The following is a 243,793-nucleotide window of genomic DNA, read 5'->3' on the forward strand; positions in this document are numbered from 1 at the left end:
ATTCTTCTTCGAATACATGGCAAACAAGTTGTGTGCATTTGGGACAGCAGTGCCACCAGTGGATGGGAGCTGTAGTGTGAATAATACATAAAACATGTAGAAAATTCTGTATCTTGTAGGTGTACAGGTTCTGTTATGTGTGTCTGTGTTTTATGAGATCTTATCGGCTCTATAAAGGGTTTTTGACATGTAAGAAGAGTGAAACCCATTTGATACTATAGAGAATACTTTGTAAAATGTAATATTATCAAGAAGACAGGTTGAACAAAACTGAAGTGAAAGCGAAACATTTCACTTAAAATTTACCTCTAGAAAAATCTTATAACATACTAAATATCCCATTGGTCCTATTTAAAAAATATATATTTTTTTTTAATCCACACAATTACCTGTTTTAATAATAGAACAAACATTTAACAATGTATTTAATGAAAATGAATAATTAAAAGACTAGCTATTAGAAGTAAAAGTAACCATAGCTATAATAAACACAAATTAGGTTAGTATATATATATATATATATATATATATATATATATATATATATATATATATATATATATATATATATATATATATAATTTTTTTTCTTTTGGTCACTGTCAAGTTCAAAGCCCTGCTCCTCTCTCAGTGCAGCAGATTCTGCAGAGCAGGAAACTCTCTCGGCTGCCATTAGTATTTGCTTTCGCAGCCTGAAAAAGAGAGAACATCCTCTCCCTTCTGGATAAAAAACTTCTGAAAAAAGTATAATCACTTCTCTGAGGTTTTCCACGAGGCCTTTAAAGTTTCAGTGCCGCTCACTTACTCACTCAGTTTCTCTCGGTTTCCACAACTCGTTCCCTTCCTTCAGGTCCCTTTCCTTCCCTCACACATCTTCTGCTTCCTCCTCTCTCTCTTCCTTTCACACCTCCTCTCTCTCTCTCTCTCTCTCTCTTTTATCTTTTCTTCTTACCTTTCTGTTTGGGCAGTAGGAGTGGCACTCAGCTGTGCGTAATCTGGTCACGGCCCATTAGGTTTGTATGGACCAGGTTTAACCTAATCTGTTACGCCCCGCAGGGTTTGGGTGGACCCAGCTCCAGTGTAATTTGGGATTATGTCTGTAGGTCCCATGTCTCAGGATTCAGCAGGCAATCAGCATTTTTTCATTTTTTTTTTTTTTTTTTGGCAATTCTTCCTTTCCTAACTCTAGCCTCGAGAGAATTTCTGCTGTTGGTTTTCCTCTTTACAGTGGAGAAATGTGTGTCTTTCTTCTTCTCCTGCTCTATTTTTACGCTTCTGATTCTCTGTGGGGATAAAAAATGAAACTCAGATCATTGCAGCATCAGAACATCTCGACACTTTCACTTTTTTTTCACTTGGTCGGCCTTTTGCTTGTTTTTTTTTTTTTTAAAGGAGATAAAGCTTGGAGTCTCATCACTGTGTGATGGTATTTCTTATTATTTTTTGGATACACACGTCTTTAGAATTCTGCTTTTCTTTGTTTCTTTGTTTCTATTTTTTTTTTTTTTTTACACAATGCCTAAAAAGCTTGTGGAGGCTTTCGAAGGTGGATGATTTAGAATAAAATCCCCAGTTTCTCCTTACAGTCTCTGCGAGGAATCAGGTCTGTAGAGCTCCTTTTTTTCCCTTCTTTTTTGAAATGAATATATTTGCTCTGAGTTGCGGCGCACTATGAGGACCCAATTTAGCCATTATTTTCAAGGACAGGCCTATCTTGGGCGACACAGCAGTGTCCCTTTAGGTCTTCATTAAAACTGTTGATTGATAAAGAGGAATGGGCTGCGAGATGAAGGGAATAATAAGGGACAAAAGCTTACCTCCCATCTCTAGATCGTTCCTACTCCCCACAAGCCATGATAATTAGCCAATTAATGATATCCGGCATATAGGTTCGTTATCTAACCCCCCATCCCCTCTCGCCCAGGTGGGGAAGATTAGGGGCCAACTAAGCAGAGCACCTCGTTTGAAAACGTCAATTTGATAATGGAATTGCAGAGAGAATGGGCTGAAGGACCACACACACACACACACACACACACACACACACATACGAGCGCACACACACATGCAATATCTCGCAAGAACACTATAGGCTAGATTCTAATGATCTGCACAATGCTAGCATTAGCCTTGAGGATCCACCAAGCTGATAAGAATGATTTCTCCACAGAATGCATTTTCTGGCCCGGGGGAAAATACTAAATAAATACAATAATAAACTGCTTTTGAGACGTCAAGAGATTTGAGGGATTTTTTTTTTTGGAGAAATAGATCTGTCAAATATGTGCATACAGTATCTAATGAAGTGCCTTTAATACCTTGCATTTATATATTGCATTTAGCTTGGTACTGTATGTTTTATGAATGCAAAAAATAAAGTCTCATGCTTTCAATTTTGCATTTAGTCACTGTTTAAACAAATATTGCATTTTTATTTCTGGGAGATTTGAACACAATTAGGTTAATTTGGCAATTATTTTAAACGAGCTCATTATCTCTAGACCTAAAGCATGTTATTATGCTTATTCTATTCTATTTTACATTACTGTACCGTACAAGACTATATTCTATACAAATATGATGCAGGGTTAGCAGAAGGCCATGTCATATATATTTTTAACTAAATCATTATCTGGACAGGCCAGAGGTCAAACATCATTAGAGATGTTTTTATGTACTCGCAGTAATTGCTCTGTATACAGATTCACGCCATTGTATACAGAATTTGCTCCATAAGCTTTAACATCACCTGCAAATCACCAGAGTTCACTTTATGACACGGCCTGTGTTTTTTTCACTCAAAAAGTAAGGGTAAGGTGCTACTAAGCTAAGGCCGTCACTGGTGAGGTCACCGGTTCAAGTCCTGCCTTGAGTGCCTTATTTAAATGCAAGCACATACAGCACCAAATCAGTTCGATTCTGTGGACCTGAGCGGGGTACTGGGGACAAGTGTGTGAATAAGTGCAGTGGGGTGAATAAATTTAGTAAGGTACCCTGGTGGGAAAAAAAATATACTCAATTGCACTTAAAACATATTGAGAAATGTCTAAGTATGCTATAACTATAGTAACAGATTTATGTACTTGCCTAGAAAATATATTAAAAGTACATTAATATTATGCTTTCAGCAAATATTTGAAAGTAAACTTTGATCATACTTTTAAAAAGTAAAATTTAGTGTATTTTAAAATAAATAGACTACTATGAAGGACACTTTAAGTTTAATGTAATTCAATATACTTCCAAAATATTTATTTCAACATATACTTTTTGCACATACAGTAGTTCAGTAGTACAATGTATCATGTAACGTTTTTAGATCGTAAATTAAATTATCACATTTTTTACAATTTTAAGTAAATTTGTAACACACTAAAAATTGTAGTACAGTATGTTAAAAAATATTTTTATACCCAATAAAGTATACTAGAAATGTGCTGCTTACAAAAGATGGGAACAAGCAGCATATTTGTACTCTAATGTAAATATATTTAACATCAATTCATAGTACATTTCTAATATACTTGGTGTATAATAGTGATACAATTGTAATTCTCATTAAATGTATTATAATTTTACTGTAAGCATATTTACAATATGGGGTTACATACATGAAGTAATATGTTTAAATGTTACTTAAGTATATTTAAAATAGTTCCATTTTAGTACAGTTAAGAACACTTAGCACAATTTAAGTAAGACTTTTATACTATTTTTATACAATTACTGTATAATAAGTAAAAAAGTTGTTCCATTTTAGATCTCTTTAAATACACTTATTAATAATGTGTCTACAGGTACACTTTAGTGCACTATAGCATGATAATGCTTAGTATACTTTAATCTACTTTTTTCACTTGGGTATCTAACCCCAAACTTCTCAAAGGCACTGGGATGGTTCCTCACAGCGCCGGGTGTGTGTTCTTACTTCCCCAAATTACTAGTGTGTGATTGTGTATTTGTGTGTGTGTGTGTGTGTGTGTACATGAACCGATTTACTGTAGAGGTTGCACTCTGTTGTTTTCTTATGTGCAATGGTAATAAAGTGCATTTCTTTTTTTTTTTTACTTTTTTTTTGTTGCATTTTCCCATGCAACAATTATGCATATTTTTTTTAGGAACATTATTGTGCAATAAAATAAACTTTAGTTTAACCCCTTTTGCTCTGTGACTTTTATTACATACATTATTTAAAGTACTGCTATTCTGTATCTACATGGAAAGCAATACAAACAGGTTGCATTGTTCCTGAGTTATACCAATGGGAGAAAAAAGTGAATACTTTTTTAAAGTAAAGAAAGAAAACCTATGAAAAAAGAAAAGAGGTCAAGGAAATAATCGAGGCTAAGAGGCAAGTATGTTGAACTTTTTAATGATTTTCTTTAAACTTGTGCATCAAATTCAGACAGTAAATTGTGTGCACAATTGATTTTGTTTTTCACAACATGGTCAAAATTAGTTTAGCATCTTTAAATTCTTTAAATACATCTTAAATCCCTCTTAAACCATTTACACACAGCTTCTCTGCACTGAGTACTAGCAGTCTATTAAAAAATCAGGAGTGTAGAATGAGAAGCAACAGTGGTTGCCCTCATCGCTTCTCTCGTCGTATGTATATGTATATATATACGTATTTTTGTCTCGTCAGTATTAGTGTCACTATCATTAACCTCAAGTAAAAATATCTTTCTTTAAATATGATTCATTTACATGATAAAAATAGGATCTGTCCAAAATGTGTGTATCACTTCAACACTGCCTGGCATGCTGAGCACTCCTCCCTTTGTGTGGACCTTAAAAGGCGTCCCCTGTCCATGGAGGCCACGGATCATGGACACTGGCTCTGCGTCCTCTTCACAGAGGCCGGGTGATATGGTCCTGGGTGTGTCTGTGTGTTTCGTGTGTGTGTGTTTTTTTTAGTGTAGTCTAATGAGGCTGGTCCGTGTACGTGGACACACAGTGGTCCCAGGGCCCCCACAACTTTAACACTCTATAGATTGGAGACTCCGCAGGGCAATCCATCCACCAGAAGAAGAGAAAGATGCCCATGGTCAATCTTGTGTTGATAAAAATTATTACAAAATTTTTGATATTTTTTTTTTCTCCATACAAAAAACACTTTTTTTATATATATATAAATTTTGCATTTGCACAAGTTTGTGAGGAGTCCTGTTTCTGAAATCAAATCCACAAAAAAGTACAAACGAGAAACTCGACATTGAAATGAACTAGATTGTGTGTGTTAAAAAAAAAGAAAAAAAAAAGATAATATGCACAGGAGTTTAATTCATATATGTATGTTCATAGCTATTGTGAACCAGTCCATCGAAACCGTATTCAAAAAATAAAAATAAATAAATAAAAGAATAAATACTTGAATAAATATAGCATGAGAGCTGTGAGTTTTCGTTGTTGTCGTTGTTTCGTTTTCTCTTGTTCGTTGAGTTGCCGAACTGAATGCTGACCTAGATCTTGCAGCGGTGACGAAGAGCGTCCCGAGGTTCTTCAGGGGCCGATCATAGGCACGTCTTTGTTGTGGTGATGCTGTATTACTTACTGTATTACTGTATTACTCTACCGGTGTGTGTGTGTGCATGTGAGACAAAAACTGAGACAGGTAATCATGACCTACCTTCTCTTTACCCACACATTTATACAAATAATGGATCTGTGTGTGATGTATTTTTTTGTATTATTCTTCCTCTGAAAAAAAACGCTCTTCGTACTTTGTGTTGTGTTGTATGGAAGTGGTAGTGATTTGAAATGCGAGCAAATTAAGTCATTTATTGCCTGATGCGTGATCCATGTTTCTACTCTGATTTCAATGGATTGGATTCGGAGTAAGACATGTCTTTATTACAGAGCCGTTTGGCTGCGGCTCAAACCTCGACAGCATTTCAACATCTTTCTTTCTGAATGGATTGGGTTGGGTTGCTCTTGACTGGAACTGTGTAAGTAAGAATTGATATTTGATATTTGATGAGAATTTTCAGCACAAATATACACTTTAAAAAGATATACTATTTTACCCATGTTGCCATATAGATTCTTCCCTCCTTTTTGTATATTTGTCTACATGATTCTTTTAGCTCTCTTCTTACGGACTCAACTATTCTCTATGTGGCCTCTGGATAGAGAATGATTGAGTGGCGCAAAAGAGATTTTACAGATTCACGAACCTAAACTAATGTGAACATAATGAAGGGACAGTCCAACTCCAGCCACACACATATGGTTGATCCTACTCCTCTGCTTCGTTTGTTTCTGGATTTTTTCTTCAGAAGTTATCCTGAACACCAGTACCAGTATCAGTCCTTGCCCTGGTGGCAGGAGTGATGAGGTAACTCTCACTTGAATTTTGCCCAGAATCGAGTTATTTCCACAGGAAATAGTGTCTCAGTTTCTGTTAAATCTGTAGTAGCTAATTCTCTTTTGAAACAACGATGACATTTAACACTCTGAGCAAATCACGTTCCTAATCTCCCACCCTCCCGCGTAGAAATGTAGCTATCGCCCCGCCCAGCCCAGCCCTACCACTCTCTCCGTTTTTCCCCCTCCTCCGGCCCGAGAAAGAGAGAGCAAGTGTCTACTTTAAGCCATGGTCTCTTTGCCTGGCAGTCTCCGGTCATTGAAGGTGTGCATGTTGATGACTTCCTCTGTTTTGACCATGACGGGGGGTTGAGGCTTATGTTTGAGGCGGCGCTGGCACTTGAGGGACACTCGCAACTCCTCCACCATGGCACTGCAGAAGGACCTCTGTGTGGCGGGAGAAAGAGAAGACAGCTGATCAGCTCTTTCTTTCTTTCTTTCTTTCTTTCTTCACACCTTTGCTCAACACACACACACACACACACACACACACATCAGTTCCACCGGCTGCCTTATATATACACCTATACGCTCCCGAGAGGACAGACCGAGAGGAGCACCCACTCGGCAGGATGGAGATGGCGATACAGAAGTGAAGGACGGTGGATGAGCGGTGGTGGTGGTGGTGGTGGTGATGTTGGGAGTGTGGGCGGGCAGTGGTGATGGCGATGCTGATGGTGGTGGGGGCTGTAAGTATCATGCAGGGGAGTGGATGTAGGATGCTGGGCTGGAAAAGGAGGAGGCGCGAGGAGGGAGGAGGAGGAGGAGGAGGAGGGAAGCGATGACTCAATGCCGCCGCCGCCGTCCATCTGGATGCACACCCAGCGCATCATAACTAAAGCGATTTCTCTATGGCAGATTTCACCCTGCCTTTTTCCTGCCAGGCCGCTGCAGCAGCATGACTTATTGATGCATATTACATTTCCTCAGACTCAAATCCCATGTAGTTGCATGGCCAATTAAAGCTGCTGCCTCTCCTCTCCCTCCTCCTCACGGTTTCCCCTCCCGAAGACATTGTGGCATTTGCAAGTGCTGCATTCAACAATGAGACACACAGAGATGTGATTGCTATTCCTACAAATGTCCCCTGGTTAATAATTGATAGACAATGTATATTCAACTGCTTCCCTGTCCTGTCCTGTCCTGTTGTGTTAGTTGCTCTTATTCTGATTCTTTATGCAGAGATCGGACAACTACATCCAACATTAATGCTGGAGAACAAACAAACCAGTCCAGCTGAGGGATTTTTTTTAAAGCTTCCTCAAGTCCAACCCTGCTCTGAGTGATCAAAAAAGATCCACACAAACCTTTCGTAGTATAATAAAATATTTGGCATAATTCATAAATACTGTAGTGTCATAAGTGTGTAGTTTAGCTATAAAATTAAGCCTAAACACCTAAACACTTCTATGCTTGTACGGTTTTACAGTAATTGACCTATCAAATCATTCCTAGCAGTCTTAAAATTCTAAACTATTAAATATTATATTAATAATATAATATAATAAAATAAAAATCCTAAGAGGTGTTGGTGTCCATCATAATAAAGTCTGTTTAATTCTTTCTTTAATCTTTAATCTATAAATTATACACAGTGGGCCCTACTTCAACCGCGCACAATTTAGCTTGATTTAGGGTGTGGTGTCTGTGTGTCTTTGCTATCGTAAAGATGGGAAAAGTACACCTTTCATGTCTCAAAGTGCACAAAAGGCATGAACAAATTTTCTTAATTAATTAATCATCGGTGTGTTTTGGGCTCAACAAGCAATAAACCAATTAACGTTTCACTTCCTTTTAACAGCAAAGTGTGCTCCGACTTTGATATTGCGGACTGCTGTAATAGGGGCGCAGCTACCTTGATGTACCTAACGCTGTATGTGCATAACATGCTGATGTGTATGTGTTGGGGATGTGACAATTCTGTCACATTAAATCCAAATCCGTTGACAATTCACTGCCAAGATAGCAATGAACGTCTGACTGTTGATGCAGTCGATGTCTAGGTTGTTTTCAGTCAGTGGTGCACCTGTGTTTTCCATTGCCAAGATAGCAATACGCAAATGTTTACCTGAACACACCTAATTTTTTTAGACCCACCCGCTCATTGGCATACATATGTTCAAAAGCACCGTTGCTATTGTGTGAAAAAAATTTGTGTGACTGTTGTTGGGGTGTAAGATAGCAATAATCATCACAATACGCATTGAACAGGTTGTAAGATAGGGCCCACTATTTTTAATCTATGAATAAAAATCAGTTTAGGCCATATTCTATTAAACACAATGTCAGATTGCTTGTTTTATTTTTTGCGCTAAGCAGAACACATCTGCAACATTTTACACTGAAGCACTTCTGTGATTGAGGTGAACATGATGCAGGGTGCTCATTTGATTAGAAATTCCAATCATTCTCTTGTTCTTACCCATCTACAGCCTTCTCCTCAGCGCTGGCCTCCACTACCGCTGCTGATGGGTGCTCATTAACTGACTAAACAGCACATGAACATAAAGTTTAATGCTAATTCAAACTTGAACATTTACATAAGCTTTGTACTTTACAATAACTCTTAAAATGACTTTGACAACAAGCTATTTTGCCTTTTTTTTTTTTTCTTTTTTACCACTTCCACTGTTTTTCGGGAATTGTGCACCTGCACAATTTGCATATTCCACCTGTAAGCCATCTACGCTTCGGATCGCTTAAACTGTCTTTCAATCATTTTTCCCCACGTTTGAATAAGATGAATGCTCTGTTGCTCTTTCTCTGCGTGCTCCAGCGTGACTCTTGATTGATAGACTATATTTTAGGAACAAAGAGTGATGAGGCTGTTACAGCAGCCAGGCCTGAGCTCAGTAATGAAAGAGGCTTTTCACTGCGGCTCAGAAGAGAGACACGCTCATTGATGTCTAAAGGGAAGCGCAAACATTTTCTGAACAGAAAAACGATTCTGAAAGCACTTGTTGATATTCTGCTCTTGTTGATGTACTGGAAAAAAAAAAAAAAAAAAAAAAAAAAAAGGTATCACAGCATTGATTTGTGGCGGCATTATTAATCCTAGTCGTAATGAAAGCATTACTAGAGACTGGTATGAGCCCACCTGTGTTTACACCACATGAATTATGCATGTTGCATAAAATCTACGTGACAAAATGTGGCAAAAAAAAGAAAGAAAGTAGAAATAAAGTCAGAGAAATGTCCCATGGCTCGACAAGCGCAGTCGTATGTATGGGTTAGTCTCATTTTGGAAGTTATATGAGATGGAATTTGAGTGAGTCAACAAAGCAACACATCCGTCTGGACAGATACGAGGTTGGACAGTAGGCATTTTGAGACTCTGCTGTGTCTCTAATTATTAATTACTCTAATCGTTTGTTTTTCATTTCACACTTTTCCATTGTTATCAACATACTGCAAATATGACATCAAACACATTCATGATTAATACATCTACAATGCATTATTGATTATAAAATAAGAACACATAAAAATCAGGTGAATCCCACATTTGAAAGTGTGTGTGTGTGTGTGTGTCATTGTGTGTGTGTGTGTGCTAGTAGAAGGTTCTTCACATCTTCACACTCGGCTGGTTGTCCCTGACTCTGAGGAGAGAGGTTTACTCTTCAGCAGTTCAGAGTGCAGTGAGCACACACTCAGCGGGGGAAAAAACGGGTGGGTGGCAGAAAAGGAGGAGGATGAGAGAGAAAGGCATGGATGCAAAAAAAAATAAAAAAAACGCATGAAAAGAGCAAGAAAAAAAATGCCATCATTGTTGTAAACCATTTATTTACACATGCGTGTGTGCATTTGTGTGTGTGTTTGTGTAATATAAATATTGTGTGTATGTGTGTGTGTTTGTGTAATATAATATAAAATCCAGCAGTGTATAGGCGCACAGGATCCATATAGGGAAGCAAATAATATTTAAAGAAAACTAACTAATTAAATAAATCAGGAAAAGATGAGTAAATATGAGAAATGATCCTTTGGTGATACGGTATTTAAATATGTAAAAAATATATATATTAACCTGTTTTACAATGGACCAGTCCAACTGGTCAACTTTTACAAAAAACTTTTTTCAAAAATTCTTTTTAACTCTATGTGTTGGACAAATGCACGAGCATGTAAAATCTGACATTTTTCTATGTATCTAATAAAACAGTGCAGGTAAAAAATATAAATAGAATTTGGTTTTCTTGCCATATCTAACACGTGGATTTGTATGACCATCATCTCAGACTAAGGATTTACTTCATTGGAAGACTGCATCTAAAGTGATTCCACAATCCTTGAGTCCTTGATGATTTTTTTGGGTGTCGATTGGCCAATTTTACAAAAAAAAAAAAAAAATGCACAGATACACAATTCCACCAATTACAGAACAGAGGCAGATGAAGGACATGCGAATCCACCACTAAGACAGAAGCAAAAGACGAGTTTCCTAACTGTTCATCATCTGCAACTGATACTGATATCATCACAAAGAGATTAAAAGTAACATCAGGAAACATTGAATTTGATGCACCACTGCTTAAGGCAACCCTGCAGGGATAACTTAATAAGAAAAAAGCATAATAATTGGTGTTATATTTAATTTAAAATGATATTTAGATTGTTTTTGATATATTGGGTGTAGTTCTATAGTGTCATTAAGCTAACATTAGTGTTATGGATAATTCTTGCACCATTAGCTACAAAACCTTTAAGGGTAACTAAACTGAGTGATTTTTTTTCTGATTTCACCCTTAGGACATTTTGACAAATGCTAAGAAAAATGCTTAAAAAATGGAAGGAGAAGTTCGGGAGGGGCACCGGGTGATGTATGGGTTTAGGGGCGGGGCAGGAGGGAGAGCTGATTGGACTGAGCAGTGTGCCTCTAATAACGGTGACACGCCGATGGTTGGACGTCACTATTGATTGACTGATTTACATATTGTGAGTGTGCCTTTAAGCACGTTTACAACCGAGAGGGCGCTGCAGAGACGTTAATTACCACAAAAAAATATGGTTTAGGGTTTATTGCCTGTAAACTCCAGCTTAGTATTGTATTTGTATTATTTAATATAAAATATGTAGGTTAGGTAATCTATATATCTATTTAAAATCATTGGACTGGAATCCAAACTGTTCTGAATGCTTAATAAATCTCACAACAGAACACATTTGTGAGCAGAGCATGGGTTAATCAATTGGGTTAGCACTATATATATATATATATATATATATATATATATATATATATATATATATATATGTTTACACTGGTTTGAGATGTAGAGGAGCTGTTCGCCTATGTTCCACTGTGTTTCTTGGAAAGAGACACAGCATTTGCTGCCAAATTTTATCTTATATTATATTACATTATATTATGTCGATGATGATGGTGTGAAAAGCACAGCACTTACAGAAAGGCTTTGTGTGGACCTGTTACCTCCTGTTTAACACTTTTTCTTTTTTTCTTTTTTTTTCCGTAATCTTTTTGCATAATCGCTCTCACCATCACTCTCACTCTCACACACACATATATTTTCATATTCATCTAAATGCACTCCGGGCTGTGCTGGCAGCTTGTGGCTGAACTGAACGTGGCCTGTTCCATGGCAACAGTGGAGAGCGTTTAAAAGCGACTGGGTCACTGGGACTATATTCTTTATTCACCAGCGCTGCACTTCATCACTACATATCACTTTCTGCAGCTACTGCAGCCACGGCTGTATTTCCTAGTTCTTTAATAGCCGATGACTATTTGTCAGCGCCGTCTTGGAGCTCTGGCCGGAGGCTTTGGCGTCTTCATGTAATTGTAACGAAGGACTCTGCTGCGCGGCAACGTCTCACAACAGGATACCCCGAAACAAACATCGATATGGTGGCTTTCAGCAAACAAACAAAACCACTCGCCGAGATCGATGGAGGGTGCAGGAGATGGCTCTTAAAGCCAGTCCGCCCGCTGAGAGGGGCTAAGTGGGGGCACACATGCGGGACTCACAACTCAACTGTCAGAGGGAGGTCGAAGCTTTCACTAAAGTACAGCAAGAAAAGCGGAGGACACAATTGTGTCTTCTCGTGTTGTTACACGCTTGGCAGGTCAATTGAAGTGGGAGAAAATCTGTTAATGGCTGATGTTGAAAACATGTCCCTTGAAATCCTCGCTAAAGACTTCATTTTGACGCTATTCGTTCATCTTTAGTAGCTGTGCAGGAAGTGGACAAATATATGAGCAATAACGATGAGGGATTACCTGATATCTGAGTTATTTAATTATAAAGCTCTGTATATGATTAATAAATGTATATGTGTTTTAATGCTATAATTGTTCCACACTTGATCTGCTGTACTGAAGTTTGGGGGAAAGCGTGCAAAACTGTAACAAATTCCATGATTTAGCTGACTTTTATATTTTATTGTTTATATATAAGGCTCATAAAAATACATTACCTTCAAACATCCAATTAAAGTTTGTAAAAAGAAAAAGTTTGTTATAATCTAGAGGATAAAGAGGATAGAGATGTTTGTAAAACCTAAATTTCGAACTAGTCTAAAGGAATAAGATTATGGAATAATTTGGAGAGTAATGTTAAAAATGCTAGATCAATGTGTTTTAAATAAGGGTAAAAGTTGGTTTGTATAAAAAATGTTAAATAGTATAATGTGTAGCTATATGAACTGTTGTTTGAGAAGAATTTGATGTATTTTTCTTTTTTCTGCTGCCTTTCATTTTATTTGTGATTTATTTGTGGGTTTTCTTCTGTATATAAAATTATTTTCTTTAGAATGAAATGAATAAATCTTCTAAATAAATAAATAAATAAATAAATAAAAATAAATAAATATCAATGTGAAACAGGATAATTTATGTGAAATATTACTAATTTAGTTAAAAAGCTTCTTCTGCCCAGTGTGAGTTTAGTCTGGACATCTACACTCTACTCTAACTGGCTCTGCCTCACTCTACCTCCAGCTTTGTTGTGTCACATGACCACACTTATAAGAGTATAAACACAGAGTTCGCTGCTATTCACCATGTTCGCAGATATTTTAAAGTTATCACACATTATCTTATGATAATGATAAAAGCATGATTAATCATTACAGCCCTAATCTTTAGTCATGTTCTGTGTAAAGAAGCAAAGAAGCCTTAAAAGAGTTCATGATTCAAGGATAGAGGCATTATTTCTTTTATAGCATTTATTTGTATCATATACAAATATATATATATATAGAAATGTATATATTCAGTGTGAAAATGTAAAAATGATCAAAATTAAATAAAGAAGTGTCACACCACAACTGCAGAAAACACTGAAATGTTGAAGCATATGTTAAATCAAAAATGGGCATGAAAATAAAAAATAAAAACACTAAGCATTTATGATGAATATGATAAAAATAAGCGTTTGTTAGCACACCAACTGCCATTAAACAAAAAGTATGCTTTCTTATGCCACTCATATATATTTATATTGTTCAGTCAGGGAACAAAATAAAAAAGGAGGAGAATGAATGAAGTGGGAGGGGGAGAGTGAGGCGGGGCTGTAGAGGTGAGACATGCTGATAACTGTGGCCCCTCTGTCTTCAGAGACATACATCAAGGAGAGTAGCTTGCTCTCCAGCTGGCAAAGTCTGTAAAATATTATTGATGAAATGCATTTCACTTATTGTTCCTGATCCCCAGATATATTTCTACAATATTCTACAATATGTCTACAAAATACAGCTCTGGAAAAATTGAGAGACCACTTCAGTTTCTGAAGATTTTGCTATTTATAGGTATATGTTTGAGTAAAATAAACATTGTTGTTTTATTCTATAGTTCTATTCTACTACAGACAACATTTCTCCCAAATTCCTAATAAAACATTGTCATTTAGAGCATTTATTTGCAGAAATTGAGAAATAGCTGAAATGACGAAAAAATCTGTTTTTTTAATCACAGTTTTCATGCATCTTGGCATGTTCTCCTCCACCAGTCTTACGCACTGCTTTTGGATAACTTTATGCCACTCCTGGTGCAAAAATTCCAGCAGTTCAGCTCGGTTTGATTGCTTGTGATCATCCATTTGGTAAAATCAAAGAAACTCATAATTTTTAAGTGGTCTCTTATTTTTTCCCCAGAGCTGTATTTCTGCAATATTGCGCTGATATGATTCCCTATCAGATATCAGATCAGTTCAAATTTGTGCATGGCTATTACCAACCAATACATGTTAATATGATGGGTGCCTTTTTCAGGCACACCCAGAGAATTCCTTTGAAAATGTCATATTTACTGTTGATATGGACAAATTACAAACCAGTAAACTCAACCAAATGTGGGCTGTGATTTTTTTTTTTTTTAGGTGTACAATCAAAGATCATTCTTAAAGTGGTTTCTCTAAATAACTACTGTGAACTAATTAGTGTTAACTTTATAATTTGTGTTTTTTTTATTCATTCATAATAAAGATAGCAGACTGGACAGTTTGTCTTGTTTGAATGGCATACAAGTTAGTTACTATGCTTAAACATATTATAAAATAAGCATCTAAAAATCAGTCTCCTGGGCTGGTTAAAGCATCAGTGCTTTGCAGAAAAACTACAGTTCTTACATCACTTCCTGTGTGCTAAATGTTTAACTGTCCCAAAAAATGATTTAGAATTTTTAGGCGATTTAGAGATTTCCTCTTTTTAAAAGACAATACAATTGCAAAGTGAGAAATTACAAAATAAAATAAAATAAAACATTAGGTGGTCTCTTACAGTGATCACCATGCTTCAAATGGTTAACTCTTGTCTCAAAGTCAGGTATTAACACTTTAGAGAACCTATGAGGTATCCCTGTGAGGATTTTGTGGGCTTCCAAACCATCAGCATGAATGCTAATGAAAGCATGGAGCAAAGCTGAAAGTGCTGTGTTAGAAAGTTAGTAAGACTGCAGCAAACAAACCAACTGCACATTTCTCATCACTGCAGTCCAGAAATCTGAAAATGTTTCTTTACCTTTTCGAGTTGTGCGTTTTGTTTGGACTTATAGAGAAACTCCCCCACTGCCACAAAGACAGAGAGGACGAGTCCGGCGGCCAGAACGATGAAGATTCCTCCGATGTTCTGCACGCCCAGGGCGCTGGCCTCTTTACTCTCCTCCTCCGGGCAGCCGTTCCCCCTCCACCACTTCTCCTTCATCATGTGCAGCTTGCCCTCCTCCTGCAGCTGCAGGATGGCTATGGTGATCTTATCTCGGTACGGAGAGCCTGGGGGGTCAAAAAGGGAAAGTGATTCAATTAGCTGCTGAAGGTTCATCTCCTGGCTGGAGAAGAATTGCGGCCAACGGAGCTAAAAGGTGCTGAACTTTCTCTTTGTCCTTGCAAACAGTCGAGTTAAGCCTTAGAAGTCATTGTTATACAGTAACTTTGGGCGATAACAAAAGCGCTGTGTTTTTTTTACGTATTAGATTACATACATGGGCCAATCACTATGCATTTGCCTAAGCAACAGAGTTGCTTCATCTTATAATTAACTAACAATGGAGTTAGTTTACAATGAACAGTTTTGTAGTTTTACATAAAAGGATGCATACAAATGAAATATCTACCTTGAATTCTCTACCCAAACAATGTGCAAATTGTTGTTTAAAATTTATAGATTCTAGAGAAGACTTTATAAGTTGTTTTTTACAGTATATAATATATGGTAGATAGTACTTATTTATTTGTACTATATACAGTGCACAATGTTTAGTAACAGTTATTGACTTTCCTGAAGTATGCACAGGTACAGCTGATAATGACATAGCACAATGCAGTTGCTTACGCAGTTATTTTGTGTGAATGTTATGCAATTAATGTACTTTATTTATTTATTCTCCGGCTGCTGATGGTGGAGCAGCATGATTCTTATTTTAATAGCTTATTGAAACCCGTGTGTTAGGTGCTAATCATATTTGTTTTCATAAGCAAAAGCGGAAATCATATCAATTTGATAATGTTAGCACTGTGTACAGCTTGTTTGGTGTAAATGAAAAACAAGTCTTTACATTTCTGCCTTTCTTCCCATTGAAACAAAAACAAAAAGCACAATACAGTATAACACATTACAATAATTCGTACTGACAAATGACTTTTCTAATTACCCAAGTGTCTTGAAGAGGGAAAAACAAAAAGGAACAGAGGAACATGCTGTTTACATGAGGAATGGAAGTGTGTGGCTGTGTTGGGTCTTTAGGTTCTGCACAGCGTGGAGGTTTTCTGCAAGGCTGGTGGTTAGATGAGGAAAGATAGCGAGGACCTAAAGCTACTGCAGCGCCGTGTGAGGCGCGAGAAGCTTTCAGATTGAGTGCTGCGCGCTGAAACGCAGCTCTCAGGGCACCGCTGATAACACACCAATAAAACCCAATTACATTCCAGGGATAGGCATTTTTCGTTGTTATCTATTTATTTTCTGTCTAATTAAACGAGTTGCCATGCTTAATTTGAGGTAATGTGTCCTGTATGCATTGTTTTGTTTAGCTTAATGAATAAGCGCTTTCCCCAAGGTGAGCTTTGAAGCGCTTTTCCCCCCGCTCCTGTGCGGGGGGGGGGGCCACGTTCCGGACCTCGGCAGGCACCTGGAGAATCCTCCTCAACTCCCAGCACAGGTAAACAGGCCACCGTCGCTCAACTCCGTGCAGATCAAAACCCATCAGAACAGGAGACTCCTGATGGGAGATGAAATGTGAAACAGAGCGAGAACCTCTTTAAAAAAAAAATAAATCCCTTATCCTTTCATGTACTGATGGTGGCATTGTGCCTGTTCTTCAGCTTATTTAATAAGGTTAATAATTGTATCAGAGTTATTTAAACCCAAGATCATCTATAAGATTTACTTACTGTATATATTGTATCTTGAGATATAACACTACAAAGAAATTAGTTGAAAGGGTTTTGTGCCATGCAGGTGAACTGTGATGAGCCATCCGTCCCTGTCCTTGGTCATCCATTGGGTGTCTCAAATCCAACTCATTTGATCCTACATTTTTTGATTAATTGTGCAAAGGATTTATTTTATGATTGAATTTACTTAATGATTCAAATATTATGCACTTCTAATCATTGAGGATTAAAACATTATTATTTCCATTGTGGTCCTCTACCAAATTATATATCATACATCATTTTTCTCTATTGCCTATTAAATTAACTGCGAAAAGTCAATTTAAGTAACATATTAAAGCAACAACTTACCAAACTAAAAAAGCAATATATGAAACAAACATCTAGACTGTAGAGTGTGCTTAACTGCAACAAACATACTCACCAACTTGTCCAATGAATGACTTGTGCCCATCTATCTGCTAGTTATGATGACCAAATTAACATGTATCAACCTTTAAAATCACTGCTTCTCGAATGCATGGAGTTGTCGTATAATCAAATCACTGTGTAAAAAGATCCACAGTGCCTCCTTTATTGGTGGTATATATATATATATATATATATATATATATATATATATATATATATATATATATATATATATATATATATATATATATTACATTTTAAAGGTTTGGATCATCAACACCTACTTTTCTATAATACGAGTTACTCTAAAATGTGATTGGTATGTGACTTTATTATACTTTTTATGATCAGGAATTTTCTTTTGATACAAATTAAACAAACTAAAAATCTAGATCAGCACCCACATGGACAGCACCCATGGTCTTAGCGACCAGAGTTTTAGATTGCTTTACACCTGTTAGTAATCTAGTTTGTTTATATATATATATATATACACTTTAGCGCTTTGCAAAGTATTGCCAACCATTTTGTTGTGTACTGAGTACTGTTTGTCATTTTACTACTCAGTCTACACTGTTTAAACTAATCCATTCCTTTAATATTGATGGATATCTGGCCAGTAATTTCGATCATAATTAATATAAAACAGATCTATGTTTGCATGGCTATACTGATAAAAACAAAATGGATAGCAAACAGTGAAACAGTTGTACAGACCATTTGGATGTAAGATATTGTTATCAGATCATGGAAGTATGGGTATGTTTATTAGCAGCTTTCTTAGGGTTACCAAAGTTCACAATTAAAGTATAAATCATACTAGTGTAGTGTAATCACAAAATTGAGGTCCTGAGAACAGTAGGTCAGTCATTTAGTCAGTGTGTTTAGGCTGACAGAGAGTTACTGTATATTATTGGCCAAACACTGTAAAGAAGCTTTTCTAAAAAAAACAATTAAACAAAACAATAAAAAGCTTTTAAGGAAACATTTGATTTGAAGCGAGTCATTTCTAATTCCATTAGACGTTCGTTTGAAGCATTGCTATAACATGATATTGCAATTACAGAATCAATATGTTTGAATTAGCAGAAATTATATATTTAAAGAATTGACTGAGTGAAGGAGTTCATCAGTCTGTGCAATCAATCCTGCACAATATAAAAGAAGATTCTGTGTTTTTATTGTTAAATAAATATAAAATAAAATAAATAATAATGTAAAGTGAGTGCATATGAGTTTATACATGAATCAGTTTGTTTGGGAGGTTCTCTTAGTTTGCGTCTCTTCAGTTTGTTCTATTTTCTTGAAGAGCTGTCTTGAGTTGGATTTAATTAGTAGTTGATTTGGGAGAATCTCTCATTGGTTGTGAAGGAGGGCACTGGATTTAATGGAGATGTTTCGCTGGGGAGCAGCTGCTCCTTGGTGTATCAGTTTGGCAAACCAAACACTTACTTATTTAACATGGGACACATAAGCTTTTGGTGTAGTGATGAAGAACATTGCAGTTATACACATACTGCCAAAACACATGAATTAGCCTTGGCCAATATAGAAGCATAGAGTTTCAGACCTAGTGACACATTATTTGAATATTTTAAAATATTTTAATATTTTGTAAAGGATGTATATAACAGTGATATTATTAAAATTAGATGTACCAAAACACACCATTTAATCTCTATTTCATAAAGCTTATTTGTATAAATGACAAAGAAACATGTTTTTTTTTTGTGCTGTCATTGAAATATTTTGGGTTTATAGATGTGGCTAAAACACAGTTTAGCTCCACCTAAAAAGGTTAAGGACATATAGAGTGTTTTAGTCCACCAGGTACAACACAGGGTAGTAAATCACAACAGATAAACACATTAACATATTCACTCATAATCTGATAATCTGGAAGAACTATGTGAATAATCAAGTTGCATGGGATGGATTATTGAAGAACACCATTAGGAACCTCTACAACTTCATGGCGAGATGACCAAGAGTTTCCTTAAATCGGTCTAAAATTGTAATTTATCATTTATATTTTTCTTGGAGACCTTTATCTTCGTTCTGAACTTTCTAAACATTGTTTTTTTCTGGATGCAACAATTTTTTGCAACCATTTCTTTGACGATATGTGTACATACACTCTATTGCCGAAAGTATCCACTTGCCATGTAAGGCTTGGATGAAGCTGCTTGGCCATGGAAACCAATTCCATGCAGCTCTCTACGCTCTACTGTTCTGAAGCTAATCTAAAGACCACGTCAAGTTTGAATGTCTGTATCTGTCTGTACTGAGAAAGCTGGTGACCTATGCATGCTACGTGCCTTAGCATCTGCTGACCCAACTTTGTCATTTTATGATGACAGAGCTATTTGGTTTCGTTCCCAGTCGTTTCCACTTTGTTGTAATATCACTGACAGTTGACTGTGGAATCTTTAGTAGTGAGGAAATTTCCCAACTGGAGTTGTTGCACAGGTGCTGCATCCGATTACTGTAACATACTGAAATTCACTGAGCTGAGAGATATCCAATCTTTATCTAATGTTTGTAGAAGCAGTCTGCATGCCTAGGTGCTTGGTTTTAATAAAATCCGTGGCCATGAAATTGATTGGAACTTGAGTTAAATTATTTGAATGGGACCTTGACCTTAAATAAAAGACAAATTTTTGATAAAGATCCTTTAATAATGTACATAAATGTAAATCAATGGTAGAGTCAGTATTACAGATGTGGGAAAGTACTGGGGTGTGTTGAGTTGAGGTAAAAAATTTTTTTGTCATTTTAAATCCAACAGTTTCAACGCTTAGGTCATTTCTTTGGATTGTTATTCTGTGGTTTTATTTGTTCGTCTCTTTTGTTTGTCAGCTTGCTTGTTTCCTTGTGCGTTCTCCTGACCGAGCTCATCTTCTAAGAGTGCTTTGTACAAAAATAGCCTGTTAGTTAAAAAAAAAAGCTAAAAATCTGGTCCTTTCAAATTTGTGTTCAGATCAGGGATGCGATTTCGATCCAGAGCTGATAAACAACGTGGAATTGTAATTAAATCTGCGAGCTAGCTGCTATGATGTCCAACAGAAAAGATAGACAGTGCTGTTCGACATATTGCCTCAGAATATGAGTCCGCAATTTAGCGAAGTATGGCGTGCTGCTGGTGATATCATGGATATGTAAATGCGACCTACGAAAATGAGCTTCTCACAGCGTGAGCGCCAGTAACCGAAGCTCCAGTTGAAGCAAAAGAGGGAATTAAGTGACGGGCGAGAGTGAATTCCAAATAGGACACATAGCTGTAATCTGTCAGATCAAAGAAGAGTAATAGCAAATGAATCCCTAATGCATTGTCCCTCAATGAAACGGCGTAGTAATTTAAATGAGTTATGGCAACTGCAAACAGAGACGATGTAGGCCTATTTTTAGCCCGGTGAGATTCATTTCCATTTAAACGCCTTCCAAAATTTGTTCTTGCAGTAACACTCTGAAGAATACGATGTGTTTACGTTTTCAATAAACCACTTGACTAAAAACGCCTCGTGGATTGCTCCCTATGGTCATTTGCTCTCTCATATCAGAGGCTCTCTTGCATTAGTAGTGACCATGCAAAAAAAAAGAAATTCTCTCTTTTCCCCTCGTGCAGCTTTCCCTACTTTCACTTTCTCTAGTGGATGCTTTAATCACAGCCTTTGCCCTAAGATGCCAGATGCCAGAGTCCATCTGCGAGTCGTGAGTCTGCAGGCCACTGCAGAGCAGAGTGACCCACTGGGAAGCCGACATCTTGCGAGACACGAACCCGCTGACAAGCAAAAATTTGCAATGCTTAACTCGGACGTGATTAATAGTGCCTAATAAAGTGCAATGCAGATTGATTCTAATTAGCGAGAGCGCGAGAAAGTGAGAGAGCTTCCCCTGAGAAAGGAATGCGCGAGGCAGGGGAGGAAACAGTTTACTCTTAAGCTACATCCCATCCTGCGCAAACAAACCCCTCGCAGATGTTTGATGACATGGTACTGTACATGACTCCTCCTAATGACCCCTCTGGGGAGGAGGCATGCCACATTCTCTGAAAGCTGACTGGGGTGCTTTCTATTTCTACAATACACAGAGGACAAACGCAACTGCCCTGTACCATTTGAAGAATTACTAGAGACACCAGACACAGACAATGAGGGAAAAGAGCCACGGCATTCATAGATTACGCGGCAACAGCTCAGCAACATACAGTAAGTGTGTCAGGAATTTAAGAGCTTTTCCTTTTTAGCCTTCAGCTGTCTTCAGCTATCTCACAGTTCCACGGCAGTTGCAAATATGAGGTGAATTAAGCTACTTAGTTCAGTAAAATAGAGTAATAATATCTTGAATTATGATTAATTCATCAATTTGAATCATAATATACTGTGCTTTAATTGTGTGGCCTGAATCATCGAAAATGAAAAGACTACTGATTGATTTTGTTGTTTTTTTGTATTGAATGAAGTTGTTGAAAATGCTTGTTAGACGATAGAAGATAAAAGTTAAAAGTTGTTCCACTCCTAATCAGATATGTGATTAATTATTATTTTGGAAATAATATGTTGCTAAGGTGCTCGTGTAAATGCACCCATGCCAACCAATAGAAATGCTTTAAAATTGAATAATAACTAATTTTACACTGATTTGCCAAATTTTATATGACTGAAGTGTATATCGTAATTTCCAGGCTATTGAACGCACCTGACCATAAGCTGCACTTTTAATCTAATTTTTTAAAGGCTATGTATACAAATAATAAAGTACCGCAAACAGTGCTACAAATACAGTAGCCTACCGGGAAAAGTCACAAGAATAAAGTAATTATATTAAAAGGTATAAAAGGTTAAAAAGTAAATTTATACTTAGGCTGTAGTTTAGAAAGCTCAGAGAGAAAGAAGCATTTTCTGCTCATGATCTGTTACAGGGCTGCTGTGGTTACTATCAGTTCATACATTTATACCTTCTGCTTCTTGATGCTCTAGTGTTACAGTTAGATAATACAGTGTGCAGATTTTGCAAGGCATCGCTACCGGTAGCCTAGCCTATATTGCGCTTTGGCTTCGGCACAGCCGACTCAAGATGCTGTGGTAGGAGACCTTGCGGTACTTCGCGGAGGTGTTCAGCTCCTTTACTTTAGTTACTGCGATTAAAGGGACGTAAATATATATATATATATATATATATATATATATATATATATATATATATATATATATATATATATATAAAAATCATTCATGAATAAAAGAAAAGGAAGACCATATCAAGATCAAATATACTGTTGAGCATGATATACGTGTCAAAGTTATGATACAATGTGTAAATGTGTTTATTGACTTAGTTCGAAGTGTACTCTGTAAAAATGGAAAATCCTTTCCATAGAATTAATTTGTAAGCCTGATATAAACGTGTGGGAGAGTAAAAAGGGTTAACAGGGTAAGAACAGCCACATTTAAAGCAGAAGCCCCGCCCCCAAAGACTCCATTATTTCTGACAGGGTAAATTATAACAACAAAACCACAGTTCTGTATTACTGTTTAAACCAGGGGTTACCCGTAGATATTATTATAAAATTGATCATGTTCTACAATTTATTCATGTCTATTTCTTTTCTGTTCTTCAGGTTCCCCTGAGAAAAGTGAGCCCCTTTCCCTTCCAATCGGTGGATCCTCCCGGTGGGTTAAAACCGCTTAACTAGATCATTTTGGGTCCCCAGCTTTATTAAAGACAGAAACAGGAGGTTAAGGGGTTGTTGAATGTAATTTCTTTAAAACCAGTTGCAAAGAAATAAAAGCTCAAGATTTAGGTTTTATCTTTGTTAGGTCCTACTAAAATACCAAATAGCTTGGAGAAATAAAAAAATCTATACAAAGCAAAAGTCCAAGTCTCAGGAGGATAAGTATTCTAAATAATAAAGAATAAAAAAATAGAAAAAGAAGAAAAAAACGGTCTTATAACAGTGACTTTTACCAAATGTGTATGACCCTACAGAGCATATATGAGGCATTTTCAGACCCTTCTGCTATTTAAAGTATGCAGAATTACACCGATGATCATTTTTAAGAGACATTCAAACAGTTCAGGCATTAAACTTGTAAACTACAGCATGGGAAGCCCTGCCAGACAGGTTTGTGCATCCAGTGCTATTAAAGGTCCAGTTATTAATGCAGGGCAACAAACACGCTCTGTTAAAGCCACTGATTATATATATATATATATATATATATATATATATATATATATATATATATATATGCTAAAAGGAGCCCGGGATGGGGAGAACAGCCTGCCTATGGAAACAGATACTAAAAGGGTAGGATTAGCAATTTAAATGCCTCACACTGAGCTGCCTGCAAAAGGTACACAGGGGAGAGATAATACTAAACACCCTTTTCCGAATGCCCTGTGTGTGTGTGTGTTCTCCACAATACAATCCCAGGACACACACTCTACCAACCAGAAACACATTATCTGTGCTCGCTGGTAGATTTACTGGCTCTCTGGCATAAGCAGCTGTGAGAGATGAAGCAGATTTCACACCACGGCTGCATACATATACGTGTGTTTGGGGCACCGTGTAGAACGCAGGCCACCTCAGACCATCCACAAAGAAAAACAGGTCCCTGGTGACCCTACAGCTATAGACATTCCAGACACAGTGAAGAAAAGCACGCTAAAAAAAAAACAATATGGCAAAGCTCACAGACTGCTAACACTAAGAGCCGCTGCTCAGAATCCAGACTCCCTCCCACTGATCTGACTCATTGAAATGTCGGTGGTGGTGGTGGTGGCTACGCCGTCTGCCTCCAGCTGCAGTCCAAAGGTCTTTGATTCTCACATGAAGGTGCCTCCTCAAATTTCCCTCATTCCGTGCTTTCAAAAGCAACGCTCCTTAAATTGCAGCATCCAGCTAGCGCTGTGCGAGACACATGCAAACACCTCACAAAAAAGAGCACAAACAGGGTCTAAAGTGTTACAGAAATGGAGAACACCTCCTCACCTCCTCATCAGGATGCTGTTCTGAGAACTGTTGTTTTTTATGTGGTGAATATGAAAAAATAAATACGTAAAGCTTAACAGAAATTATGGCCACAAACACAAAGAAGCAATAAGTAACTGTATATTTGTCAGTCTTCACTCTAAAGACTCCCAGAAAGATTTTCTAGAATACACCTGAGCCCAACCTCGCCGACATGCCGGTTCACATGGCGCTTCATTGTTCCGTCTCACCCAGCTTCTGAGATTACTGACACCTGTGTTCTCTTGTTTAATACCCCCAGTTTCCTCTTCTCTCTTGCCCAGTATACCAGTATACAGTCTACCCCGCGTTTTTTTGTACATGCTTCTTTGTTACTGACCCGCTTTGTATTTTTTGACCACTCTTTTTTTACCTAGCCCTAAATTGTTTGTTTGTTTGTTTACTCTTTGCCGATCTTATTTTGTATGTTTACTACTCTTTTAACCATATTTGGATTACCCGTGTACTAACCTTTTACCTGCTCACTCTGGTATGCTGTTTACCTTTGCTTCCCTTCTGTTACTGCCCTTGCCTGTCCCTGACCACTCGTGTAGGTTTTGCCCTTTATTTAATAAACTGTGTGTTTGGTATCCGTGCATGTCTGTCGTGTGTCTAGCCACCGTGACAATATTCACTATTTCAGGATTCACTATGTTCCAAAAGAAAAAAGCACAACAGCACATATTTGTTTTTAATTCTTACAAAATGAAATCATACATAAGGAGGAAAAAAAGTTCCACATTATTTTGGCATATTTTTTCTGTTTCATTCAATATGAAATGTGGACAACGATGTAAAGAAAAAAAACACAAGGATAAGTCTTATCAAATATTTGTAATTTGCCACTATAGTAACATAACAAAGTCAGATTTAGGTTGTGTCAGTGTGTGTTTGCTATCGTAACAGCGGGAAAAGTACCTTAAACAGCTTTGTGCAAAAGGTATGTACTAATTGTCTTAACTAATCATTAGTGTGTTTTGGGTGTGACATGGAATAAACAAATCAGCGTGTCGCTTGCAACTCCCTTTAGGAGCCAAGTGTGCTCAGACATTTCTATTGTGGATTGCTATTTTAGGGGCTCGGCAACCTAGACGCGTCTTATTGACCTGCTTTTTCACACTCGTTCATTCTGTTTATTGTTAACGTTTGCACAACTGCCAACAGGCACGTGATATGGATTTGTGCACTGCTGTGTGTCTGTGTGTGTGAGTGTATAACGAGCAGGGGTGTATGCACAATTTCGATGCACCTGACAATTCACTGATAGCAATGAGCATCGCGACAAACATTGTGTAAGATTGTAGGGTGTAAGATAGGTCCTAATATCCTATAAAAAAAAACATTTTCAACTGACAATGTATACAATATATATGTGGATTAATATGTTTATACACACATTAATAGACGTGATTAATCTTGAAACTTTAACACGTTCATTCTTTTTAATGCAAATTAATCATTTTACCAAGCTTAGCTCCAATCTCCTTCCGCAATTCACTTATTTTATAGAGTCTAATGATGTGTTTTTTTTAAGTGGTTTCATTTAGAGATATAAACATGGCATTTCTGCTATTAGGTTCAGAAGATAGATTATGATTTATTTGTATTAAAAATATTAAAATGTGGATTAAATCTCATAACTAACCCTCTCATTACTACCTCACACCCTACCATTACATCTCATTACTACCTCACACCCTTCTCTCCACTTTTCATCTTTAGCCCTACTTTTTTCACATTATTACCCCAAAATGTAAATATCATTAGGTTAACTAAACCTATTTACTATACATATACACAAAACGATGCAACTGGTTTAAATACAGGGTTTAATGATAACAGAGATGAGTGACTGCTGATGAGTCAAATATTTCCATGCCTGAAATGTACCCGCAATTCTAGAATGGGCCATATTTTATATAATCTCACATTTCTCACACATGTATCAAGAACCACTATTTTTTCCAGTTTTCTTTTTCAGGTATTTAGCAGGATTTTTCTCAGTGGCTGATGTAGCCAAAGGCAGCATGTATAACAGGATTAAGACAATCTGCTACTGAGCCTGATAATCAAATCCTGCTCCTCCGCATCGCAGTGGAAAAGCCTCTCTTCGCCCTCTTCATTCACGTATTTATTGCATGTTTTTGTCCATTTCCTGCATGTTTGCCCCCTCCCCTCTTCACTGCTATAAATTTACTGAGCTGGGAAAACATGAGGAAACATGCACAATAATTTAACCCTCACCATTACAACCACACTGATAAGAGTAAGTAGTTCTGCAATCTCTTACCTGTATCCAGGCAACCCTGCCTATAAGAGCCCTTCCAGTGAATAACCATATATCGACCATTTCTCCCTGTTTTTTGAGAAATCAATGATTCTTTCTTTTTTATCTGGAAAACCTTACTATATTAAGCAACTAAACTAAGATTTTTTTATATGTCTTTATTCACTACGGCACGTAAAATAAAATAACTAAAATAACAATAGTAAGGAAAATAACAGTTTTTTTCCAAAAGGGAGAAATACAGCTCTAAAAAAAAATTAAGAGACCACATCAGTTTCTGAATCAGTTTCTTTGATTTTGCTATTTATAGGTATATGTCTGAGTAAAATAAACATTGTTGTTTTTTTTTCTATAAACTACAGACAACATTTCTCTCAAATTCCAAAAAAAAAAAAAATAGTGTCATTTAGAGCATTTATTTGCAGAAAATGAGAAATGGCTGAAATAACAAAAAATAAGCAGATCTTTCAGACCTCAAATAATGCAAAAAATATATAACAAGTTCATATTCATAAAGTTTTAAGAGTTTAGAAATCACTTTTTGGTGGAATAATCCTGTTTTTTATTCACAGTCTTCATGTATCTTGACATGTCTTCCTCCACCAGTCTTACACACTGCTTTTGAATAATTTTATGCCACTCCTGATGCAAAAAATCAAGCAGTTCAGCTTAAGTTCAGTTTGATTGTATTCCAGAGGTTTTCAATTTGGTAAAATAAAAGAAAATCATTTTTAAATGGTTTTCCAGAGCTGTAGTTATTTAATGAACTGGCTTCATATGTACTTAGAGGTACTACTAACACTACATATTTCCATTACAACACAAACATATTCAAATGCTGATTACTGTTTTTTGTGTGTGTGTGTTTGGTTTTGTTTTTGTCTGATTTTGATTGACAACTGCCAATATCTTGTCCAGTGGTGAATCTTCCTATTCAGCATAATTGTTGTTATGCACAGTATGTGCGTTTGATCTGAATCAGTTTTCAGCGCCACTGCATCGCCATTATCAGTCAGGTTAATCAACTGCTCTTTTCATTTGTATTCCAACCATTTAAAAATTTACATTTCTGAGTTCATTATTATGCCATTTATCTGCATATAATTACAGATGACATCAAGCAATGTTTCAAAACACCATTATTTGTAAATCAGCGCTGTGAATGATTAGGGATACTGTCTCAGTATGGTCTGTTTAGAGATGGAATATAAAAATAATGAGGTTTATCTCATCTGTCACAGGGATTGCATGAGATTTAGTGTTGTTGTTGTTGGTTGCACTGCAGCAGGCTCGCATTTACTTTTGTTAAATTGTGTTAAATTTGTGTACATTTGCTTACGTACCCATAGGAGTTCCAACTCCGTAGGCCTTGGAGTCGATGAGGCCTCCGATCTGTGTGAGGTTGCAGTTGCGTTGGGTGACGAACTCGATTGTGGTGGACTCCATGAGGAAAGCGTAATCCGAGGTGAGCACCCGCTGGATCCCCTCCTCCACACTCTTCACCATGACGGAATGCCTGCGACTGCTCATAAACTCCCACATCTTGTCATAGGTGGAGATCTTTGTTTTCTGTAGAAGAGATTTCAGTTCAAAGTATTGGTCAACATGGAATATATGTGTATATATATATATATATATATATATATATATATATATATATATATATGTATATATATATATGTATATATATATATATATATATATATATATACATATACATATACAGTTTTTGTGATTTTGTGAGTTTGGGGTCAATTTGACCCCATTCAATCTTTAACGTCTTTAAATAAGCAGTTAATATAATTTTATTCACTTCATATTTAGTGACTGTTCCTAATTTAATAGGGAAAACTGGGTAAACATAAAATTAATGTGATGCTATGTTTTCTGTGTCCTGTACACACTTTGGATACATCAGTGTTGTTCGGGATTATTTTAACCCCAGGCTGATTTAGCTGTATAAAACATAATAAATGTCAGAATTTCCCACACATTTGTGTGTAAAATTGACCCCAAACATAACAGATCTTACTATTGTTAATAACGTAAAATTGTTTTTTTTTATTCTAAATGTTTTAGATTCCAAAAAGTTTTACTCAGAAATAATATAAAGACATTATAATACCAATAAAATCTCTATTTTCAATTTTAGGTTAATACATTATGGTGATGTGCATATTCCTCCATAATCAAATAACATGTATTCTGGTTGTAAAAGGGGGCTGAGTGGGGGGTAGATTTTTTTTTTTATTGGCTATTGACCCCAAACATAAAATATATTAGTACATTTGAAGGTACCAGGATGGTCAATTTATGGCTTTTAATGACAATATTGCATAAGCCATTAAAAAATGACACTCCAATTTCCCAGACTCAAAAGCAATTGGACAATTTATTGAAACGCAGTTCAACAATCCGGTGTGTTATTTCCAAAACATCTATAATCCCTAAATAGTTAATCCAATATACAGGCTCCAAAATTCTACACAATGCAATGTTTCAGACAATTAAAAAAGAACCATAAAGAACCATACTTGAGATTGGTGTGAGTGGTAAAGAATCTTCTCAATGTAAATTTATTCAGGATTATTATGGCAACATATCAGCAAAAACACTCTCTTACAAGCAGCAGTGTTTTTAAATGCATATTTAGGTAGACATCAAACAAATATAGCATATATATGTAACATCAAATTGACCCCAAACATTTATTAATTCATGGCTTTTAATGAAAATATTGCATAAGCCATTGAAAAATTACACTCCAAATTCCCATTCTCAAAAGCAATTGGACAATTTATTGAAATGCAGCTGAACAATCCGGTGTGTTATTTCCAAAACCTCTATAATCCCTAAATAGTTAATCCAATATACAGGCTCCAAAATTCTACACAATGCAATTTTTGTAGAGGACCTCTCAGCTTGTGAGTAATGCATTATGGAAAACATTCCCATTCCTATGTTGACCAGTGACACGAAGGAGAGTAATGATAGTAAGTATCTTTTTAGCATTCTCCGTGTGTCTGTGTGTACTTCACAATACAGTCAAGGACGTACACTCCGCTTTCTCAGAAGCAGACACTCTGCACTGGCTTTCAGAAGCATTAGCCCTCTGTTTGGGACGCCTTAAGCAGCTTTAGAATATGAAGCAGCGAATGTCACTTTCACTATATATATATATATATATATTTTTTTTTTTTTTCATTCAGCTCTCTGACTACAGCAGTGGTTTAGAATAGGGATGCATCCATAAGTATTTATGTACCCACTGATACTAATATCTGTGCTTAGATAAAAATAGAGATTGAGGAAAATTCATATCACAATATATTTATATATTTCATAATTTTGCTTGATACGATATAATTCAGAAATTGACATGAACAGGATAGCCACCGCCCTCGATCTACGTAATCACGCTGAAGCTCCTCAGCTTCTGACTGTTTGCATTATATATATATATATATATATATATATATATATATATATATATATATATAATTTTGACTTCAAGTGTAGCATAGAATGTGCACAAGGTATCAGAGCCTCGTTGTCAAGTACAGGTACAGTATACAGTACATCAGCATGGTATCAGCCTCAGTATCAGTATATATATGTCTCTATTTCTGAGGCAATTCGGGTATCTAGGTTAATCATAAAATGTATTTTGTAGGCATTTATTTGTGAAAAAAATGATTATCATTTTACATCATTCTATTTATTTTATGTGGCTTCATTTTTGTATGAATAAAACTGTATTCTGTATTCCAACTTAATAAAACATTATATATATCTGCCACTCTGCCATGTCTGTCTTTTAATTACAGAACATATATCTCTACAATAATGTCTTTAAATTTAAAGTAATTTGTCTTAATTATTAATCCAGGAGTGTTTACACAGTGTACAGAGCAGTTATATGGTTCAGACAATGGAACATTTGAACAGGGGTGCAATACATTGGTGGTTTAATTTTTTTCTTGGGCAGTGAAGAAGAACCATATTTGGGTCCATAAAAAAAAGAAATACATATTTGATATAGAGACATGTGACAGTAAAGAATCTTATTTTAAGGTAAATGTATTCAACAAGTTAAACAGATTTCTTTATTGAACCAACCATCATTTTTCTATGCTCAAAGGACCATATCTAGCACCTTTATTTGTAAGTCTGTAGACTCTTTAACTCCTAGTTGAAGATCAGGGCAATTTTAAAAGAAACCACAAAAGGATTATTGTGGCAACATATCAGCAAAAACACCCTCTAACAAGCAGTGGTGTAGACTAACAACCTGTCTTGAATTTAATTCTGCTGCTTTATTGATTGGTGCAAACACTGAGCCTAAAACTGCTTTCATGGAAGTCGTGCGCTCTTGTCAAAAACAAAGAGGTGCTCCAAAATAAAGCCCTCGTGGATTGGATAGTCTCCACTCAAAACGTGAGCGGTAAAGTATGTTTTAAATCACGCTCTTTCACAGTTGCACTGAGGCACTCGCTTTAGTTTAATGACTGCCAGCTTAGCAGAAGGCACTCTATTCAGAAGATGTGTGTGTAGCTTTTCACCCCCGTATACATTTGGTGCTCTAATGTGAATAAAGAAATGCTTGTAAAGAGTAGTAAATTGGAAATGACCCATTAAAAATGGTGAAAAAAAGAGGATGAATGCATGATTAGCAAATAATACAAGCAACATCTATATGCAAAAAGAGCAATTTCACCATATTCTCACCTTGTTGCAAAAACAACCCATAGAGAGAAGGTTAGGTGACTGACCTGCTGGAGCTTTCAATGCAATTTGCAGTTATTTATTATAATCATTTGGAAATATTTTATTTGATTGATGTTGAAGATGCACTTATTTGCTTTTTATTGGAACAGCTTCAGACTTCGAGAGTATAAATACTTTCAATGTACTTTTATGTACTGATTTAGAACACAAGACAATACTCAAGAAAGCAGCTGATGAAGTGATAAAGTGAAAAGTTGGCCAATCTATAGACAAACCTTCTTAAACTCCAGTTCTAGTGGGAACAGTTTAGTGATTTCTCTAATCAAACCAATGTGTCTGAACTTAATAGTACTATTTGTGGTTGAGTTGTAAAAGCACAGACTTCGACAGACTGTTATAGACTCTGATCCTTAAGGACACCAGAATAGCTGGTGAAAAAAAAGGTTCCTGCCAATACTTTATCCTATCCTTAATGCGTTTACACACAGTAACTTCCACCTGATTCAAGTGATGGACAGGATTAAGCTTCAGTCATGAACATGGTGTGGTGAAGTGGATAACACTACTACCTGCATGTGAGCTACACATCAAGTAGGAGACTGGGGTTCAATTCCAGCACTGGGTGATTATGCTGCACTGCATTAATAAGGGTCCTTGGGCAAGACTCCTAACACTACATTGGTCCACCTCTGTAATAAAAATATAACCTTGTAAGTCGCTTTGAATAAAAGCATAATCTAAATGCCAGAAATCTACATGAATAAAAATATTTGATACATATATTTCAAATATGTATTTTTTTTTTTCAAATCATGGAAATATCCCAGAGCAATTCATATATTCGTAACTTTTATAAATGCAGAAATTCATAAATATTCAACTTGTCAGTCTTTACAACTTCCAAATTTTAAAAAATTAAAAGAATAAATGTAATAAATGTATAAATGTATTTTATGTTTTGTATGTATAGACACTCATTTTTTTTTTTGTTTTTGTGTCATATAGCTGGAATTTGGTATTCTTTTGTTGAAGTTACCCGTATTATATATATATATATATATATTATTATTATTATGGTAGAGGCTTTATATAAGCCCATGTTTGGTTTCTGCCTCTACTTGCACTGTATTTTATGCAATTTGTGTCTGTTTTCTTTGTGCAAAAATAAATAAATAAATAAATTCAAATATAGCCTACGTTTTGTTCTTCATTTGTTTTTACTGGATTTCTATTATACTGTGTTTTGTGACATCAGTTTTCTAATAGTGCTATACAAATAAATTAGATTTAATTTGACTTGTCTACTTTACATTTACACAATCTGACATTTGGTGGTTGGTGTAATGTAGTGTGTTACAGGGCTGTCTTTTATGTGTCGTGCTCCAATATTCTATTTTACTTCATAGAAGACTTTCTACTATACTCTTAAAAAACGTTTTTTGAGTTAGTAAACATAATACAAGTTAATTGTGTACGATTTATGTGATTGAGTAATTAGGTAAGCAACTGCATTGGAAATTTTTAGTAAAATCTATATGTTGCTTAATTGTAATCTGTAAATATATACTTCAGGAAAGCTATTAAATAATACTAAACTTTGAAAAATGTATGTACTAAAAGAAAAAAGTAAAATCTATTATATTTTTACCGCATAATGCAGAGTTGGATTGGACTGTATGGGACAGTTTGTGTGTTCAAATTATGAAGTGAAATAAAAAACATGGGAAGGAGAGGAAGGGAAAGTAAAGGAAGTAAAAAGAAAAAAAGAGGAAATATAATATTTTGTGCTGGGTCCTTTTATTTCGTTTTGTACATTATATATATATATATATATATATATATATATATATATATATATATATATATATATATATATTTTACCTATTATTTCTGTGCTTTTATACTGGATATTGTTTAGGCTTTTTTTTTACTTATTGGATTTGTCCTGTTTCTCTACCTTCCTGTTTTCTTATTGTTTCTTCTCTTTTTTCATTCCATCACAAAAAATGAATAAATACATAAATAAAAAAAAAACATAAAAAATAGCCATACATGTTTATTTTTTAGTCAGCAATGATATTTGACTAAATGTTACGCAAACTTCTTGATGGAATTATTTACAATTTCTTCTGTAAACATTACATTGTAATGTAGCATCATATTAACCCCTTGATCACTAAATAATCTGTGTGTGTGCATTTGCACAATTGTTACAATTTAAAGAAGCTAATTTGTTCATTAGAAAGGGTGTTTACAAACATGGGACATATAGTGTATTTATACCATAGTACAGAATATACGTTTTACACTTAATTTCATGCTAAAATGAATATGCTTACATGCATAATTTGAAATGGGCTTGCTAATGATTCTTCAGATTCATAAGATTATTTCAAGCCATTACCTTTTATAGATATTAATCTCACAGCTCTAGAGTAAACGTGAAGAAGCACCATTCAGACAGGAAACGTGTGTTTGCCAGACAACGGCGTAAATGTGTTTTTTTTTTTTTCTTCTTCTTTTAATTGTTTCTGTAGAAACGCGGATGCATCTTGTGAGGAGTTTTGGACAAATTACAAAAATGTAATATCCCAACCTGTGAAGCACTAATATTGCTTGTTTGCAAATAATCTTTTTTTTCAATTTGAAATGTGACAATTTCTTTCTCTTTCAGAAGCCATTCCGAAGGTATTTTAGACCTAATTAAGTCACATCTTCAAGGTCCCTCCTGCCATTATTGTGCGTAATGACTTCTCGCGGTGGGTCGATATTTCAGATCAACTGGGTGATTTTCCCAGTGCCTATCAGAATCTTTTGGAGTCACCCCTGACAAATCAGCCGATTGAGCATGCACAATATAGACTGCTGATAAGGCAGAACCACCAGCATATCAGAGAGAGAACGAGGGAGGGAGGGAAAGACAGAAAGAGAGAGAGAGAGAGAGAGAGAGAAATAGAGATATAGAATTGTAACTCCACCAATCTTTCCCACCCAATCTTTTAGCCAACTGTAAGAGGATTTGTACCCACTTAAGAAACTCTCACTTTATCTCAAAATAGCAGAAAGCAGACGAAAATTAACATTATCTCAAACGGTCTGAGATTCCAAATGTAATCTAAAAAAAAAAATCTACTTTCAGAGCTTTGCCCTATAACGTTTAACGACACAGCTGAAGAGTTCATTTATCACAACACTGAAGAGAGAGTATGATGTTTTTATAGCTCACATGTTCCCTCACTGAAGCTGGTATGGTTTGATGTTTTAACTTTCTCCACACAGTAAGTGTGATTGATTAGTTTATCTAAATACCTTCTCTACTAACATCGGACATCACAAGTTTCAAAACCCCCACCCCCAAAAAAATCAAAAACCTCGCACACACACACCAAAGGATAACAGAACTTTGTGCTATTATTAGCAGGCAAGACTTTCCTTGTTTTTTAATTTTACCAGGCATGGATATACTTTAGAGTAGTCAGAGTACCACACTATACCGTAGGAGAAACTTGAACCGATATGCGTTTTTCCCATACCGCCATACCACTAGAGGCACTGCGGATCACCGTGTAGAAGTGTAGAGCACTGTCAAAGAAGCCTGATGCTAAGTCCTGCCTGCAGAAACATGAGAAGAGAAACCCTGCAGTTTCTGCTGTTATTCCTTACAATATGAGTAACTATAGCTCTGTTTAAATATATTATTACTGTCGCTTAAAGAATAGTATTGATGCACACTGAACAGAATTTATTTATTAACTGGAGAACCAAGGCAATTGTGATAAACTGATAAACAGCTGCTTAAATACTTTAATGCCTCTAATGGCTTCAGTAATAACACACTGCAAACTAAATTGATATTAAACTTGTCTGTGTATGCCTGGACAACTTGCTGTAATAGATGGAACCAGGAGATCAGTTGTTTAACCAGACATCCAGAAGAAGAATGTCTGACTATCTGTTCATGACCTCAAGCTCAGGCGTACTTGGGTTCTGCAGCAGGACAATGATCTGAATCACACAAACAAGTCCACCTCTGAATGGCTTAAAAAAACAAAAAACAAAATGAAGGGCTTAGTTAAAGTCTAATCGTAATGCTGTGTCATGACCTTAAACAAGCCGTTTGTAGTCAAAAACCCTTTAATTTGTCCAAATTAAAACAATTCTGTAAAAAAAAGTGAAACAAAGAGATGTGTAAGACTTATTAGTAGTTTTTGGCAAAGCTTGACTGCAGTTGTTGGGGTGCGAACACTTTTTCACACTCGATTTGTTTGGAATATTTTTTTCTTTGATAAATAAAATTAGCTTTTAAAAAGTGCTTTTTTTATTAGGTTATCTTCGTCTGATATTAAAGTTTGTTTGATAATCAGAAAAATATCAGTATGACAAAAAAGCAAAAAAACTAAATAAATCTGTGTGTGCTCACCCTCCTCGTGTATTTAAGCCCCTCTGTTTCAGTGTTCCTTGTGGAGTCTTTTATGGTCAACTATGCCTATTTTACTTTATCTGTCCATAACTGATATAGAAATGGATATAGAAATGGCTAATATATAATTATAGATTCACATAAGAGGGGTGGGTTTGGTTGGAAAACAAATATCCCAATCATACAGAGCATTTCTAACAACACACGGAGAACACCATCTTAAAACATTTTCAGTCAGAAAAAAAAATGAATGCCTCCAATTTCCAATGCATGAAGGAACAAATCCCCATCTCTGACTTTTCACTCCCCTGATCCTCACCTCCATCTTTCCCATTACCTCTCTACCTCTCTGCCTCTCTTTCTAGCACTGTCACGTTTTCATCTTTGATGCAGATTTATTTCATCTGAGCTGAGATTGTGGGTCTGATTATAAGTGATTTGTCTAATCCTTTGATCATGCTGAAGTGGCCACAGATTGGCACTGCGACAGTCTGCTCATTTCCCATATCAGATCTGAGGCTTTGACTCATTTGCTATGCACCACAATCAGAAGTGTAACACTCAGAAAACAATGCTGTTACGCACTAAAATTCACCCAAAATTTCAGGCAGAAGTTAGAGACGACAGGAGGTGAAGCACGCATAAAAATCATCTTCTGTTTCTCATCATGATAAATGTAGGAAGTCTGATTATTGTGGTTTATTGCTTCTTTAGAATTTATATTATTTACAGATGAATGTAAAGGTAATTAATAATGAGACAAATATCAATTATCTTGTAAAAAAATAAACCTGTATTAGTGAACGTGTTTTGCGCAAATGGCTTAAATTCTTAAATAGCTGTGTGACATTACCGCCCACCATCCTGAAGCTTCTAAATCAGCTATGATACTGCTTTGCAAATTTGCCCATCTCACAGCTCTAATCTATTCTCCCCGGAAATCAAGGTCAATGAATATGTGAATGAAGAATGATTAGAATTTACTGCTCCATGTTCCAAGCTGTTCCATGAAAGAGGAGCCTAATTAAATTAATACTACAGAACAATCCCACCTATCAATTTCTGGTTATTAGGACATTTTCTAAACGTTATAGTCATTTTTTTTTTGGTTGATGTTCAAGTTCAAGTTTTCTGAAAGTTTTTTAAATGTTCTAGCAATGCCGCTTATGTCAATGTTTTATTTTTTTTGTTTTGTGAATGTTACTTTTTTTTTACATTTCCATAACATTAGCATGGGAAGCTGGGAATGTTACAGTCATATGAAAAAGTTTGGGCACCCCTATTAATCTTAATCATTTTTAGTTGTAAATATTTGGGTGTTTGCAACAGCCATTTCAGTTTGATATATCTAATAACTGATGGACACAGTAATATTTCAGGATTGAAATGAGGTTTATTGTACTAACACAAAATGTGCAATATGCATTAAATCAAAATTTGACCGGTGCAAAAGTATGGGCACCCTTATCATTTTATTGATTTAAAGACTTACTGAAGCACAAAATTGGTTTGGTAACCTCATTGAGCTTTGAACTTCATAGCCAGGTGTATCCAATCATGAGAAAAGGTATTTAAGGTGGCCAATTGCAAGTTGTTCTCCTATTTGAATCTCCTCTGAAGAGTGGCATCATGGGCTCATCAAAACAACACTCAAATGATCTAAAAACAAAGATTGTTCAACATAGTTGTTCAGGGGAAGAATACGAAAAGTTGTCTCAGAGATTTAACCAGTCAGTTTCCACTGTGAGGAACATAGTAAGGAAATGGAAGACCACAGGGACAGTTCTTGTTAAGCCCAGAAGTGGCAGGCCAAGAAAGATATCAGAAAGGCAGAGAAGAAGAATGGTGAGAACAGTCAAGGAAAATCCACAGACCACCTCCAAAGAGCTGCAGCATCATCTTGCTGCAGATGGTGTCACTGTGCATCAGTCAACAATACAGCGCACTTTGCACAAGGAGAAGCTGTATGGGAGAGTGATGCGAAAGAAGCCATTTCTGCAAGCACGCCACAAGAAGAGTCGCCTGAGGTGTGCTTTTGTACTTTTGCATGCCTCAGGGGACTCTGTTTGTGGCATGCTTGCAGAAAGGCTATATGTAATCTGGGATAGGGGTTTTATTAATATCTCACATGGTCTACAGTGAGATAATTATAAAACCACCAAGAAGGAATCAACCAACAGAAATGAAACTTGGTGGGTAGTTGTGCCAGACTGTCATGGAGTCACTTAGTAGGATGCAATTTTGTACGATGCCCGATTACCTTTGGTCTTCATTGCAGGCACTTTGACAGCCCAACATTATGTGAATAAGCACCTACATCTAGTGATCCTAACAGTTTTTTTTACATATACTCCAGTGTGCTATTCCAGCAGGACAATGCTCAGCCATATAATGCTGCCATTTCAATAGCTTGCCTTTAAGAGATGGACACTATACCAAAGCCAGACACATTGCCAGACCTATCCTTGCCTGATTTACAGTGAAATACTACTGGACATGCTATTAATACTCAAGGACATGGACTGCAATTAATACTGCAGGACATGTTTAGTTATTTGATTATTTCCAATTATTTCCAGTTTCTTCATGACCAGTGCAAACCTTAGAGAAAATCCAATAGACACACCAAAAACTCTATTTATGCACTCACCAGTCAGGCCACAATAATAGGACCACCCACTAAATGGCCTGTAAAACCAGGCACTAGGTAAATTCTGGTATACAATGTTTGTATTCAGCTGTGTTAGTGTAGAATTAATTTGAAAGACTGAATGCTATTATCCTACATTGTTTCCCCATTAAAAAAAAACTCTATAATTAATTCCCTAAGCCTTCATTGCAAGACCTTTAAGGCCATAACATGCCATCATTTGTTTCCAACACCCTGATCTGCATGTGTTCAGTGAAGGTAATTAGATGGACTGAGGTACCCCTGTTGCTCGCTGCTTTGAGGACATTTTGCTCTTGTAAATCCAATATGGTGGCATTGTGATGCTAATGGCAGTGGCAGTGATGAATGGCGACACTAAGGGATGGCATGCAGTTATAACTTTTAATCAACAGTAAACCTGTTAGGCTGCCTCAATTCAACAACACCATCTCCTGTGGCCTGGCAGGTGGCTGAGCAACTCCAAACCTTTTAAAAAGTAAGAATTAAAAAATATAAAGTGAGACAGAGAGAAAGAGAGAGAGAGGGAGAGAGAGAGAGAGAGAGAGAGAGAGAGAAAGAACTATCATGCTCATAAGGGCCTTAGAGGGGTATAATCAATCAAATCATCAAATCAAATTTATTTTTATAGCGCTTTTTACAACTGGTGTTGGCACAAAGCAGCTTTACAGAAACATGATTACAGGACAAAGAGTCAGGCAAAAGATTAAACATAGAAAATACATATTACAGAACCCCCAGTGAGCGCAGTATAATGTGCGTAATGTATTTCCAAAACAGCAACTTTACAGGAGAGAGATAAAACATTCTTAACTTTCAATGAAAGTCAATGTAAAAAGTTTTTTTTTTTATTTCAGGTCCTTTTGGAGAATTTCTATTGGTCCATTTAACAAGAGATCTTGACAGAGTGTAAGGGACAGTTTGGGAGTTCAAATTACTATGTAGAAAAGTACAAATTGTCAAAAATGGAGATATTTGTTTTTTTATTGGACCACTATGATATACTTCTACTTCTTCAAGTGGGACCAACGACTGACTCTAATTGAGCCCATCACTTACATCCATAATTGGGGCCAACATACAAATCTAATCAGAAAATGTTCTCGATTCTTGGGGTAGTCAGCTGACCTCATTCTTTCAGCACATACTGTTGCTGAACCTAGACCTGACCAACTGCAGCATCCACCCCACATCGTTTACTCACTTAAATCCAGGTAAAGACTTTTTTGGCCAGGCTTGTTAGGCTTATCAAGACACAATTGTTGAGCATTTCCCCCAATTTTTTATCTAAATCTGTATATTATTTCTACTTTTCCAATGAATTTATGGCTAAATGAATGCATTTATTGTTACAGCTAATTAGTTAAAGTTCAGTACATTAGAGAAAGAACTGGGGTAACACCAGGTAGAATTTTAAAGGGCAAATCCACTGAAAGCAGCAGTGATTTAACACATTCAGGCAGAACATTTTACACTGAAGTCCGTTTGCACTCACATATTCAGGATTATACGTGTGTTGCTTTAGGTACACATGCAGTGTTTCAGACAGCAACTAGGTCAGTCTGGGGGATGACCTTTAGCAGAGCGCTTTAGATCACACAGAGCAAGGTGAAAAGAGCTGACACAATGTGGCTAAAATTTTTAGACATTTCTGGTCTATGTGTGTCCCAGATTTCTAGGAATGACCTTACTAAAAGCATCCTAAAACAAATTAAATCTCTTATTTTTTTAAATGAGATTGAACCTTTTCCTGTCTGCTTTTTTTTTTTCTACAACATGTGATCCTTAGTTTGTTTCCGACTCCTATTCTGACGCCCATTGATTAGTGTCTCCACCTGTGTCTAATTTGTAGTCCAGCCCTCTCGTTATCTACACCAGGTGCTCCTTGTTTGTCTCAGTCTATAAGTAGCCCCTTTTGTTGCCGTGCGCTCAGTCTGGTCTTGTGTGTTTGGAGTCAGTTTGTTTAGTTAATCTTATTTTGTGGTTCATATCTGTTTATACTTATTTTAATTCCTTTCTACAACCATGACAGCTTAGCCTGAGCTGCAAAAAATGTGCTGGAAGCGTTAATTATAATTTCAGATTAAACCGCAAATTTACACATTAACAGATTAGAATGATTTAGACTCTCAATATATTTTGTGATGCAGCCTAGTGATGGCAAAAGTGGGGCTTTTGGGAGATTTTTGGGAGATTGAATAAAATAAACCAATTGTTTTGGAAAAACAGTTATAATGCTTTGCATTCTTTTTTTTAAAGTGTGTGAAGGCGTGGGAATGAGATCAAATTAGAGATCAGATTTTTCATCAACTCTCATTTGATGAAAACATTTGAGGGACAAAACATTGTGATCTCTAAGATTATTTTTTTTTCCATAAAATAAATTTAAATCAGTTCTTTCTGATATTACTAACTGAAAAATGGTATACACAAGTATTGACCTAAGTATTTGACTGAAATAAATTATGCAGACAAAAAGACTAACAGGCGTACCCTCTTTTTTTAATTATTAAAAGTTCATAATTTTTGTATTACATGGCCCCAAGTCTAAGAAGTACTATAGATCAGTCTGTGAATTTGAAACTGTGAAAATAACAACCAATTAGTTTTATAAATAAATCAGAACTAAATGCATGCAGAACATATGAAAAGGTAGCAAAGTTATATCTAAAAGTTGCCATTTTCATGTATGGACTAATGTTACAGTTTACACACAATTTCTGGTACTTGAGACACAATGACCACAACATGTAACTTATGCACCAACCCCTTGAACCAGTTCTGCTAGACTACAAGCACAATTCCTGCTTTACACTCAAACTGCAGTTCTAAAACACACTTTTTCAAAAGTCTACACACACAATTTTCTGCATTTGGCACAATTTTCATTAATAAAATCTCTTGTTTTCACAAGGAACACACTGTTATTCAAAACTCTAAAGTTAATTACCCTACTATGCACACTGACTGGTCACATGGGCAAACACCCTTCACACAGGCAGGTTTACAATCAGCAATCAAAGCTTTAGCAGACTGAAACAGAAGACAGGATGCACCATAGTTCTTTGTTTACTGTCAATTTATACAATACATTCTTCTGTTGTTTTTTTTTATGTAAATTGCTGCATTTTTGCGTTGGTTGCATTGTACACTGTGTACATTGTTTTTGTTGGAAAAATAAAATATATTTTTACTGTGTATTTGTGTGTTCGGAGTATAAAACTATTATTAAATATTTTACAAAGCACTTATGTATTTACTGCCTGTAGTAAGTGTAACACTGAACAAAAAATAAAAAAGTCATTGTGATGAATGGAGAATGGTGTTTTACACTGAGTACATCAGTGTTCAACTGCTTCTTTTGATTACCTGTTCATATGATGGTTTGTGTGTGTCATCTGAACACAAAATAGCCTTTTGTGAAGAGAGAACATTGATTTGAATGTTTCATTTTGTGTTTGGATTTGTGTGTAGAATTCTGAGAATATGAGGCATGTTTTTAGAAAATGTGTGTAAACAATCCAGAACAAACTGTAATAGATGGATAAATGGAAACTGCTTCCTACCACCAGGCACTGCACTAGCCAATAACCACACCCTGAACACTACCAACACCTGGCCTGTGTGGTAGAGTGACGCAATTAGCACATCTATAGTTTTCTAAGTTTTGTGATCAAATATTACAGAATGTGAGTTTTTGTTGCTGCAAATTTAACACTGACCATTCAACACCATCATAACTCTCAAATAGGGGAGAAGTTTTTCCTCTGTGGGAACTGTAGAGAAATACTGCCAGACAAACTGCTTCTGTCTTCTAAAAAAACTAAAGCACAAGAACAAACAACACAGCAGAGGTTGATCAACAAAAGCTAGGATGTTCTACAATGGAAAAATCAAAGTCCAGATCCCAATACATCTGAGAATCAGCAGCACTACTGCAGTGCACAAGCTGCCAGGAAGAATGGGTAGCAACTACTAGCAAAAAAAAAAGATTAGTGTACAAAAAGATCCTACCAAGTACTGTAGATTGAAAGCGGAGAAATTGACTGTGTCTCTAAAAGACTAACTTTTTTAAAAACCTTGCGCCTGTACAGAACTCTCACCCAATAGCACTGCGTGTTGACCTCACCAGAGGGTAGACTCTTTAGGAGCAATGCAGGGCACAGGGTAGTATTTGGTTTTGGCCCAAAAATTTGTGCCCTGCTTATGTAATTATGATTTTTTTATTATTATTATTATTTATTTTAATAGTGAAAAGAGGCAGACACATAAAAAATACTATCTAGACTCAAGACAAGATGTACATTTTTACACTTTTATGGAGTTTGAATACTTTATTATAACAATAAAAATATTAGTGGCATCTATCAAACTGTGCAATTTACATATTAGGCATTAACTTGTAACTATAGTTCCAGATACTTCACAACGTTTTTTAGAGATCTTATGGAGCCCATTCCTTAAAAAGTCAGATCTATTGATGCAGCAGATTGAGGGCCTTCACTATATTAGACAGAGATTCTGACAGAAGTTCTGGCTGAATTATGTAGACAGGGTTTGTCAACGGTTGCAGGACACTCTTTTATCTTGAACAAAAGGGAAAAGAAGACAATGGAAAATACCATACTGAATACCCCAGCAAGTCATGGGTAAGGGACTATCTTTTAGGCTACACCCAAAACAAGGCAGCCACAGAAAACCTTCAACTAACCCAAAGATTTTTATTTTTAGCTAGAATGCTGCCCTGCTATTTTTTTGCACATGTTTAAAGGTGTTGAGCTACATGGTTTGTAATCCTTTGGTTGGGTGTATTAATTATACAGAGGCTGAATCACAGTGCAGGTTCAGTTCTCAGCCCCGTTCCTTCCCCCCGGCGGCTGTAGCTGCTCCCTGTGCCTGCTGGCCAAATTGCATCAGTGGCAGTGATTCAGCTCCCCTCTCCATCACGACTTATAAACTTACTGCTGAGCTCTACAGTCCTGCAGGGATCCACCTCACGGCCCACTGCAAAATAACACTCACTGAAGCCTGATAAGGGGAACACTGCGAGGAAATCTAGCAGAGTGAGAAATGCATGCATGCTGCACATACATGGCAGAGGGTGTGTGTGTGTGTGTGTGTGTGTTGGTATCCAGAGAAAGATAGAAGAAAAATAAGAAAAAAAAATAGAGAGACATAATATAGATTTTTGGGAATGAGGGAGTAAAAGGGATAGAAAAAAAGTAGATAGAGATAAAGGAGAGAGAGAGAGTATGATGAGTAAAATGTAGATCCTGTTCCTCAAGAGAGAAATCAAAGAGAGAGGAGAGAGGGAGAAGGAAGAGAGAAAGAGGCAGAAACAAGAATGTGAGAAATTAAAGAGATGTAGGAAAAAATAAAGTAAGAAATAAAGGAATAATATAAAGAATAAAAGAGTGGCATGGAAAGGGGGGTGAAAAGAGGTGAGAACAGAATTGGTGTATTTAGAGAACAAGAGTGAGATTATGAGTGAAATGGAAAAAAATGAAAGAAGAAAGGGGAAACAAGACATTATGAAAAGATTTAGTTTATAATTAAAATTTCAGATCACGGGAGAGGGAAAGAAAATTAAAATACAAAGAGAGAAATCAAAGAGAGAGAGAGGAGAGAGGGAAAGAAACAACATATAGAGATAAAGAATATATAATGTATTAGATAAAAGTGAGATCAAGGGAAAAGGGAAACTTAGAGAAAGAGAGAAAGGAGAGAGAGAATGAATTAATTCATTCAGAATTAAATAATTTACTTAAAAGAAAAGAGAGACAGAGAGGATGCCAATTAGAGAGAGAATAAAGTGTGACTAAGAAATAGAGAGTAAAGAGAGAGAGAAGGAAGAGAGAAAGAGGCAGAACAAGAATGTGAGAAATTAAAGAGATGTAGGAAAAAAATAAAGTAAGAAATATAAAGAATAAGAGAGTGGAACGGAGAGGGGGAGTGAAAAGAGGTAAGAGCAAACATTTAAGAAGATAAGAAGAGAGATTGTGAGTGTACCATTTAGAATGAGAGTGAAGTATGAAGACAGAGAGAAAGAGAAAGAGAAGGTAGATAAAAAAGAAGCAGGAAAAGGTAAAAAAAAAAAACCCTGACATAAATCAGAGATGGAGAAAATAGGGTAAAAGATAGGGAATAAAGTAAAAGAGAGAGGGGGAGGGAAAAGAGGAGAGGGCCAACATTTGGGAGGATAGGTGAAAAAATGGTAAAAAAAAAAAAAAGGTGAGAAATGAGAGACAGAAAAAACAGACTTAAAGAGAGAAAGACAGAGAAATGAGAGTAAGTTAGAAAGGGTAAGAAATGGGGGGAGAGAGAGGGCGTGAAAGAGAGAGAAGGAAGAGAGATAGAGGAGGAATTAAAGAGATGTAGTAAGAAATAAGGGAAAATATAAAGAATAAGAGATGGAATGGAAAGGAGGATTAAAAAGAGTTGGGAGCAAACATTTAAGAAGAAAGAAGATAAGAAGAGATTGTGAGTGTGCCATTTAGAGAGAGAATAAAGTATGAAGACAGAGAGAAAGAGGGGAGAGAAAGAAGTAGGAAGGTTTAAAAAAAAAAACAACATAAATCAGAGATGAATAGGGAAATAGGGGAAAAGATAAAGAATAAGAAAGTAAAAGAGAAAGGGGGAGGGAAAAGAGGTAAGAGCAAACATTTGGGAGGATAAGAGAAAAAAATGATAAAGATGAGAAATGAGAGACAGACACAGACAGACATATAGAGAGAAAGAGATAAGAGAGTGAGTTAGAAAGGGTAAGAAATGGGGAGAGAGGGAGTGAAAGAGAAGGATGAAAGAAAGAGGCAGAACAAGAACGTGAGAAATTAAAGAGAGAAAAAATAAAGTAAGAAATAAGGGAAAAATATAAAGAATAAGAGAATGGAACGGAGAGGGGGAGTGAAAAGAGGTAAGAGCAAACATTTAAGGAGAAAGAAGATAAGAGATTGTGAGTGTGCCATTTAGAAAGAGAATGAAGTATGAAGACAAAAAGAAGAAAAAGAAAAAGAAGCAGGAAAGGGTAAAAAACATGAGATAAAGCAAAGAGATGAAGGATAAAAAAGATAGAGAATAAGAAAGTAAAAGATAGAGGGGAGGAAAAAAAGGTGAGAGCAAACATTTGGGAGGATAGGAAGGAAATGAAAGACAGACATACAGAGAAATAAGGGGAAGAAATAGTGAGAGAGAGAGAGAGATTTTTTTATGTGAGTCAGTGAAAGCTCCCACAACAAATTAGAAAAGCGACGACAGCGGTGGCAGGCGTGCAGCAGGACTAGGCCTGGAGTGAGGGATGATCCCTCCTGTATGGAGGAGTGCGGGAGTGCAAGGGCAGGTGTAGCAGGAGTGGAGGTGGAGGTGAGTGAGGGTGCGCTGCTTCTGCTGCTTCTGCTGCTGCTTCTGCTGCTGCGCTCAGCGAAAAGCCACTGCCGCAGATTGTTTTGATGTTGAAGGTTAGGTAGAGACAGCGAGGCGGAGGAGAAGAAGAAGAAGAAGACTGAATGTGCTGAAGCTGGTTGCGCTAACCGCTAACTTGCCTTTCTTTTGATCACAATGGCTTTTGAAGCGTGGAATGTGGCAGATTATACTTGACAGATATTAGGATGCATAGAGAGAGAGAGAGAGAGAGAGGCACTATGGATTTGCTGGGCCTCACAAGCACAATAACTGATCTGAGTTGTGAACGAAGCATTTTTTATTTATTTATTTTTTTGCAGCTGCCAAGAAGGTAGCTTTCACTTGACACCGATTCCCTGAGATGATGTATACTATTCTACTTCACACTGCCACGAAAAGTGGACAGTAATTCATTCTTCGAGTAAATATTAAGGGTTTTAAGCTTAGATTCTAGTTTTAGATGTAGATTGGCCCTGATGAACATGGCTTGTGACTAACGGGTTTAGCAATGCTTGGCGAGGCCATAAGATGGCTAAGACTAACCTTGCACTAGTGATGCTACTCCTTACTAAAGTACTGCAGTAATAATGCTAAGAGAGAATGCCAGCTGGTGAAGCAGTGATGCTAACAGCACGATGAGTATGTTTATGGTGTGCTAATTATGCTAACTGCATGGTAGCGATGCTAACAGAATGGAATTTATGCTGTGCATGGCTGATGCTCTATGGAAGCGACTGCAATGCTGAGTAAAACTAGTTTTGCTGCTGTTAAAGATTTAAGTACACATAGTGGAGGTGGAACAGCTTAATTAAACAATAGCAAAAAAAAAGGAGCAAGTCTTGGTACTTAGTGAGTCAGTAAGTCTAAATGTCTCTTTCAGTCAATAACTATGCCTTTTTTTAAGTCAAAGTTTTCAGACTGGTGCTAAAAGCAGCCCTGTCTCTCCCCCCAGACTACATTGCCCAGGATGCACCACACATCAACATTACGTACAATCCTGGTCACATGACACAGCACATGACTATACTTCCAAGAAGCAGGTCACCTGAGTACTAGCCACATGGTTTAGCCCTATAAAATGAGCTCTTTTGCTCTTAATCTTTGCTGAGTTTTGACAGTTCTATCCTTGTACAACCAGGTATCCTATTGCCTGTGTTTATCTCTCGTTTATGACCTTGTTTAGTTTACCAACCTCTTAAGAGATTGCCCTGCAATATATGACCTCTGGACTGTTTGCCTACTCTGGTAGGATATCTCTTTGTTACTGCTGTTTGCCATTGTTGACCCTCTTTTCTTCGACCATCCCTTTGTCTGATACTTTTGTAAATAAATAATTTTTTTGTCTGCATCTGCACGTGTCATGATATCATGTTGTGTGCTGGTGTTTTTTGCCTCCTTAAGAACACAACACAACATGACTGATGCTAAATTTTATTGACAGAAATTCCAGTCAGTTTTTTCCGTTTTTAATGATACAGTAATATATGTGATCTATTATATTAAATCTTACCTTTGCTAGTTATTTAAAAGTAGAATCAATATTCACTTACGCAACCTTTTTATATATATTTTTTACTGCCTAAAACATCAATTATTAAATGGTTAAATTTTACAGAGGCCTTCAGAATCCACCCTGCACTATTCTTTTTTTTTTTTTAAGTACCCCTATTAAGCAGGAAAAGTATGAATCTGTCAACCACATGGGGGGAAATAACCAGTGAGTGAAATGTGTGCACCATGAAAACAGCGCTGTGTTTTGGCTGCTGTAGAGACCCTGCAGCTTAAAATTCCTTCTGTTTTCACACTGTTTAATTCAGTTAGAATATCATCATTCTTTTCAGACAGTTCTTGTAGTTTCACAACCATGTTTTTTTCTTGTGCTAGAGAGACTGCCCTTTCCTCTTTATATGTAGGGGGTGAACAACAAATTGACTTTTGCAATTTTACTGTTTGTCTTACCTTTTTTTTGTTTATTTGTTCAGCTTTTTACAGCCATAAAGGGCTCCTAAAAATCTATGTCTACAGTATATCATCATAATATTAAATGTTTGGTGATACGATTTTTTAAAACATGTTTTCGATAATCAATATACATTACTTACATAATCCGTCACTTACTGCCGTTCATCACAAGGATCATTATGTAAACTGGCAAATTCATTTTTGAGAGGTTTGTAGGTACAGACATCCATTAAGGATGTCCCTGGTAGTTTTTTTTCTGTGGCTGCTTTACTGTTACATTTCAGAATTACATTGTATTAATTACAAAATAAGAAACACAACACTATAATGGCAAAATATTTAATCACCCATCCAAATCATTGGATTTAGGTGTTCCACCATCTTTTCCATGCATGCAGGCTGCTTATACAAACATTAGTTACAAAATTAATCGCTCTCAGGAGCTCAGTAAATTCCAGCAAGTCCAGTCATAATGTTTCCTCACCTTTAAATATTCCACTGTCAACTATCAGTGCTATTACAACAAAGTGGAAACAATTGGAGTATAATGACGAATCAAGCTTCTCTATCTGGCAATCCAATGGACTAGTCTGGGTTTGTCTTCGTCAGGAAAACAGTTCTTTTTATACTTTCGCATTTGTGCAAAGTATAACGTTTGGTAGAGGGGGGATTATGGTATAAAGCTGTTGTAGTTTAGAGTTTAAAGTTGTGCTCGGCCACTTAGTTCCAGTGATGGGATCTTTTAATGCTTTAGCATGCCAATGGATTTTGCGGAAACAGTTTGGGGATGGCCTTTTAAATCAACAACCATAAAGACATGGTTAGTTTGGTGTGAAAACAATATGGCTGGTCTGCACAACCCAAAATAAATCACCTTTTGAATGAATTAGTGTGGAGACTGTGAGTCAGGGCTTTTCGTCCAACATCAGTGTATGACCTCACAAATGCACTTCTGGAAGAATGGTCAAAATTTCCATAAACACTCCAAAACCTTGTGGAAAGCTTTCCCAGATTGGTTAAAAGCTCAAGTGTGGGCCGACATCATACTAAACTCTATGGATTAAAAATGAGAAGTGTCCATAGACAGGCAAGCAAATACTTTTGCCTATATAGGGAATATTGTAATGTACATTGACATGTGCCGTATCATCCAGCCCAATGTGTCTTTAATCTTCATATTTCCAGATCGAGGGTTATGGGGAACTTACCAATTTTGCTAAGTTCTGATTTATAACTGTTACCATGGTTAATATCTATTGAGTAACACTGGGTATCATTGGGAGAACCAAGCAATTTTTTTTTTTTTATCTCCCTGCAATTCTTCACTGTCTCCTGTATGAAACTTTTTAACCAGATGTTTATCATTATTCTCTCATTCAAAATCTATAGTGATAACATTGTTTGTCCATATATAGAAGGTTCATATTGTTTTCTTCTCTATGGAACCTGTATTATGTTCTGCAGCCCAGAAGCAAAAAGCCGCCGAGAGTAAGGGATGATAAACAGGAAAGACCACAGCCAGAGTCTTTCTCTCCATCCTGGCACAAGCCAGGTCAAGTAACAGTAATGGCAGATATTATTCAATTTAATAATTCAGTGTTATTGAAAGAAGAGGCCAAAATGGCTCTGCAACAATAATAAGGTGCATGTACAATGTGTGGGAGTGTGTGTGTTTTTGTGTGTGAGGGGTGTGTGTGTGTGTGTGTGTGTGTGTGTGTGTGAGGGTGGGTGGGTGTGTTTTTGGAGTTGGATGCGGTGTCAGGGGGCACTGCATGACCAATGTCAGAACTTTCATAGAAGCTCATGCTGACATTTATATAATTAGGTATCATTAGTGATGTATTTTTTTTGTTGTTGGGAGAATCTACAGTAAGTCAATAATTACAGAAAGTGCAGAGATTTTGCTTGTTATGTTCCCCAGTATCCTGATGAGGTAGAGGGGAAGAGGGGAGGCCAGCATCGACTGGCTGTACGTCTACAGTGCATTACGCTCAATCGATGCGCTCGGTTTACTGGTTTATCAACCAGTCAATCTGCCTGTCAATCAGACAAACAGACACTCAATCAGTCAATAAATCAGCACCTGAAAAAGGGGAGTGCTGGTGAGCCCTTTTGGAGAAAGCTCTCATATATTGTAACATCTACTCATGCTCCTCAGTGCTGCAGTATATCCAAAACCACCATCATTTATTACTTTTTTATACTACATCCACATACTCAATATTCAATCTAATTAAAAACAAACAAAAAAACTATCAGCTTCCAAAAAAACCCCTAAGAAATCAACATCATAAAACATACACATACATAAACATACATTTTTATTTGAGTCTGTCTGTTGGGAAATACATTGATGGGTTTTCATCCTGACCTCCACAGTTCCCCTTAACTGCAAGGTAAAAGTGCCTGTGTATCTTGTTTAGCCGCCTTCTGCTTTTGGTGATTTAATAAATGGTTTAAGGGTGCCCAATCCTTTCCACACACAGTACCAGTCCAAAGTCTGGACACACCTCTTTTTATTTAATGTGTCTTCCTTATTTATTTATTTTTTTTAAGGATTTTTAACATTGTAAATTTAATATTGAAGAAAATAACGTGCATTATTTTGTAAACAAAAAATGCAAAAATATGTTTTTTACCAGGTTTTGCTTTGAGGACAGATCTGCACACTCTTGGTATTTTACTTTCAGTGGCTTAATGAGGGAGAGTCACCTGGAATAGTTTTCTCAGCATCCTGAAGGAGTTCCTTGAGGTTCTGAACAATAGTTGCTGCTTTTCCTTAATGCTGTGAATCTCCAGATCATCCCAGATCACCTCAAATCCCCATCTCATTTGAGCAGGTTTAGGTCAGGGGGATTGTGGAGGCAAAATACTTTTTTTTTTCTTTTATTTATATATATATATATATATATATATATATATATATATATATATATATATATATATATATTCACTACGTAATTCCATATGTACTCCTTAATTGTTTTTCTTTTCTTTTTATATTAATCTACAATGTTGAAAATAAATTAAATATAGAAATAAAAAATTATTAGCATTAAATGAGAAGCTGTCCAACTATTGACTGTTACTGTGCGGATACTTTTGAATACTAAATACAGCTGCTCATCATCCATCTTACTCTATAAGCCATTAGTGGAGCTGCTATACACCTGAATATATAAAACCTATATGGATGTATGAAAGACTTTTTAAAATTAATTTAAAAGCCGATTGACCAGTGGTAGGATGGTCCCCCCTTTAATGTGAGTCTTGGTCCTCCCAAGGTTTCTTCCTCCTCCTGCAGCTCTGAGGGAGTTTTTCCTTGCCTCCGCGCTCACTGGGGGTTCTGTATTATGTATATTCTATGTTTAATGTTTTGCCTGATTCTTTGTCCTGTAATCATGTTTCTGTAAAGCTGCTTTGTGCCAATACCAGTTGTAAAAAGCGCTATACAAATAAATTTGATTTGATTTGATTACTAAAAGAAAAACAACATGTTTTTTGCATGACAAAAAATCTGATAATTCCAGAAAAACAACGAGCACAAGCACCTTGCAGAAAGGGGAATAAATATATCTGGAATGGTGGTCGCTGTATGTTGCATCTCTCTCTCTTTTGTAAATGCTATAGTAAACCAATGCCCACAAAAACCATATTCTTTTCAAGAAGACGTCTCTTTGAGACACTGACACACCGCCCAAATAAAAATAATTCAAATGTCCATTTGATGATGCTCAACTGACATTCAACTAACATTCAACTGCATGTCTATTAAATGGAACTGAACTGAAAGGTGAAAGTAAACGATTCTCTATTAAATGTAACCCTAAAAACTCTAATCTTATCATATTAGGATTGAGTTTAGAGTTGGATTTAAAGTTCAGGTTAGGGTTAGGCTTAAGTGTAGGGTTAGATTTTAGGGTTGATTTAATAGTTAATGTTAAGGCTAGGTATAGGGTTATGTTCTATTTTGAATCATTTATATTCAACATATGGTTAAGTTGCAGTTAATAGTTGAATGTCAGTTGAGCACCAACGAGTCCATCAAATGGGCCATCCAAGTAAAGTGTTACCAAAATAGAAGTGAAAATTTCCTCATATTTAACAAGGATACGAATAAATCCAGCAAGTTGCCAGTGGAGGTGAAATCCGTGTGTACTGAGTGGTCTGTGTTTGTGTCACAGGCGACAGACCATGGCGGTGAAGAAAGCTGTTTTGCATGGCTCCAATTAGTTAAAGGGCACACACTGAAACATTTCATATCTCTATCCATGATCTTCATCATTTTTTAATCAAACGTGTTTACTCCCTGACACGATACCCTGGAAAGACTAATCTGCATATAATTTTTTTTAGAGTTTATTTACACTGATGAAGAACCTCAGTGGCATTAGCATTTAGTTTATCTGCACCTTCAGCTGAACATTCCTCTGTGTAAAACCTTATTTGTTTATTTATTTGTTTGTTTTCCCTCATAATTAAACATGCAAACAGCTCAGAACTGTGTTTTTTGTATGTGTTTTCAAACACATTTGAAGCAAGATCATGTCTGATATCTGATCTGATCATAAATTTATCACCGCAAATCTGATAACATAAGACAACCATACAGCCATGATGAGCTAGATGTGACGGGTCAAAAGTGCAATGGTGGATCTTTTTCTACCTAAGGAACAAATTGCATTTGTTCGATTGTGTTTTGTTATGTAGATGTTTTGTTGTTATAATAAAATGACCATTTCTTTTATTTCTAACATAAATAAAATATGCTGAATTGTAGATTAGATAGATTTCAAAAGGGATAGTAGCAGAAACAATACTCAAACTGCACTGTTTGATTTTGATTAAGTTTTGATTATTGTATATATATAAAACAATGTGTATATGTGTTAAGATCACGTTTTTTTAATATATATACCCCCAAACCTTTGCAACTTGCCTGGCCACTTAACACAGTACAAAATGTTCTGCACCTAGAAAATCTGATCAATCACTTAAAATAAAAACAAATGCAGCACAAAAAAAAAAAAAAAAAAATATATATATATATATATATATATATATATATATATATATATATATATATATATATATATATATATATATATATATATATATATATATATATATCAATGTAGATGATCAGCAAAAAACGCATAGAATAAAATATAAACGTTACCCTGAGATTTACAATGATTTTTAACACAATTATTTTGATGATAATCCTCCAGCTACTTCTGTCAGTCATGTGACTGTATTACACCAGACCAGTTTATGAGATCACACATGATTTATAATATCTTATTTTTACAAATAATTTTATAGTTTATAAAAAAATGAGAACTATACTTTCGGCCAGTGACCTTCTTTGCATTGCCATTGTGATGCACTTGAGAGCTGAAAACCACTCTTCAACATAATGCAAAAATATGAGGTTAATTCTAAAGCACTAACATCTAATCCCTACAACATGCATGTTACACATTGTCTAGATGCACCACCTTTTATGTGTGCATGCAGTTTGGTTAATATTTTTAAAATTTATTTTCACTTCAGCATTGATTGCTTTGCAGAATAAATTATAATACAACATCCATTTATGCATGCTAATCGATGAGTCCACATCAGTTCCCCCACAACATTAGAAATCCTGAGTTCTGAGTATTAGCAACTTGAGTTTTGTTCTTATAGGCTGCGCAAAAGATTAAGCAAACAGATCAGTGCTTGTTTCCACTCGTTTCCACTAAGAGACTAAGAGATGTGATTTGACCCCTAAAAAGCAACACTGATGCAGTGATTACTCTGAATTCACTTTGTGGAAGTGGATTATTATGGATTCATTTAAAACCAGGAATTGTAACTTGTTCCAATTGTTTTGTTTGTGTTAGTTTTTATCAAGGACTAAAGTATTGTAGGAAACAGACATTTTTTTCTAGTTATCTCTTTTTCTGTTTTTTATTTTTTTTTATTGCTCCAGTTTGTTGAATTGGCACAAATATTACGGCTCAGAATAACTGGTTACAAATGCTTTCAATCTCATCAGACAACTGTACGGCACTGAATACACAGTATCTTATACATTAGTTGCCAGTAATTGAATCATATTATTATGAAGGACACATTTGCTACCATTTCGAATAGAACTGACGACGACGACAACAACAACAAAGGCTAGCTAAGATTGCCTCGGACACAGTGAATCAATAGAATGTAGAGTTTTAACCTCCAAAGACCTGGCGTCCACATGTGTGGACATCACGTTTTGGGTTGTCTAGACCACAACACTAGAGTTTACTCTACAAGAGCTTTGTGTCCTCTTATGAGGCCATTATACTGTTATCTAGGGGTGGTCGAAGAGTTTAAAATGCTACAGCTTCCATTTTGTTCAGAATATTAAATGAACAGTCATTTTAAATATTTTTTTTTACTTTGTTTCCGTGTTGAAGCAGCACTTCAAATGAGCCATATTGCTCAAAAGGTCACAACTGTTTTGCACTCAGGTAAAAAATGCTGCTGCACATCATTACTAATTCTAATACTAGTACTAATCAATGAAGTAATAATACTAATCATTACTTCATTGTGTTCTATTGAAATATAAAACTAAAGTCCTCATATGTGGACAAAAACTACATCATGTAAAAATTCTTTGCTTTTACACTAATCACATGTCAATTAGCCCAAACAGCAAAAAAAAAAAAAAAAAAAAATGCATGCCATGCAAAAGTTTAAGTCTTAGAAGGTTAAAAGCAGTTAGAACTAGATTTTTACTAGATTTTATCCTTTTTTTATCTTTTTTTTTTTTTTTTTTTTTTTTACTTTTTTTGTGTGGGTCATCTAATGCATTTGTGTACAATATGTATACGTGTATGTGTTTAACATTTGTAAAAAAAAAAAAATCAACAATTAATGTACAGTAAAGGATCTATAGGTACTGAAAATTGCTAGAACAAGTACTCTATTTGTGGTTTGTGGTTCTCTATTTTTATGAAAATATGTTATGGTAGCATTATTTTATCTCACAGTGATGTTTATCTGACTAGTAATTAGCCAGCATTCGTGCTACAATTCGACCACAATTCCATGCGTTTGGAAGACATGTCTGCACAGCTGTACTCACTTTAAAAAAGGTCATGGTGGAGCCGTCCTCCACTACGCCATACTCGATCTTGGTCTGCTTCGCCAGGTCATCGGCTGAATCGATCGGCGATTCCATCCTCTCCACGGTGAGGAAGGCGGCCAGGTTGGCCGTGTAGGAGGAGATGATGATGAGGGTGAAGAACCACCAGATGCCTCCTACTATTCTGGTGGAAAGGGCTTTGGGCATGAGCTCAGACCCTAGCGGAGAGGAGTAGAGAGAGCGGTCAGGGGAGGGCAGTGGTTACGGCGGGAGAGGCCTGGTCTGGTCTGAGCTCACTGCAGAGGAGAGCATAGAGCTGCAGGGCAAGGATGAGGAGGATGCCAGTGTACCACTTTAAAATAAGAATACCTTTTATAAAGAGTTTATAAATGGGTTACAAGTAGTTTATTAATGGTTACTAATTAGGTTGTAAAGGCCTTACAAATCGTTAATAATCAGTTATAACACATATGTAGAAAGGGAAATGATATAGATGGCTGTGGGTTCACTATTTGGCAAACAGGTCATTGTTGCCCTTTCTACAAATGTTTTATAACTGATTATTAATGATTTTAAGGCATTTACAGTCTAATTAGTAACCATTTAATAAACCATTTATAAACCCTTTAAAAAGGTAGTCTTATTTAAAAGTGGTACCGGATGCCAGCGCATAGGAATAAGGAACAAGGCTTGGGGTGGACAACCATGCTAACTGTGTACTTGGTCCACAATGATCCAAGAGTTTATGTTTATGGTAACCTAATACAGTCGCTCATCATCAAAGCCAAGACAGCAAAGGTTTTATTGTAGAAATGTCTCAAAATTCTCAAGATTCACTGAATGTTCATGCAAGAGAAGGGTTGGGTTAAAGGTAGGAGGAAGGGATCAGACAGAAAGAAAGAGGAAGGGAAGTTAATTGGTGGTTCTTCTTAAGCATTAAGAAGCAATTGTAAGCTTTAATCTCCAGCACATTCAATCTACAGCAATAGGACTGCAACGGACTGTGGAAGATCTATATATATATGCAGGGGCTGGACAGTGAAACTGAAAGACCTGTCATTTTAGTGTGGGAGGTTTCATGGCTTAATTGGACCAACCTGGTGGCCAATCTTCTTTAATTGCACATTGTACCAGTAAGAGCAGAGTGTGAAGTTTCAATTAGCAGGGTCGGAGCACAGTTTTACTCAAAATAGTTCAAAAGAGGACAAATTGTTGGTGCATTTTGTGACCAAGACAGCATGTCTTTTTTGTGATGTATCAAGAGTCACGGTCCAGGATAATGTCAGCATACCACCAAGAAGGACCAACGACATCCAACAGGATTAACTGTGGACGCAAGAGGAAGCTGCCTGAAAGGGATGTTCCGGTGCTAATCTGGATTGTGTCTTAAAAACATAAAACCACGGCTGCCCAAATCACGGTAGAATTCAATGTGGAATAAATGATTGTGGTCTAAAACCAGGTGTTTCAGTTTCATTGTCCAACCCCTGTGTATATATACATAGATACAGTATATACGCTTCCAATGATGTTAGAGACAGCTTTGTCTTAGGCTTGGCTTTAGAAGATTGACTCTGCGCTAACTTTCTCACAGCCTGCCTAGTGACCCGTCACATCAGGGCCAGAGTTTGGACATGACAGCCAACTCCCAAGTCCAGACCTCTGCCCAGACAGCTGTTGATGGGATAGGGGGAAAGGGAGCAATGATTATGATAAATGATAAATGATTGTGGTCTAAAACCAGGTGTTTCAGTTTCATTGTCCAACCCCTGTGTATATATACATAGATACAGTATATACGCTTCCAATTACGCTTCCTCATTACTCTATCATGGTGCTATCAAACCAGTGCACAGTTAGACATGATTCAGCAAACCACTTCCACATCACTTCCAAGGGAGCCCTGCAGCCCATGCTATTAATCTGCAAAATGGTTCAGACAAACAAACAAACAAACGAACAGTCACATGAAGAGAACGGACACCGGGGACACACAGTAAAGAAAAGACCCACAGGCAAGTGTAGAGGGCTTGAGTCTGTCACATGTTGTTGTTTTTTTTACGTCTTTACCCCCGTTGGACATTTAGGGACCAGTTTCATCCTGCCAGGCCACGGCTGGACCTGACCTTCTAAAACCTGGTTGGGGCTGACTGTCATGTACCCAAGGTAACGTCATGTCCAAACACTACATCCCACAGTTTTCTGGGGGCTGACAAGCCGCGGGGCAGGGGAGCCTCTCTACAGTGTAGGGCTGCTAGTACTACTACTACTCACTCATTTAGAACGGACAAAACAGAACATGACATTCATTTGTCCAAAGCCTGTCCCTTGCTTTTTAGCCTGACACCACATCTTCACATCAAATTCAATAGACAACAGAAGAATCCCAAGAAGATGTTCTTATTAATCACATTTTTTTTTAAGATAACCAATATATCCTGATGGGCAAAAAATAGCCTCTATTTTGCAGTAATTGTCATTTGTTTAGCCATTACAAAAGGCCCATATCACTCATTACAGACCTTTTTTAGTATAAGACATCTCTAAATGACCACAATCACCCAACTTTGATTGATCTTTATCAATATTTGTTACAGCAATATGAACGCATACCCATGCCAACTGCTCCACTGCATGCAACTACGATTAATTCAATGGAGAACCATTATCTCAGAAGCTCTCTATGCTCCATTCCATAGGATTTTGAATGCAGTGCAAATCCACAAAGTAACCATGCTGAGATTAGCCAGTTAGCTGCTAGCCATTTACTGTATTTGCTCCATGTTGCATTTTCTTTGAATACACATTCTTCTCTACGATGCAACACAAGGCATGCAGTTTGTTTGCAATGTAATATTCAAACAAATTAATCCCATTTCACTTCGTTCATTTCTTTTTTTCAAATCTGGACCAGTTTTCTCCTTGTATCTTATTTTATTCAGTAGTGCAAAATAAGATGTGGCATCAGGCTTTCTTTAATTTTTTTCTTTTTTTGTTTAGATCAGAAAAAACACATCTTAAAGCCGGGTCTGTCTCTTACTTTAATTCAGACTAGCTGTAGCAAACTACGTATGATTTTAGCCTCAGAATTAGACTTACCTATTCAGGACTCTGACAAAAAGGGAATGGTAATGAAAAAGAGAAGCATGCATGAATCATTGCACCTAGCTTTTCTAACCACATTCACCATCATCATCATCATCATCATCGCCACGTCATCCCTCCACCACATCACCCACTCATTCAGTATCGCGGACCAGCAACCGGTCTGCGTCTAGCTACATGCACAGAGGCACCCATGCAGGGTTGTGGGCCTGATAAGAGCAAAAGTTGGACCCCCAGCAAAAGAGTGGGACATGTGCTAAGGGTGGGCAGGCAGAGGCGTCTACCTTGCTGCATGAGAGCTCCAACTCCGAACCAGAAACTATTTAGCAGAGTGAAATTGTTTTCCACCACGTCCGAGTCGGGGTTGCACGGGTGGGGGTTATACCATTCGTAGGGGCTAAACCTGCGGCGATCAACACAGAACACAGATTTTTAGTTCAAACAACAAGCAACAGAACATGAAGAAAATCAAAACAGGATAATAAAGGAAGATCCACCTGAAGAGATATAAAGAGATATAAAACAGAGAGACAGATTAGCATCAACAACAACAACGGTTATTTAAACATGATGCTTGTGTTTTTTTTTTTATTATTATCTATATTTTAAACGGTTGCTGTTATCAAATAACTGCCTATTCAGTGTCCTGATGTGGGTTTGATTGATCAGGGGTTAGATATATGAGAAGCACAACATTTAATCTGAGACTACTACTTTACTTTAATGCAGGTTAGAGCAATTTAATTGGAGTAAGTCAGTCCCAATTCTGCAGAGCCCTCATTCGATGCGAAAACACAAATATAGCATAAGCAGCCCATTCACTCCGACCATAATCCTTTCCTCTCCATTCCCCCAGAGAACCCGGCGCATGTTGACACATTCACATCAAAGGCAATTGGCACTGTAATTTAATCGATGCAATCTGAATCACTCCATCCACACCAAAATCTAATAATCCAGATAATCTTACAAGCTTATTAAAATGTGGCAGATCAAACGAGTCTGTCCCATCATCTCAGCATCTCAGCCCCTCCACTCCCTCTCCTCTACACTTCTCTCCAGGAAAAAAAAAAAAATCATTTATTCATGTTAAACAAAAGTGACATTGCATTAGTAAAGGTTGATTGGGCTACAATTAAGCATCATGACCTGATTTGGTTTGTGCTGGAGTGGTAGAATTACATAGAGTCTTGAAGCTGAGAGTAAGACAAGAGTAAGTAATCAAACGCTCAAGAGCATATTTGTCTGCAGTGTCTCTCTCTCTCTTTCTCCCTCTCTCTCTCTCCTTTTTTTTTTTGCTTTTTCTTTTCTTCCACATCATGGGGTGAGTGGATAGAAGTGGATGGAAGCACAAATATTGACCTAAGATAAAGTAAGAAGCAAATGCCACTTGAATAATTCTATGTAGCAGACCTTGGAAGGGCAGCCTTGCTCAAGGCCACTGGAGCAGCGGTAGTTTATCTAGCTAAACATTATTATTATTGTTGTTGTTGTTATTACTGCTGCAGTGTGCCTTTAAATGTGTACTAGCAGCGGTTACTAGCCAATAAAAGCAGAAAAGCACAAGCTCTTTTTCTCTTCTTCTTTTACTTCTTCTTTCCCCACATTAGACGACTGACTATTGTTTCTGTGTGTCTCAAGGACTTCAGCACCATCCCTTCCTGGTTTCCTGTGTTTAAAAGAAGCCTTGAGCTTAAATCAACCTGTCTGCACAGTCAATTTGCAGCAGATTTGCTTGCCTGTCAATTTGCGACGCCGACCGGATCGAGTTCAAGCGTGCCGCGACCTTGCCAAGATGTATAGGCCTGCTGGCCTGGCCCAGACCCCTCGCGAGACGGTCTCTCGCCGTGCCGTTCCCTCCCTCGATCATGCGCCGAAAAGCCAATTACCGCACGCTGAGAGCGCGGATGAGCGAGACTGTCGCGTGTGCACATGGCTGGAGTGCGCCAGTGGAGCGCATCGCAGCCCAGCGCAGCGCAGGGGGAATACCAAAGCAGCTTGTGACGGCGAGAGAAAAACAGAGAGCTGCGGCTTAACCTGACCGCGAAAGGGAAGCGCTAGCCGCCCATTTAGCTGTCGGTCTGATCCAATTACACTGACCTTCTGTTATCTCAGGTCATCTGAACCGCCGAAGGAAAAAAAACAGGGGGGAGAAAAAAAAAAAACTTTGCGCAAGGTCAACGCGAAGAGATAAGCCGAGGAGAAACGCACGCGCGCGGCTGGGCGTTGACAATGCCCTCTTTTTTTTTTTTTATCTGCTTACGAGAATCGAGGGTCATCCTGCTGAAAACTTGACTGATCACACATCTGATTATGAGCGTGTCAGGCCAGAGCAGAACGACACAAGGCTGTGGTACGTGGGGGAAATGTCTGAGAGAAAGAGAGAGAGAGCGCTGCCGCAATGGCTGCGAGCAGTCCGAGGGGAGTGTTCGCTCCTTCTCTACTCAAGGAAGCGTCAATAATCAATGTGGCCGGCGTAGCTTTCACACACTGACAGCTTGTTTTGCATAGGCCCCCTGGTAGCTCATCGGGCTTTCATCTGAACACGGATTTAAGGAGGGCTGTCATTCCAACACAGTCAATTTAACCTGGCAGCTCCAAATCTCCGGCAACGTTCATCCTTAGAGGACACTGTAAATCCATATTGTTTAGACTGTAAACACTTTATTTTTTTCCCGGAACTCATTTTGCATCTCGCAACACACTGCAGTGTTTAATTGAGCGAGTTTCCTGTCGGAAAACAAACTGAGGAAAGATTAACAACAGCAGCAAATCAACACTATAGAATGTTAAAGAGCCCTAGAATAACAAACTACTGTGTTAAAACAAGATACGTAAGACAAACCGCTAGCTGATAGCGCTCTGGATTATCGGAACGCTCAGGGTTTCTCAGTGTACCGTTGCCGGGTGGCATTTACTAGCACTAAGCGCCGCTGCAATATTGGAAATCTAAGGTTAATGTAAGTAAACAGAAGTGCTTTACTCACTCAATTAAACAATATTCAGGAGAGAAATCTGTGTAGATTAACATCCAGTGCTTGTTTGATTTGGACAGAAATTATTATTTTTTTTTTTTCAGTTTTTTAATTACATAGGTGCCCCCAGCTGCAACACTTGCTAAAATTTGAAGGAAAACATGGCGTCACCATTGTTCCTTACTATTATCACTTAAAATGCACCTTATAATCCGGTGCACCTTATGTATAAAAATAGAGCAGAAAATATTCGTTCATTGACAGTGTGCCTTATAGTCCATAAATTATGGTATATTAAATTTGTATGTTGACATACATGGGATAATTAATAATTAAAGCTGAAAAGTGACTTACCATGATCATTAAGCACTGCACTATCCTCTTTTTAAAACCACAGTACTGTTACCTAGCAGTCTTGACTTGTTATATTTACAGCCGTAAAATGATGGCTAGTCTACTAAGCTGCCAAACTGGTAAAGTGTAATTGCCACAGGAGAAATCGACACTGTTTAGAAAAAGAGCAGCACATTTATGTTTCTTATATTTTAAGACTGTGGATGTGGATCTTTGCAAGGCTAAAAGCTAAAGCTAGCCGATTCTGACCAAGCTTTTTTTCATAACATCTCTTCAATGTCAGCTTTCTCAAAAAACGAACTAGACAACATCACATCTAACTAACAAACTGTAACTAAATCCACATCAGAAGAGAAAGCACTAAATTATTTTGACAGTAAAAAAGGAGATCAAACTCTGTCAAAAAAGTGGAGACACATTTTCAACTTGTTAACAGCACACTGTGTCTATAACACAACAAGAGGACAGCGACACCATCTGTTAAGACTGGTAAATTCTTACAGAATCATTGATAAAATGTTGTTGTTAACAATGCTATACAGTTATATTGTGGTGTGGGTCCACATTGGTGCCACAGTGGTAAACCAGCCAGTGAAACTAGTGCATATCATTAATTTTCTGAGCTGTTTTTTTTTAACATGGTTGTAAATTGGCTTGTTAATTGAAACTTGAGCAGTGTTTATCCTAACAAAAGTCATATACTTAGTGTATATGTCATAACAATGGTATTTTCTTTGTCACTGCAGTTTATTTGATGATTTCTGAGATAACAAAATGATGTTTCAGAAAGTGTTTAGAACCTAAATATCTGGGTTTACTTTGGAGTATCTGCACGTAAATTAAGAGAGTTTTAGTAACTTGCTTTTGTGAAGACGAACATTTGTTATTAGAGAGAGGAACTATAAATGGGTTCTTTATGGATATTTATTCAAATGCTATGGAGAGGAATCTAGGTGACCTGATTTGACAAATAAACTACTTCACTGCATGGTGGAAAAGTCATTAGCTTTAGCTTTTTGCTCCACGCCGTGTGCAATGCATCAAACAGAGAGCCTGTTTGGCTTCAAGTGTTTTCACAAACAACAGGTAGAGCTCACTCTCGTTATGGACCTTGAGTCCTCTTCCAATTTCATTTGTTGCCCTCTATTTAGAGTCCCCGCCAACGTTTTTTGCTGTGGAGGTGTGTTAAATCCCCTTTACTGCAGTCCATTTTATAGCGTATTCCACCTGGACGTGAAGGAGATCTGATAAGAAGCGGCAGCAGCAGCTCGAGTGAGGACATTACTCTTCCAGCCCGGCGCTTACACTTTTGTTTCTTATGCTTAAGGTGTATGCACTGCAGCACCCATAACACCTCATTTCAACTAGCGGGACAATAATATACTCAGATACTCAAACTGTTCAGCATGAGAGAGTTTACACACTACGTTAAGTCAACAGCTTGGACTGTTCAGATTTGCTGTACCAAACTGTGGGGCTTTAACACCGACTGCATTATTCAATATGGCGATGAGCTTGCCTTTGATAAGACTGTGTTCATGCGCAGTGTGGTATGGAGGAAAATGAGGGAGGAGTCTAAATCTGAGACTGCATTCCAGGAATTCCCGTCTTTGAAACGGTAATCATCATACATATATGTATGTAGACACATTCATTACTCTTTATTATGCATTCATAAAGCATTGTAAACATGCCTATTACCATTTAAAAAAACACATAATACATTATAGTCATGTTTATTATACATGACTTATAAACTGGTGATCACAATGCACCATAAGTGGTGTTTATAACATTATAGGTCAATATTCAGAAATTCAGTCCTAGCTTGCATTGTGGATTATGACTAACAAATGAACTTATAAACAAATAAAGAAAGCCTGCTATAATAACTTTTAACCATCATCCTCAATCCTTAATTATACTCCTTTTGAATATAATGTACCAGTCAAACGTTTGGACACACCTTTTCATTCATTTTTTTTTCCTACATTATAAATTAATACTGAAGTCATCTAAACTATCAAGGAACACATAAGGAATCATTTAGTAAACTTAAGTGTTAAACAAACCAAAATACTCTGTGAATCATTTAGGTGCTCTTTTTTAAAGCTGGTAACTTTGACGAACTTATCCTATGCAAAAGAGGTAACTCTTGCACTTTCTTTGGTCCTGATGAGAGCCAGTTTCATCATAACTATTTTTCATGGTCTTTGGGACTGCCCCTGAGGACACTTTTAAAGTTCGTAAAATGTATTAAAGCAGTTCTTGGCATAATATGGATTAGAACATTACTCAAATAGGACTATTCACTGTATACCAGCCCTACCTCTTCAAAACTTTACAACTGATGCTCTTTAGGTAATCGACTCTTGTTCTAGTTCAGCTGAACATATATATTTATATATATATATATTTATTATTATTTTTTTTTAAATATTAACTTCATTGTCTGAATGGCTTATTATTAAAATAATGAAAAAACAGAATTTAAGGTGTGTCCAAACTTTGGACTTTGACAGTCATTAATAATGTGTTATAACATGTCTTTGTACACTACAAGTGAAATGTAACAGACATTTATCACATAATAGATTATTAATGAGCGAAATGTGTATGTATAACATATATTATAATCACCATTTATAATGCATAGTAAAGATGAATATAATATATTTTTAGTGTTTTTTTAATAAATGTTTTTATCAATGTTTATAATGCCTTATGAATGCATTATAACATGTAAAGAGTGTGTTCATAGTGTCTTAAATAGTTGACCTTTACCTCTGAACAGTTTATGGTAAAACATTTATTAATTGTGATAACACATTCATAAGCATTAAAAATGCAAATTTCATACAGCAATTCTTCAATATTTATGTTTAATTTGTTAGTAACTGTAATATCAATGTCATTTAAGAGTCATGGAATTTCATTTTACATTGCTTTATATATCACTTATGAACAGATGCTTATTTATAAACAATAAATGAGCTTTATGAATGAATCAAACTAATGTAGCAGCACATTTTCCATTTATAACACTGTTATTAAGCAGAAAACTCTAGACATGTTAAAATGACCTGTGAGTGTGATGTTTTTTTTTTTGTTTGTTTTTTTTATGTTTTTTTTTTTTATAGGGAATGCACACAGAGGCACAAGTAAATTTCACAAATGATCATATGCCATGGTGTGTTTAATGGTATAAGATATACATAAATATTCCACTATTGGTTTATAAATGCATTAATAAATGCTTATAAATGTGTTATAAAGTCCCTATTTTGGTACACTTTAAATAAAGTGTTAACCATTTAACTTTCTCTCTTTCTTTGAGTTATTGGGATGTGCCCATGTGCCGAACCACACGGAATGGTGGGTTTATCATAGGCTATATCATAGGAAGGAGGAAAAGTAGAGGGAAACTTGGTGAGGAGAGGAAAACAACAACAACAGCAACAACAATGAAAACAACTGGTGATATGCAGAAAGGATTCAGTTGAGTAGGTAAATATTTGATTTTCGTATAGCACCCGGAAGGAAACGCTCTAAATACTGCATGGGGAACACAAAGCCTTAGGAAAACCTCCACCAGTCCCCATTATGTCACCCTGTGATCTCTCTCTCTCTCTTTCTCTCACATACACACTCACACATACACACTCACACACACTCTTTCTCTCTTTCATACATACATTAAGCTCATACACACAAAGCAGTAGTACATGCACACATAAATAAATGTGTACAAACAGACACGTGTACAGTAAACCCACATTGTGTGCAGCTGTTTGTTCTTGCGTTAGGACTTTGTGGGGACTACTGAAGCTTGTGCACTTACAGAATCATGCCGCTGATAAATGTGCCTAAGCTCAGTGTTTCTCTCACAGGACTGCAAAGTGAAGCATGTTTTATTAAAGTTCTTCTTTCACTTACCCAACATATAAACTTAAATAAGTGATATATATATAGATATGGTGATGGGTGCATATTCTGAACCAACTTAGATGACAGTTGCCGCTTGTTGTTCTCTCATTGTGATCATATCGCCAGTAACATTTATAAAGAAAACACAAGTGCATTAACCATAAAACTTCTGGGGAAACCGAGCACGCCTGAGCTGACCCAGGAGTTTTAGAGTTAACTCAAGGCCTTTTCTTTTGGCTTTTCTCCACTGTGCTTCAAATGATGACCACAAGCATAATAATACATCATTAACACATCAAAGCAAATAAAACCGCTTCATCATATACGGGTGTATTTCATTTAATTTTAAAGATATTTGTTGCAGAAGTACATCATTTAGATATGTAATCATATTATACACGAATTATGAACTGTGATCACAATGCACCATAAGTGGTGTTTATAAGGTTATATGTCTTTTTTTTTTCTTTATTTCCTACATTGTAAATTAATACTGAAGTCATCCACACTATGAAGGAACACACAAAGAACCGTAGTCATTTAAATTGTTAAGCAAACTAAAATACTCTGAAGTATTTAGGTGCTCTTATCTGGGGTGCATATTTGCGTTTTTAAAAGCTGGTAAATTACCCCGTGCAACAGAAGTAACCCTTCCTTTCCTGGGGCAGTCCTGGTGAGTGCCAGTTTCATCAGGACAATTGGACAATGGTCTTCGTGACTACACTTGAGGATACTTTTTGACTTTTTTTTTAGTATTTTTACTATTTTACTTATTTAAGTAGTTCTTGTAATAGTATAGATTAGAACATTACTCAAATAGAGCTATTCACTGTAATACCATCTCTACCTCTTGAATCAACTCTTGTTCTAGTTCAGCACAGCTGTTAACTGAAAGCAATTTCAGATGATTCTGCTTCATAAAGTTGACTGAAAAAATGTGCAAAGCCTACTTTAAAGAATCTAAACATATATTTTTAAATACTAACCTCATTGTCTGAATGACTTAATATAATAATATTATTTTAAAATAATTTACGGTGTGTCCAAGTTAACACATCAAAGCAAATAAAACCACTCTATCATATACGGGTGTATTTAATTTAATCTTAAATATATTTGTTACAGAAGTACATCAATTAGATATGTTTCCACATGCACTTAAAACAGATAACAGTAACACTTTAACACTATATATATAATTTTTTTTTTTTAGTTTTTTTTTTTTTATGTGCTGCTTTGTTAGTCGTTACAATTATTATAAAAATATTAGGGATCATTTCAAACCAAGAGCAGTATATGCTCTGCACTCCAGGTTTAATGAAGCTGCTCATCATTGAGTGAATCAAGAGATCAAGCTTATAGTCTTATAAGAAGTCCAACCGCACTGCTGCTGTTCTGCCTTTCACTGCTTTCTGTAATAGATACATTATACAGTACTGTACTTTTACTTTCAGTACTTCAGTAATACATTTTATATTAATAAACTGCTTGCAATACTTAAATACAAATCCTTTTAAATACTTTAGTGAGGCGATTGCACTAACTTCTCATCAAAAGTCATCCATTTTTATATAGAACCCTCAAGTCTGGGTCTCTAGTACTTTATATATATATCTGAATTCGAATGCTTAAGAATGTTTTAAATAATAATTGACTAAGATATTAGTTAAACATTTCTGTAATGCTGATTTAATCAACTAATCTTAACTAGTGTTAAAAATGTCCTCTAGTATTCTTAATTAATGAACCCTAATTATAAGTATGTGTTACTCAGACATAATGTATTATAATAATCAGTTATATTCTTTTTGCTGAATATTCTTTTCTCATTTCCTGTGCAGTATTTACTGCATGTAAACTGTAACAGTTTTTTTTTTAAAGCTGTTTATGGAAGTGTATATAAGAGCAAAAGCTTCTAAAAGCAGGACCAGTGACAGAACTCTGGAGTTTGGATCTTCTTCAGAGTTCAATGAGTGTGTTTTTACACGCACTACATAATCCAATTAAGATTATCAGATTTCTGCAGTTATCTGATATATTGTTCAATGTAGTCATGTAAAGAGTGTAGTCAGATTTCTCTGGTTAAAGTAAGGTCTACAAAAAACAGATGAGGAAATCTGATATAAAGAGCTGGATTAATTATTTAACAGATCTTTCTTAGGGCATCTTAATCTTAATCTTAACCGGACTATTCTATGGGTTCTCAGTCATGTGTGCATGTGTGAAAACAGACTGCAGTACCATAAAGAAGTGAGCAGCATTTACAGCAGCACCAGTTGATGTAGTGTAGGTTCAATGTGTAAAAAAAAAAAAAAAAACTTTATTATGGATTATGAAGTGCAGGTAAGCACACTCACATTCATTTGGGCATATTGCATTTCATTATGTGAGATACTGAAATGTTTGTATTCACCTCACACTTTGGCAGATATTCTTTCTTACTTCACCATAAAAGGAAGGTTTTGTGAGGTTTGGGAGAGAGTTGTCTGATATCATGGCTCAGTTCAAGAAGGAGCGGTCTCCACACAGCAATAAACCAGGAAGTGTGGTTATAAGCTCCTGGGCCACATCAGTACATCCGCAGCCATGTCTGCTTACTGGAGCCTTATTGATTATTTGTCTTCGAGATTTTAAGATTTTTGCCTTTTCAATCGGATGAGCAAACATTACTAGTAGGATTATATCAGGAAGAAGACTCGAAACATGGGCGCATTTCAGTATTCACAGGGAACGTGGCCAAGGACATTTGAAGCACGGTGTGGAAACGTCCAAACAGAAAAGCCGATACAAACTGGAGACACTGGGGGACGACGAGGGATGAGGGGGAGGTTTGCCGTTCACACCGGGAAAATGCCAAAACACTCTCATTCACACCTGCACTCACATATTTCCATTCTCTCTGTGTCGCAAACTCACGCACACCGCCTGGAAACGGCCGATTTCACATCTTTGCTCGCGTGATTTGTGCTTTGGGTGCTGAGCAGTAAAGGTTTGCAGCAGGCTTGTCAGCATGAAAAGCAAGAGAAAAGCGGAGGAATGGTTTAACTTCCTCTGCTGCCCTGGTCTAAAAAACGTCCACTCCACTCGCTTTCTGTCTCTTTCATCACAATGAAAGGGATTCCTCCCATTGCCAAACTGGGCAGATGAGGCTATGTACTGTAGACTTTGTCTGTTTGTATTCCGCACCTTAGTGTGAACACTGCACTGTACTGTGAGTGTCGTTTTAGCAGTTGAGTAGACTACTTTTTGTTTTTCACTCTCCAGTCAAAGGCAGTAAAGCTAGATTGAAGAAAGTGAGCAGATGTTTGGAGCTTCAAACGTCACAGTAAAGTAATGGGTCGAGGGAAGATGTCCTCAGGTACTGATTAGACTGTTGATGGAATGAGGTTAAAGATGTTGGGTTATGTCTAGTATGCATGTGTATAGTAGCTGAGATTGGCAGAACTGGCATGTTACCTGGCTATGACAAACAGCACACAACTGACACCCAAGTAAGCCAGCAGAATATACATCCAGATGTCGGGGGAGAGAGGGTTGAGGAAGGAGAACACCCCCGGGTTGGTGCCGTTGGGCTTGCGGTACAGAATACTTATCCCCAGCGTCATGAAGGGCTTGGAGAAGTCGATGACCTTCTCCCGCACGTAGGTGATGGCCAGCGGAGCCACTGCAAGATCAGCTTTCTGTCAATACAAAAGGCACGGGGAGAAGAGTGATGGGCAGTCCATCAGGGGCGGCCGAAGCATTTAGAGGCAATCAAATTAAGAAAACAGGACCTTTACACACCAAAGACTGTCCCACAGCACTTAGGTTTAAATTTAAAACCTCCCTCCCCCCCCACTTTCTCTTCTCTCCCTTTCTCTCTGAGAGCTTGATTTAGTTGCTACTGCCTCAGCGCTTAGTAAAACCGTTAATGGCACGAGGCTTTCTCGTGGCTAAGAAACACATTCCCCCAAGTTACAATCGAAGCTTTCTAATTCGCTAAATAATGTCTTATAGCTTGAGCAGAGGTTGGCAAATTTGGTCATGGAAAAAGACTCATCTGTATCACACTTGTGCTGTATTTACGGTAAACATGTTATAATAAATGTCATTAATATATTTTTAACTAATGATCAGTAGATTTGAACAAAGCAGTAGTTTTGTTAGTCAGAATTTGAATATTAACAAATGCTCACACACGACACTCATTTATCAGCATGGATATTCATATTTAGAAATGTTAGCAAATCATTAGCTCATCAGAATGTAAACATTAATAAATCGCTAGTTAATATGAATTTTAAACCAGGCAAATGTTTATCAATTGCAGTGTTGCCAATGTGTTCAATAGTATTTACAAATGCAATAGCAAATTTTTAATTTCTTAAAATGTGAAAAAAATACAGTTAGTAATCATTAGTTGATGGTATATTAATGAAAATTATTATAAAGTGTTACCGTATTTACAGTATCATTATATCACTATAAATAATATGTTGTTTAGAAATGTTCTGTTCATGTTAAGCCATTAGCTATAGTGATAGGTTCTCTCTTAACACTAGGTAAAGGTAAACCTAGTGTTAACCATTTACCATGTTGGTAAATGGTAAACACTATCTCCATCATTTAAGTCAGTCTTAATACTACAAAGCTCTTTAAAAACTGAACCAGGATCAGTAGGCTTTTTTGTATCTGATCACCCTTACTATTGGCATTAGTTTCAATGATGAGTTACTTTTGGAACCTTATTTTAGTAACAGAAAACATGCAGCAATTTGGGATTGTCCTTCAATACTGATTCCAGAAAAGAATATTTCTAAAAGGAGCTTTTTTGGAAGTGGAGTGAACTGGTTTAGAGCTAGAACTTAGAATTATTAGAATTCTGAAAATTCAGTCCTAAATAACTGTATGTTCATCAATTTGTAAATGCGATTAGAAACTCCATAGCTTTCAGAAAGTGTCACTCTTTCTTTTTCCCTGCTCCCTTTCCGCTTTTATACTCTTCATTCTATGATACACCTAGACAAACTTAAAAGGGAAAAAAATGCTTTGTTAAGTTGTTATAAAGTACTTGTAATTGTCATTTCCCAGCCTTTCAGCTCTGCTGAAATGAGCTAAGCTGTGCTGTTGCGATCTTGATGATTACTTTTTGGTCTGCAACTATGAGCATGGAGCTCTGACCGCTCAGCCTGGTTCGTATTCATTGTGAAAAACAGAAATATCAAAGCGGCCAACAGCTCCTATTCGCTATCAAAACTTTTTTCTTTTTCTTTTTGCTTGTAAAAAATCAGACTCAGAACTTTTTATTTTATTTTCCTTTTTCATCTGTGGATCAAACTACTACTACTTCGTAAACCCATTACTGCTTTAGTAGACTCTGTACTCTGTTCACACAACAGAAACAACTACCTTGATGAACTGTAATCTTTCATGAAGGTGTTTCAAATATTTAATTATCATCCGTTACAATGAATCTTGGACAGATGATGCGCAGCTTTTGATCTTCCTGTTCCTTTTGTTAATTTAGTGTATGAACTGCGCTGAAAAAAAAAAAAGAGAGAAAGATGAAAGTCTAGGACCTTGATATCCACGCCTGACACGGAGGGTTATTATATTTCCGAGCGCTCTCTGCCTGTTAATGCGAGACACCCGCTGCAAGGTCAGCTTGATCATCCCTCAAAGAAATATCCTTTTTGACCCAGCCGGGCTGCCATACATCACCCCAGATTGAATGAGTTTCGGCTGCCTAAATCACAGGCCCGGCTCGGTTGGCTCGATTCCTCAATGTGACATTTAATATTCATGTCGTTCTGTGTACTATTTAGATCATTATATTTTTAGCCAAAATAAAGCCTTGCAGCTGGAATTATTAGATTGTCTGTAATTATTCTCTGAGGGGGTAAATTAATGCAGAGTGTGAGCAGGTGCTGTCTTGCTACCTTTTTTTTTTTTCTGTTCGGTCCTTTGACGGGATATTTTTATCTCCTTCACTTCAATGCATTCTTTGTTTCTCTGCAAACTGCAGACTCCAGACTGCTCTGAAAGCTTGTCCAGGCCAATTAGAATCTGTCCTGCACTCGTCTGGGGAGCGGAAGCATGCAGACGGAGAGGCTATAGCAGCCCTGTACACATCTCGCCACATCTCGCCAGCCAGGGCCTGTGCTCCTTTGAGTCTAATCGCACGGATTGTTTTTTTTTTTTTTTGTTTTTTTTGTTTTTTTCTTCACACCACACAATCAGCTCATGATCAATAGTAGGGGTGTCCAAAAGACATGTGTGATACATTGCGGGGACAGCGTTCAGGGCTTGGTGTTCGACGGTAATGGGGTCAGGTATTGAATATCGGGTGTGCAAAGACTGGTGTGCTTTTTCTGGCCGCGTGTGCAGCTCATTTTTATCTGGGTCTTATTTTGTCCAGCTTAACAAGGGTGGCTAGGGCAATGTGTGAGCTTGTGAGTGTGTGTAATAAGCTCTATGGGGGGAGAAAATCATGCCAGAAACCTCGCTTAGTATCCTGTTTGCAGCCAGTCAGTGCTGGAGGCTCTCGCATTACTACATCCTCAGCTTCTTTCCTCGTATAACAACATGTGCACACAAACACTTTTTTGTTTTTTGGTTTGTTTTTCTACAGAACATACAGTACTGTGAACAAATGTCCTAGTCAGCTCGTGTGTAAAGCCAATTATCTGGGCATCGTGTGTTTTATTTGTTCTAAGAAACATTTAGCATTACTCAGAATAAAGTAGCTTTCGGAAAGCCAACAACCACAAATCGTAAAAAGTTGGACAAATATGGAAAAATTTACTTTTATTTTTATTTGATTGCAGACAGTTTAAACCCAAGATATATTTTATTTTTCTATGGTAAGCTTCATTTCATTTGTTAATATATGTACAGTACATCCATTCCTGCATTTCAATGATAAAAAGGACCATCCAGACTGTTATCAGCAACAAGACAGGGTCTACGTGTTGTACATATGTTGCCTTCAGGGATGACCATGCATTTTTTCAGCAAGACTATGCAAAATCATGTGCTGCACACATTACAAATGCAGGAGTTGGAAGGAATAAAAGATAAGAGAAGAGAACAGGTTCTAAACTGGCCTGCATGCTTTCTTAAACCTGTCAGCAATGGACAATGTGTGAAGAATTTTGAAATGCATAAATGCGACAACCACAACTCCATACTATTGCACACCTTAAGATGATGTTTCTGCGGAACAAGTGAGAAAAAATAACACCTGAAACACTTCAGCTACTGGGATACTCAGTGCCATAAAATATTTTAAGTGTTGAGGGGGAGGAATGGCAATAATACAAAGAGGTAAATGCTTAACTGTCGTCATTTTTTTTTTTTTGTAATGTGTTGGAGGCTTGAAATGCAGAAACGGATTTATATTAACAAATGAAATGAAGTTTACCAGAGAAATTGTGAAATATCTTGGGGTGATGCTGTCTATGCTGTCTATAATGAAATAAAAGTCAACTTAGGAATGTAGGAAATACTGTTTTTTTTTTTTAAATTTGTTTTATTGTGCCAACTTTTTCTTATTTTATCTAATTTGGAGCTGCAACTACTGATTAATCTGATTAAACTGAAGTTCACAGAGAAGTCAGGAACTACTATATGGTTTACACCCTCTCTAATCTCTCACACCTGACCCAGGTAATCAAGACCTTTAGTCACATTCTAGATTCAGCTGTGTTGAATCTGGTTGGTAGATCTCCAGAAACAAGCTAAAGAGATTCCACCCACTGATACTGGGACAGTTGTAATGCCTGAAGTAATCAGTGATTCTGATCTTTCATTTATATCTTAAAATTAATTCATTTGTATAGAAAAAACATTGGTTTATAGAATTCTCACTGTTTCCTTGTATTGCTTGATCACCAAACATCACAGCACAGCAGTAAGAGCTCATCATTTACACTACTGCAACTGCTTGCCATCATTTTCACTGGAGTTTTTTTTTTTATTTTTCTTTCTTTTGACTGTGCTTCACAAATTTTGTCAGTTCTTGTTTATTATTATAGTAATAATAACAATAAGAAAAGAATGAGGACAATGTTATAGGTAAAGGAAATGATCCGCAATAAGCTTACGTATTAGGCCTACATAAACTAGTGGACTATCTAGTGAAATGTTTAAACATTTTTGAGGATGTTTAATACGTGTTCTACCCATCATATCATTTTCTTACAATATAGATTGGATGATTTTCCCTTTTTTTTAGGTAATATGGTGTGAAATAATGTAATAATTAGGTCTGTTTAAAAGAAATTGACTCACAATAGCATGAATGATAAATACTCTTTCATAATCAATTTGAGTATTTGATTGATTTATCATGTATATTTAAAAACAAATTGGAATGGTTGTAACAGTGGAGCAGTAATTTGTATTTAAATTAATTTTGCAACCTATACATACATAATATATAAAAAAAATACATTGTTTCAGTAGATGACACACTGCAGTCTATTACAAAGCAAATTGGATTTTTTCAGTGTAAATGGTTTTTGATTTATTGTAAAATCACAAAAAGTGCTCCAGCTGTCTCCTGGTGTCCCCTGCTATGTTTTGCACTAAATGAAAAAAGGCAGTAGTCATCCTAGTTATTTTGAGGTGGACAGTCTATAGCGGAAGCATGATCGATGAGTAACTGGTGTGTATTGATTGAACATCAGAACTCACGTGGTCCATCAGCTCACGGACCAGACCGTTCCACTGGCCCGTGCTTTCCTCCTGCGCGCCGTACTTGCCGTCCTCCACCAGCCGCACCTCGTAGACGAAGCCCAGGATGCTGGCGAGCTCGCGCAGCAGGTCGATGCAGAAGCCCTCGAAGCGATCGTTGCCGTGCAGAGGCTTGTCCGACTTCTTGAACATCACGTAGGGCTCCTCCTGCGGAGGCACACACAGCTCTGAGCTCGCTTCATCCTGCCACGGCCCCAGTCTGAGAGAGAGGAGGCTGATGTGTGTGTGTGATAGGCCTTTGAGGTCTGCTTGCATGGACTCACGTTGGCACAGAGGGTTGTACGAAGCCCCACTGCTACTAAGAGGATTGACACACTCGCTCACTCACTCACACTAACACACACACACTAATACACACACTCGTACACTTTCTCTGTAGCAGACAAGGCGAGGGGGGGAGTGATGCGTGGCCATAATAAGAGGTAATCCTCCCTATCTCCTGCTCCGTGCTCCTCAAAGCCGGAGAAGAGCGCGGTGGCTGTGGACCACTCGTTCTGTCCACTGCCTGCAGATGCTTCCAAAATAAGATAAGATGTGCTGATACTGGCTGAGTGGCACAGGATACAGCTGACTCGCTTTGTTAGGAACCAGCAGCTAGGGAGATTACTCAAGTACACACACACACTAGTACACACACACATTCTCTCCTTCGTTCTCTCTCTCTCTCTCTGCCTTTCTCTTTCTCGTTCCCTGTCTAAATAAAACCCTACTGAACACATTATTAAATAGTGACAGGTGGTAAAATCAAGGAAAAAACCCAAGCAAATAAGTATGGAAGCATAAGAGCTCAGACTGCTGATATTTGTGAAACATGATGTTTTACGATATGATACAAGGCAGTAACATCAGGTCTGTCACAATAATTGCGATATTATATGATAAATGAACATGACACATCAAGTTTTGCCACTTTTAATATTGACACTCTTCAACTCTCCAACTGGCCTAACATGATTTTACCTCACAACTTATACAAGTGTGGTTGTTCCCAGGCCATCATCTGAGGTAAAACTTCATCATCTGTGTCCATACTGCGATCCCATGACTCATGGAATTGTATTGTCAGTATATTGTACACTCCACTTCAATATAATGGTGCTACATGTGGTTCTTTGGGGGATACCATTGAAAACCCACTTTTGTTCCCATTGTTCGTGATGGATATTGATACCAGTTAGTAATAGATATGTGTATAATGTGAGTGTAAAAAACTGGTTCTGGTTCTGAATAATCATCATTAAATGTAAAGGTTCTTCTTACTTATATATCTCCTCTAATAAAACTATGCATGTTATAAATCAACCATTTTACCTTTTTACTCATAAAAAAGCACTTTTCACATAAAATATGTACAGTTTCATCATTATAAAAGCAGAGGTGTGAACAATTCAGTGGTTCATGAGGTTCACGGTACTTTATGAAATCAAGAGTAGTTCCTCAATGGAAATACACAAAGGAAAAAATCTTTGTAGCTCCTAAAATATTAGTTTTGATGGTTTTTCAAGACTGTAGATTTTTTAGTGCCAATGAAGGCAGTAAGAGGTTACAGTCACCCTGGTATGCTGAAGGGTGGGGGTAGGAAGTTTTTTTTTTCCTCATATATTTTAAATATATGTTTTTCTCTTAATGTAAAGCACTGAATACAATATATGCTACACAAATAAATGTGCCTGGATTTTTTTTTTTGCCTCATAGCCAGCATTTAGTGTTTCCTTATTCTAAAGCTGTGGATTTACCTCACGAAGGCCTTTCTAATTAGCTAATGAGCTGAAGGAGGTGTGTTTAATGAGGATGGCTCTCCACCACCATAATCAAATCACTGGCTGAGGGGATAAAGAAAGGTGTTCTATCCACCCAGGGCAGTTCCAGAGACTACTTATATAATCTACAGTATGCCAAAGAACAGTGTAATTGTTTTTATTTGGCAGCTTGAGGTGGCCCAACATCTTAATATACTTAACACTTTGGGTCAGTTTCCTGTACAGAGAGTAAGCTATACATTTGTTGTTGTTTTTTTATGATGGGAAAATCACCATTAAATATTGTGGGGTTCAAGACTAGGCTTAATAATTATTATTATTTTTTTTATGTTTGATTTTCATCTGTTCATCTGTAACACAGTCAAAAATCATAAGCAGTGAGTAGTGAACATCCCGCATTGCATTTCAGTTCACGTTCCTCTTTAGCATTATCAGTAGTGAGCTGTGAATAAGAAGGCTGCATGAATCACACTGCTCTGGGTTGTGTCAGGCATTTCCCAGTGAGAGTGCAAGCATTTAGGTTACACTATCAGTGGCCTGTGCAAAGGAGCGCTTCTACACCAGTGAGACGCTCCAGGGATGTGCGCCGTGCCAGAGGAACACGTCCAAAGAGAGATAAGCCTTCAACCGCCCCCAGCCCCGCCCACCTTCTGCATATTCACAGCTGGAATCCACCAATGATGAGCAGCTCTTTCTCAGTACAACTGCAGTCTGAATTTAGTGCATATACAAACATTTCTCATAAGCTTTCTATTTATAAACAGATTTTCAGTTCACCAGCCACAGTAGCATGGCGTTTTACCCTGAAGCTCAATGATATTGTCACACTTTTGTCCCTTTTGACACTTTTGTTTGTGCCTTTCTTGGTCAGTCTCTGTGCTTTTTCCCTTTGCTTGTTTTTATCATCATGGCTCTGTTTTTGTTTCAGTCTTATCTCCTCCCTTGTCTCTGTGCCCTAGCACCACCCACCATTTAGTGTTTCCTCGTTTGTTACCCAGCCCTCTCGTTACTGTCCCCAGGTGTTCCTTGTCTGTCTCAGTGTATACATAGCCCCTTTGTTTCAGTGATCCTTGTCAGCTCATGTGTGTCCACATGAAGCCAGATTGTGGTTGTCGATTTTTGGCCCTTGTTTAGTGTTTATTTTTATTTGGCTTTGTATTTATGAAAGACTCCTTACACATACATCCACCCTCTCATTCATTACACTCTACAAAAAGTGCTGCAAGTTAGTTTGTTTCATATAAATTAAGCCAGGTTGCAAGAGCTGCTTGCATGCTTGCACGCACACACACACACTCTAGTGGGTACAATCTGAAGACATACAAAGGGATTTTGTGAGAACACATGCACGGCGTGTTGGGCAGCCATTTCTGTGGCACCCGGGACAGTGAGGGCTAAGAGCCAAACTAACACCCTTGTAGTTGATGGTCCTAACTCTAACTGCTAAGATCAGATTCCCATAGGTATCTATAACTGACCTTTGACTCGCTTCCTGCATTCTTGTTACTCTGGATTTACACGGTTCTTGAAATTAATCTGTTTGTGATCACATTTTATATGATTTTTTTTGTTTTGCTGCCCAGATAAAACAATCAATTAGATATAATCCTCAAATACCAAAAAACAAAGACTTGGGCTATCAGTCTAGACACAACCTACAGTCCCAGGGGGTGGACACATGTGGCAGACATATTTCCATGAGGTGCAGCCATGTGATAATTGTGCCATGTATGTCAAATGAGATTTTTGACAACACAAGCCAATTATAACTCTGTTTGACTTAAAATAATTACAGAAAAAAGTCAATTTTGTTTATTTTCTCATTAAAATTAAAAAATAAAAATCATTGTTTTATTATAGAAATCATTTTAATATTAGCTATTTTTATTTGAAAAATAAATTCTGCTTCAATGGCTCTTCTGTATGCTTCACACACTGGAGGTACATAGTAACACTGTACTGATAATATCATTTTGATATCTTGAGATTTAAATATGTAGACAATCAGTATTTTAAGATGAACAAAAACTAAGTATGATGAACATAATGTGCTGAACTTTTATTTTTAAATGTTGGTAACCAACTATGCAGGATTTGCTTAATATGAAGATAATGAGGTTGATGATGATGATGATGATGATGATGATGATGATGATGATGATACAGGCGTTCATTCATTTGTTTATTTTTCTTTTGAATACATTTGATAACATGTTAACATACAACTTAGTCGCAAGCCATGGACTAGCAGCTAAATCTACAGTAATTGAGTTTTTCCATTACACTGGAAATTTATCAATGTCACACATTTATTGCACAGTGCCTGATTACATAGTGGAGTTCATTACAGGTTCATTCAATTGATTTCAGCCCAACAAAATTGATCTCTGCCACCATGTGATCTCGCTGCACCTGGAACTGTCTATAAAACCGGAGGTGGTGGAAGCATTTTTAAATCATTTTTAAAGTTTTTAAAGGGAGGCTGTGTGATGGGATGTGATGGAGGAAATCACCTGGGTGTTTTTAAGGTGGATTCAGAGCTGCACTTTGTTTACGGATGGCGGCTCCCTTCCTGAAGTCACCTCAAGGTCTTTAATATGGCTGCGGATATGATTTCGGATGTCCTAAAGCGCGGTCAAATAACCCCGTCGCGCGCCGCGTGTCGGCAAACTCTTGTTTGCACATGTGTGCATTGCCATGGTAACACAGCTGCAGTGGAGTGTGTCTCTTGCGGCAGATCCTGAGAGAGAGACACACAGCAGCAATAACTCGCTATGGTTGAAGGTTTCTTAAACACACACATACACACACACACACACACACCCATACACATCATATTATGACTCATCTCCAGAGCTGAATGGTGGTCTCACTCTGAGTCGGGATGCTGTTTTTGTCTGTCCCGCTATTGTACGCCAATGCTGGAGGTACAGAAAAGCAAGACTAGATATGAGCCTGCTATTCATGATTTCAATTGCAGAGGTTGAAGAGAGTCAGATTCAGCAGGCCTGACTGTCGGTGCAATAGAAAGAGCAGTGGGGGAAACATTCTCATTCATGGCATTCAGCACAGCACGCAGTGTTCAAACGTGAAGGACACTTCACCGCGCAGTTCAGGCAACGCTGCAAATATGACTACAGATTGTCTCCTGATTGCTTCCTGAATAACCTGAATCATTTCAGACGAACAAGATGTCTGTGCTGAAATATACTTTTAAAATTTCTCTCTCTCTCTCTCTGTGTCTCTATCTCTGTCTCCTATTTTTTGCTTTCCTAACACATACTGTGTGTAGGTGTGTGTTTCTGTTTGTGTGTGTGTGTGTGTTTGTCTGTACCGACAGATTGCTGCAGTTGTTGATGAGTGTCATACGTATAGTAAGGCTTTGAAGTATTTGAGCAGACTAAAAACTGATTGGATCTGTTGTTCCAAAGGGGAACAGAAGGGAGAGAGAGACAAAAAAAAAAAACAATGGCCACTTGTTACTGCTTATGTGAATCAGTATCGCCGGAGAGCATCCAGACTCTGCTAGTTATCAGAAAACGAGTTGCTACACGAACTAAACATTGTGACCACTGTGCCAGTTTTCCTGTGCCAGTGTTCCCAGATGTGAGGCACAAATGAGGCTGAAGAAATGAAAGCTGAGAAAGGAAAGACTAAAGAATAGTGCCACTTTTTAATGGTAACAGTAACACTAGAGAGCAGCCAGGGTCTGTCAGTTATAAAAAAAAAAATACAGTTGCTTTATGAAAGAGGAGTTGTGACTACTGTGATACTGTGTTTCCCGTGTCAGTGCGTCCAGAAGTAGGGCATAAATGAGGCTGAGACAGAGTGGCTTGAGAAAGTGAAGGCTGAGGAAGCAAAGGCTGAGGAAGTGAAGGCTGGAGAAGTGTACGCTGGAAAAGCAAAGACTGAGGAAGTAGGGCAAAAATGAGGCTGAGGAAGCAAAGGCTGAGTAAGAGTGTCTCAAGGAATTGAAGGCTGAGGAAGCAAAGGCTGAGGAAGTGAAGGCTGGGGAAGCGAATGCTGGAAAACCAAAGACTTAGGAAGCTAAGGAAGAGAAGAAAAATGTTCAGGAAGCAAAAGCTAGGAAAACAAAGGCTGAGGAAGTGAAGGCTGAGTAAGAAAACCTTGAGAAAGTGAAGGCTGAGGAATGGAGAAGTGAAGGCTGGGGAAGCGAAGGCTGAGGAGGGTTGAGAGGGAAAAGGCTCTGGAAACGAAGGCTGAGGAAGCAAGGCTGGGGAAAGGAAGCCTGAGGAAGCAAAGGCTGGTGTTTAGCGAAGGCTGGGAAAGCAAAGACTAAGGAAGCGAAGGGACCACACCTTTTAACCTAGAAACTTGTATTGGCTTCACTCTGTCAGCACACACACACACAGTTTACATGCTCACTAAACACAACGCTTTGTCTGTTTATCCGCCCATTAGCTTCTTGTAACCTCTCACCCTCTGTCAACTGTGAAAGACGGTAATTATCATAAACATCCACAAGGCCTATTAACTAATAAAACCTGTTTATTACTAATGAGCACCACCTGAGTTTGGCTGAACATCCTGTGCTGATAGTCCGATGATCGTTTCCTCTTCTTTATTTTTTTACATTTCTGCATTTGGACTTTTTATGGAGGGTTATTTCTTAAAAACTAACCAACCAACACTTGTGCAATTAGAGCAAGAAACTAGCTGTATGACTTTTGGAGAAAGAATAAAGGCAAAATTATGCTAATTTGTGTCCAAACTACTCTTTTTTTTACCCTGTAGAACTTTGTAGAGATTTTAGCATCCATGCAGTTTTAATATTATAGTGCATATTATATAATTTTAAACTGTTATATTCATTAAAATATGTTTTTTGTTTGATGGAAGTACCATTCAATCCAGTGATGCTTGAATAAGCACATTTAAAAATGCATTCCTGTACTGAATACATTATACATTATACTTTTTTTATTTACCCCAAGTTTAAAATATATAATTTAATAACTTTAACTTAAAAAAAAATAAACATTTTAAACCAAATTATTTATATATTTTGTATGTATTACTTCATTAATTCATATAATTCATTGTAGAAATAGAGGAATTAATTCAATATTTTACAAACTATGCAAAGAAGACTAAAATCATTTTTCTGTTAATGTTTAAAAGAGATTTTAAAAAGTTTAAATTCAGCTTAAAAACCATCAATTCAGCTGAATTGTTTTGTGCTGACTACATATAAAACAAAATCATTTGTAGAGTAAAATCATGTCAGTCATACAAAAAAATAAACACCCTGCTTTTAACAGTGTAAGTTTGAAGTTGAAGATACAACAATTGTTTAATTATTTTCCATTAGTTTTAAAATGAAAGGAAAAAAGAAGCATCATGCAAATGTTTGGGCTTCCCAAAGGATTTGAGTTGTCAGACAATTTATATCAAAGTTTCAGATCCTAATTAGCTTATTAGAGACGTGACTTGATCACAGTCATCATTAGGAAAGGCCAGGTTATGCAAATTCCAAAGCTTCTCCTTAAATCTTATCCCAACACTCAGGATTTTTTTTAAGAGACAACACATTTTGAAAACAAGACTTGTGGGCTGAGGAAGTTCAGAAAGAGGGTGGAAAGTTTTCTACATCTGTTAAGCATGAGGGTGGACCGATCATGCTTTGGGCTTGTATTGCAGGCATTAGCACAGGGAACATTTCACTGGTGGAAAGAGGGAATTCAATTCCATTAAAGAGCAGTCAATTCTGCAAACTGTCTGTAAAAACACTGAGGATGAAAAGAGAGGAGGATGATTTCAGCAGCAAGACAATGCTCTTTATCCCTCTTCACCCTAACAAGAAAAATGACTAAGCTGGCTATCATAAGCATTTACAAGACGTTTTAAAGGGCATGATAAAGGGCTGCTACTGATCATGTGCTTATTTATATTCAGTTGTTTTGCAACTGTAAAAATTGAAAAAAAAGGGATGTTCATCAAAATATTAAAGAAATGTTTCATTTTTAACTTTATTCCCAGTTTAAGACATTTTGATCAGGGGTTTCTGTCATGTGGTCCCTGTCTGTTCTCGTGTTTCTGTGTTTATTTACCTTTTCTGTGCCTGTCTCTGCTTGTGACTGTGAGTGTGTCTCCCACGTGATCCGTGTTCCTCAGTGTTTCTTGCCCTCACCTGTGTTCATTTGTAACTCCGCCCCTTAGCCCCAGGTGTTTTCTGTTTCCCGTGTGTGTTACACTATTTATAGTCCGTGCTCCCTTTCCCTCGTGTCGGTTCTTGTGCTTTGTTAGCCTGTTATGGTTGCGTCTCTGTTTCCCATATTTCTTGTTTTCAGTTTAGTTTCAGTTTATTTGTTTATTTTTGTCTTTTGTTATCTGTGTAATAAATTCACTCGCATTTGCATCCGCTCTCCTCGTCCCTCCTTCCCGCACCCTGACAGTGTCCAAATGTTTCCACTGTTTCCTATTACTAAAATAACATTAATTCAGATTCTGCATGTCGTAATGTCGTAATTTTTTTAATAAACCATTATATATATTGTCCAGTAAACATAGTTATCGTTACTATCGTTACAATACTATCGTCATTCTAAAATCATTTGATATTACTGATGCCAGTGACAATAAAATAGCATAATATTAAAATTACACTGTTCAAATTGTCAATTATATTAATAATAATAATGGGAAGTGTTCATTTTTTTTTTCTTTGCACACCTCACGTCATACATCATTTCAATACGTATGAAGGTGCCAATCAGTCTGCCTGCTCTGGACTCTAAACTACACAACAAAGTCTCCACTTCCTATAATGCACTCACACAGGACTGAATCTGATGATTATGTGACGCTACAGTGTTCCCACTCTCCCAGTTACTAATTGTTTTCACCTGGTCTTTTTTGTATGAATACCCCTCTGTTTTCTCTGTCTGTCACCAAATATTGAATCTATTTAGCTATTTAGCTCTTCTACAACGAGTTTCCTTTCTTATTGCCTTTGTTATCAGCTTGTTTTTGTTTCAGACTATCGATTTAGCCTTGCAATCTCTATTGTTTCTCTCCGGTGCCAATCTCTTTTAGTTTTTTTTTTTATACTCTTTTGTTTCATTGCTGGATTTACCATGTATAAACCTGTTTTTGCCTGACTATGCTCTGGTATGTTGTTTTCATTTGCTGCATTACTGTTACTGACCCTGCCTGTCACTTACTACTCCTATAAGCGTAGCCTCTTTGTAAATAAACTGTGTGTTTCGTATCTGCGAGAGTCTGTCTTTGTTTCTTTCTTTTACATCTGATTTCTGTATAGATTTTTGTATTACCTGATGATTTGAAGTAATTCTCAGAATATAATTATTTATAATGTAATTTAACTTACAATGTGTTCACGCTTGTCACACGTGTTTTATTCTAGTGTTGGTTTCAAATGTAGCATAAAGTTTAGACTTTCTCATTAAAGTCATTTAGAATAGGTATATTCTGTAAGGTATATAAATCTCATTAAAATGCATAAGCAGATATTTGGTGCAGAAGAAATGCAGGTGGACAGAGTTAATCTGGGCCGGTAAGGGCAGTGCCAAGCGTATCATGGAAGGGCAAGAGGGTGAAGCACCTGACACAGGTAGACGTGAATCTGAATGTCTTACATGCCTCCAACAACCTTTTTTTTCCCTGCCAAAGCCTCAGAAGATGAACTGTTGCTGTGTCTTTAATTAAGGAAAGGAGACATAGGGACCATAGACAACCCTAAATAAACCAATAAAGCATTCTGGGAGTGGCTGAGACACATTCCTTAAATGCACAGTCATCCTCCTATTCTTCTCTAACAAATTAAGGAATGGATTTTGTGTCTCACACAGAACAAATGATACTGGTTCATTTGAACCATTTTGAAACATTTATTTTAGGTTCATTGATCACCCGCCCTGCTGTGTTCCTGGGTGTGTTGTTCAGCGACGGCCCCCCCAGCACTTAGTATTAACAAGAGTGAGCCACTCGCATCTGATTGCAGGGTATTGTGTCACTTAATAAGATAGCACTGAAGGATATTAATAGGAAAGCATACAGTACAGAAGACTTCTGAAGATTCGATTGTTGCTTCTGGTCCCTGTTATTAAATCTGCTATCTTATTTTGCTTTTTTGAAAGATTTTAATTGAATTGACATGTGCCATTGAGGTACTGCAATATTTTGACAAGATGTCTACAGTCTACTACGTAATATTATATAAGCTTTTTTATATTAAAATTTGGCATCTTGTTTATTTTTAAATGTTGTTTACTATGAGAATCTTTACTACTGTTATTACAATTCTACATCAACTGGATCTACAGCTGGATTCGACCAATCAATTCAGATCTATAGAAGGATGGGTTCATCTGTGGTTGGCTTAATGTATAGAAGAATCAACAGACAGATGGACAAATGATCTTTAGGAGGGTCAACCAATCTAGTTGATTTAGGAAAGTATAGATGGACCTGCAGATGGATAAATAGAAGAATTTGTGGATGATGGATCAATGTTTAACTGAATCTACAGGTGAATCAACTGTATATCTTGATCTACAGCAGGATTGTCTAATAAACTGGATATAAAATTGCATAAGTGGATCTATGGTCAGCTGAATGGGGGGAATCTATGGATTGGTAAATCTACAGATGTTGTTGGATGGATAATCAGCTGGATCTATAGCTAAATCAACCAATAAAGTTGACTTAAGGATAGATGGACCTAAACATGGATGAATAGAAGAACCTATGGGTTATGGATCAACTGAACATCTTGATTTAAAGCTGGATTGACCAATTAACTGGATATAAAATGTATAAGTGGATTTATGGTCTGCTACATGAAGAGATCTATGAATAGGTAAATCTACAGATATATGGATGGATGATCAGCTAGATCTAATGCTGGATCTACAGCTGAATCAACCAATCAAGATTCTCCAAGGATATATGTATAGCAAAATCTGCAGATGGATCAATTTGATCTACAGGTGGGTCAATTGAACATCTTGATGTACAACTGGATTGACCAATTAACTGGATCTAAAAATGTATGAGTGAATCTATGGTCGGCTACATGTAGAGATCTATGAATAGGTGAATCTACAGATCCATGGATGGATGATCAGTTGAATCTATAGCTGAATCAACCTATCAAGGATGGATGAATGGATCTGCAGATGGATGAATGGAGAAATCTGTGGATGGATCAACTTGATCTACAGGTGAATTGATTGCATATCAGATGGATTAATGGAAGAATCTGTGGATGGATCAATTGTACATCTTGACCTAGAGCTGGATTGACCAATTAACTGGATCTAAAAATGCATAAGTGGATCTATGGTCTGGATGGATCTGCAGAGTAACTGGATCTACAGGTGAATCAACTGAACATCAGATGGATTAATGGAAGAATCTGTGGATGGATCCACTGGTGGATCAATTGAACATGTTGACCAATTAACTGGATCTAAACATGCATAAGTGGATCTATTGTCAGCTACATGGAGCGATTTATCAATAGGAAATCTACAGACAGGTGGATGGGTGGAAGGATGATCAGCTTGATCTACAGCTTAATCAAGTTGATCTAAAGATGGATGGATGGACAATTGGGTTTAAAATGGATAAGTGGATCTACAGTTGGCTGAATGGTTGAATCTACAGATGGACGGTCACTTGGATCTATAGCTGAATCAACCAATCAAAGTTGATCTAAGGATAGATGGTTGTATCTGCAGATGAATGAATGGACCACTCTTCCTCATTGTAGACATTCTATACGTACACTGTATTTACTGGCTATACTACAGCTACTCTCAATTTCCATAAAGCATAAACAGATAATAGAATTCAGCTTTGAGTCTGGTAATGTAGATGGTTTATTGATCATAACACTTCCCGGAGACCTGGCAAGTGAAGCTCCAGCTTGTTTGCATTTGCACTCGGCCCATTAAAACACTTTCCACAGAGTAACTGCACAATGGAGGCTCCTGCGAACCTGAGCACATTAAAGTTTCATGCGACGACTGGCTTTCATCACTTAGACCTGCACCCGTAACTTCACTCTCCCCACAGCTCGCTCCCTCTCTCTCTCTGTCTCTCTCTCTCTTTCTCTCTCTCTCTCTCTCTCTCTCTCTCTCATTTGTGACACCTTTGATCCTGAGGCGCTTGTCGAAGAGAGCGCGGATTTGTACTGCTTAATTCATCCTGATCGCTAAATGCAGCATTGCGCGTGAAGAGTAAATAAGAGAGCGAGTATTGAATCCTGCTTTAATGAATTGTTTCTCCTGCCTCGGACACAGGATGTTTTACTGAGCACCTCCCGCTGGGAAAAGGCAATAGGGTTCAAATTGTGATGTTACACTGTGTTAGAGTTATTGCCGCTCTTTAAACAGCCCTCTGTTTTGTCACTTCTGTAGAACATCTTCATAACACTGATGAGGATGCAACTAGAGAGCATAGGGTTTAGGATATCACTGCATATTTAACATAACAAAGACTTAAAGACTAGAAAAATTAAATATATTTCATGGTATTGCCTAATAAAGTTCCAGCAGTTACCTGAGATTACCCAGAACTGCTTCTAGTTGAACGTGAGGTGGTGTTCAACCTTTTGGCCACATGCTCCACTTTGTTTTCAGTGAGTTCTGAATCCACATGCTGCTTTGTAGCCATGATTGTTTTCATTTTTCTATGCTCCTATGAAAACTGACAAGGGCTAACACAGCGAAGACCAGAACAGTACTAACTGTCTGCAAGTGATGTAACAGGGTAGAAATTTCAAAAGCATGCCGTGCTTCTCCTCATTTCTTATTCAGGTTTCAACTCTGAACATCTTAAATCACGAGGACGTAACCACTAAAGCGAATTAACAGATTGAGAAATGGAAGAATGATTGCATAAGGAGTCGGAATGAATACACTTTCCAGTTGTAGCGGAGGCTCCTTTAGTGATTCACACCTGAAGCCGTCCTACCATAAAGAACTAACCGACTAATAATAAGGGTCTGAATAAATCAGACGTATAACTCTTTAACGGCAAACCAGAGAGAGATAAAGGGCCAGATTCATAAAATCCACTGCCAGATTCAACATTGCCTTATTATGAAATACCACCAAGGACTTCAGCATGTTTTATCTATTGTGGTTGGCTATGTGGCGCTATGTGTGCTTTTTTTTTTTTTTTTTTTTTTTTTTTTTTTAATGCATGCTCACAGTTCATAACACTGTCCTTCAAAGTCTGACAGGAAATCCCTCCATCAAAAAAGTCAATAAGGAACTTTGTACAGCATTCTGCAGCAAATCAAACCTGCATTCAACACTCAAACCCTTAACCTAAAGCTGACATCTCTTAACTCTAAAGCTAACTCAACTTACATTAGAAAAGTGTAAGGTTAAGGTTAGGGTTAGGTGTAGAGTTGCATTTAATAGAGAATTATTTTTAACATTCATCTTCAAGTTTAGTTGGATTTAAAAGACAAAATGTAGCCAAATGTTGGGTGTTAAGCATCTTCAATGAATGTGCAATGACTAATAAAAAAAAGTGTTACCATTTTTTAAAAATGGTATCCTAATGCATAGTAAAATACGTAAAAAAAAACAAAACAAAACAAAAAAGGACTCTTTAAGTTGCACATGCATCCTTTTCCAGACGTCCCAGTTTGTAAAAGTGGTTAAACACATGGTAAGATACTTGGGTCTCCTTGCTGCACAGATTCTTTAAGTTCTCTCCACTAATTTTCTGATGTTTAATTCAGGAGACACTGGCCACTCGTTTGTGTCTCTTTAAGACTCTTATCTATTTGTCATGCTCTTTTTAAGCTGCGCCCCATTAAAAGATGGTTTACACTGGCCTCAACTCAACCTCAAACCATGAGAGAACCACCACCATGCTTCACAGTTGGCAAAGACCCTGTTTTCACATTCTCACATCATGTGACTCGTATCTGGGAAGAGTTCATGTTGATAAATATGTCTTGAAGATCTGGATGTGTGCATTCATTTTAAATGGGTCTTGGTTGTGTTTTACGTTACATTTGCATTTTTACTTGGCTTGACTATATCCAGATAAACTGGTAATCCTGGTATAAAGTGTTCTTTTTTTATAAAAACAAGTTAACTTTTTTGTTAATTCAAATGTTTTTTTTTCTCTTTGTTGGCTAAGGTGTTTTATTTTGACCTCATTACTCCAAATGACTTTTTTTTAGGCCTCTTGTCCTTTTTTTGTCATTTTCTAATAACAATCTTCTTTTTTTTCCCCCGTCTTCTGGGCATTGATTACAGATATTTGGACGGTTGCTTAGAGGAGGCCTGGTTTGAGTGTCAGCACAAGGTTTTACCAGTCAGATGGTTTTAAAAGGCTTGCAAATGTAAATCAGCTGACTTCCTAATTAGAGCTGGTGACATGCCTAAGGCTGATTTGCTAATCAAGGTCTGAGACCTTGTTTGTTTTTTTTAGGATTTGGAAGATGTGGAACTATGCATTAGGATTTGTTTCAATATTGTGCTTTATGTTTGATTAGGTACTGTACAGACGTGGTTACAGTAACTAGATGAACGCTCTCGCTCTCTCTCTCTCTCTCTCTCTCTCTCTCTCTCTCTCTCTCTTTCTTTTTTTTTTTTTTTTTTTGCCTGCCACCACCCCCTCATTGGAGTTCTAATACTTTATTTCACTCCACAACACAGCTCTACAGCATTTTTGGAGGACATACCGTATATCAAAAGAAAATAAGAAAAATAAATAAAATAAAATAAATAATCAACAGACAGAGAAAGTAAGAGCGAGAGAGAGAGAGAGAGAGAGAGAGAGGCAAAAAAAATAAATAAATGAATAAAAATTTACTCATAGGCCTTAAACAGTATATAGTGCAACAAAGTAAAAGTATTAATATGCATTACTTAGATAGAAATATAGATACTAGGATTTAAAATAATTTTGTAGATGTATCAACTCAAGCTTTTTACTTGAGTTGAAAATTTAAAAAGTAAAAGTAATGTAAGAGGAAAAAAAAAAATAGTATGTGTCACAGGAGCCTAGACTGCTTGTTTCAAATTAATGTATTTTAGTAAAATACTATTACATGATGTGTGCTGGTTTGGTGGATCGAGTATAAACCAATAGGATGTCGGAATGGTATATGTTTATACTTCTCATCCAATCACAATAAAAATTCACTCTATCTGCATGGTTGGAATTGATCTTATTTAAATAAAATAGGAGTTCTGGGGCTAATGTAGTTAAGTAGGACGTAGAAATTTCAGATAATTGGTAAAAATGTAAGGAATAGAAGCCAAAAAAAGTCTAAAAAAATAAATATTCCAGTAATAAGTGTAGATAACCAAAATTTCTACTTAAGTAATGTAACTTACTTGACAGCTTTAATATAGTGTGAAAAAATATCTCCATTCTGTTTTGTCAACATGTTTAATTAATAATTCCTACAGTATTTATACAGCTTGCTCTAAAATAAATGTGGTTGTTGAACTTCTTTGTGTATGCTATCCTCAAGGACATATTTTGTCATTATGACTCATATCTCACATCCACAGGGCACACAGAGTTGACAGAATCTGCATGATTTTTGCTTGGTTTTCTGCACAGCTGCTCAAGATATTTGTATGTACAGTAAAGGCTGCCATCGTAAATGCAAGAGATAATTATATATTAGTGTATCAGCTTTCAATGTTCTCCAAAAGCTTAGAAAATAAATTGGAAATGATTGTGAAGTTAGTGCGAGTCCTGAAACCACAGAGAAAGCAATTGAGGATGTTCTTGGCACAAATTCTAGTGGGCGAAAAAGTTTCGGATATCAAAGCCTATAAATCATCAGGATGTCTATTCGGTGTCTGTGAAAGTGCTAACGGCAGGGAAATGATCCCCAGGAAATTATAAGAGTATGAAACTAGGAAATCACAAGAAAGAGAACTGATGAAACTTGATTGATTCTCAATCCTTTTTTTTCCACAGTTCACTTATAGTTTGAATTGACCAAGTAAGACCCTCAGCAAGCATTAAAAAAAAACAAAAAAGGCAATACTTACCAGTATTGTAGATACAAAGAGTGTTCTGTTGGTAAGCGAGTCTGTGACGTTCGCCATCTTTCCTTTCTGGCTTTCAGACATATTCAGACCACTTACAGGATCCCATGTGCCAATCTGCAAAAAAGAAACATATACAGAAACATCCTGTAAATGTGAAAAATATAACATTCATTTTACTATTTTCTGGTGAAACCAGAAAAATGTAACAATTAAACAACAATTAAATTAAACATTTGGCTACAATCCAAATATCAAATATTAGACATGATATTTTAGGTGTACTTTTAGTTAGAGAGCTACCTCTGTAGTGCTATTCTAATCAGAAATGTACTTTAGTAGAGTAATTTCACTTATTTGGCCAAAAACTGAAAGTTTTTTTTTTTTTTTTTTGCTTTTGCCATTTTTTAGATTAAAATTTTTTGGCTACTAAACATTTGATGAAAGTACTATTTTAATGAGTGGTATATATAAGTGCTGAATGCTGTGTATAAATTGTAAATAATATTATTTAATTAATTATTAATTATTCCCCTATGGCTGTATAATAGCATTAATGGGATTTTAGAGTTAAAATCACAGAGAAAGCTATCCAGACTAAAACACATCATCCACAAGGCACAGTTAGTTATAATAATACAGTGCTAAAACTGAGCCTCTGCAGAGAAACAATACAATTAAGTTAATAGTTTGGAAGGTTTTAGAATGTAAATAAAACATGACGTAATATTCTGTGTTCAAACATTAATTTCCCATTAGATTTTTTTTACTAATCTTATTTAATTGAAAACAGATTTTTTTTAAGTGTTAAATCTGAAAAGCTAATTTGGCTCAAACCACACAGAACTGCAAAATGTGTTTGTTGTGTTTGCATCAATTTCTCAGATTTTTTTGTGACTGTTACAACCAGCCCCTCCATCTGTTACAATTAACCCTGCCTACTGACAAGTTGTTGTTTGCCCACACTTCCACTTCGTCTGAATTGTTCATAAATGGTCTGTGCCGGGAAACATGATTTCATTTATTGCAGAAATTTGTGTGCAGTTTGCTCTGTAAAAAATGACTAAAAAAAAAAAAAATGACTTGCTTAGCAGGGGCGGTAAGCCCCGTCCTCCTCTATAGCTCTTAATTTAGATACATTCATCAGCTTTACTAAACACTGCAGTCTGAACAGTGGGTTTATATCAGCTAAGAATCATGTTTTGGGGACTGTTTTCTTATCTAGGCATCAGTGTGAATTGGGACGTAGTCTGGAACAATATATTTCACATCTTCCAAAATCACTCTTATGTCATCAGTTAATCTATTACAAGATTATACACAAATTCTTATATAACTCCTTTTCATGCCTTTTAGAAAAAGAAAAAAAAACTGTAGCAGCTACTGTCTTCTCTTATCACTGGCTAACTTTTCTTTTTGGGGTAAATGCCTTGTAGTATTAAGGTATGTAAAATATAAGGCCATATCAGACCAGCTCTCCTGTTATTACATGATGATTCTGAACTTAATTAACATTTTGTGCAAAGGTACAAAAAATACATATATGGCATAGTAGACAGCTTTAAAAAAGGCTATTTTAAACCGGTATTCACTAAGATATTTTCTTTAAAATTGAAATCAGAGTGGTCTGGTAGGCTTGTTGGATATACAATTATTGCTCTCTATATTTTTACAGTATTTCATAATAAAAATGAAAATAAACACAACAGTTTACTTAAAAACACAGAATTTCATACACAGCAGTGCAATTACATTGACCCGAATTAAAGTACTGTTCCACATGCTCTGTGTAATTACACATTCTCACCACAGAGGTCACTAAATCACTAAATCCACAATATAAATCCACACACTGCTGCTTTAAAGCAATATTAGTTTACTAATACTTAAGAAATAGTTGAGGAATATACAGTATGGTTACAGTATGTTTTGGACATTCTGATTTTGTAACATTCTACAGTTTAATAAGTTTAATAACACTAATGTTATATAATGTTATAAATGTTAGGACAGGTGCTATTGAGTGTATAAATGATTATATTTAAAGGAGGTGGGTGCGTTTAATGTTATACTCTATCAGCTATATTTTATGTAGGCCTGTAACAATAATTACATTATCAACTTATTGTAAAATAAATGCACATTATCAATTAATAATATTTGATAATAATCATATTGTCCATAGTGATTATATGTATGTTTGTTCACATATATAACAGTAAACAGTATTTAAGCCAGTCATGCAATAATAACAAATGCTTCAATAACTGGGACTCCATACAGAAAGTGTGGACTGCAGTAGGTGAAATAATACAAATATATTTATATAAATATATTTCCCAAACTCTGATTGATTACAAATTTGTTGTCTTTAAAAGGGTATGATATTGTATTATCATTATATCAGTCGCAAAAAATGGCCTTAAAATGCAATAATTTCTGACATGATATATCATCCACATTTTTTTTATTATGACAGGCATTACTGTATGTTTATATGTATACAGTATACATCTTCGCTGTCCTATTTACAGGAGAGAGAGAAAGCATTCTTAACTTTCAGTAAAAATCAAAGTAAAGGGTTTATTTCAGGAGATTTTTGAGAATTTCTATTGGTCCATTCATTATTTTTTTTTTGACACAGTGTAAAGGATAGTTTGTATGCTCAAATTATGTAATAAACTTAAAATGGTCAAAATGTAGGTACTTGTTTTTCATTGGACAGTGACGATATGTAGATATGTGTATATGTATGTGTGTATTGTGTGTATGCATTGATTTGTAATTACTGTCATTTTTGAGAATCCAAAAAAACTGTATAAAATAAAATGATTTGTATTGCAAAGTGCTTACGTAACGTAATATTCAGAAAGCAGAAAATAGCCCCATATGTTATATATTGCTACATATTACAGCAGAGACAATCTGATAGGCAGAAGCATTCACAGTGTTCACTCTCTCTCTCTCTCTCTCTTTTTCTTAAACCTGGCACAATTAAACCTGAGGATGCTCTCGAGAGTTGTGGGCTCCGCAGAGAGAGTGCAGCAGGGCCGCACACTCTCGCCCATTCAAAAACAAAGTGCTTCAGATGCCTTCAGAAAAGGCCTAAGCTGTAGTTTATAATTGCAAATCAACTCTTTAATTCAGCCTTCATGAGGCTGGAGGGCTTCTGAAGGGTTTTTTTATTAATAGAGTAAATTATTCATGGAGGTGCAGACACATGCGCCGGCGAGATGGGAGGTCACAGGCGGCTGAGAGGGAAAACTCTTGTGTGAGACGACAAGCGGGAGTGTGTGTGTGTGTGTGTGTTAGCGTGCAAGTGTGTGTGTGTGTTTGTGTGTAGGTGTGCAAGCATGTACTCTACGTGTTGTCGAGAATGTTATGCGTATAATTAAGAGCTGTGCCAGGTTTTTTTTCTTTCTTTTCTTTTCTTTTCTTTTCTTTTCTATTTATTTTTTCTATTTTTTTACAGTGTGATCCAGTGTGTAGTCACTCGTATGTTACTTGTATACAGGCTTATGCATTTTGTACACTGAGGGTCTGGTACAGATACCTTCTCCAATCCTTCCTCCTTCAGGCTGATCACATCCAGATCGAAATCTGTCCTCAGGCCGTTGGTTTTGTTGAAATTTATCCGTCCGGTCAAGCCGTCCCAGTGGGCCTGGAGGTGTGAGAGAAATATTCATCATGACCAGGCAGCGGCGGCCAAGAAGAATCCATCCCTCTTTGGCAAAACAGGCAAATTCATTATTCATCGGAACATACAGCTCACCTTCAAGCAGGTCACAAAAGCAGAAACCAGGAAAGCTCTCATTCTCACACATATATACACACACACACACTCATACACACACTTATACACACACCAGTGCAAAAAGAACAATGACCCACACACAAAGACAAAGACACACATTTAAGAGTATTTTTAGGGGGGTTGGGAGGCTCCTCTGGGTTTTGGCTCACTTCACAGGCAAAGCAGGAGACCTAGAAGCATGTATAAGAAGAATATATATTTATACACCGTTCATATTAATGTCCCTGTGTGGCATATTCCTAGGAGTGTTTTTTTTTTTTTTTTTTTTTTGTCTCTCTGCGCTTGTTGGCATGCTGATATTAATGTTTTCTTACGTACACTCATTGTTCATTAAATGCAAAAGTTATTGCAAAAGTTATTAGTTGCACCCAGAAGGAAGTGTGGGATTGCAATGCTATTATGAAGGAAGATAAAGCTTAGCAGGAAAAATAAATAATACAAAAATTAGACTGATGGACAACTCTTGGTCATTTTTTCATCCATCCATTCATCTATCCAACATCCATCCAGCCATCCATCCATCATCTACTGCTCATCTGAGCAAAGAGGCATAGACCTCCTCCTCTCCAGCTGGCAGCCGAGGATCGATACGCCAAGTAGAGCTTAGATCTGGCCCAAAAAATCTGACCCGACTCGGCCTGTGCCCGATTTGAACATGACATTTTTCAGTAAGTAGAGCTTTAAAACTGAGCTTTTTAAACAAAAAATTCTGGCTGTGTAAATGAGCAAAATCTCTTCAAAATGATGTTCATTAACATTGTAACACTGAAGAAGCATAGACCTACTATTTAAGAAAAATATTTATGAATAACAGCTACACAAAGCGCTGCAAGTCAAGTGTGTAATGAGGACAAGTGGAGGAGCTCACCTGTGCGCCTCAGAGCAGCATGATTATAACATTCTAACTTGTGCAACTTTTATAAGAAAAAACTTACTTTGCTATATTGTGATTATTATGCCATACAGTAGCTTTATATAATATAAAAGTAGCATTAAAAACAGATATCCTATGTCACAGACAATTTTTTTTGAGGCCTTGGGTCAGGTTTGGGCAAAGAATCTAAACTCTAATGCCAAAAATCCCTTCTTTGACTACTACCCAATCCAAATAGCACCAAACCCCCATTACTGCCTTTCCCTAAGGTAGTGAGCCAATGGGATAGTGGACTAATTTTTTGCTTTTTCGTGGTCAGGTACCATGGGTGAAGACCCATCTAGTGAGCCCCTCCCCCACGCCTGGCTCCAGAGTGGGGTCTCGGTAACCCTGTTCTGGGTTGAAAAGAGCCCCCTATGAAAAGAGCCCCTATGAAAAGAGCCCCCTTTTCATAGGGGCTCTTTGGATCACTCCAAGCTTGGACCAATTTGAACCAATCTGCTATGGGAGACCCTACCAGGGTTTTTTTTGCTGCTAACAACATAGCTTCTAGGGTCATGTAGGCACACAAACCCCTCCACCATGATAAGTTGGTGATCCTAGGAGAGGTTTTGTTCATTTTTATTAATGCATATTTATTGATTCATATATTACTGTGTAAATCAACCTGCCAAATGCTTTGTCATGGAGTTGTAAGTGAGGTTCCTAATGGTGTCCAATGATAATTGATAGTCCTGTCTGTAATAAGTTGCAGATTGACCTGCACATTTTGTGTAAAGGGCTGAGTGTTGATAGCACGTCCAATAGCATCCCACACATTTTCTTTTGGGGATGCTTAAGGTCTTAAGATGCATCTGGCCAAGGCATCGTATCTGTCTTATTTGTATCTTCAATGCAAGCAGTTGAGACAACAGCAGTATGTGGATGAGCATTGTCCTGTTGAAAAAGTGCACCCGAGTTTGGCTTCAGGACCTCAAAGGTTTGCAGGACCTCATCAATGTAATGTTGAGCTGAGACATTGTTTGTAATGAAGACCGATGGTGATCTTGGCGATGACCATAGTGCCTCCCCACATGATGTATTGGTTGGTCGTCTCCACCAAAAGAACAGCATAACTCGTTCATCACTAAAGCCATTATCATTATGAGTCACACTGACACTCATGACAGTCCTGAAGTCTGGCGTAACTACCCACCAAGTTTCATTCCTGTCGGATGACTCCTTCTGGGTGCAGAAGCAAAGTGTCTTTGCTTCACCATTACGCACATACTGTATTTAAAAACAGTCATTTTTTTTCTTATATTTGATCAAGACAGATATATATTTCTGCTGTTTTTCTGTGATGTCACCTCAAAGCCACATCTATGCTGTGCGCTCACACACACTCTAGCTGTGCCTTTAACTGATCCCCGGTGTCAGTCTAGATTAGAGCTCCAGTGTGTTCAAAGAGAGCGCTGAGTGCAGGTGTCCAGAGCTAAACAACAACCCCTTTCGGCCGACTCCACACCACACCGCAGCCACGGGCTTACCGTCCATGGCTCTGCTTGAAGTTCCAGCACAAAAAGAATCCGAAAAGCAGGGCAGGAAGCGGGACCTGAGAGAGGGCGGCCCGCCGAGCGCAGAGATTTGGGCTGATCACTGCTGCAGTGGAAGGCGAGCAGGCCCTTTGTTGCTTTAATGTGTCAGAATCCTGCACATCGCAGCAGTCTGAGCCCGGGCAGGGGCTGCCTGGGGTATCACGCAGAGAGAATACAGCCCAGGGTCTTAGGCAGCCTAAATATAGCCTGCAGAATCCTGCGCTTAAATGACAGGGAGGGTTCGGATTAGACGCCCAGGTTTTTATTTATTTATTTTTTTCCCTCAAACCAGTATGAGAGAGAATAATTAGCAGTGATTAAGATCTCCGCTTTGCAGCAGGAGAGCGGAGCAGGTCTTGCAGAGCAGGAGTTCATGGTCATCCAGAGGATGCCATCCTAAGCTGCTATCACATTAAACGCTTGCAGTCTGCATCTCACTGTGAATGCAGCGTGACCGAGGCAGGGCTGGAAAATTTGTGCTAAAAATAAAAAAAAAAACATTTTGGCAGGCAGTGATTAAGCATTTCAGCTGTGGTGGGGTCATCTCTGTGTTCCCAGTGTCCATTATTTGCTCAGGAAGATGCCACAGAAACAGGAAACAGCCATATTTTGTCCTTTTCCTCAGGCTCTATGTCTTTGTAATTTGGTAAACATATATGAGACATATATCTATGTCTCAGGGTCTGATATGCCTGAATTGAAAATGTCTATTTTCTAGGAAACATTAGAATTAAAAGACATCTCTATGGTAACTCAATCATACCCTCACAACATGAACAATAAGACTTGCATAGTCCTACAAACTAGGGGGCATAACTACAAGGGAATGAAATATATACTTGTATTACTACTATGGCTTACTGTAGATAGTGAAATGAAATAACAACAGAAAACAAATAAAGAGAAAAAAAATATACAGTACCAGTCAAAAGATTGAACATTCTTTCTTTCAGTGATTTTAGTTTTTTGATTTTCTACATTGTAGATTAATATTCAACACATTATAACTACATATATGAAGGAACACATTTGGAATTATGTGTTAATCAGAAGTATTAGGCCTCAACCTAAACCCAATATGATGTTTTTTGTAGGAGAATGCTCAATATTAACCAATATCAGAGTGGTGTCAAGAAGGCTGACAATCACATTTCATTAGCAGTAATCTTATGTGGAGAAAATTCAAATGGTGTGTGCACAGTTAAATAACTAAGTTAAATAAATAAGCAAGAAGCACACAGTAAATTAGCATCATTTTCATTTAGCTATCCTTTTTTTGTATACATTGTATTGTCTAGAAAAATTATAGTTATGTTAATGCATGGTCTTACTAATACAAAATAAAATTTAACATTCCCTTTTCATGCTCTTGTCTAAAGCTGTAGTGAAAACAAGGGGTATTCAAAAAGTAAGAAAGGTAAAAATAAAATAAGAATGTCTGATGATCAATCAATCAAGGATTGAGATATTGAGGAATATTTTGAATACGGAATAAATCAATTATTTACTGCAAAAAAAATGAAAACTAAAAAAAAAAGAACAAAGGAATAGCACACGTCTGTAAAGCTTAAATTATCATTTTTTGTCTATTATATAACTCATGCATCATTCAAAGTTTTGTCTTTAGTATTCATTCAGTACAATGTAGAAAATAATAAACAAAATTGACTGGTATTGTACATGAGAGTCTCTTAACCTATTCTCCCAGGATATTATACACAGTATTAAACTATAATGCATTTAATCCCCAGTTAATACCCACTGTAGTATCCTGACTCATTTGTTATATTATCTAGGAAGTAAAATTCAAGGATAGCTACAAATAAGCTATCTGGGAATGTTTGTGGACACCCTTTCTAATGAATGCATTACTTAGACACAGCTGTGCAAATGCACAGACACACACACACACACGCACACACACACACACACAGCTTGTATAGTCCCATAGAGAAGCACTGCCAATAATCAGAACTCTCTGGAGCAGATAAATATGGATCTACTGGCGCCATGCCTAATGCCAAGTGTGGGCTAGAGGGGTATAAAGCCCCCAGTATTGAGCTGTGGAGCAGAGGAGAGTTAAAGATGAGATGGTGATCTACCAACATCCTGACCTCACTAATGCTCTTATAGTTGAATGCAATCAAATCCTCACAGTAATGCTCTAAAATCAAGTACAAAGACTGCCCTTTCTGGACAGTAGAAACAGTTAAAACTCTTTTTTATGACTGAAATTGATTTTCAAAGAAACAATGAATGGACAGGTGTTCTATAACTTTTGTCTACAAAGTGTACAGGGGTTGGACAATGAAACTGAAACACCTGTAATTTTAGTGTGGGAGGTTTCATGGCTAAATTGGAGCAGCCTGGTGGCCAATCTTCATTAATTGCACATTGCACCAGTAAGAGCAGAGTGTGAAGGTTCAATTAGCAGGCTAAGACCACAGTTTTGCTCAAAATATTGCAATGCACACAACATTATGGGTGACACAGCAGAGTTCAAAAGAGGACAAATTGCTGGTGCACGTCTAGCTGGCGCATCTGCGACCAAGACAGCAAGTCTTTATAATGTATCAAGAGCCACGGTATCCTGGGTAATGTCAGCATACTACCAAGAAGGACGAACCACATCCAACAGGATTAACTGTGGACGCTGTAAGAGGAAGCTGTCTGAAAGGGATGTTCGGATGCTAACCTAATCTTGAAATCACGGCAGAATTCAATGTGCACCTCAACTCTCCTGTTTTCCACCAGAACTGTCTGTCGGGACAATAAATTATTGTGGTCTAAAACCAGGTGTTTCAGTTTCATTGTCCAACCCCTGTAAGTTGGCTGGTTGACTGGGTGGTGGTTGGTGTTAAAAGAGCAATGTCTCGACTGATGGTAACTAACTCCCACTACACACCTTCCCAAACTTTAAATGCATCTAGCTATTCTAGCACTCTTTTAATAGAGTATGTATTCTGATAAATGTTCAGTAAATCATATCTGACATTGAGTTCTGGATATGTTGCTTCCAAATAGATTCCCTTAATAAAACACACACACACACAAACACACACACTGTAAGTGTACAACACAATGCAACTATCTCTGTGTGTCTCTATTTGTTATTATTAGCTCCAAAATCAGATTCTCTGTCTGTATTTGGACAGGAACTGGATGAGGACGGGGTCTAAACCCCATTCATGTCGTTCATGTTTAAAATGGAGATCTGCTGATATCAAGAAGTAAAGCAAAGTTCACACATTCACAGACACTGCCACAGACAGACACACACACACACAAGCAAGCAGACTTTATTGTGAAGCTCAAGGTCATGTCTGGCATGGAGTGAATAAATAAAGAAATCTGGTAGACTAAATCAAAAAGCCAATCAATTGCAACTTGTGTCTTCTGCTAATCAAAAAGTAGGATATAGACATTTAAAAACAAAACATGAACAGTGTTCCTTCTGTGTCTACTTTATCTATGTATTTGTATCTGTTTAGAATGCATTCTGAATATTGCATTTTTATTTAGTTACATAACTAACACTCTGGTCGATGCACTTCAGTGAAGAAGTGTGACACTCTATTCTGTGAACTATATTCTGTGTGTTTTTATTCCGGATTTTATTTGAACTTCACAATTTTAACAACATTTGTAAAACATAACCAAAGCTGGCTGTTGTGCGAAGGAATGTCAAATGAATAACAAGTTCTCACTTGATTAAGCTGCTCTGTTTTGTCCTATAGATAACCTTCGGTACCAAAGTTAAGTGGTTTAATTATCTGTCATTTTGAGGTCTAATGTATCATATACAATTATTAGAAAAAAAAGAACCAGGCAGTTCTGGTAGGGAATAAAACATGCTTATATTACTTTATTAGCTAACTGTAGGTAGCTAGTGAAAAGAACCAGGCAGTTCTGGTCGTCAACCAGTGATGGCCACAAATTTGGTGAGTAAATTTTTCACTGTATATTTTACATTAATGTATTTTTCCACATCTATTTTGTTTTTTGTATATTTGTATTTTATGTGTATTTTTGAATTTGACAGTGTGTATGAAAGACGCTGTACAAAAACATTTCCTGCGTTGCATTTCCTATAAATAACAAGGAGTGTTCATCTTATGTTGCCACGCCCACTTAAAGGAGTTAGTATTTCTGGCCATTCCATATAAAATGGTTTATGGTTGTATTGATTTTAAAGTAGATAGGAACAAAAATAGGCTACTACTGTGCTGTGAACACTGATAAACATTACAAAGTAGTTCAAATAGTTGTGCATTAATTGTAATCAAGGTTAAATGTTCAGTTAATAATAATTATAGTGTTGTTTGAAATCCTATCAGCCAGTACTTAGGGCTCTGGTGTTGGTTTTAACATTAACATTACAGTAGTAGAGCATAAATATGGGCATTTTGGATGGATATTTTAAATTTAGCACAACTACTTCAACCACAGACGCAGCTTCTTTGGAAGGTGGTATCATCCTAATTTTAGTTTTTAACAGAGCATATTGTACTACTTATTCTGCTTGTTTTTTTTCTTTGTTAAACCCCGAGAACAATAAACTTTGGGGGGAAAAAAACAGTACATGCGGAAAGTGGAGATATAGGATTTTAAGGAGGACACGGTACACTGGCAACATAGGTTACTGAGAAAGCTAGATCATATGAGCATAGGACCCCAGAAACACACAACCCATAAGGACGTGGCTAAATTTTTTATAGCACATTTTAGTGACATTTTTGGTGGTGCTGCAGGGAAATGCAGAGGTCAGAGGAGCCAAAACAATTATGGTGTTGATTGATGATGTAGAGGTACTTGTCAAAGGGCAGCAAAGTTCAACTCAAAGGTTTTTTTTTTTGCTTGGGAAAACACAAAACCCTGGATTGCACCCGTTTCCTCTGAGATGAAAGCAATTTGGTAAGCGACAGTTACTGGACGCACAAAGGGAATACAAGACAAACATATACACAACACCTGCCCTGTGCCGGTGAAGTACCTCTTTGATGAGCGTCATGAAACGGTTGCCAAAGCGCCAGGGTTTGTGCCGGTTGCACTGGAGGGAGCTGACCGTGATCTGAGGAGACTGCTGGACAGCCACAGCCACCACATGCACTGCATCGTACATCAGAGCCGCGTCCGTCTGCAGGTAGAAACACACACACACATATATCCAGATTAGTCTTATTACAGCTCCACTTGCTGCTGTACCTTGTTGGCGCTGGAAGTGCACCGTTTCCACCTGGGCTGCTTAAAATAGTGTCATCAGAACAATAAAGTTACTACCTGTTAGGGCATGTTAACTGAGACTGCGCACAATACAGCCCAACTGTTGCTTGTGGCTCGAAGCAAAACAATGGAATAAACAGATGGGCAAGAGGCACGGGTGAAAGTGTGTGACGGTCGACTGCCAGGCAGCCTCGCACGCTTCCAATATCAGAAACCTCTCCTTCCACAGGCCAAAAAGGAAAAAAAAATCTAATTAGTGTTTGTCTCGGATGATTGAAAAGCAATCACAACAGCTCTCGGCATTTGTTGGTATGGAAATCGTGCCTAGGGGGTGCGTCAGAAATCGCTGTCCTGTTGAATAAATCATGGCCAAACCTGTCATTTTCCAGCTTTTCTCTCTGATTATCTGTCTGCAAGGTTAGGACTAAAGACGGGTCAGCTGTAATAATATGGAGGAATCTCTCGGGGGATGTTTGCGTGTTTGTGCCGATATCAGTCAGAGAGAAATCAGCATGGCTGGAAATTACAGGTAGGCCGGCAGAACTCTGATCACTGTCTTTGGAAGCCCCATCATTTAGAGCAAACTGCTTTCCCCAAGCACAAGCTTTAAACGCGTCAGCACTGAGCAATGTAAAAGAGTCATCCTCAACCTAGAAGAAGATGAGCTAAGCTAAGGTTACAATACCTTACATTTTTAAAGGATCATTTATGCTTAACTTCTAATACATATAAAGACATTGACTGCCCATACTGTGTTTATTTTGTCTGAATTTCTGCATGTTCTTTGAAAGCTTAGGCATGCCAAAATGGACCAGTACCACTGAACATCATATATCCACAGACATTTACACTGCTGCTGCCTATTATTAATTTAGTATGTTTGTACTAAGTACAAACTAAATTAAAACTTCTTTCGGCTTGTCGGCCATGTTTGTTGTTGTCAGAAACTTGGGACTCTCTTCTTATCTTAAATTGGATGTACTGCTTAACCTCCATGCCAATGTTAAGGACACACAGAAGTGGAACATGGACAGTGACCACATTTACAACACCTGAAACTAACATTCATTTACATACATACATTTATACGTCAGGCTGTATAAATGATCCAATATGTTTAAACCAAAAAAAAAAAACAACAATAAAAAACCCTCTGCTGTCTGAAGGAATGGTACTATGCAGATGCTTGTTTGTTTCTCATGGAATAAATAGAGCAAATGTATCCTCAAAGGTACGACATGATCCTTAAAACAAGCTTTTATAGCATTTTTACCTTAATAAAGCAAGTTTAAAATCATTGTCATACTCAGCAAATGGCACCTATGGCATCTGTATGTCATTGCTACTCTAGACTTAACTTGTCAGCTACTGCACTGTGTAACTCTAGTGAAGTGAACATGAAAACAGTCATATCATTGCTGTACAATGAAAAACAAGCATATCCATTTCTTGTTTGCTACATAATTTGAACACACAAATTTTCCTTTACATGTCAATATTTTTGATAAATAGACCAACAGAAATTCTCCAAATTTACCATAAATACATTGACGTCCATTGAAAGTTAAAAAGATTTTCTCTTTCTTCTGTGATGTTGCTGTTTTGGTGATTTTGAGGCTTTTTGGACTCTTGAACTCTTTTGCCTCTTAATATTTAATTGTTTGCATGAAAAGTACTGAAAGACTGTAAGAGAATATGGTGCAATTATGTCCTTTAACTAAAGACACTGTAAACCCACTGTAAACTACTCTGAGGGTCCTATCACGCGTTTTTGGAGACGTTTTGGAAAAATATTTCAGCACACTAACCAGTGTTGTGCACCAAAAAGACAGTCTGTACCATGGCTATATCAAAAAAAAAAAAAAAAAGGAACACATAATAACAGAGATATTTTCAATGATGACACATCTATTGTGGACACAGTGAACAACCCTCACTCATCAAAGGCCACTCTAGCAGTGTGCTGGAGCTACAAAAGCTGAGGCAGGTACCGTAGAGCAGGGGTCTATTGAAATGGGCAGATAAAGAGTCTCCTCACACCCAGCATGCCAGTGCCGCCTCTGACAAGGCTCCCTGATGGCTGGGGGTGGGAGAAGAGAGTGTGATATTAATAATCTGCCCGTGAGAGAGAGTGTTGATGAAAGAGAAAGGGTGTGAAAGTGCTGCAGGGGCTGAGCGCTCACCTCTGGGCCGGGCAAAAGGGGGAAGCAATGTTCTGGCCACCAGCTGCTGGGCAGCGACGCTGGAGGTGAGCTCCACGGGCACATATGCGAGTGTGGGCTCGAGTGTGCGTGTTTGCGCTTGTGTGAGTGGGAGGACGCGGAAGAGCTGTCAATCACCCTCGCGCTAACACGGCGCATGGCTTCATAATCATTTGTTCGCAGCGCCTGGCCTGTCAATCAATCAGAGCTGGTTTGGAGCACAAAGTGGCAGCTGGTGGTCCGAGGACATGGGGGAGGCGCTGTACGAGGCGGACATGCCGTGATTTCACTCTGCGTACACACTTTCCACCCTGCTCCACAGCCTCACCCCGAATTCACCCACCCCTACTTCTACACTCCGACCCTGACCACTGCATGACCAGACTCACCCAAGGGTCCCAGCAGACAGGCGTCTGTCGGACTGTCAGAGGAGACGGTGGCACCTCTCCGGGGCGTCATCGGCGCGCATTTGCAGCGAGCGCACGTCACACTCAGTCACGGCGCAGAGTCGATGAGCGCCGCACGCGCATCATGAATAATAAATAAGTAATAACACCAGAGGAGCAGGAGACAAGGTCTGCTCCTGAATACTGAACACAATGCCATTCTCTCCTCTGTGTGTGTGTGAGTGTGTGTGTGTGTGTCTCCTGCCCAACAGAGCAAGGGGTGCAGAATCAAAGCCCACCAAGGTGCATGGAATTCTCTTCTGGGAGGCGAGCTTTGTTGTGTGCAGAATTTCATCAAAGTCCTACAGCTCCACCAGCCTGGCTAACGCTACAGCAAAGTCTCACATCCAGCCAGCAGTCAGAACAGCGAGAACAGCAAGGGAACAGAGCACTGAGCACTACAGGATTCTCTAGCACTAGAGTCTTCTAGCACTTTACACTACACTACACTACACTTCACGATAAACACACACGCGCAAAACCACATGTAAAACACAACGCACTACAAAGATCCAATCCACACTTACAACATCAGCCTCTACAAAACACTCTCTTAGAAAGACTTTATAGAGACTTTTATCCAGCAGGAACAGCAAGAGGAAGCGAGAGTGAGACAGTGAGAGACAATACGAGAGAAAGACCATGGAAAAGGAAGGAGAAAATAAGATAGGAGGGAAGACAGTTACAGGTAAAGAAAGAAAGAACAGAAAGAGTGAGAAGTTAGAAGGCACAGACAAAGAGAAAGGAGGAGAAGAAAGGAGAACATGTATGTACAAGAAAGAGAGGCATGAAGAAGAGAAATAAAAATGAATAAAAGACACCAAGAGACAGATATAAGAGAAGACAGGGATAGGAGAGAGAGAGAGAGAGTGAGAGCAAAAAAAGAGTGAGCAAACATATCAGCAAAAGAAGAGGATAAGTAAAAGTTGAAAAGAGCAAAAGCGAGATTGAGAAAATGAACAAGAAAGAGAGAGCTTCAGATAAAGAAAGAAAGAAAAGAAAGGGTGTGAGGAGCAAGGCAGAGACAAAGAGAAAAGAGGAGAAGAAAGGAGAAAATGTCTGCACAAGAAAAAAAGAGGCGTGAAGAAGAGAAAAAATAAAGACACTGATACACAGTGATAAGAGAAGAGAAGAAAAAAATAAAGAGAGAGAGAGAGCAAAAAAAGAGCAAAAAAGAACAGTGACAAATATAGCAGCAAAAGAAGAAGGCAAGTAAGAGTTTAAAAGAGCAAAAGCAAGATTGAGAAAACGAACAAGAAAGAGAACGAGCAAAGAAAGAAGCAAATGAGAAAGTAGAACCAGAGAAAGAAGAGAACGATTGAGGAGCAAGGCAAATAAGAAGAAAAAGGAGGAGAAGAAATGAGAAAATGTATGCATGAGAAAGATGGAGCAAGTCAAAGAGCATCTGAGGGCAAGTGTAGGAGAGAAATAAAAAGAAGGAGAATAAGACACAGAAAGGAAGACAGAGTTTCAGATAAAGAAAGAAAGAAAAGAAAGGGTGAGGAGCAATGCAGAGACACGGAGAAAAGAGGAGAAGAAGGTAGAAAATGTATGTACAAGAAAGAGAGGTGTGAAGGAGAAAAATAAAAAAAGACACTGATAAACAGAAACGAGAAAAGAGTAATAAATAGAGAGAGAGAGTGAGCAAAAAAGAAGAAGGTAAGTAAGAGGTAAAAGAGCAAAAGAAAGACTGATAAAGTAAACAAGAAAGAGAAAGAGCAAAGGAAAATAGGACCAGAGAAAGAAGAGAATGGGTGAGGAGAAGAAACCCAAAAATGTATGCATGAGAGAGCATCTGAGGGCAAGTGTAGGAGTGAAAGAGAGAAACAAAGAGAAAGATGCTGAAAGACAAAAAAGAGAGACAGAGAGAATAAACAAAAAGTAGAATGAGCAAATAAGAGAGCAACTGAAAAAATAAGATGTAGTCAGACGAGGTAGATTAAGGAAAAAGACAGAAAAAGTGAGAGGAGAATGAGCAAATTAAAAAATGTTAAGCATGTTTTAAACTCGCAACATTTTTAGGAATTAAAAAATGCAACAAAAAAAAAAAACTCAAATATCACAAAAAAATGTATAAGTTCTTCTGGTGTGTCCAATACTTGCATTTTCATCAGTTTTTTTCTTATTGCCTCAACTACACAACTACACCAGACCCCCACTTTCCTATTATTTTCATGATGTGTCCAGCTTGTATAAAACTATGGTAAATATTTAATGAGTTGGCATTGGTGACCATGGAATGAAAATAACTGGCCCAAAAGGGCTCTACACTGCTCTCCTAGAACTGTCTGGTATGTTTGTACTCCCAAAAGTTTATGGGTGGCGCAAATTTCCGAGATTTCATGTCCCATTGGTTGGGCTACTGCTTGACCTGCCCAGAGACAGCCGTAATGAGTAAACACAGAACTGTAAAGATGATTCTGCTATAAGCAAGGATCAAGTTAAATCCATACATAAATCCATTTCTTATTTGTTTCAATGCCGCTCCTAATCATGATAGCCTGTGACATATAAAGTTAATTGCATAACTTGCATAACTCCATAACTTCATCCTTTTTTTCTGGCAAAATATTGTGATAAACCCAGCAATAAAAAAAGACATGAACAAGAAAGACATAGACTAAATGAGGAGAGAGGAAAAGAATGAAAGAGAAAAAGATAGATAGAGGAAAAGACAGACAAAAGACTGAGAGAAAGAGAAAGAGAGCAGTTTCTTATTGATACTGTTCAAGTTCTCTCAAAGAGAGTGAGACAGACAGACACATATATGTAAAAAAAGGGAGAGACAGAGAGAGATGTAGCAAAAAATGAGAGAGAGAGAGAGAGAGAGAGAGAGAGAGCAGATCCTAGTGAATTTTGGCTGCATAAGCTGAAGTGTGCTGTTCTTTTCCCCAGCGCAGGGCTCGGCACAGCCCGACAGGCAGACTGGCAAATGATTTAGCAACACCGCCACTTCACTCTATAAACATCTCATTAAAATCAATTATGTCACTCCTGAATGAAATTAAAGCTAAACGCTTTAAAAGCTGCTTTTCCCTTGTGTCAGCCAATGTGAGCATTACCCCTGATGCTTTCTCTTTTTTACGCCTTCCTCTTTTTTTACGCCTCGTTCGCGCTTCCCTCTCCCAGCCTGCGGTGAGAGATTTAATAAATCTCCTTGGCTCCGATTGATTTCAGCACTTTTATGAATTGTTAAAATGCTGGAGCCTGAACTGGCGGCTTCCAGAGGTCCTCGATTGTCAGCTGCAGTGTGAAAAAGCAGACGGAGATGGGAGAGAGAGAGAGGGTGGAGGGAAGGGGTGGAGGGTGGAGGGTGGCGGTGGCCCCTCCCCGTGTTTTATTTCAGCAAGCCCAACAAGCCCAGTATTGAAATGTGAAGCACATCCATGTCCCATCGAAGAAATCAACGAGCCTGGCAATTGCATTACCACAGTGGCTGATGATATCTGCTCGCGGTGTGTCTGCCATAATGCTTCACACACGGAGCTTCACTTGCCATGGGGTGCAGAGTTTAGCGGTGATTGTCGCTGTCACTCCTCAACGCAGCTCAGGGAATAAGTTATTGAGGGGTGATGGTTGAACAGAAAGGGAAGATGCTCATTGTAGCCAACAGCAATAGTGTATTAGCTCACATATACTGTATTTAAGTAAAACTAAATTAGGAATGAGAGCAATTTACTCACCCAGAGAGTGATCGACACAATTATCACATTTAAGTTTTTTTTTTTCTACATTTGTTTGATGCTTTTATCTACCCAGCTGGGATTTCAACATTAAATAAACGTTGAATCAATGTCGATCGATGTGATCGATGTAGATGTTATGGTTGAATCAACGTTAAATCAACTGTTGATTTCAATGTCATACGTTCAACCTTTAATAAACCATAGCTCACTAAAATGAGAAAATCCTATGGTTAACAAAGTGTTAACAATAAACTTAATCACTGTAGTAAATCTAAGTATAAAGAAAGTTACCCACCACTACCTGATCTAATCTGATTCAACATCTGATCTCAAAAACACTAAACCTGTGTGCCTGCTGGGTAGAGTGTGGGTGAGCATTATCCTGCTGAAAATGCCAGTTGAAAGCACTGACACAGGTATGTGAACGTAGCATCAGTGTTCTTACACACAAGGACTCTCAATGGTGTACTGGGGTAAGATTGCCCAGCTGGGGAATTGAACCCAACTCAGCCATGGTAAGAAAGGTGTTGTTTCTCACTACACTGCTCTAACACTAACACTGTCATGCCAAAAGTCTGGGATATGTAGCAGTATGTAAATGAATCAATAAGTATTGACACAGGGTAGAGTTGTGAGGTGTTATCTTGTGAGTGAGATTAAAGACTGGTCAGCATGCTCATGGCAAGGCGATGTAGGATTGAATGAGGTCTGATAGGTAGGTATAGCTTAGATATAGCTTAGATCTGGCCCAAACAATCCAGCCCGATCCACCCCATCCCATTAGCTGTCATTATGACCCTGAACCTGATTTAAACCTGATATTTTTAAAAAAGTACAGCGTTAAAAAATAACTTTAAAAAAAAATCATTCTTTTTTTTTTTAATGAGCGAAATCTGTTTAGAATGATAATTAACATTACAACACTGAAGAAGCATAGATTACCTGTTTCTTAAGACAAAAAATATTTATTAATAATAAATCTCTGAAAGATTAAAACACGAACAATGCGAACAATGATTCACAGGCCTAAACATCGGTAAGTTATAGGCTAAAAGAACGACGTGTGAATGACTTTCTTCTAATCTAATTTTTTTTTTTTATATTGAGCTTATAGTCTAAGTGAAAAAAAAACAAAAAAACAGCCTATGCACTGTACAATCATTAAACCGAAACAAGAATAACATAATTTACTATAACTTTCCTCTATTCTAATCTAAGTGCATGGTGAGGAGCATGGCATTGGATCCTGTGTCATAAAATTTGGCATGTTAATTAAATGGAAATAACTTAGAATTGCAGAGATCTTCCAGTGATGAAGATTGTTCACTCTCACTTTTTCAATTAGTCAAAAGAAAGCATGAACAGAATTCAGTTGCAGAATATTTAATTCCATGTAAATATTTTATATGTAAATATTTTGGTGCAATTATTTGGAGTGGATTGTTTTACCTAAAGGAACATATTTCATTCATTATAATGTACTGCAATGTACCCTTTTCATGCAAGATAAAATATAACTTTAACTGTCCATCTGTCAATCAAGGTGATAAATTGCTGACTTTTTACTTTAAGAACTCTTTGAGAAAAAATCCCTCGTTTTCCTGCATTTCCACAGCTGGAGGCTTTTGTCCTCCTCCCACTCTGGTTTTATCATCCCCTGTTGGGTTATATGAACACAGATATGTGCTGGAGTAGGTTAGGAAATGGGGGTAAGTCGCAGTCCCCCGTTCCAAAAAACAAGCATTCCAGTTTATAGTTCCATAAACTAGGCTAGTGTTCCCTAGAGCCTGGAGCTACCTCACTGTATAGGTAGCCAGGCTGGGCCTGTATAACAGCGCAGTATTTATTTGCGAGATGGGGGCTGCACAGCTTGCTCACGGTCACACTGCTTTGGCTCCTTTGATTGAAACATAAACACCCTGAAAAAGTGGGTGCAGTGGGGAGCAGCGAGAAGGAACACTTCAGAATGCCACAGGCTCTGAGGAAATGCCATTTCTCTCAGCACAGTGGAATTAAAGAGAGAAAAAAAAAAGAAAAACAAAAAGGAAAGGTTGTCCTATAAGATCCGAAAACAAAGCGTTTACAGTAGGCCCACATTCAGCTTTCAGCTTTAATATGTGTTGCTATATGAAATGAAATGAAATTGAGAATTAGGGTTGTCACTCAACGCATAACTTACATCATAAAAAAATGAGATGATGAGTTTCTTTGATTTTAACAAATTGAAAACCTCTGGAATATAATCTAGAGGAAGATTGATGATCACAAGCCATCAAAGCAAGCTGAACTGCTTGAATTTTTGCACCAGGAGTGCACCAGCATAAAGATATCCAAAAGCAGTGTGTGGAGTGGACTGGTGGAGGAGAACATGCTAAGATGCATGAAAACTGTGATTAAAAAACAGGGTTATTCCACCAAATATTGATTTCTAAACTTTATGAATATGAACTTGTTTTCTTTGCATTATTTGAGGTCTAAAAGGTTTTTTTTGTGGAATTTGGGAGAAATTGTGGAATTTGTCCGTAGTTTATAGAATAAGAGAAAAGATTTCAGTTTTCTCCTGGTTCCTCAGCCAGAGCGTAGATTTGTTCAACCCCATCATCAGCTCACCTGATTTAGCTTTGATTTGTCAAGCCAGGTTTTGGATTATAACTATAAATAATACTAGAAATCCAATTAAATCCAATCACATATATATATATATATATATATATATATATATATATATATATATATATATATACGGTAATTGACAAGCTTAAGACAATGCTGGTTAATATCTAATTTTTTGATATCTATTTTTTTTTATTGGATGTTATTATTTTGTATACATCATGTACGTATTATGTAAGGCAGGAGGACATAAGGTTAGTTGTATGTATGCAGAGTATGCCTGTACAAAAAGTTTGTTTATTTCTTCAGTAAAACCTTAATTTTAAAATGTAAAGCACTAAAATGACATTTTTAAACATTGATGCAAAAAAAATATGGTTTTCTGGGTTTTTATCATTTTTTTATTGTTTTATTAATTATTGTGCATTTCTTAAGCTCCCATGATAGAATTCTGGTATTATTTATAGTTATAATCCAACACCTGGCTTGACAAATCAAAGCTAAATCAGGTGAGCTGATGATGGTGTTGAAGAAATCTACACTCTGGAAAACTGGACCAACTTTGCTCTACAAACTAGTTCACAAGATATCAGCTACAGCACTTTCTAGTCAAGTTTTATTGTATTTCTTTTGGAATGATCTAATGTCTGTTATTGCAGAAATAAACAGTTTTAAATGATGTGCTTAGGTGTCTGATCGTCAGCATCCACAGCACTGAGTGTGTGTGTATGTAGGTGTGTGTGTGTGTGTGTGTGTGGGTGTGACAGAGAGCGCAATCAAGCTAATGTCAGTGTAGAGGACCTCATTTGTGCCTGTTTTCAAACAGCTCGGAAGCATAGCATCTTAAAATGCAAACTGTTTGTTTTTCACCCATTTAAACCATCCGTATCAGTGAATCCTTGAAATAAAGGTTTCATAGGTGTCAAAAGGGGGTACTTTTTATGCAGTGCAAGAACTCGTTTTGGGTCCCTACAGACCTTGTCAGTGGATGGTTCACTGAAGAATCAATTTAGTTAATTGTTTAGTAAAATGGGAAAGTTTCAATGAATGGTTTCAATTGATGGCACTTCAATGAAACCTAATACCTCTGCACAGTACTTTTTAGATGTGTGTCTGTGTGAGCGTAATTAAGCTAATGTTAGTGTAGAGAAAAAAAAAAAACTGGTGCTTGTTTTTAAACAGCTACAACAAAAAAAAGCCCAATTCAGTATTTTAGTGGCATTTTAAAATGGAAACAAAAGTGGTTAGTGCTGTTTGATGCTGTAGGATGGTTCAATTAAGAACTTTTAGTCGATGGTTCAATGAAGGGTCAATTTTGTAAATTATTTATATATAAAAATGCATAATACTAAAATCGAGAGAGTCTGTAATGTTGTCAAATTTCCAAATTTAAGTCTGTGTTGTAGTGATCTGGACGGAGCCAGTCCCGTCCACTCCTTTTGAAGACCCGCCCCCTTCTCAAAGACTAAGACTAAACTTAATTAAGTCTTAACCAAGACAAAAGCATAATGCCTGGTTTGTTGTCACAATGCTCAGGCCTGTTGCAACAGGACAGGCAAAACAAGCAACTGCCTGGGGCCCCCTGCTGGCCAGGGGCCCCTTAGACAATGACTGTTTATGAATCGATTGCAGTGACAAACTGTGTGAAAGGTCGTTTAAGTTCTGTGACGGTGTGAAGGTGGTCCTTCCACTAGTTGATAATAGTAGCATATAACCAGACTGGAACATGTTCAGCAGTATCCATGCACAGCAGCTGTTCATTGTCTTTAACACTAGATTAGATAAGGCTACTGACATTAGTTTTACTACATAGGGTGATGTCGGCAGCACAAAGCATCTGTGAGCTGATGTATCGGAACCGAGTCGCTGCGCTATCCTCCGAGCGCGCTGTGATGCTACTCGGCAATGCTGCATCAGCAGCAGTTCTAAAAGAGACGGTGGCGGTGGAGGCATGTGCTAGTCTTTACTTTCCTGGTTTGTTGGGGCATCACTAGTTCTAATTAGTTCTAATCTACATTAGTTCTAATCTAGTTGGTGGGTAATTGGCTGTGCAAAATTGGGGGGAAATTGGGAAAAAAAAAATTAATAAATTAAAAAAGACATGATTTCAATACTGATATATGGCCATATGACATATTTCACAATAAATGTACTGTATATGTACAGTGAATAGTAAACATACACACATATGTTGTTAAAGTATAGGTAATGTTACTTACAGTAGACATATATTGACTTCTTAATAGGATGAATGATATCTGTTCTCCAATTTTCAATAAAGCAAGGGAAGAATAAACTGGGGCATGAAGTATGGAGAGGTCCGTTGTGGCTATAAAAGCTGCACAGTCTGCTCACAGATTCCTCACAGTAAAACACTTTATCTTAAAGTAAAGAACGATGAGCATCAGACCAGATGAAATGATATGCATGCAAATGAGCTGTCATGCCGCTCGTGTTGGACACTCTGTTCTGAAGAGAAGCCTGATAAGAAATGGAAAACAGAGGGAAAAAAAATTGTGTTTATGCGCCAAATGGTGTAAGTTAATATTCTAGGCATTTATGCTCTGTTGTGAGAATAAATGAGCTATCTTTGGAGGGCGACAGAGCGTCTCCTCACGCAGAGAGATCAGCGAGCGATTAGGTGATAGAGCAGCTGCAGAACGAGGGGAGCGAGAGCGAGAGAGACGGAGAATCTCGCACTGATGAACAGAGAGCGCCTCAACGTGCGGACACTCGCTCTCCTTTCCTTTAATCACAACTGATGCCCGTGCTACCCAAATGTATTGAACACCACGCCCAGAGTGACTGGCTGATCAATAGTGTCCAGTCGTACACAAACACAAGCCTTCCCACCGGAGAGCTTGGCTCACTGTGCATCAATGCTGCTGTCACCAAGCCCCGCACTGCCAGGGGCCTCCACACACAGAGAACGGCTTGATTATAGGAAGCACAGCTCATGGCTGTGTGAGTAAGAGTGTGTGTGAGAGTGTGTGTGTTTAAGAAAATTTTAGTAACAAGCCATAGATTGGAAAAATAAGGAAGGTCTGTCATTATACTCCTAGAAGACGTCTATGGAAGCAACCAATTAACTTCTGATAGCAAGATCTGATATGTGTCCACAGTACAGTATATGTTTCAAAATATATGGACATGTTAAAATATAAGGATGTGTTATTACTGTTTAATGAAAAACAAGCCTATCTTTTTTTTGTAGATTTTTAGTTTAATACGTAATTTAAACTCAAAAATTATCCCCTACACTGTCAATTTTTTTGATGAAAGGACCAATAGAAATTTTCCATGAGGAACTGTGAAATAAACTGTAAATGTCCTGTTTTCTAGATACATGCTATTCATTGGACAGTGACAATATGTATATAGAAAAATACCCAGACCTATTCCGTTATTTTGGGCTATTTCACATGCCATGGACTATGGGACTATGGACTAACATAAATGTGCCATAATGACTTTGAATATAATTCTCATATTTATCTCATATTTAGTATCTCCATGTTTGTTGATTTTTTGTGTACTACATAGTTTGAACACACAAACTGTCCCTTTTTGACACACTGTCAAGCAATAGAAATTCTCCAAAATCACCTGAAACAAACTCTTTTTACATTGGCTTCCATTGAAAGTTAAGAATGTAATATTTCTCTACTGTAAAGTTGCTGGTTTGAACAGCTGTTCATTGAACAGCGACAATATGCAGCTCTGAAAAAAAAAAAAGATCACTTAAAAATTATGATTTTTTTTCCCCCAACCTCTATATATATAATCAAGAAGAGGATGGATGATCACAAGCCATCAAACCAAGCTGAACTGTTTGAATTTTTGCACCAGGAGTGGTATAAAGTTATCCAAAAGCAGTGTGTAAGACTGGTGGAGGAGAACATGCCAAGATGCCAAGAGAGATATTTCCTCTAACCTAGACATTCTTATTTTTACTGCCTTTATGTTTACTTTTGTTTATTCTGATCTGAAAAAAAGGAGAAAATCTCAATATTATAGTTAGAATTTCTTCAAAAAGTGCATTACGACTTTAGTTTGTTGGATCTAAATATAATAAGGCACAATATACTAGGTATGTCCTCTTGGCACAGACTATAGTTATAGAGCTCTAGTGTTACAATAGAGTGAGTGATACCATGACTGCAAAGAGAGTTAGAATGAGAGAGAGAGAGAGAGAGAGAGAGAGAGAGAGAGGGTGAGAAGAGAAGGAATTTGTCATTTATCCCCTCAATTAGGTTCATTAGTGAGCTGAGTAGAGGCAGATTAAGACAGCAGTGGAGTGGATGATGATGCATGTTGGCAGGGTTATCTGTTATATCAAGCTGGTTTTGCGTTTGTGCATATATGTGTGTGTGTGCATGTACTGTGTGTGTGTGTGTGTGTGTGTGGAGTGTGTGTTTAATGTGATGTGATGTGCGGGCCTCAGGGCCTTTGGTTCTCCTAGACGACTGATTAGAAAGAGCTCACAGTTCTTAGGCCGAGGCCTGAATCTGTGAGTTTTCACTCTTTAATCTCACTCCAACTCTAACCACCACAAACAACACTAGCCTGCCAAATACCCACAGGTCATATATTTCACATATATGCTCAAATGTGTTTACATACAGCTCTGAAAAAAAATACCAAATTGAAAACCTCTGGAATATAACCAAGAGAAAGATGGATGATTACAAACCATCAAACCAAGATGAACTGCTTGAATATGTGACCAGGAGTGGCATAAAGTTATCCAAAAGCAGTGTGTAAGACTGGTGGAGGAGAATATCCTATGATGCATGAAAAACCTGGATTATTCCAACAAATATTGATTTCTGAACTCTTAAAACTTTATGAATATGAACTGGTTTTCTCTGTATTCACTGCATCTTCTTTGTCATTTCATCCATTTTTTCATTTTCTGCAAATAAATGCTCTAAATGACAATATTTGTATTTGTTGTCTGTAGTCTGTTGTCTGTAGTTTATAGAATAAAACAACAATGTTATTTTTACTCAAACACACACCTATAAACATTCTTAATATTCTCTTAATTTTTTCAAGAGCTGTATATACAGGAATAAGTCACAATTTCTAAATCACATAACGAAATGCCTAATTTTTTCTATTTAGTAAGTAAATATCTTGTATTTTATTTTGGTTTTAATTGGTGGTAAAGTGTACACTGCTGTATAAGAGTTACAAAAAGATGTCTCTCTCTTTCTCTGCACTGTAAAAGCTCTCTCCATGCCAGCTCACATTCCAGTGGTGTATTCTTCTTTCTCTCATTTACATCTCCATCTTCACCAATCAGCTCCAGTCCCATTCAGTCCTCGGCTCAAAGCTCAATAATAGAGAGGCCATTATTTATAAGTAAGTAAACTTTAATAAACGCTCTTTATTGGACTAAATGAATCATAAAATTGCCTGGGCTGCGAGTGTTATAGCGGGCTTCTGCGCTGGGTAACGAGTTCGTTACGGCGCCCTGGCTGCCTAGCAGGAGTGAAGGTGACAGCCAGAATGCTGCACTCACAAAATAACTCTCACTCACCTGTCAATCATCCACCTGCGCACGGGGAGCCCCGGTGCATGCTGGGATTTAGGGATGATGCCGAGGGAGCCTCAAATCACTTTATTTGCCGGAGATGACTCGCAGTCGAGGCTACCTTTGAACATGTCAACAGAGATGTTTATTATAAATAAAGCCTTTAATTGATCGTGCGTTTCTTTCCCCACATAATTAGCTTGGATACCTGAGAACACCAGGCGCGAGATGAAGGCGAGCACAAATAGACACGGACAGGCGAGCTGCCTGTATACGTCAAACCAAAGAGGACACCCTCCAGGCTGTTGTTTGTTTGTCTGATTCTGCCTGGGGCAATCTTCCAGATGGAGCTTTACGCTCCTTTCTTTTGCTGGAATGAATGTATTCCCTGCAATCTCTCCCATGACTCCCACTGCCTCCACTGCCTCCACCGCCTCCCGGTTCCACTACGCCTCTTAAAACACAAGCGTCTGCCTTAAAAGCTTTAAAGTCGTTGGGAGTTTTTGAGATGGGCCACGTCACGGAGGGTGTTAAAAGAGTGCGGAACGATTGGGGGAAAAATGGGCGCACCTCGCCATTAGGGTTTTAAAATGTTGTCATGAGGACCCCGCTCGATGGGGGAGGAAATTGACTTTGTAAAACGTATTATTATGGCTAGCTTTCCGTTGTAATGACAATACGCTTTGCGCGCACCTCATCAATGTGCTTGTCTGGGAAACGATGGAGGGAAATGATCCCTGAAAGAACTACAGTGATGGAGGGAGATGGAGTGCACGGAATGACTGTGGAGGATGGCTGTGGGACGGAGAGATGAAGAGCGGGGAGAAAAAAAAGGCACAGGAGGGCAGAGCAGGTGCAGGGTGCTGCGTTTACCAGTATGTTGGAATACCTGTCAAAACCACAGCTCTTCTGCAGTTGTTGATTTCTATAGGAACAATGCAGACGTCTAGTGTTTGCATAGTAATGAATGCATTCTTACACAAGATGAATTGACCCAGTGACACAATGAACCATTTGTGTAGGAGCCAGTAGGAGTCAGTTTGTCGGCCAGTCAAATCAGTGTTGAGCATAAAAAAAAGGTTATGCAAGAACTTTTACTAATAGCTCACATTTATGGCGTCACATCAATGTCAAAAGTCAAGGGCGCAAAAATACCAGGTGAAAAAAAATACATATCCAAAGCTGTATAACACTTACAGACTTACAGAAAGACTTATAGTTCAGGTGGTGCCATGTGGTTCAGTGTGCCACTATGATTGGAAGATTGCTGGTCTAAATCCCGGTTATGCAGCTTGCTATCAGCTGCTAGAGTCCTGAGAGAGCACAGTTGGGTAGATAGTGCTCTTTCCACTCATCACTACTAGGGTGTTGTCATTCAGCACCAGGCTGATATATCAAAACCAAGTCGCTGTGCTTTCCTCCGGGCAGGCTACTGTGTGGCACCACTAGTGATAGAGGACTTACAGCTGACAAGCTGTTGAATAGAGGTAACAATTGGTCTAGATAAATTATGAAGAAAAAATAGGAGAAAATAAAAAAAATAAATGTAAGAAAATGAAGACTTAGAGTATACGGATTTGTATCAATGAGCCTTGTCTTCAATCCAGCTTCAAACATGTTTGAAATGCTCTGCTGCTCATATGTTTCCATGAATATGGGCATTACATTGATTTCATTGAAAAAAAGGAAGCAATCTGCCATTTTTTTATGAATAACAAAAAGTAAGACAATGATAGGACATTGATGAGGCAGGGATGAAGCTTAGTTATTGACTAAACAGCATTTTTAATAGAGATTTTCTTTTGAAAGGAAAAATATAGTCTAAGAATAGGCTTAACCCTTGTCTGGGGAAACTGACCGAAAATGTCCAAATGTTTATGTTGACTCTGTGTGATAAATGCATTCAGCTACCTTACGTTACACCCATTGTTGACACAAATGTGCAAATGCACACACATGTATAGCTTCTTTTAAGTGTAGTAAAGAAGTACCAATACATTAAATACTCTCTGAAACAGACAAACATGAACCTATTGAATTGTGTTCTCTGGAGCAATGGTACTTCATGCAATCAAATACTTTTGAAATGAGTTGAGGAGTTGGGGGGGAGGGGGGGTGGCTCTAGTCCTAACCTCACTAGAGCCCCTGTAGCTGAAGGCAATCAAATCCTTACTGAAGTGCTCTAAAATGTAGCAGAAAGCCTACCTTCTTTGGATAATCTTTAATATCCTTGTTTTCTAAAAAAAAAAAAAAAAACGACGGTAAATTGTTTATTGTTCTCTATTAAACTAAGAATGATTTAAAAAAAACATTTGTACCACATTTATTTTAGGAGTTTCTCACATGCACGCTGAAAATACACTCTGCAGTTGCTTATTCTATTGGCAGCGCTGTTTTAGAGAGATTATACAAGGTGTGTTCACAACTAAACACCTGTGTCAGCAAATGGGTGCTAAATTCACTAATTATAGAGAGTGTCTGGATATGTTTGCACATATTGTTGTCTATTAGTAGTATAGTTAGTGTTTCAACAGCCCTGTAGACAATTTATAACGTCTCTCTCTCTCTCTTTCTTTTTTTTTTTGTCTCAGATACATATGCCATCCCGCTCATGCACACTGCACTGTGCCTCTGCAGTGTTGATCCCCATGACGCTCTGTCATACATGCCCTGCCACACACAGGGTCTTGCTGTGACAATAAAACCATGTTAAGTGAAACAATACTGCAGTCTGGATCCCGTCCCAGTAAACCCTCTGCAGCTGTACTGCACACCTGAGAGACCGGTTCTATATGCTATCAATTCAATTGCTTCTGCTCAATGCTCAGTTCAGTGAAAGCCTTTTCTCGCCCTCCTTTCGGGAGATTAGGGGCGTCTTTCAGCAGGGCGAGATTCAATATTACTTTTAATCCATTCCCCCGTACGTATTTTCCCTCTTTCATCCTAAGGCGTTTTGCTGGCAGTTTAAGAACAAGGCCGGACTAATTGGAAACAATGATGCAAGTTTCAATTCACAAATTAAAAAGGCTAATCCGAAGGCCCACATTTCCTCAGGGTGTGCGGGGTGATGGAGCTGAAGAAAACCTCATCAAGAAACACTGCCGTCTCTGACTATGCACTATATACATACTCATCAGCCGGCTTCAGCCTGAGACGCAGGCTGGATGGAGATGAGGCAGCGGAGGGAACAGCTACGTTACAGTGAGACGCAGGAGCAGCTCTCAGCAGCTCTTGAGCTGGGAACAAGCTTTTCTCCGCGCTACTCAGGGACCACTGAAGCCTACATACTGCTTACTGTAGACCCTCAGCATCGGTTCAATTGATGTTTACATTGCCTGCTAAGTACGTAGCTGCCTGCCTCAAAACACCCACCAGTGACTAATATAACTTTGCTATACTGCCAATTAGGCTTTAGGTCAGTTTCTTACAGTGATACACTGTGACATGTTTCATAATGTTTCATGAAACAAACCTGTAAACTTTTGTTAAGAAAAGGAAAATGAAAGTCAGTCTAAATAGATTAATTAATTTTTGTATGTAATTCTGGAGCATTGGCTCAGTGACCATGAAATTACTGAAAAAAACATGAAGCCATGTTGGAATTATGTCAAAAGGTGAAAAGCAGCAACATATAGGTCAATACAAGTCACTCAGAATTAACTAAGCATTTCTGCTCCATAGAAAAAGCACAACTTTATAGGAATGTTATATGGCTCTATGGGGGGGTCAGATAAAAGTTGTACTTTTAAATAGTATTAGAAAGGTGCCAAACCTTCAGTCTCACATAGCAGCTATAACCCTGGACAGCTTCTTTAGTTTCAGTATATGCATTTTGCACCAAATTTGAGCATCAAATGAACTAAAGAAACGTATAAAATCAAACAAATCAAAACTATATCAAACACATCAAACAACATCAACTACCCTGACCTCGGTGTTGTAGTGAGGAAATCCCTGGGGACTTCCATATAACAGATTCTTCATGTCACATCAGACATGATGAAGAGGAAGGGAGAAAAACAATTAGCTAAAAGGTCCCTGGGATCAGAAGGAATAATTAGAGTGAAATGAAGTGACAGGTTTAACAGGCAGGGATAATTTCACATCGCCTTGAGTCCTGAGGGAATCGCCCTTTTAATTGAGTTTGCCAGTTCTTTGTTTGGCAAACAGGTCGAGGCCAGGCTAAAACTGGCACTCTTTCTATTTATACTAAATCTACTGATTTTATTATTATTTTTTTTAACATCTCTTTTTGTCTTAGGCTCCCATTCCTCACAAAATCGTTGCACTAATCATGTTATTGTTATGATACTTTTTTATGGGGAGAAAAAAGAAAAAGCTAAAAGAGACGAGGAAGGTCGTCTCCATCACGGCGCAGCGTGTCTTTTCTTTCCGACTCTATTGAGGGCAACGGGAGCCCGTGGCCTGCGTGAGGGAAGGGGGTGCATTGTGAAACCGGCAAGGTAATGCCACCATCTCGACTCCAGCCACGACTCGGAATAACCCAGAACTCAATGGAGTGTTAAATGGGAAATCGTCAGTTTTCTGCCACTGCTTTAATGTCATTGTGCCCCCCCACCCCCTTCCACCATCATCTCCCTCACACATACACACATAGCCACATGCACACAAAGACCCCGGTGCCGGCGAGAGGGCCCTGGGTTATCTAATCTACCGTGAGCATTTCACCGCCATGTGTTTACAATAGGCCATTGCGTCTGTAATGTGTGTCTGTGCTCTCCACCACAACACCAGAGACAAGCACCTCCTCCCAGCAGGGGGAACTCCATTAGAGATATAGCGGCAAACAGATTTCACCCACCCCCTTTCTCCATTCACCCACACACAGTACACACTCTCACTCAGATACACACACACACATTCACATCACCCGCCCACCTACACACCTTCAGACAAAACACACACAAACACACACACTCTCAGAGAGGGATGTTTCAGTGGCAAAATTTCAACACAGCCACACCACCTCCATAAAGATGTAGGCAAAATTCCAGCATGCAAATGAGAAGCCAATTGTGCCAAGCAGTAGCCAATCATCGCCTTCCAAGTCTCAGGACCAATTAAGCTGTGTACCGAAATCAATGCTGATAAAAAATTCAAAACGTCGTTCCCTCCTTTTTGTTTTCTAACTTTTTTTATTATTGTTTTACTAAGTAATTAAGCTTGTTATCAAGTAATTAAGTACTTATTATCTAAAATTCAACATTATGTTGCTTTTCTTTATAGTTAAAGCACAAGTCAGGGCTTTTTACAGTATTTAAGATACTATGTACAGTAGATGTATTGGCAAAAATATTAAGTGCAATTTCTCGATTATTGTATAATTGTATAATTTACTCCATTTGTTTGTAAAATATCACAGTATTTATTGTTCACATGACACAGTAGGCTATAGCACTACTACTATAGCACTAATAGCTTTTTACTACTCCAGTGATCCATGATGGATGCAGAGTGTTTTGTGCTGTTTCTTTTATTTTACTGAAGTTGAATAGTTTAAAACTACTCAGCTACTCACAAACTAAAGATTGTGTACAAAATATTCCCTAACACTTTACAATAAATGTTAACACATTATTAAACATTGCTAAAGGTTAATGATTAAGGATGTTGTAAAACATAATTAGTTGAGACATTCTGTCATTAATGCTGTTAATTGTTGTACCCTAACTGTAAAATGTTACTGAATATTCTGTAGTAGTGGAATTTAATGTTATTTATTTATTTATTTTGTATTTTCTATTAAAAAATTAAAAGATTTTATGTTCTATTATGGGCAACATGTAATTGTCTATTATCTATACCTATATTGTGCAATACTTGAAAAAAAAAATACATTGTTCAGTGCAACACTATACACCCCCGTCAGTACATTTAAAATGTATAAATTAATAAATAAATAAATATAAAGTTCTGTATGGTCGTTACTGACATTAAGGCAAATGGACCTATAAATAGCATATACCTGGCTACCTTTTCATTACGTTTTTTGAAAACAATAAATAATTAGCACAAATCAACTAGATCATATATACTGTATGTTATTGTTTAAATGTTTGGACAAGGCTTATTTAATGTTTAGGCTAGATACGTTTTGATGATATCCAACCTTTGTTCTTCCTTTCCTGGGAAGAACCTGGTCCTGATGAGAGCCAGTTTCATCATATTGTTTCTGATGGACTCAGTTTCACCCCCCCCCCCCCCCACACAAACACCCCGGTAACGACCAACCATCCGTGTCTCACCTCTAAACCCATACATCACCCAGTGTTCCTCCCAAACTACTACATTTTTTAGCATTTTTTTTATTATACTACCATATATGGAATAAAAGATTGGGACCTAACAAGAGAAAAGATGCTGAAAAAACACTGGACGTCTTGTTCTCTTAAAAAGAGGAACAGAAAACACACGAATAAGCAAAAGTCAAGAATAATTCATAAATCAGAAAGCTCTATTTTACTCTGACAAAACAGTTTCCAGGCAAACTTGATTTCCATCTCTTTAGGAGAGAATAATGCATAAATCAGAAAACTCCATTTGCTATGACCCGCTCGTTTCCAGGCAGACCTCTGCTTTTATAATCTTTGCCCTTAAGTCTGAATGAATGGCCTTATCAGAGAATATAAGTTCACATAACACTCAATGATAAAATACAAGAATATAGTGTAATACAAGAATACAGTAATCAACTCTGTTACAGGGAGTAATAATACTGATTGAATGAATAATCAGTGTAATTGATTATGAATACATGAAGTAAATGTTGATTTTCCCTCACAATACGTTCAGCACTGTTAACTGAAAGCCATTCCAGGTGACTCTACCTCATAAATCTGACTGAGAAAATCCAGCCAAGATGTGCAAAACTGTGAATAATCCCATGTCCCCAGAACATTTTAAGATAACGAAAAAACACTGTACTTAAGGTGTTTTACTGTATATATATATAAATGTTCAATGCAGCCAAGCTGCCTAAGCAGTTATATTAGGGAATCAGGAAAAAAACAAATCACCTGCCAGAAAGTCATTCATAAATAAATAAATAAATAAATAAATAAATAAATCCAAAATCCTGTAGATCTGCAACAACCGCTGTCAGGTTGTTATCATGAGAGATAGCCTCCGGCTTCACAAAACCTTTTCACATCACTGCCCTGTCAGCCTGGCACTGCTCCTGTATCATCTGAAGACAGAGCAAGGGGAAAACTCTGGGTTTACAGTTAGACTAAATGGCACAGGGGTTTAAAGGGCTGTTTGTCAGAGATGTTCTGCTAAAATCCCCCTGATAAAAGTAGTCTGCCTCTCTCTCTCTCAGTGTGTGTTTACGCTGGTCCTTCCACTCACCCATAATGTGCAGTGCTCTTGCGTGAGTGCACATCTTTCTATCTGACCTCTTTGTCTTTGTCTCTATCTCTCTCTCTCTCTCTCTCTCTCTCTCTCTCTTTCCCTCACTCACACACACACTTTCTCAGACACACATTTTCCACTGGGTATCATTATTCCTGTAAGTGTCAGATAATGGTTAATTTGCTTAATTGAATTCCTCTCATTATAAGGACTTCTGCAGTGAACACAAGGTGATTGGAGACAGAATAAAATGTTAGACTTGGTGGCTTTTGTTAAGTCTGCTCTCTATATACTCTGACTGCTGTTCTATTGCTTTAGTTTTTTCATTTACTTGTATGGTTCACAAAAATACACATATTTAAAAACATGCATATTGCTGCTGCCATGCTAAAACCTTGTATTAGATTACATTAAATTAGATCTAACTTTACTGTCATTGAGGAAGTACAAGCACAAGCCAGTGTAATGCAGTTTGTTAGTGGAATGCATAAGGGGTAGATGTAAAACAAATAGGAGCATAAAGCAAAATTAAATAGAGAAAATATACATGAAAAAAGGTCTAAACATATAATATGTCTACAAAGTGAACAAGGCTGCTGAGTGTATGCAGTGACGATAAATAAATCCACTGATATAATACAGACATAGTCAGATACAGTCTAATAATCAGTATAATTGTGGTTATGGGGGTCGTTGGTGTTATTTTGAGCTGCTGATAAGGATTAAATGGCAACTTTATAAAGATTTCTTACGTTTTAGCTTTCACCGAAAGTAAATCTTATTCCAAGTAATTCTGAAACATTTCTATTGGTCTATTCATTATGCAGTTCTAATTCAATTTAAGTGCCAGATTCAAATTGCAGCACTAAGTGAAGAACAGTAAAATGGAGATGCAAGGTTTTGCAGGGCAGAAACAATATTCTATTAATTATTAAATATTAACCCTAATTTAAATCATGCAAACATTATTATGTAATGTTTAAACACTAAATGAAGAGACGTCTAATGCAATATCTACAGCACATACTAGTGCTGAGCGATATGATGATAAACATCCTGGGGACGATAGAAAATCGTTTCTACAGTAATTTCATTAATTATTCATGCAAATATATAAAGTAGGCTACGATGAAATGTATTGGTGTGGTCACTTTGCATAAACTCTGTTTATATAAGTGATAATAAAGTAATCTTTGCAAAAAAAACCCCTCATAATGTGGTTTTGCAACATGACGCTGCTTTACGTTATTTGACAGACACGCCGGTTTACGACATGCTATATGTTATTAAAGTCATGAGAGCTTAGCTACTGCATAAAATTAGCTACTGCATCTACCTCACCTGTTTTCATTTGATACATATATATTGCTGCACTAAGGTAGTAATTCTCATTTGAGAAAGTTGGGTTTAATGTCACTTTGAAATAAAGTTGGAAAAAAGTAAGCAATGATATTATTTTGTCATATTTTTCAAAGAATAACTGAAAACATACTTAAATGTGGTATATCATAATACATATCATTATTGTGCTATAAAAAAAATCCATATCGATATATATGATTTTTCCCATATCGCCCAGCACTAGCACATACAGCACAAGTGTTAAAGATACAGTATGACTTGTTTTGATAGAACAAAACAGCATGTAGGATGCAGCAACACACATTGCAATATATAATAGAAGTCAATGTAAACAGCCATGTTGGAGCATTTCTATTGGTCCAATTATTATGAAAAATTAAAAAAGTTTAAGGAACAACTAGTAGATTTTCACTAAGTCAAAAAGTCAGACAGAACAAAATTTGGGCACCACAACAATAAGGTTTTAGCTTAACCACTCTGATTGCATTTTATGTTTCATGAAATTGGATGGAATGATGATACAGTACTGCTATCATAATAGTTTTTATCATGATGAACTTTCCTGATTGTACACATGTTGTGTGTATTGCCAGTACTTCATGAACACAATGTGCAATCTTAAACCCTGTGAACAGTCTATTTTCATGCCTTGTGCCTGCGTTGTTAAAATAGCAAATATGCTTGTAAATATATATATACTTATGGGGTGGTTGTCTCTGTTCAGGTGCATTTTTGACGTATTGCTATCTTGGCAGCGGAAAACACAGGTGCACCACTGACTGATTTTAACCCTGACAACAACAGTCAACTGTCAGACATCCATTGCTGTTTTGGAAATGCAGGTGCACCATACACCCCTGCTTGTTAAACACACATAAAGACACACAAAAATAAACAGAAAACAGAACAAGATGAGTAAATTTCCTGCTTGTGCACATTGACAGCATGAATGAGCAGGTCAGTTTCCTCTGCTAAGACGCGCAAAAGCGCTGAGCTGTTAAAATAGCAATCCACCAAAGTCAGAGTGCACTTGGATCTAAAAGGGATTGGCAGGTGGCATGCTGATTTGGTTTATTTAATATTATGCCCAAATACACACTCATGATTAATTAAGATAATTAGTTCATTCTTTTTTTGTGCTTTGAGCTGCGCAAGGCGTGTTTTTTTTGCGCCCTCACGAAACCAAAGACACACCTACATCCCCTAAATCAACCTGGCCGATCTATAAACTTGGGCCCAATGTGGTATTTACAGTTATTGTTTTTTTTTGTTTGTTTTGGCTTTGTATCTATTCTAACTATCTATTCAATTCCTTAAAGGAGAAAAAATATATTCTGATGCTCATCATGTATTATTTAAATACATATTTGCCTTCCATATTGCCCTAGCTCATTATCATATTATCGTATCAACCCCTGCATTGTGATGCAGCCTGCCTAGAACTGACCCAGAGTCACTGCAGTGTAGAATTCAGCCTTTAGCCCTGTTATGTCCTTAACCTAAATAGAACCAAAAACCAATTCCAATCTCTCCAACAGCTATTTATTTGCCCGTGGTCCTTGTGGAGGGCTGTGAAGAAGCCAAATCTCTTTCTCCCTGAATGTGACATTCATCACTGCCAGTAAACATTTCAGGCCATTTCTCTCACATTATATGGCATTCATAGTGCAAGCGCTTGCAGTGGTGACTGCCTCTTTGAGCTGCAGTCTCTTGCAGATGAAAAGCCTTTTCAATCTCAAAAGGCAGGAGGAAAAAAAAAAGAAGCAACATGCTCCCACACTACTGTCATTACAGGAAATTATTTCAATTTATAGTAACAGAACTGTGCAGCATTGTGTTTTTGTACGTGTATTTCTCTGCTTAGTATTAAAGAACATTAAAGCCACCGTGTTACAGGGAGGAGTTAATCACAGTATAACTTACAGCTGTTTCTGAGTACTCACAGATGACTTGCACAACCTATAAATGTGTAAATGGTGTTCACACGCACTGCTCAGCTAACTTGAATAGACAGCACAGTGGATAACACCACTGTACTATACACATTTAAGCCACTGCTTGGGCAGGAACACTACTGCTATAGAAATCCTGGTCATTGGTAGTGGCAAAGTAGTTGCTGCTACATGTAAAAAATAAGAAACCACTTAAAAGTGATGTGTTTCCTTGATTTTACCAAATTGAAAACCTCTGGAATATAATCAAGAGGAAGCTGGATGATCACAAGACATCAATCCAAGCTGAAAAACTTGGATTTTTGCAGCAGGAGAGGCATAATGTTATCCAAAATCAGTGTGTAAGGCTGGTGGAGGAGAACATACCAACATATATGAAAACTGTGATTAAAAACCATGGTTATTCCACCAAATATTGATTCTGAACTCTTAAAACTTTATGAATATGAAATTGTTTTCTTTCAGTCCAAAAATAGCTTTGCCATGAGATTTTAAATGCAATGAATAATGAATAATATAAAAGAAAGATAAATAAAAGTTAAAAAAAATTAAGCATCAAAGCTGTGTGGTTTTACAGTTTCTGACTGACCTGAATGGACTTCCGGCCAATCTTGGTCAGAAATCAACCAATCCTCAAACCATGTGCTATAAGCTCTCTGCTAGCATCCCTCAGTCTGCTTAGCTTATCATAGTTTTTGGCAAATGTAGTGCACCTCAAACTTCCAGATCCACCCGGTTCCAAATTGGATACTGATCATGCTAAACATTATATTATTTATCTAATCAGAAGTAACACGATATTCTATATTGCAAAACTCCTCCATATTCTGACAGCCGACCTAAATTACCGAGATGGGAGTGACTACTTGATTTATGCATTGCCAGTACCTTCGAAAACATGCAATGATAACTAACCATTCATCTAACCAATCATCATCTAGAATAATCTTCTAGATTTGAATGATGAAGATATTTTGGATTTGCCCTATAAAGGGAATTGCATCTCTTCTTGAGAAAAAGCTATGAAATACATATTTTTACAGGAGGTGGTGAAATATTTAAGCACATGCTGATTCAGATGGGGTTAATTTATCTGAGGTTATTTCTATGCCTCATGTTACAGAGAGTAAAAGGAGCTGGAATCTTTAATGCAGGAGAGCGCAGTCTGTAAAAATGAATTACACGATGCATTCGCCTTCGCTCCTCCCAAGGTTTCTTCCTGTTAGTCTGAGGGAGTTATCCTTGCCACAATTGCCTTTGTGCTTACTCAAAAGAGGCACGGATGTGCATCCTTGTGAAGCTGCTTTGTGACAGCGTTTGATGTGAAAAAAAGACTATATAAATACATTCGAAATGAACTGAACTGAATTCAAGCAAGACTAAAATCAATGAAGCACTCTGGTAATAATTGCAGTATCCTATTTCTTCATGTGGATTTTTTTTTATTCTAGAATCTTCTTAAATGCAAAATACTTTTAAACACTAATGTATTGTATGTCAGCAATACAGTATTATTATAAGTTATGTATTAATCATCAGTTATTGTTATCAGACATTCCAAATCAGCCTGTCTCTAAGCATTACATGTGTATTTTTTTATTTTTTCACTGCCTCTACTACATACACCTGATACAAGAGATCCTCTGACTGAGAGAAATGTCAACCCTCTAGGACAGCAGTGATGCTAAGCTGATGCCTCGGTACGCATTCTGACCCGTGAGGCTTGTTTCCAATCCTTCCCCTTTGCTCTGTGTTGTACAGTGGGGTCAGAACACAAAAAATCATGTGGCACGCTCCAGTTGCAAACAGTAGTAAACAGGTAAAGGTCACGCAAAGGTCACGCATTGGTATGCAGCCGACATACAAGCCAGGCTGCACCACCTTAGAAAGGACAGAGGGGGAACTAAGAGTGAGTTTCAAAGTGCTCAGATTCAGATTCCCCTCGTGAAAACCTGGCTCACATGGAGCACATGTGATGGTGAAGGTCCACTCTGCTGTGGTTAGTCGACGTCCCAACGTTCCCAGAGTCCTCCCAACTTAGCATTTGATCTCAGTCTGGGAGGCACAAATGAGTTTTTAAGTCTTTAAGAGTAGCTTTTCCAATTAAAAAGAGCCCTACTCTGTCAGGCATATAAATGGGCGCGCTTTTAAATGGTCTGCTCGCTTGCATAGGCAGTCGGGACTTGAATGGAGCCTTTACTAGAGTGCTTAACTAGCAGAACCCACAGTGGCGTGACTAAGACGCGGTGTCAGGAGGACTAATAGCCTTAAACACTCTATTGCATCTGATGCTTTTCCTCCAGCCCACATAATGAAGGAAGGGAAAAAAAGCGAAGAATCTGCACATTGGGAAATATGAGCTGCATTTCAAAGCGCATGTTAATGAAATGAGGCACAATTTAGCTGCTGTGTGTTCAGTAATTTGTGTTTTGTTCTGGCGCGCTCCGCATCTCTAAGAACAAAAAAATGTTTCCAAGGCTGCATTTCAGTGAGATTCAAAATGGATTTCTGTCGGCTTTCTTTTCTTCTGTTTCAAATGTCATGCTGATAATAGAAAAGTGTTGCAGTAATGCTGCTCGGTTACATAGTGCAGCGATATGGAAGACTGATCCTCTTGAGGACACAGTCCCCCTCCGCCATGTGCCGTGTCTGCCCTATTCTCCTGCGGTGTGTGTCAGCTGCCTGCGGCATCAGCAAATGGCAGCGGCTGAGCGGGCACCCATCGGGCCAGCCGCAACGGGCCTGGGCTGAACGGGGAGCAGCGAGGACCTCCCAGCCAGTCAGTGGAGGTAACTGATCTAATGGTGTCAGATGGCTTTGAGTGAACGCACCCAAACGACCTCATTATCCACATTACGTCTCCGCATTATGCCCTGTTCTCACTCACTGCACAGCTACTTAATGCCTCCGTTCAAACAAAAATTAAGTGTCTACTCGATGCCTGTTCTCACTATTAGTTCTCACAAGCGTTTCTTAGAGTAAGAATGGGAAAGAAAACAGTGAGTGCCTGACAGACAGGACAGGATCTGGCACTTTCAAGTCAGTTGCGCAGACGGAAGATGGAGGAAGGACAAAGGGCTGCTTGGTTCTGTGGCAATGACGGGGTGGCAGACACACACAGAGAACAGATCTGATTGAAGAAGTGCAACAAAACACAGCAGGTCCCTGGAGAGCGAGCATATGAAACCACACTCCCTCGGGAAGAGCAAAAGAAACGATGGGAGGAACAAGAGAGAGAGTGAAAGAGAGAGAATGAGAGGGGGAGGGAGGGAGGTGGGTGGTGCCTTGCGAGATCTGCTCCCAAAATCAACATGATGGCTGCTGTCTGCAGGGTAACTCGTCTCCTGGGACACCTGCCTTGCCAGCTACCTGTGGGCGAGACTGTAGGGCTGAGAGTCATTAATCGTGTCTCGTCTGCCTGCTCGCTCGCCATGTGACAGCACTCAACTCTTCCACAGCACAATGCCCCAATCAGGAGAAAACACAATTACAACTGAACACAACCACACTGAGACACATCATCCTGTCATTTCCTTTTTTTGTTCGTGCCATGTTCCGCATCGGAAAAATGGAGCAGTTAGGACTGTTCGCCGCAGAACGACACTAAAACGTGTCCGACGGCACCCTGACCTAACAAAACACGCACGACTACGATAGACAGCGTCATTAAATGCCGAGCCATTGTAGTCATTAAACACAGAGCGAAGTAACACCTTTCAGTACATTTGCAAGCTGCAGGCTCTACGGCGTTTGGTGTAATCGTATCTCGGAAGTGAAGCCGCGCCACCGCCTCGTCTTCCGCGGCTGTTTACGCGGTACATTCTGAGACCAGTGTGCACAACAAGCCGACACAGCTTCAGCCACGGGTCAGCCCTATGGCGAAAAATGCTCTGGCCCGAGTCGTGAAGGAGCAGCCCTATAGCCACGCCAGGCCCTGCTCCTGCCAACCCCAGCTGCTGGAACAATGCTTCAGTTACAGCCCTGCCCAAATACCTCCCGCGGCATGTGGGCCGAAACGCCGCCAAATCCAAGCCGCTCCATCCAAACCCAGACCCCTTCAACCACACGCCGAGGAGCGGGCAAACGGACATGGCTTAAAGGGGCTTTTGCGTTCAGGGCAACAGCCAAGGAGGGGCTTTCATCACATACCAGAGATCTGGGAGGAGAAGGAGCCAAGACGCAGCACTGAAAGTTCTCAGCCAAAAGCAACACCACATGCTGCTCACACACCCACCCGTTCTGGATTGTTCTCCCATACTACAGACGCTGTGGATGCTGGAGACATCGAAGTTTGAACACACAGTGTAAGATAAAGCTGTTAAAACCAAGATAGAACAGTACATTACATGAAGGTTCTTCAAATTAAAATCTCCAACCCTCCAAACCCTTGTTTGACACCACCTCTGTGAAAACTGTAAAAGTTTTCCAAACTTCCAAATTACCCTGTTCAAGAATGTCTACTAAATTAATTCATGTAAGTGTGATGGGCACTGCTGAACTGCAGACTGCAAGCAAAGGGGTTGGTAAACATAGGCGAGGAAATGGTAGATTTGGATCTGAAAACTCCAACTCCCAGAATACCCGGCGGTGATCAGAGCCAACCAGCTGCACCTGTGCACCACTCTATATAAACCGCAGTCAAACCACACTTCGCTGTTGCATGAGGTGACAGGTAACAGTGGGTACAAGAAAAAAGGAAAGGAAAGAAAAGAAAAACTACAAAAAAATTAAAAGATAAAATACAATGAGAAAGAAAAAAAAGACAAAGACAAGAGTACAACTGAGGGAGAGTTCATCAGAAACGAAGATTGTCAGTATTCCTTTATTCATAAATTGTTTAAGCTGTAGTCAATCTGTTTTTAGTTTGTTTTTTCAGGAGCTGAAGCTGTCTTTTTTTTGTACATGTCAGGAGTGTAATTTCCTTTGTTCTGTTTCCCGCCTTTTTTTGTACACCCCTTCTGAGACGTCTGTTTTCCCACCCATTCTTTTCGTGGAGAGTCATTTAAGTTGCGCAAGCACACTTTTCATTCCATCCACATTACAGATAACTTAATAGAAGTGACCAAACAATAGTTTTTTTTAAAACATATCCATGTAATTCAATAACTTAATTAATTAATAATGGAATATGTGAACCTTTTAGTTGAAATACAACTAATGCCTAGGTAATCTGCATTTGTTTTTAAGGAGAGAAATAACAGAAATCGTGTGTGATCACCTGTACGAATGCTGTGTGACACGTGTGCCTCCGTCAAACTGGATTTAATTAGGTTGTTGATTGTTGCATTGTGCGAGATGCAAAATACAGGTTGAAATCTGATTTGTGTGTCCTGAGTATCTGAACTGAAATGCATCTGTACAAATCTGATTCTAATTGCATTTCGGACCACTTCCTGTTGGTTTCGTATGGTTCCTGATTTACTTTCCGGACCATCAAAAATCAATCTGAACGCAATCTAGATATGCCAAAAAATCTGATTCGGGCTGGCAGTTTAAATATTGCCAAAGTGACTCAGATCTGATTTGAAAAGATCAAATATAACATGTCCATACATCCATGGAAAAACTGATCTGTGTCACTTCAAGGCAAAAAAAAATCTGATTTAAGTCACTTCAGGCTGATAATGTGAACATAGTCTTTCAGTTGGGTGTAAAACGCTTTTCCCTTGTGGTTTGTAAGCAGTTAACGTGATATCTGTTTTTGTATTGGAAGTTTCTCTAGTAAAGAAAGACGGTGAACTTTCAGAGTTCAGTTCATGGGGTCGTGTGTAGGGGTGAGCTTAAAGAGGAACCCATGCTGGATGCGCTGAGGGTCACTGCTTGCCCTACAGCTCACTGCCTGCTCCCCACCAAGCGCTGCCATTCAGGGAGATGTCCTGCGAGACACAGTGACAGACAGGTCCATCAACACAAGGCACTGAGCCGAGGGCTACAGAGACTGGAAGCCAGCGCTATATCCGTCTCTCAATCTCACAGCATCTCTCTCACTCTCTCTCTTTCACACAGCCATGTTCTCTGTTGCTGTCTCTACATATGTAGCACCCACTGTGCCACCAAGGAAAGTGAAAAGAATGCAGACATATTTCCCCATATTTGTTCACCAGGTTCAGTGCACAGAGCAAATCCAACACCTGAGATAATTAAGCAGGAAAAAATGAATGAATACAGATGAATACAGTGGGAAGAAAGACAGGTAATCACTGTTAAGCCCTTTATAATGTAACATGATTTACACTGGTCAATACTACACTGACCCTGTCCACTAGGTAAAACATAATAAGGATTAAAAATAAACTCTAAATAAACAGATTTCCCTCCTCTTTCGTTTTCCAAACACAGAAGGAGCTGGAGCTCTAGCCCTGACTGAGTGTTTTCTGAATCCGCTAAAAATGAGCTCTCTCAAAGTAAATCAGACAGAAGCTAAAGCAATTAGTAAGCAGAGAAATTATGCTAATGAGCCTGAGGAGCTTGTTAGGTCATTTTCATTATGCATGTTAAGCCTCGACTTGGGGCAGGTTTTCTCCAAAGGAAGATTAATTATTGTACAAAGAAAAGGTACAGAATTAGATTCCATAAGCCAGTGCACACAAACAACTGTTGGTAAGAGCCTTATCAGCCAAGAGATATCACAAGACCAGATACTAAAGTCCCCCTGTCCTTAAAACACAAATGAACAAACTGTAGAAAGCAAGATAATCCAGATATAGGCAGACAAATAAACCCCAAAATCAACCCCAGTCAGCTCTGCTTCTTTTCTGTGTGGAAGAAAAAGTGGCTTAATATCTATTTACCAAACTGATTCCTCAATCAAGACAACTGGATTAACCAGCTATGGCCAACATGTGTCCTACAGGCAGGTGTCTTCCATTTGTCTAGACCCTAAAACCAAATCTAATACAATTATAAATACACTAGAACCTACACAAGAACATATTGCCCAGAATGATCTACAAGCTGCTCTATGTCTTCTTCATGAAAGTGTACAAAACTGAGATGAATCTTCACTGATGAATCAGTTTCAGCTGATGCTTGAAATTAAGCACACACCCTCGCAGTCCCTCATTTATACAGTCCATCATTAGTGAATGATGCACACCAAGCTACAACCTCCACAGCTGAGTATAATGTGCATGAAATCAGATTCAACTTCATGCAGAGGTCATCCAATCAAAACAGCAAGAACACAGCTGCCTCATGAGTCGCTGATTGTTCTTTTTCTAATTACGAATTAAATGAAAGTCCAAGGAGTTATTATAGAGCCAACCTTTAAAAAATCATTATCATTATGTGTGGGTTTCATTTGAATATGAATCTCCCTGCTGAGTTTGGGGTGAAGGGTGGATAAGTGTCTCCACCCATGGAGCTGCCATTTTGAGAGATTTTTGTTTTGCTATTTTTGCAATCTTTTTTTGCGCTCTCTCTAAATTCCAAAAAAAAAAAAAAAGTTGCTCAGGAGGCGTTTGGCCCCCGGTGACGCTACAATACAATGTGGCAGCCATGGTAAGTAACCAAAAGGAATCAGCACAGAACCTCAATATAATCTATGATATCACACTGCACTGATTAAAATGAGGATAACCATGTAGTTTTTTAGTTAATTCTCATTAATACATATATGTTTTAATGATGCATCCTCAAATCAATCAAATCAATTTCCCCCAAAAAAATTGAAACAGTAAAGTTTCTCCAGCAACGAGGCTGGAGCTGGAGTATTAGCATTAGCCGCTAACCACAGCACTAGCTCATTCGTCATTCAGACATGAGTATATCAGATTGTAGTCTGTTACTGTAAATAAACGGAATCACCCAAATAAAAACGTTTTTAGGAGAGAAATCTGTGTCGATTAATAACATGTCTTGTTACAACCCTTGTTCTTTACTTCTGTCGCCTTATTGGCGCCTTATAGTCCGTAAAATACGGTCATTTTTTAGACTTTATGTATTGTTTGGGGACAATCTAAGTTCTGTATTTGTTAGCAATATTAGTTGTTGTAAAATAAATCAGATTAAACATTAAATGTCTTTGTTGATCACAGTGTTTGGGGTATAGAAATAGAAAGAGAAATCATGTGTTTTATTTATCAGCACTGTATTTTGATGATAAACCAATATTTGTTCTTGATTTCTGGCATTTAAGATAAGACAAGATAAGATACTTTTATTGTCAATGCACAGTGTACAACGAAATTTAGCGGCAATCCTTAAGGTGTCTGAACAAAAATAAAATAAAATAAAAACATCTCTATGTACAAATACACAAAATCTACAGTGGATGTATGAAAATATATACAATATAAGTAAAAAATTTACCCAATAATAAATACAGAAAGTGCACAGTGCGTTGAAAGTTCGGTTACTAAGGTTTGTTAGTTTTATTTTTTCATTTTTTAGTTTTATTTCTCACTGTCTGTAATAAATCTGACATTTTAACAGTTTTTAAAAAGAAAAATATTTTTCTTGTGTTTAAAATATGCTTAAATTCACAAGTCTGAACGAACAAATATGCAGAGAATTAAAGCGCTGATAAACAAAACTATCTGTACCATTTGCATACATTCATTTCATGATCGCATCTGACGCTACGCAACTTTGCTGAATAAGGGCCGGCATGTCACATCAAATGGACAGACTTGTCCTTCAAATTCCATGCAGCTCAAGAGTTCCACTTTCATCTCTCTCCAGTGTCATCTCTCCTCAAGCTACACACTCATACCCTGCACAAAGGCCCTTTCACTGCAGTCCTCCACAGCGGTGCTCAGCTCTTTTTTTTTTTTTTTTCTTCTTTTCTATAAACAGTTGGGAGGAAAAGGAATCCATCTCAAAATCCCTGACTCTTTGTTTTCCTTGAGGAGTGATTTGTCATGATCTATGGTCTGTAAGTTATACTGCGGCAGGCCAGTACTTAGGCATACGGGCCTATAAATACAGTGAACAAATGAAGCTGTTAATCAAACGTTTACAGAACCTTTCACCGTGTCAATATGCATTAGCCACTGACTGATTGCCATTTGTCTAATTAATCAATCCTCACCTTCAAACGCACATGCCATTATTTCCTGATGAGCTGTCAGACTGAGGACCTGGAGAGAAGCAAATCTACTGCAGTTTCAGTTCACACAGAACAATTGAAACCAGTTATTAAACATTTTTATGATTTCTGACAGATTTGTGGAGGACATTTTTCTTTTTTTTTTTTACAGACAAGTAGAGACTGATTACTTCATAAAAAAGTTACTGTGTGTGTGTGTTTGTGCATGTGTGTGTTGACATGAGTCTGAGCTGAGTCAGCAAATCCATACACTTTCCTCTTGTAATTGACTGAGTTTAAAAATGTCACAAGAAAATTTACCTTCTCGCACCTCGCTCGTATTCTGTCTTCATCTCAGCATGCCAGTGATTTGGTACACTCTTAAAAAAAAATAACGTTTTCTAAATGGTTCTTGGCTTAGACTTATAGCTTTAAGGAAAAACAATCTTTAATTGGTATTGAACCTGTATATTAAACAGGGGTTTAAAAAAAAAAAAACACATTAAAACCGCAGCGCCCGATCAAAGAGCCATTTTTCTACCCCCTACACGTAGACATCCTCCACCAGGGTCAGGGACAGGTCAACTACTGCATTTCTACTCCAAAGTGGAAGGTCACCGGTACAGTCCAGAGACACGTCGTTGTTTTATAACCTATAACAGCGCTGTTGGCAGATTTCCTAACACTAGTGGGCTCTGTTGCCAGACTCTTCCTCTGTTTCGCTTCTCTCCGCGTCTCTGGTGAGTTCACGCTTTGGCGCTGTTCCCAGATCAGAGAGGCAGTGTTGAGAGAGAACTGTGGAGAAGTCATTACTGCCAGCATGCTGATATCAGACAGCGTTTAGATCATTGAGGCAGAGGCCCTGCTTATCACACAAGGTTCAGAACACAGCACACCCCCAGAGGTTGTGGGTTCAGGTCCTCGGGGGAAGGCTGCGTTTTGTGCAGAAAAGAGTGCAGCGCGCTGACTGCATCAGATGCCTTCACATCAATTATACAATAAAGACTGCTGTTTCCTCCATTGATTTCTCTTAATAAATGACGATAGGTTTTGGAAAAAATAAAAAATAAGACAATTCAGAAACAACTAGAAGCAGCATTAGCTTATAGGGGGAACTTGCAATGAAAATACAAAAAAAATCTACCTACCTTACTCTTTAATACCAATGCCATGGCATGAGTCTATAGATGTTTAATTGCGTTTTAACATCTGCAATTTTTAATCTGCACTCTAGTTTATTCCTTTCCATTATTTCACCTTGCCCCATTCATTTGGTCAGGTGTGAATACAGTAATCACACCAAACGATGTTCTTAGAACTACATTTCCCAGGATTCCCCTGCGCTCTCTCCTCTGGACTCTCTCAGTCACATGCCGCTGCGTCTCACAAACTCTCCGTCATACTAATTAGTCTGATTGTTTTCACCTGTGCTTCCCTGTATAAATACCCCTAATTTCCTGTTCTCTGTGCCCGACATTGAATCTAGTTCCTAGCTCTTCTACCTCGCGTTCTCTCTCTTGCCTGTTTTTTGGACCTTGCTTTCTGCCTTGCCCATGGTTTGTGTTGTTAATCTTCTGTTTATGACCTTCAGCTTCAACCACTCTGCCTTGTTGTTGTAGTTGTTAGCTACACCTGTGCTTGGTGTGGTGCGATTCTAATCTGCGTGTGTCTCATCCGCGTCTGTCATTCGTGACAGAATTCTGTACAGGTTAATTTGTGGCGATACCATGATCTGATCTTAATTTGACCCAACTATCCAGTTTTTGCTGCAAATTTGAGCTAAAGATCTCCTATTGCTGTGTGTGCTTTGCATTTAAACTGGTATATTGCCCATAGCTATAAAAAAAAATGCTATTTCTGATGTTGCACTGTTTCAGACTATAGATAAATATGCGCTAGTCCAGAATACAGAACCTTTTTCTTGTATTTACTTTCTGTTTTCACCTGAAACAAGTCTGACCAATAAGCAAAGACTCTCCATGTGCTCACAAGGGTTGATGGGACAGCGTTTGGTGCTCTATTATCTTCAATCAGTGAAAACTAACCAAATGCTATATTGCCAATTGTATAATCACATACAACTGATTTGGACCAGAGCAAACAAAATAAAGCTATACAAACACCCCTTAAATCTACCCTATCATTACACACAATCACAGTGCTGTTGTTAACATGTTAACAGCCTAATCTATAGCAACCTGTAATAAACTCTGAATAGAGATATATATTTTTGAAGCAGTAATCGTTAGAGTAGTAGTAGATACAGTAGCTTATATTGTTAAATTGATGAAACTAATCAATAATAAAGCACTTGTGGGCACTGTGAGAGAACCCTTTGGAAAAGAGGCGTCGCCACTGTGGCCCCTGGCAGGTGGTGTGGTATCATGGGGGTTGGTCCCCCCCCCCCTCCTCTTTATAGCCACAGCAAACAATTACATAGAAACATCTGGAGGGCTACCAACAACAAAGGCAGCATTACAGTGTCTCATTTATATATACTGTAGATTGTTGTGGTAGACACTAGAAACTCATAGGCATATATCTATATTTTTTTTATTTGTCATCCACTTTTCCAATCTCAGCATCGTAATTCTAAATATCAGCCATTTAGCCAATACTGATTTGATTTAGACTTTGCATGCTTATAATAATACAGCCAAATCATATATAAGTATGTTAGGCTGCCCTTTAAATTAACATTATATAACATTTTGACCCTTAAAATAACACCTTGAAAATCGTTGTAATACTCTGTTGACTTGTAATAGGTAGAACAGTGTCTCAGTCTTTGCTACTGCTGCATCAACACACTGCTAACAGCACTATGCAGCATTTTTATGGGCTAGAACTGTTTAACACTGGAAAACCAGGGTCAAATCTGTGTAAAGTCTTGTAATATTATTCTACCATGACCAGTTTACATCATTGTTTAATATCATGTTGTAGTTCTGCATGTCTTATCCTGTAAAATAAAAGCATGAGTTCACTGAAAATTCAATGAACTCACTTCATGAAAATTGAAAATTACAATCTCCACTAGTGATGTCAGTAACATGTCACTTAGGGTTTTTCACACTGCAGTTTAGGGAGCGCACCAAAGACCTTTGTGTGATACTCCTACATCCTTTTGTCATCCTTTTGTATCGATGCGTTTTCCTTAACTTGACGCTGATTGGTTTTAGAAGGACATGCGTCTGATGTTGGCGTGTTAATAATTCAGCAGGTAGTTCTTTCAGTGGAAAGCCTTTCCAGCATAAGGATAAAATGAATGAACAGATTCATTTCATCTCCATAGTAGTCCTGCTATTGTGGTTTTTATACCAGCAGCAGCAGCAATTCTAGGTTAGTTCATTCTGCCCAGGCACAGTATTCTAGGTTAGTTCAACTTCATCAAACGAACGTGCTTTCCTGAAGCAACTGTATCCACGGTTCATTTTTCCTGCTTTTCGAACCATCCAAAAAAGCGTTTTCACACTGCAGGCGAACCGGACCATGGTTCAGAAGATCCAGACCGAGACCACCTCTCTTGGTCGGACCAAAATTTGGTCCTTTGGTCCGGACCGTGGTTTGCGGCCCCTTTCACACCTGCTACTTTGGTTTGGACCAAACTGAAGAGCCTGAAAGTACGGACCAAACGAGGCAGGTGTGAAAGCACCCTTAAGAGCATGTTACTCTAATCTGACCATTTTTCTTCAGTAACGGAAAATTTAAAGTGTTACTATTTCCAATCCAGTAATCAGATTAAGGTTACTTATCTAAGTCACTGTGTGTTATTTGTTTTGTCATTTTTCTTAGTAAAAAGCTATCGTAGCATCCGTCTGGAAACGTGGATGAGGAGGTCATTTACAGTTGTTGGGAAAGTAAGGGTTAATGCTGAGAAGGGTAATGTATTCTGGGAAGCGTGGGTGTGTAGTCACCTAGGTGCTGCAGCACGGCCACTCATTTTATTTTCGTGTCATGACCAAGCAGGCTACAATAAATGCCCAGTACTTCACTTTAACCCAGTTTCTGGTCATCTGTCTGCTGGAAAAATCAGCAGCTGCTGAATGTAACTACTAAAATAATGTGAAAGTAACTTAGTTACTTTTAAAATCAAGTAATCCATAAAGTAACTTACCGGTAAGTACTTTTTAAATAAGTAATTAGTGATTAGATTACTTTTTTAAAGTAACTATGCCATTACTGGTCTTCACCTACAGAGATTTATACTCTCCACCACTGCTGCTTATTTTCTTCTTGTGTATTATATCATCACCAAAGAAATTTGGAGTCTGTGTTGCTGTGTTGAAATGATGTTTAAAAAAAAAATCATTTAACAGTCTGTTTTTACCACATGATTTAATACACAGTCTGTTTTTGCACCTTTCCCTAATTGGTACCACTTTAAAATAAGACTACCTTTATAAAGGGTCTATGAATGGTTTATAATTAGTTTATTAATGGCTACTAATTAGGTTTTTACAGGCCTTAGAAATCATTAATGATCAGTTAAAACACATACGTAGAAAGGGCAACAATTACCTGTTGTTTATAAATGACTAAAAGTGTTATTGGTAGAATGATTAAACTTGGGAGTTAAATGGTTAAACAAGTTGAGAAGCAAGTTGACAAAGCAGACAAGATCTGAAGTTTAACAATATAGATGGCTGTGGGTTCACTATTTGGCAAACAACAGGTGATTGTTGCCCTTTCTACGTATGTGTTATAACTGATTATTAATGATTTTTAAGGCATTTACAACCTAAGTATTAACCATTAATGAACTAACTGTAAACCATTTAAAATCTTATTTTAAAGTGGTACCTCTATACATGTCGTAATAGTGAAAGATGTACAGATTAGTGAAACATTAGTATATTTCCCACATGGTTTTGGTGGCATGTTGCTTGTGGTAAATGGTCTTTAAAACATCAGTTAATGTCTTTGTTTGGACGAAAGGATCCTAGTTTAAACTACTGTACACATGCTAAAACTGCACCAAATATAATAACAAGAATCTGAGTCAATTTTCTTTGGATCCATGATAACTCTATGAAAATGCAGCACCAAAAAATAAATAAATTAATTAATTAATTAATAAAATAGCTTATTGATAATCCATGAAAAGATGCCTGGATCAGCATTGGTCCAGTAACAGTAACATGGCAGTCTAAACAAATGTCCAGTTCAACATGCTGATCCACTTGACACAAAATAAAAAAAATCCAAAATAAACATGCTCTCTGAAAGCAGCAGATTTTAATGATTTCACCAGGATACAGCCTCTTAACACATCACTGACAGTCAAGTCATTAGGTAACACAGGGCTAATCATGAAGCAGAAAATAAATAAACAGATAAATAAACCCCAAACAGTGCTGACGTACCGTCATGAAGCCGTCTAATAAGCCAGAGTCTGGTTTGGGGGGTGCTTGCAGGCGCTCCATGGACCACTTTTCAATAATGGACGACACCTGGCTGTTCTCCGTGTTTAAGATGCGAAATCCTGACATGTTCACGCCGCTGTACCGGTACGGTTCCACATCCAGAGCAAACAGGTCCTGAAAGAAAGACTTAGACTTAAAATGAGCTCAAAATTCAAACCAGGATTCAATTGCATCAGTCTGTTACAATGACATGCTAATACATGTGTTATAGCACAGATATAAGTATTATAACTCGAATAATAACACAGTAGAGATCTGGTCTGTTGCTATGGTAGCATGCAATCATGTGATGCTTTATATAGGATATGGATGGCTCCTTCTCTCCCTGTCTCTTTCACATACAAACACATAAACATGTATCATCGCACACACACACAGACACACAGTCGCACACACAAACACACACACACACACCAGTCTGCACTAGACTGCAGTTAGGGAAAGGAAATCTGGCAGAAAATGGAGGCCATATGTAGCCTCTCTGTGGCACGGTTGTTCACTCTGTTGGATGAATGAAGCTCACACTGCTGAGTTTTCTATCTGCCAGCCTTTCTATTGGCAAAACTAATTATTGGAACTTCAGACATTTCCAATCCTTTTTCTTCCTCTGCTTTTAAAAAGTGCCTCTCTGAATGCATTTGAGAAATTTCTTTTGGCAGGATTGTGATGCACTGAAAATGAAATAAAATATGCTACTTCTCAGCAGGTAAACATACTGTACTCTTATTCTCCTGAGGATACATATCATAATCAGTGCAAAGACGAAGAGCAGAATTGAGGGCTCAGAGGTTTTTAATTCGCTGGAAAAAAAAAAAACGGGCAGCGGGGAGAAGGAGGGGGGTGCAGGCCACTCACTGATGTATGTGAGATATGGACTTAATAAAAATGTAATTTTAATAATGTCTAAGTCCTGAAAATGGGACGGCGAGGGGAGGGAAAAGGGAGGGAGTGTGTGTGTGTGTGAAGTGTGTGTGTGTGTGGTGAGAAAGAGCGAGACAGAGAGAGAGAGAGATAATAACTAGAGAGGAGAAGGGGAGCAAAAGAGCACTTGTCAAAAGCTCAGCAAGGGAAGAACCCTCTGAACTAGGCCAAGGGCCATGTCAGTTATACAAGCACTGAGTGTCAGCACAGCTTCCTCTAATCTCCATCTCTCTCTCTCTATCTCTCCCTTTTCTCTCACCATCTCTCTCATTCACATCCCTTTCTTCTCCTCGTCTCATCAGCAGCGTCAGTCAGACGGTCATATTCAAATGTTCTAAAGTTTCGCAAAAAGAACTAAAGAGCATTATGCCGTTATTTTTTCTAAAGTGATGATTTTAGCTGCTGCAAATGTCAACAGACATTAAGACACGAGCAAATAGCACCTGCAGGAACATTTAAAAGAAGCACATCAACAAGGGAGATTATACAGATGGCTGCAGGTAATAGCTTTAAGGCTTGATTTTATTTTACACTCTTCAGACTCTTTAGACTTGCTGATTTTTGTTGTCGTGTATTTTAGTTTTAAAGTGTAGTCTTAACATCTTTTTTTTTATCCTGAACGAAATATCATATATGATGAAATGTATTTAATTGATTATATATGTAATCACACCTTTTGGACACATCTCTCGTTAATTTGTTTCTACATTATAAATGAATACTGAAGTCATCTAGACTATGAAGGAACACATAAGGAATCATGTTAATCAAACCAAAATTAGTTTAGGTGTCTCTTATCTAGGATTCTGTTAACTTGTGGTATCTGAGGCTCAACTTATCCTGTGCAAAAATAAATAAATAAATAAATAAAACACTTGTTCTTCCTTTCCTGTGCCAGTCCTGATGAGAGCCAGTTTCATCGTCACATTTTTGATAGTCTCTGTGATTGCACTTGAGGATTATTTCAAAGATCTTTAATTTTTTTCAGATTGACTGACCACTTTATTTGTTAAATATATTTTTTTCTTTACCTAGTTCAATAGTTCTTCACATAATATGGATTCAAACATTACTTCAATAGGGCTATTCACTTTAATAGTACAACCCCAAATCTGAAAAGGTCAGGAGAGTACAGTGAAGCCAAGAATATAAAGACTATAAAGTGTTTCTTCACACTATACTTTGATTAAAGATTGATTTCAGATGAAACCAAAAAGTAGTTATGTTTTGTCTGGTCAATTTAATTTATTTTGTTTATATGAATTGATTCCTGCATTTCAGGCTTGCAACTGATTAAAAATAAGTTAAAATGTTTATGCAGTTAAGGGCTAGTAATAAGGTAAAACTACAATAAATTAAATAATAAAGTGATTTCAAACAGGTGATATCCAGCATCCACCAAAGTCTGAGTGTTTGATTCGCGAAGACGTGCAGAGGATCTTTTTGGTTTGCTCACAAATGTGTGAGGAAATATTGAAATGTTTTATAATAATGTTCCGCAAAGTAAGATTGTAAAAAATTTGCATATTTTCTCCAGTATAGTGCACTAAATCATTACATGATTCAAGGATTTGGGAGGTTTTTCAGTATTTAAAGGGACAAGGAGGCAAATCTAAGCTAAAAACATCTCTGATCTCTGATCTCTCAGATGGAACTGCATCAGGAACTTTCATTCAACAACAGATGATAGAACCACATGGAGAAGGGACTACTTTGACAAATGTACTTTTGTCAAACTCTATAATAAGAAGTTGATTTTACATTTCCTGAAGCCTTATTTTAGAGGTGTCCGAAATCGACTATAACACAGTGAAAATGAGTATTGTGGTCAGATAAATGAATATTTCAGATTTTTTTTTTGTTTTGAGAAATTGACATTTGTGAGCTTTAGACCAAAGGTGAAAAAAAAAATGGTCTGTAATAATACATTTAATACAAATAATACATCTGATTGGGGTTTTGGTGTTGGCGGTGGTGGTAGTAGTAGTAGTAGTTGTAGTAGTAGTTGTAGTGGTGGGATAATTTCATCAGTATCATAGTTCATTTTCAGTTTAAGTTTGTTATATATTTATCACTCTTTTTGTGCCATTTATGAAAGTTACATTCATACAAATAAGACAGAAAACACACACACACAGTCACACACATACAGACACTAATCATCTTCAGTCATTTAGACTGCGCACAGCACTGAAATGAAAAAACCACAGCAACAAGAACAAGAAGAAGAACTATTACACAGTCTTTCTGTTTTCAATTTAAAAGACATTTCATCTCTCTGAATGTAGGAGAACATTTGCGGGGTGATAAATGATGATGATGATGATGATGATGATGATGATCATGATGATCATGGTGATGAAGATGATGGTGATAATGATGTTCTTTTATTCCAGTTTCAATGAGGGGAAAAAAAACGTATTGTTTCTTACCAGTGTGGTAAAAATATAGTGGTAGTACTCTGTCATCATCCCCATGGCCAGAGCCTGAGAGAAAGAGAGAAATAGAGAGAGAGAAGAGCATTAAAATAGTGGCAATCTGAAACAGAATTTTCCGTTTTACCACATCACTGAGAGGGAAAGACACGGAGGAAATAATTCATTTCCTTATGTATCTGCTTGCTGAGACATGAGCATAAACCAGTCAGAGTTGAATCCTTCAGTCCTGCAGTTTATTTCAGTCTCCTCAATCTCCTGGAAAAAAACAACATCTTCTCTATCCACTGTGGTCACTCCCTGAAATAACCATGGTTAGTGCTGAAAACAGTAATGCTGCAGAGGCTTCCAGAGTCCTGCTGCTGGAACACATGAGGTATGAGTGTTGATTTCTTGTTTACAGCTGGAGGCTAGGGGCACTGAGTAATCTAACGACGGAGCAGATGGGATTTGATTTGGCTCTTCTACCGTATGTCTCCATAACGATAACGAGCTCTCAGGTTTACTCTCTAACCCAAACCTGCATTCTGCTAGCATCCCGCGCAGACTGATAGATGGCTCAATCCATAACGCTAATTAGTTTGCGGGCCAAGCTGTTGTGTTGCGGAACGATACCACGACAATCGTCGAGCTCAAGTGTCGATCTGTTTCAGTCATTCGCTCCATCAGCGAGCCTCTCGGGGGCGGCATGAAAAATTCAGGAGGCTACACTCGGAAAGAGCATCTGGCTGGAGCGACCACGCCGACCACACAAGTGGGCTAGCGCTGCCCTCGCGCTCTTGTACCTCCGCAAATAGTAACTTTAGCCGCCCGCCCGCTCACTCGCCGCTGTACTTGCTGAAGTAGGTGCGCTGCTGGCTCGTTTTAGCGTGTAGAGCGCGCCGCTGCCATCATCAGCTGGTCTGGCTCGGAGCCACGCGGCGTGAGCCAGCGTTTGCAGCAGAGCAGGTGAGCGTGAGTGCTACAGGGGCTCGGGTGTGCTGAGCTCTGAACTGATTATGAATCACAGATTATTATTGTAGCGGGGGAGCGGAGAGGGCGATTAGAATGGCTGGGGGTCAGGGCAGTAATTGCAGCTGGTGTCGGGTGGCTAAGCGTCCAGGTGGACTGGAAAGCCTCCAGGAGACATTTTCAGCCTGGCGGAGGAAAAACATTTTCACAACAATCCAAAAAAAAGCAGCACTCAAACGGACGCCGAGGCAAAACCGTCTGCCGCTCGCCGAGACTGTGACTTACAATAGCTCGCTCTCTCAGCCACGGAATTTCACATTTACTCAGCGTTCAGCCCCGGCCTGCGCCCCAGCATGAGAGGCACACACATTCCGCTGCCCCTTTCAGAACACTTTCACACAACACCACTTGTCATCTAAAAATGGAAGCCATTCAATGGAAGCCTTGTGCACTGACATTCGGGAAAACTGCAGGATTTGGAATGGGGGAAATTTTAGATTGGCAGAACGTAGAAAGTGTATTGAAGAGGTCTGACTCCTAGGTTGACTTATTTTTGTATGTAAAAAAAAAAGAGTTATAATTCTGGGGTGCATTTCTCGATAACGAATGATCTTTCAAATGAATAAATGACTTTATCCCTCATATTATGTTCACTTGTCAAGAAAAGCATTGGTGTTCGAGGGTCAATTTGACCTGGTGCATCTTTAGTTATCCAAAAGATGTCTGAAGCCCAAAAAAAAAAAAAAAAAAGGACAGTGTAAATTTTATAACTAACTCAATTGCTAATTATTCTATGAATATTTAGAGCAATAGTGTTCCTTATCTCTAACAGGTAATTGTTCAATTAGGGTAATTCATAACTCGTTTTTTCATTAAAAAAAATACATGTTCAACCTTTTTTGATGTTCTTTAATTTTGAAAGACCAACATATAAAACAATAGTTCCAAATAACATTGAAACATAACATTGCAATTTTTTTTTGTTTTTTTTGTTTTTGAAGGGGTGGTTTGCAAAAATGTGAGATGAACCATTTTCATATTATATGTTGATTACACTCATTAAGACAAGCAGAATAAGTTACATACTGAAAAAAATGCTTTTAGCTATTTTTCCTAGATCTTCTTAGCCTAACCTCTTACCTGACATATACACAGGCACCCAAGTCAATGTTTCATAACTATGTTTTACCTCCACAAAATGCTTAGAGTGGACGTATGAAAGAATAAAAGGATGTTATTAGATGGTTCATTTTTGTATCTTTCAATATAGAAATTTATATCTTGGATTCAAAACTCTGCTTAAAAAGATATTCCCAATCTGGGTGAGACTTTTCTGGTGAAATATGTATTAAGGTAATAGAGAAAAGTATCACAGTAACACAGAAATCTGAAATATCAAGTAGCCAAAAATATGGTTGAACATCAGTCATTATCTAGAGCACATTATTCAGCTATTATAATTACAACTGTGCACCTTGCCATGTGGGCCATATGGCTCTCGGACAATAGTTCAGCTGTCTCAGCATATTTGCAGAACAGACTCACTTCTACTGGCTCACTTGCTAAAGCTACTGTTCTACTAAAGCCACTGCTCCACCTATTCCCAACTGTACCATGTGCCATCTGTGGGCAGACTCCCAGAAAACACAACTGGCCAAATTCTCATTTGAAAGGCATTCTTCTACTCCCACTGCCGGTCTGACGCTCACTTAGTGGACACAACCGAGCAAAGCCCACAGCAGTGTCCTCCGAGCATGCTGAGATGTTCAACCATGCTGTAAGGCCAGCAGTACATGTGCCTTTAGAGGAGGACGAGCGTTTCAGGCATGGGTTAGTTCCACATTGATGGTAAGGTCATGCGAAAGGAGTGAGTGAGAGAGAGAGAGAGAGACGTACAACAGGAACCGAGTGCTCTAAATTAGAAGGGAAATCAAAATGGATAAATAATTGCCTGGGAATGTTTCAGGTGAAGGCAGCATGCTGCCTCATTATTTTCTATTAGAGAAACGTATATTATAGACCACTGATGATGAGTACCCTTGACCTTCATTACCAATCCAGCAGAGTGAAATTGATGAAAAGCTCTGAAGTCAAAGTGAATCATAGTTATCTTTAATATTTGAGCCAGAGAAACATGAACATTTTCTGTTGAGTGAGACTTTGAACTACTAACTCTCTCTCTCTCTCTCTCTCTCTCTTTTTATCGCCCAGTTGAAATGAAAAGCTCAGAGAAAAGGGATGGTTAGTGCACGCAATTCCCTACGTAAGTTGCATCGTTAAAGAGAAACAAGCACGTCAACAAATGCGTAACTTCAGCAATACCCACTTAAAATGCAGGTCCTTCGAGCAATGCCCTAGAAGAACCACATTGGGTCCATAAAGAGATGTATTGGTGTAAAGAACCTTTTAAAAGGTCTAAAACAGTAGAGGTTATAAAGTTCTTAGCCTTAGTAATGTATTGAGGAATGCGCCCTTCGTTATTGAGTAATCGTAATAGGAAAAAAAAAGACAAAGCAGACATTGCTCAATCATTGCTGTCAATTACTCAACCCATCCTACCTACCCAAACTAGGTTAAAAATAAATAGTTTTAATCATTGTGACATAATTGAAATGTCAGAGTGCCTGATCTCAAACAAGAAGAAAAAATATTAAAGTCTATTACTGTCAATAAGGGTGTTATTAACTGTTTATAATGTGTAGAGATGTAAGGCAGCATCTTTAGACAAAAAGAAAATGTTTATCCTCTGAGCAATGCACTAGAAGAACTACATTTGGGTCCATAAAGAGATGTATTGGTGTGTGTGTTGTTTTTTTTTTCCAGAATTTAAAACTTGTTCACACTCTGGTTCTTTGACTTGTACGATTGCTTCAATGGTTCTTCTTCCTCTTTTTAAAAACAACATTTGGTGTCCAATCATTTGCTAACGCTGTTTGGAGAATGGCTGCTCAATACGCACACATGCCAAACATCATGGAATATCAGTATGTGAATAGATCATGAAGTTTTACCACTTCAGGGGATGGCTTGGGAACTTTCACACCTGCATAAGTTGTGAGGAACGTAATTTCATTACACTGTGTACCTGTACTCAGATGTAATAACAATAAAAAGCCTCTTGACTTGACTTGACTTGACTTGAGTATAAGAGAGATGCTATATTCCATTTCCAAAGTTAAGGGGAAATTAGCATTATGGGTGTTAAAGTTTGTGACCGGCGGTGTCTGGCAGAATTCATATTCCCAATCCATGCAGAAAAACCCACAGGAATATTTATTCAATTCAATTTATCAGTGATGTAGCAGCATCTGATCATTCTGTTGATTAATAGATTTTTAAAGAAGACTATTGAAGACCTTTTTGCAGTGTTCATCTTAATATCTGTAGATTTTAACTTAAGAAATGACTGTCTATGAATCAGATCTAATTCTCACCCTCTAAACATCCCTAACAAACAGTTACAGGCCTGCTGATGACATCAGTCTGTAACTGAAGCTTAACTGGATTAAGACGAAATTCTGGAGACAGATTTAGGTCTTATATTTAGATTAAGGTTTAGAACAAGGTTTTGGTTGCTGTTTGGATCATAAACGGCCAGAGCAACCAATATGTTAGGTGTCAGGTCTTCATGTTTGGGTTAAATGTTGCTGATTGGATCATAAATGGCCACACCAACCAATATGTTGGGTGTTGGAAAATTAAGTTTGGTTAAATGTTGCTGATTGGATCATAAACTAGTCATCAACTTAGAAAGAGTAGAGTAATAGGGGAAGGGAATGGGCCCTATGTTTAACCTCAGATGTTAGCTGCAGGATTTATCATCTTCCTGTATTATGTTAATGGACTGAGATTAAAGTTAAAACGAGGCTAGAGTGATAGTAAGGATTAGGCCTTAGATTGAGATTGAAGTAGAGCAAGAGCCAGAGTGATGGTTAGGATTAGTCTTTGTATTGTGTTTAAGATTAGGATTAGGTTGTGACTCTGTGTGTATTCAGTAGATTGGCTGTTGATGTGTCACTGATACTCTGTTAATAAGAGTTTATTAAACATCTACAAATCAAGACCATTTAAAATAAAGTGTTACCATTAATACTGTGACATGTTGGATCACTGACCTGTTCTAGAGTTCTAGTGGCAATTCCTGTATCTTTTAATGTCGCAAAAAAAAAAAAAAATAATAATAATAATGTGATGCCAGATTCTCCCAATCTGTGCAACCCTAGTACAGAGCAACAACGTGTTTATTTTCATTGTTTGTATTTCTGAATCTCACCTGTTTGAGTATGCCAGCAGCCATCTCATGGCCACAGTCAAAGATCACATGGAACTCCTTCCCTCTCTTCATCTCCTTAAGCAGCGGCTTGGCGTCTTTTGTCTCCGCTGGCAGCTGTCGGATTTTTAACCGGATATTGTAACGAGATGGTGCCTTAATGAGCTCCTGTAACCGAATCAGACCTGAGAGAGAAAGAGAGAGAGAGAGAGAGAGAGAGAGAGAGAGAAAGAGAGAGATAGACATCATTAGTAACAGAATTACAAACACAATCAAAGAGAGCAAAAATGAGACGTTAAACACATAACAGAAATAGGCCCAATTTTCCCGAAAAATATAACGTATCATTTAAAGTCGGCGGTGGTGCGAATTCTATTTCCACACACACTTTACAAATATGTATCTAGGATAATTGAAGTTATACCCTGCATTCATTTGATTCCCTTGGCTTTAATTAGAAGAAGATAAGGGAGCCCTATGAATAGACGTCTAATGTCAGTCTAATTTTAATGAAATCTATCCCTTTCTGAACTTGTCACACTCTATCCCCTCGCTCTCTTTCTTCCCTTCTTTCTTTCTTTCTTTCTTTCTTTCTTTCTCTCCATCCTCCGCTCAGTACTTCCACTCTGTCTTCTAAAGTAAATCTTCTAGCCTGCTCTTACATTGCAGAACCTCCCTGTCAATCAAGTGTCACTCCTGAGTGCGGCAGAAGACGAGGAGAATTCCAGAGTATGAGGAACGCCATGAAGCTTTTGAGCTTCGTTCTCGGCAAGCCGCCTCGTTATCAGCTGAACAAGCTGGTGATGGCTGGATTGCCCTAAGAATGCTGTCACACTTGCTTACTTCACACTACGAAGCGCTTTATATCATTATATTCTGAGGCATCTTACTAGCATCCGAGTGTGAGGCCAAACAAACTCAGGCTAGGCTTCGGGGGGAGTTGAATAGTAGATAACCATGAAGGTCATCCAACACAGTGGAGTACATACGTAGAATACTGTTTACGATTTCTTCATACAGCCAGACATAGAGCAAATGATTCAACAGTCTCCCTAGATGCCATACTGATCAATTCTTATACAGATAAAACCAAAATTGAGTTGTTTGGAAGGAACACACAACGCTAAGTGTGGAGAAAAAAAGGCACTGCACACCATTATCAAAACCTTATACCAACTTTGAAACATGGTGGAGGGGGCATCATGGTTTGGGGTTGCTCTGCTGCCTCAGGGCCTGGACGGATTGCTGTCAGAAACGGAATAATGAATTCCCAAGTTTACCAAGACATTTTGCAGGAAAACTTAAGACCATCTGTTCACCTGAAGCTCATCTGAAGCTCAACAGAGGATGGATGATGCAACAGGACAATGACCCAAAACATAGAAGTAAATCATCAACCGAACGTCTTCAACAGAAGAAAATACACCTTCTCCAATTGATATGCTGTTGCATGACCTCAAGAGAGCGATTCACACCAGATATCCCAAGAATATTGCTGAACTGAAACTACAGGAAACGTTTGGTTGAGTTTTTTGCTGCCAAAAGAGGGTCAACCAGTTATTAAATCCAAAGAAATCCAAACATACTTTTTCCACCCTGCACTGTGAATATTAACATGTTGTATTCAATAAAATACTATGAATACAAATCATATTTTTTGTGGTATTAGTTTAAGCAGACTGTGTTTGCCTATTGTTGTGATGTATAGGAAGATCAGAACACATTTAATGACTAATTTATGCAGAAATCCAAGTAATCCCAAAGGGTTCGCATACTTCTTCTTGCAACTGTACACATAGCTTCTGTTTGGCCATGTCTGGAAGCAAGCCAGATTATGACAAATCCAGCTCTCTGCTTTGGTATTCTCTGCTCTGGTACATTCCCAATGATAGTGAACACTTTCAGCTTTCATCAGATCATCACTCGGTCTCCAGCTGATGATGGAAACCCCCAACAGTGTCCAACAGTGTCCTACTGCATGCTGATCATGTATCATTGAGCACAGCTTTCATGTGTTCTGGTTCACTTCCAGCTTCGTCAGTAGTCATTGTGTGCACTTACTGTAAAGATAGCATACAACATGCTACAAAGATAGCATGCTAAATAAAATAAGTATACTGACATCCCATAATTCATGGGATAACAGTATGCAAATTGATAATAAAGTGTCACCTCAGAGGTTGGCATTGGAACTGTAGAAATCACTATAGAGGTGTTACTGTTTCTTGTGAATGAGGTTGAATACAATGTATTTAATGTGAATTTTGGGAGTTTAAGCAAGGCCTGATGGTGGGTGCCATATGAATATGACTAACATTCTGAGCCCTATTTTAATTATCTATAGGCTAGCCATCAATCACAAACCATGCAGCTTGATTTAGAGAGCATTAGTTTCTCTCTGCCTCTTGTAACAATGGTAAAAGTGTCCCTTATGTGGTTCAAAATAGATAAAAAATATGTATTAATTCTTTGTGTTAATTAATCATGAGTGTTTTGGGCGCTATGTGCAATTAACCAAACAGTGTGTCACTTGCCATTCTCTTTAAGAACCACGTGTGCTCTGACTTTGGCGCATTGCTATTTTAGGGACGCAGCTACCTGGATATGTTTGGAAGCATGAGGAAACTGATGTGCTCATTTATGTTAATGTGTGCATAACAAGCACATTTGGGATGCACCTGTTGTCAATTCACTGCCAAGGTAGCAATGAGCTTTTTTATAGATATATTCTCAAGCACCTGTTGGTATTTAAACAATACACGCAGAAGATGAAAATAGACTGAAAATAGACTTTTGGCAGAGTGTAAGGTAGCAATTAGCATTATGACATGCCTTGCACAAGATGTAACTGTTAAATGTCCATAGATTTATAGACACATGCTCATTTAAAGTTTCTCATTGAAATATGCAACTATTCTGGGCACAATATACAACTCTGATTTTGTTATTTATAGGTATATGTTTGAGTAAAATGAACATTGTTGTTTTATTCTCGAAACTACGGACAACATTTCTCCCAAATTCCATATTCCATAATAAAAAATAAAAAATAACAAAAATAAGATGCAGAGCTTTCATACTCTTAAATAATACAAAGAAAACAAGTTCATGTTCATATAAAGTTTTAAGAGATCAAAAATCAATATTTATTTAACCCTGGTTTTTAATCACAGTTTTCGTGCATCTTGGCATGTTCTTCTCCACCAGTCTTACACACTGCTTTTGGATAACGTTATGCCACTCCCGGTGCAAAACTTCAAGCAGTTCAGCTTGGTTTGATGGTTGTGATCATCCATCTTCCACTTCATTATATTGCAGAGGTTTTCAATTTGGTAAAATCAAAGAAACTCGTCATTTTTAAGGGGTATTTTTTTCCAGAGCTGTATGCAAGATTCTGGAACATCACTGTGACAAATTCATTGCTTTCAACGACAAAATCAGCAGTGAGGTCAGGTACTGGTGTTGGATCACAAACGCCACTACTAATAATCCCAGAAGTATTGAATGAAGCCCCATCTACCCTGAGAGGGATAGAGGTCTGTTCCTCCAGAGTCTTAAACTAGATGGCTTTAAACCCCTTTAGAGTATCCTTGGCATTGAGCATGACCTTACATTCATGAAAGGCTGTTTCAGAGCATTCCATTCTACTCATCTATTTATTTTTTAAAGGAGATTATACAAGATATATGTGTGCGCAAATGAACACCAGAGGCAGAAATGGATTTGAATGTTATTATTACATTATTTTCATAGCACTAAATGTATGTGATGTACATGATTATGTTTGTTCATCACATATCATATAAATAGCTAAGGACCACATGGGCCAAATGTACTATACTGATGCAGTCAATACAACCAGTACAGTCCAATATTTCTCAAAAAAAAAAAAATCATCTGACATGGCTGCAATACTCAAGCTTGTGTTTTTACTGTGTAAGATACATAGAGCTGCACCCAGAGTGATGGCAAAGATCAGTGCTCCACCTGCTCCTGTTCTCTTACATCATCAATTCCTCAGTTTCCTCTGTTCATCCCTGCTTTTTGTGCTGCCATTCTGTCATGGCTGCTCATCCCCTCTGCCCTCGCCTGCTCTGTAGCAGCGGGCAGGGGCATGCCCACCGAAAAAAAAAAAAAAACAGAAAAAAAAAATGGCAGGAGCGGAGAAGAAAAAGAGCAACTGTCAGTACTGATCTGTATTGACTGTGTCTAATGCTTCCCGACTGCTCCTAGATCCGTATTTAACTCGGCATGAATATTTCATCCACTCAAAGAGTTTATTAGAAGCCCCGTCTGGGAGTCTCCTGAGCGTGAAACATAACGGCCTGTGATAAATATCTGTGGATGGGCCGCATCGCTCAAGTGTTCCCTGCCAAAGTCCCTAAAACTGCGGGCCTGTCTGACAGAGCCAGCGTTCCAGTCTCCTTCCAGAGGAACCACCCCTGACAGAGTCAGATGCACTAGATGAACAACAGCTCTTCCTTTTGACCTAAGTGCAGGGTGCAGGTTTCAAGATCTAGGAAGGCAACCCGAAGAAGAAGAATCAAGTCAGTTGACTCATTGAATCAGATTTGGCCAATTAAAATGAATATCCAACTATTTGTCATTTTGTTTCTTATTCTTATATCTAGGATTATCTAGGAATCAGAAAATTCCAGAACTCGTTTCCACCACATTAAAAAAAGTCAGCAGAGTACTAGGAGTGTATTTTTGAGCATTTTAACATGTAGAAGAATCCTAATCTAATATATTTATCGACAACATGTATTTATTATGTTTAAAATAAACTTACATAATCAATTTTGTTGTTGGTTTTATTTTAAACATTAAAGTTGACATATAACTGAATAGACTATTCAGAAAGTTTAAACCAAATTCGCAAAACTAAATGAAATTAACATCTCTTCTTGAGTAGGCTTTTTAGTAGGCCTATCTATTGGGAATAATATGGCGTTACAATCACAATACAGGAGTTTCAATTCAATATGTCACAACATTTGATAGGTGATATATTGTAATGTATTACAAAACACTGTCATAGCATAAAAACAGCTATCAACTATTTTATAAAATCTGAATAAAAGAAAAAAGTTACTTTCTATGCAATTATAAAAGAAAGATCTAATGACACCGTAAGTACAACACTGCTATCTAGCATTCAGGGATTAAGCACAACACTAAATGAACCACAGTTTGAAGCTAATCTTTACAAGTCAACTGATATGTATTTTAAATCCATAATTTAAGAAATTGATACAGAATTGCAAAACTACATATCACAAAACAATATAACAAAATATAGATATCTTATTTTCTTACACTGCTAGTCAGCTGTATATCCCCCATCACTAGTGGGTGAAGACTAACACATGCCTCCTCCTACAAATGTAAAGTCAGACTCCGCCTCTTTTCCAAGTGCTGCTGATGCAGCGCTTTTGGAGGAAAGTGCAGTGACTCAGTTCTGATACATCAGCTCACAGATGCCTCATGCTGATTGACATCACCCTAAGTGTGATGAGAGGAAAGAGCGCCACCTACCCACCCAGAAAGAGCAAGGCCAATTCTACTCTCTCAGGGCTCTGGCACCTGATGGTAAACTGAACGACTGGGATTCGAACAATCGATCTTGAATCAGAGTGGCAGCACTTTTTAAACCGCTAGGACAACTCAGAGACCTCTTTTTTTTTTATCAGCAGCTCGATTCATCGACTTTCAGAGGGCAGGCCTTGCAAGGTCACTAAAAAAGGACAAAGGAGAGGACACTAAAAAGCTGGCCTTGTGACTCAGCGAGCTCCAGACCGCATGGCCGGGCTTATTTACGTTCAATTAAACGGCCTGAACAAATTGCAGGAGGATTAAAAACAAGTTTCCGGTCAAAGGTTTTAATAGTCGGCATGAAAGGCAGAGGCATTCTACTTTGCGGAAATGACACACATGCACACATGCATTCCCCTCGACTTCCCTCTGTAATTTTTCTCTCTTACACATACACACACACACACACACACACACAAAAACACACTCTTCTAAATTCAGCAGTACTTAAGCTGGGAGGAAGCAGTCTGTGCTGTAGTGCTGACAGATGAGGGTAAAAAGAGAGGACTCCCGTCGCACCAAGGCGGCGTGTTCTAAATTTGGGTGTGCGGCAAGCACAATCACGAGTCATTTAGCGAGTCTAGAACATCTGCGTCCCAGCGTCATGCCTGGTGTAGTCTTAAACACCTTGTCAAAGTTCCACACAGACAGCAATTACACTGCTGCAGTTACCATAAGGTGCTGTCGTTTTAACATAAACTGCAAACATCTTATTACACCATCTTTCCACCAAGGTGGGAGCGTCTTTCAAGGACGTTTCGCTTTTATTAAGTCCTTTCAGAGCTAATTGAAAGCGCCATCATTTGACCACCTGTACAATCACGCTCCGTCCCTGCTGCTCGCCAGCATTTCCAGGAGATATCACAAAAGCGAGCGACTTTTATTAAACCGTCATTAAGAGTATTTGTGAAAATGCCACTTTTCCAGATGAACCGATCAAAGCACTTATTAAAGGCTGAATGCAGAAGTCTTAAATTATCATGCCACTTAGGAAAAATGGCAGTGTGACTCTCTAAACAATCTTGCGGGCTCTAGCCGAGCGTATGATGGGCTAGCTCCTTCATTACTGTGAATGGCGCCGCTGGTTTGGTGCACTCGCACAGATCAAATTGAAACAGATTACTGAAGGGGTCCTGGGAGACCCTGGGTGCGCTCCAGCAGTGCTCGTCTCAATTCGAGCTCTCGCCCCACTTCTGAAGTGTATTTAGCTAACACACACGCGCGCACACACACTTATAGGCGAGTGGCTAAGAAAATGACCCTATGTGTCCAAATGTTTGTGGACAACATTTCTAAGCAATGCATTTAGCTATTTTAAGTTGTACCTATTGCTGACACAGATGTGCAAATGTGCACATAACCACAGCTTACCTAACTGTTGTAAAAAAAAAAACTGTAGCATCTGCAGCAGATAAAGATGAACCACTAGAGACAATTACTCCATCAAAGACAGGCAAGACAACTCTACAACTATTATGAATGCCCCTTATTTGAGAAGAAACAATAAGTTAGCAGGTGGCCCATTACTTTTGTCCATACTCTGTATTTTGATTTAGTTAGTAGACATGTCTAACCTCTCCTCATTACTGGCCATAATCACAGACGATTTTGCACAGTGACTGCAATTATATACAGTACTAGTCCAAAGTTCAGGACACACCTCTTCTCATTCAATGTGTTTTCTTTTTTTATGATTTTTTTAATATTGTAAATTTAAAATTAAGGCTATACAGGAACATATGCAATTGCATTTATTTGCAACCAAAAAGTGTTAAACAAACCAGAATCTGTTATATATTGTAGATTCTTCTAAGTAGCACATTTAGATTTGAGGACAGATCTGTACACTCTTGGTATTTTAATCTCAGTGTCTTCATGAGGGAGAGTAACCTGGAATAGTTCCTCAGTGTCTTGAAGGGGTTTTTGGAGGTTCCAGCTCATCCCAAATCACCATCTCAGTTTTTTACTGTTTACTATGTAACGTCATATGTTTTCAATCTCTTTAATATTAATCTACAATGCTGAAAATAAATTAAATAAAGAAATAAAGAAAACATAGAGAAGGTGTGTCCAAACTTTTACTGATACTGTGTGTGTATATATATATATATATATGTATATATACATATATATATACATATATATGTATATATACATATATATGTATATATATATATTTTTTTTTTTTACAGTAAAATTATGACTATTTTCTAGGGATGCAATCAAACAAACATTTTGGCCAAAATCAAACAAATTGAAAAAAAGTTTTTGTATTGGCAATAATGTTGCCACTTTTTTCATTACTGTATACACTAAAAACGGTATACTTAACTGTATACTTTTCTTCCTTTTACAAGCAATTACGAAACTAAAATTGTGAGTGTTTAATGCATAACACTTAACATTTTTAACATCCATGCTGACAAACCAGTAAAGCACACTACTTGTTTCTGCTACATAGCTACATATATTGTGATGTATTCTGCTTCAGAAATGTTAGAAAACATTATTCTGTCGGTTTGTGCTACATTGTCAAAGCATGCTACCATAGTTTATTATTATAGTTCATGCTGCCTAAATAAAGTAGGCTAAAATCACCATATCAAATAATGCTACCAGCAGTAGAATAGAAAATGACACTTGGACGGCATAAATAACTATAAAATGATAATGTTCAAGTAATTATGGTAACAGGGAATAATTAGGTGTATATTTTTTATTGCAATTTTATACATTTGGTGAAATGTGTTCCTGTGCTGCTGCTGAGAAAATCCTAATGTTAGAGTAAACACTTCAATATGAATATAATATAATACAGTAATAATACAGAATTTTCACACTACTAATGCTCTGTCCTTTTAGTGAACACAGCCTCCAGCCAGCACCATTCCTGACTATTAAACTATCACAATTTAAAAATAAATAAATAAATGAAATCATGTCAGCCATATGGGTCAAACAAGGAGCCATAAAGGAATTACATGCTTTGAGCACACAGCAAATTACCTTTCTGCCGAGCGCTGAGGAGTGAGGTACACTGTGCCGTGCTGTTTATACAGCCAATTCTATTTTATTGTTCTGGCCTGTGCTCGTAGCCACCGTGCTCTCCCTCTCAGAGGAGCCTCCCCAGCTTAATACAAAAGAAAAAAAAATAAAAACAACTACATTCTGAAAAACAGATTTTTAAACCATGTCGAATGGCATTGTTGTTGTGTATTGAGATTTGCGACCTCCGTTTCTATTCTTGCTATTCCCTAAACTGTGCCCACCGCTGAGGATGTTGTCATGGAGATGGGCTCATCTGCTTGGTTTGGGAAGTTAAACTGTCACTCTCTCTCTCTCTCTCTCTCTTTCTCCCCTGCTATCAGGGAAGAGAGGAACAGAAAGAAGAGAAGAGCAGAGCAGAGGAGAGGAAAAAAAAAATAAGCACCAAAAAAGCACCACCTCCCCCTGTTTCTGCACGGCCTGCTCGCCCACTCCCTTCCTCACAGGCCCGGCTTTAAACTCAGCAAGCCCACCAGGATGACAGAGCTTCGGATTGGCAAGCCGAAACCGGCGCTGCCTCTGCGGCGGCCGTCCAGCTTCCTCCTTTTACAAAGTTGAGCCATTAGAGAAATGCCATTATGGCCATTGATTTGCTTGTTTGGCTGTTTGTTCATGTTTAACCATTATGCTCCAATGATCTATTCATTTAGCAGCAAACATGAAAGGAGCCTGACTCATTTATAAAGCCAAATTAGAGGTGGCCTCAACCCTGAAACGAGCCGAGCACATCTTTATTGTTTCCCCTCTAAGGGCTGGACGAGGCCTACCGCTTTAGAGCGGCTCACCTGCAGAAATGGCCTTCATTTCGGCACCTCGGCTTGTGTTTTGCTCCTATTTCGAGGCACCTGTGACAGAAAATCAAGGCACTATTAACCCTACTGAAAGCCAGCCGTGTCCATTTACCCCTTAATTAATCCAAGCATTGAGAAACACGGGGATCAATTCTATCTTGAAGTTCAGGCTCGGCTGGGAGGAGGACCTCCGTGCCGACAGCAAAGCACCAGAGCCAAAGGCGGTTCGACCTTACATTTCCGCCCCTAGGAAATGCAGCAGGAGTGCTATAGAAAGAACGTCACTGTGCTAAACAAGTGGGTCGGTCTTTTGTAATGCACACATGAAAGAAGTGCAGTAGTAAGGTACTGGCCAGTGGCTTTAGGCTACATGCAGCGTAGTGCTGGGAGAGAGCTGGGAGTGAGCTTGAATGAACACTCTGGGAAATCTGGCAGGATCTCCCGTTTGCTGGCTACTAAGTTGAACCCTGGCATATGGCATATGTACCCTGACCGCTGAGGCGCTTTCTGCCTGCTGTTCTAACAGGGCCTGTCAGCCTGGGGCCTTGGCTACACTGCAGACCAGACGGCGACCAGGGAATCGTGTAAAGTCCCGCACTCCAGGTCAGGACGCTCAGGCTGTGGGGACGCTCAGGCTTGCGAAAGACTCAAGCTGGGAACAGCTGGAGGTGGATAAAGCCGCTAAGAAGATAATAAGGAGCATTCTCCATATGAAGGTACATCCTCTCACCTGTGCTGTCGTCGTACACCACCGTGACCATCCTCCACTTGAAGAAGTGCACCAGGTCCAGGATGGCCCTGCTGAGCGAGGAGAAGTCCGGGTAGAGGCTGACATAGTAAGAGTCGCGGTTGTCTGATACTTGGTGCTTCCACTTGGTCTGAATGTGCGGCACCCCCAGCGCATTGCAGATGGACTGGACCGCGTTGGCCGAGGAGCTGTGAGAGGGTCCGAAAATGGCTGCTACTCCCAGAGAGAGTTGGTCACAGGCTGAAGAGAGACAAGGCAACACTTAGTAATGGTCAAATGTGATTTGCCCCATAATGTAATAATTTAATAATCAGCAGAGACAGCGCTTTAATTGCATGTCAATTATTCCCACCCTAAGATGTAATTCTGAAATCAATTGCTCTAAGTGAATTTTACAGGCATTTTATATTTGTTATTGAATTAAATGACGAGTGCTAAAGACCATGGGTCAGTTTTTTCTGAAAGAGGGATTATGCCTAGTCGTAGACTATTTTCCTTTTTATTATAAAATCGCCATTTAAAACACTGCTGTGTCGTCCAAGACTAAGCTAAATTCATGTCGGGGGAAACTGACCCCAAAACTATTGAATACATTTATGAGAAATAATCTAAAAATGTTCCAATAAATTCTAGTATAAATGTATAAAAGAGTGAAAATTATTTTTAGTTTGTTTGTTTTTGTGTAATACATATGTTATGTTAGTAAACATATATAAACAAACAAACAAAAATATTTTTTTAGTTTGTTTTTTCCAAAACGTAATAATATATTGTGGTCCAAATGAAAAAGAGGCAATTTTTTGTTGTTGTGTGCACTACAAAATATTGTTATCATAATATAATAAAAAAACAGCTTTTTCAAAAATGTTTTAATCAATTCTGGTGGGGGCCAAATTAGTATCAGTGTGTTTTGTGTGTGTGTGTGTGTGTGTGTACTACAGAACAATGTTATGTTAGTACAAATATATAGCAAACAGTGTTTTGGGTTTGTTTATTTATTTATTTATTTATTTATTTATTTATTCATTTTTTGTGTACTACATATTAATGTTATGTTAGTAAAAATACATAAACAACCAAACAAAAAAACAGCTTTTTTCTGAAATGTTTTGATAAGTTCTGGTATAAATGGAAATAAGGCCAAATTATTAACCGTGTTTTGTTTTGTTTTGTTTTGTATTTGTGTGTGTACCACATTATATTGTTATGTTAGTACAAAAAACAACATTTTTCCAAAAAAATGTTTTAATCAATTCTGTTATGTACCAAATTAGTGTCAGCGTTTTATTTATTTATTTATTTATTTTATAAAAATAAACAACAGAAACACATAAGCAGAGAAACAAACAGTAACTATTTATCTACAAATGCTTTATTATATTTTGGTAAAAATATCTTTAAAAAATGTCAAATTAGCATCAGCGTTTTTTTTTTTTTTTGTGCACTATGAAAAACAAAGCAAAGCAAAAGAAAAAAGCATAGTGCTCTGCTGTAATCATTTAACAAGCATAGTGGGGGGAAAATCTCAATTACAGCAGCAGTGCTAATGGAGTGTATAATCAGGAGAGGAGAATTCAGATGTTTCCCTAGTGTAGAAATGACAGATGATTCCATCGCGTGAACCCATCTCAGGGGTATTGGTAGCTTATGCATTACCGCCACTAACTCATTACCCACAACCCATCAATTCCCTCTGTTTACACAGCAGCGGGCCACTGTTGTCCCCCCAGTTAATCGTATCAATATGCGGCTTTAGCAGACATGTAGGGTCTTTTTTCAATAATTACAATTAATGTAATTATTCTAACCCCTCACAACTGCTTAAATTGCACCTTTATTCTTAACAGCACTGGAATTAACAGCCTAATATATACAGAGTATATATTTGTTTTATAATAAATCTTATTAATTCAATGTGTTAAGCTGAATTTGAATGCCATACCTTTTCTGGAAGCCTCGAAGCTGTCGTGGATGTTTATCCTTTGGATGTCGTATGTGAGTGTTGTGTTTGGCAGTAGAGTTCTGTTTCTGTTGATTGTATTTAAAGCAAACTTAAAGGCTAGTTCTTCAGCACCTGATGGACCACTTTCAATGGATTCAAAAATTCCACCTAGAAGAGAGAGAGAAATATAGTTTTAGTTTTTCAGTTGTTTAAGAATATCTTGTCATTTTGCTCAAATCCCTACAAGATTATACACTGTAACCAGGGCAAATGATCAATCTGCAATATATCATCCATTAATTTAATACATTTATTGTAGAGCGATATGAACAAATACATAAAGAACCCTCAAGCAGTATTAAGCCAGCTGACTACACTACAGCCATCGTCTTGTGAATTCTTTTGACAGGAACTAGATGAATGGGTGCTGGCGGTGTTGGGGATGGGGGAACTCTCAGATCGATGTGCTCTGATTGGCCGGCAGCTCAATCAATCAAGCCCTCTGGGAGCACCGAAGCACAACACAGAGAGATTGAAGTGTTTTGTTTGGGTCAGCCTGTGGTTTGGCCCTGTTGGCTCACCATAAGTCAGAGTAAGGCCAGGCTCAATGTTTTACTTACACTTTCTAAAGGGTGCAGTCTGATGCTGTAAATAACCTGTGATAATTGTTTAAGTGCATTTTCAGGGAATTTTCTAGAAAAATAACACTTACATTTAAATTACAACTGTGTGATTTGATCCCCTGATACATGGAGAGTGGAGCTATTTACAGCACCAGAATTAACTTTACATTAAAAATAATATTATTCATCACCGGGGTTTTAAAACAGTGAAAAGTGTAGAGCTGGTGATACACAAAGCATCTTGAGGTGACACACCAGATGAGCTCAAACAATCTGCTGCATGCAGTAAAATATTAAGGATTAAAATCATTTTTTAGTGTGTTTACAGCTTAATCTGTTAGACCCTCTATGTAAGACCAGACTCAACTTATTGACGATATGGCCCCAAACCAATACCATAATATTTTAGGGTATTTTTTTAGATGATAATGATATACTTGGCGATAAGAAAAACACAGAATTTCACAAATTTTAAGTTTATTTCAAGAACAAGTTTTACTTATTTTTATTTAATATAAATATATCAATTTCATACACTCAGTGGAAACAAAACATCTATAAATGTTAGTCTTTTCATAAACAGTAGCTCACCAAGACCCTGCCTGATTTTGTATAAAATAATAATCGTGTAACAAAATAAATCATAAATTCCTGTATCAGGAATGAAGTAATGTAACAAGCAAAATCTGCCAAAAAACTGTAGTGCAGAAAATGTAGTGCATGCACATAAACTGTAAAAAAACAACTAAATGTAAATACAGTAAATAACAACGACATATCACTATTATCACAATATGTAGCCTCAGATTTTTTTGCAATATTACTGTGATATGGCACAACCCTACTTACTACAGTCATTATCATTTTTCTATTTTTTTTCCCCACATTTCCTCCCCTATTTACATAGCCAATTACCCAACCCACTCATTAGGACTCCCCTTATCACTAGGAATCTCCAAAAAAACAGGAGGGTGAAAACTAGCACATGCCTCCTCCGATACATGTGAAGTCAGCCACCGCCTCTTTTCAAACTGCAGCATTGCCGAGTAGCATCACAGCGCTCTCGGAGAAAAGTTCAGCGACTCGGTTCAGATAAATCAGCTCACAGATGCCCTGTGCTGAACATCATCACATTTTGTAGTGATGTGAGGGGAGAGCGCCATCTACAAACCCAGACAGAGAGAGGGCAAGGCCAATTGTGCTCTCTCAGGGCTCCGGTAGCTGATGGCAAGCTGCATGAACTGGATTCGAACCGGCAATCTCCTGATCATAGTGGCAGCACTGTGCCTGCTGGACCACTCGGAGCCCATGCATTCATAAAATTAAACTTTTAAAGAACCACTGGTTCAAGAAATATAAAATTGGTCCAAATTGCTTGAAACTGCAGTTCTTTATAATGTTTGTGAGCATTGTATAAGATCTGCCTTTTGACTCGATTAAACCGATTAAGCTCAAAAATAAAGAGCTTCAATTCTGAAGCCAAACACCTCATACACCGTCCTTCACTGTCTTTGTATTTGTGCAAAGCCAGAGTTCACAGCGTTCTGAATCAATCTGGGTCAATCTGTGGCCTTCCTTTCCTGAATGCAACTGTGCAAAGTGCATAAGCAGTTTAACACAGAATGTGCTGTCTGACACTGTAATAATCTGAGGTGATTGAAATATATATTTTAGTGTATTTACTCGATAAATAACACTGAATATAAACTATTCCAGAGTGGGTTGATCCTTTGAATGCAGTAAAAGTGTAGCCACTGCACCAGAATTGCTGAAATCTTTATGTCCTTATCCTTGCAAGTTTAGAAAATATAAAATTGGTCCAAAACATTTTGAAACAGCATTTATTTTCAAAGTTTGTAGGGCAAACCCACTTTTGGATGAATGTTCGTAACCAGGAGTAAAGCCTGGCTTGGCTCAAGAGGTGAGCGTTGTACAGGATCTGCCTTTTGACTCGATTAAACCTGGATAAAGCGCTTCCTTCCTGAACCCCTGTAAAGCCAAGATTCACAGTGTTCTGAATCTTAGAGGTTCAGGTCAATCTGTGGCCTTCTTTTCCTGAACAGAACTAAAAAATGCAACTACACTGTAACACAGCTAAAGAACCTGCAACAATAGAAAAGGTCCACGCTGAAAACAGAAGAGTGTGGCAAAGTTTCTCCTTCATTAGTATTCGTCCCATGGGGAAAACCTACTTTGCATGCCATAATGAGTTTGAAGGAATTAATAACCATCAGTTAAGCGGGATGTACTATAATTGGAAGCCTGAGCATTTGGAACCATCTTTTCACACAGAGGGAACACAATTGCAGCTAAAGTCCTTTCTTCGACTCCACTGAAAGGATAATGCAGTGTGGACAGGCAAGTGAAGAGGAAAAAATGAGTGGAAGAGAAAAGAGGAGTGAAGGAGGTCCATTACTTAGCTAGGGAAAGTATTACGGGAATAGAACAGCAGGCAGACTAGAATCGAAGGATTTAAATAAATCTGAACAAATTCCTGGTTAAAAAGATGCATTTTTACTATCCAAAATTCTTTTAAGAAAGTATGAAAGTAAAAATGTTTCTATGGTTCCAGAACCCAAATGGGTTCTTCGTCTAAGCCTCTTTTTTATACTCAAAATGTACAACAAAAAATACTAATTAATTAATACTATTAATATGATTCCTTTTAAATGTTTGTAATTCTGCGTAAATTATCCTGTTAATTATTAATTATTAATGGATTAATTATTAATCCATTGTCCAAAATGAAAAAAATAAAAAATACAAGGGGGGCTTAAATGGGACCTTGAGCATTTTAAACTATTTTCATTTAACATGTTTAAAAATCATTCAGGTAGAACTTGATTTGATTTGTTTAGAATTAAAAGCTGATAATGTTTAGTCTACCATTTTTTACAAGATGCTTACTGATATCACTAAAATTCATAAAATTCATATGAACACATGTTGACTTCCAAAAAAAGTTTGTGTATTATAACTTGTGTTCAAAACATTCAAAAAGCTGAATGCATGCTTTGAGCTGCCACAAAAGGACACTCTTTACACATGCATTTTACCATCTGAGAGATACGGAACCATCCAAGATTTTACACCAATACAACATGGGTTATGCAGCTGTTCTCGATAGTATTTGCCTGCCGCTTTACTAAAGTAACATAGTGCAGTGCTACTGTCCTAGAATAAGTTAGTCCGGAGCATCAATACAATATCCAATCAATCAACCTCAACTTTTACAGTTTAAGCAAAAATTCTGAACAGATGCTGGTAAAGCATGGTAATCATCACCAGAACTACACTAAGACTAAAAGAGAAAGGTCAACACCACTGGGACTGCAGAAAGCCTACATGTACAGAAGCTAGTTAATAAGTAGACACATTATTGGACCAATTACTGGAAACAATTGAGGGATCACCAGAGAGCAGCAGTGGAGTATTACTGTGACACTAGTAGACTGACAAAGCCTCAACAAAGCACTCCTTTGAGAAAAAGAAGACATTGCACACTTGTAAAGCATTTCAAATTCACCATTATTGTAAGTAAAAAAATAAAAGAAAGAAAAATCATGATGGGGATAAATGTGTCACATTTGTCACTTTATTGACTAATTTTTTGATTAAATTGACACAATCACACACTTCAAGTTCTGGACCAGTGGTTACATCCACTTACCAATGGACATACACTATTGAGACTGTCAGTTTGTGTGAAATTACTTTTCTCTGCAGAGGAAAAATCCAGATTATATTTTTCTTTGTAGTATTATTCTATTCATGATTTATTTATCTCTTTGACAGCGGTTGGAACAGGATACATGGTGAATTAAAAGTAAAGTCATATGGGCATATGGTCAAAATGAAAAAAAAAAAAACTAAAAAATTTTTAATCGGCCCTAGATGTGAAACCACAAAATGAAAATTCTGTATTTTTTTCGCCATAATAAAAAAAATCCATTTGTTTGGCTAGATTAGCTTAACCCTTTTGTTATGTTCATTTGTCAATTTGTTTAATTTTTTGGTCTGAAACTAAAGAAATCCTAACAAGCAAAGTAAATATTTCATTACTAAGTAATTTTATTTCATTAATTACATTCAACTCCATTGCTAATTATTCTATCAATATTTAGTGAAATGGTGTTCCTTACATTAGGATAATTCACTAATTATTTATAAAAAAATAAAAAAAACATGTTCAAACTTTTTTAATGTTTCACTAATGTATTACATTTGAAAGACCATCATATAAAACACAATAGTTTTACATAACATTGAAATATTGTGTGGCAATTTAGTTTTAGTTTTTGCAGAGGGTGGTTTGCAAATATGTGAGATGAACCATTTTTATACCATATGTTGATTACACTAATTAATGCAATTATTTTTTTTCTACTATTTTTCCTAGATCTTCAAACTTTTAAATGGGTCAATTTAACCTGTAACATAACAGGAGGGTTAAAACTGTACTAATCACTATTAACTCTTAACACTCAATATTTAACAGTATCATTATTCAGAATAAATTTTTATCTAAACACTCCAGTCTTTACATTGTTCACTGTAGTACTAGCTCCAGCCCCGGGCCCATCCAGTTCAGTCATGCTGTACTCAGCTGGGTACCAGTCTTGTGAGCTATGCCCTGTGTCTGCCTGCTGAATGTGTCAAACCCATAAATGACACAGCGTTCAATACTACACTCAGCAACCGTGACATATTCTTCCCAACCACTGCGGTGACTAAATCGATAACGGCACAATAGTCTCATTTCTGCTTTGAATGGGAACACTTACTTAAAAGAGGGCACAAATTTCCCAGTGTACATATTTCACAGCAGCAGCCAGAATCATGTGGACACATAGAGGGTTTTTTCCTTTTCTGAGTCGGATAAAAGGGGTCTTCGATTGGCTACGTCTAATACGACAATAAATGGCTGCAGATTTTCAGGCCAACATGGACGTAATTTATCTTCTCAGATGATCAATCTGCTATGATCACAATGAGACTGCCTCCGAAACTCCAACACTGACATCAAATGCTTCACTGAAAATATCTCACTGAAAATATCTTAGTAAAAATGCCTCACTGAAACAAACAAGATCAGGCGAGCCGGTGCAGATTTTGCCGGACCACCAGCCTGCAAAACATTTAGCACACGAGCAGCAGCGATTTTTCAGTAATAGGAAAGCACTCATTCATGCGAGTCCCAGCTATACAGTGCATTCGTCTTATTAGAGGTCCTTGAGAGTAATTTAAAACTGTGGGTAATGTCCTTAGTTCGCAACACAACATAAAATGTGACATCTATAATATTCCATGCAACATTTCACGAGACCCCGCCTAATAACAAACATATGGTTGCTCCTCAGAGCCTGAAAGTGTAGACAATAGATTTAAATTACTGCACCACACAAACATAAGGGAATTTAAAGCAGTACAGTAACAGCAAAGGCAGAAAAAAAAATAAACAGTGTATATTCCCCCTTGGCACCACAGTTCCACAGATACAGTATTTGCTTTAGCAAATATGAGGCTATATTATAGAGACAGATAAGAGTGAGGCTGGAGTTTAAAGACAGAGGCAATTATTATTTTTTTTATTATTTTGTCAACATAATGAGCTCAAAAAATATATAAATAAACATAAATTTACAAAGTACTTTATGAGGAACACCTGCACTCCCACTCATCTATGCAGTTCTTCAGTTAATACGTTTCTGTCATGTTGCAGAGGTGCAATGCATAAAATCAGTCAGGTACAAAGCAAAAGCTGCAGGTAATGTTTGCAACAGCAGTGGACGATATGGTAAAAATATTATATGCAATTTTTAAAATACTTTTCACACTACACAATATTTATCCAGATTTTTTTATTTGCAGATGACAAACTATGGTGGTAGCAAGAGATTATTATTATTATTATTATTATTATTATTATTATTATTATTATTATTAAGCACTAGTCCATACAGTGACGTCTATGTAAAACAATTCTTCAATTCATCCAAATTAACAGGACTAATTTTATTGTCAGTCATAATGATGTCAGTCTGCATGCTTTGAACTCTACACAAGTACCTACACAACAAAGACTCTAACTCCCAGCATGCACTCTCACCAGACGCCCCTGACTCTGCTGATCATGTGACGCTACAGCGTTCCCGCTCTTCCAGTTACTGATTGTTTGCACCTGGTCTGATTTGTATAAATACCCCTCTGTTTTCTCTGTCCTTCACCAAGTATTGAACCTAGTGATCTTGCTCTTCTACAACTCCTTTGTTTTCCAACTACCAATTTTGCTTGGCCCTTTCTATTGTTTACTTCAGTTGCCAATCTAGCTTTGTATTTTTGACCACTCTTTTGCCTTAATATTACTGACCCTGCCAGTCCCTCACTACTCTTGTAAGCCTAGCCCCTTTGTAAATAAACTGTGTGATTGGTATCTGCATGTGTCGGTCCTTGGTCTGGCCTGCGTGAGATCTGAACTTTACATAATGAACTTTTGTTTGGACAGTGTTTCGTGTACTTATGATAACCACAATTTAAAAATCTGTATCACAATATAATCAGCTATACAGTTTACAGTGACTCTTTATCAAGCTTGCACTTTCCACAGTACATGTGTACTTTTATTTTATTTGATTAATCATTTAATTTTACTTACATTAAAAAGTGTATTATGTTATATTACATTTACTACTGTGTTTGCCTTTACTGTACCTTGGGCTACTGAAATATGTGAATTTTGCATTTGGGACTGATAAAATGTTTGTTTGCTTGTCTAATAGAATAATATATTGTCATATTGCCCCACTCTAGTTCATTTCCACCATCAGAATACTGTAATCTGAAACAATCATTAGAATTGACTCAGAATAGTACAGTACAGTGTGTTTTTGCAAATGGAAAAGTCAGAAGGATTCAAGCTGACAGAAAGGCTACAGTAACTCAGACTGTCATGGTGAGCACAGAATGCAGACACGTGCAGATACTGATAAAATTGTGTTTATTATAAAATAAACAGATGTAAGACGTAGTCGATACAGAAAAATGGGTAATCACCAATAACCAGAGCAATGAAGACAAAACCATACCATAAACGAGAGACAGTCCAGAGTTCATACACGAGATCCAATGTCAGAGGTAATCCAAGAGGCAGTAGTGAAAACACAGTCCAGGTAATACACAAGCAATCCAATATCAGAGGCAAGGCAATAATCGGCGTCGAGAAAAACAAAGGCAAGGTCATACACAAGATAAACTGAGACAAGAGATATAGAACACTTTGTAATGAGGAGAACCTACAATACGCGGCGTGGGTGTTTGTGTGGAGTGCTCTTTTATAGTGCCAGTAATCAGTATTCGGGACTTCCTGGAGGAAGCAGGTGAGGTGTCACGAGACCAGGTGAGTGCGTGATGTCAGCGGGTGGTGCATTCTGGGTAATGTAGTTGTTGACCTGAGAACCTCCGTTAGAGCTGGGTGTGGAAGGGACAGAGGAGCTAACAGCACCAGACGTGACACAGACCACCAATCTGTACAATTGTGATCTTGTGATCAGAAAAGCATCACAACATGGAGATGCTACAACAGCTGATGATCATATTGGGTTCCACTTCATTCAGTCAAGAGCAGAAAGCTGAGGCTGCAGTGAACACAGGCTTATCAAAAACCCGGCAGATGAAGACTGAGGCACACAGATGGTAGGATAAGAATTTGGCACCAACATAATGAATCCATGCAGCTGGATCCTAACCTGACTTGTGTACCTGTCCAAGATTGTGAAGAAGTAACTATTGGGGAAGGTTTTTTTTTTGTCAAATGTTTGGGTCCATTAGGAAATAGCAGTCAATCATCGCCACAGTGCTACAACTTTATTTTACTTAAGTATTAAGTATTACACACAGTTTACACTTATTTAAATGGGTACATCCAGCAATATAATGTGTATTTTGGAAGAAATGCAGCATTGAAGTGCTTTTAAAAAATGGGCAGGAATTGAGTGATGCAGTCACGTCAACATGGACCCGAATCTCAGAGGAATATTTTCAACATCTTGTGAAATCCATGCCATGAATAATTAAGCCTATTTGAGAGCCTAATACAGAGCTTGGTGAGTGTATATACAATTTGAATGTTAGTCAGGGTATCCACAGCCATTAAAAATCCATGTTCCACAGTTTGAGTATAAATAGTGAAATAGTTTATTACAACCTTCGGAAGTCAGTATTTAAGCTAGAGCTTTTTCTCACATATGTAAATGAGAAATATGGAGGCTTTGGAAGTTCTAGCAAAGCGTATGTCACATCATTTCTCTCAACAACTCCCAGAGGAACGTGTCCCTTTTAAATAGAAAGCCATTACTGACATGTCTTTGGTCCTCTGCTGTGGCTATGTACTTTAAGACAGCCTGCTGACTAAGAATAGACTCTACTGATGCTGCCATGTCCAAGAAACAAGTATTTAGGAAATCTGTGATATGCATGCACTGCACATAAATAGACTTTATCTGCACCTGATGCCTCATGCATATGTATTGATTTCTTATTCATTTGAAATTAAAACAAGACGGTTTATCTATTTTTACTGCCCAGCTATTTATACAGCTACCTGCCTGCAGCTTAAAATGATCTTTTGTTGTCCAGTATACATAATACTTCCTAAAAAAAAAAGAAAACTGAAGAACAGAAAGCGGACAACAACATCTAATAATGTTAAGAAATGTCTTTAGTCTTTTAATAGAAAAATATTTTATAGAAAAGCTTCTTTGTACAATGGCAATTTTGTTCATCTTACATTTGGATAATTTTATATATGCATGGCACGATATCGAAGAAAGTCCACTAATGCAAAAGTAACAGTGCCACTGGTTCAGAAGTTTAGGAAATTTCATGAAATAAAAAAAAAAAAATACTAAACTCTGCAGACTTTTAATTTGAAAAGAGGGATAAAAAAGAATGGCAGGGAAAGGGTAAAGGATTGATAGAGAGAAGAATTAAACTAGCTAATTTAACGTAAGGCTTTACTGTTAGAAAACAATATTCACAATTTAATGTAATTGTAATGTAATGTAATGTAATTTAATGTATTTTATATATTTTCACCAAAACTTCACTAAAACTGTATTTTACTAATTTCATACATTTTTCCTATTATTTTAATGTTAATGTTGTTCGACAGTTGTTCCCTAAGGCTAGCAAATTCCTCAAATCTTCATGAAAATAATTAACATTAGAAAAAAAAATACATAATATAGTGTACATATTGACATAAAACACTGTCAATTCAGGCAAACCTTTATTTAATGTATAAGCATTATCTAGCTTTAGCTAATGTTTACAGTAGAGATGCTCTGATCTGATCCAGTGGACTAGTTTTGGGCAGAACCAGGCAGTTTTAATGGATCTGGTATTCGCTTATTAGGGTTCAAGCACCGAAGGTGCGTAGAACCCTATTGTTTTTGCTAAGATTTTTCTTATTATTATTATTATTATTATTATTATTATTATTCTTTTTCTCCTGTAAAAACAGTTGTGCAGCCTAAACCGTAAGTCATAGAGAAATGAAACTTGGTAGGTAGATGTAGGATCAGTGCATCTCGGTGGACAACAAAAATGGCACCGATTGGTCAAGTGGTGGCGCTATAAACAAGGAAATTCATTTTTCACAATTTTCTCAATAACTCAAAAACCATAAGACCTACATTCAAAATTCTTTTTTTGCTGGATTCCTTGGGTCAATACCAACAACTTTCCAATTTGGACCATGCACTTCCGTCTATATAGATTTTGTGCTAATTTGCATAATATGCAAAACCTACTTTTGCAAACTAGTCCTAGGATTTTTGACCAATCCTGGCATGTTTGGTATCAAAACACTCGTGAGAGCATGCGCTTCAATATTCATTAAGAAAAAGTTGAAATATGTAAACAATATGGCCGCCATATGCAAATTAGTCCTTCCGGATATATGCCCCATTCACTTCAAGAGGTAAATTTGGAGCACTGTTTCTCAGCAACCGTGCAACCTAGCAAGTTGAAACTTTGCATGCAGAATCTAACATACAGCCTCTAAAGGATGTTCAAAGGGCAACTTAATCAATCAACATGGCTGAACACCATCAGCCAATCAGCATTCAGCAGACATTTTGGCAGGCTGAACGTTGCCCAATCTGGATGATATTTGGCAGTTATGTTCAGGTGGAGACACTGTAGTGACCTGCAAAGTGCTGAAACAATCCGCCCACTGGGGGGCGCTGTTCCAAAAAAACGAGTATATGTCAATCATGCTGTACTATTTTGACATCTAATTGTTTTTGCCATATTTAGTACAGTGGCTCTGACAAATTTCTCAATACAACTATGTTTAAAAAGTGCTTTGTTCATTCATAATTGCTAATTGTTTGAAAATAGCTATATTGAAACTACTCTCTGGATATTTGGCCTATCACCTCCATTTCAGTCTTGCTGCACACTGTAGAGTCTCTAGGTAAATGTTCATTAAAAACATTTGTGAAAATTTCACATACAATACTCTCCAGGCATCAAGCAATCTGTGCGTCCTTGGAATTTCTAACCTAAATTGCTGTAACTCTGCAGTATTTGCTGTAATCTCACAATGTTAAAGACCTCTGTACAATATCACTCTGATGAAGCACCATTTAACACAGAACTACATTAAGAATAACTTGACATTACATGTCATATCAGAACATTCACTCCTTTGTGCCTCTTCTCAACATTAATAACAGGTGAAAGACTTTTGATCATTTTAAATGTGACAGAATGTCTCCAATTGTGTTAGACCTTCTTACACATCACCATCCTATGCTCTAGTAGGCACCATTGTGCTAGTTGGTGCTTGATGAAGCGCCATTTAATTCAGAACTAGATTTATAATAACTTCGTAATTACATGTCATATCAGAACATTCACTCCTTTGTGTTAATTTAAACTTGTTTGGTCAAACATTTCAGCTTGTTCTGCAAAGGTTCAAAGGTCAATCTGAATACCACTTTGTGAACATTCTGGTTGAAGCCACCTGATCAATACCAATAACATGTAGACACCTTTTGACTAGTTCTAACTCACTTAATGAATATCCTACAAAGTTCACTAGATTTACATGTGAATTTAAGCACTGATCAGGTTGAAAGGCCTCTGCTCAACATTAATAACAGGTGAAAAACTTGATAATTTCTAAATGTGACAGGGCATCTCCAATCATATTAGACCTTCTTACACATCACCATTCAATGCTCCAGTAGGCACCATTGTGCAAGTTGGTGCTTGAACCCGATGATTGCCGCTTGCGGCTATATTTATTCCTTATTATTGCTGTAGCAGAGCACCATCTGCTTTCCTCATGGTGGCATGAATAGACATCATTTTCTGCAGAAAAGGACTTCTCAGAATGTAGCAAAACAAATGAAATTGTGTAGTGTAAAACTGTTTTACAATGGAACATGAATTTTCATAGCATTATTGTAGCGCTATCATTGTGACCATTTTGTTCATTTTTGTTCCTTTGTGGCCTTATATTGGTGAACAAAATAATAAGAAAGAGCTTTATATTACTGATAAGTATGGTGATATTATTAATTAGTAGCTTAAACAGTTCTTTAGTTACCTGTCTAAATGAATACTATGCTCTATGTGTGTTCATTTCACTCTCTTTGACGACATGTCTTAAGAAGTGCAAAAACAGGTGGGTACTTTGGTGATGGTGGTGCACTTTTCTGGCTTAATGTAATTTGACTGGTGACCTCTCGGCTGTGGCTACAAGCTATGAGGAGATGATTAAACGTAGCAACAGGCAAGGAAGTCTTGGAAATGCAGATTTTGCACCTTTTTAGTTGTTTATTTCTTTGTTTACTAAGTGCAATTGAATTTTCTTGTGTTTTCTAAGCATGATTTTAATGAAGCTTGGGTGATTTTAACACCTCTCTTTCCAGAAAGGCAGAAAAAGGGCATATTACTGATTGGTTTGTAAAATATAATTTAAAAAGAGACTAAAACGTTTAGTGAATAAATTGGTTAATTACCACAATAATTTAATATTTCTAATGTCTACTATAATGATTATAATTGTCACGGCCTTGTCCTGTCAGCCTCCATGTTTGTGCTCAGAGTACATGGCTCTCTGTGTCTCCATTTGTCCGCCCATGTCTTCAGTGCTCCCACCTGTGTTAATTTGTAGCCCCGCCCCCTCATTACCTGTCCCCAGGTGTTTCCTGTTTCCTCCATGTATATTTAAGCCCCTGTGTTTTCAGTGTGAGGTTGTCTGGGCTTGTGGGTTTCTTTGTTTTCTGTTTTGTTAGTGTATTCCGTGTTTATTCTAGTACTCCTGTCTGATCTTGTAACTTGTTTTAAGTTGAATTTAGGTTTATTCTTTGTTTACTTGTAAAGAAATTATCCTGCGTTTATCTTTAATGTAACAGAAGTAACAGATAAAGTGTTACCTCAGGAGATAGCTTTGGGTTGCCTACACAGTGTCTGTATAAATTGTGATTTGTGAGGTACTATCTTGTAAGGGAGTCTGAATACTGTCCATTGTGCTCATGGCAAGGTGAATTTAAATGATCAGAGTCTGAGTGAGGTCTGATAGCAGGTGCAAGATGGTTAAATGGGATATTCCATTTTTCCATGTTATCTCTTCTCAGTTCTGGGTTGCTGGGGACAGGGCAAAAGTCATGGAACACAATATAGGCTCCTTCTGGCATGTCAGTGTGTGTATATAGATGAAATGAACTCTGAGTGAGCCTCCCAGACTGAGCAGAATTGCCAATATTCACAGTGCTTCTGCTGCAGGTGAGGAGAAAGTTAAATACTCCTTGGAAATAAAGTTTGTGATAAGATTATATTTGCATAATCCCCAACAGAAGACAGAAACGTGTCTTCTAACAGATTTAGAATTTCATCAACAGCATGGGACTTAGAAAGCAAGCGCTACAATTCATTGTAAATTATCCACTGGCATTCAAAACACACAGAATCACAGGGATTCTCTTTCTTACGATTGTTTCTTTGCAATTTCTTGAGCCCAAAACATCATCTTTTCTTAATACCAAAGTCTGTCTGTCTTGCTCTTTCTCTCTCATTCTCTCCCTCCTTCTCTCTCCCTCTGTCTCTCATGTTCTGATTCCACACACTGCTCTGGAATCGATTGATGCACTTGCTGCTATCTTGGCACGCCTGCTCCCTCTCTGGAAGACTGGGGAGTACCTTTGATGAATATATTCAGTAATCCAGTCAATCGGCGGTATTAATGTTGTTTGGCTTGCTGGAATAGCTTTGTTTGTGGGCTACTACCCCTTTTCAGCACTGAAACAGAGGCACACACGACTGAGGCATTCTAGATGGTTTTAGCACCGAACAGATAAGAGGGAGTTCAAAGGGAATGACAGAAGGGAGTAAAAATGTGTGGTCTATGTGAATATTGACTCCCATTGGCTCCATCTTCAGCCCCACACATCACTTTATAGCCTACAAACATGTGCCTGGAATTGATAACAAAAAAGGCCTGTCACAGACGGTCAAGAGCCAAGTGGGTAAAAATGGTCCCCACTGAAAAAGGCACACATCTGTGTGTTCTACTCGCAATTGCAAAAGCTTCACAGACAGGGAATATTGATGGCCACTTCAGGTAGAATTTGCCCTGGCTTTCTGAGATAGGACCAGTTTCCCTGGGCCAAAAAATAAATAAATAAATAAATAAATAAAACACTTTCTAAAAATTGTAGCAACTTACTAATCCATGCTTTGTCCACTTATGATTTTTTTTTTCCATAGTGATTCCTGCAAGATTGAGCAAGACTTACACAACATTTCATACAAAAATCTTTCAAATTAAAGCACCATTATGAAGCAATGGATTAAAAATCATGGTGATGCTCCACTGTAATGGGTAAAATATATATTTTTGTATTATAATATATAATTTTGTATTTTTTTGCCCCTCTGGCCGTGACCTGCCGGCTACTGCACTATGTATCTCTGGTGGAATGTGTATGAAACCACTCACAAAAACTACATTACATTTAATAACTGTCTACAAGTTTGTTTAAAATCCTGTAAAATCCTTTCCCTGCTGTTCTGTATTTCTTAGTTTGATGTATTTTATATTTTCAGAAATACATGTGTAAAGCACATCCTTCAGAGGAAGCTCAAAGCACGGTTTGTTCATTTATGACAGTGTAATACATCATAGGAGTCCATAAGCAAAAATGACCAGTTTATACTTCTTTATATTCTGCTTTAAGGATACGCTATAGAATTCAGATATATTGTTGTCCAATGTATTCCAATATATTGTTTTCCAATTTATTGGAAACAGCATATAAATGTGTGATCTATTGTTTATGCTGTATCAATTGGTGTTTTTTTTGTTAGTGTGCAATATACAACCAAGGTCATTACAGCAAATTAATTGCTGAGTATGTTCACAAAACTAGATTTTGTCTGATTAATATATTTGCATGCACTTCAGTATCTCACATAATAGTATGATGTAAACTACAAGTTTACTACTGTAAACTTCCTTCAAATATGACCTACTTTTCAGACAATTGTGGATTTTTTTTAGATTGCAACAAAGTAAGAAAGATCCTTCTACTTTTTTATAAGCATGTGACCTATCCAGCTATATTTGTGTGCATGAGCAGAGCAAACCAAAAGAAATCAGAGTACTTGTATACATGTGCAGAGAAATCTGATTACTGACCTAAAATCCAGCACTGTTAATCGATTCTATGTCAGATTTCTGTCTTAATCTGACCTTAAAACCTTATTATGCTTTTTGTATGACCACTTGTGTATGAGATAACTGCATGCAGAAATAATCCAATTATGACTATTTCTAATTACTGAATGCTTGTAACTGTATTCACTATAGATTCTATTATTTAGATTCTATTAGTTTTGGCATAATCCAGTTACAGCTTATATTACGTGGGCATGAATTGGCATAGTTATTATGGGTCTTGAGATCTAACACTTTGGTACCAAGTCAATACAAAAATAAATACAAATTCGAAATACGATCTTTGGTCTCTGTGGAATCCAAAAGAACTGAAATGTGAAATGATGATTTCAAGAATCAATTAGCATCAATGCAGAATTTCTACTCATTTCTACTATCTAATAATTCTGATATTACAGCATCCTTAAAATGATTCCAAATAATAATCAAATATAATACACGGACATTAATACATGGATTTCTCCAATAATATGGAAACTCTGCCCAACCCAGTAATAGTAGAGGATAAATGGAGCATCCATAGTTTAAATCTCCAGTTCAGAACAGTTGCACAGGATTTCTAACAAATGATGTCATAAAAAGCTATTGCCACTAAACCTGCCCCTATACCTACCAATTCAAAAGTTTAATGCATAAGCTGAGTTCAGCAAATTCTTCCAAATGCAATCACAAGCCAGTGCTGTCTTCCTAAATCCTAAGTTTAACCTTAATAAGAGACCTTGTAGAACTGATCTCAGATGAGTGTGAAACTTTAATGACTAGTCAGAAGCTCTATAATCTGCTGATATACAGCGTAATTATGGGCTGCGGCATCTAAAGTTCCTGATCAGAGCGGCACAGTCTCACCACATTTCCCTGCTCTTGAAGTGCGCGTGTTTAATCCTTCTTCATGAAGTGGAAAGGAACTGTCTAATCCCTCATTTTCAGCTCCTTCATAGAGTGCAGGACATGCAGAACTACTCTCGCCGTCTGACACCCATCATAGTGACTAGGCGGAGATTCAAAGATGAAATATCATCCATCTCAATTTGCTTGTAGGGAGGGAAAAAAAAAAAAAAAAAAACATACCCGGAGAAATTAATTACAACCCCAGTTAGCTTGATGCCGCTTTAGAGAAGAGATTATTTATGTGGAAAATAGGATGCTCGTGTTGCCTCTTTCTTTCCCCCGATAGTGACAGCTTGATGGCTATCAGTGTCAGAGTGTCAGCCCAGTGTAACGAGAAGCATAGTGTAGCGTAACAGGCTTGTAGGACATATTCCATCTTTATCACACCCGGAGCCGTGATGCAGGAGACACTCAGTGGGATCTGTGAGCTGTGAGGGAACAGGGAGAACCAGAGACTTAAATTATTCCCCTTCCTCCACCACCACCACCACGTGACCTCTAGAGTTACAGTGATCCATAATGCTGCAATCTCGTGGAAAACGTCATTTCACAATTAGTTTTCATCATCATCACCATCATTATAAAAAGGAAATAAGAAATTAGGAACCTATTCTGTGTGAATACAAATGTTGTCAGGTGTCAGGAGATTTATTGTAATGTATAATACCATCACTAAAGCAACATAAAATACTGCTCATCAAAATGTTCATATCTTAGAAATGACTTTATTTAGTTACTGCACCTGTCAGACTTTTAAAACTCCTTTTCACAGCTAAACATTAGACTTAGTCCAATGTTAAGTTGAGCCAAAGGGGCTGTTGCCATGTGGGTCAGCCAGACCTCTACCTGCACCATTTTTTTCCAGTTTCCAGGGGTCTTTTGAAAGTGTAGGAAATAGTACTCACTGCTTTCAGGCCTTATCTGTAATTTCTCTACAGAAAATACTTTTAATAGTTAAAAAGTTTAGTTACAGACTTTTTCTAGTTATTATATATGATGAAAGCATGAATATGCTGTGTGTAAGTGTATAAACACAGACAAAAGCTTTGTAAATTGACATTTTTAAAATCCATTTACAAAGCTCAGTTTATTTCCAATCTTACTTACAAACTATACGCTGTTCACCAATTAAAATCACCCCCTCTTTATTATTATTATTATTTTTTTTATTTAATTTATGTTTTGGCAGTTTTTAGATCATTTATTTTCTTTAAAGGCCCTGACTCTGATTTAAATGTCCAATTTAAATGTGCTGTTGTTCATTTTTGCTGCATCCACCACACACACATAAGTATCCATAAGTATCCATAAGAATATATGAATATAAATACATGAGTACGTAAATATCCTATCATAAGCCTATCATTCACGTCTGTGGTAAATCACAGGTATTGTACGATCTCCAACACACAAATCCTGAACATGATCCAAATGACCCCTCTGAGGAGCAACATATCTGGCAGCTTCAGGTAAATCATAGTGCTGCACAGCCTGTAGCATCATTATTACTATAAGTGGATCATAGGCTATACGATTACCATCATCTGTTTTTTGTTTTTTTTGGATGTAGCGACAAAGTGTAAAAATTGAGTAGCCATCACATTCATGGAGAGATTTCATATCCACATCAGTCATACGTTTTCAGACCCTTCAGTAAAATTATAATAGCCCACCTCCCCATGTACAACTAATCCTATCTGAATAGTAATAGAGCAATAGAGTTTTTTAGTGTAAGCTAATTAATAACCAAGCCAAATGGCAGTACAGGACTGTATATATAGACTATTGTTGCAAAAAACATTTTTTCATCTTTACCAAAAATAAATACATCTTACAGGAGAGGGATTTTTTTTCACTGAAGTGTAAAAAATCTATGCCAAGCAATCCCGGAGAATTACCATAAAACCCTACACAATATAAATAACAATGGCCATATTCACTTTGTCTCAAAATGGGAAAAATGGCGAATATGAAAAATGCTATTTTGCCAACTAAGCTTTACCTACTAAATATGGAATGTTGAGACATTTATGGTGTAAACCAGAAACTGACGATTCTCTGGGAATTTATATTGGATACCCCCCATATAGTTAGATAGATTTTTGCATCAATCTAAACAAGATTGCAATGGTTTTAATCATCCACACCCTTTAATCCGACTCCGTTTGTCCATTGGCTACACTGCATTTTTACATTACCATGAAAAATACATTTTATCCCTTCTTCAAAATGCTGATTCTGTTTAAAAAAATCAATATCCTGATCTCATCCTCAGATTAGTACTTGCTCTCCAGCTGTTACAAACAAATTAAAGCAGTAAGCTCTGTAACCTAAACACCATTTACCCGTCCACTGTGTATCATGTACCTTTTCATGTACCACATCAACAAAGCCTTTCCAATGTAGCTCTCTTCGATTTTTTTCCCCCCATCATGTTATCTACCCCATGCTTTAGACCCACACACCTTCAAACAACTGTTACCTTAATAGCATTCTTTCCTTTGACTGGTGAGCAATATATTTGGAAAAGAGAAAAGACTTGAGAACACTACTAAAGCGTTTGGAAAATGTCAGTGCCTTTCGCGGTCATCCAAGGCATTGAGGAACACTCACCAATTCCCAAATGCCAGGCTCTCTCCCCCACACCTGAAGCATTGTGAATCTTCCAAAGATTCGGAAATGTCAACAGTCCTCCTCAGTATATAGATCCTGAGCTCTACTCCTTCTGATTACACTCTATCTACAACAGCCAGAAATCCTACAAGCATATCATCCAGTAACCTTTCAAAACACTGAAATCTTTCAAAGAAACCAGCCTATAAACTGAACCACTACTTAGCATCTGAGAACTCTTTAAAACCGCACGTCCGGGGGAAGGTTACGTGCGGTTTTCCATCTTCATCTGGCAAGCTCCACACAAAAGGCTGCACTGCAACAACTAGCTTTTAGCTTCAGATATACAAGACCTTTCTCCCACAGATCTGTGTAGAAAACGTCTTAGTTGTTCAGACCACAGAGAGTCTGCAAGAGCGAGGCTAACTAAAAAAGTAAACATCAGGGTCAAGTCCACTGCCCACGCACTGAAAGGTTGGACCCAAACAATGTGTCTGACACATAGATTAATGGGATTCCCTCCGCGTTCTAGCTAAAAGCACTCTTTACACAGTTGTGAATACACCAGGGAGCCAAAGCTCAGGATCCACAGCAACAAAGCTGACAAAATGGCTCTAAGCGTACCGGAACATACTGGTGTTAACACAGCTAATTTCGTAGCTGCTGAGGTTAGCAGTTAGCCGCTCTTGCCGTATGCTCTTTCATTTCTGTTTTTGGACTTGTGCACTTTCCGAATACACTTCAGCATAAATTTTATTATAGCTTCTCTTCATTTTTGCGGCCGACTCCCCCCACCCCAACGGATCGATTTGCCTAACAATGTTAAGAATCCCTCCAGCTTGACTCCTCCACCTTGGACCAACTTGGCGAGAGGCTGGAAAATGCTGCCTTCTCCTTTTTTAATGAGGATTCTTTTTGAACTTGGCCGTGGCGTATTGATTTTCCACTCGCAGTCAAGTGTGCGATATGATCTCGGCAGCACGGACGGAGATGTGGTTGAGAAGAAGTGCCCTGATGTGATTTTCTTTCATTTCTTAGACAGTTTGGCCCCTGACACCCCCGGTATTGTGTGGTAATCCTCGTCCGCTTAAGAGATCAGCCTGGGATCTAATGAGATATGAATATGTGCCTCGCGAGGCCCATCGACTTCTTGTGGGGCTCTGGGTAAATGATCAGCCTATCTCTCTGCGGTGGAGATTAATTAAGGCATGCGTTTTTGCGTTAACAGAAGTCTACGGGGGGGGGGGGGGGGGGGGCTGTAGGCCAGGAGTAGATCAATGGTGAATTTTCACTTCTGGACGAGAGAACTCCTTTAGCTTGGTTCACCTCAGCAGCTCGCATCGCATTGTGTCTCTTCCTAACACTCCTGGCATCTAGCCCCAAGGCTCAATTCCTAAACAGCCAAAAACAGAGAGATAAAACGATGAAAAGGAGAATGCTGAAGCATTGAAGCAGCCACTACCTGTTTTACCCCAAGTCTGTTAGACTTCAAACGAAGTTTCTTTCCTGTGAAAAGACAACGGGTGTTGGTTTCACAGTTACAAAGAGGCCTCCATGATTCCCAGGACTGCAATTCAAGGCTCAGAACAATTGGACAGGTAAGAGCTATTCTAGTCCCAAGAAGCAGAAAAATCTATCTTTTGTGAGCCAAGAAGAAGGAGGTTAGCATTGCAAAGCCACCCCCTATTTAAAGGGAAGTGCTTCCATCATCATGTCGAGAATTATTCCCTGCACATTTGTCATCTTGTTCAGAATTCATTTCCCTGTGAATTGGGGCCAGGACCCTATTTATTCATTTGAATATTTCGAAAGGTGTCTGGGTAAAATTGAACCATTTTTTTCCCTTTCTTTTTCTGCAAAGATATGAGCAATGGCTTTGGTTACAAATCCAGAATGAATATTTCCCCCTTTTTCCTTTATGAAATTGTAGATGATGTGTTTGAATGAGGGAAATGCAGCTGAACATGCAGTAGAGATAATGAGAAAACAAAGGGTAGCAAATCAAATTGACAGAAATTCTATTTTCTGGTGGGGAAAACAGAAACGTCAAGTGTGTGTTGAATTATAATGTCAGGCCAAGATGGCTGCGATATGGAGGGCTGTGCGCTGCACAGTGATGGAAGACGAAGGAGCGAGCGTGATTTATCAGTAGAATTTGCAAATTGTATTGTTTCTCTCCAGCTGTCATCAGTGACACACAGAGCATGCTTTTCTGTGTGTGTGTGTGTACGTGTGTTTATGTGTGTTTGTGTGTATGAACACAAGTGAATACTTGCTCCTGATGAAAACCTCACACATTTCCTCCGTAACAAGATGACTGTCATAGTTTCCTGCCCAGCGCTGCTGCTGCTGCTGTTGGCTGACTGGCCAGGCTGAATGAATGGTCTATGGCTGTGCTTTGTGACTAATGAACTCCAGCTCAGCCGCAAGGTCACGGACAGGTGGGCTCCATGGCAACGGCAGACCCTTTATCTAACACTGGCCAGGCAGTTGCGAGGCCACCTCCTTGTAGAAGGTTCTTTGGAAGTCTTTGAGATGGAACAAAGGGTGATGGATGCAGTGAAACGAACCGGCTGTCTCAGTAATGAACTTGTTCCCTGAGAATTTTCAGACAGGGACAGATGACAGGCATGGCTGGCCCGTTCCTAACGCTGTACAAAAACAAGCAGTCTCTTATATATGCAGAAAGTAGGATAGATCACCCTAGTTTACGTTGTTTTGCTGAACTGAACAGGCAACAGTAACCCAGTTTATCATGGAAAAAGGTCACTGAACTTTAAACAGCCTAGGGGTGGGCAATATGAATATTTTATCGTATTGTGATGAATAATGTGCTTCACTTAGCGTACTGTACAGTACTGATCTCATCATTGCTTAAACAGAAATGACCACACTCTGTTGGTACTTTGATCAGAGGGTCATTGGTTTAAATGCTGGGTCATGCTGCTTGCCATCAGCAGCCAGAGTCAGAGAGAGAGACAGAGAGAGAGAGCATTTGGCCTTGCTCCCTCTGGGTGGGTAGGTGGTGCTCTCTCATCACATCACTCCTATTGTAATGTTGGTCAGAAAAAAGTATCTATATCATAGCTATTGTATCAGAGCTGGGATGTTACATCTTCATCCTTCTAGTGTTGACAAGATCACTAGCGAATGGGATTAAATTAGATGTTCTTCCAAATGGGGTAAAAACAATCATAACAAACATTTAATTAAAACTATTACTAACTGTAGAATCCAATTAAATTTTAAGTATCTTCTGCTATTAATGCATTTTGTCTGTGTGTCAAACTATAATAAATTGAATGTATCCTAAAAAATTCTTTAAAAATGATGATCTACTACTTTTAGCATATTACCCAGCCCTGAAACTGAGACTGTCAGACCAACGGACCTCTGCATATGCAGAGAGCCTGCATTAATGTCTTGTGTCCAAAATCACCAACAAGCCAGTGAGCTGATTTATTTCCCCAGCAGATTTGAATTTGACACATCTTTCTGAATATTCGGGCTTTGCTGATCAAGGGCTTAAAAAAGCCCTGAGTGTAGAGCTAGAAATAACCTAATCTTTTAACCAGCAGTGACAGCTTCCCCAGAGAAATCTATTCATAATCCAAATACAAAGTGTGTATTATCACGCTTTGTTTGCAGACAACCAGATGTCATGACTGAGGGCTACAGTTCCTGATTTGCCCTCTACATTCAGTCCATGCATTACTGCAGAGTGGCTATTTTTGCATGCGCTGAATATGAATTTAGAGCACTATTTTCACAGAAAATGAAACAACCTCCTATGATTGTTAAAGCTTTACTGCACTTATAATCACACTCTTCTCTAAAAAAAATAGATGAAACTATTTATTATTATAGTTATTTTCACCATACAGTATAAGCACCACTTTCGGTTCACTAAAAAATACACATTGCATAGAGTACTAATGTAAATTGTAAATTTTCAACTTCCAACACATACTGTAATGTCTAAAGTATAGCAGTAAGTCAATTAATCATTCAGTGGTACTTTAGGAATGACAGCTTTGTAACACCTACACCTGTATAGGTTGTGAGGTCGTACCTTGAGTGAAACTAAACACTGGCCAGTGTGCTCATGGCAAGGCAATATGAAATATCGGAGTTTGAGCAAGGCCTGACAAGTTTTCCGTGCAATTAACATTTCTCGATCAACTGTGTTATTTGTGTACCAGGAATGCATCAAAGAGGGACTTAGCACCCACAGTGGACAGTGCAGTGGGTTCTAATGATAATAACATAGATAATAATAATAGTAATAATATAATATAATAATGATAATAATAGAGTGGCTAGAATTGTCCGTGCAGACAGGCAAGCAGCCCTGGCAGAAAATACATCCCACTGGTCAGTGCAGTTTTTAGCTTTAGCTTTAATGGAAGATGGGAAAAATTATGGAACATGATACTCATTCCAGTGACCATGATTTTTGCATGTGGGTGGAAAGGAAAAAAAATGGTTTCAAAGTGGTTCTTTTATGCCATCGCTTTTAGGGGTTCTCAAACTGGTTATGTAAGCCCTTTTAACAAATAACCATATTGTGTATGTATCAAGCATTACCATTAAAACAAGACAGAAAAATGTGCTTTATTTTGTGTAATTATTTAGTATATTTCTTCATTCATGAACAAATACAAAATACAAAACTTTTTTTTACTTACCAAAATTCATCAATATTCAATTTAAGCAAAATCTGGTCCACTAAAAAGCATATATAGCACTTTTAAATTTCTCTACCATATTAGACAAACTATCTGAATAATTCCTGTTTACGTTCTGGTTCCATGTGCAGTGCCAGTGTGTGTGTATTTCTCAGGCCTCTGTGGCTGTGAGTAATTGTGATTCAAGCTAATGGAGTAATCTGTCAGTGAGTTGTAACGGTCATCGCGCCGTAGCTTTTTTTTTTTTCTCAGCGAAAGCGTCACGATGGCTCCCACTAGGGGAGGAGGCCATGTCTTCAGGTATGAACCATCAAATCCATTAAAGCTGCGGCTAATATATTAAACGACATTTCAAACTGAATCAGCTCATGCCGAGACTAGCGCTCCCCGCGGGCTGTGTCTGTGAACCTGCTATGACAGCCAAACCAAATTCCATGATGAATGGGGAGCCAATCGCGGTTGCATGCTTCTCACCTCCTCTCCAGTCGTCTATCTTCTCCCTTATCCTTTCGGAGGCTGCTCCCTCTCTATCTCTCCCGTTCTTTTCCCTCTTCCTCTCGTTCTCTGCGAGAGGCTGCCGAACAGAACAAATGGGTTCGCTTGCGACGATACTGATGAGCCCCTCGCAGGAAAATATCCTAACGGCTGAATTAACCTCTCGCTCTCCTCCTCTGCTCTTTACCGACAGAAAAAAAAGAATGAAAATGAAAAAAGAAAGAGGAAACGTCTGCTTTAAGTTGCCTGTGACTGATATTTTGATATTTCCCCTCAAATGCTCAGAGAATGCTCTCAGAAATACATTTGCATACGTACACACAGTGTATCCCGTTCGCTCTTTCCCTTTTTTTTTTCTCCGTCGCTTTCTCTCTGTTTTCTCAGTGCCTATTAAATATACTACTGTGGCGCTCAGAGATATCGCCATGCCTTCTTCTATCCCGACCTTAACTTAGCGCTTTAGCCTGACGCGGAACATCAAAGATTTGCGAGCGGAATGTTAAGAGCCCCAAACGGAATAACAAAATAACCTCCGAAATAAGCAGCGACAGTAACCCTTTATAAATATTCATAAAAGCTTTTAAAAGCGAGTAATCACTTTCGCTGTTCTGCATAATGTTGCGCATTTATTCAAAACGCCGGGGCACGTGGGGGAAAGAAATCGCTGCGTTTGAACGAGCACCGCGTTTGTGGAACTGCGGCGAGCTTCAGAGACTCACTCTCACTGACGCTCACTGTATAGCACGCAAACGCTAAATGTTTGGGGCTTCTGAGTGGAGGTGGGAGCCTCTGAGTGGCAGTGGAGTGTGTGTGTGTGTGTGTGCATATGTGGGTATTTGTGGCTTTGTGTGTACGTGTGTGTGTGTGTGTGTATGTGGCTCTGAAAAATTTTTTGCCTCACACTCACAGACATATTATGGGTGCTAATTCATGAGAAAACAGCAGCGCACCAGCTACTAATTAAGCCTCACACTCTCTGTAGGAGTGAGATCAACATCTGAACATATCTGCAGCACACACACACACACACACCCAAATAGCTCTTGCACTGACACTAACAGTGCCATGTCAAAAGATGACTAATGTTGCAACTAAGCAGGGCTGCCCAAAGTGGGGCCTGCCGAGGATGTCGGATATAGCCCACCAGAAAGTGGCCCCAACCCCCTTATTCCCTCACCAAGCAAATCGCACAGCACAGCCCGCATGAAAGAACAATGAGAGAACCAGGACACCACGCGATGTGAGTGTCGCTGACTGTAGAACAGATGAGCAACCTAGTTTGCTGATGGAGGATTGCATATCATATCATTAGCACCTTTTGGCTAAAGTGTACAAGTGGAGCAGCAGCTGACTAACTGAGAAAAGACAACTGGGCCACCGGCTGACTGACTGACTGACTGACTGACTGACTGACTGAATGACTGATTCTTTGTTCTATTTACCTTGGAAATCAAACGCTGGAGCTGGGAAATAAATCACACCCAAGTTGACAACATTCCAAATAGACAGACGTGCTAATAAACTGTATCACACTACTGCCTTTACTACTGTTGATGCACGGTGCAGATATCTAGAGTTGGTGTCATAAGCATTCTATTTAAAATTTCCTACTGTTTATAAACACTGAATCCTGCAGGTTCACACAGTGCCCTCTAGTTCGCTAAAGCTAACTGTTCTAACTAATATGTCTGGAGAAAGTCTTAGCAAGATAGCTGCAAAAAAATAACAATATTACTATTAACTAAGTGTGTGAATTGATGTATAAATAATATCTATATTAGTGAATTGAGGCCCTTTTCTAGCTGGTTCAGAAGTTACATTGATCATGCCCCTGCCCAAAATGGAGATTCTGGTTGGTCCTGCTGCAAAGTTTGACTATAGCCCTGTTCATGTCTACAAGTTAGTGTAAGTGCAGTATATGGAAAGGTACATATATTTAATAATTTATTGACGCTCAGTTAAAACTCAGAAAAATATATAAGGAAAATGCATTAAAACTATAAAAACTGCTTTTTGTTCTGTTTTGTCCATTTTTTGGCATGTTTTTGTTCACTACGTACTTCTAACACATGGATCTGTTTTTGTTTCTTGTTTTATCTCCGCCCAAGCCCCTCCTATTGATTAGTCTTCCCACCTGTGCTCCATAAGTTACCCCGCCCTCTCGTTATCTTCCCCAGGTGTTCCTTGTCTGTGTCTGTGTATATTTCTGCAGTTTCTTCCACTTTTTGTCAGGTCTTGTGTGTGTGTGTGAGTGTAAGAGAGAGTGAGTGAGAGATGAACGTGTGTGTATTAAGGGTTCCTCATTTACTTATTATGCAAGTGCTTCTTCTAATCTTCACAGATGTATTGATCCTTAGTATCTAAAGTATTTAAGAGTTTTATTTGTAGTTTCTGTATTTCTGAATCCTTCCCTTACCCAGCCTCCGTGCCATATGCTGCATTTTCAGCTTTATGAAAGCAAATATCCTCCATTCCTCCACATATAAAATTTGAAGCAAATCCATTGCTATCTAATCTTTATCCCTGTTTATCTATGTTAACTTCATGTAACTAGTATCTGGATGCTATTCTCTTATCATTAGAATCCAGCCACATGCATTTACACTTGGAACAAAAATGCTTCTTTGGTTAGTCAGATTGAAATCTGACTGCTGTATGGGATGGAAATAATGAAAAGTTGTGCAAGCAAGTTGAGCATCAATTATAACTAGTGTTTCTTAAGGAGATGCATTTACTCTCCTGTAACAATGTATGGCTCAAATAAGTCAGATCACCTCCTGAAGTGATTTAAATGATCAGTTTAAAATGTATCTGTTTACACTTGCCTTCATATGTGATCTGGCTTCATCCAGATATGATCCTGAATCTCAAGCTGCATAAACATAAACTAACCATGTGTCAACACCAAAAGACCTTTCAGTTCACACTGTCTTAACTTTCTTGACTTTTGTGGACTTCAGCCAACTACCAACCTTCTACTGAACAAAAAATATCCATAAAAACCCAAAGATTTTTGCCCTTTAGAGTTTGAGTCTAAGGACAGCAGGCAGGTATTTATTATAATTTATTATGTATGTTTTTTTTTTTTTCCCTTTTTCTTTCGCAAGTTCTTTCTCTTCCACCTCACACGAGCCGCGATGCAGAACAACCCACACAGTCAACAGCAGCCTCAAAGTCCCTCAGCATGGTGCCAATGCAGGCCACCCACACAGTCCCGTCTCCACCTGTTTGGGTTTAAAGCTCTTCCTCCCAGTACCCCTCGCTCCCCACGCATGTGCACAACATGCACACACTCGAGAGCATAAGCGAGAACTCCCACACACTCCATCCAGCAGGAACCTGCGCCGAGAAACACACACGGACGGCAGGAGGTGCGTGTTGGCCCTAGACGGTTTAATGACAAACCTGCGTTCGCGGCTCTGCCGCCTCGCCCACAGAAAATAATGATGTGTGTCCGTACACGTGTGCCTCTCATAAGCTTAAGCGCTGTCAGTCTGTGTAGCCGTTCACCGCCGCATCGTTTCGCACAATGGAAAAGGCAGAGTGTATGTGACAGACTGTCACAATGTGTTGGCGAATTTGACATTACACGGGGCTAATAACACACAGTTTTTGAAAAAAAGTCTAGGTAGTAGAAAATGATCTGTCAGCTCTCTCAGCTCAAGGACGCTCTTTTTAGCATGACAATACAGTTCAACGGCAATCACGTGAGCTGTTGTGTACGGTCATGTAGACACGAGACTTTGCTCAGACCAAGACAACAATACAAATTGTCCACGGCACCTGCTCGTTCAGACGGCGTAGCCTAACCTTTGTAAATGTTACACGAGCCGCACGAGCCGTACGCCAAAGCTGGGGGCGGAGAGGTGCTTTCAGAAAGAGCACACATTGTCTAATCAGAGCATGTGGAGCCTGCAGGGAGATGGGCGCTTTCTAATTTAAGGTTGTAGGCTAGCAGAGAGCTAAATCTGAGGAGCATCCGTTGAAAGCGGAGGGCCACAGGTTGGCCCAATGGGCCAGTCAGAAGAAAAGCCTATTCAGAACACAAAAGACTCTTCTTCTCACATCCTCTAAAGAGGATTAGGATGTTTGAGAACAGCAGCCGACATGATGACTTTACCTCCTCGTCTCCCACTGTAGACCTGAATTCCATCATCCATCATCTGTTACATCCATCAATACAGCAAGTCAATTCCATTAATCACCGCATAAATCCATAACCAAGCAACCACCACTTTGTGTCTGGTGACCTTTCACCTGTGTGTGTGGACAGTTTCTGTAGGGTTTTCTTGCAGTGATGAATCAGGTGGAGGACTAAAATGAGGTCAGAGGTATACTCAATACACGCATATGAACAGTGACTGAAGCAGCCAGACGTTCTAAAATGTGTCAATATATGTGGTTGAGATTAGGATTAGGGTTAGGTTCTACATAGAATCATTTACATCTGATTAGAGTTAAGATGCATGACTAACAGACATGCAATTAAATGTAATTTGAATGTAAGGTAAGAATTCATGAAGCATCAATAATAGACCATCCAAATAAATACTGTAGACAGAACTTTTGGCCAGTGAATGTTTATCGATTCAGTTGTTCAATAGACCATTTATGGCTAAATTGGAAAAATAGAAAATAAACAGTAAAACCTCTTTATTATTTAAATCTTACCATTTGGTGTAGTATAAAATCTTTTTTTTATTTTTTAAGTTTTCATCCGTTTTTCCAATTTCAGGAAAATAAAAAATAAATAAACCTTGTTTCAATTTTTAGATTTTTCCATCTTATAACAAAAGTAATTTAGATTATACCATCAGATATTTGATGCAAAAATGAAAAAAAAAATAAATAATAAATGAGAGAAGATCTGTTAGCAAAAGGCAGAAATGATTGGAAAGATTGGAAAAATAGACATTTCTTCTTCACCAAAGTAAATTTTGAAAAAAATATATTATTAAAGTTTTATACCAAATATACCCAATTTAGCCTGCATACAGGCAAAAACATGCATTAACCTAATTTGAGTAATTTCAACCTGATAATGTAAACATTATTATTAACTTGTCTGAATCAGGAGCCTTAAAGTCTGGAGTCTGACTTTTAGAATGTGTAACTTCATCCAAAAGATGCACTTAAATAAGCGTGTAATGTACGATTTCCCACCATTTAACTCATTACACACTGTGCCTTTAATTACACCCTATAGATTTCTATTCTGTAAATACATGGAAAGCCTTTCAAACTGGCTGAGTCGTTCCTAATTTATACCAGTGAGGAAAACAGCCAGGAACCACCAGTGGAGTAAAGAGGATAAAAATCTGCAATAATTACCAACAATCCACTTATAACTAAATGTTTAACAATAGCTAATTACAGAAAATGAGTGCGCATTTATTTTATTTAGACAAAAAAGCTTTACAGATTGTTTTCAAATGAAACAGAATGATAAAATAATGATGATAACTACAATAGAAAAGAACTTCAAAGAATTCATAGTTTTAAAACAAATACATTATTAAAATACAAATTTATTTTATCTAATTTCTTCATTTATTGTAGAGAGATCCTTAACTTATCAAGCAATCCAATGAACCAAAAAAAAGCCAAAAGTCCACAAAAAATGCTTTCACAGAGTTTTCAGGTGTACCGGACCAATTATTAAACTTGTTACTTCACTTCTTCACTTGTATGTTCGAAGGAATTTCTAAAAGGTGAAATATTTCCCGCACTACAACCATGTTAATCCAGCCTCCACCTCCACTGCTCTCTCAGGCTCTCCAGCTGGCTGCCTGCACGTGTGCCCTGCCATGTCTCCTGCCCCCACTCCATTCAAATAAAGCATGTCCCACAATGCATTTTTAATAAGGCGCAGATTAGGAAACTGGATTTAGAATCAGTGGGAATGGATTAATATTTCAGCGGAGAACCAATTTCCCTTCAAAATTGAAAAGACTGAGAATAGAGTCAGTTTTGTCTCACCAAGTCTGGGAGGGGTCGGGGGAATAAGAGGGGAAAGGGGGCTACAAGGAATATAATTGTCTTCCGTATTTCAGAAGAAAAAGAACACATAGTTCTGGGACTTCTGAAGATGAGTGTGATTTCAGCGGGACGGGATTCCAAGTCTGGCAAAGTGCTTCAAACTATAAAAACACATGAGGAGTAAAGTAAATAAAACATTTAAAAAGCTCTGTCAAATATACAGATCATAGATCATGGAGATCAGTTGAAGCATCCCAGGTCTTAGACATCCTCTCACTAGACTGTAAATCTTACTTTTTATCACCTTCTACTTAATTTATAAATACATTTATTTTCTTCACAGATTTAAAGAGAGAATTGCAGTACCTAGAGGTGGGCGATATGATGATATTTTTTCATACTGTGATACATTTTCTTATTGCATTGACAATATACTTTTTTGCTTAATTATATAGATATAGATATGCTCCAGTGTGTTATTGCAATTATACCATGGTTACATCATAACTGTTTATTAAACGATTTTGAGTTAATAAACACTCAACGAGTTAAAATAGTTCCTACGCTGTTTGGCTTGCAAGTGCTGCATCGTTGCTAGGTTACCTGTATGTGGCGGAGTAATAGATAGAGAGCTTCAGTGCAGTTACAGTGCATTACCGGTTGATAATGGCACTCAAAGAACGCCTCCCAGCCAATCACATTGCAGGGTCAGAAGTAACTGTGGTATAATCAGTGTTTAAAGAAGACCTACCCGACTGTACATTTTACAAATTACAGACAGTGTAATTTGGGTGGTTTAATTAGACAATGAGCATTTTTTGCACTAGTAGAGACAGATTTTTCAAAACTACATTCTAAACACTGTTCTATTCTGAGTACAGAAATTTGAGTTTAAATTGTCTTCTCAATTCTTCTCAAATTTCTGTACTCAGAATAGAACAGTGTTTAGAATGTAGTTTTGAAAAATCTGTCTCTACTAGTGCAAAAAATGCTCATTGTAAGAATATTTTTAAATACTGTAATATAACAGTTTTAGGTCTTGCAACATCTGGTTGTGGCCTACAGGAAGGAGACTTCAGGTTTGTAAAATTAAATCTGGTACATCTTGTGCCGAACGAAGCCCTTATACCCATCTGAAAAACTCCAAAGCTTTGAGGAGATTTCCCAAGCAGAACAAGTCAAGCTGGGGAAATTCAATAGGCCAAGTGAATAATTGAGCAAATCCTGTCAAATGTCGTGTGCAAATGTGTCAAATTTACATTTAGTCAATAGTCTGCGCAGCTGCTGTGTCAACTGTATTTAAAGTCACTGGAAACAAAGCATTGTCCTGCTTAAAAGTGTCTCAGGAAGACCCCAGGCACAAGCAATAGAGCAGCAGTGCACCGCTATCGACAGAGCTATCATAATTCAGCGGGTAATTACAGCCTAGGCCCAACACTACAGACACAGAGAGAGAAAGTGAGAGAATGTGAGAATCTGAGAGGGAAAGAGAAAAGATGCTTCAAGCAAGGCCTGTCCTGCAGGCACTCTGCTCAGTGACGAAAGCGCTAAGCAGAACCTGACGCCCGGAGTGTCAGAAACAAACAGGAACAGGAACAATGCCCTTAATCAGAGGATTCTTATTCCTTCCTGCCGTACAGTGTGTAGGTTAATGAGGGCGTTGCTTGGGAGTGACTGCCACATGTTCTGCGATTAGCTTTGGCAACACACTCTAACCTTGGAATAAGGCAGTGGTGTTCGAGATCAGCCATGCAGGAGAAACTTTCCATTTTATTGCTAATCACATCCTAATTAATGTTGCTGTCCCATGCATGCTTGTCATTTTTCCTGACTTGAACTGATCACTATGCAAAGCCAGCATCCCATCAATTAGCCTATGCAAAACAGAGTGCTCTAACTACTGCCACCTCTATGGTCACAGTGCAGCAAGAACAACAATTGTTACTCGGAGCTCTTTATGCAAACTAACAGCATATTCCTGATGATTAAAGAGGGCATTCTGGGAAAATATAGTCAACATAGAGTTTATATCATGTTTAGATGATGATTTTGAGCTCTTGCTTGAGACTTTTTTACTTCAAAAATATAAATATATAGTTTTTATTTGCTACATACGCTTTGGTTATGTACTACACTGTCAATGTCTCATAAAAAAACATGCTGAATCCTCATGCTGAATCCTGAATCCTCATCCTCACCAACGTGGAACTGGCACTGTTCTGGTTCACAAACCTAATATTGAACCGGTTAGCAGCGTTTCCACCAACAAAAGTAAGTTGCGGAACCAGAAATGTTCATTTGCAGCAGGAACCGAAGAATACTTGGTTCTTTAGGGTGAATCGTGTTCATTCATTGAAAAACACCACCTGTTTTTATAAGCCCAAACACAACAATTTCTTTTGGTGGAAAAGCACAAAATATAAATCTGTTTTTCTTACATTGTCACGTAATTTCATATTAAACAGAACAACAGAAATACTTCTGATGTCTTGGATAATAATATTGTATCACAGTATTTAAAGACATTTGATACACATTTGATAACAATATTTATTGTATTGTATTATTTTAAAAAACTATTTTAAATTTCATAACATATTTTGTTTTGTACAGGTAGACTTTTTTCTTCAAAGCTTTTATTCAAAACTTCATCCCATTAAATAGGACTAGTCCTTTGTAATGGAATTGGACTTTTTTGTAATGAAATGTGCAGTTGGTCAGTGTCCCATAAGCACTGACAATACAGTATATAATACAATATATAAAATATATAATATTATCCACAATATCCACCACCAGTATATTGATTAATAGTGTATTACCATAACAAAATGTATTACAATACAATGCAATATTTTCATATTGCCCAGCTATACGTTAAATTATAGATTAAATTATATTCTTCCTTTGACTTCTATTAAAATATATTTCTTTCACCTGTAAAGTTTTTTGCATGGCAGCTACAGTATGTACTAAAACAGCAAGTCCCAATTCAGCCCCAAATAAATAAACTGATGTATATGTCTTTTTTAATAAAGCACATTTGTGTTATCTCAAGATGGCAGTGAGAGGCACACAAGGAAAAATATGGCCTGGTCTTGAATGAGGAAAATCCATTAAAAAAACCCTGCTGTAATATACAGACCTATGACCTTTCTGCTTACTATTCATAGTCTCTTAAATACACCAGACCTAAATTCACTCAAACTACAGATCATCTTCTCTGATCAATATATCTGCAGATATATCACACATCTACTGCTTATAGCAAGCAGAGCCGGGGATCATTGCTTTGCTCTTCACACAAGTGCTGGAAAGAAAGGGCTGTAGTCACGACTGATAGCCTCAAACACGCTTGATAGTTTTCACATTTTTGCTAAAACGTTCATTTATATTTAAATGAAAAGACTATAATGAAGAACATCATAATGGAACCTTTATACAAAGGTTCTTATTGTTTCTTGTTCCAGCTACAAACTTACTTTTTGTTGGTTTACAGAAATATTTAATATGTCTTGTTGTATTTTTAACAGATTCTGTCTTCTCTAACTGTCTGCTAATGTTTGTGACCTCAGCTTTCATTGATTGAGTAGTAAAGCCCCCTTAAAAAAGCCATTCTGCACATGTAACATATGTACCACCTATTGTTTGATATTATATTTCATATATTATCTCTATTAAATCCAGCATGCCAAACATTTTACTCACATGCTACACGTCATAGAATCCATAGTGACCTGGAAGACCCCATACAGACCTGTGGGATATTTTTGTGAAGCCTCCTGCGTTAAATGTGAATGTGATTTCTGCGGGAGTCACTTCAAGCCTGTTCACACTGTCACAATTATTACAACCCACTGTGCTCTGTGTCCACGGTGGGTGGTAATGCCTTATGTGACATTTCACTAGTGCAAAAGGGACACTATGGATTGAGGAAAATTGAATGGATTGAATTGAACGGATTGGAAATTGAATATCCCATCAATCTGGTACCCACTATCAGGCCCAAACGTGTAGTTGATTGACAGTTCAAGTAACCTTACTATTTATTAGCACACCAGCCAGTCTTTAAAGCCACTCACAAGATAACACCTCCCAACTTGTACAGGTGTGGGCATTCTCAAATCTTCATTTAGTTAGTTAGTTTAGTTAGTTAGTTAGGCTTGGTGATTAGTTTACTTACTGCTATATACATCTCTGGAAAAAAATAAGAGACCACTTTTTTTTATTTAACTGAGTTGAAAACCTTTGGAATATAATCAAGAGGAAGATGGATGATCTCAATCATCAAACCAAGCTGAACTGCTTGAATTTCTGCACCTGGAGCGGCATAAAGTAACCCAAAAGCAGTGTGTAAGACTGGTGGAGGAGAACATGTCAAGATGCATGAAAACTGTGATTAAAAAACATTATTTCTGAACTCTTAAAACTTTATTAATATGAGCTTGTTTTCTTCGCATTATTTGAGATCTGAAAGCTCTGTATCTTTTTTGTTATTTCAGCCATTTCTTATTTTCTGCAAATAAATGCTCTAAATTACAGTATTTTTTATTTGGAATTTGGAAAAAATGTTGTCCGTAGTCAAAATCAGAAAAACTAATTCAGAAACAGAAGTGATCTCTTATTTTTTCCAGAGCTGTATTTAGCAAGTCAGTATTTTTGGGCTCATTTTTTTGTAAACATTTTGTCAAAATGACAAATGAGTATTAAACATACTCTTTTTATTTTGACTTTAATTTAAACTTAAAAAAGATTATATCTCTCTCTTTTATAAAGTTGCCATTTTGGAGATACATACTTTTAATTTGACAGTGATGTGCACTCTGTAATCCTGTGTGGCCCGAAAGGATAAAAACTAAAAATGACTCAATTATACTACATTCTAACAAAGCAAAGATTTGAAAAATATTCTTAAATCAAGCTTATAAAAACAAATTGAAAAAAATGACTGGATTTAAAATGCATTGTTGTTTTTACAACAAGACAGCAAAAATTTGTTGCTTAGAATTGTAATTTGAAAGTCAAATAAAATTAAAAAGGCAAAATAGATGTCAGACCATATACAGCATATGCAGGCACTCCTAATATACTTAAGACCACTTTTTCATACTTTTTTTTGTACATGTACTAATAAGAAGTTCATTGCTTTGAATTTTAATTATTTTTTTTGGCAGACCATACCCAGCATATGCATGCACTCCTAATATTCTTTGCTGCTTAGAAATGCAGCTTTAGTATTATTAAAAAATACAAAAAAAAAATGGCAGACCATACGCAGCATATGCATCCACTCCTAATGGACCATCTGCACGACTGCGAGACCTGTTCTGTCAACAGCGCTGCATATTGCAGGTTCTCTCCTCCTCCCTCAGGCTCTCTGCCCTCCTTCTGTAGGTGTTGTAAAAACACACAGTTTCAGGAAAGCCTGTAATCTGGAGAAGTGCCACTTAAAGCCTGATGGAGTGCTTATGCAAAACTGCAATAACAGAGCTGTCCATTCTTACCAACCAACAATCATGCTGGCTGCTGCTTTAGAGGCTCTAATATAAGCGTATGTCACACTCTCACACCATTTCCACTATAACAGTGTCATGTGTGGTGACTCGGGCCTAGTTTTGTGTGCGTGTGGATGATTTGAATGTCTTTTTTTTAAGTATTTTCGCTATTTTATACAAATCCCCTAAGGTGACATCATGGCTACAACTTACTAGGCGTGGGAATGAGATCCTAAGGCATTGCCGTGACTTATTAAGGCATGGGAACGAGATCTTAATGCATGGGAATGAGATAATTAAGGTGTGTGAATAAGAAAATTATGTTGTGGCCCTGATATTAATTAAGGCGTGGGAACGAAATCCTAATGCTAATTTGTATACAGAGAATAATAAAGCTTGCTTTTCTGTAAATTAATGCCCATTAAGAAACTGAATCTTACAGCCAAAAGCTCCAATCCAATGATAATCTTTTGTAAGAAAATGAATGAAATGAAATGAGTGAACTGATTTCTTTTTATTTTCATCTTAGAATGAATTATGGTGATATTTTTGAGTCTCTTGCAGTGAAACGTGGTGTAATCTTAAGTAAAAGACACCCAATTCAGATACTAAAAGCTGATTGGCTCAGATGCAGACAGTACGCAGACCCGTTTACCTTCCTTAGGAAGTCATATTGTGCACAACCCCTGAGAGCTGCTTGCTTTTTTAGCTATAAACAAAAGGACCTTGTGGCCACACCTTAATGGCTACGATTTAATTAGGGTGTTCCCATGCCTTAATAAGTCGTGGCCACTCCTTAATTATCTCACTCACACATCTTAAGTAAATCGTTTCCACACATTAGGATCTAATTCCCATGCCTTAATAAGTCATGGCTATGCTTCTTATTTTTATTTTTTTTTACTTTTACATACTTTTTACATCCAATTTTTGTACAAAATAGACAGCACAGCATTAGAATCTATGCATTTCCTAATACAGGCTTTTCTGTGTTACTGTATGGATAAAGCACAGTTAAAGAAGGTCCCGAAATGCGCGTACGTGGCTTGGACTCGTATACCTGAACGGTTGTTGTGCATCATAGAGGAGACGGTATGTTTTCCGACAGTTTTAATGGGGCTCCTTTACTGCACCCATAATGTGCAGTGAGGCACAGACGAGACGCCTCATAAAGCCTGGCCCGACAGACTGCAGGAAGAAAAGGTATAAAACAGAGCAAACCTGCAGACCTCCAATCAATACCACACAGAGAATTCAAATTCACTAGCCTAGCACCAAGATCCAGACATACCTAGTGCTTTTCATACAGGTACAGGCATGAAAACTGTAACACTGTACTGTGAATACAGAAGGAAGTGCCAGGCTGGAATGCTACTTGCTCATGGTGTGGCGTGCAATTTCCTACGATGCCAGATCACCTTCAGTATTTCTAACAGGACCTCAAACAGACTGAATGCACTGAACACACAATGCCTTATTCAACAGGACAATGCTTATCCACATACTGCTGCATTGTGTCTCGAGAGCTTGTAGCTAAAACACAAATACATAGCCACATCTATCCCAGATTAAAAATATATGGAATGTTAATTGCCAACAATATTAACACTCCAACTCTTCTGCAAAATCTGTCTGTTTTTGGGCCCATTTTTGTTAATTTTGTCAAAAGGTGAGAATGGATAATTGCACTGCGCATGTAAAAGAATCATTTTAAACTGGGCGGGTGTGATGCGGTCCCCTTTCAGAGCGGATGAATCCAATTCCAGGTTATGTTTAGTCGGAGAGAGAGAGAGAGAGAGAGAGAGAGAGTGCGCTCAGTCAGAAACTTTACTTTAACTGCACACTTTGCTTTTACTATGAGTGAATGAGCTACTAAGCTCTGAGTTTCCCCTTCTGAAGTCTCCATTGCTCCACCAGCCGCTCGCGTTCAGTAAAACTAAGCCGGATCCTCTTTTAGAGGCTGTACATTTGACGTAACCACGTAAAGACGTTCTCTAAAGTTGCATATACAAAACAAATATGAAAAATATTCTTAAAACAAGCTCATGATAAGACATATTGAAAAGATTGACTGGATTTAAAATGCATTGTTGTTGCATATACTAGCAAAATATGTGTTGCTTAGAAATGTACTTTTAAAGATATCAGACCTTAAACAGCATATCCAGGAACTCCTAACATTCTTAAGACAAGCTCATAATGAAAAATATTGGTAACCTAATTTAAAAAAGTATTGTTAAGGGCAGTTAAGGAAAATCTCAGATAGCACGTATGTGGCTTGGACCCATATAGTTAAACGGTTGTTGTGCATCATAGAGGAGACATATGTTTTCCACCAGTTTTAATGGTGGAAGTTTTACTGCATCCATAATGTACAGTGAGGCATAGATGAAATCTGAAGGAATTTTCAAGCTGCATAGGATGGATTATTGCAGGAAACCATTGGGAACCTCTACTACTCAGTTCTGAGACTTCAGGCATGTTGGGTTACCCTACACTAACTTTCTACCTGTAGTTTAATAAATATTTCTCATATCAGTCTTACATTTTAGAATAATTTATTGTTACTGCCAAATAACATAATATGATTTTTTAGTTTTAAATCTTTCAATCATCTACATGTAGCCAAAACACACACACACACACACATAATTTGCTAGTAAATCTGATAGTAGCGCCATCAAACAAGTTAGGCTTTCATATGCAAATACTAATGGGACCTGCACAACTCTACCCAAACATACACCCACTCACGTATCACCCATTTTCATAGCAGCTGCTGTGAGCCCGTTTGAAGGATGTTCTTCTGCAGTTTTTCTGTTTAGGGTGCAATATTAAAACACAGAGCGCTTGAGAAATGTGACAGGCTTTTCTTCACCCCGCACCTACAACCGGGCGAGAAAATCAATCAGACTTTTCGACGGTTTGTCTTTGGAGCTTTGCTTAAAGGATAATATTTCATTTCTCTCTGTATGAGATTAAGTATTCGCATTTGTTCATACAGTGATGTGAGACAAAGAGAGAGAGGATGATAGAAAGAGAGAGAGAGAGAGAGAGAGAGAGAGAGAGAGAGAGAAGGAGTGAGAGAGATTTAGGGACAGAGAAAGATGCTCAACAGCTCCTTCCTATTATTCAAGAGCCGTGTCCTTGGTAAACTACATGGACACATCTCCTGCACTGCAAAGTTAAAATACCCCTTTCACATTTCAACATTTAAAAATAATTTATTTAACATTGTTAAAAGCAGAGCTGTGTGATATTGAAAAAAAAAATAACATTGAGATGTTTTGTGTGTATCCAGAAATCAATTATGCAACAGGCCATGGCGCTAATAATGCTCTCTGTGTATCAAACATTTAAGTAAATATATATTTTATACGTATTTAATATAATCTGCCTCTCGTAGGTATGTAATGTGAAATGAAAACAGTGTCAATTTTAGCAGTGATGATGCTAAAACAATATATTACGTATTCTATTATATATTATGTATTATGTATTTATTAAGTTAAAAAAAAAAAAAAAAATACATGATAGACAAATGCAGCAGTTTACAATAATTAAAACCTTAAATAGTTGTTCTATATTGGAGCACTATACTGGGCTGTAGTCTGATCTAATAAATATGCACATGCTTAAAGCTTTTTAATGCTCAAAAAACTATTACATTCAATAATTAAATTCAATTTAAATTAAAGAGATCATAATGAAAGAGATCATAATGAGTCTCTTGGAGTTACTGAGCTCCTATTTCTTTTTTTTTTTGTTCATTTTCCCCCAGACTATAAAATTACAGCATAAGATAAAAAAAAGAAATAAAAAGCTGAATTATGCTCTTAAAGATTCTTCACTGGATATAAAAGGAAATAAAATAAAATAAATCTAATACAGCAACAAGAATAGCTGACTGGGCCACTGCATATTACAGGCCAGCCCCCTAGACCCAGATTAAATATAAACTATGACTTAATGGGATGTTTAATGGCACAAAGCAACTATACTATACAGTATACACCATTTTCTGAATAGGATGTAGGTGTGAAAAACCTTTGAATTGGTGAAAATTTGTTTATTTTTCACTATTTTTTCTTTATGAAACCAATGGCATCACTTAAATAAAAAATGTGTTTAGTAAATAATAGCTAATAATAACTAATAGCTATTAATTACAATTATAGCATAATTACTGGTGCTTGCTGCTTTGGGTTAGCAGCTAGCCCTCTTTCACTGACATGCCAAAAGTCATGGGATAGAGATAAAGTGTTTCCTCTGTTTCTGGGGATGGCTTGGAAAAAACACCCACACCTGCATAAGTTGTGAGGTGTTATCTTGTGAGTGAGGCTGAGTACTGGCCTGCATGCTCATGGCAAGCTGATGTGAATTACTGGAGTTGGGTGAGGCACGATACGGGGGTCCAGAAGTGCAATGGGTGGTAATGATCGTGACCAACAGCTTCTGACTAGATTTTTTTATGCAAGCAGACAAAAAACTCTGTTTTTTTGGCATGTTAGAGTCTCATATGATGAATACGCTGTATAATATTAGAGGATAATAATTTATTAATCTCTCTATAAGGACAGTGTGTACTGTGTGTACTGTGTGTGTGTGTGTGTGTGTGTGTGTGTGTGTGTGTGTGTGTGTGTGTGTGTGTGTGTGTGTGTGTGTGTGTGTGTGTGTGTGTGTGTGTGTGTGTGTGTGCGTGCATGTGTGCCTTCAGGGAAAGAGTGAGAGCAAGACGAGACCCTCTCTCTCCCCTCCTGAAGTGCTCATGCGGGTTTGGGAAGTGGTGTGAGCAGGTGACAGATGGTGACCTCATCGTAGTGCTTTCACTAAACTGATTTTTATTAGGCTTAAACAAGTGTGAGCACTGCTAATTTCCTGTGGCGGACAGAATGCAAATGAGGCAATGCCTGAGCTCGGAGGGATGCTGCCTGGGCCATATGGAGCACAAACTCCACTGCCAAAACAGACGCTCGGATCGACGCAAGAGCCAAAAGGCCCACAGACCTACACCAACTACCACTACTTACCCCCTATTAAAACACACAGCAGACACTGATCATGCACCATTTGCTCGGCTGCCCATTCACCTCTCTTTCACCTTTCACAATTTTTTATGGATGTGTATGTGTGCGAATTTCTATATTGTCTTATTACAATACAATTCTCTATTACAACTTTTAGATTTTCATAAATATCTGATTTTTTTACATTGTGTGGGACAAGAAAAAGGGTGCAAAATGATCCAAAATGATCCAAAATTAGATATCTAATGTTTGTTGTTACAATAAAACAGCGATAAGCAATACAATTTTTTAACTCATGTTTTAACTCATGTCTACCTACAGTTAGAAAGTGTCATTAACTGTATTAAATACAAATTATACTTTGAGCTCCTCTCCCGTTGTAGCCCACACTTCACCAAAGATCCACAGTGCTGTAACTGGCATGCCAAGTCCTAAGTGATAGCAATTATGTAGATGCCATTCTTCCTATGACAAGTACATGTAGCATCACAATGATTCACAAGAAGTTATTCTGAGGTTTAAAAAAAGTCTACATAACGTAGCTGCATCATTTTTACTATTGATAAAAAATTTTGTGTGAGTTTACCTTGGTAAACAAAAACTATTGATTTTTTTTTTCTTCCACTTGCACTAAAAGACAAGTATGTGTCAAGCAGCCACTTCAGATATACAAGGTTTTCTTAAGAAAGCAGTGATACAGTAGCAAACTATTTAACAAGCTGCATTCTAATACATGCTTTCAATGAAGCAACATAATGTAAACCTTTAGTTTAGATGAAAAAAGCAATATTTTATTTCAATTTAAACCTCAAAACACAAATTCTCTACTATTCCACTTTCAGCATGGTACGTAAGACTAGTAAAGAAGTACTGCCAAAAGAATAGAACTCTGCAGCAGATAAACATGAACCAACTGCCACCATGTTTAGTGCCAGACATGGACTAAATTATATTCTCTGGAATGATGCTGATCCATCCAGTCCAGTTTAGACTAGGGATAAACTGGGTGTTATATACTGGGAGATATATCATAGATAATGGGGGAAATAGGTGGTCATGATAAAAGATAAAGAGTGGTGATTATCCAACATACTTGCCTCACTAACACAAATCCTCATAGCAATGCTACTTGTAGATAGTCTAGTAAAAAAAGCTTTCAATGACAGTAGAGACAGGGACTCCAATAAAATCATATAAATCTGATTTTTTAAAAGTTATTTTTTTGGTAAATATGGCAAATATTTCAATCTAATACTTGTTAATGTATTTGTTCTACTGGAAACTGGAAAAGAACCAAGTGATTCTGGACACACTACTATAATTGTATAACAAGTGTTTGAGCTACTTTTAAATTAATTGATTTAAGCTCATTTTTATTTATTTGTATTAGTTTTTAAGTTATAAAGTTGTAAATCTGCATATCGTTGCTGTCCGATGAAAAACATGTATTCCCAATGCAGCAACTTTACAGGAGAGAAAAAAAAAACCTTCTTAACTTTCAATGGAAGTCAATGTAAAAGAGTTTATTTGTTTTTTTTTGAAAATTTTATTTTGGTCCTTTCATTAGGTTGTAACAAACTTGTAGCAAAGTGTAAGGGAACGTTTGTGTGTTCAAATTAAGTAGTAAACTAAAAATTGACAAAAATGAAGATACTATACTTGTTTTTCATTGGACAGTGACAATATCTGCATTGAAAGATACAGTATATACTGTACATGAGTAATATTGCGGCATTCCGACACTTGTGCATCCCCTTCATTTCAAAAGAAACAATGAATGAGCGGGTGCCACAATATAGGGTAAATAGTCAAGATACATAATCTTTTTTTTTTTTTCATTATTATCTAGTCTCTATTTTACTGTTTCTTCTTCTTTTTCTTCTTCTTCTTTTTTTTGCTCCATATGTCAGTTAAAATGCCTCCTCATCCATTCCTCTTCCTCCCTCCCTCTCTTTCTCTCTCTCTCTCTCTCTGCATTTCACTCCTTCAGCCTTCTGCAAATGAAACAGTGCAATTCCCTAAGCTCTAGTTACAATATCTGAGCGCAGAAACTTTCACACTTACAAGGGAATGTGCAGAAGCCCGCGTGGAAGCCATCACAACACGCAGGCCGTGTGGGCCGATGAAAGCCTCCTCTTTTCTTCCTCTCCCTTCCTCTCCCCTCTCTCTAATTTCCTCCTTTCTTCTTTTGTTCTTCCTAAGCACCTCTTCAGCTGCGTGTTCTCCCACTCGCACCTTCTGACTTTATCCTGCCGTGCTCCTGCCGCAGACCTGCAGCCGGGGTTTTTTTTGCTGTGGGGGGTGGGGTGGGGTAGGGGGGGGCTTGGTCGTTGAGGTGGGGGCTTCTCGGTTAGCTCACAGATTCATATCTTACAATATCATGAGAGAGATTACGAAACATTCTCGCCAACCGGAGCCATCACAATTAAGGAGGAAGAGCCTCAGAGGAATATCATCCAGACAAAGAAAGGTTATTCTTTTATAATCAGAGGTAGCCAGAGGACTATTCCACCTCTCTCTCTCTCCCTCCCTCTCTCTCTTCCTCTCTCCCTCTCTCCCTCGCCTCATCAGAGGTGACTACTGCAATATCTGTCCTTTCAGCAGCCTCTTCCTTCCTCAGTCACTTCGCAGACCTTATCTTCTTGTGAATGCAAAGGTCAAACGCTAATTCCTGAGCTAAAGCACTTAATGTTTGCAAGCATCCATTATTGAAAGGCTCTGGCAGAGAGAGGCAATGTGATCTCCGCTTTGGTCATAATTGCAGTGAATGGTAGTAACGTTTAAAATGGTGCAGATAATGACAGAGAGAGAGTGAAAAAGAGAGAGAGAGAGAGAGAGAGAGAGAGAGGAAAGGAAAGGGATGGAGAGAAAGCATTGGTGAGCTCTATAGCTCTATTTATCACCCAGATGCTACCTACTTTCCTTTTCATGTTTCTCATACATAATAATAATAAAATTATAAAATACAGTACCTACTGTGAGCAGAACGGCTATAAGCTAGATAGATAGATGCAACACTGCAACACCAAGACCAATTCCATCCTACCAGCAGCCAAGAACCACACCAAGACATACAGACTGAGGCCTGCTCCTCCATCCTCATAAAAAAAGGCAATTGATTTATAATAACAACAATAATAATAACTCATTTAAAATAGCTGTAAAGGTTGGAGCTATATATATTTTTTCTATTTAACTGGAAACTAAACTCTACACTGATACACTGACAGGATGAACGTGCTGGAATAGCAGTATATAAACTGATCATGGAGAAGTTTTACCTCAAGACACAGCTTGGGAACACCCACCCAGTTGTACAGTACAAGAATAAAGTCAATGTAAAAAAAAAAAAAGATCAAATGATAATTTAGAGTTTAACCCCTTAACAGGCCCCTTAACAGTTATGTTTGTCTAGTTTTTACGTCTGTTTTCAAACATGCAGAATTTGGGTTGATTCCTGTTACTGATCTGGAATTAATAAGTAGAGTAGAGAGTGAACAGGCAGCTTTAAATTTTTTAGAATGTAAATAAGTTATTTTACTGCAGAAAAAAGTTTTTTTTTTTTTTTTTTTTTTTTTATCACCTACACCTGTAGCCTGTATACGGGACAAAGCATTTTAATAGGCTAAGCTAGGTCTATTAGTGAGTGGCAGATAGATGGGACATTCCTTTTTCTAAGTTGTTTAGATACTGTGTTAAATGTTCCCTGATCCACAGTGTCACAGGTGTACTGGGATCCATAATAGAAGATATTCCCACCCATAATAGACAGTTCATTAGGTGGTAATGATCGTGACTGGTGGTATCTGCCCAAGAACTGTCCAATTTAATTTTTTTTGCACTATTATTTATTTTTATACAAAATCAGTGTCTTGGTAGGTTACTTACAAAAACAAATATATTTTTTTGTTTCTACTGAATGTGTGAAACACCTATATATTAGTATACTCTTAAAAAACGGTTTGTGTTATCGCCAAGAATATTTTATTATTACAAAAATAACCTTAAAATACCAATGATATTATTTTAGAACCATAACGCTCACCCCTACTGTCTCAATGTAATTATTGTTATTATTTAGTAACACTAACATTCACATTGTGGATTTCCTCTTGGTGGTCTAATAGAGAACGATCTTATCTTTTCTTTAAACTGATTTAGAAACTGTGATGTATTTTAGTAAAAATGTTGTTATTTCTGTAAATTAAAACCTGCACCCTGAAGTGACAGTACACTGAATGCAGCTCAGTTTTTTTTTTTTTAATGAACAGATGTTTTCTTGCTGCTTCTTGATGCGCAGATGCTCATGTGAATTTAAACCCCCGTTCAGGTAGACTGATTTATTTATGTGTAAAATACAGTCATGAAGGTCAAAATGTTGTGTATCCTTGTTTGACACAAGGGCATCGGGAGGATTACAGCAGTGAATGCTAATTCCTCAGTAATCCATAATAATGACACACATAAAATCCTCGTTCATTCATCTTCACCTTCCTGTGATGCATTTTGAATTCATTTCATTGGCTTGTGAAACTAATTCACAGAATAACGGCTCCATTAACTGCGAGTCTTACGATCCAGCTATTTTAGATAATAATTGAAATAATTCAAGGTTTCGTGCAAATGTTCGCCCACTCAGCTGCTAACAATTTCAAAAGTGGAAAGCGTCTGTCTGCTGGCTTATCTTTGTTGTTCACTCAAAGCTTTTAACTCACAATATCGGAAGGCGTTTCATTTTCTTTCCCGCACAACAATCGTACTGTGGCACAATGCATGAAAAAGATCTCATTTAACAGCGATCCAGCAGGCCTGAAGCAGTCAGACACAGCTGAAGGGTGATAAGAATACATGACATCCAGTCTCACGAACACAGAATGGTTGTCAAGTTCTCGAAAAACTACGCTGAAAGGAATCTTCTGACAATGACTTCCCTTCACATTTCAGGGAAGTGAAGATGCTGCATGGTGGCCATTCAACTAAAAGGGAATGTAGAGCATGAAAAGAGCATGAATTTGCCATCACGCTGCTACTTGATGAAGCTGTTGCCTGCCTTTTAAGCTCTGGAAGCTTGCTTTTGGCTGCTGTGTTGAGAGAGCTGTGTTGATGCTACACACTGGCTCACTAAGACAACATTTCATTCATTCAGAAGTAAAAACTCATCCTCAGTAAAACTAAACACTGTGTCTTTACTCAATCCCACATTCTCAACTGAGCAAAGCACCTGCCTAGGGGGCTGCAGTGGGGGGGACTCTGAATCAACGCGTTTTTGCAAAATCAGCTTCATGCATTTGTTACATAAGCTTAAGTAAGTGTGAGGCAGTTTCTTGGAGCTCATCATTGGCTCGTGTAAGCCCTGTTCCTGGATCAGTTCATCTATTTCGGCCTCTTGGGGGGAAACCGAACAATCTACACGGGGAACTCTCTTGAACCCGCGCTCTTAATAATACAAATAAAGGTGCCAAAAAGCATCATCATTTGGAGCTACGCCAAGGATGAAGCTTTTGGTTCCAGAAGAAAAAAAATCCACTTTTTTTTTTTTTTCTTCAGTTCCCTCATTATTCTAATTGTGATTATGAGGGTGAGTAACATTTGGTAACACTTCATAATTTCAGGCCCTATTACACAGACACTTAATTATCTAACAGTTTGATCATTAGCACTGGGTGTCACTTTCTGAGGTGAAATAATATCAGATTATCAGAAAAAAAGGGAGAAACCCTTAAAACAACTTGAGAATCAAAAGAAATGTGAGATAAAAACAATTGTTTATGCAGGTTTATGCAAGGTGTCATGAAGGATTTAGGAATGCTGCCCTAATAAAATGCTAATAGTCAAATAATTCAATTTTAGTAAATAGTTTTATAGACATATGCAGTGAGTGTGCAGTATATACAGTCTGTCTATTTTAAAATAATTGCAAAGCTACTTTTGCACAAGTTATATACAAAGTTCTAACCGCAATGTAATATCAGGTAAAGTGGAGTGGATTTGGGGTTTTTTTCTGATCTGGATTACTTGCTGGTACTTTGTCTCACCTTATGACTCTGCTATATTTATATTTAAAGACTTTAAGCCCTGCTGAGAGTTATGATATGTGTACTATGAGTGAGGAAGCTTGAAATATATAGCAATGCTATAGAAAATACTGGCCTAAGGTTCGAAGGGTTAAGAGAGCAGCTGAGAAATACTCAATACTTCTAATAAATACATGTCTTTAGCTAAACTGCAAGACAAAACTGCTGTAAACACGCTCTCCTCCTATACTGTGTTCAACTCACCATTTTGGCAGCGAGATTAGATTTATTCCCTGAAAGCAAAAACAGGGACTAGGGGGAAATATCTAACGTGGTTGCTGACAGCCAAAATTCAGCCATAAACACTTTTAAGGGTCAGAGGGAGCAAAACCCTAAAAAAAAATGGCCCTATTTCATTTCAAAATGGATAGAGCCGTGCCTGCAGGCTGACACACCCATTTTGCTACCTTTAAAAGATGAGTCTGGGCTGCGACAGTGCAACAGATCTACTGGAGATAGAAGAACGAGTACAAAGAAAGAGAGCACAAGATGAGAAAGTTAAATGATGAGAGGAGGAAAGAAGGTCACAGAAGAGATAGCAGGAGAGGAAAAGGATAAGAGATGGAGAGCAATACAGAGTTGGCTTGCTTTTATATTTTCCAGCACTCTATAAAACCAAAGCACTCAGACAGCCTTGGCTTGTGAGACATGCAAAAATTCATATAATAAATGTCTATAATTGCTTTAAAGCTTTTGTCCATAGATTAACGCATGCAACTTATTTGGAATCAGTAACTTGTTATAACATTTAAAGGCAAGTTAAATGTTATCAAGTTTGACCCCAACTTCTGGGGTCAAATCTGCCTAGCCCCAACCCAACATGCTATTTTTTTTTTCTGGCTGAACGACTGAAAAGATCCAACACTGACAACACAATAAGAGATGTCTCTCCGATGTGTGGTGTTATTAGTTGATACAGGATTTAATGCAGCACCAATGCACATTTACGGTGTACCTTACATAAATAAAAGAATGGAGCTAGGTCCAGTGGTCTCTGTGATACAGCGCAGTGCGCTCTCAGCGTAGCTACACTTAGTGTAAGGGGGGCTGAATACTGGTCGTTACATATTTCCCCCAGGCCATTTAAATGGTCACCCCCCCCCCCTGATTTGTGAGCATGTGTGCGCTACCAAACACTTCCTAAGATTTTTATACCCAGTAAATTAAGTTCTAATTCAGAAACAAATCTTTACAACCAAGCTGAGAGGTTTAGAATAAAGTAAAAAAAAAGATTCCTCTATCCAATTTATCATGCATTCTTTATTTCAGCGCCTGTTCTTGGCTTTATCTCCCCTCAAACATCAAACATCAAAGTATATACTACTATTTTAATTCACACCACTAATATAAATATAATTGCATTTTACATTCCTTACTTTCATTCTTCTTTTATTTACATTTAAAATGTAAATATCCACTATAAAAACTTCTAAAGCATCTTAAGAAGAACAAGTGCGATTAATCACATTTAGATAGATAGATAGATAGATAGATAGATAGATAGATAGATAGATAGATAGATAGATAGATAGATAGATAGATAGATAGATAGATAGATAGATAGATAAATCAAAACACAGAAGAATAGAAAATATATAAGGCTATAAAAACCTACCTATACAAGGTAAGGATAATTATTGTTGTGATTTATATGATTAAAATATTTTATCTATTGATACCCCAATAGATATCTTTTTTTTTTTTTTGTTACTATATAGACATGGTTCACCTGACCCTGAAGAACACATTGTTTGAGTTTAAGCTTGAGTCATATCCTCTGTCTCTGGATAGAAATCAAGCAAAAGTAATTTGATTTGGTGACGCTTGGATGTTCTCACATCGATCTGTGAGCTGCTGAATTGGACAGGTCAGCCATGTGGAGGAAAGAGGAAGTCTTGACTGATTTTCGTTGCCAGACGGAGACAGAATGAGAAAAGGGCCGATTGTACAGCTGCTGACCAACTTGCATGGTCATGAATGGTTGCATGACCAAAGGGCATTTTATATATCTCACAGAAAAAGGAAAGGAAAAAAAGGGTTTCTATCACTATTCCCTCACTGGTGAGAAAAAAAAAATCACACCGAGTCGAGCCGAGCCTGGAGTCTGGAGTCTGCGGCAGTGAGGGCTGCAGATAAGCTCTACCTCTTTGTGCAGGACCAGAGCAAAAAGATTTAAACAATATTCATGTTGCCTCTTTTTGGCCCTGCTATTATACAGTTTTTCCCCTTAATTCATATGAATGGGGTGCCAGCGCAGCAGGGATCAGCGCTCTCTTATGTGACATCAAGGAGAACACTCCATCAGGAATGCAGCGCCTATTAAAAGAAAGAGACGCCGGGGGCAAAACTTTCTTTTTTTTTGCTTTTATGTACTTTTAGCCAACAGTAATGTGGCTCACAGACCAAGAGGGTAGCTGTGAAGAAGAAAGCTGCAGCAGTTCTGCTTTGAAGACTGTAGAACTGCCAGGACTTTAATACAATTGTTTGAGTGCCATTACATCACATTTACAGGTAAAGGTGTCTGTAAAGAAGAGACAATACAGTATACTTGGTAAATAAAATAACTGTACTCTCACTTACACACCTGCATAGAAACACACACTTGTGTGGTACTAGCCCAACAATGTTATGGTTCCCCTCAGGATCAAAGTGCTGATTTTCACCTCTTCGTGAAAGAAAGATAACAGTGGCCCAAACCTGAATCTCACACACAAACACATACACACACACTATAGCACATGACAGGTGGGTCTTTTTTTTTTAGGTCTAAGCTGCAGCTGAGGATAGACCTGGCCAGCTTGTTTACATTTGCTTGACATTTGAGATGATCTGAAACAGCTGTAGGGCTTTTGTAAATTTCACCTTATAAAAATATATTTTGTGTTGTTTTTTAATAAGACATCTAAAAATGTAGTTTTTTTTTGTTTTGTTTTTTTGCATTGAACTGATTGTCCAGTGTCCATTATTTTTTAGGTGTACACTTTTATTTAAAGGGCTATACACAGTACCGTATTCACTTCTATTTTTAGCACTTCAGGGCTGGACGATATGAGAAAAGTCTATATTACAATATATATTTCTTTATTTCAGTCGATAAGATACAATTCTGATGTCGATATAAACATTATAACAGCCATGACCCCTGCTGTATGTAATCATGCGGTGATATGGTGAAAATATTGTATTACAATATTTAAAGACATTTTCATGCTACACAGTAATTATCATTTTTTAAGTGCAAAGAAAATACATCAGCAGTAAAATATTCTGCTATTCTGTTAACCAAATGCTCTTTCATATACAGTACAGTGATTTTATTCAATTTTGTTGCACACTGCCCAGTTAAAAAGGATTTTTTTACACTCTCTGTAATGAAATGTACAGTCGGTAATTAGTGCTCTGAATGTAGTGAAGATTCACTTCATTATTTTTAATGCGATAAGAAAATGTATCACAATGCGATAGAAAAACATGATTCATATCTACACACATTTTCTAATATTGTTACAAAAACCCTTTAAGAATAAAACTCCTTTAATTACTGTTAAGATGGATATATGATCAAATAACACTATACTTGGATGGTCCATTTTTGATGTTGTGTAGATGCTCAACTAACATTCAACTAAATGTCTATTAAATCCAACTGAATTCTTAGTTGAATGTAGATGATTCTCTATAGAATGTAACCTGACACCTAACTCAAAGCTTTGGCCTAACCTTAACCTTTAAGAGATAGGTTTAGGGTTAGATTTAAATGTTAGGTTAATGTTTGGGATAGAGTTACATTTTAGGGTTGATTTAAGGTTAGAGTTAAGGTTAATTATATACATTTACCTGAGAGTTCAGTCACATTGTCATGATGAGCACAGAATTGCAGACACGTGCAGATACTGATAAAAATATATGTTTATTATAAAAATAAACAGATGTAATTGTAGTCGATACAGAAACAATGGGTAATCACCAGTAAACAAAGGCAAAACCATACCATACCACAAACGAGAAACAGTCCAGAGTTCATACACGAGAGATCCAATGTCAGAGGTAATCCAAGAGGCAGTAGTGAAAACACAGTCCAGGTTATACACAAACAATCCAGTATCAGAGGCAAAGGCAATAATCGACATTGAGAAAACAAAAGCAAGGTCATACACAAGATAAACTGAAGACAAGAGATATAGAACGCTTTGTAATGAGGAGAACCTACAATACGCGGCGTGGGTGTTTGTCTGGCGTGCACCTTTATAGTGCCAGTAATCAGTATTCAGGACTTCCTGGAGGAAGCAGGTGAGGTGTCACGTGATCAGGTGAGTGCGTGATGTCAGCGGGTGGTGCATTCTGGGTAGTGTAGTTGTTGGCCTGAGAACCTCCGTTAGAGCTTGGTGTGGAAGGGACAGAGGAACTAACAGCACCAGACGTGACACACATTTAATAGATATTCAGTTTAATGTTAGTTAAATGGCAGTTGACTGTTAGGTAGGCATCTATGAGGCATCTATAATGCATCATCCAAGTAAAGTGATACCATATTTTTTTGTGTATGCCTTCATCATATGATATAATAGAATGGTAGTAGACAAAATGAGAACATGAATTGGATGAACATGAGATGGAATTTATAGAATGCTGGATCAAGAGTAGGAGGAGCTTCAAATGATGAATTGATCCACAGCTCCACTTATTTATGTATATGGGATTAGGGTACACTTATCACTTCTGTTAATAACTGAATTGACTCATACTGACTAAAATGATTAATATATGTTTTATCATGTGCATCAGTTAATCTGTCAAAACACTCACAGCGCTCTTTCAGATATAATGAGGGTTGATCTGAATACTCACAGCACAGAGTAAACACTTGAGACACTTTAAGGTTTGAATCGGTATTGTAAAAGCCGTTATGAAGTTATGATTAAGATTCATAAACACATTATTGTGCACAACTGCACTAATCCAACCCCATCTCCTTTACACACACACACACACACACACACACACACACACACACACACACACACACACACACACACAAACACACACATACAGCTCTGAAAAAAATCAAGTTTCTCTGATTTTGCTATTTATAGGTATGTGTTTGAGTAAAATGAACATGGTTGTTTTATTATATAAACTATGGACAGCGTTCCTCCCAAATTCCAAATAGAATTATTGTTATTTAGAGCATTTATTTGCAGAAATTGAGAAATGTCTGAAATAACAAAAAAGATGCAGAGCTTTCAGACCTCAAATAATGCAAAGAAAACAAGTTCATAATTATAGTTATAGTTAGTTTTAAGAGTTCAGAAATCTATATTTGGTGGAATAATACAGTTTTCATGCAACTTGGCACATTCTCCTCCACCAGTCTTACACACTGCTTTTGGATAACTTTATGCCACTCCCGGTGCAAAAATTCAAGCAGTTAATTAAGATTTTTTTTCCAAAGATGTATACACACACAAACGCATACGAAACGCATAATCATCAATTTATAGTTGACACCATTTAGTAAGGGTTACATCCTTAGTTATACTTGCCACATCCATTTTTTAATATGCGCTAAAGGTGTTTTAATAAGGACAAATTGATCTTAAAGAGAGGGAGAGATAAAGAGATAGAGAGAGAGAGAGAGAGAGAGAGAGAGAGAGACACATTCCCCAGCTCAGGGTTCAGACGCTAGTGGTTGAATTATGTAGCCTGCGTCGTCACCCATGTCATAATGAGCCGAGGAGGATCCCGGGTGTGATGACCTGTGTGTAACATCATGTCACACTCATTTACCAGCAGCAAGAAGCCAAAGGTCAACCATCGAGAGAAAGAGAGAGAGAGAGAGAGAGAGAGAGAGAGAGAGAGGGAGAAGGGGGAGTTCACTATACAATGTGTAACAAAACAATGCCACCAACACGTCTCAGCATACAATGTAGTTACTGCTTGCTCGAAATGTATTACTGGGTTCTCACATTGGGCATACAACACCAGCAGGCTTTGCTGCAGTTAAAAGGCAACTATTGACTTTTAAATTTGTATCTACTGCTGTACAACACAGTCCTGTCAGGACCTATCACTGTGCCAATAACTGTGGAGGGTGCTGTACGTTATCTAAGAAAATGAGAAAAATGTCAACTTCAGCTTACAAAATTGAGGGGAAATCTAACTAATCAGAAAAACAAAGATTTATGAACCTTAAAAATGACAAATGTACTTAAATACCATCTCACACGTTCAGCAGGATGGTTCTAAAGCTCATAGCCACAGCTTAGTATTTCAGATCTACAGTTAGAACAATGTCTACACTATAACTGCTAAAGAAAACACACATTCATGTAAAACCATAAACATATGATGCTGATTGGAGCTGATTTTTAAACCTAATTATTCCACAGTTAGTTTTGACCCTGCAATGTAACTGGATAAGAGACACACTAGCACTGCCAGTATTGCACAATAATGGCACTCTGAACAAAGCTTTACAAGCAATACTCTGCCAAATACATACAGAACCTAGCAACGGTCTTGTGCAATGAAAACACCACTCAAAACAAAGCAATTGCATTAGAATTAAATAAAAGTAAAAGACAGCCAAAATTATTTGTTATATTTACATTAATATTTGTGCCTTTACTGTATTTCATTTGCAACATATGCTATTCACATGTATAGTACGTACACTGAACACAGTAACTCTGGCCATAAAACTGAGCAATACTGTTGCTAGGTGGAGGTAAGGAGGTAGGTTGTTTTTTTGTGAGGTCTGAGACAAAGAGCTAAAAATCTGCCAATCAGAGGCAGCCTGATCTGCTGCATCATTTAATGTAGAACGGATAATTGGAATACAGAGCAGGGGAATAATAAACAAAGTTCAGTAAGTTCTTAACATTAACAGCTTTAGCAGTGTTTGTGTATATCATCTGTAACATTGAATCATAATGTTTTGGCTGTTGCTTGTAACCCTGATGATTGGGAAGTTATGAAGTGTTTCCAGACGATTATTTTACTAACGGTCATATTCTGATGATGTTTAATCCTATATCAATTTGTTTTCTGTTCTCTCTTTATAAAAATTGAACAGTAAATGACTTTAAATGAACTTTACAGTAACAGTATAGTAATATATATATAATTGCAATAAAGCATGAACTCAAGTTTCATGCTAAAATGTAATAAACTGGCACTGGTGTACTGATCTTTGGCGCAAGGCCTTAGTAAACCAGTGCCAAAATCTCATGTTACAGCACTCTATTTAGTGTATTACTGCTTAAGAACCTTTTAGTGAATTTATTTACTAAGCTCAGTGTTTGCATTACACAAAAATAAAACACATAGGAAATGCTGATTTGATATGAAATGATGATTTGAAATAGAAAATTCATTCTGAAAAGGAAAAGGATCTATGAACATGTGTTGTTATGGTTCTTCTCTTCTCAAATGCTCATAGACTTGCCTTTTAAATATACTGCATAATGGACTACTGGCTGGAAAGACTAGTGGTCTACTCCCAACACACTCCTACTCCTAGCACTGACATGAGGGTGACATGGTGGCAGCAGGTGTCACGCTGTGGGTGTGTGTCAGGCGCATCAGTGTTGCTGGGTGTTTAACACACATCAGTGTCACTTCATGATTGAGAGTAGTTCATCATCAGGAGAGGATGTTTTTTGGATTCTCTCCTCGGAAACTGACTATTAATCAAAGAACAGAGGGGATACACTAAAACTGCATTGGATGGAGTGTCTAACTGTATAGTAGCGAGGTGGATAAAGCTGTTTTTGAGGCTTGAAGTCACTTATGCAGTTATGACTCACATTTGGTGTTGTAAGGCTTGGATGGATCTACTCTGCCATGAAAATTCAATTTGTGAAGTTGTCTACACACTGTTCTTTGGTGTTTGGAGGTCTGTAGTCACTGACTCTGCATACTATGCACCTTAGCATCCACTATGTTATAATATCACTGACAGTTGACTGTGGAATATTTGGTAGTGAGGACATTTCACGACTAGACTTGTTGCACAGGTTGCATCCTAACACTGTAACATACTGGAATTCAGTGAGCTCCTAAGTGTTAATGTTTGTAGAAGCAGTCTGCATGCCGAAGTGATTGGATCCCCGTAATTCAAGGTTTGGATGGGTGGGCAAATACTTTTGGAAATATAGTTTATGTAATTTATTACAATCTGGGCTGATTAAAAACTGGGTCTTTTCTCAAGAGGGAGTAAAAGTGCCTTCAATAAATCCGTATGAAACGGCTCTCAGAGGCTACATTTGGGTTGTGTACCTCTTGGTGAGAAACTGTTGACTAGTTTGCACTCAACACACTCAGTTGAGCGTTAGCTGAACTCACTCACATGTTCTGGCTTTGCCCAAACTTCAAAATTATTGGTCCAGTTTTTTAAAGGGATGTCTGATTTCTTGGGCATTTGTATAGACCCCTGCACCTCAATAGCCCTATTTGGCGTCCGACTAAATTACTTAAACTTATCTTTTACCCTGGAAATCTCCATTGCCACCTCCAGACCTAATGTGGTTTTCTGATTTAATCTCCTTTCTGAAATTGGAAAAAAAATATTTTAACCTAAGAGGTTACTCACAAAACTCACAAAGTTTACAGAACTTGGCAACCTCTTCTTCCTTATTTTAACTAATTACCACATTTGTCCATAAACTGACTAATTCTTGAGGGCCTCTATCTTTATTACTTTTTTTTTAACCAATCGATCATATTGTGTGCCTATCATAGACATTTGTTACCTTTACTTTCATTATTATTATTTATTATTTTTTTAATATTATATTATTTTCTATTCACATTTGTATGTTTTTTTTTTACATTTTTTTTTCATTGTTTAGCCTAAAAAAGCTACTTATCTCCTTATCTCTTTTCTGTATTCTCATTAGACCAACATGGGGGGGGGGGGGGGGGGGGGGGTGTAGGAAATGTTGTTTAGGGGAAAATGGATGTTAACATTGTTTTTGTTATCAATTGTACTGTAACTTAATAAAATGTCCAATAAAAACATACAAAAAAAACACACACACTCTCAATTGACACACTTTGAGAGAGGGGGGTCACGTCATTGGACTGAGAGAGACAGGATGGTTGTTTTTATGAACTGCCCGCAATGTAGACCATCTGTTAGCCAGCCAGAAACCCTAGTCTTTATTTGCAGTGGTGTCGCAAACAAGAAACTTTGATTGCTACAGACTTTAGACCAGAATTGTAAATATATATATATATATATATATATATATACACAGAGCATTAAGTGCATTTTTTATTTAAATTTGCACACCACTTTAACAGTCTGTGTTTTAATAGCTGAATTTATCAGGGCTTTCTATCCACAAGTGATAATTTATTTCCTAAAAATCATCAAGGGGCCTCGCACCATTACTGTGATCTAATCTTTCAACAACTCCTCTGCCGTATTCCCTACAGTACAGACCACTTATTTACATCCCCGAATGCTCTCAGCTTCCACCGCACACACTCCAGCACACCACACATCAATATTCCTCAATAATCTCAAGCACTTGAGGCACCAATCCTGAACTGCCTGAGCGCGCTCTCTAGCCAAAACGAAAGTGAGAGAGGAGTCCCTATCGTCTCTCGGAGCATTTTAAGATCATGTTTAATTCAAGGGAAGCATCCTTTATTTATTTCTCTTTTTTTTATCTCGGCCTTCTCCTCTCTGATTCGTTGTGTCTTTATGTCTTTCCCTCTTTTGCTCCCTCTTCCCTCCTTTCTCTCTCTCTCTCTCTCTCTCTCTCTCTCTTTCTGTTTCTCTCTCATCTTCTCCAAAGGACTGATGAGGCCTGACTGTGACATCAGGGGAAATCAAAGCTTTACCCCTCCCTTATGGTAAAGGCAGTGGCACACACACATGCACACACACACACACAGTCACACACACATGCACACACACACACACACACAGTCACACACACATACACACACACACACGCACAGCCTTCAATCCCCTGATTCTTCGCAGCCCCAGCCCTAACGCCAGAGGAGTCATATTGAGTTCTGCTCTCTCAGTCTGATAGCATTCTCCACGGGGTCCCGGGGAAATCAGATAGGAGCATGGGAGTTAAAAAAGGCCTGACAAGTGTCTGGCGCAGAGGCAGATACACACGCACACACACACACACACACACACACACGCATCTCCCACACATTCCCAACCACCCATCAGCAGTCAGTATGAATGTATGTTAACGTGCACATACACTACGCACAAAAAGAAAGCCGCATATTCTTGTAGAAATAAAAGAGCTGAGCTAAACACACTGCAGCCCAGCTAACATCACGAGCAATAGCATCAGCCAGCCTTCAGTCTGCATCTCTGTTCAGTCTGCATGTCCTCTTCTCCTCTTAACTATTTTTTTAACACTGCCGCTGCCTGTGATTTGTGCAAATTGTCAAGTCACAAATTGCAGAACTTGTGACGTGAGGTGTATTCAGGGCTCTCGCTAAATTTCATATAAATGAATAAATGAATAAATGGATCTGTTGTACTGGAGATGCTTTTATACTGAGGTACAATGTGAGCAAGTGGGTAACCTTCAGGAAACGGCAAGAGGAACAAAGCTACCTCCATGAGTCATCAGTCAGACCTTCTCCAGGGAGAAAGAAAAGCACACACACACACATATATATAAAAATATATACATGCACACATAGATTAACGAAACACTTCATAAGAAGCAGCTGTGCACCTACTCATTCATGCAATTATCTTCATAGCACTGCAGTGCATTAACATCAGAGGCTTCAGGTTCACTTCAAGTATCAGCATGGGGATAAAATGTGATCTCAGTGATTCTGAGTGTGATGTGATTGTTGGTGTCAGAAGGGCAGAAGGGAAATGCAGTCCCCTTCTAATGCATGCGCCCACTGCTGACACAGATGTGCAAATGAACACAAACTACTTGTGTACAAATGCCAATAGTATAAGACACATGAATCAGATTTAATATGAACCTATTTGGACCTATTCTCTGGACTGATGGTGCTCCATCCAGAACTTCTGGGATGAGATGGGGAGTTTGGGATGAGAAGGGATGATCTAATATCCTGTCCAATGTGTCAGTGCTAAATCAACTCTAAGAGAATTTGCTGGGTACGCATGAGTCACCTCAAATAATGCAAAGATTCATTCAAGACAAGTTCATATTCATAAAGTTTTGGTAGAAGCAGTCTGCATGCCTAGCTGCTTGGTTTTATACACCCGTGGCCATAGAAGTGATTGGAACCTGAATTCAATGATTTGGATGAGTGAGCGGATATTTTTGGCAATATAGTGTTAATGTTAAACTAAATTATTGGAGTTGATTAAATTATTCACAGTTAGTTTTGCATTAGGATTATTATTCGAGTAATAAAAATGCGGTCATCACAATTTTAAATAGACATTTTTTTTTTCATCTAAAATATCCGAAAACGCTACTCATTTCTAAAGTGTTTATCCGTCTTATCTTGGTTAACGGCTCCTCCCACAGACACATATGAGCACATATTTTCTTTAAGCACTTTCAACACAAACACTCAGTGGGATAAAGCATATATTTAGCTAGAAATAAATCCTAAAGTTTCTAAAAACTGCAGCATCATTGCTCTCTGGTGAGGATCCGTGATGAATTGTTTTTCTGTGACTTGTTTAGTGCATTATTTCTCAATTTTCCGTCCCAAACACGCATTCTGAATAATAATCCAGCCTTTATTAGTGTGTGAGTTTCTTCAGGGCTGTGTAGATACGAGGCCAGCGCGTGATACTTTTGAATCATTGATTAACTCAACGAGTCGACTCAAGCCAAAGCAGCTGAACACAAACTGATCGCTTTTTTTTACAGGTAAACCTGGTTTTAAACCATTTCTTTGTCATTTGTAGTTTGATTTTTTTTTAAGTAGGGGGAAAATAATCGATTATAATCGAAAATCTGATTTTTTGTAAAGAAATCGTCAAAGTTTTTTAGGCCATACACATACAAAAAGATGGAGGTTTTGTAAAGAACAAATTCTACACTATTACTTTGGTGCTGACATTGGAAATTCTCTCCGTGTTTTTTGGTCAGAAGTCAGAATTTTCCTCTTCTAAAAAAAACACAAAATAAACACACATTCACTCACTCACACAAACACACACGCACACACGCACACACACATAGTGCTGACCCTGCTCGCCTGTGGTCCTGAGAGGCTGTGTCAGACATGGGGTTTGTGTTTCAGTGCACACCGCTGTGGGAGCTGAGTACCGGCCTGCAGACGTTTGTCACACAAAGCCTCGTTTGAGGCTGGCGAGTGGCCGGCCCAGGGGTCAGGCCTGAGCAGAGCTCACACACACACACTGCGAGCAGCCAGAACAGCACAGAGCAACCCAGGAAAGAGGGTCGAGAAATAGAGAGAGCACCTCTCATGATATCCTAACCCACCATGCCCCCCCTTCCCCTCCCCTCCTCGTTTCTTCCCCTGTCCTATTGTTATAGAGAAATTTGCTGAAAATGTCACTGGACGACTGCTGGCCCGAGCGGAACTGGCGTTTAATAAGCACCCTGACCTCTCTTCCATCTGCCGGAGAACACCAGTAATGATTTTGTTTTGGGGGGAAGGAACCGGACACGAAAAACAGAGAGTTCTGCACGGCTATTGATTGAGTTGTATCGGCCTGATAACTGCAGAGGAAGAGGACAGTCGGAAAGAGAGAGAGCGAGAGGGAGGATGAGGGAAATAAAGAACGGATTAAAGATTTTTCTCTCAGTGTATAAGTCATAAAGAAGGAGGTCAGATGTAGTGAAACACAAAGGCACACAAATGTGAGTGAGAGCGCACACAGACACACACACACACTACCACACACACACAGAGGGAGACATTCACTACCTCAATCTACAATTATATGCATTATTATATACATCCTTGGGGAAGTAAGAATATAGCAATATACTGTATATCGAAATTACGCAATATTTTGTGTTGCAATACTGTATTATTTTTGGGTAACACTTTACATGGATGGTCCATTTTATGGCCTTGTTGATGCTCAACTGACATTCAACTAACACTGAAGTGAATGTCACTGAATTGAAATTTAAATTAACCCTATGCTGAATGTAAATGATTCAAAATAGAACCTAATTGTACACCTAACCCTAACCTTAACCCTTAATCAACCATAAAATCCAACCCTACACCTAACCCTAACCTTAACCCTTAATCAACCATAAAATCCAACCCTACACCTAACCCTAACCTTAACCCTTAATCAACCATAAAATCCAACCCTACACCTAACCCTAACCTTAACCCTTAATCAACCATTAAATCCAACCCTACACCTAACCCTAACCTTAACCCTTAATCAACCATAAAATCCAACCCTACACCTAACCCTAACCTTAACCCTTAATCAACCATAAAATCCAACCCTACACCTAACCCTAACCTTAACCCTTAATCAACCATAAAATCCAACCCTACACCTAACCCTAACCTTAACCCTTAATCAACCATAAAATCCAACCCTACACCTAACCCTAACCTTAACCCTTAATCAACCATAAAATCCAACCCTACACCTAACCCTAACCTTAACCCTTAATCAACCATAAAATCCAACCCTACACCTAACCCTAACCTTAACCCTTAATCAACCATAAAATCCAACCCTACACCTAACCCTAACCTTAACCCTTAATCAACCATAAAATCCAACCCTACACCTAACCCTAACCTTAACCCTTAATCAACCATTAAATCCAACCCTACACCTAACCCTAACCTTAACCCTTAATCAACCATAAAATCCAACCCTACACCTAACCCTAACCTTAACCCTTAATCAACCATAAAATCCAACCCTACACCTAACCCTAACCTTAACCCTTAATCAACCATAAAATCCAACCCTACACCTAACCCTAACCTTAACCCTTAATCAACCATAAAATCCAACCCTACACCTAACCCTAACCTTAACCCTTAATCAACCATAAAATCCAACCCTACACCTAACCCTAACCTTAACCCTTAATCAACCATAAAATCCAACCCTACACCTAACCCTAACCTTAACCCTTAATCAACCATAAAATCCAACCCTACACCTAACCCTAACCTTAACCCTTAATCAACCATAAAATCCAACCCTACACCTAACCCTAACCTTAACCCTTAATCAACCATAAAATCCAACCCTACACCTAACCCTAACCTTAACCCTTAATCAACCATAAAATCTAACCATACACCTAACCCTAACCTTAACCCTTAATCAACCATAAAATCCAACCCTACACCTAACCCTAACCTTAACCCTTAATCAACCATAAAATCCAACCCCACACCTAACCCTAACCTTAACCCTTAATCAACCATAAAATCCAACCCTACACCTAACCCTAACCTTAACCCTTAATCAACCATAAAATCCAACCCTACACCTAACCCTAACCTTAACCCTTAATCAACCATAAAATCCAACCCTACACCTAACCCTAACCTTAACCCTTAATCAACCATAAAATCCAACCCTACACCTAACCCTAACCTTAACCCTTAATCAACCATAAAATCCAACCCTACACCTAACCCTAACCTTAACCCTTAATCAACCATAAAATCGAACCATACACCTAACCCTTACCCTAACCTTAACCTAAGCTTAAAATGTCATCAAATGGACCATCCAAGTAAAGTGTTACCCTATTTGTGTTAATTAATAGTTCACATGTAAATGTTAGTGATGGTGTGAGACAGTGGTTTACCTTGTGTTCTTGTGTTGTTGTTAAATTTTATTTTTCTGATTGGACAAAGAGTAAAATATTCAATAACACTTATTGTGAATTCTGTATTTATAATGCATTATACCATTGACTGACAATATAGACCAATATATATCAAAGTAACGCAATATTGTGTTTTGCCATTCTGTTTCATTTTTTTTATTAAACCCTCCTGTTATGTTACGGGTCAAATTGAGCCGTTTTAGAGTTTGAGGATATAGGAAAAATAGTTAAAAATTTCTTTTAGTATTAAAATTAGTCTGATTGCTTTAATTAGTGTAATCAACACATACTATGAAAATGGTTCATCTCATACATTTGCAAACCACCCCCTGCCAAAAAACTGAAACTAAAACAACATTGCAATGTAATGTTTTAATGTCACGCATATGTGTTTTATATATTGGTCTTGTAAAAATAATAAACTAGTGAGACATTAAAAAGTTTGAACTTGTATTTCTTGATGTTAAATCTTAAAATGAGTAAATTGGTAGAATAGAATAATGGAGAGTTTGTAATGAAATATTTACACTGCTTTTTAGTCATCTTTTGGATAATTAAACATGCACCAGGTCAAACTGACCCGGGAGTGCCATTGTCGTTCCTGATAAATGAACATATAAGGACGGTTAATAGTTAACATGTAAATGATAGTGATGGTGTGAAACAGTGGTTCATCTTGTGTTATGTTTAAACCCCGCCCACTAAATAACAGTGCTGTACTCCATTGTTAGATCATTGTTATAAAGTGTTATCAACTTTCTTATGAAGCCTTTTGTACTGTAACAGCTATCCAAAAATTAGATTTAAACACAATTTATATATATATATATATATATATATATTGCCCTATATATTGCGATATACAGAATTATAATCTCTGCATTGTTTTTGCCAATACACAGCCCTCATACTCCCTACAAAAATCTCTGCAGTTACACTGAAACCGGCAGTGCCGTAAAATCCCTGCTCTCCAGAGATTACCTGTCATTCCTAACACTCCAACCAAACTAGATGATGCAACTCAACTTATTTTTAATGGCATTTCAAGAATTGAATTTACCACCACATCAGCAGAAAACCTGTCCGTTTTCTGGTTAGGCCAGACCAAGTAATAGAGAAGTGAACTTCTGATGTCTATCCACTTCGGCTTTGTATTCCACTTCGATTTTTCGAGTGGATTATTATTCAGGTATCTTTCGGGACCAGAGTGAGGATATGGGCCGGAATCTACCTTCCCCTGAGCCAGATCATTCTAATTCATAACCCTGCAAATGAGTTATTGACTCAGGGACACCTCATGGCAGCATGTGATGAGGAGTCTAAGACCTTGTTCTGCCTTTCCATTCCCTATCTCTCCTTCCCATAAAGAGAATAGAGGCACCTGGAGATGACTCTGCTCTCGGCCAAACTGCAAACAATGCTCACACACCATTTACTCTTCAAAAAGCCCATAAAGTTCCTGAAGGTCTACAGTACGCTCTATCTTTACAAGCCCTTTATGTGAACACAAGGACAACAGAGTACCGTATTTCACTGGAAAAGTCAATGCAGTGCTGTACGATATTGAAGAAACGCATACTGACACATATATAATAATATATCCTGTAATTTTAACAGATTTCTCGGGGAGTCATTGATTCAATGTGTCTGATATTAATAGTACGCTCTGTGTCTCATAAAAATGGCACTGTGCAGATACAATCTAAATGAAAACGCTGTAGCACATGTATGATTTGATTTGTCTGTGAGCAAACAGCACACATTGACCAAATGTGAGGAGTCTGTACCAGCTAGAGTAAATGCATAAAAAAGCAGAAATCCTGAAAGTCATATAAATATAAAAAAAAATATTCTACTTTAACTTGTGTTTATAATGAAATGTGTGATGAAAATGTATTAAATTAGAATGATTTGTTAATTAGAATCTTAAAACAATCCTTAAAAAATTCTAAGGCCTATTCTTGGACTACATATTATTCTCAATGGAGACTTACCATTAAAAGGGAAATTTAGTCTTGGACTAGGTTTAATCCCTGTCTGGGAAGCTGACCCTTAGAATATGAGCCTTTAAATACATTTAGATATTGTCCCCTAAGGAGTACATCCATCCCTAGTATCAAATTAAGAGTGTGGAAGGTCCTAGCCATGCACTGATTTTTTAGGATGTTTTGTAAATGATTGTATATAGTTTCCTTTGATATTTATGATGTTATTTTGCCAGTTGGGGTCTAGAGGGTCATGTGAGGGTCATGTGACATGCCGTGTGAGTATTTGAGGTCATGTGATTGTATCGAATCTAAAGGGCGTTGAGGACGGCATGAGCCGAAACCCATCCGCCTTGAAATATAAAGATTTGAGCAGTTAAACTCTTGCTTCTTATTGAGTGGGCTTCCGTGTTTCATAAACACTTATAACTTGTTTGGATGGCCGACGCAGCATGAAACTTCAGAAAGAGCACATGGAAAAGGCTCATTTTTGGATCTTGTATTTTTGTTACAGTTTGGGAACACCCACACTTGCATAAGTTGTGAGGTTTTATCTAGTGAGTGGGGTAGAACACTGGCCAGTGTGCACAGGGTAAAGTGAAAAGAATTATATTAGTTTGGGTGCCGGATGGATGAGATATTACATTTTCAAAGCTGTGCAAGTTTCTTAAATTCTTAAATCCGCATTGAATTTCATGTTTGTACCAGGAACACGTCACAGAATTCAGTATCACCCACAGTGGACAGCGCAATGAGTGGTAATGATCATGACTGGTGGCATCTGGCTAGAATTTTCCATGTAGCAGAAAAATGGAGCCCCAGAAACATACCTTGGAGGTAAGTGCATGCCCCCTGGATCTTCAAAAACCTAGAACATGAGCCCTTACACAAAAGGAACTTGTTTTTTATTACTAATAGCAGTATGGTTGACTAATTATTTTAAGCTAGCTTGAAGAATTAATATTTATCTGATCTATAAGCTGTGATGCGATGCAACTTCAACAACTGTATCAATGGTGCAGATTGTGTAATTAAAATTCTGCATAAGGCATTAAAAAATGTGTGAGGATACCACTAAGGACTGCAGTGTTGCTGTGCCGATCCTGTGCTCTGTTATCGCATACAAACAAACCATTTCTGGGAAATAAAGATTTGCGAGCAAGCACTGTGTACAAATAGCACTGAAAGGGGCTTCCTCGTGAATGAACCCAGCGGCTCTGTTCCTTTTTGGAAGTGCCATGAACATGTGTCTGTTCCAGTTTTAGTCACTGCCATGTCTGAGTGTAGCTACAACCATGTAATGTTTATTTAGATCAAATCTGAGTTATTCCAGTGTGTGTAATGAGCATTTTACTCCCATAAAGTCTAGGATTCGTATTCAGTACTTCTTTGTATGGCATATTTGCCAGCAATTAACATGAATTCTTCAGTAACTTCAATAAAATCGCTATGTTTAGTCTTCATAGTACTAAAAGCATAACTGGCAGTGAAAATAATGAAAAAGTCAAGTTATATTTTTAGTTATGTATTAGCGTATCATTTAGTGAAGCATATTTTAAGTATAATATATTTATAGGAATGTAGTATCAATTGCATTATGTTCAGAGGGGGTCACAAAAGTTCCAGGAGTCAATATACTATGAAAATACAGTACATTTGTCCAATGGCCAGTAGAAAATGGACTTAAACATGAGCTATTACAGAAGTGGATCAATGTAGTGTTAGGAGTTTTGCTCAAAGACTCTTATTGGTGTAGCGCAGAATAGTCACCCAGACCTGGAATTGAACCCCAGTCTCCCATATGGTAGTTCACGGGCAGGCGGTGGTGTTATCTACTGCACCACACCAACCACAAAAAAATTCTAGCTGGTACTTAAATTAAATATCAGAAAGACCTAAGCAAATGCTGCACAATAATAATAAATAGCAGATTATAGTAGAATAGTAGAATAATAATAATAAAAGACTAAAGATTATGTGAAAATTTTCGAAAGTTTAACAAATGCTCTCACCATGACCTTATTAAAATCCCATTAAAATCCCGTTTTGAAATTCAATTAAGCTCAGTGGCCTACTTTACATAGCTACAGCAGAACTGTGCGTTTTTTTTATCTATACTAAAGCAGGGAAAGTGCAACAGAAACATATTGTCATTTAATAACAATCCCTGAAGATCGAGAAAAATGTAGACACAATGATGCTGTTTTAGAGCACCTCAGGAGCAACTTGAGAAGGAATGCCATAATAGCAGAGACAATGGAAGGACAAGGGAATTCCATTTGAACTCAATTGCAAATAAGGCCACATGTTGTCCATTCTTGACCACAAAAATAAAGTCCTACAAGTTTTTTTTTAAACATGGGACAGAAGAACCACTTTTGGTTTTATTAAGACCTATGTTTGTAACAGAACTGTGAGTAAAAATAATATTTCTTTTAGCAATGCAAGGTCTTATTTCTTCATTTTTGTTAGATACAAGACTAAAACTCCATCCAACAAAATCCAGAACGTTTGTACAAAGCTACTTTACAGATATTTTACCCTGTATTCACACTAAAGCTCCTGTCCACTACTGACACTGCTCTGCCCAATATATACAAGTTGACTGCCATGCACTCAAAGAAGAATCAAGAAAACAGTGTCGCTGTAGCTACAACCTGTTTTCTCCATTGCAGTGCTTCTAAAAAAGGAATTAATGAATGGACACTCATGCTATGGTTAGGGTTAGAGTTAGGATTGGATTGGGCTTGAGGTGTAAGTTAAGTTCAAGTTTCAGCTTAGTTTTGAGCTGTAGGTTATGTTAAGGTATACGTATATACTATAAGTGCACTTTTAGATTAAGGTGTAGGTTACGTTTATGTTTGCTTGTCTGGGTTGCATTCAAAATGTGTGCTTATGCTTATGTTCTATATTTAGTATACACTGTATGAATCCTAAAATAGAATTTTAGTTATATGAGTATGAAATGCACTTAAAAGTCAGGTTGCATTCTTATTACAGACATGGTTCTACGAAATCTATCGCTCAAAAACCCTTTGAATCACCTGCAGTTTGGATGAGTATGCCCTGTCCTGTGCTGTGGACCATTCACCTGTGAAGCTACTGCTATTTCTATATATATATACTATTTTGTCTGGCAGCTGGCTGTAAAAAAGAGAATTATAGTCTGTAGCCTGTAGTCCATTTGAAATCTAAGAGGGAAACCTTGAAATAATCATTTGTTAAAGCACATCAAATCACTTCACGCATCAAAGCATTATGTTCTTTCGGAAACGCACACTCCTTAATGCTGCCTAGACAAGTCTATCATTATCAGAACTATCTCTCTCTCTCTCTCTCTCTCTCTCTCTCTCTCATGCGCTCTCTTTCTATTTTTCTATTCTTCTTTGTGTGCGAGTCCTTTTAAGTCACCAACACCCCTCGCTGCGTTTTTGTTCCTTAAAATGGAAAAAATGATATATGTTTTTAAGCATGAAACTGATTCATAAGTCAGAGATAGTTTCATATTTCTGTAAAGTAGCTGTGAGTGAAACATGAACATTTTAAGCAGCTTAGCGGTGATTTAAATATATTTACTCTCAGTCGACTGGCTGTGGGCCAGGACAGTGTAATACCCACAAAAAAAAAAAACCTCAGCAGCTACAGTCTATTTGAGAGAGCTGATAATTCAGACTGGCGGCACTAAGCAAAATGAAATATTTATTAAAATGTATTTATCCCCTCCAAAAACTGTAGGAGCAGATAATTCCGGAAAGAAGAACATGGCGCAGGGATAGGGGGAAAAGCAGATGGAGGGAAATTGTAAGTAAACATGAAATGATGTGTGGAGAAACTGAGAGGAGGTGTACATAAATACATAATGCGATTATGAATTCCAGAACACACAATATAAATAAATGAATAAATAAATAATGCATTCAATAAACGAACTAGTATTTATTGTGGTTTGTAACTAACATTTTGCAAGTTTGGACCATGTGATCAAAATGTGATAAGGAGTGGGAGGAGACTGTGCAAGAGGGAGGAGTCCACAGAAAACTGGGGTGGAGTTTCAGGGGCCTCTGCAAGGTGATAGAGCAGCAGGTCATCTTCTGATAAGTGAAGTCATAGAAATTAGAGTTGTTAACATGCTTACATGGTAGAGATAGAATTTATGGAATTTGCATATTAAGAGGAGGAGGGGCTTCAGGCATGTTTACCCTGAAAAAAACCTTTATATACATTTTTCTCATTTGGGAGAGACCAGCTATAACATTATTTCTTATTTCCTAATATTTAATTATTTTGACTTTATTATTTATTGAAAACTTTTTACATTAAAAAAGTAAAAATGTGTTTTAAATAGACACATGTTTCGTCATTCATAAAGGTACATAAAATAACAATTATAAAGAAAAAAATAACTGATTTCTTCTAAAAAGGGGAGAAAGTGTTGATATACGGGTATTTGTGTGGTGTAATCATAATCATACTAATGTGATGCATTTTTAACCAACATGAATTATCTTACTGTTTATAATTACACCCAAGCATACACAGACACACACACACACACATACATTCGCACAAACACACATCAACACACTCGTGCACGTGCCTCATAAGCACTTCGGAAAGGCTCCAAGACACCGGGGTCTGCCAAATAACCACTCACTAGCACCCCCACAGCCAATTTATCTCATTAAAAAAATCACATGCTTATTAATTCAATTACTCTGGACAGATTATCTCTGCTTCTCAGTTTTGTATATGACCTTCATGACCTTGTGAGTCTATATCATATATACATATCCATCAGACTGTTCTATAGAACACCTATAAGCTCAGAGAACTTGCACGGAGGAGACTTTAATGTTGGAGAGTTGCTATTTTCAGTAGGCTTGCCCTAGAGGGGCATAAAAATTAAATCTGGTGAGATGGTGATTAAACTGTATTGATTTTGAAATATTTATATTCATATGATTCATTGCAATCTATTATAATGATTTTCTATAAATAATGTGTTTGTTTTTGGTCCAAAATAAATTTTCCATGCCATTTTGGATTCAAATGCAAAGGCAGTATTTCAGTGCTGTGAACCACATAATGTGTATGTGAATGATGGTGATGATAATGATGATATGATGACATGATGAGGATGATAAAAATAATCTAGCGCCCCAGTGGAAGCCATTTGTTAACAATTAGTCACGTAAAACAGGGTTTCTACAGCCATTTGTCCCTCAAACATCCTCACACCAACACACTGTTCCTGTATAATGCATTTTTATTAACAAATACATAAATAAATTATTGCATATTGGGGTTCTGGTGTGTGATGTGTGTATTCTCTTTAGAATCAAAAATATTTTATAATATGAAAGAAATAAGAAGTAACATACACTATATGTTATACAAACATTATTGGGACTACAGCTGGACAGTACTTAAATATCAGTATATAATAACAATACAGATTGTTTTCATAATGGTGATTTGGTATTAATACATTTTTTACAATAAAAACGCCACTGTTAAGGTATGTGAATGGATGTGTGACTAGAATACCAATAGTGTTAAATGTGTAATTAGAGAGGCACTACTAAGGTAGATTTTTGACTAGAAAAGCACTGCTGAGATACATGTATGATGTTTCAATAATGGTGATTTGGTATGACCATATTTTTTTAATGCACATTATTTGTAGCATCTGTAATCTGTGGCTTTTTAATACTCATATCAACAGGGGAATTACATTTTATTGATCAAAATTAAAACATATATGTAGTGATATAAATGCTGGTAATATTGCCCAATGTATTGTTTTGTCCAATGTGTCATATTGTCAAATGTATTATTAAGAAGGCACTACTAAGGTAGATTTGTGACTAGAGTAGCACTGCTCAGATACATTTATAATGTTTCAATAATGGGGGGTTGGTGAGAACATATATTTTAACACATTTTTCCAATGCACATTATTTGTAGCATCTGTAATATGTGGCTGTGTAATACTCATATAAATAGAGGATTACATTATATTGATCAAAATTAAGAAAAATATATTGTGATATAAATGCTGGTCATATTGTCCAATGTATTATTTTGTCCAATGTGTCATATTGTCAAATGTACTATTAGGAAGGCACTACTAATGTAGATTTGTGACTAGAATAGCACTGCTCAGATATATTTATAATGTTTCAATAATGGTGATTTGGTGAGAGAACATATTTTAACACATGTTGGAACATTGCTGTAAGGATTTGATTGTGTTGAGCAACAAAAATGTCCCAAAAAAAAGTGCCCAACACATCCCCAAACTATTCCACTGCTTCACAGCTCAACGCGGGGGGGGGGGGGGGGGGTCTTTACACCCCTCTACCCCCCACCTGACACAATGTCTATAGTTTCATGTTTTCATGAGTCCAATTCTATTGGCAGTAATTCTCTACACATACTAGAGGCAAGCTGAGTGTGTAATATATGCAACTTAAAGTGGCTGAATGCATTTATTACAAGGCATGCCCACAAACACATAGTGGACCTACAGTATATCATCTTTAAAAAATCACATCTTTAAAAGTTTTGTGCATCTTCTGCATGCCAAAGACAGAAAGCAGCAGAACTTGTGACCTTGCCGTGTGTATGGAATAGGTAAGTAACTAAAAATGACTGGCAACCTTGAAATATGAGCTGAGAAGTACTGTGCCCTCTATGTTTTCCCCATGGCACAGTACAAGTTCATGGAGGCACAACTGCTATCTCTCCTTCACAGACACATATACACACACACACACACACACACATACACACATATACTCACACACACACAGACAAGCACACACCCGAAGGTTACTGAACTACTGGTGGTAGGAACAGGTCTGCACTGCGAAGGAGGTCATCAGGGTCAGTGTTGTTCCAAACGAATGGTCAGCACCACCGAGGATAGACAGCAGTCAATGACACAGAAACAAACTGACTGCCCATTTCTCTCTTGACCTCATCTCATCTCACACAGCAGCTGAAGTCTTCGGGAAGGAATGTCACGGCAAATGAAGGCAGAAGGGAAGCACAGGATATTTGGCAACCTAAAACATTCACCCGAATAGGAGAAAAGACTAAATAATGTATACCAAACAATGACTCATTTATTCATGTTTATTTATTAAGCCACATTGCAGAGTTTCCTCTAAAGTTAGGATGTTTTTTTTTAAGTAGCAGAGTAGCAGCAGCACTGCTTAAGTAAATGACTGATAAGAATAACACTACTGAGGGCAAATTATTTTTATAATAAAATAGCACTGTTAAGTTGTGTGACAAGAATAGCACAGTAAATGTATTATTACTAAGGTAAATACAGTATGTGACTAGACTAGCACTGCTGAGACATATTTCTGAATAGAATGCAACTGTAGAGGTATCGTGGAGTTATGTATCATAACTAAATTTTGGGAGTGAACCACGCCCTTACTCCTCCCACTTCCTTCCCTATTTAAACTGTCACTTCCTCTCTACCTGCTCATTGAACAAACCTCGCACCCAACTCCTCCCCATCTTCCTCCTTCTTTAATTTTATTCTCTTCTCATGTTTCTGTTCATGAGAGGGGGGGCTTCGGCTTCACGCTTTACAGCAAAGCTGCCCCGAACTCCATCCCAAATACTCTGAGTTCACTCCCCCTCTTTTCTTCTTCTCTGCCCAGTGAAGGGCGTGGGTCAATACTAGCAAATATCTAGCTACGTGCATGACTAGAATAGCACTGCTGAAGTAAATTCTTGATTAGAATAGCAATGCTGAGGTTATTCTTAATGTATTGTTATTGCTCTTTGTTAGTACGTCTGCTGGTATATTAAAAAAGGTAAGTATTCAATACGTAAAAATAGTACATTGTAGTTTTGTAATTGCTTTTTGTGTGAACAGCAAGAAAAAAGTCACATCTGGGCTATGTTATTTTTTTAATTTAATAAAAAAAAACATTCAGTTCAGTTATTCAGTTATTAGTCTTCAGTAAAATGTTTAATTTTGTTCAGTTTTGGTTTCAGGCCAGAATTTGCAATTTGGTGCATATCTAGGATAAATCTTTTTTTTTTATTATTCAGAAGATCTGATTAGTGCTGCTGTGTCTAAAGTGTTGCAATTTGTGGGGAGCAGAGTAATGGTTGGATTTCTAAATCAATACCCTCCATGCATTCGGCATCGACTTCACACCCTTCTGTCAAATAACGGATAGGATCATAATAGCTTTGATAAAACGAGCGAATCTCGATATCTGAAAGACGCCTTCCTAACATGAGTGATTAGGGTAAACAGATTAATTGAGACATTAGCCTGTGAAAGATCCTTCCTGTTTTATACCTGACTCCATTGCTCACTCATCCGCTTATCCGCGTATTGTCTCTAAGTAGCTTTCACTCCCCGTAAATCTTCTTATTTACAAGCTGTGTTTGGGCTGGGCTAGCATACATTGTTCCAGTGCTGTCAGGTGATGGTATTAGCGGGAGTGCAAAGCCATTTAGCAGCTGAAGCGATGAAATGAAATATATGTGGGTCATCAAATCCATGGATGAGCTGCTTCTGTCTAAAAGCTATGTGTCCAAACACCTCCGGATGTATTATATATATATGTGCTAAATACGTATTATGTGATGCTTAAAGACACTATAGCAGCTTAGCTAACATTAATACAAAGTAAGGGGCGGGGGGAAAAATAGGATTCTTTGGTGTATCAAACACTCCTATGTTCTTCAAGTGATACCACAGTAGATACAATATTTGCTTTTATTGGAAAACCCTTCTAATGTACTATGGTCAAATTTGACAAATGTACAGGTTTTCTTGCTAAATAAAAACTTAATATTCCTCAAATTAATGGGATGCAAAAATATGTGCAATCCTCTTTTCAGATGATACAAATGTACTAGTAACAAGTAACCCTCCTGTTATGTTTTAAAGTTTGAAGGTCTAAAAAAAAGATAGTTAAAAGTACTTTTTTGGTATAAAACTTCTTTTGCTTGCTTTTATTAATTTAATCACCATATAATATAAAAACGGCTCATCTCACATATTTGCAAACCACCCCCTGCAAAAACAAACAAACATTGCAATGTTACGTTTCAATGTTATGTAAAACTACTGTGTTTTATATGTTGTTATTTTAAAAGTAATAAAGTTGTGAAACATTAAAAAAAGTTTGAAAATGTATTTTTTTATGAAAAATGAGTGAATTATCCTAATCTAACTATTACCTGTTAGAGGTAAGGAACACCATAGCTCTAAATATTGATAGAAAAATTAACAATGAATGAGTTAGTCATTAAATATTTACTCTGCTTTTTGAGAGTTTTTGGATAATTAAACATGCAACGGGGTAAAATTGACCCAGGAACACCATTGCTGTTCCTGATCAATGAACAAAACAGGAGGTTTAACAAGCCACACACAAGCCACACAAGCCCCTCAGCAACCACCTGGGTCACCACACTACTAAAGAACACCAAAGCGACCAAAACTCTCTGAGAATGTACTGTAGGAGCCACTTCAGCTCCACACTCCTTCTGATTGATCAAAGATTAATCACAGCATTGTGTGATCATATTTGTAATATTATAAGATTTAGATTCAGCTATAAAGGCCCAGTCAAACGCAAAACCAGTTAACATGACATGAACGCAACTGGAGGGTTAATAAGGTATGATAAGCAACAATGCACAGTAGGTAAAATATTCTACTAAAATGTTCTATGGCATCTCAAACAGTTTTTTCCCCCCAAAAAATGAATGTTATGATACATCATATCATATATCACACTTCTATCTTTCACTGATATTATACCTTTGCAAGTTAGGTTTCCTACCTTTTAGTACATTAACATCCATTCTATGAGTAGTTTAAACTGAAAAGCACCAATGCATTACAAAATTCCATCCATTTTCTCGTTGACAAAACCTTTCTATTCAGTGCACCAATAACCGGTGGCTTACAGACATTGGATTAAACTGACTAAAATGATTCATGTGGGCTTTCTGTGTGTGTAAGCATGTCTGTCTATGTGGTATAGGATGCTAGCCAGCTGTTGTCCCAGCCAGCTGCTTCCTGATGGGAGGAATTTGATGACACATGCAAAAGACAGCAGCACTATCTCCCTCTTCCCCCCGCTGGCCAATTCTATGGAAATCACTTATTCCCTCTGTGTAAGCGGCTTCAGGTTATAGCCTGCGCTCATTCAATTTACTTCAGGATGGACTACGATCTATACTCGCTGAAGATACAGTTCACAAGTTCAAAGGATTATTAGGATTCTGCCACCTACACTCTACACTCAGCCGATAACATATCTCACCCGTTAGAGATAGTGTAAAAGTGCTGCATTTTAGTATATCATAACTATTGGGTACTTTACACCATTAAAACTGCTATAAAAGCAAAGCTGGTCTTAAAAATCCGCATTTACTGAACATGTGTAGTAAATTAACAGACCACTAATCCTATATGTTACATCTTGTTTATTGTCTATTCCGATTTTTTTATTGTTAAGGTAAATAAAATATTTTAAAAAGCAGGTTGTGAAAAATCAGGAATATATCCTAAAAATAGTGCTTTCGAAAGAAATATCAACATATTGATATATCAACAGAAATATCAAATATTTTGGGGTTGCAAAAGTATGAAATTATCACGGTAAAAAAAAAATCATATTTTAGCACTATCATAATACTCTGTATTTTACAATTGCTGTTTTTCTTATTATAATACATAGTTTTTCTATAGTTTTTTTAATAGACTTTTATGTAAAATGTCTCCCTTTTAAAAAATAAATAAATAAATAAGAAATCTGAACATGATGTAACGCTCTAAACTAATTTATTTCCAGCTAAAGATTATTTTGATTACGGATTAATTGGCAGATTTCTCAATTAATTGTTTGATTATATTCATATTGGTGGGATTCTCGATCCACTATTAAGCCAATGTGCACAGTATGATAAGCATCAATCTTCATACAACAGTATATCTAATAATGGTATATCACAGTACCCTAATCATCAGTGTCTCATAAAAATTTCTCATCAGATAAGCAGTTCAACAAAGCTTGTCCAACCTAGCAACAGTAGCTATGGCGATGGCGATAGCATGGATAGATCATTTGAAGTACTGGAATTAGCTTAAATTTGCAGTGTTTCTGAACCCTGGTCTTGGAGGCACCCTATTCTGCACAGTTTAGTGGTTACCCTGGTTCTCACAATTGACTTAAATAACTTTAATGAACTGATTATTTCAATGACGTGAAAGTAGGCAAAGCAACAAATGAGCAATATAAAAAAGGGTGCCTCCAGGTCCAGGATTAAGAAACACTGTCCTAAATGAAGGTACAGATACTATGAGCCAAGACAGTTCCATTAAACCACCATAGACACTACAGGGTCCAATGTACGACATAGGTACACAGTCTTTATGAGTTAAACAACAACTAAACAACTCTAAGGACCTGGATGTGGGCCCACTTTAATCACTTGAATATTAGTTTTATAGTTATTTGTTTAGTAATTCAGTTCGTAGCTACCAGATAATGTGTTAATATCCGTATACTGTAATACTGTATCAGCAGTGGCATAAGGGCCCATATGGCTTGAAGTTATTTTATTATGGTCATATTGTTTGATTCAATTCACAACAAGTAAGTTTCCCCTCCTCCTCTCTCTGTTCGCCGCCTGTAGTGCTCGCGTTCCTCAAAGGATGTTGGCCACACTGGATGTCTGTGTCCGATTACAGTAATCCACCTGTAAACACGCAGGCTAACACCGTGCCTGCGCTTCAACACAATGAGCTTGGAGCATGTCTCTCAAACGAGCCACCAAAACCGCCAAAACCGCTCACCATAATGCAACCTCTCATTCCCTAATCGTGTTACGCAGCTGTACTGTAAGTGAGTGCGAGTCTCTGCTTATGTCTCACAGGAGGGAGATGAAAACGTACTGTTATGAAGTGTATACAACTTCCGAACACCTGACGATAAAATAAAACAATGAAACGAAGCAAAAATCCAGACGTTTTAAAAAGGCCCCGCGGCTGATTGTCGACTGTAAGTAAGTAGACCTGGTTTTCTTTGTTGGCAAAAGAACTGGAGGCCTATTAAAATATTTATAGTGACACATGAATCCCGCTTTTCAGGTTTTCTCATCGGATTATTTGTGCATGCGGAATGAGAGCACACCAGCCCAGACCAGTTTGTTACAGCAAACTCTCTATCCCACAGTGGAAAGGCGAGCGCATTGTAAATGAGCCTCAGTGGCCCTGTGCTCGTTTCCATCCCGGCAGCCCCGGTGTTGGTGTTGTGCGCCTCTTAAATCAAACGAGCACTTCACTTCCTGCGATCAGGAAATCGCTTTGACACATCACATAATTAAAGGAAAGTGCAGGCCGTGCTGTAGTCATTCCCCAGGGTGCAGTTCACATCAGATTGATCGCATTGAGTGAGGCCAAAAAAAGGCAAACTTCACACAGGTCTACCTCTAACGTAGAAGAACAGCGCTTCATGTCATGTCATTATAACAGCCTGATGTTTGCACAAGGCCCTTTCTCACCGTTCCTTCCATCCCTACTGACCCCACTGTCCCCACCATCCACACCATCCCCTCTCAGATAGGTCATTATTCTGCATCTTCTATATCTTCCACAGTGTAAACCAGATCAGAAGTGTGAACTCTCCTTGTGCCTCACGAAACACACACACAGCTTTTCCTTTGAGTGTGTTTCTGTGCTAGAGAGGTGAGGGTGAGCTCAGCTGGAACCAAAGCTTTCTTCAAAACGGTTGCTAATAGCAACATGCAAGCTGAAAAGCCGGTGTAAAAAGGAAAGAGAGCGAAAGAGAGAGATAGAGAGAGAAAGAGAAGAAACACTGCACTTTAAACAAACACCAACAGCCAATGGTGTTGAATTAATCAAACGGGCCCTGAAATATTTAAATCCAGCCGCTCGCCGACAAAGGGTAGATGTGTAGATGACTATTCAGATGTCCATTTTTTTCCAGACACTTTTAAACATAAGTGAGACTGAGCATCACTTGAACGGACATTATGAGAGTCACATGAGAGTCATGAGCTATAATGAGACTACTGGCTTTAATTATGATGCAGTTCCATTGAATATGCTTTTTTTAGGGTGGTTTGTCTCACAGGCCTTAAATACACTCCATGAATTTTCTTTTCATTAATGATTGGCTATTTTTAGTTTACTAAATCTAATACATTTGAACACAGCAGCTGTCCTTCACATTGTGTCAAACTGTAATGATTAATGGGGCAATAGGAATGCTCCAAAATTATTCCATATTAATGATACTCTTCCATTGAGGATCAGATTCCAAGACAGGAATTAAGCATAGTTGTAGACTATATTTGACTTTTAATAGAAAATCTCCATACAAAAAGCTTTGTTGTCTTAAACTAGGCCTAAATCTGGTCTGGGAAAACTGCCCATTAAAGTCATGTGAGTGATTGAGAAGAATACTTTTTACTTCTCCTGTGAAGTTACTATTTTTCTATTGGCAGGGGCAATATTCAGGGAAATTAGGAAAAGGGTTTAAGCTGCCTTTGGGAAAGTCAGTGGCTGTAGAATTGTGCAAAACACTCTATCTATCTATCTATAAATATATACATGTTGTCGTTGTCCAAAAAAAAAAGCAAGGCATCTCTAAAATGTCAACTTCAATTTCAAGTAATTTTAGAGCATTTCTTCTGACCTATTCAATATGATTTTTTTTTCGACACAATGTGAAGCATATCTGCTGTGTGTTCAAATAAAGTAACAAACTAAAGTAGAGAAAAAGACAGACTGTCTTACTGACTGACTGACATATTGATTAAATGATTGATAGGCCACAGTGATAGTGATTTACACAGTGTAATGAAGCATCATGTTATGGTCTATCCACATCAGTAGATCCCTCCACTATACAACTCATACAACTCCAAAATATCTCAGCACAGGAATCTACCAAGAAGTGTTGTTTTTTGCAGACGCATGTGCGACCCTCGTCCTCGGGGTGTGTGCATGCATGTGGAAAGGCAGGCTGATAGTAAAGAGAAGTGAGTGAGAAAGAGAGAGAGAGACTCAGTCACAGCAGCAACACGTGAACCCTGGAGTGCACAAAAACAACTATGGCGCCCAAAACAACTCGCCTTTATTTTCAATGACTGGGGTAAAAAAAAAAAAAGAAGAGGGAGAAAAAGGAGTATCGCTCTTACCGAATCTCAAAACGTGCGGCATTCCTCGAGAATATCCCACACATAAGAGAAGCAGCAGCAGAAGCCTGACACAGCACCTGAATCTGGCATGAGTTATGAGCGGGGAGGTAATCTTCATGATGCCTGCGGATGAAAACAGAAGAACGGACAGGTCTTTTGTTGTCTTTTTTTGTTGTTGATGTTGTCGTTGTTGTTGTTTTCTTGCTGTTGTTTTGTTTTTGTTTTTTTAATTCCCTTTGGATCGTTGTAGAAAGGCTCCCCCCGGATCGTGCGGTGTGCAGGACGGGATGATCACGGCATGGTCGCGGCTCCGGCCGCCAGCCTCCTCTGCGTGTCCGTCTCAATGCGCCGAGCAGCAGCCTGAGCCTGAGCCTTCCGCCTGAGCGAGCGCCGGGGCGTCCATGTTAGTAGACGGGAGGCATCCGGGCCAAATCCATCCACGACAAGGAGGAAGCCTGGAAGAAAGGATGAGGAGAAGGAGGAGGTAGAAGGGGAAGAGGAGGAGGAGAGGAGGAAGAGAGGAGGAGGAAGAGGAGGTGATCAGAGGATCTCAAGCTCTCGAGCTGGATGGGTTTCTAGGTGCTGAAGGACGGGAGAACCGGATCGAGCCTATGGCCGACTGACTGACCAATAACCGACCGAGCGACCAACCAACCGAGCGAGCGAGACACCACGGAGCCGCGCGCACGCAGGGAGCCACGCACTGGAGCTTTCCGAGCTTTCCGCCGGCGTTTCTACCGCACTGCTGCGCAGAGACTGACGTCGAGAGAGCGAGTAAAAAAACGAGAGAGAGAGACAGAGGCTAGAGAAAAAGAGAGAGAGAGAGAAAGAGAAATAGAAGGAGAGGGCGCGCGAGAAAAAAAAGAGAGAGAAAGATAGATAGATAGATGGATAGATAGATACAGAGAGAGAAAGACAGACAGAGTGTGTGTATGTGTGTGTGTGTGTGTGTGTGTGTGTATGTATGTATGTATCTGTAAGAATGAGAGAAAGACGATGGTCGTGTTTGGCAGGGGGTCGCTGACCGCGCATCGATCCCCCTCCGTATAAATCAGCGGCGCCCAAACAACTACCGCTCACGGCTTTCCTTCCGTAATTTCACAGATTTCTTCTCATCTATCTACTGATAGCATCAGATGCGACCCCACTACAAACCCACCCTCACACCCCCACCCCTTCCACTGCGTTCAGCGTGGAGTTGTTGAAAAGCAAAAAAATAATAAATAAAACAAATAAAAACACGAAAAAATATATAAAATGTGAAATTTGCAAAAGCTTTTCCCCAAGCGCCACGAAATAGCCATCAGAATATGATAAAAGCACGTTATGCTGTGTTATAGTATGTTAAAACAGTTTGTAGCGGTTTTTATCTTAGTGCTCTTTCTCTATACAGATGTGCTCTACATGCTGTCTCACAGGACGGGCACATCTGTATTGGGAAATTATAAAATGACAAAAAAAAAATCTAAATGAGTTTATGGTGAAGTTTGTATGAAAAAGTGGTTCCGAGAGAGTCAAAATATTTTGTACAAATTATTGGAACCATACATGGCTGTATGTTGTGTGTAAATGTACCCTCAAAGCTACGACATGACATAACCCTTTAGGTCAAACTATGTTTCTTAAAAGTATAAGGAAAAAAAACAATTCAAATCAAATCAAGTATGTATCTAAACTAAGCTACTAATAGGCTACTGAAGACGTACCATTCAGGGATCAACCTCCCTAGTGACAGTTAAGTTTTGTACTATTTTGTTTCTGACAGTGTAATTTACAGTACGCTCATTTACATACAGGCCTTGGAAAAAAAACTCAGTCTCCGTTCTGGACGCATGTTTTCGTTGTTTTTGCGTGCTTCTGTGATTGTACCGATGAACCGCACATTTTAGTCCTATTTTAGGTGGCGACATCTGGCTGATATTTCTTGCTTCCTCCCCCCTGTTTTTATTACTTGCTTTAATATTTGTTTAACACACTATTATATATACTACCCTCAGGTCATTGCAGTAATGTTTCTAACCACGCAAACAAAATTATAAACCAATGTCTGGATGAGCTTACTTTACTTTGCGTAATGTCAAGCTTCAGTTCTATTTCCTCAGCTTTAGGCCTCCACATACTGATATCCAATAGACACTTTCTGTATCACCGAGCTGTCACTCTGCATTTTCCACCCTGGCTGTTGTTGGTGATGTGATGTGGGAGTGTGGGCATCCCGAGATTTTACTGTAGTCTGTACACAACAGGACCAGCCTACTTCGCGCCTCTTGCGTTGGTACGGCAGTGGGTGTATTTCAGCACCGCGGACAGCGGCAGCACGACAGAGCGGCCTTATATACCGGCAGATACACACTGTTCCTCACATCGCTCTACTTTCACTGCTGCGCCAAATGTGCTCAACGTGAAGACAGTCTGTCGCTCATTAACACAAGTCAGGCTGCTTTCTACACGGAGGCCTGCGGTTCAGCAAAGCAGTTTTAAGTGAGGGTTTTTCTGAGCTTCACTTAATGGGGCTTTTTCTAATTTTAGTGAAGTCAAACACCATTAAGACAGTACTTATTTATATTGATATATTAATATATTAGCTAACACTGGGGGTTGAGGACTGGCTTATTGAAGGGTGATCTCATTCATCTTGGAATTGTATTTATTTGGATTTTAAAATAGAAGTTGGAACAATGAAGCAGATAAAAGTTCATTACTCAAAATAAACAAGCTCCCTTATCCACGTTTCTGTCTTCAGTTTATCGTGACAATAAACTTTTTTTTCTTTTTCTTTAATGCATTCATCTTTTTTCTAAACAAAATTGCAAAAAATACTCTAATGAAATCCAAATAAACATAATGCCAAAAGACAAAATAGAGATCACTCCTCAAAAAGCCTTCAGATTAAAATCCTAAAAAAAAAAAAGAAACAGAAAACACGATCCTGACAATAACGGCTCCAAGCAGAATCTCTCTTCTGTCCACAGGCAGCGCGTCTGCTGGAGCTACATAAATTATCATCTCTTTTTTGGGGTTGAGCACTAGCGCACAATCTCTCATCCTCATCCTGTACTGGTTTAGTGCACCCCTCCCCTCCTCTCCACCCAATCCCACCCACACAACCACCCCCCAAAACCAACCAAAATCAATAACCACCAACCCAATTAAAAGGTCGGGTTAAAAACGCACGTTTCGGAGTTTCTTGCTTTAAGGTTTGAAGCTGGTCTGTTAAAGCTCAGAACTTGGAGATGGATGCCTGGATACATATCTTTTTATAGGCTTATTTATTCTTACTGTAAACTCAGTATGAACATTTTTGGAGGCTACACTTAGATACTACTCTACTTTAGGTTACCTGTGAATAGTTTCTAAATCAGATACGGTTCTTATTCTTACTGTCTGTTTTTTTTTTTAAGAATATAAGTAGAATATATGCTTTAAATGTTCCTCTCATATTTTCTCTCAGTGCAGACCCCTCCTCTGTGGTCGTGCTCGGGTGGGATTCGCTTTAATCTAAGAGGAGATTTTGCGCAGAGACTGAGGGTCACATCTCAATATGCTTTAATAACTCCCCGTCCTAACCCTCCCAGATATTGAAGATGGCCTCATGGGAAAACGCGCGCACCCACCCCCACGACACGCACCCACACGCACGCACACACGCGCGCGCCCGTATTTTATGAAGTTTAAGTCGGATATAATGGATCGCTCTCGCGGCGGATCCGTCTGCGCGGTTCGGGACGCAGCCCGAGCCACAAGTTGACGGATTCTCCAGCGGTTTCTAGACTCGTAGCCTATTTAAAGCAGTTTGTGCTCCGTTTCCGGCTCTCCGCGCTCCTGCACGGCTTTAAATTAGTCCCGAAAATAAATAAAAAGCAGAAGAAACAGCCTTACCTCAGCGGGGAGAAGCAGCGCGAGCCGAAGAGCTGAAGCGACAGAAGAACCGGGGAAACTAGTTGGGCTGTTGGAGGGAACGGCGGAGCAGCAGCGGCTCCGTCAGACAGCGCGGAGGAGACACGCCCCCTGTCGGACAATCGTGGCACTGCTTAAAGTCACACGCGGCACGGCGGCTCGGGGGTGCCACACCACAGTATATACACTCCAAAAGTAGCAACAAAAATTATTTTAAAACCCTAAACGTCTACGTCAAGATATTTTCTGTGTTGTGTGTACAATGTAACATTTAGAAAACATCTTGAAACCGTGAAACACATTCATATTGATCTGCTCCTTGATTTTAAAGCTATAAACTTTTACATTCAAATCA

General features: G+C 37.8%; 1 protein-coding gene across 3 annotated transcripts; it reads right to left on the bottom strand.

Moving 5' to 3' along the window:
* Positions 1-4,356: 4,356 nt before the first annotated feature.
* grik2 (glutamate receptor, ionotropic, kainate 2) lies at positions 4,357-243,506 on the bottom strand. Of its 3 annotated transcripts, XM_022673602.2 has the most exons (18): positions 243,421-243,506; positions 239,542-239,996; positions 161,914-162,081; positions 159,954-160,211; positions 149,796-149,977; positions 144,569-144,622; positions 141,156-141,329; positions 101,362-101,505; positions 93,657-93,764; positions 90,107-90,220; positions 74,260-74,466; positions 69,040-69,263; positions 58,612-58,730; positions 55,223-55,440; positions 28,270-28,495; positions 15,346-15,596; positions 8,792-8,856; positions 4,357-6,756 (listed from the first exon to the last, which is right to left on the bottom strand). In XM_022673602.2, exons 2-18 carry the CDS (start codon positions 239,657-239,659, stop codon positions 6,531-6,533), a joined length of 2,856 nt encoding a protein of 951 aa, XP_022529323.1. In that variant the 5' UTR covers positions 239,660-239,996; positions 243,421-243,506; the 3' UTR covers positions 4,357-6,530. The 3 variants fall into 3 exon arrangements, with proteins under 3 accessions (XP_022529323.1, XP_022529324.1, XP_022529325.1); XM_022673603.2 differs by lacking the exons at positions 8,792-8,856; positions 243,421-243,506 and having other exon boundaries at positions 6,518-6,756; positions 239,542-240,592; XM_022673604.2 differs by lacking the exons at positions 4,357-6,756; positions 8,792-8,856; positions 243,421-243,506 and adding an exon at positions 13,635-13,989 and having other exon boundaries at positions 239,542-240,593.
* Between the last annotated feature and the right edge of the window lie 287 nt (positions 243,507-243,793).

The sequence above is a fragment of the Astyanax mexicanus genome, chromosome 6 (assembly GCF_023375975.1).
Source record: "Astyanax mexicanus isolate ESR-SI-001 chromosome 6, AstMex3_surface, whole genome shotgun sequence".
In the NCBI taxonomy this organism is placed as follows: domain Eukaryota; kingdom Metazoa; phylum Chordata; class Actinopteri; order Characiformes; family Acestrorhamphidae; genus Astyanax; species Astyanax mexicanus.

Coding starts and splice junctions, on each gene's coding strand:
- grik2 (XM_022673602.2), bottom strand. CDS start 239,659: ATGAAGATTACCTCCCCGCTCATAACTCATGCCAGATTCAGGTGCTGT. Junction 160,212..161,913: donor CTTCGAGGCTTCCAGAAAAG/GTATGGCATTCA, acceptor GTCTCTCTTCAG/CCTGTGACCAACTCTCTCTG. Junction 6,757..8,791: donor GAGGAGAAGGCTGTAGATGG/GTAAGAACAAGA, acceptor CCCGCCACACAG/AGGTCCTTCTGCAGTGCCAT.